Raw genomic sequence first — 288,358 nt, 5'->3', positions numbered from 1 at the left:
GCAGCTGCAACACCAAGAGCGATGATATATTTAAAGAAGTTACACCCCACAATAACCGTAATGAATATTTACACATAAATATCCTGTGTGTGTCGTTTGCTGTACCAGCACAGGTACCTGCCACTGTAAGTAAAATCTATTAAGCATTACACTGTCACTCAACGCTGACATGGAATTATGTAGGAAACATGCCACCGCAAGAAAGGAGGCCTTTTGCACTAATAAGATTAAGCACAGACAAGTCGCAAGCAGCAGCCTCAGTTCAGCTGCCAGCAGGTGCTTCAATGCCAGCCACATAAGGTAATAAGCCACTCTGACACTAAGCTTGCATTAAAAAGGGGTTTGCTGCAACATTTCAGATAGAAGAAATGAGCCTTGATGTGACAGATCATTGTCCAGACTGAGACTTGTGTCAAATATAATTTTCAGTCCATGTCAAAGGCCAGAACATGTAGGATACGGAACTGAATGATTGCACTGTGGCAGAGGAGCTGCAGTGCTATGTTTGGATGTAAACAATGGATCTTGTACTGGGACCTGTTTCCTCCTCGGTTCATCGTTCTCAGCTGCAGCTGATTATGTGTAAAGTAAGCTGTGAGTCATCTCAGTAGGGTATGTGGTAAATAAGGGCATTTTCATGGCTTTGTAACGTGGAAGGGAAGCTTTGTTGTTTCAGTGATGAAGGAACACTGGCAAGAAAACAAGTGTGTGCCACGGTTGGGAATTTCAATGGGAGGCTGAGCTCCTTTTCTGTTTATGCTGCTACCCTATAGATGACCTATTTCTCACTGAGGTGCAGCAGTTGATCATGCAACATGTTTTAATGATGAAGTCAACATTCAGAAACAGCAGTGATTACACACAGAAACTGTTTTTTATGAATTAAATTTCATGAAATTTAATTATAGCATAAGAAAATCAGATGAAGATAACAAGGCAAAGTGTGCTTAAAAATTCTGCACTGCTGCACAATGATTAAAGGACAGTAATTATATGGTTATAAGTAAGGTCATGCTGCAGAGCAATTCCACATTAAATGCTCTGAAGATGTTGCAAATGCAACTTAACAATTGTGAAGACTTATGATAATTGTGACTGTAATGGTCCATTTTATGTGCAAGAGCCAAGAAAGTTCTTCACTTTCAACTCCACGCCTTTGAAAAATTCAAAGGGCATGTGTAGTCATGATAATTTAGTCAGAAAACCTCTGGCCAGAAGACTCGGGCTCGTCTCCTTTTTTGCTGTTTCTGGACTCGAGAAACTGTTGTTGGTTTCTAAATTTGAATAAAATAAAAATAAGTGAAAAGCTAATCCTGTGCTGTTTGGCGGTGTGCGCCGTTTAATTAATGGGTTGCGTGTTCTATGCCAAATTGCAATTTAATGAGTTGAGTCACCCTGACTGTTTTGTGTGTACAAGTCATTATCACTGACATTGATGTGCTTGTTAACTACTTGATTATTGTCTACTGCAGTGTCCTGAATCTTTATTATGTGACCAAAGTCTCTCTTTGATGTCTCCAACACTAAACGTATGAAGACCTTATTGAACAATCTGAAATAATAATGATAAAATCTGTTGTGTTTAAAGCATCTGTGTAGATTAAAGAATGCCCACACATTGTGGACATATTGCCACATAAGCAAACACTTTGAGCTTACAGCTTAATGCCATTTTGTTAAATGACTGTCTTATGTGAAAATCTACTGTTTTGAAGGTTTCTTCAGTCTCTATCCAAATACACACAAAGCAAAGAGCAGATGCGTTCAAACAAATAATTGTTTTCCTTTCTCTTCAGGCAGATGACTGCAGAGAGTCTTTGTGCTTTCAGTCATGGTGACTTATCCATCCCACCACAAACAATGACCACCTGACCAGCAGCTCCTTCTGAACCTCTCTGCTTTTTTTTCCTGTCACCAGTTCTCTTTTCTCTTTCTGAGGTTTGCTCAAATATTCTCTCGAGCAATCCTGGGCTGGAAATCATCTGTTGGCAGTTGTTGCACAGCATCCACCATTGTCAACAGCAGGCTGGGGTTGGGATTCTGCGCTGGGCTGTGTGTTATAGCTGCCATAAGGTTCAGAATCTGGTGGAGCTCCTGCATGGAGATAGATCTGTGTCTGAGGCGGGGTGGTGGGCAGCGCCGGCAGCCAGCTGTCTGTGTGATTTAACAGTGTGTGTAAATCAAGAGCGAGTCTCTGCTCGACCAGCCAGCCTCATTTCAATCTCTCTACAAATCACACCACGCAGGCAGTGCGAAGGGGGAGAGCTATAAAGGCGCCCCAAAATAATCATCCTCCGCAACTCTCTTTCTTATGCTTTCATTTATTAAGTAGATAAGACGAAATCTGGCATCCATCATAAGAGACACTGAAAATATGGTTTGGTCCAGCCAGATAACATTAAGGTTGAGCTTAAGTTAGTCATGTGCACTTTGGTGTCACACATTGTCACACACAATGCAGAAATGGTAGAGCAATATTTGAGATAGATGTTTGTAAAATCGGAGAAACCATCTTCCAGAATGGCTGTAAAGTTTCCACAAATCCAGGCTTGGAAGAGACTTTTATTTATGATGTGTAAAAAAGGGTATTGAATTAGCATATCTCTTGCCGTCAGGCAACCCATGTTGAACTAGATATTAGAGTGAACCAATGCCAGGGAGTGGGCAACACGGTGATTCACTACCAACAGATTAATTCACTGCTCTGTGGAGGGAGTCACACGAGCACCCAGGGAGGAAACAGACTATGAAGGCCACACACATTTCTGACAGCTCTCACAGAGGTATAAAAGATGTTTGGAAGCAATTAATGCCTCTAGAGTTGCTGCACAAAAATGAGGGTTAGTACCAGTGTAGGGTTTAAAAAATAATACAGGTAGTATTTCATAAGCTTTGCACCAGACTGGTGATAAAGTTTCACAACACTGAAGCTGCTTCACTGCAGTTTATCAATGAACAAAACAGGCACGCTGTTCAAAAACACACAGAAAGGTACATTTATTACGAATGAACACATTTTCGCCGAGCTGCTGGTGATGAATTCTAACAATCCCAACAATATATATATACTGTATGTGTACTTTTCTATGGCCACTGGCAGGGTCCAAACACTAAGTCAGAGTTCATCAGTATTCTTAAGGAACAGCTCCTGGAATTAATGAATGCAGGCAAGCATCCACTTTGTCAAATGGCTTTAATAGAGGGCTTCCCATTTTCATGAATGGTCGGTTATGGATTTATTCAGATGGGATGGAGATGGAGTTGCTATGGTACTGCAAATCATCTGCACCGTGATCCTAAGATTGCTGTCTGCTTGTCTTCTAAATGGTTTTTGGGGGCACTTAAGCTACACCAGATCTGATAGTATTTACTTCTGTACGATCATTGTATCGTGTCCATCTATGGTTTTATAGGCACTTCAAAGGAACAAGTGCACAAAGTAATTAAGTCTGTGTAAAGAATGAAGCACACTCAAGTGCATGGAAGTGGTGCACTTATTAAAGAATATATTCTCAATCAGAACAAGACAATCTTATTAGGAATGAATTTTTTTTTTAAAAAGAAGCTTTAGCAAAGGATGTTCTGCATGACAGCTATTAACAACCAGCAGAGCAGCCATTATCCACACAAGTGTGCCAAAGAGTCAATTACAAATTGAATTAATAATACCTCTGTAGATGCAGTTTGAACAAGAACAGGTTGCTGAATCTTTTTACACACAGAGAAGTAATTCAATACTTCAACCTACTGGAAACAATCCAAGGCCATTTTTATTCAGGGACGACCATACATACCCATACATGGCAGAGCTGAAGTGCAATATACATTAGCAAAGTCTGTGCCCATGACGAGGACAGTACAATGACCTTTGGAAAAACTGCTGAGATGTGCTCCTGTGTAACAGCCACACCATATGTCAACTCATCAGATATCAGTCTTAATCCCTTTTTAGACATGCGAAACGTAACATTGCTGACTTCATCAATCCCCTAAAGGAACTACATTCCGTCATTCAGACAGCCATGATATTTGTCATACATGTGAGATTAGACAAATCACCACGTAATGTATAATGCAACAACAAACAAAAGACTAAACTAATTGCAGGCTACCAAACTGTCCAAATAACTAATAACCCAGTTTCTGTAGTTACTGCTGTTGCTCCGTGTATTAAATGCACACAACTCCCTCGCCTCAGATGCTGTGCTGCTGTGCACGGCAGGTATTTAATAAACTCAGAGGAAAACTCCTGGAAAACAACTGGAAGCCACAAACTGAACAGCAACTCTGTGTGTGACAGTTCACCTGCTTGATGTGAAGAAAAGTACACAGTATGATTTACTGTTAAATCCTGACCGGACTGATCTGCTCTCTGTGGGATAATTTATAATTATAAGTATTAAACACAGTTACCAGCGATGTAGTTCCACATGCACGAACACACACAGCTCTGTTGCTTCGGAAACAGACACATGGATCCTGCTGCTGCCTGCTGCTGCCGGTATGTTAAACTCGAGAACAAACTACGAGCAAGTACAAGCAACAAACTGATCTCAGCTCCTGTCAATATGTTATGATTTCATTCATTGGTAGTGGGTGTTGTTAATCTAATCTGTTTTTCACAATAAAGTTTTGATATGGACATTTCAATTTGTAGCTTAATAGATTGGAGATTTTAGAGCAAAGTAAAACAGAGAGGTGTGTTGTGAATGTGTGTTTAAGCTGTGTCTGCTCCACTCTCTGTGATGTATTTGGACAAATATCAGTGCTGAAATGTGGATAAAGTCTTTTCTAAATCACTTCATACAACTCAAAGTACCATTGCTTGTGCATGACCATCTGTCAATGTGACTGCATGCAGTGCAGGCTTGTGCTGTGTTCAAAGAGATACAGAAATGTTACTAGGTTACTGGTAAGATAAGTGGCCATGGTGCTCATTCAGACATGAAGCCTACATGTTCAGATGCTGTCAGATTGATGGAACAAAGTGCTTGTCTGAAAGCGGCTTTACACAGCATCAACAATGAATTATGTTTGTTCAAAAATTCCATTTGTTTTCAAAAAAGTAGGTAACAATAATAACCAGCATAAGGTTAATCATGTTGCCAGACTGGCAATAGACTTGTAAAAATGGTGAATGGTTTCCTGTCAGTATTGTTTTGTCCACCTTTTGTTGTATTAAACAAACACCTTGTGTATTGATCTGACAAACTTCTTGTCAAGCATTTACTTATTTACAATAAATCTCGACACACAGCAGTCGTGTTTCAGGCAACCTGCTGAATCAAGTTCAGCATTCATCTAACTTTGAACTCAGTTTTACTCTCTACCAACTCCTGACTGCAAAGCTGCTTTGCCTTTCCAGAGGAGAAAACGTTGCTGAGAGTGACGAGACTGAACCAAACATTAAAGTTGCAGGTTGTACAAACAATACAGCCAGATGGAAATGATGAAAATACTTCGTAGAGCCAACAAGACTTGTAAAGTTGTGTGATACTTATTTGTGAAATTGAAAATGCACACATAATACCTTTCAGATGGATGTAGTATTTAATTCATTGGTAATATATAAATATTGATGAGAGCAGCTTTAATGTCGACAGAAAAAAGAGCTTTAAAATACACTCTAATGAGAATTAGAAACCTCTCATTTGCACTTCAAACACTACGATCTTCCGTAAAATTCTATATCTTAGATTAAAGCCTGCAGTGTAATTACACTAGAGATATGGTGTAAGCTATGGTGTTCCAGAGCAGTATGTGACAACACATGTAGGTACTGAGAAATCATGAAATAAGAGCATAAAAATTCCCATTCTTAAAAATAATTTATACTGTAATTCATGTTTAACTACTGTGTACCTATTCTATCACTACAGGGTGAGATGAGTTTACTGGTGAGACAGTCTTCCAGGACTTACAGTGTCCTTGACAACACACTGTCCTCTGGTACATCATTAGTACCAAGGATTACACAGTGACTCCAGAATGATTGTGTACTTTACATTGTGGACTGTAAACTGATACGCTACCACAAATTGAAGTTATATAAACTATTGACATGACCACTTCTAAGTGTGATCACATTTTACTTTTGAATATATGAAAACGTTCGTGACATCGGGGTACTCTTCACAAATCCCCAGTGGAGGGAAGACTAATAGCGTGGTATTAAAATGCAGATTTTTACAGTACTTGACTGTGTGGTTCTTGTGAAAAAAACTCAACATTTCATGAGCGGTTCCAGCGGAAACGAGGAATCTCAGTTTCCCAGGAGCTCTGTCATAATTAATTTATTCGCTAACACCAAAACAACAACATTAATTAGAAGAGTGTGACTCTATTTGGGGGAAAAAAAAAAAGGTTTAGGCACTATTTTAGCAAAATGCTATAAAATCATGTTTTATTCAATTGCATACTCACTAAATAGACAGTAAAGAGGTAGCAGGGGTAAAACTTCCAGCCACTAGGAGACTATGATTACAGCCACTTAAGAACAAACTCACCGTTATTACACAGGAATCGAAATAATTGGCCAACTTGCTTCCCTCTTCTCAGCCACTTTCTAAAGCTAAAGCTCTCCCACTGCACAGACACAATTAGGCTGCAGATTAAGATTCATGGATTGTTCTCAGTGACTTCTTCTGAAAATCAAATGCCAGAATAATGGTGCACTGGAGTCCAGCATAAACAACCCAGAAATACAGATGCACTGCCTGACTCGCTCTGTCTGCTACATTTTACAGGATACATCAGACACATTAGTATCACATGCTGAGCTATAATTGAAGTAGTTGTGGGATGGTGATAGACGGAGCAGTGATTGAAGTCTTGGGCAGGAAATAAGTGGTTAAACTTTGATGCACAAATCCTCACTTTATCATTGCAAGGAGGGGAATCGTCCTACATCGAGGCTTTTTAAGTGTTTGAGGAGATAAACACATTACAGTTTATTACATAACCAATATGTAACTAATTGTGAAATGTCTGCCCAGTTTGAGCACACTGAGCATTAAGAACAATAATCATGTCTACTTTTTCAGTGCAAGAAGACAAGACATTTTAATCTCAACGTACCTTTTACATGGTTGAATTGGGGTGAAAAAAGTAAAGAAATCATTGATTGTGATGAATAGCACCACCTGAGGTTTGAAACCTGACACTGAGGACTACATCAGTTTATGGCCTCCAGTTGATGTAAATCAGAACATTTGCATGACACCAGAACACATTTTTTTGGGCAAGAACAGTGGAATCCCTTCAAGCCACACACCAGCACTGTTGCACACAAATCCGTCTGAAAGGAGGTGAACTCTGGTTGACAAGTGACAGCCATGTCATGAATAAAACACCATGTGTGAATAGAAAATAAATTCAGAGAAATCTGAGATGACATATCATCTGTCTGGAGCGTGTGATGCAACGTGGAGGAATTCTTGGTGGTGTCCTAATCTTTCATTCCCAGATCTCCCAGAAATACAGTGAAAGATGTGACCATGGGTATCCTCCACTGCCCACTGCTTTCAGGCTCTGTATAAAAATATAGCATTGATAAAAAAAAAAAATCTCTTTTTATTTATCACATGAAGCTAATCCGCTCTGTCTGCAGTCAAAACCTGCTATTTGGTCAGACATATAAGAGTCAACAGAGCCAAAGGCCTCCAGAGCTTTAAGTGAGGCTCTGTGATGTAAGACAGCAGCTGACTGGAGGTAAATGAGCCTGTTCTCACCCTGCTGACATGGCTGGATCCTCTCCAGATAGCACAGCCTTGCACACAACTCCCTGTAACCTGGCCCTGACAGAGACGGATGCCCCAACATTAAGCAGCCTGCACCACTTTACATCTAACCATAACCTTGCTTTGTTTTCTCCCCTCACTGATACGGTTTTACATTAGTGCGAGTCTTCGCAACACTCTGCAAGAAGGATGGACACGTCTGCTGCTTTCATATTCATTGGCTGTAAATATTTCAGGAGTCAGACCAAAGTAAACACTGGTCAATTCAACAGGGCACAGTCACACATTTGTCAGTGCTTCCGGTATAATTACAGCTGAGACTTTGCAGCCAAATTGAGCATTAAGAAAATGCATGAGGCTGAGTTTGTTTTTTTGGCGAGCAGAAGCAAAGAAGAGATTTGTTTTAGAATTGATCAAACATTAAAAAAAGGAGGATACAAGTGTTTATTTGGCTTCTCATGCTTTGCTTAATAATGATGTTTGTTCATAAAGCATGGAGACAATCCCTTAAAGTAAAGTAGCTAAGGGGATCCTTGAACTAATTTTGCATATACAGACTCAGAATCTGACATAAAATGTTTCTCAACGAGCTGCACTCCATCAGCTCAGAAAAAAAATACTACAGTCAGTAACAAAGTGGAAACATGAGACTAAAATGCTGAACCAAAAAACAAAACTTTGATGGCTTTAATTCCACAAGAGAAATGAAAGTTTTATCTGTTGTTTGCCAAGAGAAAGTAATTAATCAGCATTTTAGCAAGAAGCACTTATATCTGTTTTGATACAATTTGTGTATCACTTCTGCAACAAATTGGAATTTAAGGACTGCTGTAGTGGAACACATCATCCTGATGATAAGCTCGCGAAAAATAAAAAACTGTCTCCATCGTGTTCGGTGAAGGGAAGCAATTCCACCACAGGAAGCTTGCACAATACGAAAATAATCTCATTATTGCTCGGTAGATTTTATGTCAGTCAAGAAACTTGTATTACCACAGTTCCATATATGCACACAATTTCACTGCACTGAGTCGAGATGGATTTGCTCTGAGGTTACTTTCAAAGTCCAATTTTTAGTTCATACCGTAATCAGCCAGCGAGAGACGAGAGTCGATTAGGTTACTAGTTACGCATATTCATATTTGATAGAGAGCGAACTGCACTTTCCAAAAGGCCAAAGCTTCTGAATATTTTAGACACTGGTTTGTTACACACAGTATACAGGAGTCTTTACAGTCTGCTGCATGTCATTGCAGTTCTTGCTCCTGCTGTGGATAAGCAGTTATTTTTTTTATGTTTTTGCATGATAAACAAATTAAGTCGACAATTCGATGGGCCTGGAGGAGTTAACACAAACAGGGGTTTAGCTTATTAGCTCCGCAGTAGGTCAGGGATGTTACTGGGTTCAGCCGACACTAAGTATTAGGTAAACAGCAATTTCACTGTGAATTACAAGCAAGTTTTGATTAGATGATTTAGAGAGGTTTGTTTCTCTTTCACAGAAGCACAATCAAGGCTATTTGCTCTTCAGCTCAGTGCCAGATTCTGGCTTGTTTCATTGACTTACAATAGTACAATAGCATTTAGAAATACTGAAAAATAACAGATACAGAAAGAGAGTAACAGATACAAATTAACTATTACTATTTTTCCTCTGTATCTATTGCCTTTTTAAAGAGATAAGAACTTGACTAGTGTAGATATACAGTGTTGTCTTTATTTCTGTTTCTACACCTTACACACTGTCATGAAGCACATATATACACTAGTGCTTTCATCTTTACTGCTACATGTACACAATATTTACATCATTACTCTGTGTGTCCTGAATGCACCATTAAAACTACATGCCTATCACTGTGCTGGTCCTCCTCAGACTGTTAAAACACCTCTGATGTTTAGGGGCACTGACATGGATCTCTTAGGGTGTTCTGTGGATGTTGGCAGCAGATCCTTTGGGTCTTGTGAGTTGTGTAGTGGGTCTTTAGCCTGTGGATCAGACTGGTTCCTGTGCATCCTGTAGATGCTGGTATCTGAAAAGTTTGAAGGATGCATCACTGGCTCTTTGTTGTTCTCCTCGAGCCATACTTGAGAAGTTTTAGCTGTGTGGCAGAGTACATTTTCTTGCTGACAAAGATGACTGTCACTGGGAAGTGTCACTACCATGAGAGGGTGTGTTTGGTCTGGAATTATATTTAAATGTGTGTTAAAGTAACATCCATATGAACACCAGGACCCCAAATTTTTTTCAGCAGAACAGTCCAATGTAGCAAGATGCCGAATATTCTTCACGTTACCTGCCAGAAGCTTTAATGTTGAAGCCGACTGGTCTCTGATCTGTCCAGTCATTTTTGAAATATTTCACATCAAACTGAGGTGGATGTAGATTAACGAGCATTGTGACTAAAAACTTGATACACACCCCTAACCGAACAACAGACTTCAAACAAATGCAGAACATGTAATCTTTGCTACATAAACCGTGACATTATAAGTGAAAAAATGGAGCAAATTCTTTGCTTTATCTGCAGACCAAAACACTAATCTGTCTTGAACAGTAATCAAGTGTTTGATGTTTGCAGCGGTTCCAGTAGAAAACGAAAAAAATGATTCTGACTTAATGGACTAACTGTTTTTTTTTTTTTTGAGTTCTTCCATCCAAATGTATTTAACTTCATGATAACAGCTCTGAAGCAGAAAATGTGTGGTTATCACCAGAAATTCACCCTGGGTGCTGCCCTTGGTGTCCCATTATCTGTTAAGAGCTGCAGAAAGTCCCTTTTGATGGTGTTGCAGACTGTCGGGTTTGAGCTTCATTGTCCAAGAGGATTGGTCTGTCGTGCGAGTTCTGAGGGACACATTTACACTTTCAAAAATAACCCTAAGCCTTTTATGGTTAAAATATTCATCCTTGCAAAAGGCCTAAAACAGTGTGCATACACCAGGCTAAAAGGTAAGATGGTGTAGGGACACCTTTGAAACATCGTCTTCTTCTATTTAAGTCCCATGATTCATCCAGGCAGTGGGATTACAGAGGTTACAAGTTGTGCTCTCCTTTTGATAACGAGTACCTTTTTCATTATATGACGCTATTGATCGATAAATAATTGAAAATGGTCTCCACCTGTACCATAAACCACTGTTCCAGTTATTTATTGCCCTGCTCCTCTCTCTCAGTTACCTTTAAACTGAGCTTCGGAAAGAAAACCATGGCTTCAAGGGTGCTATTCGCAGCAGATATGTGAGCCTAAGGTTTTTTTGGCAATTATATATTTGTAGACATCCTCATGAATATTTATAATTGCAAGTGTGTAAATTGTTCCTATATCACGAATATATATATCAAAAATATGAATCACTTACAGGTATGGATTTGCACAAAATGACCTGTAGTAATATTCTAAATAGTATGCAACAAGTGTCCTAAAACTCTTTATCCTTTTGTGGTTGCAGCATTGTCTTTTATTTTGCAAACATCTGTTTTTTATTAATGCCATTTGTGAATTGTAAACGTGCTTTTATCTCATGTACCCACAAAGCACAAGGGAGGATGAAGAAGTAAATGTTCCGTGTCTTTCTAATTTGATAGAATTAACAGATTTTCTCAATGACATTTAGTTTTAGTTTTTTTTTGTGTGCGTTTGTCTCTCTTTTCCCTTCAACTCCCATATGTAAACACAGAATATAAATGACAGGTGCATCCCAGGATATCAAACATGTCTGACTAATTCTGAATAATTTCCTGAGCTGGGTGACAAATTCTGCCTTCCTCCTGCACTATGCATAGCCGGCGAGCACAGACATGCATACAAAGTAGGGTGGAGATTTAGCTTGGCTTGCTGTAGCGTGGCTCCCCACCTCCCTGCAAACCTCCCCACGCTTCCCTCCATGCCTTCCTCTCGCTCCAGCCCTAGCTCTCTCTGGCATAAGAAGGGCATGTCCTCTGAGGTTCCTGTCTGCCCCTCTGTGTCTGTTGAGGCTGCATGTCCCTAAGTGACACAGAAAAAAAAGGCACAACAAAAATGTGTCTGTTGGTATGGAAGAGGCAGCATTGGATTACTAATCCGCCCACATTTCTATAAACATCTGAGTGAGTGAAATATTTAAATTTCACAAAAGTTGGGAAAGAAAATTAAGCTGCACTGCTCATGGTCAAGGTAGAAAAAAGCAATAACTTGTGTTGGTAGCTACAACACAGAGCCCAGCGCTTTACTCATTACCCCACTTGGCCTTTCCTTGAATTCAGCTGCCAGAGATTTAGGGGAATCGCAAGTCTAACCTGAATAATTGATATAAAAATTCAGCTGGGAAAGAAAGTTCTGAGCTGGCAATCTGCAGCCTTGTATTGATAAGTTTGTGCACAAGTCTCGTGCCAAGTTCTGAATCAGTGCTTGGGGCCAAACAGAGGTCATGACTCACACTGGAGCTCACCGCTCTACTCAGAACACTCAGTTTGTTCCAAGGCTTCTAAAGCGTTGTAAGAACAACTTTGCAATGGTAACGATAAGGTAATGTGCTGTAAATCATTCATGAGTTAAACAGTGCATACAGTCAACTAATGAAGGAATTTATATCAGATGTGTACAAGTTTCTTAAAGTTTTACTAAAACCAGGCAGCAGAGACTGAATGGCAGCATAAAATTTGTGCCTTTTAAAAAAATATAATTACTAAGTCATAAATAGTACAATGAGGCAATTTGTTCGCATTGTAGCTCTATTAAAACAACACTGAAAAACTAATAAAAATAGCTACTAATAGCTTAACTGACAAGAAATTCCCATTAAAAACTAATTTCACAGTTAAACAAGAAGCAACATTATATGAATATAATGTATGATTTATAAAACTAAAGATTAGAAGCTGTTTACACAGGATCATAAAATATACTGACAGTCGTGCAGAATTGCAGATCTTTATATTTGGTACTTCTGATTGTTCTTCTTCTTCTTTAATGTGTCTGATGCCTGCTACAACTTTGTGTGCTGCTTTGGCTTCTGGCAATTATTAACAGTAGCTATCTTTTCATGCATTTCACAATGGATTTAGCTGCTGTACCTGTAAGATTCAGAGTGGAGACAATAAAAAACTCTGAAACAGGCAACAGACCCAAAGCACTGTCAAAAAGGAAAAAAAAAAGATTCTTTTGAAATATGTTGTGGATTATCGTGATGGTTTTCACATTTTGTCATAATCTCCATGGTGACGGTTACAAATCTAATGTTCACATCAGAGGTGTTTTTAAATGTGTGCATGCCGTCTTTGTGGACTGAGTGTTCTCCCCCCGAATGTGACAACATTTATGCCTGTGAAGGCGCTCAGAAAACAAACCAAGTCCTCAGCAGCTTGCAGACTGACTAGTCAAAACTCCCTTACCTCTGATCCTCATAGAGACTGACAGATACTAGAGCTTCTGAGTTGGATAAAGCCACATTGCGTATAAGATATATGGTGTAAGGATCCGCTCACATCAAAATCATGATCTATGTGTATCGAGCACCTAAAACACCTTAAGCAGCCTTGTTTGAAAGCATCACTGAATGATAAAAGGACAAACCACAATCTGGACTGATGATCATATTGATTTTCTGACGTGCCCTTTACCGGTATACACACCAGACAGCACACACATCCATCATGCTTAACTGGAATCAAATTTAGTTTAAATTCTCCAACATACAAGACATTTACCCCAGCAGATAGGTTATCTTTCCATTAAACATACTAACTGTTAATTTTGCTTCCAGGTGCGATCTCAATCAAAGACAAAAAAATCTACAAGAAAAAGGAGATCACAGTGTGTACTCAGATCATTTTTGTATTGTTGATAACTCCATTACCCCTTTGCTTAGTTATGAATAGGTTTTCATTCATTCTCCACACACTACATCACAGTTTAACAATGTGCATGATAAGTGAAATATGTGAGACTGTAAATGTAAATAGAGCAATAATAAGGCAGCAAACAACTATCTCCTATGCAGATGCAGTGGAGTAACGGCATCTTCAGCAGAGAGTGAAATTACGCTCCCTCTGTGTGTTGTAATCTCAGCTTCTCTTTACTATGTTTTGGCAGCCGAACTGGCAGCACGTGCATGTTAGCGCATGTAAGCCCCTCCCTTTGAAACTGTTGCTTCTCTTGGCATTAATAAACAGATCAAGAGTGAATTCCCACAATGCAATGTGTGGCTGGATTCTTTCTTGTTGGCTATTGTGAATTCATTCTTTCTAGTTGTAAATGAAAAGTGAGGGGAGATGGGCAGTGTAGCCGATGAGCCCAATTGTTTTGTTCTGAGATGCTGGTGCTCTAGCATCATCCCCTTGTTCAGAATATTACAAACAGAACCTTTAATTACTGTGTTAAATTCACATATGTTCACATAGAATAAATGAACAAACTCAGTGCTAAGCACATATGTATATTCTCCTGATCTCTAGACACTCTACTTCAGTTGTATATGAAATATCCTTTCAACACAAAGGCTCGACCCTGGCTTTGATTGGCAGCATGTGTGGATGAGAAAATATAATGGCTACATTTGAGAAATACTGAAAAAAGGCACCATGGGAAATAGAACAAACACAGGATTCAGAAAGAAAGGAGAATGGTGATATTAGGGCAGATCTGAGAGATGTATTTGACCTGAGCACTGAGAGATGGAAGAAATCATGTGTGGGCCTGTTGCGAGCTCCACAAATGCATTAAATGTTCTGCCATGCTTCAGCTGCAGCAGAAATTGATGCTGGCTTAACGTATTTCATCCTAAACTCCTCAGATATCATTTGCTTCTTAGAAAAAACAAATGCATGGATGTCAAAGCAGTTCTCAGGTAAAGTCAAATTCATTTTTGCTGAGGGAGCTGTACAGGTACACTACTGTTCAAAAGTATGGGGTCACCCAGGCAATTTCATGCTTTCCATGAAAACTCACACTTTTATTCATGTGCTAACATAACTGCACAAGGGTTTTCTAATTCTAGCTAACAATGTAGAATTAGAGCACAGGAGTGACGGTTGCTGGAAATGTTCCTTTGTACCCCTATGTAGAATCAGCCATTTTCAGCTGAAATAGTCATTTATCACATTAACAATATCTAGACTGTATTTCTGATTAATTAAATGTTATCTTCATTGAAAAAAAAAATACTTTTCTTACAAAAATAAGGACATTTGTTGTCTGCCAATGTGTTGTTTCCATTATTTATCCCCATCTATGATTTGAGAACTACGTACATTACTATTCCTCCTTACAATAGAGTCCCTGCCACAGAATGCCTTGCTATGGTGAGTTTTGACAACCTGTTCATTTGCAATGACAGAGATTTCTAATGCAAGACCCATCTTTATGTAACACTGATGGTACGTGGCGGACGTCTCCAGATCCGTTTGTCCCGCATGTAAACGCACTGCATCTGAAATTTACCCAGCAGGCCACTACGTGGTCACAAGACAGCACTTTCAGCTTGAGAGTCCAGCAAATGCATCGGTCCAACATAAGATAAGAATCTTAATTGTCATTGCAAGGGTACAATGAAATTCCGTTCGGCAACATTTCTTGTAGCAGCTAGGTGGGTGTTCTTTGCTTGGCTGCAAATTTTCTTTTATTTTGAAAACACTTCAGCTAAAAAGTATTTCTGAAAGCATATGAGAAGAGAAATAAACTGTGCAGTTGCTGTATCTGTCCCCATTTTAGTTTAACAACAGCTAGTTTAGACGCTTAACAAAAGTTTTGCAACGTATCAGACCTCTGCACGCCAGATTGAATTTGCATAAGGTAGAAGTCGAGTCTACTTTATGCAAATGAGCTGCAAGGAGACGCACCAAATTGCACCACAACCGGACCAGCATGCAACACGGTGCATTTCACATAGACAATGAATGGGAAATTGCCGGATCTGTACAGGAGTGGCTAACGACTTAACATTTGTTCAAATAGCATATGTGAAGCCACATCTAGTGGGAGTCCTTGCTGATGTTAGCAAGGCAAGCTAATGACAAAGGGGTGACTAATTAAAGGAAAACATACAGTGTCTTGTTTTGGGCCATCAGAACTGCTTCAGTGCTCCTTGGCATTGAATCTACAAGTCTACCAGAGGGATGAACACCATTCTTCCACAAGATATTCCCTCATTTGGTGTTTTGATGATGATGGTGGAAAGCTGTCTAAAATGTTGATCCAAAATCTCTTATAGGTGTTCACCTGGGTGGAGATCTGATGGCTTTGATACAGATCATTTTAATCAAACCACTCAGCAATCCCTGTCCTCTATGGATGTCATTCTGGAGAACACCGCTCAGATCAGGATAGAAATGATCCACCGTAGGGTAGCCACTCAGAAGAACTTTGTGTTGATTTGCAGTGACTCCTCCTTCTGGACAAGTGGATTCAGCATGTCTTCAAAATGCCCCTAACACTGTAGGGGTCAATATTTCACTTAGGACGTGAAAGCCAGTTATCCTAGCCTGCTACAGAGAAATACAAACTTAAAGGCAGTGTTATGTGTTATATTTTCATTGTTTTTGAAACACACAGTATGAGGAACGAAGACCATTTGTCATTTCTTTCCTGTCTCTATATATCAGAAAGTGTGTGTCTCTAAATGAGCTCTTCAGGTCTGTAGGCTGCTGTGATGTCACACCAGGATAAGCTCAGCCCCCGGTTGGCTCCTCCTCTTCCACTGAGCTCCTCTTTGCTGCTCACTGACCTGAGGAGATGCAGATGGAGATGTGCCTGTGGCCGTCTTCCTGAAAAGGCTGTGAACAGCAGTAGCTCAGTTGGATGTAAAACCACAGACTCTGGAACAGCAGGGAAAAATGAACAATCTGTGCAGTATTCTGACCAGAAACTTCAAATACAGACTTATGTAAAAAGGTATAATGTGGGACAAAATGTTGAATGTTGTGCTTGTTTAAAATGTATTTTCATAGGATATATGCTCCAGTCAGCAGTGCAGTATTGATATTAAAATAGTGCAAGCCACCCCTGTTCTAAAATGCAGTCAGTCACCTTCTCAAACCATGCAAACATGTTTGAAAATTGTTGTTAGAAACTTAGAAAAGCATTTACATTAGCTGTGGACTTAATATTACACATCAGTAAAGTAGCATATTACGGTTTTAGTATTATAGTAATTATATTAATTAGTCAATTGAAATTAATTTCAGTTCTTGTGGTGAGATAGCCAGCTACGAGTGCCACACTGAATCCCTTAGACCTTCAGCTGAGCCTTGTTATCACCACATTTTTCTGTGAAGTGCCCTTTGGGCTGCTTTTCTCCTTTTATTTTGCTGTTGGTTTTGTGATATTGGTTTATTAAAAAAAGAAAGATCTTGTGTGTTTATCTCCTCCTTATCAGCATTAGAGTCTGTGCTGTTATTTAGTTGTATCTGAGGTTTAGCATACAGTAAGATTATTAACTGGCAATTATATGACAATGGATCGTAGCCGATGTTGCAATGCAAAAGTAGTGTAACAAGTCATGTAAAGAATGCATTACTTCATTTCTTCACTACTGTATCACTTGCTTTGCTCTCCAGACAAAAGGTGAGAAACGTTCCAATTTCTGTTCCACTTTGATTAAAAAGATTGATGAAAAATCCTTCAGTGCCAAAGTGAATTGTCTGTATTTGTCTTTATTTCCTGTTAAATCTCAGACCGGTGATTAGATGCATCATTTGGTGCCCTGACAAGAAGTGAAAGAATTGGAAAAAAGTGTTATGGGCACAATGCTAAAACGAGCTTGGCTTTTACAAGAATCATTTCAAAGCAGACTGGAGAGATGAACTCATTAGAGGATGCAAAAAGAACATCTTAAATGTTAATTGATGTTACAACAAAGGCTTCCTCTACAGCGTGTGCAGGCTGGGGACACATGAGCAGCATTAAACCACAGTAACCATGGTAATGTACATTACCTGACAAGGTTGGTTGTGTTTGACAGGGCAGTGGGTGTTGCATTATGCAGATGAGAGGTTTCTGTGTTCTGCTGACAGCTGTGTTGAGGCCAGTGACAGTGACTGGTTGTGGCTGCCCTCACTACTTTATGTGGGATTGGTATCTGTTATACACTCTGCTCAGGTGAACTTTTTGCAGCAGGGATTTGTAAATGCTGATGCATGCTGTGTAGGGCAAATGCTACAGTGCGTAAAGTGAAAACTAGACATTTTAATGATCTGGCGCTACATGTGATTACAGTGGGTCAGAAGTGCTGAGAGTCTTAAACATCTTTCCTCAGGGAGCAATAAAGTATCACATCACATCGATGAGCAAAACACAAATCGAGTCAATCATTTCAAATTGGAGTACAGCAGCAGCACAATGACAAAACTCTGGCACATTTATGTAACCCTACCAGTAAGTTGCACTTAATTTATCAAGCTGGAACATGACACAGACTAATTTTAAATGAGCATCCCTCTCATTTTTTGTGTTTCTTGCTGAAGTCTGCTGGCTGCCTTGATAGTGTTCTAGTAACGAGTGTTCATATTTATACTTTAATAGGGCTCTAAAGGAGTTAAAATAGAGATAACCATGATTAATTGATGTTTTGTGTAATAAAAATGGACGATTTACCTGTTTTAATGGGTTTGTCAAAGGCAGTGGGAAAAAAACAACCAGCCCTAAGTGTCATGTGGGTTGCTGGGAGTTATTTTAGTGCTTCCATTAAATTAAAGACAATTTGGGGGCTTTCTCACAGATAATGTATTGCCTTTGATATTATTGCACCGAGTCCCCACAAAGCTTCACTTGCTTTATTCAGCTTGCCAATAAGCTGTTAAACGGGATGTGGCTGCCCTTTTCTTCCTTAATTGATGTTAAAGGATTATTAGCATCACTGCTGACTTTAAAGCTAATTAAGGGAGGCCTTTATATTAGTGTAAAAACATTTTATACTGTCATTTCTTAATGATGGCATAGTTATTGACCATGTGAAAGCTGTGTTTTTGTCACTGTAGATTTTCAAACTTTCCTCAGTGGTTCCTAAAACACATGGGACATTTCAATCTGTCATAAACCCACCATGGCTGTTTCCTCCTCTGCTGGGTAATCCAAACATTCAGACTGCATGTCAAAATAGGATCAGATATGTCCATGTTGCAGATATTCTAAATCCAGACGACACATGCAATCTTGTAAACACACAAGGCCGCAGCCAGCAATATTGCACACCGTGACTTATGGCTGTACAATAAACCATCCTTTAAAAAGAGGAATTTCAAGCAGACAGGCAGGGGATGTATGATAGATTAGTTGTGTCAGGTTTTATATCAGCCATTTAAGTTGTCACCCTCCACAGCAAACAGCCTCGAAGGCAGACAAACCTCAGCAGATTTCTGCACAGTGACTACTCTTCTTCCTCTTCCTCTTCTTCCTCATCTGCAATAAAGCCGGCGAACATGATTGAGAGATTATGGATGTATGAAAAAAGCAAAATCTTGTGAAAGGACTGCTCATTGTAGACGACACATCATCAGCTTCTACAGACATCATGCCCATTCCACTGGACTCTTATGTATTTGTCTTGTTCCCACTAGATATTCATCAGTATCAGCCATTCTTAATAAACCCATTCTGGATTTCTCATTGTCTCTCATTTGAGTCTTCCCTCTGTCGACCCACCCAGCCGCATCCCCTGCCACTCTAATGGTATTTTCTCATATCAACCAGCTTATCAAATCCAGATTCCAATGATGGATAAATCTGCCTGAGCTGATGCGTTGGAGTGCTGCCTGCTGCTATCAATCAACGTGTTGCCAGGTGATTGTGTCCTGCTGGGATGTATGGTATTATGAGGTCCATTTAGAGGCCCAGCTGAGTTGCGATGGTTCCAATCGCTCAAAGTCAGTTTTCGGCATTGGTCACCTTTTCGCCATGTTTGTGTCTCCTGCAGAAGCACAGTTTATCCCTCCTTGTGTCTCTTATGCATGTTGCGCTCTCTGTGAAGTGTGGAGCCATTTTCGCCTCTTATCCCTCAGGATGTGCTGTTCACTTTTCCCAGTTGGTGCTTTAAGTGACAGTGGATGGCATGGCTGCATGTTGAAACCAGCACGTTTTCACACATGCACCCAGTGTTTCAAGTGACTGTTGAAGAAAAGTAATCTGAATAAAATTGACACCCATTTCCTATGAGAGGAGAGAGACTTCTGCATGATGCTGCCGCCTGTTTTCAAAGAATAACTCTCTCAACATCCCATGGCTGCATCACAGTGACCATTTTTGTAAACGGCAAAATCAAAAACAAATCTGCACCGCGGATATGAAAAAGTAATTTAAAGAAAAATCAACATACATACAAAACATCAGTATTGGATGCACTGGAAAATATTGTCAAGAGGGAATAACATATTACTGCTCTAACAAAATAATAATAAAAAAAATTGTTCTTCATAAACAAACTGGAGAAAGAACAGTCAACAAGATCTAAATAAATTAATTTAGGCAAGCTGCACCAGTAAGATACACCTTCACAGGCCTCCAGTGTATCTCGGAAATGTAATCTTTCCATTAGGAAGCCTCGTTTTGTGACTTTAAAAAGACAATCTTGAACCGTTGTTATTACATTGCTTTCCTCAAAGCCATTTGTCCATTTAAAATCTTGGTGCCTGACAAGAATAGGCAGTAGCTATTTGGATATCATCAATTAAGGATATAAAATTGATATTTAGAAACTGAACCTTGAAGCAGAGCTTGCGGGCAACATTCAATTACTCACTGCACCATTTACTACACTCACATCACAGCCACTATGACTTAATATACATTATTGCTCCCTGTTTGCCGTTTATGATTATCACAACGTGGACGTATTTTTAAAAATTAACTCCATGTTGCATTAATTATTGCATTTGTGCTGATCATATCATTTGATATTTTATTCCTTCCCTGCAATCACATTGTTGATAAAGTAGCACCTTGGGATGTTAATCCTCTAATTTATTTATGTACTTCTACTTTCCAAAACATTCCTCAACACAATCAGTACAAAGTCTAATCCAACATGATAAAGAAAGCTTAATGATTTTTTTTCTTCTCATACCCTCTGTAGTGATATTTAAATCAGCACAAGTCTCCATTAACCCATTAAACACAGGAAATGCTGGCAAGTTGAAGAGACACTAGGTGATATCTCAGAACCTGATTAACTTTGGTATGAAATCCATGACTGAGAAACCCAAATTAAATTATTGTGCTTACATGATGCAGCTCCAAGACTAATGTGATTAATAACTGGACTGCACAGACACAAGATTTCACATTCAATTGCATTTGACCATTGCTACTGCGAGCACTAAGCGACATCTTAGCTTCAAAACCAAGTCATTTATGTAGAGCCTTCAGTACACCTCACCTAAATTCACTCTTGCAATGTATATTCCTGACTTCACAGTGGATGAAACCTATTTGAAATGACTCAGAAATTGACAAGGTAAGGCTTAAAGGTCATAGCTGAAATTGCCTGGGTGCCCGCACTAAATAGTAACACTCAGGAACATAAACACAGAAGAAAATGGGTTATTTATGACCCCTACCGCCAGCACAATGAGCAGAGCACACACTGTAGGCCCATGAATATCTCAGGGAAGATAAACCCCTGCATTTCACGCATAACAAAATCACTCTGTCCTTTTGATTAAATTAAGGACCTTAAGTCGTGTGTTAGAGTTGCGGCTGAAAGAGATTCTGAGTCATGCAATCGATTCCCTTTGGCTTCTGAGGTCGGATAAATGAAGCCATTTTGCCAGTGCGAGGAGCACATAGAAAGGGATATTGAGATGGCTTTGTAGAGGGATGTAAATAAACAGTGAGACAGAGAGAGGGAAGCAGAAAAAGAGAAGAAAAAAGAGGATATGTTTTCTCCTGTGAGAAAGATAAGACCTAAGTGGTAGTGAAAAATTGAGTCTAGCCTGTGTTGTAAACGAGTTAGACACAGTGAATCAAAAGCACATTGTATGCTTTTGAGTTCACTGGTTTTCCAAATTGCTGTTTATTATTGCAAATACATTTTCTTTATTGGTCTTTTGTCAAGGATTTTCTTTTTCTTCCACATTACACAACCGGATGTAAAAAAAAGAAAAAGAAAAAAGAACAGGCTACATTTAATCACCGTTTAAACAGCAGAATCAATCATCAATCTTTAATCTTTTAGGGAAACACTTTCCAGCTATTTCAAAAGTAGTTCAACATTTTTGCAAATACACTTTCCCTTTGTAGACAAAAAGATTGATCCCACTTTCATTTTTCTGCATACTGTGTAGAGATGGAGCTGGGACATTTTCCAGCAATCAGCCTGTTTACCATGAAGGCCGAATGCAGGGGAGACAGCCAGCTCAGTTAAAGAAATGTGGCAACCAACACCTCTATAGCTCATTTATTAACAATATGGACTTTTTCTGCTCTGCACTACAGTCAGTACATCTGGTTTACTGACAGTTGTGTGCTGTAACCATATCATAGTGAACAACAGTTTAGTGAGGGCAAGACGACCAGGTATTACACTCTGAAAATACAAATATATTTCTTTTATTCATTAGGTGTGGGTAGTATCAAGACTTTTTGGTATTCCAGGGTATTTGGAAATCCCAAAAGCATTCAATATGATCAAAAATCTGCTTTTTGGCATCACCTATAGATTTCCTGAACAGTGATTGTGAAGCAAAGTGTGGTGGCATCAGTCTTTTCAGACATCACTATGCCACAAACTGAACTCAAAGCAGGCATACTGCTAGTTGTACATCATTTAAAGCTTCCATAAGTGTTATAAAAATTCAACCCAGTACAGTGATCATTAGTAGAAAAATAACAGCTAACACGACAGTTTTTGTACCAGGATGTAAACCTGTTTATTTTAGCTGTAAAGTTGGACATTTTAACATGTGGGTCTATGGGGATTGACTCTCTTTTGGAGCAGCCTCAAGTGGCCATTCGAGGAACTGCAGTTTTTGACTCTTCCACATTGGCTTCATTTTTTGTCCCCACAGGCTGCTGCTTGGTAGGAGAGACTGTACTGAGGTGATGTTTTGAAGTGCACAGCACACCAGAAGTCAGTCTGTTCCTACTAAATGCCTCATAGCTGCATTTAAGATGAGGGTGTTCATAATAAATGATACACCACTTTAATATGAGCTTATTTTTTGAGTTTCCAAGGATTAGAAATATTGGTATTTGAATTTCTAAGATCCAATTCCATAAAACATCAAGAAAACTGACTTTTTAAATTCATATATTTTTATTTTAGCTGTCTTGTGCTGATGTCAATATTATAAGATGTCTTTTTTATTCCGTCCTGAATGTTAGTGCCGTTTATTCAGTCATAGTCTAGTATGGTGAGGGTCATTTCAAGTTCTTAATAGCAGTGGATGAAAGCTACACAGCATCTAATTTAAAATTCAATTGGAACCAACACTAGTAATAGAAGTTCAGTCTAAGGGGAGTTTATCACCTTCTGTTCAGTCTTCATTAGTGTGCCGTTCATTCTTGCTTTGACTGAAATGCCCTCTCATGGTCTGTGCTTTGAGTCTGGTCTGCTGCCGTATCAGAGGAAGAGCTGCTGGTGTGAAAATAACAGCTTCAACCCACCGTACCCTCTTTGCTACACAAATCGCTTTCTTTGTCACACAAAGGCATTCATATAATTTTTTTCAACAACAATCATTCACTCGAATTTCATCATTTGACTTCGAATGTTGTGAGGCCTCAGGTGATAATTTTCCCATTTTCCAAAGTTCATTTGTTCTCCCTAAGTCTGATATGTCAGGCATCGAATACACAATTATTTCTGTGGCAGAAGTTAGCTGTAGGTGGATGTGTAGGTGGAGGATAATTTTAGTTTAGCTGGCTTGGGTCTTATTTTTGAAGTCTTGGCCACTGTCTTTTTGCTCATAGGCAGTAAATACACGACTGAGTGAACTATTGCAGCAATGTGACAAGTTTAGTACCAAGTAGTGTGAAGATAAACAGTAATTAGATTACATTATCTAAGTAATGCAGTGCTACTGTGATGTGGATGTGTCAGTTTGAAGCAGCGACCAGAGGTTGGAGGAGGCTGCTGCACCACAGTTACTGAAAGACACCTTTAAGGAATTTCGGTAGCAGAAGTGAGTAATGTAACTAATTACTTTTGTGTTTGAGAAATTAGTCATTTACTGGAATTGCTTTGACAGCAAGGCATTAGTAAATTATAGTTGATTACATTTCAGTAGTAACTTCCCGTACACTGATGACAACAGAGCAGTCAACAACTCTTTACTGTTAAAGCTGAGATCTGGGAAGTCACTGCAGTCAGATGACTTATACTGTGAACTGGCATTATATAAATAAAACTGAATTTAATTGAACATTGCTACTATCTGGCACTGAACAAGTGTTTTGTTCCACTGTTGTAAACAAGTTCATCAACCTTTATATTTGTAAGTACTCAAAAGTGAGCCTTCTGAAATGTTTGTGAGAATTATTAAGTCAGCATGTGAGCTGCTGTCGATGTTTAGAACAGAAAGTTGGACTGGAAAATGTATTTTATATGCTTTCATTTTCTCATGCAAATAAGTTTTGCTTATATGGGGGATTATTGGAAATCACTGGACTGTTTGTGTTTCATGTCCTGGACTTTGTTTCCAGATCTGTGAATGCAATGCTATTATTAGTACTGATATGATGTAATGTTGTCATAAGCTTGAGTAATATCATATTACCGAAATAACTGGTAACCGGAAAAACTGGAGAAATAAGTTAACATGCACAGTTGATTTATTCACTCATGAATTTCTTTGTTAATTCATTAAGTACAGACATTCTCAGAGGACTGTGTTAGGTCTGCCTCCATCCACATGCAGCGACTAATAAGGGAATGTTTCAAAGGCTTCATTTGTTCCAAAGTTTTTAAATGTACACATTAAGTCAGTTTCTCTCAGCCTGGCTACTCGTTAGTGGTTTCTTACTGCCGTTCACATTTCACCCTTTTAAGAACAGCTGGAACTTGCTGCATACAGCTGTGGCTTACATGAGCAGGTGGGGAGAGTAATTATTGTCACTCTCTAATTTGATCCATTTTTTTCATTAAAAATGACAAAAAAAATTATGCATTTATTTTGTCAATTCTGTATAACAGTGATACAATTTCAACATAAATTGCAGAAGAAAGATACATTTACATTGGAGACTGGAGAACCTATAGGAGCCAGGCACATTTAGCTCCACATCATTACAAATCAACTGCCGTTCAATTTTATTTCAAACACAGCGATAAATGGATTAAGTTCTCTTTCCTTCCCTGTGGTTTTTCCAAATACTAATTGTGGCCAAGGAAAATCGAGGGAAAGTGGGTTCATTCCAACTAACTAAATAGATCAAATAAAACATAACTACAGCAACTCATCTAAAAATAACTCCCACTACACATTTAAGATTAAAACTGATAAAATGTGACACTGTTAGAGTATGCTAATGAGAACCCTTAGACAAAATGTTTAGGTTAAGTGCTTACATGTGCTGTCTTTATTATTGTTTTTGAGTTGTCTTCGGTTCAAATAATTCCTCATCGGTGGCTCTTGAGCTGATTCAGTTCATTGAATTGGTGTCAGAGGCAGTCGATGAGAGAGACATCCCATCACACCAGTTTCTACCATTCAGCAAAGAAAAACTCTACAGTGCCAGTTGCCAGTTATTGGACATATTCTTGGTTTGTATTCAAAGAACATACAAGGACTGCTCCCAGTAGATTTCTAGTGGCTCGAAATTGGCATCTGCGTTTGTTTTTTCCTTTGTCTCTATACAGTCCTCTTTTCTGATTATCTTTTTTTTTTTGATAACAAAAAAATAATAACTAGCTCAATGTTTCCTCAAAGGCAGACACAAAGTGGACCGCACATTGATATTTCTACTTGAAAAATGAAAATATTTGACTGAACATTGGGGTCCGTGTGGTCCCTTTGGTTTGGGGCCTTGTTAACAACAATAACCTTGATTTCGGATTATGTTGACATTATTAGGCATAGCAGCAGTTCAATAATACCTTCTGTGTGCAGCGCAACTGTTTGATTTTTTTCTCCACAAACCAGGCTGGAAAAAATCCATTTGAAAAGTACACATTTCAATCACGAGATAAAAGAACATTCAAAATGAATTGTCAAACGATATTTAGTTGGTGGTCAGCCTGGGATGAAAAAATTGCATTCTGTGCACAGGGAAAAGTCATGTTTTCAATTTTGAAACATACTATATTTGTTTCCGTTGAGCAAACCTCCTAAAGCTTCTGGGTTTATCAAGAGGTGACAAATGAGGCCCTCACTTAAAGGCATAATTTTTTTTTTCTAATTCTTTCGATAGAGGAGTAAAATAAGGTCAGATCAGTGCTGAAATTGCTTTTAATGAACCTCACGTGACAGAGAGATTGTAAGAGTTTGCAAGAATCCGCAATGTAAAAGCAGCGGCAGAAGCTGCAGGCAGTGTCCTCAGCATACTTCATCTATGATTCAAAACATATGACCACACTTCAGATTAAAACTGGAAATACATAATTGATATCTGAGATAATTTTAGAAATGTTTTGATTTATCTTAATGTGAGGATCATCACATTAATTCATCTCCCTCAAGCTGATTCAAGGATGAAAGATTTTCTGAATGCTCGAAGGATTCCTCTAACGGCAGGCATGTCAGATATGCAGCGCAACGTGTCAAACATGACATTTCTAGTGCGATATCATGGTAACATCTAACATGCATGAACCCTTTTCTGTGGTTTTTACTGCAAGAAAGTGACACGGCATTTGTCAGAATTATTTTGAGATGAACTTCACATAATCTTTTCACTGCATGAGAAACAGGTGACAACTTGTTCGGGCTACACAGATGCAAATGACATGTTGCATACAAGCAGGAATTTATCAAGCATATTCACTGTTTCACTGCAGAGGTTTTGTGAATCAGCACAGATGTGATTTGTCAGTGTTTCTAGAAGGGCAGATCTGCAGATGAGGCCGAGCAGATACAGTTCACATACAGTGGACTGTGCAGTCTGAGCCGCGACCAGCTGCCTCCTGTCTGACTGTGACTATAGACGATGTGGCAGGAAGCATTTTGTAGACACAAGGCAGCTGGCATGAATGACCATCTGGAACAAACCAGTAACTGAAAGTGTCCCTGCATCCCCTCAGTGTGAGGAATTTCCCAGCACATGATCACTGTAGTGAATCAGTCCTCACAAGCCAATGAGAACGTGACAGTGGGACTGTATGAACTTATACTCAACACATCCTGTGCTTTTCAGTTGTCATGTTTTTGAAAATTTAATTTAAGATAAGAAACAAAATGCTGTGGAGGCATGCAGAAGTCCTTTTACAAATACTGCACATTAAAACACTCACATCTGCATACAGCTACATCATTATTACATAATAAATGTTTATATAGCACTTAGAAATATAGTGCTAAATAGAAGTTGGTTAAGGAAAATGTTGCCAATATTTTTATTTATTTATTTATTTTTACAAATAACCAGTTTGAAAAGCATCTGACCTTGATCACTTTCATTTGTATATAAATAAACATTTTAACATATTAATGAGAAAAGTTAATCTGTGGTGTTATTGCTGAATGTGACCTTTGCTTAATTCTTTGTCCGTATTTCTATTTAAAACACATTGTTGTTGCAAGTTTACTCTGACCTTTTGGAAATACCACTGAAAAATGTAAATGGGTTTCCAGACTCTGCAGAGTCAGACCCACAAGGGCACACACAGTGCAATTAATCTCTATCATCTGTTTAAAGGTGTATATTTTGGATTGAGGTAAATTACCTTCAGACAAAATAGATAAAAGGATAAAGAAAGTATTTAAAGTAAGCATTAAAAAAGGGACACATAACAGTGCTGGATAATGCAGGACTTCCCCAGTTTGGCCGATGCTGGATCATTTGGGAGGAGGAGTCTGGATTGGAACCACGATACTGCTAAGCCCAGAATGCAGGAATGATGCCCCTGCAACATAGTAACAGGATAATTGTTTTGGTGGAGCATTTGCATACAAGTGAGCACTCTCAATAAAATGGTTAATGCACAAAAATAAATAAATAAATGCAATAGCATGTAGAAAATTTTTTCAGTATTAACTTGTAGCTTGCTGCTCAGAGGTTGTTGCGGTGTCCCGTAGCAAAGTTGATTTTTAAACTGGTAACACAAAAATATATAACACCTCTAAAAACACAATGCAAATTAATTAAGCTATAGTGCACACAAAGTGAAACAGCAGGTGTTTCTTAGCAGATTTATGCACCCAATAGTCATCTCTTTCAATCAAATGCAGATGGTGAAACTTTGTAAAGAAGCTTTTTTTTAAGTGGCTCGCCCCGCTTCTGTAGAGTAAGTGTAGATAGAGTCTGGACTCTTCCTCACCTCTGCTGATTTTGAAATTGAAGACCTTTCTTCTCTCAGATAGAATCAAGTTCTAAATCTAATCTGTTGACACCTCGGGTTATCAACCTCAAAAAGTTAGTAATGCCAGGGATTTCCTGACAACCTGGTGTTTTGGGTGAAATCGACAACAAGTCTTAAAGGTGTATATATGTCTGTATTTATGCAGTGAATCATCAATAGACATGTGGTGGCTGTGGCTCAGGACCTAGAGCAGACTGTTTCAATAATAATAACAAATTAGGTTTATTTGGTTCCTGTGTCTCTTCTTGTCCATGTGTCAAAGTGCCCTTGGTTTGTGAGTGTGAATGGAAAAGGCAAATTGTAAAGTGCTTTAACTAAAAGTGTTAAATAAAATGTAGTCAGTAAAGATATATTGATTGTAACAAAGTCTTGGTTCTCCTATCTCTAAACCCTTGGCATATGGCCTCAATATGTGGTCTGTTACTACAAGTTTGCCAAGCAGTGGGATGTTCACTGACCTGAGGTCAGTCTTTATTGACAACAACAAGACTATAGTATGTTTACTGCACATATTTTTGCTGTAGATAGACATGTTTCTGCCTACATATATACATAATAATGAAGACAAAACCTTGCTTTTTTCTGTTTTTACTTTTTTATTTTTTTAAAGGAAGTTACTTGATGTGGGCTGCAGATTAAACAAGTCATCTTGTCATACTTATCTCTTTCAATTCTAAATAAAGCATGCCTGTTTTATGAGTATGTCTTACGCCGCCCATGCTATAATAACCCTAAGATGAGATATAAAGAGTTATTAATCTAATAATCTCCTGCTTATGTCTGTTCATGACTCTCAAGTTCAAGTGAAGGAGAAGAAGGAAAACAGGCAGCTCAATAAAATCCTCAGTAAGCAAGAGACAGCTGGGCATGTGAGCTCTGCTGAACCTCTGTTCCTGTCTTCTGGCCCTGAAGCTCATCATCCATCTGTGGTAAAAGCTAAGAGGAAGAGAGTGAAAGTGAAGAAAGAAATCCCCTTCAAATCCAGGGAAATCAGACTGCACAGTGATACACAATGATAAATAACAAGCTGACTAGTGATACAGATGAGTCAACCCCTGCTGGAAAGAGGGCCGATAGAACAGCAGGAGGCCGACTGTTAAAATCATCGATCTGCACGTCAGAGTTCACCCAAAAAATAATCCGTTTTGTGTGAGTTATTTTGTGTATTGTCTGAAACTTTAAATCAATTGTATTTCTTAGTTTACACCATTATTTTCCACACTGGAAAAATAATGAAAAATAAATCTTTGTTCCTCAAATTTGGTCTTTTGTTTGTAGCTTTTGTTCTAATCGTAGTCACCAACGGATCACTGTTTTATTCTATTGTTTGACGGAGACCTGGTGTACAATGGATGTCGGTTTAATATTCATGTAATTATTCTTTTTTTATGTATATAAAGAACAAATAACAGCATTGTTTTCACTGTCCATCAAGTGATGAATGGCATTGATATTGGTGGATGAAGAACAATAAGAAATAACAGGAATAATTAAAGGTAAGCAACACCAGGTACCAATACATTCTTTGAAAGCTGTAGTCAGTAGATATTATGACTGCTGTGTTCTGTATTTTAACATGTCAAACTGAAATGGAAACAGTAGACAGAGACGTGATTTTATTGCTATTTATCAAGTTTTTCTAGCTGTTCTGCTCTTCATAGAGTGACATTGTTATTATAGTGTTGGTTAGAATAAGTTAAAAATCATAAATAACAACACAATGAACAGTTGAGCTAAATCCTGAAGTGGGCATGTCAACATCCTCAAGAGATGATTAAACACAAAGTACAGCTATGCCTGAAGGGAAAGACATTAGTTTTTAAAACCAAAGGACTAAGCAAATCCAATTTTGCACCTAATGATGACACCAAATGAACAATCTGAGATAACCAAAGATATTATAATTCATCTTGAGTCCAATATTGATGTTTGCACCAAAATTCTTAGCAATAGAACACATAATTGTTATGATCCTTCACTTAAAACCATGTGTCTACCTCATGGTGGCACTAGATTTATATAACAACAACAATAATAATAAACTTTATGTAGATAGCAACTTTCAAAAAAAATACTTGACCAAAAAAACCCTTAATAAATAAAGCAGAACCAGAACTTAAGACGTAACAAAATGAAATTATAGAAATAAATACAATTACCATCCATTAAGAAAAGGCCAACAAGAAAAGTGAGTTTTAAGAAGAGATTTAAAAGGCAATATTGGGTTTGAGATCCTCAGGCAGGGAGCTGGACAGCAAAGGCCCGATCAACTGTGGTGACAAAACAAGCATTGGGAGCCATTAGTAAGGCCCTGCCAGAAGCAACAAACAGACTTACTGGGAGTCAGCAGATTGCAGATACCAGCAGGAGTCCGGCCGTTCAAGGTTTGAAAAACAAGCAATAAAATCTTTAAGTCAATTCTACAACTCACAAGTAGCCAGAGAAGGCCAGTACACGTTCTCTTAGTACACGTTAAAAGCCCAGCAGCAGCATTTTTTATCAGCAGGAGTTTCTGGGTGCTTCGTCAAAAATCAAGGATCATTGAGAATTCATCCTCTGAAGGCTATGTCTGTACAAGATAATGTTGTCACATTTTCAGTCTAGTCTAAATGATGGACACAGCAATTACAGAATTCATCTATCTATCTCCAGAGAAATGTCCGTGGGATGGCTGGCAATTATAATAATACTGTACTGCCTGGTTTCCACTAATTATGAGGAAAGGACAATAAGGTGCCCTCCATTTTTTTCAGATGGGGCAGTGTCGCAAACTATACCTCTACACACACCTTTATCACGGCCCTCTGTAGCTCTTTATCTATACCTGATGATGCCCTTTAATCTTTTGTTTGCATGCTTGTATACATAATGAGTCAAGGGGCCAAGGGACAGAAGAGCAACCAAAAAGTTTCACTGCAAAACTTTCCAGGCTTTTCTGATGTTTCTTTTCCTGTATTGCCTGTATTCTGATTATCAAATCAGCAAGAGGAGAAACTAGACCTCTCAAAGGCATTTTACCACTAAGAGGAACATGTTTAAAATGTCTGGTTCTAAATGTTTTTTATATTTGCATATACATGACAGATGTCTTTCCGGATTTTACACCACAAGAAAAATCCAATTTGTAATATGGATTTATTAAATAAGGCTGCAGATTATCAGTTCCTCTGTCATTGTGAAAGACAAACAGCTGAAGACAATGGGAGGAAATCAAAGAGATTTACCTGAGGGCTTTCCAACACAATGAGGCAGTGTGAAGATCCTGCAGAGAGAAAATTGTGTTTTTCATGTTGGTGACAAAGGCTGCATTTGATCGGGTTATCTCCTTCCCACAGGGAATGACAACCTAGAAATCAATCACAGTACACTGTAGACAATTTTGGTGAGTAACAGGGGCAGAAAATGAATCATTTAATCGAGGCTGAATTCTACATTTCAAGATAATGTCCGTCCTGTGTGCTACAACATTGCTATCTGAAAACATCTGCCACTAAGACACGTCTGGCTTAAAAGAAAATGAACATTGAATGTCTGTAGGATGGTGAACACAAACAGTGCATGACTGATCACAGCTTTAGTCAGTAAAGCCAGTATATTTAACCTTACAAAAGACCAAAGAAGCACCTGGAGGCAGACAATGAATACAAGCTGCACTCTTTCTCTGCCTTAACACTGCTCTGTCTTTGCACCTGAGGCTAAAGGTATTGACTGGTGTCCAAATTCATCTTGAGAATCTTGATATGGCTGTTTGTTGCAGAGGGAGGTGTGCATCCAGACTGCAGGAATCCAGCAGCGTTACCTCAAACTCGACAGCTCCTGGGTTCTGTGTCTGCTCTGTGTCTTGTTGCTTAATAGTCTGGTGGTCTAATGTAGGCAGAGAGCAGAGGCTGAAGGACCAAACATTAACTCAATAAGCCTGCTGGCTATTTAGCTAGTCCGGCATCACACCTTTAAGTGCTAGAAGACACTAATACCACATTCCTGTTCCAAGTAGTGGATAGAAGAGAGAGAGAGAGTATTCATGACACTGGATAATTCAAAATGTTTATTGGATTCTGTATTGGTCTCTTGATTTACTAGTCGGTATTTGTTCCAACCCTCACCAATGGTTGCCAGCTCTGGGTAGTGACCAAAAGAATGAGATAACTCAATAAGCTCAAGATGCTAATAGATTATATTACAATCCCACCTGGCCTAGTAATGCCTTTGGATTCTCCAGGAGGAACTGGAGAGCTGAACATCTGATGCATGGACGGACATCGGCAAGGTTTATCTTATCAGATTTGACAAACTCTCCTTCCACAGTCCACTGACATGCTTCGGTTAACTGGAGATTCTAAACTGGCCATAGGTGGGAGCAGGCATGGTTGTCTGTCTGTCTGTCTGTCTGTCTGTCTGTCTGTCTGTCTGTCTGTGTTGGTCCTGTGATGGCCAGGCCACCTGTCAAGTCAGCTGGGATAGTCTCCAACCTCCTCTACAGAATATAGTGCTCTATACATAATGTATGGATGGACTTGACAAACTCCTCTAGGGCCACAGAAAATAACTCCCATGCTAGGGAAAAAAAAAAGAATTTCATGTGCAAAACTGGTGCATTGCCCCTTTAATATTACTAACAATAGTAATTAATAATAGTTAGCTTGTAATCCATACTTTGTGTTTAGTATCATTATCTTAACCATGTCCACTGTGTCTTTCCTTGTCATGGACATTAAGGTAAAATGCAGGGTAGAGCTGCCTTTGTAGGGTCGAAGCAGGACACACTTTCTCAGGACTGACACTTTCAGTTTCCTTCAGATGAGTTCACTGTCAGACTGCAAACTTTTTTTGACTTATGAATCGCTTATGTGGTGAAAAATAAAGCCTTTTCCTGACTTTTGCTCAGTAAGCATTTCCATTTCAAGACACTTCTGCTCATTAAACTAATTTTCAGGAGATCATACTCCAAAGGCTTTATGCTGTTTCTTTCGGGATGCTCTACCAACGCAAAAACAAAAGCACCAGTTCACTCAGGTCCTATAAATCCTGAGCCATTTAGTCTGAAGATTAAAACTATCCATTACTCTCTGCCCTTTTACACCTTGTTCCCTTGTAGCTTAACAGCACTGCCTGTACATTAGCGCTTTTTATTTATCACTGCTGAGGGTGACATGGAGCTCTGCATCATGTTTACTAAATCAGGGGTGAAAGAGAACAAGAGTAAAGCCTCAGGGAATAAAAAATTAAAACAGTCAATACCAGTATGGTGCAGCTGCTCAAATTCATATTTGTGCTGACAAGTGTTTTATGTAACATAGCTACTCTTAAAAATATGTTAAAACAAATGTCAGTCTTAAAATCTTTGAGTCAAGACATGTTTCTAGTAATGAGGCTTGCATGAAAATGACAGAAAACCAGATTGTGAGGGAAAGTCTCATCTAAAACATGAGCGATCATAGTGCTGTGTCTTTTGTTTCAACATGTCTGCTCCATAACACAAATCTAAACTGAGCTGACCAAGATCAAAGGAATAAGTAACAGGCTGTATTCTATTGCACTGTTTTCTAAGGTCTGACTGGGTAAAGAGCTGCAAAGAAACTCTGAAGCACCTCAGTCAGTGCAGCCTCAGATGTACAGCATGAAAAAAAATGCCTTGAATTGTTTTCCATTACGGCCCTTTGTTATATTCTGCTTTAATCTGCCTATGGCAACTTGTAAGCCTTTTACAATTATATTTGGGAAGAAATTGACCATTATGTCTGACATAAGCCAGTGCAATTTAGAAAAATTATTTTTTTCAATCATAGAGTTAATCTGGTGGAGTAATGCAATGCAGTAATTCCAGTGATGATCCAGTAATGAAACAAACTGTTTCATTACTGATTGTAACAGAGTGCAGTTTCGCTCTCTAAGAAACTGGAACACAGCTATAGTTTGCACAGCGGTTATAGTGTTTATCTGCTAGTGATTGCTTTTAGATTCATAGAGCAAATTACTATCATGTTGTTTACCTCATTGCAGCCGTCACCATCGCTGTGCTAAGTCAACTGTTAAAGCCAAGGAAGTGGTGTAGAATTCAACACTGCTTGGTAAACAACGTTTTATAGTAGAGTTTTTTTTTAGCCCAGCAGTGTGTCTTCTCTGACTACCCAAACAGCAGAAAGAGATTTGACCTCATTTGCTCTTAGTTTCCTCATAGGGCCTCAGATCACGCAGCTATTTGATCAAAACAAAAAGTGTAAATGCATCTAAGAAGGATTTTAGATGGATTGACATCTGATCACATTCTGGCTTGATGGCCTTTAATTATCTGCCATACTCTCTGTTGCTAAAAACAGGGAGAAACGTGATCATGCTGTAGACATAACTGTGTTTTTGTAGCATTCATCTGGTGTTACAGTTTAACTGATGGTCATGTTGGGTGATTTTTAGTCCGCCAAGGAATAGCAGAGTTATGTGACGATCGGCGTATGTTTTTCCATCAGTTTATCTGTCCATCTGTTTGTCTGTCTGTTTGCAACATTACTCAAAAACAGACCACCGGATTTGGATGAAATTTTCAGGGAAGGTCAGAAATGAAATAAGGCCCAACTGATTAGATTTTGACAGTGACACGGCTTATAGTCTGGATCCACGGATTTGTTAAAAATTTCTGTATTATTGCAAGATAGCGGCACGGTGTCACTGTAACTATGACAACAAGTGAACGCTATGTCAGCTACCTGCTGACAATCACATGGTTGCGATCCTACTACAAATCGACTGCTGCGGACTTATCGAGACTTCTCCATCGGAAATCATACAAGAAACAACTGATTAAAGTTGTGGGGGTTTCTGAGTCCCGTCAATTCCCACCGCCCGCTACATATTTAGGTCACATGATTCGGTATCCATACATAACGTATTCATGCATAACACACACCGGTGCTCAGCGCAAGGTCATGTTTTATTAAAGATTTCATCCGTTGGAAATCATACAAAGACTGAGCAGCCTTGGCAGAGTACAGCTCTCTCTGAGTGCTTTTCTTGTTATTTATGGTTTAGTCTATCAGAACTCAGAGTTATATCCATGAAAACTGTGACAGAATGGTAAAAATGTACACGTTATTTCTCTAGGTCATGAACTTTCCATTATGGCAATAGAAACCATTCGCAAGAATAACAAAGATAAAGTAATTAAACAGGATGTTTTGTATTTTTTGTCTGCTGATTACCCTCACACGAATATGCATTTTACATTAGCTGGTGATGATCATTTTGTTTCCAGTGAGATCGTCAGCATCTTTTCAGACTTCGCAAACGCTTGAGTAATCTGTGTCAGGCAGGCCTATCTATGTCATGACATGTGGGCCACATCTTTCCCACACATTTTCCAGTGCCACAGTCGAATTGTAAGTGCCAAAAAATAGCTCTGTTTAGATCCAAATGTGTCTCCTTTCTGGTATAGAGAGGCTACTATCCCCGAAAATGATGAACAAAAACATCTTGAGCATAAGGAATGGAATATGTACAAACAAAAAATCACCACTCGTCTTGTGCACCAGTTAATCTGGAGCACCGGAATCAGTTTGACCACTGAATGATAAATGTGAAAGAGAGAGCCCTGATTGTATGAATGAAGTAGTAACTGTTACTGTTTGCAACTAAAATGCTCAACACAGGTCCTTCTTCTGGCTTTCTTGGCAGTCACCAGACAGGTTCAGATGGTCTGCCACCACACTCTGAACTGGAATAAGGCTAAATGTGTGTAAACGGAAGTGTATTAAATTGCATATGGATTTTTTCCAGATTTTAGACACTTGGGGCCTTTGGCTCATTTATAGCTGTTTCACTGGACTCTGAGACACCACTGAAATTTAATATGCCCTTTCCCCACAGCAGACATTTTGATTTGCCATGCTAGGAAATGTGTCTTCTATCCAAGTGTCCCAGTGAGCCATGACAGTATGACAGAGAGCCAGCACACACAATACCGAGACCCTGAAATCCAAGCAGCTAAGTGGGATTCAGTCATGATTAAAGGCCTTGCAAACCCTGCACCAGAAAGGATGATAAAGGTGTATTTGTCCCATGCAGTCAGGTGCTTGCAGGAGGGCGAGGATGATATTGATCAAACACAATCTGAGATGAGTTCTAGTCATTCAAACTAAGTGAAACCACCTGTTTAGGTGGACCATAAATATGCAGAGTCTTTAACTGTATTACCTGTGCTTTTTCTACGGTGACTTTTCTAAATGTCTTCAGTGTAATAAGTCAGATGTCCTCCAACAGAGCCTCATCTGGTTCTGACCAGCCAACTTTACAGTTAGGTTTTATTTCATGGGTAAAAAGTGGATAGCAAAGTCTCGCATTGTTATATAGTCCTGAACAACAAATCAAACAACTTGCCCTTATTGAACTGTCACTGTGTCTTGGTACAGCTCAGCAATTTCCCCGTTAGTCTCCCCGCACCTCTCAGGTTGTTTTCATTGGCTAATTATTAGTCAGACCCATCACCTCAGCTATAGTCTGACTCACCAGGTATAAGCCTGCCACTGGCCACTCATTTCAGGCGGCTTTCTTCCTTCCTTCTGCTATCTATGTGTTACTGTTTTCAAAATCCATTTCACTACGGGAAGCAACAGCAAAAACAACCTCCGAGCAGCAATCTTCAACACTGAAAATTTCAAGTTTTGCCGAGGATTTGGATTTGCAGTAAGGCAGCCCTGCAAGATTTTTTGGTGGATTATCCGTTTTAATGACAGTGCTCGCCTCCCCGCATGCAAATATTCCACCACAACAATTCCTCCCATCACTATTTTGAGGGAGCACCGAAGCCGCATCCCTCGCTTAGCCCCGCCCACAACAACTGTGTATACAAACAAGCCAGAGTGAAGCAAAATGATGCTGAAGTGCAGCCAGACCATTATGTTCTACAGAATGGGCTGACTAAGAGACTGCAGTACCTCAGCTGTGGCATCAGGGCTCACCCACCAAACTCTTCCTGCGTACACCCTAACTGATGCTTGTAGTAAAAGCACAGGTGTAAATAACTGGCCTAGGCTCTGAGTAATGGTGACAGACATTTTATCAATAGCAATAAGAAAGTTGTTTGATAGTTTAATTTAAATGCATGTGATGCAAACCCCCATGAAAGCACACAACTAAAGTTTAATTGCATGAATAAACTCTAAAGAGGCCCCTTTTTTGGCTCATAAATAGTCTGTAACACCTTGATAATGAAGCCCCTTCATCCTCTGTTGCTCTCCATGAGGCTAACGTGCAGGTCTGCCAAGGTGGGCTCCTTTGTTCCCTCAATAAACAAGCTAAAATTCAATTCAAAGTAAGGGGATTAATTCAAAATAAACCGTATTTTTCCTGGTCTTTATTAAAAATAAATTATTAATATTGACTGAGACAGTAGATTTTAGCTATATCACAGTCAGAATAAATAATGAAATTAATGATGGCTCAGTTCCATGTAGCTGCTTCAGTTTCATGGTCCTGGTGTTGTGCCATATGGCTCACAGTCACACCGTCAAGGCTCACCTGAAAAACAGCAGATCCGCTTTTAATGTTAGCAGCAACCTGTGCCCTTTTTTTTTTTTTTACTGTTTTCTGTGCATATTTAGAGCAATAAAAATGACTGGACTATGATCATGAACAGTTAAACATGCCATACGTAACAGACAGTACTGCAAGTAAAAACAAAGCACGCAATTTTTACTTTTCGGATCTTGCTGCAAGTGAGCTGAAGACTAAAGAAATATCTCACTGCAAACACATTGACCTCAACGCATCCCTGCTGGGACAGCTAAATTTAATCTTAAATGTAATGGAAACGTCAGTAGGATGTCCATGTGCTATATCCTTTCACTGTTCCAGTGTTTCTGCTCATCGCTCTCTGCTGCTGCTGCTGCACTTACTGTGACATCTCACACATTTCAACACTGTAAAGAAAATAAGAAAGCTAACAGGCAAAGTCCCCTTAAAAATTCGTGTTATTTAGCAGCCAACAACTCTGCTAAGAAGCTACCCAGCTTCTCCACATAATAGTGAAGTTGTTGCTTTATAGTGAACGCTGCAGCTGCCTAAAAGGTCTAAATGCTTCCTGACAGTCCTCGATAAATTATTCTTGTCTGCACCAGCTTTGGGATTCTGTTGGGGACACTGGGAACCTAAAAACTGCAGCATGGAAGCACAGCTTGTGATACATCATAAGGCAAACTGCCTGGCCGAGCTATATAGCAGCAGTGCACTCAATTTCAGGTTTTAGGTTTGTTGTTCACAGCCTACAGCACCAAAGAGAGTTAGGATGAGGGAGGATGTTCAACACAAGGCCTGGGGTGTTTCAGAGTGCAGCTACTCACCTGTCTTAGTTGTTTAGCTCTGAGATTGCCGTACTTGTCAGCACTGCTGCTGGAACTGAGAGAGTACTTCAACGAGCATGCGAGAGAGGTGGATCCACAATCTCCCATTACAAACTGTGTTTCTTTGGCAGATTCACTGGATGAGCTGACACCCGTAGAAACTACCACCAAGACTCAGTCACACATCCATTCACCTTATGGTCTGATGGCCTGGGACACCAGTTCATCGTGTGGTACTGAATAACTAAAAGCTACAGCAAATCCCGTAGGTGGGGTGAAGCCTTGGGCAATGCTGTAACAGTCCATTATACCCACATACACTACAACACCCATTCATTGCACCAAAACCACCTCCGATTACTTGTTGTTGCTCCAACTAAGCTAAGATTACAACCACAGAACTACAGCAACATGTCGATCAGACAGACTGTGTGATATGTGGCCTTTTGTTTGGGAAATGGAGATGAAATGAGAAATGGAAATTGGCAGATTTGACTAATTAGTATGTCAGCTTGCTAATGACATATTTTTTATGCACAACGATTATCAAAGAGGATCTGTGTTTTCTGGGAGGTGTAGGTGGAGTGGAACATGTTGCCAAGAAGAGCTGACACTCTGACAAATATGTAGTTCAGTTAGTTGTGAGTTTTTGTGAAGCACATGAGCCAGTGCACAGTTGTCTCTCTTCTTTGCCAATGACAAGTGAAATATTTTCTATTAGAGACAGGTCAGAACCTCCACTTCTGTCTGTTCTGGGTCCAAACATGCGACTCTTCAGAGGTTACAAGAGTCATGCATACATTAGTTTAGCTGGAACCATCATTAAATACACACATGGACAAAATTGTTGGTACCCCTCTATTAATGAAAGAAAAACCCACAATGGTCACAGAAATAATTTGAATCTGACAAAAGTAATAATAAATAAAAATTCTATGAAAATTAACCAATGAAAATCAGACATTGCTTTTGAACTGTGGTTCAACACAATTATTGTAAAAAATAAACTCATGAAACAGGCCTGGACAAAAATGATGGTACCCCTAGAAAAGACTGAAAATAATGTGACCATAGGGACATGTTCCATCAAGGTGTGTCCTCTAATTAGCATCACAGGTGTCTACAAACTTGTAATCAGTCAGTCGGCCTATTTATAGGGTTACAGTAGTCACTGTGCTGTTTGGTGACATGGTGTGTACCACACTAAACATGGACCAGAGGAAGTGAAGGAGAGAGTTGTCTCAGGAGATTAGAAAGAAAATTATAGACAAGCATGTTAAAGGTAAAGGCTATAAGACCATCTCCAAGCAGCTTGATGTTCCTGTGACTACAGTTGCACATATTATTCAGAAATTTAAGATCCATGGGACTGTAGCCAACCTCCCTGGACGTGGCCACAGGAGGAAAATTGATGACAAATTGAAGAGATGGATAATACGAATTTTTATTTATTATTACTTTTGTCAGGTTCAAATGATTTCTGTGACCATTGTGGGTTTTTCTTTCATTAACCGAGGGGTACCAACAAGCTTTGAAATTCTGAAAACTCACACTGTTCAATGGCATTGGGAATGTGAGATGAATAAATGGTTTATGAGTGTACAGTTTTACTAATATCTCAAATTTTAGATTCATAAAAGGTCTGAATTGATAAAAAAAATCTGAGAATGTTTCAAGACATTTACTGAGAATTAGAAAAAAAAAATCAAGAACACTCTAAGTTAAATACTATGTTCTTACCAGCAGCCTGTTAGCTTAGCTTAGAGTACTTCCATAGTGACATTGTTCTGTGTCTTGTCAAATGAAACCAATCAGTCCAATGGGCACCACGAACATGCAAGTCAAGTGTTACCAAGCTGTAATAATAATAATACAAAGAAGAAATTTCATTGGTTGGTGGCTTTCAAAACACTCAAGAACAAGTCTCAAAACATCAGGCATAGTAACATAGTAAATTAAGAGTCAAAGTGGATATAACAAAAGTGGATTATGATTGAGTTACAACAGATATGCTCTTTAAAATAAATCTGTTTTAAGTTATGGTTTGTACTCTATAACACAATCTAGCTGATGATGTGTAGCAACATGTATGTTCCAGAGTCGTGGTAGGAAATGATGTAGGGGAAGAGAAGGCCTGAGAGGTAAGAAGGAGTCACATTATAGAAGGCTTTAATGGTGAGCAGTAGAATCATGTAATGCATCCTTTGTTGCTCAAGGAGTCAGTGGAGCTGAACGAGGCAGAGTGTTACAGCAGCAGAGTTTTGAATGATTTGATGGAGAATTTTATTGGAAATACTAGAGAACATAATGTGGCAGTAATTAATGCAAAATGTGACCAGTACATGAATAAGAACTCGTGCTGTACTGAGAGAGACAAGGACAAAGTCTAGAAATATTGAACAGGTCAAAATAAGCAATATGTAAGGTATTACTGATGTAGGAGCTAAAGGAAAGTATTCTCTTCAGTATAGCCCCAATACTATTGATTTTAGGGGGGATGTGTAGGGCACAGTCACCAACAAGAAAAGCACTCACAGAACGCACTACTCCACCAAGGCTACTCAGTCATTGTATCATTTCCGATGCCTGAAATCTTGACTAAAGTCATGGCAGAAATCACAGCACCATAGAATGTGTCCATTTAATATAGGTGTACCCACAAACAAAGTGACCTTGCGCTGAGCACAGGCAGGTGTTATGCATGTATACGTTATGTACCAATTCCAAATCGTGTGACCTAAATATGTAGCGGGCGGCAGGAATTGATGGGACTCAGAAACACCCCCACAATTTCATCAACCTTCGATTGTATAATTTCCGACGAATAAGTCCCGATAAGTCCGTAATGGTCAACTTTTAGTAGGATCGCAATCATGTGATCATCAGTAGGCAGCTGACGTAGCGGCCACTTGTTGTCATAGTTACAGTGATGCTGTGCGGCTATCTCGCAATGATACAGAAATCTTTAACAAATACGCGGATCCAGACTACAAGACGCATCACTGCCAGAATCTAATGAGCTGGTCCTTGTGCCATTTCTGATCTTCCCTGAAAATTTCATCCAAATCCATTTGTCCATTTTTGAGTAATGTTGCTGAGAGACAGACAGACAGACAGACAGACAGACAGACAGACAGACAGACAGACAAATCAGTGCCGATCATTACAAAACTGTACTGAGGCGCTGCCTCCTCGGCAGAGTAATAAATATAGTGAAATGGTGGCTTTGGCAAGTATAATCTTCAAGCTAATGAGGAGAACTTCACTGTTATTTTCATTGAGCTTGAGAGAGTTGTTTGACATCCAGATGTTGGTGGCTTGAAGACAGCTGTTTCGGGGGTATAGAGGTGTTAGGTTTTCTGGAGATACAAAGTTGGAAGTTATTAACATAATGGAGGAAATGTATTCCATCATGAGGTTTATTAACATACAATAAATAAAAGTGGTCCCAGCACTGATCCCTGAGGAATACATGAGTAACTGGGGCTGATTCAGATTGAATATACTTTCCTCAAACAAACTGTTTTCAATCAGACAGGTTGGCTGTAAAACAGGACAGTAGATTGCTGCAGTCACTGGAACTGAGGAGAAAAATTTGATATGAGCCCATCAGGTATTCTCAATATCACCCAACATCATAGTTTCAGTTTTCTCTGCTCTTAAAACCCAAGCAAAACCAGTAGGTTATGTTGGCATGGTCATGCATCAGTGTTGATTTAAAACAATGGTAGATTCAGGCTGATATGTCAATCTCTATTGATTAGTTAGGTAAAATCAAAACTTTTCCTTGACTGAAAATCCATTAGTGAGGAGGCAATGTCAGACTGAAGGTGCAGATAAGACTGTAATGAGTTGACAATTCTGCCTGACATCACAGTAAGCACTGGAAACAGCTGGCCCGGCTCTGTCCATTAAGTAACACCATCTACAGCTCATTAATTGCCACATTATATCTCCTTTGTTTGTTCAGAACAAACGCTGTGTGTAAAAATGAAAATTTGCCACGTTAACAGCCAAACTATATTTGGGTTCAGACCAGTTGCCAGGCAACCATTAAGACTCTAGAAAGTAATTGGTCTTTACAGGTGAGGTGCTGGTGTAGCTTTTTCTAGTCTTTATGCTACATTAAGAAGCATTTTTAGAGTGCAGACATAAGAGTGGTATTCATCTTCTCATCTAACTCACAGCAAGACGTTGAGCAAACACATTTTCCAAAATATTAAACTGTTTCTCTAATAACAAAATTATTGCTTTAAGTCATTTGAGTAAAACCACAAAGTATGAAAACAATAATTACCTTTTCAGGCATCTCAACCTTTACCTGGAGTGATGAGATTAAACAGCACCTTGCAGTCACACCAGATGCGAGTCTAAACTCTGCAGTGTCTCTTTGACAAAGGATAAATTCAGTATATTTATCTCACAGTGCCGCACAGAATATGTCTGGGAGCACAGTGAAGGCAGTGAAGCTCCTGTCAACACCTGCACTTCTCAAATGGTGCTGCAAATAATTGACTCATGTTGCTGATGCTTCATACATCAGAGAGTTTAAGTGCTGCTGTGACCTAAGCATCACTCACCCGCCCACATGAACATTACAAACAGACACCTGAAGATCCTGCAGTGAAAACTCGTCCATCTGCAAAAAATAACGCTACCCCCTGATGTACCATACGCTCCTGGATGATGTTTGACTGGTTGTCTGCATGGACTGTAGCTGGTTTCTACTACTGTGTGAGCAGCATCTCAGTGTTTTAATGCTCATTTAAAAGTCAAACACTGACCACTCCAGAGAAATATTAAACATACTGCACGACTGCCGTAATGTAGTTTTCATGCCTTGAAAAAACTTCGAGGCTTCTGTAATGTTTTGGCCTTGGAAGGCAGTTGCTTTTGCTTACATTACTGCAGTGCTGCCCTCTTTAAGCTGAGTGCTCACCGGTTATGTTTGGTTTTTTTATTGCTAGACTTGGTCTAGGATAATGGATAAATGGAGCAGGAACTGATGTTTACATTCAAACTGTTCACTAGCCTTTTAGTTATATAAAGCAGTTCATTTTAATCAATTTATTATTTATGATTAGACAAAATGGGAAGACCTTGCAAGCTAAGCAAGGTCTTTCTTGCTAATGTGGACGTTTTTTGAAAGGTAAAACAGATCAAAACGATGCATACCATCGCTGTCTTAGTACATTACAGGAAGCAGAGAAGAGCCCGAGCTGCAGAGGGCAGACTCCTGTGCTCCTCAGTCCGTGAATCATGTGGAACTTGTGCGCTGAGGTCACATCACAAATGCATGGACAGACAATGATTCAAAAGGTGACAGCATTTCATCAGAGGGAAATATTTTATACGACTTGTGACGCAATATTTCACACAATCTGTCAGGATTTCCCAAGGAAGCTTCAAAGTCAGAATAAGCCATGCTTGTCTTTGGCGTTATTGATGAAGAGCAACTTCAGAGAGATGGATTATCATAAATATCTGAAACCACAAAAACGAAACTGTCGGCACCGTGCATGACCCTGATACGCTCCCCGCTGACCGGTTATTTCTCAATTGCAATATTGGGTCAGAAAATGTCAGAGCCCACATTCTACACAGCTGTTTGATCTAATGAAGTACAGCTATTTCTTATCAGTGCAAGATTTTATCTGTGACACACAGGACAGTTACTCTGCAGTGACTGGATTTCTAATAGGCACTCATGAGTTTCTAAAGAGTGTTTCTGTGTTTGAAGTCCAACTTCAGCCTGCTGCATTTTATTGATATCTTCACTGCACAGTGTTTGGTGCTGCAGGATACATACAGTATAATCCTCCAACATAGTCAAATCATCTGCTTCATAATGGAGCTGCCAGAACATGTCAACAGACAGTGGCCCAATTTTATCTCAGCACTGCCAGTGGATCATTAGCTTCTATCGCTTTGCAGAAACTCTGCTGAAGTTGGAGTGCAGTTGAAATGGCTGTAGGAATACTGCTGCATTGTCACTCTAATTTTGTGATTCCCTTTCTGGAGAATAGTATTCCTCATTGTAACCAGAGGGCACAGTGAAGTGCAAACCCAACTATATTTTTCCATGAAATTTGTCAACTCACTGGTGAAGAACAGTAAGCGGTATGGCATGAGAGTTGGATTGCACTCAGGATCTAACTAAGCTCTAAAGCAAATGCAGCTATAGGATTGGGGAATCATCTTAAATTTGCTTTAATCAATATTTTATATTAACAATGTAGAATTGTAGCTTTTTCAGCTCATTTTTTTGGTTTAACTGTCTGTGACATTTGTTAACGTCCCCTGCCTCATTGATTTACAACTGCATCTGCCAGCTGTTTCAAGCAAACAAGCTCTGGTAAACATTCAACCCAGCGTCATTAATAAAGTGAAGCATTCAGCAACTAAACAGCAGGGTATTACTTCCCATGTGGGTGCCACAGGGAAATAGTAATTATTTATCTTTTCGTGTATATAAACACATAAATGACCTTTTTCGTGACACTCAGCAATTTTCAAATGAATGTTTCTCACTTTAAAGTATCGTTCATGCCTAAACCATGTTTTATTTTCTGTCTGCTCAGTGTGACACAATTGTGTGTTTGGTTTTATTCGACAAACAGTCAGGAAATATGAAGTGGCAGTGCAGTTTCTGTCAGAGCACTTTTGTTTGTAAAGCCTCAACTAAAATTGGTAAATTATTGTTGTAATAACCAGAACCCCTAAGGCCAGTGTTATACTTTCTGCTTCCACAATCATCATCTACTAAAGAGTCTGTATGGACCCATCCACAGACATCTGTGTGCAACTCAGAATTTGTGTCTGTATAAACTGGCTGCAACTACAGAGGCAGTAGAGCACATACTCAGCACGACTGTGTATGTAGATTCTGATCTACTGTGCTTGTATGGAACAGACTCATACAAGCAGACTTTCAGCAGAGTACAATGTATTTTATAAGGCCAAGGTTATACATTTCATATCTGCATATATGTAAGGGTTCATGTTCAGCCCAAAATTCATGTGTATGTTCCTCAGTAGTATTTATGCACAGTATATGTAGACACAACCTACTGTAATGCAATTGCCTATAAATGTAGTATATCAACAACTACATGTCCTACTGCTGTCCATGTGCATTCGTGAGGGAATCTAATCAAGCCTAATTTTATCCTCAACCAGAAGCCCTACCCTTAACCCTTAACTTGAAACAAAAAGCTTTTGCTGCAGTACCAAATGCTGATTTGAAGTTTAAATGTGCAAGGACTACACCGCCAGGACCAGATATCAAGCCTCCAACATTGTGATAGTGAGTTCTTCTGCCTGAGCCACAATCAGCAAGATATTAATGTTGTCAGTGTGTGTGATTTATCGTTATCTCAGGGGACAAAACAGTGTGAAATGGCAAGCAAGGAGTTTAAAATGTGTTGACATGGCAGGTGAAATGTCTTTAAAAGTGGGGTGATGTCGTATAAAAGTTGTGTTTCGGGGTTGTTAATGTGGGCTGCACAGTAGCTCATTGGTTAGCACTCTTGCCTTGTAGCTGGAAGATCGTCAGTTTGCGTCCTGGTCTAAGCCTGCATGGAGTTTACATGTTCTACCCCCTGCGTGGGTTTTGTGCAGGTATTCCGGCTTTCTCCCACAGTCCAAAATCCACCCATCCATTATCTTTACTCCGCTTAATCCTCATTCAGTTCGCGGGGGGCTGGAGCCTATCCCAGCTGACTTAGGGTGAAGGCATGGGACACCTGGACATGTCACCAGTCTATCACAGAGCTACATATACAGACAAACATTCACACTCACATTCACACCTACAGGCAATTTAAAGTCACCAATTAACCTTGATTTTGGACTGTGGGAGGAAGCTGGAGAACATGCAAACTCCATGCAGAAAGATCCTGGGAAGGCTGGGATGCAAACCAGGGATCTTCTAGCTGCAAGGCAAAAGTGCTGACCCTGAACTACTGTGCAGCCTGCAGTCCAAAATGCTGTGAGAGTGCGTGTTTGTCTCTATGTGTAGCCCTGCAATAAGTCAGCTGGGATAGACTCCAGCTCCATGTGACCCTAATGAGGATTAAGCCATGTATAGATAATGGATGGATGGATGTTTGTTAATGATGCTGAAATAAGGTTGCCAGCCATAGGGGCAAACATTGAATATTTTTGTTTTTTGTGTCTGTGTGAGCTACATAAAATAGAAAGTACATATTCAGGCACCTGAATTAACAGATTAAATGTTGTGGCTTTTGCACAAGCTTTCTTTGCACTATGTTGTTCCTGTAGGAGGAAGAAGAACCCAAAACAGAACTAAAATAAGAAGAAGTGTTGGACAGAACCATAAAATCAAATAAATGCTAATGTTTTTCTATATCTGTGGGGTGTGTAAATAGGCAACTGTCTGTTAACATATTTGCTAACTCATTGCAATGCAACCAAGTGGCTGAAAAAATCAATTGATGTTGGATTAACCATTGTTATTTCTTGTACTGCACTATTGTACTCATTTAGAGCTAAATTTGTGCTAGAAAATACAGGGGCAGTCTTTCTTAGCCAATTATCTAAATCACATAGCTTCTACAGTGACAGTTGCTGCCATGGAGGTTTTTGTATACATTTTTTTTAAACATATGAGCACACCAAACCAGCATCTTCGGCTTGTCAAGAAATATTCTGAAGATGCAAATTAGTGCAAGACATAGTAAAGCTGTCAGGTTACTTATTACCTTTGCTCCACACACTGTCAGAGCAAAAGTATAATTTAACAAAACACAAACATGAGACAACAATCCTCGAATGATGACGTACAGGTAGGTGGAGACATGAACAGTATTTGCCTAATTGAAACATGTATATATGCACCCATCTCATTAAAATGATCAAAATGTAAAATTTGTCATTCTACTATTTCTGTATCTAGAACACGAGGCCGTTATGTGAGTTAGTGTTCACTTCAAAGGAAAAGGTGTCACTTAAGAAGAAGTGAATGCAGCAGTAAAAAGGTGTTTTTTCAGTCGTGCACATTGTCAAGAGCCAAAAAATTAACAAGCCACTTCTTCATTGCAATTTATCATTGTTTTCCTTCAGTGGTGAAAAAAACAATTCTTATCATTACACACAAACCTAATGCAGCCATTATCACAGCAATTTCAGTTTTTGCTCAGTGTGTATGGCTCCATTCAATATGGCTAAACCCCTCAGTGATCAGTGGTAGATTTTTTCCGTGAGGCAGTTTGACGGAAGAGAAAAAGCAACAGTCCCTAATAAAGGAGCTTCGGCAGCTTTATAAAACAGCATCTCAACTGCAGCAGGCTTACAGTTTGTGACAGCCAGAGTTTATATGGCAGGAAGCCACGCATATAAATTGATACTTTGGCTCTTTTTTTTTTAATAAATGTACTCAAAACCCTGTAGCTTGGTGTTGTTGAAGGACTACAATCCAGTATGTGCTTGTACTGATAAATAACCGTTACATTAGGTGCTGTTTCATACCAGGGCAGAAGCAGAAACACTGCTGAGGATGATCAGGACAAGAGTTTAGAAACAGCTGATGATTCATCATTTAATCCATACATAATGCTAAAACTGGGATTTAATAAAAATACATAAATAATGAAATATACATGAATCATACCAATAAGCTTATTTAGTGATTGTCATTGTTGCATGAATTATAGTGGCATGTTATTTGTTGGCTGCATGTATTACTTACATTCTGCTTCCTCTATATACATTTTGAGAGGCTCAATTATTAACCATATTCCATTCATTTATTTATTCACTTGTTTGGAAAATGTCATCATGTGCAATACTTTCCTCAGCACCTCTAATGCATCAGTTGGGGCCGGTATTTTTCAGAATGAATGCTTTTTTGGAATAATACAACAAACCGCAAAGCGGCGACTGCTGTTTGCTGGGTTCATTTTAGTTTGTCCAGAAACGCTGCCAGAGGGGGTCCAATTTGGGATGGCAGGAGCTTCAAAATCAATATTCTCTTTTCAATTTTGTTTTCTTCCTTGCCATTTGGGTTTAGAAGGGCCAACATGCTTTTTGCATTTTAGTGGTATTTAAAGCGGCAGAAATGTTTTTGTCCAGAGGGTGAATTCAAACAATACCAACAGAAAAGGCTTTACAGCTGCTAAGTAGATTTCGGATACATGATTAGCTGTCGCACACAGTCATTCATTGCATTAAAAGGTCTGTCAGTCACTTTGATGGGGAAAAATGCCTGTGCTCCCATCATTTGTGACTGTTGTGAGGATGTTAGAACTGGATGGATGATTAAATGGTTTCTCTTTTGGATTTTGTTGAGCTAGAAAAAAAAAGGCTTGTCTGATTTTGTATCTCATTAGTTGCAGTGCTGTGGATGTAAATCCTGGTGTCGGTGTTGTTTTGAATACCAATACAAATATCAATACCAAAAATGTGATCTATCAACTTGCTGGATAACATCCTGATCACATAGAGGAACAACATTTGCATCTCTGCTGCTGTTGCACACACACAATGTTTACCCGCCCCTCACATTGTGAAACAGCATTTACACAGCCCCCTCTGCAGACTTTACACCTGTTATATAACTCCATAACTCTCTCTATATACACTCCTTATATATAACTCTGCTCCCTGTCTCTCCCTTCTTCTGGAAGACTGCATCCCCATGTCAGCACCATTAACACAGACTGACTATCAGCCCTCCACCCACTCCTGCTAGGTGGGACTTGAAACAAACACCCCCTTGCTGCTGGAGCTGGGAGACAGACTGTAAACACTGCAGGAGCTGCTTTCATGGAAAGACGTCTGACATCTTAATTGAAAATAGTAACCTGTCATATGAAAAGTCACAAAAGTGAGCAATTGTTAACCCTCAGTTCAGCCTAATGTTATGACTAGGGATTAACTGACGTGGTTTCTTTCAGGGATGATACTGATAATTAATAATAAGAGACCAATGTGGTTTTGGAGGTGATATACAGTAAGTACATTTTAATCTCCAACTCAAACCTTTGTACAGAGCCATTTACATTTATCCTTCAGTATTGATCAGCTATTTCTCATGACGTGTAACTAATGCGATTGTGATGTGGGTGGGACATTGCCCAAGACCACAGAATGACAACAAACAGACAGAGGCGGCTGCATCAGTGCCAAAGTACCACATTTTTAAATGAATTTCTTTCATTGGGAATCTGTTTTTTTTTAAAGAAGCATAATCAGCAAAAACTGTATATTTAATCCAATCAGCCAGACCCATAATCGATCGACCCTGATCAACTGATCTGCTGTACATTTCAAATCAGCTTTACAGTAACAACTCTGTATTCCCGTGAAATTCAATAATTAACAAACAACTGCTGTAAAGTTGGAGTCCTGTTGGATGCACTGTCAGATTTTTCAAAGGGAGGTTTTTGAATTTTCCAGAGCGTGAATGAAGGGATGTGGAGGAAAGAGGCAGACAGGAAAGAGGGAGAAACTTGGGATGCAACAGCGGAGACAGAAACATGCAGAATGTAAAGAAGTTTCAAAAGAAAGTCACTGATTTACAAGAAGCAATCCAGCAGTCAAGTGAAGCATGTGGACTAAAAAACTGAAAGGGAAGGAAAAACTTTGAAAGTCTAACTTTTTAAAGACATAAATCAATTCAAATTGTAACCTGCTATAAAATACAGGAACTATGAAAACCACATAGAGTAGCAACTGCAGGACATTAATTCCTCTTAAGCTTTGTTAGTGGGTGTTTACAGTGGTGAGGTTGGTAGAAACAGAAGTAAAATGGTCAAATATTTTCAGTTGTGATTAGCTGATAACCTTTCATCTGTAAGGAGTATTCAAAAAAAATTAGATTTTGCTCCTGTTGCATCAACAGTGGGACTTTTGTGGCCACTCGTAGGGGCATACTTGTGACTTTACCATGTCAGAGTTAATGAGCATTTCTGTCGGCAGGCCTGGGACGACCCACCTCATCTAGAAGATCATCACTGCTGATGAGAGGTGGATCTGCAACTGCATCTCAAAGAACTGCCCACAGCCTTTTCAACCGATGTAGGCCCGCCAAACCAGGGCTACAGCAGGAGCATGTTTGTCATTTCCTTCAACATTCGCAAAGTCGTGCATCATCAATTCATCCCCAAGGATCAAAAGGTCAGCACTGAGTTCTACTGTCGCCTGACAGAGACAGTTCAGCACAAATGACCTGAACTGTGGTCTGATATTAATTATATACTCCATCATCACAACATGCTCATTCAGTACAAGCTTTTTGGCCTCACCAACACAATCCCAACTCTTTACCTGCAGTACTCGCTACATGTGGCTCCCTGCAATGTCTTCCCCGTCCGCTCAATGAATTTAAAGCAGAAGGATCCCCGTTCTGAGACAGTGAAGGAGACCCAGCATGCATCGAATCTGGAGCTTGACATGCTTACAGAACAAGACTTCCAGGGAGCTTTCCAAGCATGGCAGGAGCACTGGGAATGGTGTATCGATGCACAAGGTGACTACTAAGAAGGGGATTGTGGCCAAATTTCAATCAAGTGCAGTTTTTGCTTTTCATAGGAACAGATTGTGGACTTTTTGACTCTGTTTTTCTCAATTAAACGTCAGTCTGCTTTGTTATTCTGTTACACTACAAACACTGACCTGTAAGAATGACCGTGTTGTGTTTCATTTAAGATGGGGTCGGTGCAGTCGAATCACATCAACAAAACCTGACTGACATTAACAAAGTAGATCCCCTGTGTTTCTTTCTCTGTCTAAGCCAACCAAGTTCAAATTTATCCCCAGTAAATTCTGAAATTTAAATAATATGCAATCTTTTTCCACAAAGTGTTTCAGAGCATTGAGTCCCAGGGTTGTGTGCCCCTGAAGCCCTGCAGCAGTTAGGGTGAAGTGTCCTTATTCAAATTTTTGTCCTTGGCCTTGAGAGAGTGTGTATGCATGTCAGCGACAGTAACGCTTTATATTTGGTAAGGCTGACAGCACAGCGAGGAGGAGGAGGGGGAGCTGACTGTTTTGAGAATTGCATGGCAGCATTTGTTTGTAGAGGGGATGATTGGAGAAGGCAGGGAATCCTCTAATGGTTTAAATGTCAACTGGTCAATAAAAGCTTGGCATTCTGTCACTTCTCATTTGTAGTGAGACAGAGGATGCTATTAAAGATTGAAACTAAAATTACCAACCTGACATTTCCCCATTTACTCACTGTTGTTTGTCAATTCTCCCGTTGTGTCCTCCAGTAACCGTGAATCAGCTCCCTCCAGATTCCTCAAAACTCTGTGCCAGCCTGACCTCTATATTTCCATATGGTACTGCAACCGGGAATCTGGGATGGTATTTATTTTTAACTAATTAATCAAACACATCAGGCTGAGCATGCCCATATCCTTGCTGATCATTTGGTTCAGTGGTGTAGAAAGTTAATAAACAGCATCATTTGGGTTCATGAATTAAATCGTGCATTGCACTCATGATAGTCCATGCACTGAACATGTGATCATGTTCAGTGCATGATTAAATAAATCATGAAAGGTATTCTGATCAAGTTAGTACTAAGGTTTAAATCTGAATGAAAGGTGAAAAGAAAAGTGGACACCTGACCTGTAAAGATTCTCTGTCCAAAGCAATTCCTTTGACATTTGGGGAAAATGCGCTCATTTGCTTTCTGGTCATGAGTCAGATTGGGACAAGTGGGAGTCATGTGACCAGTGGAGACAGCAGATGGTATCTAATTGTGGTAGCCTCACTTATTTCACAGCATTTCCTGTCACTGCAGGTTGACCTCCCATCAAAATATGTCACTATGACATTTATTAGCATGCATTATAATGCAAGCATAACTCAGCAGAAAAAAAACACATCTTCAGCAAAATTATGTTGAATCTTGTTAATGTCAATTTCTAATTTCAATTACTGTCCAGTGTCACAGAAAATTTCTCCTCCATTTTTAATCTTGTCTGCTCCACAGCAAAGATTGAGCTCAGTGCTACTGCAAAGACAGCAACAAACATATTTTTATTAATGAACTCCTATTGAAATGTATCCATCAGTAAACACTTTGAAGTTTCACTGTTTGCTCAATCAATTGAACCTCATCTTAGAGAAAGTTCTAGCTGTCCCCTTACAAAAATCTGAGGATTCTGGTAAATAATTGTGGTTAACTTTGGCAATGTTGCTGCCAATTTAAAGCAAGGTTATATATTTTCATATGCAAATTAGGTTTTTGGCAAATTTGAGGTAAACTTCTGTCTACCTTATAAATAATTTATCCTGTCATTTCAAGTGCTAAGAAAATTAATCTTGAGATACAATTAGAACGATAAAAAATAGAAATATGCAGCAAACTTGCTGCAAACAGCCAACATTTTAACAATAATGCCATAATTTTTCAGAGTAAGCCAAAAGTTTGCCACAAAACAAATTTAGATGAAAATATGTCCTTATACGTGATGGCAAACCTAATACCAGGAGTACATTAAAGGTTTCACGCTACTCAAAAACTGTGGTGGCAAAGTTTTTGTTACTGAAAGGTACATCCGTTTGCTGGAATTTTGACACTAGTGGCCAACCTTGGCAAACTTCTGGCAACATTTTCTAGAAAACAATTTCTTTGCTAAAAAAAAAACAAAAAAAAAAACAGTTACTTGCGTATGGGGCAATCAGAAGTTAGATGAAGAGATCAATAGCAGTCATATACACTGTATGATAAATGCAAAGGGAAAGCTAGAAAGCAGTAAGACAGCCATAGACTATGTATAAAAGATGGATGTAGCCTCTAAATCTCAAAAGTGAAACCAACACTGAACTGCTTCAGACCTGCACTCTCTCAAACAGCCATCAGAGGGCGACTCTTTTGGTTGCAGAAACAAGTGTGATTCAGTAAAAGTTAATAACTTCTCACCTGATTTGTTACTTCATTAAATATTTTTCAAATGTGTTTACGGTCTCAATTGTTACTTTAACATCTCCTTTAACACAACATGGTCTCTTGTTTTGCAAAATATGATCCTTTTCTCAGCAAAATAGATTGTAAAACAGCTTCAGGTACTATGTAAGTGGCAGATGGCTAGTACATCGTCATGCATAGTGTCTTTGAACTCTCAGGTCAGATCTGCTCCTGGCTCAGTATGTCTTGCTTCAAAAGACCAAGATGGAGACCAAGTGCCAGACTTGAGGCTTTAAAACAGTAATCTACAACCAGAGGGTGATGTCATGGTCCCTACATCCATCTTTCACAAATTATGAACCAGAATAACCACTAAATACTCAACAAAATTCACCTTACAGCACCACTAAATGTTACAAATTAGTTTACTAAGTTAGTTTTTGCTAGTTTAATGCATACATAAAACGAGTAATGCTAAGCTAGCTACAAAGGTAGTACATACAATCAGCTTTCTGGCTATAGTTTCATATTCAGTATGCAGACATGAGAGAGTTATCAATCCTCTAATCAAACTCATTTACCTAAATATATAGCTAGCCATTTAAAGTGCACAGCAAATACTTGAGGAAATAGTGGATATGAGGGCTTATTTTGAGGGCTGTATTGTCCATGCAAAAAAAATAACATAGAACATTTCATTTTTATATCTGGACAGTCTTAAATGTGCTGTTGCAAATGTTCAAAATCCTTTTGTCATGGACTTGAAGCTATGCATATTTTATTATCAGCTATCATTGTGCATGCATTTTTAACCTGAAAGTAGCTTGTATGTGTGCGGGAAATATATTATTCCTCAGTTGCTGGAATGACGATATTAGAGTGTGATAGTTCAACATCATGCCCTCCTCGGCAACAAGTAAAGCCTGAATACAGAATTCATAAAAAAATAGGATTCCTTAATAGAAACAGCTACACATACAAGATTAAAAGTGCCATTCATCTGATAAGAGTGAAGAGTCTTTCATTCCAAGTCTCCTCGGAGGGGTTTGGTTTTTTCTGCACAGAGTCAGCAATGAATATGTTATAGAGTTCAAATCAGGAAAATAATCCAGGCCACAAACATTCACGCAGGCTCTCTGCTATCTACTTGCAGGATTAAATCAATGAATACAAGTAAACAAACAAACAAACCAACCAACCAGAGAGTCAAGATAAGGATTTCTAGTCAGACAAAAAAACTGAAAAAAGGCTGCTTGTGTCTTCTGTTAATGAGCCAAACCAAGACAGGCTGCAGATAAAACTGCTCTGCTGTCTGGTTGCAGTCAACAGACCCAGTTTCACCTGTGAATCTAAAGACGATGACTTTTTGTTCAAGAATGACAGAACCACAAAATGAGTCTCGAACCACCAAGAGTTTATCAGTCCTACCTGCACACTCTCTCATTGTTTTTCTTTCTTTGACTTTATTTAATGTTCACACAGACGACAGCGATGAAGAAATGGATGCTGTGGCTGAATTATTATCTCTAGAGTCATTCAGGTAATTGAAGCTGTGCTGAAAACTTACTTACAGTTAAATATAGCATGATTCTCAGCTCCATGACAGATAGTTATTGTTAACATATTGTATGTAAATCTTCTCTCCGTCTGGAAAATTGGACCATTTTGATCGTTTACATCTGTTATTTCTCCACTTCACAAATTCAGAAAGGATTAGAATATCATTTACAAGGCAGAGGGCACTACTGATACAAATTGATCCTCTTCTCTGGTGAATTAATTACATTGATCCATTAGTACATCTAAGTGACCTGTTGCCAATTTTCTCATCTGCTCAGATTAATGTGAGTTGGTGTCCCCAGAGTACTAATGAAGCATCTGCTCCTCCAGCTCACTAAACACGGACGTCATCTGAGGAGGATTTCAGCTTGTAGCAGAGGTTCAACCCGCAACAACATTAATGCTTTTTGGAGCATACAAGGACAGCTGTGCAGTGTATCCCACAAATCTGCAGGCAAAAAGGCAAAGCACAGTTCACTGCAATTGTTGTATTTATCTATTTGCAAACAGTGTCCTTGCATATTTCCCAGCTTTGAGTGCCGCTATAACTAGCCTGGAAAGAAGCACCAGCAGTGAAAACAGAGTGTGTGCATAAATTATCTCTCGTGGCAACTGGAATCTCTCATTTCTGTGTTTTTTTGCATTATTAATCATGCTAACTTCAATCCCTAACAACTAAGTTTCTGACCAAACATTTGCTTTAGCACCATCCGGACTTTGCCAATTAGTGTCTGTATCACACAGCAACAAGCTACCTGCTTCATGTGTGAGAGGATTTGCTTGTTTGGCGAAGTGTGACCTGCCAAGACAAAATGTCTCACTGCTGATGAGGCCGCTGCTTGAGCCAAGACCACATTCATTTGCACTGGTTAATGCTTACAAACATTCTCTCTGTCTCCTTTAAAATTTAATATGACAAGGGACTTCAATATTCACAGAGTAGAAAGAATTAGTCAGTCCTTATGTGTATGTGGAATGAAGAGGTTAACTGTCAAATTCCATTTAGGGTAAACAGTATTCAAAACGTTGTGCTTGATGAGTAAAGAAAACTTCCCAGGTGAATTTGATGTGAAGAAACAACAACAAAAAAGTAGCTTTAACTGGCCATAATGATTAGTTTTCAACTAATGCAACCAAGAAGACACCTCAATGCTGTATAAACACCATAGTGATTAGTGATCACCTATAGTACACTGTATGAGCAGAGGTGCAGTGTTGCTAAGCTAAAAATGAGGTTAAATGGTATTAAACAATATCATGGATGTAGTAGGTTGTAATTAGTGTGACATAAATATATAAATAAATAAATATAGGCAACTGAATGCATGTAGTTTGTGGCCAGCACATGAAACCACAATCAAAACATCCATTCTGAGGAAAAGTTGCAGCGCAGGGCAGAGGTCAAGCTCATATAATAGGCCACGTTCTGAAAATGTAGCTAAGCAAGCTTTCAAGCTTTCTGCAAGGATTGTACCTGCAGCACAAACGGTACAAGTTTAACAGGCTGGTTGAATAATGTGTCTTGCGTCAAACGCATCACAAAGACACTACAAGAGGAATGAATAATATGAATGTTGTGCTGTTTTTTTTTTTTTTTAAATCTTTACTAATACTGAACTTATTTTATGGTGTTTTTTTTTTTTTTTAAATATGTGTTTTACTGAATGAATGAGTTGATGCAAATCAGTCAGCTTTAATATTTTTTGGATCTTTAACCATTCAAAAAAATATCTGAAATACAACTGGATTATGCAAAATGCAAAAATGCAAAATATTGTATTTCCTCTCTTGGAGAAAAAAGGTGGCTAAGTGTAGTTCTGATACACTGTGAAAGCATCACACCTATGTGTATAACTATACTTATTTTTAAATTATTCATTTTTGAGTTGTGTCTTGTTTATTCTATAAATACTTTATAACTGTTGAGGACTTCATTGTCCCAGCCTGGTATGAATAAATTGGCTCATTTCCCTCTGTGCCTTTTTCCTCATGTGCTCCTATTGTAATGCACCTAAATTCTCCTGTTATGGGATGGTATTCCAGAGCTGCTAGATAAGGGACTGTAAGGAACCTACTGGGCATCAATAAAGCAATTTGATTGGTTTGTCAAATAATGATAACAGCTAGAAGTGCACTTGGAAAGCTCAGTCCTCCGCCAAGACCTGTGTCCTATCTGCAGTTTTATAGAAAGTGATCTGATACAAATCTGAACCAATATTTAATGGGTTTTAGTTTGCCAGTGCTCACCCTCTGAGTCAAGGTTCATAGAATTCATCCTGGTAGTTTTTACATAATCTTGCTGCCTGATCAGCAAACAGCACGGAAAGCATTATTAAATTCAACAGCTACTTCTAGACACCTTTCAATTACCCAGATGAAAGCAAAAAGCAATTTTGTTGTAGACTCGTTTAGTTTCTCATGGTGGCCTTTGACTGTATATTAGGATAATAATACAGCAACAGAAGTAATATTAGTTCAGGTCATGTAGAGTTTTATTTTTGTTTGTTTTTGAATTTGTGATTTCTTGTCATTTACAGTGTAATTACATCGTGTCCTTGTCAAAAAGTTTGCAAGGCTGGTGCAGAATTTGTTTCTCAGTGAAAGAAAAGGAGAATGATCAACAGACTGAGAGTAATGACAAGAAACTGTGGGAAATCTTTTACCTTTTGTCAAAGATATGCAAAAACAAGACATGATGAGAATGATTTTCGAAGCGACTAAAACTTGCATCTCCTTAGATTCTGAGTTTCAGAAGCAGAGTGACAGTTTATAATGAATGGGCTTGCATATCAATCAAACATGCACCTCTAATGTTAAAAAATGAGATGACTATGAAAAGGTGGTTTATGCACACAGTCTGCACTCCTGCCTTTATCGTTAGGGCTGTAACTGACAGAATGCAAAATGACAGCAAAAATTGCAGGAAGTAATTCAGTTGAGATGCAACCTGAATGCTCACTGCATTGGCTTAATATGCCAGACCAGTCATTGTTCACCATTAAAATCCATGGGGCTGTCACTTGAGGCTCTGCTGTGGACTTTTCTATAGATGCAGCGAGTGAGTCTGAATTCCCAGACCTCCTTAAGTCTGGGGACCTTGACCGGAGCATGCAGCGATGTGCAATTAGAGCAAAACTAGACATGGTAAGCTGAATGGGGTAAAATGATCAGCAGGGAATGAGGAAGATTTTCAGCCATAAAAACAGGAAAAAACAAGATCTCGCCTTTTTGTACTCTATGCCTGAATGCTAAGTGCACCAGTTTTCTTTACAAGAATAACTCCTCATTGCTGCGGGGCTTTCTGACCCCCGAAGATGGTAGAATGATTTCACTCATTATATTTCTAAAGAAGACATTTGATTTGCATTTGAGGGAAACAGCAAGTTAAATGTTCATGAATTCAATTTTTAATGCATGCTTCCCTTGTTGCAGTCGCTGTTATGCATATCCTCTGCGTGAGACTGGGTGCGATTCAAAAACAAAAGCGCAGCTCATTTCTAATAGACAGAAAAGACTGAGGAGTTTTCTGGGTTACTTTGTGCCCTCTGTGTTTTCAAACTGAAACAGGGACTTCTGAACCTTCTATGGCGCTTTATTAACTGGAAATTCCTGCATTATGCTGTTTCATTAAAAATGTTGTGAGCGAATAATTAGGTTTCAAAAGAGTACATGCATTTTGTTACTGCATCTAAAGACTGCTGTAGAACTCATCAATGAGTTTGTAACCTCCAAATCAAATGCACCAGTAAATGAAATTTAACTTGTAAAGTGCTAATTGAATTCTTTCAATTTCTCTTATGAAAACCAGCACCTATTTAACAGACATTTATATGCACTCACACAACACTATACTCTATATGTGTTCATGGACTCACTGCAGGGGTGTTACACAACCCTCAAGAGCGTAATCCACAATTTCATGAGTGCTACGATGACTCACACAGGCCAATTCAAAGCCAAGATCGCAGCACTTCATGCCACGGCATATTTCAGAAGATTAGTATACCTGCACTTTGTATTAGCAAGCTTATGGAGCAGCCTTTGTATGAATTCCCTGCTGAAATCACCTTATTAGGTTCCATATTAATCCCCCCAGCAACACTGAGTGGCATGCAGAGCTGTCCTCAGAGGGTGTCGAGAAAAGGAGCGTGGACCGACATGAGAAATATCATGACTGCTGTGCGTTCAAGAGCAAGAGCTTCAGAAAGAGTAGAAGACTCATTTTCACACAAACCCTACTTGATTTGAACATGTAGGCCTTATTTCCTGAAGTCATTGTAGCACACGTTTGTGGCTCGAGTGCTGTGAAGTTGAATCTGGGAAGCAACTCTGATGTACTTTCCGCTGACTAGATGGAAAGAGAGGTGCCCGCCTTAGGAGGATTTGCTGCAATGCTGCCGAAATTAGCGTCAGTGTTAATTAATTTATGCATAAACGACCAAAGAAACCTAATGCACGGCCTTAAGAATCATTTTCCCAGGCAAGAGAAAAGGTGGTATACTTCTTTATTTTGGAAAAGCTCATGAATAAAAAATCATTTGCTGGGGAAAAAAAAAATACAGAAATTGAATCGAAGTTGAGTGAGTTCATTTATACAAACTTTTGGACATAGTCTGAGGAAAGAGCGGAATTTTCACACAAATACTTCCACTGCAAAGGTGCAATATTGTAAGAGACATTTTGAAAAGGAAAATATGTCATGTAAAGGTTATATTCCCCCTTATGGAATGGAAAACTTCTCGAAATCATTGCCTTATCCAAGTGCTGTTCTGCAGAGTTCTGAAACTGCACAGGGACATTACAGAAGGTGTTATACAATGAATATTGAAAGAGAGAAAAGAGAGAGCATTTGTATGAAGCATGGCCTTCCTGCCTCACACACTGCAGACACATAATAGGATGGATGTGTATGTCATGCTGGTATTAAGGTCATTCATGTCATCTGCTATTACACTAACAATGTGAAGCTAAGAGCCCCGGTTCATTCCCTCTGGCTGGTGCTAAAATGCTAGTGGTGATTCCCAGCCGCTCTCCTGTTGTCAATTAAGAAACCCATCAGGATTTGTCTTCATCTCAGGACGACTCAATAGTTCCTCTTACCTTGCAATTCCTGAGATAGGAATTTTATCATCTGGCTGTTCTGCATATTTATAGAGCTTCTCAAATACAGGTAGCATAGAATTAATAGACAGCGCGGGCTAGGAATATGCACGGTGCGGCAAAGGTGATGACTATTACACCTTCCTCTATCTCTTTCATCTAAACCCTCCCTGCTCTCACTCTCAGCCGCCTTTTCTTTAACACATTCATACATAAACTCAATTGCAGTGTGTCCATTTTTAAAGAGTCGCGCAAACAAACCCCATAAAAAAAAAGTAACAAATGGAATCTGCATTGTAGGCACACACCACATTTCTCCAGAGACTCGCTCTGCCTCCAAACAGCACAACTGTGAAGCGTACAGATCCCAAAACACTGCAGCAGGTCCATTTCTGCTGGCAGCATTCCAGCAGTACAAGGCTGGAACTTCAGAGGTGATAATGATACAGCCTTGGTTTAGGGCTTATCATAGGGAGTTACTCTTGACAGCCAAACTGACCCTCTGTACTAATTAAAAGCCGGCCTGAAAGAATGGGCTTTGTTCAGTTTGATTTAAACCTGATCTCCCAGGGAGGAAAAGGAAACAATCCTTTAGAGATTTTCTTTGTAGAGCAGTGACCTGCTCGACGAGAACAAGAAGATGTTTTATGGTGCGTTTAACTGGCAACAAATCTTTCACTGAGATCACAGTAAATCAGGCTCCTTCCCACTCAGCAGGTAGAGAATTTGACATTACAATTCGCTGAAAACATAATTCTGTGGTGTGTCACGATCTGTACTGAAACTCAGAGCCGGACAGTGACATCTCATACATTTCTTTAAAATGGACTTCATGATTTTAACATGATCACCTGCCCTGGGAGCAAAATATGAACCACTAGATATAATCATGGTGCTATTAAGTTCATTTAAATCACAATCTGCTGCTTGCTTAAAAAGTTGTAAGAGTTCGGCAGATGAACTTATGAGCTAATTTGCATTAGTTGGTTTTGCTTTGAACCTCAAGTCTCTGCTGAGGGACCAAGCTGGACTATACAAGTGCAGCACTGTAGCACACATGCTGGGATTATCAGATCTTGCGTCTTAACTTCTCATGACATATAATGCTGGCTAATGTCAAGATAGCAAGCCTGATTTTCGTAGTTATTTATGCGTCTTTGTATCTTACATCTGTGTGTGTTTAACTATTCATGGTCAAGGCTGTAGGTCAGAAAATTCCTCTGGTTCTTTTTTTGTTTTTAGTTTTATAGTCTTCTTTGCTGCAGCATGTCAGCTGAAGTTCTTTGCTATAGATGTGCACAGAAATGCACACATATCCATATTCCACTGACTTCATTCATCTCCTGACTTTTCCTCAAGCACTGGCATGAGATTGACATTTTTGGCTCACTAACATGTGATCCTCTGACTCTTCATCTGGTGCTGTCATCAGATCACACTTTGAATCTATAAAGTCTCTTGGTTTAAATGCAATGACAGCTTCAGTTGCACCACGTTTAGTGCTAATTATAGAATAATAACATGCTAACATGTCAAACTAAAACGGCAAACATGGGAAATGAGCTATTATATTGGAAACATTAGCTTGCCACAAGGGCATCACTGTGTCTAAGTATAGCCTCACAAAGCTGCAGACTGTTGCTAGTTACCTTTATGCTGCCACTGTAAGCAAAGAGACAACGATATTTGTTATACACTGTATATAAAAAAGTATGATTGTAACATACAGTGTCATTTGCATCGCATTAACAGTCAGAGCAGAACCATAATTTTCTCTGACTCCATTAAAGGTCGTGTTTGTTTTCATTTTTTCCTATTCTGTTGACTTGCTCTCCCTTGTCGTGCTCCTGCAATGTCATCATGAGCTCAACATTACATATGTATGAACACATCAGTGGCACTGTTATTAACTTAACTGTTTTCTATTGAGTTATTGTACAGTTGGTGCCAAACATGTTTATATCAAGTGCTTCAATAAATCCCTAGATTTTGCAGCTAATACCATTTTTGAGAATTCCTCACACTTGTCGCTGCCATTGAGCGCACTACAACGTGCCTCATTCAGGAAGGACACACACGACTGGGTCTGCCTAGCTGAGCTATACAGCTACTCTTCATGTTTGCCAAGGCTGATTTAGGCTGTAATAAAAGCCCGATGGACACATACAATAACTCTATTTGTGCGGAAGTGGTTTGTGTCCAGTCCAGCAATTGCTACATTTATCTATAATAGCCACTGAGAGGTAATGAAACAATCAGTATCTCAGCATGTCATACTGGGTATTTATAGCTGATCATAATGAACATGGCAGAAGGATGGTGAAAACACAATGAGAATATAAATCTGCGGTTTTTCACTGGAAGGCAAAAAAGTGGCACCACAATCAAATCAAAGAAAAAGGCAAATAAAAAAATAATGCAAATATAGTGAAATGCTACAACACTGAAAGGGGAAAAAATTAAGAGATTACTGTGGATGCAAGGTGACCACAGGCGTCTAAATCAAACCGAGCCCTGAGCAGAGGAATAGATCATTAGCTATCAACACCGGTGTATCCTGCAGCACCCTCGGGAAGCAGGAGGTAGATTTATGCATGTGCAATGTACAGTGAATCTTAAATAGTCATTGACAGCCCTCCAGTTGGTAAACCTCTCTCGAAGCTTGGAATTGATTGTAGGTCTTGTGCTGATGCAAATAGCTCTGCAGCTCTGAATGCCTGATAAATGTTAGGCCTGTGCCGAACGCAAGGTGAAGAGTTCAGAGGTTTAATTTGCAGCAAGACTCCTGCGATCTCCTGGGCTGTTGTTGATACGCCTGGCGTTGCCAAAAGGTTCGTCCGTCTGCGCTCATCGATTGGCAACAACATACTAATGTGTTTATTGATGCGCCAAAGTAGGTATAAAGATTAGATATAAAATAGCCGTCAGTGATTAATCCTCACTTCCTTTTGATTACAAAGAAGAAGGCGCCTCCTCACCTTCTAACCTGCAAACATGTGCAGCAGGCAAGTTAGACCTGACCAAGTCTGTATGTTTCTATACTATTCCTCTAATCTGACATCTGGTATGATGTATACATCACAATGTCATCCCCATGCTTTCATGCTGGCAAGACTTCAAAGCCGAAGCTATTTGATCAAGGAGATAGCCTTTTTAATATTCAAAAAGAGCTTCTGGCACTTTGATGAATTGAGACTAGCCCTCCTAAATCCTTTACCATCCAGGTCACTGCATGAAGATAAATGCTGTGTGCATGACACTGCTAAGAGTTAAAGAGGAAAAGGCAACTGAGATCCACCCAGGGGTTTGAGTTTCAGTCCTCCAGCTGAAGGCAAGAGTTTGAGTGCATTAAGTGCCCTGTCAAATAAGGCTGAAAAATGCCACAGTTTTATCCTGGGACTTTGATATGTGAAGCATTAAAAATTGTCTCTAAACAAACTTTCCTATCAAGCTGTCATAACTTGCTTTATCTAATCTGTTACTGGAGAAGATGATGGTGTGGTGATAAGTGCAATCAGTCAGCCTCAGAGTGTTTTAAAAACCGAAGACATGGAAATTACAAGGTCATATTCTCTCTCATTATTCATTTCAGTATCCACTGAAGCTCAATTTCCACACTCTTGTACTAAGCTGATGTGAAGGCACTTAATAAATGCTATCATTAATTAACATTTTGCCTTACTTTGACTTCATTGGTATGTTAGATTAGATGTGAAGGAGAATAGAGGACGACTTAGGTACTGTTCTTAATCATCACATCCTGTCTTGGTGGGAACCTGCAAACGTGCAACACACAGCAGGCTTTTCCGTCTCTCCTCTTGCAGCTCATGTGAGGATGCCATGGAAATCAATTAGAGACACATCAGCGCTGTCTGAGCCACCGGAGGGAGCCAGTCGGAGCAAATTAGAATGCTCTCCCCTCTGTTTCACACATTCTCATGCTAAGAGGGGAAATTACAAGCCAATCTATCAATTGATCCATGGGTGAAATGTGCTGTTAACACAGAGACAGACCATCATTATCTCTTTATCTACTTTTGCCAAATTCAGTGAAGGAAAAGTGCCGTATTACAGAGAGAGAATGAAAGACTGAGCTACACAGTGCCAGTTTCCTTTCACATAAGTTACTCGTGCAGCTTCGGGTTGTCTGAATGAAATGTAATTCTGGACGTCCGAGTAGGGAGTCATATTTGCAATAGGTTGAAACCTCTGAAGAGATTAGTGCCAGATGAGAAACTTTGGAAAGAGATGAATGATATGGGCACAAGAAGTCAGAGAGCGTTCCTGCGTTTATCACACAGTTCTCATTCTTCATGCGTAAAATTAGCATTAACACAAGGTAGGATTATCTGGAAGAAGATTACCCTCAAATCCCAAATGTGTTTAAGTGCAAAATATCCTATTGACCCCTGACAAGATTTTTTTTTTTTTTGCTCTGTTTGCATCAGTGGAAATCAGAGGTCAAGGTCATTGACACTCCAGCTTTCCTAGAGCTGGTAGAGAAGTACTGTTTTCCTTATGCTACATTAAAATGGTCAAATGCTTTCCTGGCGATGGGGCAGTAGGAGGTGGTTGTGGTGGATGGTGGGCATACAAAGTGGACACACACTTTAGTTGCACCATAAAAGCAGAAAATGTTGGAATAACGCTGCAGTATACAGCCACGTTATCAGCTCCATACTTCAGTGAATTTGTGCTTTGAGCTAAATGCTAATGCTAATGTTTTGCATATGTAATGTCCATTATGTTTACCATGTTCGTTTAGCACATTAACACGCAAATAGTTCCTAATTACCACTAAAACAAAGTACAGGTAAAGCTATGCGATTAGTTTTAAATATATTTCATCATAAAACAAGCTGATGTTGTTAATGAGTTTTTTTAATCTGAGGGTTGCATCTCTAAGATTTTGTACAAATTTTTCTGAAGATGTGTTTCCAGCTGCAAATAAGAAGTTTATAAACATAAATCATAGAACGGGGTGTTCCTGGACTCTTTGATCTGATCTCATAGGCTTCTTCAGCTAATGAAGCTCAAATGTCATCACCTGACTGTTATGATTTCTAACCATAATGTGACTGAGGTCTTTTACTACTTACGTTAAATGAGCAAGTTGCTGAAGATGGTTGTGGCATACAGTCAAAATAAATGGAATTATCTCTGTGAGTAGACCCTGTGTTGAGAAAATTTACAGTTGCTCTCTGGTTGTTGAGTTAACCTTTCTGATCTAAAATGACTTAGATGTAATTCTACACTGTTGCTTTCTGTAGAACGTTCAGATCTTTGAATCCCTGCCTCTCTCTCCACCCACTCCTCTGCTGTAGAAGTGCTCAGCCTTGGTGTTGACTGCTTCTTTCACCCATAATGTATCTCCCAGCATTCTAAAACACCATATGTACATGTTAACAAGGTAAAAAAAAAAATCAAAATAAATCTTGATTTTCACTGGAGGGATTGTTAAATAATGCAGTAATGTGATATTGGAAGTATTGCATAGATATACATAAATTTGTAGATCTTGCTTTCTCAGTTGTGTTTAATGATGCACACAAACTGTATGTCAGTACTATCAGGGATACATTATCTCCATTGCTGCAGGAGACAGACGTAGCCTCAGGGGGTTTTGAACAAAGATGTGTCCTCAAGTTTGAGAATGAATCTCTGCTTTCTCACTGTGGTTTTTAAAATTCTATTGAGGACCTAAAATTTTAGATGATGTCACATAATTTAAGGCTGCAGCATGAACAGAATTGAATGATAATATAAACAAGACTCCTATATTTTTTTCAATGCGATGTTAAGGGTAGAATACTGGTGTCTTGGGTTTTAATATTTCTCTCAGTACAAGCCTTATTAAATGTCAATGAAGCACTGGAACATACCAGAATGTACAGAACATACTGTGGAATGTGATGTGTGATAATAAAAAAGGTTGTCCACAAGTTTGATGGTGTGAAAATCATGAAGGCTCATGAGCTCTGTCATCTTCTGATACAGTCCACATCCCTGGGAAGCAGTGATATGACCTGATTAGTTCCCAATTAGTGCTGTTCTTGACTAGTTTAAATGGGTCTTATTATTGTTCCTATATAATGAGAGATAGAGTCCTGACAGTGACTAGGCAGGGAAGGACAGATGGTTCAATATCTTGCAGGTTGAGGTTCAGCTGAGGGTGAGGACCTACAGATTGTCAGCTTATCCAGTGGAAATTAATGGCTGAGACTGTGGTAGCTCTGCTGGAACTGTTAACTGTCTCTCGACATCAGACTCAGTGAAGATTTTGTCTGCTCTGCCAAAAAATGAAACAAAGAAAAAAAGTGTAGAGAGGAGACATGGCTTCAGAAAATGTTCAGATCCCTTCACTCTTTGCACACTTTATGCTATTGTACATGTATTTTCAAGCTGCCTCCATCTGCACTTAATAGCCCATACTGACAAAGTGAGTATATGTTTTGGGATTTTTTCCCCCAAAATTTATTGAATAACTGACATTGTCCATTTACAAATGTATTCATACTTTTTAGTCTTTATTCCTGCTACTGAGAAGCAGCCACATAGCATGTTGCTGCCATCACCATGCTTCACTGTAGGGAGGCATTAGCCAGGTCATGGGCAGTGCCCTTTCTTCACCAGACACAGTGGTTGGAATTCTGCTTAATGACTTCAATTATGTTTCTTCAGGCCAGAGAAACTTTATTCTTCAAGTCTTTGAAATGCTCTTGGCTGCAAGATACCGCTAAGAAGCTTCCACCTAGTCACTCTTGAGTGGGTTATTAAGTCTGGCTAATGGATGTTATTCGTGAAAATCATAAAGATGTCATTGATGGAGTACTTCTGAGACTGTTGTACTTCTAGCAGGTTCTTCAATGTCTGCAGAAGAATTCTGAGTCTGCGCCATATTAACCATTTCATTTCAAGAGTCCTGATGATTTGAAATATCTTGCATTTCACAATTATTGAGGCCACAATGCTCATCGAAACAATCAATATTGATTTGCATCCTGACCCCGAGCTGTGTATTATTACAGAAAGTTGCTTTGAAATTGTGTGAATTGTATGACCTTGAATAGTAAACCATTCTAAACTATGTCTAGTCAATTAAATTTGCCACAGGAGGACTGCAATTGAATTCTGGCCACATGTCAGGGATTATTAAAGCAAACAGGATGCAACAGTAAGGGGTTTTAATGCTTTTTTAAGTGGGAGACTTCAATAGCAAAATTTAAAAAAAAACATCAAAAAATGTCGTTACAACAAAGTCAGTGAATTGAGCTTGGGAGCCTTTACAGTATTGTGTTTGAGCGTGCTGGTTATTTGAAAGGTCACTGATTCTAATGACATTTCTGAGAGGATTTGTTAGGGGGCCAACTGATGCATGGTGAGTAAGGCAGCACGCTACAAAAACACAGCGGCACACGGAGTGGAACACGTCTGCTAATTGACACCAACCCTCTTTCCATCTGTGTTGTGCGTCTCATTGTTTATGTGTGTGTGTTTGTCCGCTACCTTAGTTGCTTTGTTCTTGTCACACAGCTCATTTCCCCAACATTTGACATAGAATATAAAACAGACACTCATTGACACATCAGCAGGTCCAAACAACGTGTTTTAGTCCGGTTAATTACTGTCGCTCCTTTTGTCAGCTGATGAGCCAAAACTGGTGAGTTTGCAGTTGTGGCTTTAATTGCATAATTGATTTAGTTTAGTGTCACGGATGCTCTGATTGTTTTCAATATGACAAGGTCTCAGTTTTATCCTGTGTACTGTAAACCAGTGCTTCCACATAAGTCATCAGTAAAGCCGCAGTTGTGCAGCTTCATTTGTACACATCTTTTCATTAAGCTACACCATACTTCATAATCTGTTTATCATTAATTCACACCAAGGATCATCCATGTCTTATTGGAAAAACCCATCTTAGCGTATTAGCATGTCAGTGTGTGTTATTTGGCACAATACAGCAGTTGAGGCCAATAATAAATCCATTTTGAAGATCTTTGTGTGCTTTTTGTAATGTGCCTTTATTGTGACCTATTGTCCTATGTTTCACTATTATGTTGTTGCTGGTTTTTTTTTTTTTTTACCTGCCTAGGTACTGCGGATGTAAATTAGCATTGTTGCTATAATCCGCTATAATAGACGTTCATTAATGTGCACTGTTCCTGTCAAATAAATAAAAAATACAGTTACTAACATTTTTATTTTGACTTCATGGCAGCTGCAAAATTATTTATATTTATATTTTAAATGACAAGAAGCCCACAAAGGGTTCTTGTGGGATTTTTTAAAAAATATTTTTTGTTCTTTTGCAATAAATTTTGCATTCCCACACAAATATGTTAAATAAATGTAACTTTATATCACAAAAAAATTGCACTTGCATGTCAGCTTATACAGACTGCTTGTGAATTATACACATTTCCCCTCATTGAAACTACTGACAGACATATGGATAAAAATCATACATGTAAAAAAATAATCAACATATGTGTAGTGAAGGTTGAGTCAGGTTGTCCTCTACAGCCTTTGGCAGATTGTGTTGTGCTACAAAGTTACAAAACATAACTTCAGCCTTTACCAGACTTGTCAGAGCATCGGATTGGGACTTAGAAACATCTTTCTCTGTGGCTGATTCTCTATCTGATGTATATTCCTCTGGTCCATTTAAAATGTTCCACTGCATCATACACACTGAACACTGCCATTTATAGATCCCATGGATTTTTCCCATGATTCTACGGATTGTAGTATTGGTTGAAATAGTTGGTTGGGCAGCCAAAGGGATTGATTTGGGTGTTATAGGTACTTCACTTTCTAAATTTTGTATTCCCTTGCTGTATTTTGCTTTTTCCTGATCCAAAGGAAGAGTTATTGCATTGGTTCAGTCCATTTGTAATAAATTGGCAGTTTATAGAAGTGCTCTGCAGATACTTCAGACAGGAAAGACGATGTGACACTTTACATAATGCATTTATGGCCCATTCCTATCGGAAAGCCAAGCTGCTGCAGTATCCAGCCACAAGCTGTGAGCACAGCTGCAGCTGCTCTGCCTGGCTGTGCTGGCTGAACCTGCGGCCGTGGATTTGGTTAATGCTCATACTCTGGCTGTATTAGTAATTGAATGTATGCATCTATGGATAAATAGCTAGAGTAGCTAGACTGCAGCTATTCCTAACTGCTCCTATTACCATAACCAGAGAAAATAGTGTTAAAACACATGGGACTGGAACCAGTGGAGCTTCAGATATGACAGATGTGTTACCAAAATATCACAGGAGTTCAGGAATACAGCAGCTCCAATGCAGCACACCTACATGAGATTTACTGCGCCACACCTATTACAACGTGGCATATATGTAATTGTAACAACTAATGCTCAGCAATGGCTGCAGCTACTATCACAGTAACAGCTAGTCATCCCTCACAGTTATCCTATAATTACAGCCTCGACAGCCAGTTCTATGCTAACAACCCAGAGCAGAGAGTTAGGTTAACTAGCTCTTTTCCATCCAGTTAGAATGATGTAGAATTGCTGCTGATCAACCACAGATGAGAGTACTCGTACTGCGGTCACAACCAGCGGCAGTCTGCTGCCTAATACATACTCCAGAGGCTCTGCAGAACAGTGCGGGGAAAAAATGAGCTTTTACAAAATGTGAATGCAGAGAAATAAAACTCCTAAAAATTGCTCTCGGTATGAATTTTTGTATGAAATACTGGACCATGAAGACAAAAGGATTTTATAAATACCCCATAGACCCATACCAGTGAAGCTGCCATCTTTTGTGTGGAGGAAAGTGATTTATGCACCTGACAGTGCATGTTTTCACAATTACAAAATCATCCTTGTGAAATCAATAAATACATGAATAAAGATGACCCGACCCTGATGAGCCAGCAATGATCATTAAATGGCTCTGTTCATCGAGACAGCATCACAGTGCAGCCAACAAATGGGAATCCCCTGGTGGTTTTTCAATAAATAACAACTGCTTATGACCCATGACATTCAATTTCATGACTAGACACTTAAAAAACAACACTGGATGGACTTCTGACAAGTCTGTGTTAGAGGCGTACCTAAGGACACGGAGGCCGTTTCACCCCTCGCATGGATGAACACATCATTATTATCCCATGAGCGGCTGAGCGATGCTCTCATTGTCACCTAACTGCTCTCTCACCTCGTTTGCATTCCAAGAGCAGGATTTTCCTATTAGGGAAAGTTAATAACTTGCTAATACTCCGAAATTTCAACCTCAGCAGAAGGCCGCTCAGCAATTTAAACGCACCAACATGCCTTGAATGAAGCCAGCAAGCACTCGTCCAATGTTTCAGCCTTTCTACAACCCTCTATAATCTGCAAAGTTTGATTAACTGTAATTAATACTTGATTCTTGCTGCCAAGTGAAGGGGACAAAGTAATTTCATCAACTTTGTAACAGGGCAGGGGTAAAATGAACTCTGTATTTCCTTCCTCAGTGGAGCTATTCGCTTTTTTACAAGTCACTGTTGTTGGGGAGATGTGAGGCGATTCATAGACTTTCTTCGCAGTCCCCAAGGTGGCCCATAAAGTGGTGCAGTTGAACATCCAGAGCATCACGAGCTTCCACACAGCCTTCAATGTATGTGAGCGCCTGCTACTGTCTGTGCACCGCGATGCTGGAGACACAGAAAGAGCCGGTGACCTTTCATGTGGACAGACATGGTCTAACTGCCTGTGATCGATGGGAGAGGAGGAAAAACAACACAGAGTGCTGCAGTTCTTGCTTGGGGGAAACACACATCTTTACCACCCACTAAACCTGTCAGTCACAGTGGGCTCTCCTCCTGTAATGGTACTGTGACTGAAAGGCCAACACCGCAGGAGAGCACTAATCAGCTTAGATACAGTATGTGATGTCTAAATTAGCCCAAATAAAATTACATGTACAGTTGAAAGAAGACTCCAAATGATTGCACCGACACACTAGCAATCAAACATTAAATCCTCGATGAAAACATTTTACACTCCAACTGCGGGTTTGCATGAGCATGTATTTTCAAATACTTTTAAATGCTTATTGATTCATTCTTTCATTACCTAATGAATATTGTACACCAATATTTCATGTCTGTGGAGAAGTTTTAAAATGCTTTCTTGCCTTCAGTGTTTATTGCTCACTTAAAAACCAAAAGAGCAATTATTTCCCTTTGAAGAATGACCTGAGGATCGCTGCTAAAGAGAATATAAGAAGGAAATTATTCAAATGATGCTGTGCATTGTTATTACACTCATAAATTCCAATTTACACACTCATTTTGACTTCACAAAAGAATTTTTTTCATAGCAGTGAGCTGCTTTATTATTAGGGCATGATATAATAGGTAGAAAAAATGACTGAAGGAGTGCGAAAGTGCAGAGGTTTGACTGTTTAAACCTGAGGCTGCTTCCGTCTCTTAAGGTTCAAACTCCTGCAGCGATAGAGGTAATGTATCCCTGATGGAACTGACATAGGGGATGTGAGAAAGCAAGATTCACAAATATACATAGAAGATGGTTAATTAACATATTAATGCATTAAACACACCCTCCAGTGACTTTGTTTTTTTTTTTTTTTACCTTGTTAACATATCTGTTTGGTATTTTACTTATTTGCTGGAAGACACACTGTGAGCAAAATAAGCAGTCAGCACCACGGCTGAGCATCTCCACCTTGAAACTGCACTGTAATGATGACAGTCTCAGAAACAGAGATTTAGACTTAAACAGATTTAGACTTAATAAACAGTAAGGAACCAGTGCTGTCAACTTGTAGGATGGGACTTTCTGCATCTTTATTCTCCTTCAGAATTGGTTTCCAGTCCTAACAGGTATGCCTGAGTTACTCCAGTATTACAATTTGCCATTGTGCAGCGTGAACTGTAGTCTTACAGTGTTTGAGCAGAGTCATAGGTGAACCGGTGTGCTCAAGCTGCAGTAGAGACATCATGGATCTGCACATTCTCAAGGAAGCATCTAAGTCAATTTGTGGCTGAAAAAAAACTCAATGCGTAACTTTGATACACAGAAAAGAGATGTTAGAGCTTAAATCAACAGCTGAAGAGGCAGTTTAGAGTAATAAAATTCCCTTTTATATCCTGAAATTTGTAATAGCCACTTGTATTTTATTTTAAAATATCATTTTGCATGACGACTCAGTGGCTGAGTGGTTAGAGTGCAGACCACATGGGCCCACATATCCAGAGCAGAGGATCCATGGCTCAAATCCATTTGGAAACCATTTGCTTTGTCATTCCCCTGGTGTCGCTCACACATTTGCTGTCCAACTGCGCCTGTCAAAAATTCCCAAAAATAAATCATCAAACAGATATAGAAGGATGATTTTGCAAGAGTAGTATGTGTGACTTCACAGTGTGTACACAGGCCACCCCTCAAAATGCAATTGTATTTTGTAATTCACACAAACACAATGTGTTTATATGTCTTACTGGGTGCATAATGCAAATCTACAGAAATATTGACTTTAGTGTCTGATGAAAGAGATTTGTCTGAATGGAAAACCTGTAATGTTGCCAGCACAGAGCTTTCTCCACCACTAGTGTGGGAATAATACTGCATTTAATGTCTCTAATGTTATGTTTCACAGCTCACTGATTCCATTCAAACAGCCAGTAAATCAAAAAGTAGTTTTGATTATTTACAATACTTCCTGTGTTAAAAAACTGAGTAAAGTGAAAAAGTTCCACCAAAATGAATCAAATATTTGGATCTGCCAGTAATCTACCAGCAAGACAATTAACCAGAAATCAACCAAATGTCGCCAGATGAGATTTGGTAATTCTTAAATGCAAAAAGCCTTGACTTTTAATCAGTTTCACACAATTATGCACATACAATGGAAACAGATTTTTTTCCACTGTATTACAATTAAATAAAAATTGTAAGTCCTGACATCACAATTAAAGTTTACAAGTACAAAAACAAGGTGTGCATGCTAATTGCTATACATTAGTCTTCATTTGCACTGAACTATAATGAATATTGATTGAAAGATGGCAGAGTTAAATACCTGTAAATTTACATAACCTTTAATGAAAACAGGAAAGTGTGATGGAGCTGTGTGAGATGCTGTGACATTAAGTGTCCAACGTGGTGAAATGCGACATCAAAATATAAAAATGTGCATTCTGAAGCATTTTGAGCCACAGAACTATATGCTGCCACTATTAATGCAGTCAGACAACCTCCCACAGTCAAAAGTGCTGCACAGTGTTGAACTGGACTTTCCACAACTCTGACCCTGATGAGCTGCGTACATGTTTGCAGTGAAGGATACAACAATAGTGTAACTGTAGTCTGAGTGCTCTCCTGTCCTGTGGGTGCCTCATTAGTGGTGTGAGTCATCGTCGGTGCAGAAATCGAGTGAATGCAAATGAGATGTGATGGAAGGCATCCCCCCAGGGTGGCACCAGCAGAACACACCTCCAGTGACTACTGTACTATAAATCATCCCCGTGTCAATGCATCAGGGTTCATCATCAAAACTCCCATTAGACACCAGAACCGTGCAGCCTGAGTCATAAACCTTGGATTAGAAAAGGAACACGGGAGAGCGCAAAGCGGCAACAATGCACACACACAGTGGCGGCGAACAGTGAGGACAGTGGCAGGAGTGTGCTTTGTGTACTCTGCTTTTCTGCCTCTATGAGTATTTTAAGGTCTCCTCAAAAGAACTCAGCTCTATTCAATAAAACTGAGCTTGCTGAGAGAGCAAAATGAGCTTTAACACTGAATACAGTTTATTCAATTTGAATCCACTGCTGTCCTGTCTGAAATCCAAAGAGATCATGTTTGATTAGTTGTGTGAAATCATTATTGATTTTTGTTTGTTGGGCCACATATCCATTTGTATGTGGTTTGTGTGCGTGCGTGCGTGTGTGTGTGTGTGTGAGAGAGAGAGTACTGTATGTGCAGCTGTGTGTGATCTGGGACTGCACAATAAAATGTGTACTGTAGCAAATCTCTGTTCATTTTACTAATTTCATCATTATTTTCCATTTGGCAGCCAGTCCAAGCTGCATTATCCATCGTTCTCATTTTTTTCCACATAGCCTGTTATTGTACAGTTCTTCCCGCAGTACAGTCTGTCGGCTGCAGTTCACATGACCTGGGCTCCCTGCAGACTAGAGGTCATCAGGATCGCATTCAGCACATTAATCTGAGTGTAAGATGAGTAGATCAATGAGCGGGCAATGCCAAATTGTCACCTGGGCAGCACTGTCTTCAATTATCATCATTAGCGAGGGCTGGAGCGAGCTAAATAATGATCGAGAAAATGGATACGTCTTGTTCTATTAAAATGAGTTCAACAAGTACTGTGATAGAGTGATGTTATAAGATAGCAGATGGATAAAACGTTCCAATAAATGGAACGAAAGACAGGGTTAACAAATCAGATGAGATATTCTATTTTTTTTATTATGGAGGGAACCTCTCAGCATGCTAATGAAAAGGCAAGAAATGACCTTGATTCTTCTGAAGAACAATCAAGTTTTCTCATTTATTCTTGGCAACATTTTTAGCAGGCTTCAGCAATATATCATGTAGAACATGATAAGCATATCCACAACTCTATATCGACATTATTTGGTCATAGCATCGCAGATAATGTGTGATAATATCCAGGACACTGAGGTTCAGTCTCTTTACCTTTACCTACAGTGGTCTGTGCACTGTACTGTTTCCATGGTAATATTCTTCAGTGTTCTTTGTGCATGAATGCAGGAACACCAGTGATTGCAATATGAAGATGAAATACCTCATCATGAATAAATCTTGTTGTATCAAATGGATAATAATCTTTTTATCTGGAACACTTTGTGCATTTACAAAGACACTTAGTGTCTGTCATCCACTGTCACCCAGCATGCGATTTTCACACAAACACAAAACAACTGAAGAAAAAAATCAGTCGATATAACAAACAAATGCATGGAGTGCTGCTTAGTAGAAATGGAACATAGTTTTACATGCTCCTGAAAAGGTCGAGTGATAAAACAATGAAGGAGTGTCATTGAGGTGCAGGGACACTCTCTTCCTGCTTATCTTCTCTGTGTTTTTCATTTTATTTTTCTCAGCATCTCAGCTCACCAACACTATGACCTCCGCCAGACTGAGTTTATTATACAGGGCTGCAAAACCACACAAGTTTTGTCTTGTCCCCAGGGTTTCCCAAAGTTTTTCTCATGGTCGATCTGAAGTACAACAGCGAGGGAGAAGTTTCCACTGTAGTGGAAAGACTTCTGCTCCTGCTGTGTTAACTGTCATTACACTTCATCATCACAGTATGACATTATTCAGATATATTAATATCTACACATCACAATTTAATCCAGAACGTCACAGTATCATGCAGAGAATGAGCTATTCAGAAATGCCAGTGCATTCTTCTTTACGTGCCTACATGTCTCCATCAACAACAAAAACTCTGGACGTGACAGACAAAGATTACACAGCAACATAGAATGTGAATGTGCAGCTCAAACTTTTTTCGAAAGAAAGACTGAAAGGAATCTTTGGTAATGAGCGCTGGAGCAATTAAGCTCAAAAAATCCTTTTAAACACAAAGAATGGGGAGAAACATTTGACTTGAATATTGTCTCTGCTATGCATGAGCTGAGGGCTTTAGTCCTTTGACTGAGATTCACGGTCAGAATCATTAATAAAGTTTAAACTCAAGCTAACCGAGCGATGAAAGGGTCTCATGATTTGTGATGAATTTTAAAGAACCATCCACTCACCCACACACAGCCACACAGAAGACAGGAAATATAATTCTACAGACCTGCCAGTTAATCTGGATAAAGACCAGTGGCAATGACTCATTAAATGCCAAACATGCTTTAAAACACAAACCGAAGACAAAGACAGAACATTGATTTGAGATGCTGCAACACAGACTTGTATGCTGTGACTCAAAGTGGGCAAAACTGATGCAGATAAACTCTTCAGTGTTCACTGTCCTGTCAATAACACAGCAACATTCAATTTTACGGAAAAAAACTCAAGCTGAAACTAAATTCTAAAGGAACCAGTGAACTTCTTTACATCCAGCTGTGTAGATGCTAAAAAGGGAAATGAGGATGCAAATTTCCATTCACAAACTCCTCCCGTGAATAATTTTAGAGCAGCTGCTTGTCTGTCAAACTTTGGATTATTCTCTGTGTCATGTCATAGCAAACATTTCAGCAAACAGTTGCTCATTTACACAAACAGCAGTTACTAAGCAACACATCACAGAGTTGTTTTTCTGGCCACCTGATGCATGAAAGTCTAATATTCACCTGCTTGTGCTGCTTTTGGCCCCACCAACTCCAGAGAAAAATATCCTACTCTCTCTAAAATGCTCCAGCTACATGTTAACTGAATCCATCGACTGCAGGATGCTGAGCAGTTGGTTTTGGCAGTGGATTGTTCATATAAAAAATGGATGTAGCCTCCACTTCTGAATAGTAAAGATAATACTGAGCTGCCAGCAGGGGGCGACTCCTCTTATTGTAAAAGTAATTCTGACTGTATTGAGGTCTATGAGAAAATGAGCTAACTTTTCACATGATTTGTTACCTCAATTAACATTTTCCTTTTTTTTGTCTGCATTTGTTCTCATTGTTTAACTCCACAAAAGGGGTGTCAACATTATATGAGATTGATGCATATTTTAGTCTTGCAGCCAAATATTTTAATATTTAGTGCATGTGTGTGACCATTACCAGCCCTCCCTGAAAGCTAAGCAGACATTCTTTATTAGAATTAACATTTTCCTAATGAGTTTATGGTTTCCACTGCTAGTTTGACTTCTCCTTCAAAACAACAAGGTGTTCATTTTGTAAATTATGTAAAAGTAAAATAGTAAAATAGAGAGAAAAGCAGGGGATGTTTTAGGGCTGGACTCCCTTGTGATAGACAGGTTGCTACCCTATGGCATGTGTAGTGTCCTCGGATTCTTAATCAGTTCCACACCTCACTCGTTACGTCTGGTTTTATAAGAAAAGTACACCAGTGGCCAAATTTTAGACTCAAGGCTTCAGAACAGTACTCCACAAACCAACAGGTGATGTTGCAGTGGCTTTGCTCATCTTTTATACACAGTCTATGTTTTTAACTGAGCTTTCCCACTGAATGCAGTTGAGAGTGCTGAGCATGAACCAGTACAGAAAAGTTACACACCAAAACTTCATCAAGCTGTAGATTCACTAACTGACCTTGTTTTTACATCGTCATTTCATATTGTTAATGTAAAAATACTGTGTTATTACATATTAGCCTTTTTTCCTTGGCCAGGAGTTAGCATGTCATTAATTAGCTGCATTAGCGTGTGGGATTACTGCAGTTTAGCAGAATGGGCATCGAGAATGTATGTTACCCTTTCTAATCATAAATAAACATAAAGTATTTCAGGTAATAAAGAAGATCTCTTGTGGTCGAGTGAATATATAATAGATAGAAAATCTCTGCTGCTGTCTTCAGTTCACTGACTAATGCCACCACTGGCCCCTGCGCCTCCGAATGCAGATGTTAACTCTTATTTCAGAAACGCAGATATGCGTCATCATCATGATTTAATGAGATGGTAATGCCCTACTGTGCATACTAATGGAAGTAGTAAGGCACCTAATAACCATATCTATGGGATCCTAGGAGCTTCAGAGAAAAGCAAAAGCACTTCTTTGGGTTCTTGAAGACATCATTCCACCTTTCATCCAAGAGACTGCTTCAGTTCTGAGAGCCTCTTGGATGAGAGTTAAAACATCTTCAAGAGCCTAAAAGAGAAGTCCAGTTGGTTTTTACTGAAGCTCCTTTGACTGAGAATCTACACAGCACATCTATGGGAGATAACTAACTTCAACCATTCAGTGGCCTGACAGCAATCTGATCCAGTTGTTTTTAGCACAATAAACATAAGATGGATTAAGATCACTTTCGTACATCCGTCCATCCAGTTCCCTCTCCCAAAATGTTTTTTTTTTTTGTTGTTGTTGTTGTTGCTGTTTTTTGCAAAATTTTCTTTTAAAAGGTCCAGTGAATACAAGTTAGCAGCATCTAGCAGAAAGGTTGCAGACTGCAGTCAAGGGAATACACCTCAACACTTGTAACTTACACATAAATACAAAAAGCCCTCTCTGGAGTTAATGTTTGGTTTATTTGTCCTGGGCTACTGATGAATCATTGCGGTACAACATGGCAGAAGGGGTGTAGGGCTTATCCTAAGAATAATGAAAACACAGCAATTCTAGTCTTTAGTTAATAATACACTAATAAAAACACAGTTGACCTTTGAAATAAGCCACGTAGAAAGATAAGAGGCTATAGAGAGCGCTATCAAAACTCTATACAGATGTGTTTACTGCTGATAAAATATGTCTTTTTTCACAGCAGACATTTTGACTTCATTACTGGAAAAGCACATGTGCAATTAAAAAACTTAACAACAAATACCACGTAGTCAAATAACATGTACACTACCACTACTACTACCTCAATGGAATGCTGTCTCTCTTTTTGTTGTTGTTGCTGTTATTACTGTTCCTGCTTTTTCTTTTGCCTGTTTAAATTTTCCCTGACTGGCAAATTTTTGTGTGTTATTTCCACATTAAAACTGGGTCATCAAATGGATTTGCACCATTTAAAAAGGTAACGACACTAATTTCAAATTTAGCTATGCATCAATTATTTTGTCATTTGTAAATCCATTTCAGTTCGGTTCTAATTATTGATGAATTCATTTTGTTGTTTTAAAGCCCTAATTGCATCTCACTTTAATAATTGCTTTTCTGATCATTTCGAAGCCTCTCTCAGCCCTCCATAAGATACGCACTTTTGTGTTTACTTGTGTTGACCTCTGGGGTTGTGCAGAAGTGGAGAGATAAACGTGTTTATGATGTACGTCTCGTATACATGGACAGCATACATTGTGCATATATAGATAATCTCTAGCAATCACTGCCATTTTCTTCACTTACTTTGAATACCCACACGGCTGTGAGAAGAACATCAGGGCTTCAAAAATCAAACTGTATCTTGCAGAGATTCTCCTATGTGCCACTGTGCATTGCAATTCCAACACAGAGCATTGATTTTCTGAATGCTGGAGGTTGAGCTTATGGAAGTAAATACAGAATATACTGAGAGACTTTCCCTCCCTAAAACCAACACCACTGCTTCTGCACAAAGAGAAGGCAAATGCAAACCCATGAAAATCTGTTTGGGATTGCTGTGAAGCAAAATACAACATCCAGGCACGTATGCTGAAGTCCCTGATGTAAACTTTATGGGGAAAAATGTGTTTTGTCAATGCACAGGAATTTTTCCATCAACAAAGGATAGCATGTTTATCAAATCTTGCCACTGTGGGATGGTTATGTCTCCTCTGAGGACAGGTGCTTTGCCTTAAGCAGAAAACTCTTCCCTGCGAGACAACAGTGGAAAATAAATCAAACGTTTAACATGCAAGTAGGCTCTGCGGTTAGGCTCACGTTTCTATTCTTCTCCCCGGTTGGTTGGCCTTTCCTTCGTGAATATCAGCAGAAGATGTTGACTGTTCATGACTGGGATGCAGTGTGGAATCAGAGCTGAGGTTTCAGGCGCAGCAACAGGAGCAACAGGATGGGTGCTGAAGGAACAGGCTGCAGTCTATTTTGGGTCTTTTTGTTTAACCCAATTACAGTGTCAGTGTGAGCCGACTGAACCAACACCAGTCAGGTGATGAGCCTCCTTTGAAAAGTGGGGCGACATTGTTATAGACATGGAAATGTGATACAGCCAAAACAATGGCAAGCTGTTTTATACGTTGAGACAAGGAGAAAATAAATTACCCATTGTGCAGGATTACCTCATGGAGTGTGGAGAATGAAAAGGCAGGTTCGGGTTAACGTGCAATAACAGCTCAGGTTTCCTCCATGACAGCGTGCAACACCTTTGTGTGACCTTGGCAGCTATCGTTTGTGTCACCACTTCCATCTGCCAAACGATCCCAGAGCAAAAGCAGACGAATCACATTCCTAGCTGGGTGGCTTTCCACATCTTCATCTATTTCAAAATAAATGTATACCCGAAACATAAGCTTTCAGTAGAGCCCCTCAAGCCTTGCTGCAGCAACAATAAAAGTATAAAGGCGGTAAATAAACGAAGACACGGCTGCGCCACCTGAGGCCCTGTTGTCTGAAATCAGTGAGAGTTTCAATTTGGAGAGTTTTTCTTTGCAAGCAAATTAGGTAATCATTTGTGAGAAGCCACCGGTGAGGCAGGTTATGAAAAACTGGCTGCTTGTGGGAGGCACGGCTTTGAAAAGAATCCTATCCATGAGCTGTTCTGTTTAACTGCACTGATGCGCTTTTCCCTCAGCATCCGCCCTCCAGCCATTCACCTGAGAAAGCACTTTAGGAGCTACTGAAGTAGGGCAGATGACAGTTTTGCCTGTGTTTCTCTTTTGTCAGTTCTATTTTGCTGTGCCTTCAGCCCTAATACCACTCACAGAACCTAGATGTGAATCATAGCATCATCTGAATATATTTCATCTTCCACTTCCACTGCCAGACTCCTACAGTACTTCACCTCTCCTGTGAGACGGAGATTTTGTTAATTTGATCTCACATCACCTTAATTTAATGTTAGAGAGCTGTGAGAGCTGCCGGTGTAATTAAGTGATACATTAGACATAGTTATAGAGATGAAGTGTGTTTGTGTGTCTTTCTGCTCCTGGCATATACGTATCTCTTACATGCAATGTTTGTGTCTTTTTTTCATCTGCATGTCTGTCTCACAATTACATTTATATCCTTATTGCATATCAGCATTTATCTTTATTTTAACACACAAATAAACCACAGATCTCTCATTGCCTCCAATGATAATAAGGTTGTAACATTTATATGGATTTCCAAAAGTAAAATCCCAGAAGCACAAACGTTTCAACACACAGCTATGCCTGATCTAATTATAATCATGTAACCACAGCTACAGAAAAGTGCCAAACTCTTTTTGTTGCTATGCTGTGTAATCTGCAGAGACACAGGAGCGCTGGGAGTGTCCACTGTGTGTGTCGGTGGAATGAAAAGGTGTTTTTTTTCTTTTCTCTTCTGCTTTTTTCCGTCTCCTTGCTGTGGACAAACGCGTCGATGCCACGGACTCTGTGTCACCGTGCCTCTGGGAAATCATTATTGTTCCAGGTAATGCTGAGTGATGCAGGAAGCCTGGTGCACAGCAGATGTGGGGACTTGTTAGGAACTTTATTTGCCATTGTACCCTTCAACAGACATCACTCTTAATTAGGTCTCCATGGATAACACCAGGCATCTGGACTTTTTGCTCATGAACGGACCGAATGATGTCCTTTTGTGCTCTCATTGTCACCCGCACATACACACTCCGTTTTATTTCAAGCTTGTTTAACTGGTATTACACTAATGGCATGTAGTGTATCTGTGTTAGTGGGAGGCTGTTGGAGCTATCACTCCATCTAGTGGTTGTTTTAACTTGCATGTGACCAACATGGGGGCTCTGCATCGCACACACTGCACCAGCAGCATGACTGTAGTGCTCCCTGCAAGCTTTTATTCCACATATATACATACACGCCAAGCATTTCTTTGAAGCTACAATACAGTGATCCATCGGTGTTCACTCACTTCACTTATCTAAATACATATTTATGCACTGATGCTGTACGTATGTCCAAATACCCCATTGATTCCTAGGTGTGCAGTTTATATGCTGTCATTGGCCACAATACGTAAAAGTCAATGGAGCACTGAACAGCCCAGTTGACGTTGCCACTGTCTGAGCAGCTACAGTAAACAAGTATATATAAAAAATACAAAGTAGACCCATTTGTGACAGTTGTTACTACATAAAGGTGCATTTTAAAGCTGCATTGGTAAATATTTCATTTTAATAATGGCTTTATTTCTTAGGTTCAGTGTGAACGGTGCCATTCCTAGAGATGAACCAGTACAGAGTTTTTACCCATTTGTGCAGGTTCTACCAGCTCTACAGTGTTTCAGCATCATTCAGATCATTGTTTTCGTTTTACGGACCACAACACCATTATTTTGGTTCAGTCTTGTTGCTCACATCAGTTTCCAGCCACAGAACAATGCAGCTGTTAAAGGAGCATGAATTCTGACAGAACTCACAAATGAGCACTAACATTGTTCTGTGTTGGTAGCATAGACAGTCTGTGGTTGGTTGGATGTGTTAGTAGGCATCTCTTTGCTAGTGTTTTAGCCTGAGCACTTTCTTACGGTGATAGTAAGTCAGGGTTAATTTAACTTGTTACACTAAGAAAGATTTTTATAGAATATGTGAGATGTTACTACAAATTAACATTCCTGCCAAATTTTATTCAAGCAGATGCCGTTATGAGTTCTATAAAAGTTATATCGGGTATTTGACGGTGGTACATCATGTATGTTATACATATACTGACATATCAAAAGTTCTTGTGTGTTTTTCATTAGATTTATTTACATTTCATTACATTTGAAGCAAATCGCAAAGGTGAAACAATAACATTACACATTCAAAAATACAGAGTTCCAGTACCATGAACAAAAAAACAAATGTGGAATGAATATACATAAGTTTACGACTCATACTGCAGTTAAATAAAACATTTTAATACAATTAAGTGAGAGAAAGGTTAAGTCGGTGTGTTCCAAACCAAATAAATACAATGAATGAATCAGACTCGGAATGTATTTAGTTGTACCACTGAGGTAGGTGTTGAATTTACAATCATCATCATCATATCTCTCTGCTCGCTGACTGAGGTTTTTTTTCATTTCAAAGCTTTAATGCCACACTATGAAAAACAGGACACTAGTACAAATCAGGAATGTCAATATTATTATTTATACATGTTTTAAGGCACCTAAAAATCAAGTATTTACAAATGCTTTTCTTATTTGGAATGATTTATGCGTTAAAGCTCATCCAGGTAGCTTAGAATTTTGGGTAATTTTCATTTAAATCAGCATATCCTCTCATTTATGAAATTCTTGTAGTAATGACATTGATAAAGTGCTCAATAGTAAACTTTGGTCACTCAACATTAGAAGAAAAATATACTTTCATTTCAGAGTCTAAGTGTCATGACTTTTTTAAAAGTACCTTTTTTAATAAAATATAAGACATCAGTGGAACATAAATCTCAGCTGACAGCAGTGTTGAGACAGTTCTGTGGTGCTGGGACATGACAGAATCTACTTTAGTTTGTTTTCTACATTGACAATTAAGTCATTTGGGGAAACTGTCTGAGCAAAGATGTCTCAGCTCACATTCTTCTTTGAATCCAGTGAAGGAAGATTGATTGTCCTGACAATATGTCATACAGGTAGTTGCACAGTAAGTCACAGACTTATTTCAGTACAGGTTCTCTTCAGCAAGTCCATCTGGAAGGAGACAGGAAATAATATTAGTGAAATATAGTTTTAATATCTGTAAACTTTCTATATCAGATTAGGGACAAATTAGTTCAGCAGTGGTAGAAATTACCTTGCCGAAGACTCCTCTGCATGTAGTGGTTGAGTTGATGCAACCCAGTGTTTTGGCCGTGGTGTCCCATCTGCAAACTGAAGGGATCCAAGGTGATGCTGCCTGCAGAGAACTGCTCTGTAGGCAGCGGATTCTCTGCGATGAGGCCAAGAGGCTGCTGCTCCGACTCACGGGACCCACTCCGACCACATGCAAAGCCCTGCTGGTAGCTGTAGCAAACGACACCAGGGCTGGACACGCTGCTTTTCCTTGTGACCATGTCGAAGTCTTTCAGGATGCTGTCAAACACACCGTCATCAAGCACCAGCTTAGACAGAGGGACTGAGGGAAGACAAGCGTTATGGGACCAGTCACAGGCTGACGGCAGGGTGTTGGCGGCTGCAGGTTGGGCCACATTTGTAAGGGGATTCAGGGTGTGGTGCATGTCAAAGCTGCTGGCCAGGGTGGAGATCTGCTGAGCCAGAATGCTGATCTCTGCCTGCTCTATCTCATTGTACTGGTTAGACTCTGTGGATATGGCAGGTTGGGTGGGAGCAAGAAGACTGGAATGCATGGGCAACTCACGGTGAGGAACGTGACGCAGTTGGACGAGGCTGCCCCCTTGTGGCTGCTCAAGGAGGCTGAAATCGTCTGGATGCAGAGCACAGTCTACAGGGCTCTCACACATGTCGGACACAGACAGGCAGTCTGGAACTAATCGAGCATCAGACGTACAAGCTTGGAAATCATGGGTCGGAGATGAGGAGGTGAGCGGAGAGTGGGCACTGAGCACGCCGAAGGCCGCCTGGTCAAAGGTTTGTTCAGGGGCTACAGGGAGGGAGTCGGAGGGTGATTGGTGACAGGTGAGTCCTGCCTCTGGGTAGGAGTAATAGGAGGGAGAGCTCTCAGGGGAGGACAGCAGCTGATCTGTGCATTCATGCACATCCATCAGGAGGTCATGGCTGAGCTCGTCCTGCGGCAGCGAGGAGCTGGAGGAGGCTGGGCTGTAGGGAGGAGTGAAGAAAGCAGGGCTGTCACCCAAGGGAGCAGGTGAGCTACTGCCTTGGGAGGAGCCACACATTACGTAGTATATGTCTTGCTCAGACTCCCTCCTCACTCTGGCACCCGGCTCCTCACTTTGGCTGTTAGACGTCCTCTGCCTTTTTAAACATTTTGTGTTTTTGTTCTGAGTGTGGGGCGCCTGCTGAGTAAAATGGTAGGAATGTGGCAGAGATGATGGCCTGAAGGCATCACTGCTGATTTTTTTTTTAAGAAATTCAGCCTCTGTTTCACTGCAAGATCAGAAGAAACATGTTACAAGTCGGGATTTTTAGGTTGAAAGCACAGAAACATGCCTCATACTGTCAATCCAGGTTCATCATACCTGATGATGAAGTTGGTGCAGCTGATGCTCTGACACTCTGAGTCCTTGTTAGCTCGAATGTAGATCCAGGTCCATGACAGATCTGTACGCTGGAGTCTCAGCACCATCTCTACCTGAAAGCCTTCATCCGCCTGCACTGGAAGACACATTCATGGTTATTATAGTGCACATACACAAACCTAATAATTTGCACACAACAAAAACCAGTACAAGCACCTACTGTAAGCTTGAAAATTAAAAAAATGAAATGAACTGGAATAAAACTCATTATCATCTTCTTTGGACTTACTTGTGTGTTTACAGAAAGGTTGCTGTGCCAAAATAGAAGCTCTAATATCTATGATTAAAATTAATTTCCACAGACATCAGCAACTCAATAACTGAAAGTTCAAGTCCTAGATGTGAATAAATGATGATGATAGGTATTTAAGGTGCCAATAAATACAGAAATGTCAAAAAGTTTTGTTTTCTTTCTTGCAGTGGATTGAACACTTACTTAAACTTTTATGAGAATCTGCAGTCAGTGACAGATCTTCAGGATGGACCAGACTGTACCACGACCGTCCGGTCAATTCATCTGCTGAATACCCCAAAAAATACAAAACGCTGAAAAATAAAAACACGAAACTGTCAGGAAAAAAGCCTAAAAACATTCTGATTATATCCACTTAAAGAGCAGATGTGTGAATGTACCTGTCTGACAGCTGAGTAAAGCTCATATCCAGGCTGTGGATGCTGCTGAAGCTTTGACAGAAGTGAGAGTCGGTGCTCCTCAGGCGGTTCGCTGTGGGGGTGCAGAGGGCCACGAACAGAGGCTCGGTGGTGGGGGGGGCTGCAGGGGAGGGCGGGCAGGGCTGATGGAAGAACTGGAAGCTCCCTCTGATGTGCATGGAGCAGCAGCTGCCGTGCTGCAACTTAAAGGCCTTGGAGGTTTGCATACAACATATAAAGCTCCTCTCTGAAGAAAGAAAGCAGATGGTAGGTTAGTCTTTCAGTAGCAAGCTTTAGAAACATACTATGAATTAAAAGGCTTAAAATAAATGCTTCGTGTGGCATTTTTAGATTACTTAGTGCCAATTTGCAGATTTAACATTTGCAACCTCTCCCACTTTTTCATTACATTTCACCTTGAATGAGTAGAAAGAGGGCAGAAAAGGAGCTACGTGTTTGGGGAGCAATAATAGGGCCAGAAAGAAGACGCTACTATATTTGCAATTTAAGTCTTACCTGATGATGAGTTGTTTTCAAAGTCCAAGTTTGATTTAACAATATCAACATCAGAGCGTTCCACCATGTCACCCAACGTGTCTCCTTGCAGCACATCCACCTAGAAAAGTAACAGAATTTCTCAATAACTCCAATGAATTTAAATCCCCTGTGTGGCCAAAACGTGCTACAATTAAAAGCTCTGTAACTGAATTTGACACTGCATTTAACCAGGGGACTCACCATTGAAAGGCCGAGGTATTCATCTACATTTTCCGACACATAGACCAGCCTGCCCTGTGCGGTGGTGACCAGGATGAAGCCATGCAGGGCTTGAAGAAAGGCCTCATATGGCAGAGAGCAGCGTGATCTGTCCCCAGCCGAGAGCCCTGAGAGCAGAAAGAGCAAGTTCAGCTGTGGTTACACTGAGTGCAGGTTATCTTTGATATGTTCCCTGAGGTACTGCAAAATTTAGTCCCATTTAATTTGACAGTGGCTAAATGTAGATTTAGAAGTTCAAAGATATCAAAGTGTAAATGAAGTGCGAAAGCTTACCCTGCAAGAGAACAGACTTCCTGATGTAGGTGCAGATGGCGGCCATGGAGTGAAGATAGGAGAGGCGCTCCTGGTCCTCCTGGCTGATGGGCAGCAGAGCTCGCATATTCCTGATCTCGTGATTGATGTGGTCTCGCCGAGCTTTGGATGCTCCTTTGGTGGATCTGTTGGAGACCATGTTCACTGAGGTCAGAGGTGGGATCAAAAAAGTAAAACTGAACAGTCAAACTTTTCTCTACTGCCACACTTGCAGTTCAAAAAATCGATCTGAGGTCATTCTCTTCAAATAAAAAAGAAAATCTAATAGACAGAAAAAACTAATTGGCCTGAATTAATCCAGCCTCTTTTTTCCCACAATTCAGCCTAGTGTCTCTTCGCCCATGAGCTGAAGCGGACTTTGAATATCGAGGGTTCCTATGGAAACTGCAGAGAGGCTGTCGTGTCTGGAGCAGAAATGAGGGCTCTCAATAGACTTTGTCTGTGTGATCAGTATCAGTCTGGGCCCATCCACTGAGAGCTCAGGGTTTTTATAGCTGCCAGGGCTTCAGCGTGGGCGTCACACACAAAGGGGAGGCTGGGCTTTTCATGCTCCCTTCATTGCCTTATAAAGTGGGTGTCCTCGGAGCGGGGTGCTCCACGTCATGAGGACACAGAAAGTGCCACAAAAGGAAAATTATATCACTTTGCATCCCAGTATGTTAATAATGAAGATTCATAAATATTATACATTTGATATGTTGGGTTTTTTTTAGGATGTGCCACTAATATAAATCAAAGAACTATGGATATTACACGACACTTTAAGCCCACAGACACACTATAAACTCCTAATAATACAAATTTATATTCATGAAAGTGGTTTTAAACGACTGATCCTGCACAAAGTCACCTTAATAGAAGCTTGTCTCAGCCAGATTTTTTTTTTTTTTTTTTTTTTTTTTTTTTTAAGGAAAAAGATGACAGCATCATTTTGGCTGGATTAGTTTGTATCAAATACAGTAGGCTACTTGGCTGCAGATTGGAGAAAACTGGATTAAGAGCTCCCTGTTGTGCATGCTGCAGAGTTAGGTCTTCATTTGCTGAGCAGCCATGTGTTGATTCAGCCACTAGAGGACGTGGAGCAGAGAGCATGAGGAGGATGGAGGAGGAGGAGGAGAGGCACTGACCTGAACCTCCTGCAGACCGAGCGGCGGTGATCCTCGGGCAGATGGTGAGAGGAGCACGGAGAGCTGACATGACATTTGCAGGAGTTGCACCAAATGGTCATTTTGACGCTAACGCCACCACCTAAAACACATTTTTAATGCTTAGTTAGACATGGAAAAAACGTCAATCCGGTCAATTCTCGATTTTTCACCCTCATAAATGAAACTTTGTGCGAAATCTGATAAGAAAAAACTAATTTCTAACCAGTGAAATGAATCCTAACTCTGATCTCTTACCTCTGAAGTCTGGATGATGAGTGCTACACTCCATCCCTCCTTTTATAGGCTAAAACCCGACACCTCTCCTCCACATCAGCCTGTGGGGAAGAGAGAAAAAAACGAAATGGGATAATGTAACTTGTTGTGACGCGACGACAAACGGTCGAGGCGGGTTTATATTTAGTGAATGGAGTCCTAAAAATAACCCGTTAGTTTGGACGCAGGATCCGCTTTAAGGAATTAAAGAGGCAATGATGAGAGATGCCATTAAAATAGAAGAAACGTATCTCTGCGTGTGAATATTAAGTCATTTTGTGGCCAGAAAAAACATTACAGCATGGTGTGAAGCTCCTCAGAACAACATTTGCTTCAACTCTGGGACTATTGTTCAGCTTTGATTAAAGAGCTATTGGCAGCAACACAATGTGGCTCCCAGACTGAAGGCTTGATTACATGAAATTCTCACTCAGCACTCACATTTGAATAATTCATATGAGCATTTTGGCACACATTTAATGACACTCAGTTTCAGCCCTTGTGTTTAGTTGATATTAAGTTTGAACTCAGATCATTTACCTGCAAGGAGCCAGTAGTGCATAATAAGCCATTACAAGCAACGAGTCTGCATTTAAAATGAGCAAAACTAGAATTTTATCAGCTAAAAGAGAAAAATCCTTAATACATTATAATATCATCACCTTCCTAAAACCAGAAAAGCAATCAGAGAGTGCAGTACTCCACTAAGACTGTTCATTCCCCCATATGGCATTGTCAGAAACTCAACATTTGTTTAATAGTTACTGATGATCAGAAATCACAATGCTATAGAATGTGGCCATTTAATATAGATGTGCCCACAAACAAAATGACGTTGCGCTGAGCACAGACGTGGATTGTGCATGTGTACCTTATGTATGGATTTCGAATCACGTGACCAAAATATGTAGCAGGTGGCGGGAATTGATGGGACTCAGAAACAACCCCACACAATTTAATCAATTGTTCCTTGCATGATTTCCAACGGATACGTCCCGATAAGTCCACAGTGATCGATTTGTAGTAGGATCGCAATCATGTGATTGTTAGCAGGCAGCTGAGGTAGCATTCACTTGTCATAGTTACATTGACCCCGTGCCACTATCTCGCAATGATACAGAAATCGCAAACAAATCTGTGGATCCAGACTATACGCCGCATCACTGCCAAAATCTAATCACTTGGTGCTTGTGTAATTTCTGACCTTCCCTGAAAATTTTATCCAAATCCGTCAGTCCGTCTTTAAGTAATTTTGCTAAAAGACAGACAGACAGACAAGCCAACGCAGATCGTCCCATAACTCCGTAACATTCTCAGTTGAATAGTTCATGCGATTCTACGCCTGTAGTATAATAGCCTTGGCCAATGTTCAGTCTGGTGTGGTTCAGTTTTTTGTGTTTTCTGAAAAACGTGAAAAAATTACTGAGGCCATTACTTCAAGATGCTGTTGATATATGCATTGCAAATTTTAATAATAATGCATCAGCGTATGAACAGCATCTTGTAGCTGCTCCACTTTATATACAGGACAGTTATGTAGTTTACTTATCTGGTTCACAAACTAGGGGTCGGGTCCCTTTGAGGGGGTCACATGACAAATCTGAGGGGTAACAAAGTTCTGATACTCAAATCTGTTTTCCTCTTTTGGGCTTTTCTCTGATCTTTCAGGATTTTTGTGAAATCTTAGTGAAGATGCACTGTTAAACTAAATCATTTGAGAAGTTTTTTGGGGGAGCTTGTCTTTTGTGTAATAGCAACTCACACACATACAATACGAAGGGTAACAAAATTACGGGTATAGTCTTTGCCAAAATGTTGTGTTTGTGTTCTTCTTTAAAATTTAAACTCACAGTATGAACTAGTAATCAAAAGGTCAGGATTTATGAGTTAGAGTCCAGCTAAGCATAGTGGAGTAAAAAGGAAAATAGTTTGTTCTGAAGTGCAGAGGTGTAGAAATATGTAACATTACTCTCACAAACTGAGTGTACACTTTTGGTGAAAATTGAGCCTGTGGGGACTATGTAAAAATGGCTGTAATTGCTAAACAGCAGATTGTTGAACCTTTTTGAAATAAAGCTGAAAGTCTCCACTTCAAACACATCCTGACTGCTCCATTTCAAATCCATTATATTGGTGCACAGAGAGTTATAAAAATTGTGTCTCTGTCCAAATACGAAAGGAGCTGACTGTGAAAGAGCTCAGCTAACAAATGTATAATACTTTTGCTTCCTGAAGAGTCTCACACAGTGGCATTTTGGAGCAATTTACTCGTGTTAAATCTGTTCACAAACTGCAACTTAAAAAATACTGATCGACTTGTGTGGTTTTTGAATGGTACCACTGCACAAAGACTACATGAGAAAAAGCATCTGACAGACAATCTGACCAGAGGTTTTATCAATTTTGGAAACATCTATTCAAAGTTGTGCATATAAGCCAAAATTATAGTGAATATTCAGATATTAAGGTAACAAAAGGGTGGTTTTGAGTTGCTGAACATCGCCTGGTCTCTGAAACCCCAAACTGAAACATCAGGTTAAAAATATTGGTGCCAAGCATCTGTATGAAATTAATATTTACTTTAAACAGTCACTGATTCATTGTTATATACTAACCTTTAATGTTAGTGTTACTAACCTGCCATTTTGTTATTTTATGTTGTATGTAAGCTGCAAAACACTTGAATTTCCCTCGGGATTAATAAAGTATCTATCTATCTATCTGTCTGTCTGTCTGTCTGTCTGTCCACCTGTCTGTCCACCTGTCTGTCTGTCTGTTTCTAATATAATATTTTATATATATAATATTTATATGAGACAAAAAACATGACAGAGAAAAATGAATTTATTGCTAAATGTGTAATAAAAGGATCAACATATTTCTGTGTCTGTATGAGTATAAAGCTTTTGTCTGTTGCTTTCCCCCTGAAATAATAGTACAACCATGATTTGTTAATTCTTGAACTAGTCAAACTAACAGTATTTGAACTAGCCCTCTAATACTCTCATTGGAAAGCATTTTGTAAAGTATTTAGCTGGAAACTTGAGATTCACGAGCAAATTCATGAGCAAATGACTGCAAATGTTGGCATGATCATCATTCAAAATCAGAGTGGCATTCTATTGGTTTGATTTACATGTAGTCTTACTATTCAGTACTGCTTTCTCATGACACAATGTCACAGTAACCAATTAAAAACCTACATGGAATGTAGCCTTCCAAGTTTGTCTCTTTTAAGAGTTTATGCATCTACTTGGGTGGCTGTTAAAGCACTTAGACAACCAATCAGTCTCCCCTATTAATCCAAGTGATAGTTTGGTCAGGAAGAATAATAATTTGAAATGTATAGCACAAAAGCATGATGTATTAAACTTTGTTTGATCACGATGCATTTTGAAACACAGCAATCTGAGCCCCAGACTTTATGCTGCATTGTCATTATCATTCAAATCTCAAGCAGAAAACCAGCTTGGTGCATCATTGTTTAATTTGTGAACAGACTTCTGAGGCAGTGAGCTATGGCAGTTTGTCTTCAAAGGGTTTTAACTGCGTGCATATTAGTCACTCAATTAAACCCCTGCTGGAAGGGAATTAAGCTACAGGTCTGCAAACATGACGCACTGAGGCTGAGCGGCTCGGTCACTCACACAAAATTAGTTCCCTCAGCAGATGAATAGATTATGGGCATCAGAAAACCTGACTAAAGCACATAGAAACTCAACACTTTACAAAAGGCACTCATGTTAGAGAAGGTATATTTGTGAGCATGATGAAAAACTACAGATTAAAGTTTGGCAGTGTTAGGAAATAATAACTTGTTGCTCCTTTTTTTGGATGTGTTTAAATAAAATAAGCTGCAGCGTCTATCCTCTAAGGGCTCATGCTTCTTCAGTGCCTCTTTCCTTAAATCCCCACTTTAGTGGCCTCAACAATGCAGGGAGCGGAGAACTAGAACTTGAGTGAGGGAACTGGATAGCGATATGGGTGGACAAGACAAAACAAATCACTCTGAACAAATCCTCAGTCTGATTCTCAAGGGCCAGTGGGATCATCTGAGTCCTGAGGGGAAATTACAGCGTAATTTGTCTGAGTGTCTCCCTGCATTAGCGCCTCTGTTAGCTGGTTGCGGCAGGCTCCGGGGCCAGACAAGAGGGACCCGGCGCAGCCCTGCTTCCTGTGTGCAGCGAGACCAGGCGGGACAGGGTGTCTCTGCTGCCTCACTTTAAGCTGACCCCACGTCTGTGGCCTGCACTTAACACTGCAGATAACAGTGGCTTTATAGCAGGGGGCTGGTGACAGACAGGATCAAACTGCCAGGCCTCCACTGGTAGCAGGGGCAAAGATTGGAGCTGGGGTTCAGGGTGAAACACTTTCTAATGATGGGGACCCCCCCAAAGCAGCCACACGTGAAGCATTAGGTAGTCTGAGGGATAGTGGGGGGGTTGGGTGGCACCATGACTGCCCCAAGTACCCAGTAGAGTAGACATGAGGGCTATCAGACAGGCTGGCTGGGGCAGATGTGGCTGATCTCAGCAGGAAGCACAAACTGCAGAAGCGCAGAGTTCAAAGAGCTGGTAGCTGTTAACTGCTTAATACAGTAGATCCAAGAGGAAACCTTGGTCCATAGAATAAAAGGAGGAAAGTGAACACGTTTGGCTTCCAGTGGGCGGAAATGTGTAGATTCATGAGCAAATAATTGCAACTGCTGACATCATTATCTTTCATCATCAGTGTGACATTTTATCAGTTTAATTTACTTATTGTCTTACTATTTTGTGTTACTTTCCTATGATAATGTGTTACAGTGGACCCGTGGAGTGATGTGAAGCAAGGGTCTCAAACTAAACTTTCAACAATAAATTTCAACTTTATTGCTTTATAGACTGCATAAACTTTCTTTTGATCTCCTGTTCTTCGTGGCTTTTATAATGATTTGCATATTAGTTTTTATTTTATTTCTGGAGAACAGTGACCAAATCCTTGCAGATGAGACAGGGGAAAAAAAATCACAATAAACTACGCAAAAGGACTGTTGCAATATACCAGGGCACTGATGGTAACTGCAAGAGTTAAAACATGAAATCTTGATATCATGCTAATAATACACATAAGCTAATATTGTGAAAAATCCAGCACCAGTATGTGTCTATCTGGTTGACACCCCAATACACAACATAGAGTACAGTGGTGGTTATAGACCTTTCACCTCATTACACTGGTGTTTTGAATGTAATTTATTTACCAAAAATAAAATACAAAACACACAATAAGAAAAGCTAAAAACAACTTTCACTGACAGCATTGCTATTATTTGTATTTTTATTGATTGTATAATAATAATAACTGCAATAATAATGGAATTGTGAATCCTTTTGCCCATGATAAGCATATAGTGAAAACCCGATATTGTGGCATCTCCTAAACGTATGTAAAAAAAAAAAAATGGTGGAGGTAGGTGCCATCATATGACAGTTTATGACCAAGAGAGGTTTGGATGCACCATTTCTGCTTCCAGTTTTGGATTAACTGGGAGCTGGGATGAGTCTGGCAGTCAACATCTCAACAGTTGGAGCCACCACACTAACCTTCAAAACTACTGCAGGAAACCTATGTGTGACGTTACAGAGGGTTTGTCCATCCTGATATACAGGTGGTTGTGCAGCTTGCTAAATGTTATGTTTGAAACAAAAAAAAAATAAGAGTAGGGAAATAAAAACGTGGTTAAAATCCAAAAACACAACAACAAAGTTTCAACTTGACATCTATCTTATTTAACGGTTTGCTGAACCTAACTGGGCCATCATGCCAGCAGTTTGACACCTCATGTTGCAGATAATCTATTCACACTGGCACAATATGTATGCGTTTGCCTTTCCAGCATGGACGGTTGAGTCTTGACCAGATCCAAACAGCTTTAGAAATCATCAGTGCATACAAATGTAAATAACTCAAAGTGTCTCAGATTTATTGTTGATACAGTTATAAAGCATATTGCACAGGAAGTCCTCACCAACATTGCCAAATACAGAGTCCCCTTCAAAAATATGTCAACATTAAGCATCGGGAGCCTAGACAGTTGTAAAATGAACCCAGATACAGTCCATACTTAGATCTGTTTATCTTTACAAATTAATTAGTCCCCATATACTTTAAACCCTGAAGATAGAACAGACGTATTAGCATTAAATTAGACCAGTCACAGACTTCTCATGATGAATCATCAGTCAATGAATTATGAGTGTGCACTATAATCTAATGATGCATTTTCTTGGCAGAAGCAGATTTTCTTCTAGTTTGCTTTTGTTGAAATGGTAGTAACCCTGTGAAGTTCTTAAAGCCTCTTCACAAGGTTTAAATAAGAAGCACAAAAGGAGCTTCAGAAACTGCATCTTTTAGGAGGTTTTACACCACTGCCATTAAAAATGTCATGCCAATATATTTAGGAAAAACCGCTAGCACTTCATCAGCATTGCCTTACTGGAGGTAAGTGAGTGATCATTACTGAGGAAACTTGTTGTACAGGTATATTTCTGACCAGTGTCTACAATACATTTACTTAATCTTTTCTTTATGCCATATTCCTAAAGAGGTCTTTGCTATAAAATATCATCACCCATAATCTTCACACGCAACAACAAAGGGATCAAAATCCTGAAATAAAGATGACTTCCACACTACACACTGGAAAAAGAGAAATAAACAAATATCAGTTTGCCAGCGGCCATTTGGTGTTACATAAACACTTTGATTTGTTCACCAGAATTGTTTTTAGCTTCCCTGTGGTTTAACTGCATTAGCTGTCATATCATCCAGGTAACTGGGAATATCAAGTGTACATGTCCATGTACGTGTGGAGTGCAGAGAATAAAAGACTCGCTGAGTCACATTGGCACCGCTGGTCTGTAAATAATAAAATTCGGACTTGGTTTGGGCAGGCAAAGGTCTCAAACTCTGGAGTATAGTTAGGCAAAAAGCAGCATCAACATGTGTCCTTCTTTATGGCCAGACGTACCAAGATTGGCTATAGTGCGTTTATCTGGTGACTGCAACCTGCATTTAAGATTGTTTTACACTGCTTTACAAGACATACACAGATTTGTAAACATTTATGTTGTAGGTCGATGTTAACAAAGTCTGATGTTTGGGTGCCAGAGTCCTGTTGCTTCTTGTTCTGACTAGCTAATCAAAGACGCTCTGAACAGAGGAGGTTTAACTATCTGGCAGGACAGAAAGCAGCAAAACACTTGGTCCTAAAGATCAGGATTGAAAATCATGGATGCAGCTCATGAATGTGTGGTAACAGTTTCTCATCCCATCTTAGTTTGGTAAAGTGTGGGGCTTTGTACTACTCAGGACCAGACACAACTAAAATCCACCGTGAAAATGTTTAAAAAAAAAAAAAACATCAGTAACGGCTCTTCTGCCTGGATATTCATTAGCGTCATGTTGTATTAATTATTATTCTAAGTTTCACAGGATGGCTTGGATGTTATTCAGTATTTTTTATATCAACAAAGACCAAGACAATAATTTAACTATGAAGGATTGTCTGTTTATCCAAAGCCTGATATACAATAGTTATCCCAAAACAATTACAAATGATCCTGCATACACTGTCCTGCTGTTCACATATGCACCAAAACCACAATTAAAAATCATCCCCAACAAGTTTTATCCTCACTTCTGTTTGAGAAACAACTGTTAAAACCTGCACTGTTTGGCTGGTTGTTAGTAGAAACTTACTGGCTTTGGGCTGACAGCCACTGACAGCATAGCAAAGGGTTGAGAGACGACCTAGCACACTGTTTGTTTTGGTCTTTTTATGGGATTTGTTGACAATAACAAAAATATAGAATTGTCATTTAACTAATAGGAATGGAGATAAGAATAAAAACCACCACCAGAAGTTTTGTTCTAAAAGTTTGTAGTTAGCATTAATAACATTTGAGCAAGTCCAAGCTATGTGGTGTGAGTGTGTGACCAAATAACAGCCCTTATGCATGTTTATAACACCTGCTGCTCAGGCTTAACTTTGCTTGTCATTGTGCACATACACACGTGCACATTTTCCTTGTTTTTCCACTACACTGTGAAGAAGCCGGTCACGAGGAGAGTCTCTGAACGCTGTAGGATTGTCTATAAAAAGGAATTACATTATGCATATTAGTGATGACTTCCCCGTACAACAGGTAAACTGAAGCAGGTGGACTGTGTGTAGACAGTCCCACGTGTTCACACACATACACAGTATATATTTGCATCGTGATTCCCTTCTACGTTTGGCACTGAAAAACAAGCTCGAGGGGTAGAGGGAGCGGTGTGGCAGGTGAGTCGCACTCTTCCAGTGACACTGCAGCATTTCTTACAAGAATAGAACAGAACCACAAATACCATCTTCCCTGCAAAAAAGGTGTTTTTGTTTTGTTTTTTTCTGGGGAAAAGTAGGTGTCTAATGCATGGGAAGTCTGAAACACTCAATGTTACATGCTATTAAGGGAGGTAGATGGGCTTGATTATTTTACAAGGCTTTCTTCAGTTGCCTTGCAAATTACCTTAGAGACACTTGAGAGCAACGGGGTGCCATCCAAGTTACAATGAAGCAGGGAAATCGCTAAGCATTTAAAATCAGTCCAACAGACCTTTTAAAGCATCACACTCCAATAATGTGGTACCGAATATTCTATCTCCTTGCATTCAAAAGCAACATAATGAGCTGTCTGCTCATGGACATGGTAGATTTATATGGTGTTATGACTAAGTTTGAGCAGCAAGAGATTCAGACTCATGACCATCTCAGTCTCTTCATATCTGCAACAGGTTCACATTGTCTTTTAGGAGAGGTGCGTTGAGTGTGACATCATGATGACATCCTCAACAAAGAGGTTAGCTCTCAAGACCTTTGGCTGAAGTTCTTGCCTCTTCCTGTGCTTAAGATTAGAAGTCTATGATTATCATAGGCTGATTGGATTTCTAGAGAGGCTAGAAAGAAGAGAAAAAGGTGAACAGGCGATTTCTGTGTCACACGACCACTGTCTCAAGGGTCAAAATGTCCTGAGACATGGCAAAGCACGTGGTGTCCAAGGAAGTCTTACGCAGGATATTTTGGTCAGTAATGAGTTTTCACTTGAAGAATGTGGAAAATAAATCAGATACAGATCCAGACTATACAAAAAAAACTGTCCCTCGGAGCTCAGTTGATTTGAAAGATAAAAGCCTGGTGCCCTAACACAGAGTTCTGGTTCTGCTTCACATTCAGCTGCATCAGCCGTGGGACGAGAAGATGGGCCTGCTGATGTTGCTGTTGGTCGTCATTGCTGCCAGTTCCCACCTGGAGTAAACAACAGGGAGAATTAGCAGTTGGTCGGTGAAATGTCCTTATATTGTGATCACAAATGTTGAACTGCTGTCAGATATGGGAAGACATATCATACATGCTGATTTTGATCTTGTTTGAATTGTAGTACAACCTTTAAGATTTCAGGCACTGTTGACAACTTGCCTAACAATATTTGCTATTGTTGATCCTGAAAAAGTAATAGAGGCATCAAGATCAAAATAGCAACCTGCAAGTATAGTTTGAAATCTACAAGATGCTACTGCAATGACTATCAAGCAGTTGTGTGACATTTGCCTCCCCCCACTCGTCCAAGTAAGGAGCTACGTCGTGGACAAGGATGAGGTAAGGCCCCCCTCTGTAACGTGAGCATCAGGAGCAGGAGCTGACAACAGGGTCCAGTGCTGACCTGATGACAGGTCAGAGGTTGAGCTCCAGATTGTTATCAATGGCTCTGGTTTCACACTCACTCCCTCTCAACTGCTTTGTTCGTTTTTTTGTTGTGCGCGTGTGTGTTTAAGAGGGGAGATTGGCATTAGAGTTGGAGATGCCACTGAGGGGCAAAGGGAGTTAACCAGAGTCTTGTGACCCCACTGAAAACCCACGAAGGGTTAGAAACACAACCGCAAACACCAAAGTGGGGAGTGGGGATGCAAGGTGGCAGTGACGGTGCAAGAGAAATGAGAAGCTAAGAGGAGTAATTAGTATCAGGTTCCATGGGGTCCACAGAAAAAAAGCCCTTTCGGTGGAAGCCCTCAATTTTAGACACACTTGCCTAATGAGCTCCATCAGCTTGACAAAGTCTCTCCCTTAAGGTTTTTGGAGAAATGGTTATATGCTTCAAATTATTTAGTTGGTGGCATTATTTCCCACAAGCCTGTGTGTTACTGGGAACAATGCAGACTTCAATGGATGTGAATTTGCCTTCACAAAAAGACCTGTCTAAAAAACACTTCAACCTGCAGTCTACAGACAAAAGCTGGCAAACAGTAATTACTGAAAACACAATTTTAGATATGTATTTTTCCTCAACATGCCTTAAAATCTTGCTTAACACAGCCATCACAACTTTCCTACCCTGTGATTACAACATCACAACAAATCAAAATGGTTCTCTCAGACTTTTAAGCCTCTCTGGCAAGTTACGTGTCAAAATAATTTTCAAACCAGTCAGTGACAAGAGAAAATAATGTATTATTAATTCAATTCATTGCACTTGGTAATTTAGGCAATATGACTGCTCCACTTTTGTGACAACTCCTTTGCAGTGTCTTCAAAAAGAGGTGCCAGAATTGTCTGCGAAAAGTATGCTTGCAATACTAGGAGTTTGTCATCAAGAACTTTAATGAAAAACAAACAAAAAAAAGCAATTCATTATTAAAATGCAAGTGTATTCAGCAAAGCACTGCAATATGTCATCAAACCATCGGTTCCACTGGGACACATATGGTTTAAGCTCAAGGTATGATGTTCCTACAACTGTTTTTGTTCTTCAGGTTTCAAAATAATAAGGCTACATTGAATATATTATATATGAAGATCATTCCCAGAGCGATAGAGATAGGCTATGGAATGTATCTGTATACTGGTAACATCTGAAAAATATGTGCATGCAAAACAAGATGTTGAGCTTTTGTTTGGAACTTTTGTGTCTTCAGTTTTCAGGCCTGCATAGTAATGTGAATTTGCAAGATTTTCATTGAGTTTGTAGGTAATATTAACATCTGCAGACTGGAGCAGACTATGTAGGGATAAAGTTACTGAGCAAAAGAGATGCAAGCATGGCACCATAAGTTCCAGCATATTGTGTACCATGACGGCGCGCCACTATGCGTGCATTTTCATCTTGCTTTTTGTTTTTCTCATTTAGTCTAAGTGACTTCTAAGTGACCTCATAAGATCAACTTTCCAAATGAGGGCTGTGGATATTGGTCCCCCATCACTTAGAGTTGTGTTAGGAAGGCATCCCTTAGTGTCCAATGCTAGCTTTAATCTATCTTATAATTAGCCAATAAAAATAGGTCATTGAGTTACAGGTTCAAATCAAGTCATACATAACATTTTAAACAACTTGCGTTTAGCCAAAGCGCTCTCCTGTAAGATAAGATTGGTGTTCCCTATTAACCTAACAAGTTTAATTATTGAGGTATTACAGTGTCATCCATGCATCCATACATACGGTATATACTACCATTTAAAAGTTTGGGGTCACCCAGACAATTTCATGTTTTCCATGAAAAGTCACACATTTATTCATGTGCTAACATAACTGCACAAGTGTTTTCTAACCATCAATTCATCAATTACCCTTTCAACACAATTAGCAAACAAAAGTTACCATTAGAACACAGGATTGCTGGAAATGTTCCTCTGGACTCCTATGTAGATATTCCATTAAAAATCAGCCATATCCAGCTTGAATAGTCATTTACCACATTACCAATGTCTAGACTGTATTTCTGATTAATTTAATATTATCTTCATTGGAAAAAAAATGCTTTGTTTAATAAAAAAAAAAAAAAAAAAAAAAAAAAGGACATTTCTAAGTGACACCAAACTTTTGAACGGTAGTATATATAGAACACCAAACAAATTGAAGGATTTCCTATGAGCAAGAATATAATATATGGTAGTCTAAACTAGCATTGCAGCAGATCCGAGAAACAGACATATAGAAGTATTTTACTCTTTTTTAAAGAATTTTGCATTGATGATTTAGTACTGAAATGTCGGCGGAGATGGGCTCACTCCACGACCCTCCACAGCATAAAGCAATTATAGATAACGGATGGACAGATGAATTTAGGGTGTAAACGTGAAAGACTACACAAATTGCTTGGTTGTGTGCTGTTTTGTTTAGCGCTTATTGTTCAGTTATAGGAGTGAAAGACATTTTAAAGTTTAAAGCTTTTCAATTTGAAATTGTGTAGAGGATTTTTAAAAAAAGAAATAATATAGAGTCAAGTCTAATGGAGGTTCAGTAATCCCAATTTGGACAGGACAATGTGTTGAAACATATCACAATTATATCTGTGGCTATAAAGCATATCTATAGTTGTTATACTAGACTGGAAGCACTATGTTAGTTTTGTTAATGCTGGGACTTCCTAGGAGTCATCTTGCTTCACACTATTTGGACTGCCTTTGTATTTGTTAACGCAGAACACGTCTACGTGTAAACTAAGTAGATTGAGAAAACTGTCTTCCTGTTTTGATCTATTCTTCTTTGCGTCACAGTGGAGCATCTTTTGTATAAATTGTATAAGGGTACAGAGAAAATGAACAGACTGAACGTATCACAGAGACTATATCAATGTTTCATCATGATTGTCTGATTTTTCTATGCACAAACCTTTACGCTATTAGATGAGAAATAATATAATTAGGTACAAATTTTACGTGTAAGGACTTAAAGTCCGACAAAAGCCCGAGTAAAACTTTCAACTAGTTAAATGAAGGATAATGAATTATAATTTGCTTCATTACATCCTCATTACCGAGAAAGACAGAGTGGTGGCAAGAATAATACAAAGTGAATGAGCAACAATATGTCAATTCTATGACAAAACAGCACTAATGTTCGAGAGGAAGATGCTTGTCTGACCTGATATCATGTGGGAGTCCTGACTGCTCCAGACTGTACTGAATAACAGCTATTTTGCATAACATCTTCAAATTAGGGCCTGAAAAGAAGAAAAAAAAAGTGTAATGAGTCACAGACTGATCATAGGCAGAAATTATACTCAGGCTAAGAATATCCATTTCAGCTGTGGGAATTCAAAATGTGGGCAGGTCAGATCTCAGAATCTGAAGATGAAAGGGTTAGATGTCTTGTCTGTTGTGTAAAAATCATCATGATGAGCTTACCTATACACTGGAAAAACAGCTAAAACAAACAACAGTGTTCACAAAAGAGGACCAACAGAGCATGATGATGCTTCACATTAAATTATCTTAGTGCACAAATCATCCTATAACAAGCCTTCTCTCTAATAATACGTACAAACTTCCTCTCACTTACTATCATCGTCATGGCTGTTCCACCATATGTTCAGTGATTAACAGTGTGAAGGCACACGTGACTGGCACGAGGAGGCGTATGCCACAGGGGATGCCACTGGGTACTGCCAGTCCCATACGGTCCTTGTGTCCCTGTGTAAGCCCACCTACACAAACCCTAACTGTGACCTGACAGCATTACAGGCTACCCCAGTGCAGGCAGGATATGGCTATATTTGGTAGTTGATGAGACGGAAGTGCCCCATGTGATAACACAAAGCAGGGCCAAGGCCAGGCAAAGTAGGTCTGGTGAGAAATGAAGCAGGTGTAAGGGGGGTATTAGTACTAGAAAATTTATTGAGGAGAACTGCAGATAGCACGTTTAAACCTGCAAGAAGTGATTTGTACACATCTTGGAAGAAAGGGGAAGAAAACAGTGTTCACACCATCCACTTTTCTGTTCATAAGGTTAACTTAAAAGCTGGAAAGCATTTGGATTTCTACACATCCAGCAGATACTGAGCAATAGAGATGCAACAATTAACTGATTACTGATCAATCTATTAAATTCATTTTGAACATTTTCTTTTATCTTTACTCCTCTATGGCAATAAACCGAGTACTTTTTTGTTGTGGACAAAACAAAACATTTGACATTATCTGGGGCTTCAGGAAACACTGATATTTTTTATTTATTTATTTATTTATTTTTTTTAACCATTTTCTGACATTTTACAGACCAAACAACTCACTGATTAAACAAGGAAATAATCACCAAATTAAACAACAATGAAAACAATTATTAGTTTCAGCCTGAGTGACCAACATTATCTTTCATTTTGAGGTATGTCTTAAGGCTTCTGGCAAACCTAATTCTAATATTCAGTCTTTACCGTATCTGTCTTTACCAGCTAGTCGTGAACTAACTTTGCTTGTTTGCCTTGGGGGAAGGCAGCATACAACGGATGTTAAAAACTTTTTTGCTGAATAAATCTCCCTTATTCAGTCAAAATGACACAATGACAGCAGTGAGAGTGAACTAAAACTGTGAATTTACAGACTGGACATCTGAACACTGAGCTGAAATTTCTATTATGCCTGTAAAGTAGAGAAAAGTTGCAGATTCAACTGATAAATCTCTGTAGGTTAATTAATACAAGAGACTGTCATAGTGTCATTTGAAATACTTCAACTGCAAAAATGAAGCAAGATGAATAAAACTATCTGAAAGATTAGACACCTTTTTAGGCTAACAAAAAAGACAGGGACAATGACAGGCTACTTACTGAAGTCTAAGATATACAGGTCTGAATGATCCATGAGGTTAAATTCATCTCCCATTCCTTGCTCTGGGCAGGGGCTGTGAAAAGAGCAAAAACTATATTAATAAGATTACAGTAACTCCTGAAACGTTCTGTTTTCATGAGCATCATCCACACTGCTTGCCAGGGCTGTTGAACTGTTTAATGGGCCAGTGTTATTGTTTTTCCTTTGTGTCATTCATCAAATTCGCAACAATTATTTCCCTTGTCGTCCACTGTCTTACCATCATTTTTTAATCACTAATGCCCTTAATCAGGGAGGCTCGGACTGCTCTCAACAATAGCAGCACTGGTCTCACAGTGCTCTGCTCTCCTTATCATGTTCATCCATGATTTAAGCCCACAGGAAGTAGTGCAGTGCAGTGAGACGGCAGCCTGTTCCATGCTGATAGTCTCCCAGACCTGTGCAGCCGTTGATATCACTGCACATCTGTTTCCTGCCACAGTGAAGCACACACACCTACGACACACCTGGTGCACCACAGCTCAGAAAGTCTATTCATGGGCTCTATTCAGTCATGCTTTCTATCGATTAATCAATTAATAACGCAAAACCAGACTACTTATAGTAGACACTGTATAAAAACACAACTGAAAGAAATAGGCTAGCTCCTGTGGGAGTCTAACTAAAATCTTAAGGAAGATTTACTCCCACCAGGCAGTAGGTACAGTTCTCTAAATGTACTCGATGCACATAATTGCTTTATATTCATAACAACAGTGCACCAAGAGACCTGTCTAGATTAGAAGATGAAAATGCACTTTACAGTTTTACACAACCCAGAGGACAGTTTCAGCAGACAGGTGCATTCACCAGGCAGTTTAGTGTCTATGAATATCTACCATGGAGAATAGCTGAGGGAAATGGCAGCAAAGTTTGCTCTTTAAGAGTAGATTCAAATAGAGCTTTCTGATATGCATGGACTGGCATGTGTCCAACCAGAGAAACAATCAGATACCACTACAAAAAACATGCTTCCAACAGATTTGAAGTATATCTCTTTCCATTTTTCATTCTTGCCCCAATGCATCCTCTTGTTAAACACAATATAGTGTCTCCTCCACTGCCTCTCCACTCATCAATCTCTATTTCTCTCCATCGCATCTCCCTTTCGCTGCATGTTCAGGATGTTGTAAGGGTTTTACGTTGCTAATCTTCCCTAAACAAACACGGTGGTGGCTTAAAGCAGCCAGGAGAGGTGCAGAGCACGAGCACAGTCGTCCCAGGGGGCCAGCTGGGGAAGTCATTACACCCCCTGCCCCCAAGAGGTGACCCACCCGGGCTTATAGCAGGAGCCTTTATCAGAATACCAACCACCCACCCAAGTTATCTGTAACATTGCTGTGGTGATGAAAATGGCAGTTTTCAATTTTGGCTCATTGCAAAAAAAAAAAAAGAGAGCTAATTCTTTACTTTATAACACACATTTTTAAAAATGCATCTCCAAAACTACTGTGAAATCATTCAAACAGAGAAATGAATCACTTGAATCAAAGTTAACTAATAAAACAACAAAAATCATCTCATAGTCTAAATCCTCATCAGTGACTCTAATGATGGCATTGAACTTTGCAGTGCACTTGTAAAAGGATGCTCATCAAGGCTTTAGACTGAAACTTCCTGACACACCAAGGTAGTTGATGGATACCATTATAGAATAACTGTGGACAGCTTGGTTTGGAAATAGGGCCGCACAATTTATTATTTCAGCACTGACATTGCAATATGCACATGTGAAATAGTCCTTTCACAGGAACTGACTCAAACACTTCATGTTTGTACTGCTTGATACAATAAGAACACTTGCGTAGTTTTTATTTTCCATGACAAATCTACAAGATAAGTCAGTCTGATGACAGACATTATCACATAATTTACTCCAATTTTAGGAATTCTCAGTAGGCTGCTTCTAAAGAAAAAGGTTATTTAAGAGAAGCAGAGTTTGTTGATGTGCAGGCTCTGCATGTGCACAGCAAAATGAGCGAGCAACAGGGGTAAAACAACAAGGGAGATTTGTTTGCAAAAAAAAAAAGCAACATCAGTTGACGGCCAAAAAGGACCAAAAACAAGTCTTTCTGCAATGTCTTTGTTAGCACTACATGAGGCAACATGACTAATTGAATTGACCATTTAAAATGGTATAACAAACGTCTGTATGACAAGTGCAAAGTCAGATCTAAACTGCCATGCAGAGAGAACTCACTGATGCAATAACTTTTCATCTTTTGAAAAATGTGGTACTAATTAACTGTTAATAAAGAGGGTTTTGATCTGGTCACTTGGTGGTATCTAACACCATCACACACCTATATATTTCAAGTTGCCATCCCAGAGCTGTAAGAAAGATGCAAGGCACAAGTTGAAACAGCAATCACAAGTGGAATATTATGCTGCTACAAAGGACTTATGGTCCAGCTGGACAACAAAGCCCTACAGAAGTCTTATGGTCCAATTAAATAAGGAGGAGGACTAATAACTGAATAGTCACTGTTTGCAAACACATTTTTCTTACATTATTATAGAACTGAAATCATCCCAACAGGGATGAGAGAGACATTGGCAGCTTGAGTCTTGCAGTCAAGTCTAACCATCAGGGCAGTAGCATGAAGAAGGCTGTTACCCTGAACAACTAGACCATGCTACAGTGCTTTAGCTACAGCTCTTACCTTCTAGTTTGTACATTATACCTATATCATATTTATTAGCAGTTTTTTTGTATTGCAAATACAGACTGCAGAAAGACATAATATTGTAATGTCACTTGTTTCGATGTCAAGCAGCCAAAATTTGAAATGTATCCTTCTTCTTCTTTATCAACTGTTGGTAACAAATTCAGTTTATTTAATATTATGGCCTTTGTGGAAGGGAAAAAAATCCAATAATTATGCTTATATTAGATAGTGTGTGTGAAAAAGACACTAGTCTGCCACAGCAGTTTATCAACATAACAGAAGTATTGAAAAGTAGCATCTCTACCTAAAGAGCACACTGCAGCAGCCTAAAACTACTGTGCACGCTCACTTGAAGGGACAGTCGAGGCTTTGGATGCTGACGCGTGAAGGGCGCAGATAAGAGGATGCTTCAACAGGAGCAACAACAGAGATGAAGATTCCATCCCCGGGGATAAAGGTTTTCTCACATGCTCATGGATGTCATTCTGGGTGTGAAATTCACCACAACATTAAGGAATGATGATGCTTTATTGGTCACCACAAAAAGGAAGATTGTAGAGGCAGGGGAAGGAATAAGGGGGTGGTAAGATGTGTCTGATAGACTGACAGTATTTAGAAGCGGGAAAGTCACAGTGTTCGACTTTATGTGGCATCCTGGTGTTTGATGGGCCACTTTGTTACTTGATCAGCAAAGTATCACTATGTGTGAAAGTGCTCCTCCCCCAACAGCAGTGGAGGTTCCCAGTCTAAATGAGGCCTGAGTGATGCCGCTCCCCCACTAAAACAACATTGGTTGCTATTTCAAACAACACTCAATGAGGGTGTCTAATCACCTAATTGCCGGTCCATTCTGGAAATGCACAACCTGCTCCACCACAATCTCTTCCACACTGTGGTCTCGAAACTATACAACAAAGAGATGAACTACAGTCTTAAAACTAATGAAGAAACACCAAAGAGCCTGAGAACACTATAAAGAGTCCAGGAAATCCAAAAGATTTGCAAGTGACTTTCAGTACGTTTGCAGAACCTTTCTGCATTCTCAAGACAAACATTGTACACCTGGAATCTGTCTTGTCATAAGTCTGTTGACAGAGGCTTCATTGGCCATATCCTCATTCTTGGAGTGATATGATCTGCATCCTTTTCCTTTCTCAACTTCCTATTGAACTTTGGTCCTTCAGAACCAACTAACTCTCAGGAACTCATCATGTACTACAACTTCCTGCAGAGCACCTTATCAGAACAACCAGACATGCATCAAATTATTTCAATACCACTTTGGTGTTCCTTGAAATCAGATGAAAGTGCTGGGAACAGGTTGTGAACAGGCGCGTGCAAATTACTTCTAAATTGATAGGCAACCCCTATCTTGAGAATGATGGATACAGAATATACACTATTGTTCAAAAGTTTTGGGTCACTCAGAAATGTCCTTATTTTTGAAAGAAAAGCATTTTTTTTGTTGTTAGTATAGTAAATAACTATTCTAGCTGGAAATGGCTGATTTTTAACGGAATATCTACATAGGGGTACAGAGGAACATTTCCAGCAACCATCACTCCTGTGTTCTAATGCTACATTGTGTTAGCTAATGGTGTTGAAAGGCTAATTGATGATTAGAAAACCCTTGTGCAATTATGTTAGCACATGAATAAAAGTGCGAGTTTTCATGGAAAACACGAAATTGCCAGGGTGACCCCCATACATTTGAACGGTAGTGTATAATATTCCAGTGAGGAATATAACTCACTTTTTTTCTCTGATGTTCAATTGTACGTAAGGCAACATGCAATCCAATCCTAATCCTCTCCTTTTACAGTCACTTTAAGCAAACACATTTCCACTAAATAACAGAGTCTATACAGACATGATCTAACAGACGGGGTTTACAGGACTGTTAAGAATCCAGTAAGAGCTGGCAGTGTTATTAGAGTTAAACTTTCTTAAGCAAATCCAATAGGCTTAGTTATCACAGATCGATAGATTCCTGTCCATTTCTTTTGCCTTAATCTCTGCTGTCTCACCTCGTCTTACCAAGCTATCTGTGCCCCCTCCTGGGCAGTGGCTGGACACTGGATTAAGACCTGTAGCTGCCCAGACCGAAACCCCATGCAGAGGGTGAGACACAAAGTACAGCTGGCTCCCAGAGAGAGAGACGCCTGACTTCAGATTAGACAGAGGACATGCCAGTCCCTAATGAAGCATGCATCTCAAATTTCAGCCACTGTGGACAAAATGTAGTTGGACTTGGTGATGATACTGAAATAGGAAACTGGCACTATAAATCCCCAACAAATAAAAACCGAGTTCCTTTTATCAAGGCAGATTTCTTATCATCCTAGCTGCCTATAAAATGAAGAGATTAAATACTGTTTCAGGGCTGAGAACACAGCTGGTTAATATACAGCAAAGGATCTAAAGGGGTTGTCAGATGTTGCTCTATAGCTGGCAGACTCACTTTAGAAACATAAGTTACTTCCTCTAAAGCCCCAGTCTTCACCTGCAGCTGTAGACGAGCATCAAGGTCAACTAACTAAACAGAAACACAATGAAAAGTACGAATGAATAAAGAGTAGCTATCATAAAGCACAGTTTTAATACATGTGTGGCTAGTGAGCTGCCGAGGGATTATGGCCTTTAAGTTTGCTGCAAGTGTTTAATTTCATGTTAGATCAGTCTCTTTAGCTAACTAAACATGGAAGTTTTCAGAGAAATCTATTTTACCATCAAGTATAGTTTATTAACAATGACCTGCTGATTACAAATGAAAACCCATTATTCTGTTAAGTTAGTCGACTGATGTGCTTTGTAATTTGTTCTTGTCTATATAGTTTAGTACAATTTTAAAATCAGTGTTTCAGTTGTAATGACAGCAGAAAATCAAATGTTAAACTACTACTATTTAGACATGCCGATTTACACGAAGAACAGCATCACAAACTGTCTCCTACGCAGGTTGTTTATTTGAGCTGCTGTGTAACACTCAACCCTACGACACCATAATGTATACAGCCTGTTAGTGGGTTAAGGAGGGTTAAGATACAGATGAAATACTATCATGACCTTGTCTTTGAAGAGTAAATCACAGTGTTGCTGAGCTGCCCCAAGGTCCTGTGTCGCCACGTGCGGGATGCCCCATATCCTGTTGGGGTCGCCTTCACTGTTTGACAGGTTTTATCTTGGGCATAGTAAACACACACACATGCACAGACACCATTTACAAGGGAAACTTCTGCAGCCTACCCTTTGACACTGAAGGCCAAACGACAACATGTGTGGTATCAAAATCGATCGTGTGCTGACTGGCATGTTTCAATGGAGCCGAGTTCCACTGTGGCACATTTTAAGGTACAATGGGTGGGAATAAGTGCAGCCACAGTGACTGACAGATTTGAGAATGAACAAAAATCTTCACGTCTTCTTGGTGCAATGCCTGGTGAGAAGCATGTGTTCTGCCTCAGGTCCATGTTGTGTTTAGACAAACATTTGCACTGTCAGGTTCTACAGTGATAACAAGGCACACTTTAAGCAGCTGGACTATCATAACAGCAGCCCTTTCAGCTATTGATAAGGTGCAATACAGCCTTGTAGGAGATATCGAGGCACCAGGCTTCTGACCTTACTGAACAACTAAACAAATTCACTGGACTCTGCAGAACTTTCAGGCTAAACAGCTTACGTTTTTGAAACCACCCGCGAAATTCCACACAGATTAAATATCATGGTGAGATTCTGGTGGATTAAACTAGAGGTTTTGGGCTGGGATGTTTTGGCTACCAGTGAGATTATCTTCCTCTTGCTCAGATTGCAGCCCAGCCACACAACCTCAATGGTGGTAAGACAATTTAAAATTAGTTTGGATTCTACATTAAAATATGTTTAACGTTATGACTATTTTATTAATTACAATCAATGCACAGCCAGGGTAATGACTCAACAATAGACAGAAACATAAAAAAAGACACCAAATAAGCATAAATGTTTTGCACCTAATGTTAGAAATAGCATCAGCATGCTTTCCATCTTTACTCAATGTAATAAGTGACTCTGCATATTGCCAAATGGATCCAATGTGTTAAGGTTGGCAGAACAAAGCAAACATGTGCGTGTGTACATGCACCCCTCTGACGTCAGCTCGACAAGAGGAGCTGTGAGTCACTAAGTCATGTGAATACATCCAGACAAACTCAAACACACACAAATGGCACACCTTGGAATGAGACTGAGCGTCCTAAGTCTCAGCACTAAAACTGAGAGTTCTAAATGACTGAACATTGACTAAAATTCAGAATCAGGGTAACTGAATCACAGGCTATGTGATATTTTAAAGCCTTAAAAATCCTAACAGAGGTTGATATTTTAAAAAAGGTGCCAAAAATACAATGCAAATGTAACAGGGTATACATTGGAGAAAGAAGTCACTTAGATGTTGACCTCAAGCAGTGACTGAAGTGAAAAGAAACCAGGACATCAACTGTCACTGATGACAAGCACCTAAAACTGGAGTCGATCGACATCATCCAACTGTGGCGACACACTGCCAACAATTTAAAAAAGTGGCTTTATAGGACTCCTGATAGTCTGCATCTTAAGCCATGTTTAGATGAAACTGTGAGGCAAATCTTAAGTGAACTTTTGAAATGTAGACATTTTAAAAAAGAAAATGCAAATTAGGCTTGTTTCCATTATTTATGCTATGGAGCAAATAAATTTGGCTGCGTGGTGTTGTCAGGTGGTGCTATAGGCGACCTATATGCTAAAAAACACCTTTGTTGAAGAAGGAAAAATTAAAAACTTTGGCCATCTGCTAGAGAAAAACAGAGAGATGTTTTCAGGAAATGTTGTCAATCAGGAAAGTTGGTATTAGTCTTTCATGGTAGCTGATATCAGCCACGTTTAATGCTGTTCAAAAGCTGCATGAGCTGAAACAATAAAATTACTGTCCTTGGCTGTAGCGGGTGAAAAATGTCTTCATTCGCACGTCTCAGCTACTGCTACCGCTCATGTTCTTTCGTATAAGTAGCACACATATCTATGTTCAAATCTGCCCTGACCAACCAGGTTCCTCCTTTGAAACTAAGACCTGCAATCATTCAAGTTATACATAAAACCTTATTATCATTTGACTGAACTCCACAAAAATGCAGATAAAAACTACGTTTCTCACGTCAGTGAATTACATAAGGCTCAGTGTCCTCACCTGGGCTTGGTAAAGTACAGCAATGACATCAGAGAGACTCATTCATTGCTGAAGGCCACCTGGGTATTGATGAACCCAAAATGACAAATACTGAATCCTGCTGCTCACAGCGAAAGGCAATCACAATCTGAAGTACACTCATTATCAGCAGTCCACATAAAGGTGCTGCGGGGTCTAAAAAGGCACAAAATCTGAATTCTAAGGACAACAGAGATAATTTCGACTTTGGCATTTAGCAAAGACAAAAAAGTAAGCCTTCAATCAGACTAACATCTCAACACAAAGAGATGAGTTAAAACCAGTCATCATAGCTGTCTGCACAGACACATGAATACCTGTCATGGTAAAAATATATTCCTGAAATGCAATCAGGGAGTGAATACACATCGTCATGTCCAAGTAGTTCAGGGGCCAGTGCCAGATTGCCCTTCACAGATTCCGAGCTGTCTGCTCCCAGCATGCCAATCTGTCATGTCCTTGTTCACATCCTGCCCCTCATAGGATGCCCTGTTCCCAAGCTTAAAATGCTTCCCGATTTAGCCCAACCTGGGTTTGTCGTAAGCCATTATACACAGATTGTGATGAATGCCAACAATGACAACATAAGCACAGCATGAGTTCCATAATCTAGGTGGCACTGCTTTTATGTGCAACTAAACTTCAGCACTGTTCTGTTCCTCGGAAGGTGAAAAATAAGTTGTAAATGTACAGGGTTTGGCTGCTCACTGCTTGTGTGTGTAGGTGAAGGTCAGTGCAGGTGGAGTTGGTCATGCATGGGTCGTCCTTCGTGGGGCAGTGAGCAGGTCTCAGTAAATGAGTGTAGCAGAGGCACTGAGGGTATATCGAATTGCACTCCGTGAGAAAGAATGCTCCCTAAGGTCATAAATCAGAGATGGGGCAGAATTTCGCGCCTTTCTGCAGCTCAGCAGGCCTGTTTACACTGACGTAAGTGGCACTCAACAGACTGCCACTAAAGCCCAGCCTGTCATTCACACACATGCAGTCTTCTCATTTATGCTCAAAGAAATGAGAGCATGTATCAAAAAACAAGAAATTCTGCACTAAATCATGTTGTACTTAACCAAATTTAACAGCACCAAAATACAGAAATCTAATGTAGACAAGGTTCAATTAACTGAATAATATAAGATAGATTTATAATCTCATCTGTTTTATTCATTTCAGACTATATTAATTTAACCGATGTATTTAGTATTAACACTCCAATGTTTCGTCCAGTCAAAAATACAACCCCTTTGAAAGCACAGGGCTCTCTCTTGACTGAACAGTTTTATTGTCCTTCACTAAAGTAATAAATTAGTCCTCAACAAATTCCTGCAGGTAAAATAAATAGAATAAACTGGGAATAAATATCAGCAGAAGGGTTCTGTTTTGGATCACTGCGAAAGGACAACCAACTTGAGAAAACAAGATGTGGACTATAAATTTCAACACAATTTCCTTGGAAGGCCTACCAAAATGAGGAGCGCCAACAAAAAAAACACAAGCAAGCTGTCCAGCAAATCATGATGGCATGTGCAAGCATTTGTCAATTGCATGGAGACAGACACCAATAACTTTTTAGCCCTGTTAACTGACCTGATGTTGTTAGGTCTTTAAAAAATAAACATTAGAGGCACAGTAATGGCCTGAGAGGCACAGTATTTGGTGATTTTAAACGTCATGTTCACATGAACTAAGGAGTAATGATAGCATTTGTATCAATGCAAATTATGACTGAAATTTAAAAACCGAATAAACCTTAAATCGGTCAACGTTTTTTACTAAAGAGCAGAAAGCAAACGTATGAGTGTGATAAAAAGCGTCTTGGAGCGTGTTTGTGTGTCTAAGCGTGTGTGTGCTTATGGGAGTTCCTGTGTGTAAGAGGCTTAAGTGTGCTCATGTAAACAAACGCACAGTGCTGGTCAAGAGAACCTGTGTGGTCAACTTGCTTAGAGCCGGTAAGGATCATGTCCTAATTTGTACAGTAACAGAAAACAACATCTTGACTGACTTAAAACATCAGAACAATCACTTAAATGTAAAGTCTTCCATTTCATAAATAACTCAGGCAAAACAAAGATTTCCTCTTAAAATGCTACCTGCTGTGGATTCATGAATATAGGATAACCCCAGTTTCTTAAAAAAACTGCCCTACTGCTTTTAAACAGGATGTTGGAGATATTATGTGGTGTTTGATTTCTTCCTCTTCACCTTCAATCAGCCCAGTGACACTCCCTTTTCAAGCCTCAGCATTATCTGCTCACAACAGGAAATCATGACTCCTTAAAACCCATCCTGGACTAATCTCAGTGAGAGCCCAAACAAAGAGAAGCAATCTTCAAAAATAAGCATCATTTTGATCTTTTGACAAACTAATTTCTTCTCTCTTACTGTCATATCAATAACTGAATTGCAAATGTTGCAATTTTAGATGTCTTCCAAACTTTTCTGTTTTATTATGTCTATTTAAAAGGTTCAAAAATAAAAGTGCTACATCATACTGTAGAATATCTCTGTTTGCATTTGTATTGAAGCCTGTTCCTCATGTGGTGACCTGTTGGGCTGAAAATTTTGGGTAAAATATGCAACTGCAATTTTTCTGACAGATACTGTGATTGTGATTTGATTAAAAATGTAGTTTTTTATAGTGAAACCTCAGTTCAATATTCATTTTGTAAGAGAATTAAAACAAGAGATGGAACATTACCACATGAGATATACTATCAAAGGCATGAATGTCACAAATAGCGAAGAGCATGAATTTGTAAAACCATTTATGTGTCAGTTGAAACCCTGAACAGATGCGCATGACATATATTCTAAATTGCAACCTTTTCGATTTGCAAACTGCATTGCTACAAATTCTGATTCCAATTTCAAATTAATTAATTGTTCCGTGTTAGTGGCCAGTGAAGCTTTAGAAAATAAATCCAGCAGCAGCCAAAGACTTTGAGGGCCGGTAGACACAGAGGAGCTGAGAGGACTCTTATCCACAGCTTTCTGATCCCCACCATCAGGTTATCCCAGTGGGGCTTTCCTGATAACACAGTCTTGATGATAACAGTAGCCCAGGACCTGCACTACTACAGCCCATGCTAACGCTATAAGCTACCTCATTACTCCACTGGCTACTGGACTATCACAAGTCCATCACCAGCCCAGTGGCACCTAACCAGCTACAAACTCCCAGTTATCACTACTGTCTTACAGCCAACAAGGCAATCATCACAGATTGCTGTCTACAGAAGCCAGATCCTCTATTTGGTTCACTGAAATGAGAGGACAGTATTTCTCCATAAACTGCTCAAAAACATTAAATGCTATTTGTGTTCAAAGGCTGCGATTTAAAAATATTATGATAACAATCAATGAAAGCAGTGAATAATTTAAGTTTTTTAATGTTTGGAAACATTTAGGTGCAGTTGAGTAGTTATCTTAAATAATGTTTCACAAAGTATTATTTTATTCGCTTTTGTTCTTTCTAGTTAGTTTAGATCGCATAAATAATTATTTGATTCAGGAACTACAGTGTCAGTACATTATTAAACCATTTAATTTATAAATATATAAAAATACATATATATATACACACACACACACACACACACACACACACACACACACACACACACACACACACATACACACACACACACATTTACTAACTACACGAGTTTTATATATATACTATGTATGTGTTTTTATCTTGTTCTGTTGTCATTATCAGCCATTACGGACAAACCATCCGATCTCTCCCAGTGACAGACTGAGGGTTAAGATGGGGACTGGCAGACAGAAAGGGGAGCACAAACAGGTCTGATGCTGATTAACAGTAATCATTACTTGAGTATTCAATAATAAAAAAAAAATTTCAGATTCAGATTTTTGCCTCGGTCAAAATTAGTGACCGTAACAGTGACAGTAGCAGTTGTAAAAGCATCATTACTATTCATAGTAATAGCAAAAACAATGACTGAAGTAACTATCACAGTGCTAACATTAATTTTGCAGATAACAGAACGGGGGAGTGTGTTTGCTAGAGTGTTTAGGGGAAGGTTGGTTAACCAAATATGTTAGTGGGTTTTACAAATACCACTTCAGATTTGTATATTTGAAGTTTGTCTGTGAAGTAAATATTACAGCTGAATCTAAGCTTTGCATGTGGTCCATTCTTTCAAAATAGAATGCACTGGTCAAACAAATTCACTACACAAGGACAAAGTATTTCCAAAAATAATTCAGAAAATATTTTGTCTTTGATACTGTAGTACTAGCTATGTATCTAGTATAGTGGCTCCATATTATTTCTCAGAATAAAACATTTTCAACTAAGCATTAAGACAAAGCAAATACATCTTGCAAAATAATGTGATGGCCAGAGTTAAGCATGCAGTCAAATCAGCTGGCAGATTTAACACTTGAAAGGTTTCCAGAAGTACTTTCAGATCCCAAAGTTGCAGCTTCAATGGATGTTGTTGAAATTTTTCTTTTTAGAAAAGCAAGCCACAGTAATTCTTTGAACTGAATGTTTGCGAAAGCACTAAAAGCCTTCTCATTGCTCTCTTGATGTGTCACATTTGTTTGTGAAATCAAGTTTGATTTTCCACCTCCTTCTGTATGCATGTTTTTCTAAAGCTTTCAAAAGTTTTAATCATGATAAATGAGTTCCCAACAGCACCTGGAAGCATCAGCAAGCTTTTCAATACAGTGTCTGTCTCCAACTATAAAACCACATAACAATGTCTCCTACAAAAAAAAAAAAACCCTCATGCATTTTTTAGCACAAGCAACTTTCACATTTTTGCAAGCAAATATAACCCACTGTAATTAATGGTAACCAGTGGTGTCTGGAACAAATGCTTCATTCTAAAAACTGAAAGCCTGTTCTACATAACAGCATAAATCACCTTCAAGTTTATCCAACCTTGTCTTATATTTTGGACAACAAGACTTGGGTGAGTAAGTGGCTGAAAGCTCACACATGTAGTGAGTGGTGCCCATATTCATTCAACATTTAGCAACACAGCATCACTTCCTGGATAAGAAAGTTGGCACACAGTGGTTTTATCACAAAATGCTGTGAGCTTAAGCTTTAATCATATACATCTTTGCAGCAATTGCAGAGGGGATCGATTATAGAAAAACAAAGTAAATTTACACACTGAGAAAATCGACTGGGGGCTGCACGATTGCTAATGCGAAGTATCATTGTTTTCCCTTGCTGGGCTTGAATTTTACTATATACATATATTTATGTATATGGGGAAATAGTGAGAACTTGTATGTGCGTATGCATACTAAACTATAACGCAGCATCTTTGTATGTGTGTGACTTTATGTCTGGGTATATATATGCGTACATACTAGGACCAATTATTATTCCCTTTTACAGTGCAGAGTACTTATGGTCAATATGAGCGTTAGGGGATCAGTTATATTTGCAAGATACACTCAGGAACAGGTCAAATTAACAGTTTTGTAGCTATATGTGAATAGATTTATTTCTATTATTGCTGTAATTAAAAAGAACATAATTAAGGACTGTTGCTCTAATAAAAAAATAATTTACCACTAAACTGATCAATGGTAAACCTAAGAGAAAAGAAAAAGGAAACGCACATAGTAGAAATCCCTTAGATACAGAATATTCCCATTTTTACAATGTAGAAAAAAGTGATAGCTCAAGAATTAATATCCTGCACCTCACCTGGTTCCTCCAAAGAGGATGATTCGATCCCCAACCATACAACAGCACTGTCGCCTCCGTGGACATGGACCCTTCCCCTTTGGCTCTACTTTCTTCCAGGAGAAGGCTTCTATAGTCAAAAGACAAGAATTAAGTTAAAATAACAATGTCTAGACATAATGATATAATAATAAGAAAAAATAGACATACATACAACCGTCTGACTTCTTTTAAAATGAGAGATTACAGTAAAACTTCAGATTTACTTCCTTCCTCGAAAAAGCTTAAAAATAATACAGCCAGTGTTGATTTGTGTGAGCTACATCATAGCAGCTATACAAACTTTCAAACACTTAAAGTTACATAAACCCAGTAGTGCTTTCCTGTCTGCATTTCATTCAGTTTCCTGCTGTATTCAATCACATAGACCAGGGACAAGGGAATGAACAGGAGCAATGAGAGGACGAAAACAAAACCTAACCTTCATTTGAATACAAACCTTACACTTCAGAAATAGAAAAAAATACTCTCTTGTGCTCTGAAGTGCAATATGAGTGACGACGTTGAAGGTCTCTCATTTGTTCCATATAAGGATGAACTGTGTAGCCTCACACTCTCAGACCCAAACTGCATCACTGCATCTCTATAGCAACAGGCCATTCAGGCTAGATTGGATAATGATGACTATAATTGATGTGCTGCCATCTAGTGGACTGCAAAGCACAGGTTAGTAAACGGCAGATGTCGGGTTCACTCAGAATAAACCACTTCAGAAACAAAAGATCCCACCCACTGCTTCATAAATACCAAACCCTTTGACTGACTGGAAACTGGAACGACCAGTAGAGTTCAGCTTACTATCAAGGCTATCATTATATACATGCCTTACCAACTGTTGCCATGACCTCAAAGTATTACTAGTCTACCTCAAATATATCTGAACGCCACAGTGCGCCAATGATGCCACAACAGTTTTCTCCAGCAATGACTATCATAAAAACAGTCAGAAGCTGGGACAAGTTAAACTAGAATTGTCATTTCTTTCATAACACAGAAGTAATCATTATAGAAGTGAAGTTAACAAATAGTGCCATTTTACCACCATGTAAGACACAATATTGACAATGATTATACACCCAGGTCTGTTGTTTCTGGTTGGAACGACAGCAAAAGGTTTCTCCAAGAAAACACTTAAACTGACTAGAAAGACAATCTGGTAGCATTTGTCAGCATTCTGGAGACTGAATTATTGTCAGTTTTTCATCTGTGTTTCTGGCAAAAAAGAGGGGGCATCTGTGTTTCCCACTCAGCATAGTGAAAAGAGAGCAGCCAGCCACTATTACAAGACTGACAATGATGCAGTAGAGGGGGAGAGGATTGTCTGCATGGCTCTCTACAGAAGAATGAGGAGGAAAGTGGGTCAACGCAAGCTAGCCCTGCCACTGCTGCATTTCCTCTATAGAGGTAAACACTCATCAAGCAGGAATTCCAAAAATACAATTGAGCAAGAAACACTATCAGACACAAGCAGTAGCAGTGCTGTACAGCAACATAAGATGCTTTCTCAGTTGGACTCAAGCAAATAGTGAATCACCTGGATTGAATTTCCAGAGGTCGTTGAAGTGTCGGTCCAGACGGGCATTGTATCCTCCAAATATGTACAGCTCTCCATTATATGAAACTGAACACAGAAAGGAAAACAAAAATTAACCATTTGTTATAGTCCATCGTAAAGATCAGTTAGATTTGCAGCATAGTAAATGGAACAGCAGTTAAATTAGTAGGATTTGTTTAATCTGACAGTGGGCAAAAAATGCAATCTTGTTCTAAGTAAATACAGAATGAGGAATAGTCTGTATATTCTCACCGCACAAACAATTCAAAAAACAACCCAAGCTTAAAAATGAATTAGAGAAAAGTGACACTGGAAAATGAATGGAGTTTGGACATAAATTGACCTATAATTATCAGTAAAGTGCCAAATGATTCCAGAATTTCAAGTTCTTCCACTTAATAAAGAGAACCTCACGTTAATTTAATGACAAGTGGCAGATCATTATTTTTACTAAGTTAAAAAGATGAAAAATGTCACAACACAAGTTTTTTCGGCTACACTGCATCTTACTGTGACAAATTTCTCATACAGATGTACTGTAGCTGAAATTCCTCATCTTGAACTAAAACACAATCAAAGTATCTAAAAGTAAATAGTGAAGTAAGTGAAGTGTTTGTGTCTTACAGGCTGAGTGACTCCGGCGTCCCTCTGGCAATGGCTGTGTTGAAGGGGTGCTCAGCCAGCAGTTGGTCTCTGTGTCAAACACTTTGATCTTGTTGCAGTAGATCTCGTTGTTAGAGTGGAAGGGACCAAAACGGTCTGCCCGCCCTCCAAACACAAACATTTTTGTCCCAATGATGGTGGCCGAGTGGAAGTCTCTCCAGCGTGCTGGAGTACCCTATGAAGAGACAATTGCGAGATGATGTGACAATTTAAACTCAGAAAACCTGAGGAGAGACAGAACATAAAACAGTCTACTCAGGGCAGATAGGTTCACTGGATGCAACCTACATATTTTTACATAAGCTTATATACATGTCATACACTAATTTTAAGACTCTCCCATTTCTCCAAACTTTCAATGTTCATGATAAGCTTGGATACAAAACTTCATCTTCTCCTCTGACAAGAACAAAGCAACAGCAGTTAAACAGCACCATCTAGTGCATCAAGTAACCAACTACAGAGCCTCAGTACATCCAAACCATTTTTCATGCACCACAAGCCTTCAAAAACATTGGACAGTAGATGAATATTGTGTAGAATTTAATGAGAACCAGTCTCAGAATGATAATTTAGCTGTCTGTGGTTACTAGAGAACCACGATTAAAATAAGTGAGATGGAATTGCGAAATGAGATCTGCTACCACTGAATGAAACCATGCCTAACAATGGCAAGCCTCCCTTTGCATTTAGCTGGCCAGTAGCCAGGATAAAGCCTTTCACGTGCCTTCCTTTCCAGAATGTGCTGCCACTGCTTTAGATGAATCTGATGCAGACAAGTCAACTCTTTAACTAGCATTACAAATACAATATAAAGGAGAAAAATAATATGTACTAACAACTATAAACTGGCTTTATGAATTACACGTTAAATGCAACAACATTACCACTACCACAGTAAACTAGTTTTGTGTAAAAACACAGCAGGTTGTCTTTCTTTCCAAAAGGAATGCAACTCAAAGAATATGCATAAAAAAAGGTATTATGCAGTCACATGTAGAGCTAAATCTGTAAGCACCACCATGTAATCTTGTTGATGACAAAATGTTATCAGTTTGGAAGCAAAACTAGGTGGACGGACTTCATCCACAAATCCCGAGTAAACCCTATCCTATTGAACAGTGTCTGCGTCTAAAACGTATTTGACAGGTGTATCATATGAGCAGGTTGGCGGCACAAACACACACACACACACACACACACACACACACACACACACACACACACACAAATGGCATTTTCCAAAAGGGGAGTGTATATAATCCTCTGTGAGGCTTTTTGTGCTTGGCCACCTACCAGGGAGCTGCATTACAGTGCAGTGCCTTTGTAACCAGCCAATCTGACCATTGGGCACTTGTGTCGCAACACTGCCAACCCCAGCAATAACTAAGGGTTTGTTTATTTCCAGCTGTGCTCTGAACGTAACAGAGCAAGTTGTCACTCCATTCTATCTTTGTGTTTCTGTGAGTGAGTGCTTTGTGTCGACATGTATTTGAATCTTGATTTTGAATATTTTATGCAAGACATTCTCAGTACAGGAATAACTAAAGAAAATATCTTAACAGTTACTTACTCTGGCATTAATTAATGACCAAACCATGGTGGTGGTATCCAGCTTGTGGATGTCATTGGAGAAGCAGTCAGCCTAAAAACCAGCAGAGGAAACTAATTAAACTTTAATATTCAGAGAGTAGGTTCCACAGTGAAGAGTGATGAAACCTCACCAGCTGTTCATATCCTCCAAATATATACATTGCCTTCCCCAGGACACAGGCTGAATGGCCATCCCTTGCCCCTGGAACAGTCCCCGAAATCTTGGGTGTGAACCATCTGTGGGTACCTATGAAGCAGAAACAGTTTCAAAAGTACTGACATAACATTTGAGTCACGTACAACGGAAAACCATCACACATATGCAAGTGTTAGAGCTACCTAAGATTAAAAACTTTTTCTCTGATTAAGATTCACATCAAACAGGTGCATGTCAAAGAAAACACAGCCTGAAACTGTCACTTCACAGCATAAGTTAGATGAGGGTCTACTTACTGACATCAAAGGCATAAAGCACATTGCAGGCCCCCTCTGTGTCGTTACGCCCACCCCAGAGGTAGATAGTATCATCCAACAGCACAGCTGTATGGCCATAACGCATATATGGCACTTCACGGACACGTTCATGTCCTCCCGTCCTCACTGGAGGCAACTTCATCCAGCGCAATGACACTGAAATATAAAACAGTCAAGAAAGGAATATTAATTCAATACTTGGTGGAAACTTTATTTTCATTTTATATCTGAATATGTTTTATAAATGAGAAACACACACATCAGAAACCTTCTTAAGGATAAATTATAAGATATTTACTTAGGATGAGTATCCTATCAAAGCAAATCTAAACAAACAATGACATACTGTAGCACAATAGTAACCTTCTTTTCCTGTATAATTTTCAGTCTAAGATGTTTTTTAAAAAATTAAAGATGATTAGTAAAACCTTTGGGAGATTTACATCCAAGTCATTTAAATTTTTAAATTTTTAAATTTCATTAATCTTGTACTGCTGCTTAAAATAGCTGTGTTTAACCTGCTGTTTGGGATGGCAAGGTGTAGCATAGTGTGAAATCTTTTGTGCCAGCAGGACTGAACAGTCAATCTATTTCAATTAGAAGTTACAATTTGAAACTATGGATATACCTCATGCTTAGGATATACCTTAGCAATCACATCAGAGGTTTCAAACTATTGTCAATGATTTTACAAATACATGCAGTCTTTCTTGTGTGACAGTCACACTTCTGATGGTATCTCATATGGTGACGTTCGATCATGTTTTACATCTATTACACAGTGAATATTGAACTGAAGCTTGAACATTTAAAATGAAGTCACGATTGAAATATCTGCCAGATGAATCGCAATTTGTCACTTGTCTGAAAAACAGACAAGTGAAGAAAAAGACAAAAAAATATCAAAGGACTTTTAACAGCAGCAAGCTTTGCTGTAAAATAGACATCAAAGAGAAGAAGCACAAAGCAAAATGACAAGAAACAATAGTTAAGGTGGTGCCGTTTCCATTACAATCAGTCGAAGACTTGGCTCCACAGATCTTTTCATGATAGAGCAATAACAGGTAAACTCAAGCTACTTTGAGAAGTTGTAAAACGCAGGTGGCTGACCACACAGAGGGAAAAAAAAAACTAAATAAAATGGGTTACCAGAAGGAAAAGGGAGCAGTTACATCAAGAACAAGAGCAGCACATTTAAAGAAAACACCTGTGTATGTGAGACAGCAACTGAAAACATCTAAAAGAGAAATTTTAACAAACCACAAAGGAAAGCTTGGGTTTTAAATACCAGCTGCAATGAGTTACCGTTAAAGGGGTGCAAGTTGAATAAACTCTGAAACATTCTCTTATCCCCTCACTTCCTAAATCAAAAAACAAACACTGCCCTGTTTCTTTACAAATAAAATATAGGGCATTTAAGGAGAACAACTTTTCACCTACTTAATTATTTGAGTGCTAACAAAAACCTGCAGTAGATAAGCACGCATTTAACCAATTTTAAATCAGCATATTTTTCCCTGACAGACTGCTCTTGAGACCAAATTCTATTTTTTGGGGGGGATTTACTGAAAGGGATGAATAACTGATTCCCCACAGAAGCTGCACTTCATCACCATCAACAACCAAAAACAACAGATTGTATTAGGAATTCACAAATTTGTAAAAAGGTTTTCTACAGATCCTTAAATATATATATTCATTACGTACCTGTGTTGAAGACATGCACATCAATCTGACGGAGGGTCTCGTAGTCCTCCCCGGAGCAGTAGCCTCCAAAGGAGTACACCTTGTGCCCCACCGCCACAGCAGCATGGTTGACTCTCCGCGGCCCTCCTTCTAGGTGCACCGACCAGCGCAACATTCCACGCGCAAGCACCTCTGTGACTGGGAGTCCTTAGACCATCACTTTGTCACCTGCTTGGACCCCATCAAGCCAACACCATGGAAACCTGTGACCACAACAACAATAGCTGTAGCAGCACTCTGCTTGGGAAAACAACAGGGCAAACTGTGGAGGGGCAGTCGAGGAAAACACAAAGGGTAACTGTCCTCCTGGCGAACTCAACTCTGCTGTTGGTGACAGGCTCACAAGCCCCAGTATCTAAGCTGAGAGAGTATTTTAAGAGGTGATTAGACCTACACCTACCACTCCTCTTTTCTATACACTCTTATCTCTGAACCCTCCCACGGCACTACCAGTGCTTTAAATACACAAATACAATAATAAATATTCACCCCCTTTGGGAATTTCAATAACAATGCTATATCAATATCATTGCACACGAATGGATTCAGCCATCTTCTAGCATTAGTAAACTCCATATAGGCTGCTGAGGAATTATAAAATGACTGTGTCTCCAACCCACTGAAAACAGAGCCACGATAAAACTATCATATGGCCATCTTGGCAGTTGGCTTTGCATGTGTGGATACTCATGCAATGCCAACTGCCAAAAGTGTCTGATGAAAACTAACAACTACAAAGCTCTGAAACTGTTAGGTTTAACAACATTTCAAGAAGCAGTTTCCAATTTGAAATATTATAACCCATAAACAGCTAAAATGAGTCTGCCTCTCTCTAACCCTGTGCGCCCCTGCTAGCTTTTCCTGTCAATGACTCACTTTCTCAGTGACCTCCAACCTTTGTTTGCTCTTAAAAATAAAATCCCCAGAAGACTATTTAACACAGACCTTTCTATTTCGAGCCCACACATCTCTGAGGCCAGTACTGGGCAACAGGCAAATCTGAAACTTAACCTAACTTGAGCCACTGTTTTGTTGTCCACTTTCTCATTCTGGGGGGGCAGCTGTACCAACAAGGTAAACTCAAGATTTCACTTACGGAAAATTGAATTAATACATATACAACGTTCAGCCATTATTGTTGTATATTTGTGACAGTTAATGTTCCCAAAAGATCCCCATCCTGTGTCTTTCGTTATTAGATTTAGAGGACAACGATATTTTTGTGAGAGCTGAATTGGGTAGGAAGCAGCTACTATCAGGGGGTCAGGGGGACCAACTCAACTGAAGGATATTGTTGATATCTGATAACTAGCCATGGCACTGACAACTTGGAAAGACTACAATGGTTTTGTAGAAAATGGGACTCTGTTAACAGACAGGAAAATTGATGTATATCCCTACTGCTGCACAGATCTCGACTGACCATGTCAGCTGGCTGCGCATAAACCTCTGGTTGATAAAGCTAATCTAGACCTGGTGACATTGAGCTGGAAAACAGTTACTATAGACCAGTCAACGCCTCATACACCAGCTAGCCGTCGTTAGCTAACTTTGTCACACTGAGGCAGCACACGCCTATAAAGGGACTAACCACCGGGGTGGCTCGTCTCTCAACAACACCTGTAAACACAGCGACAGTGTAACGAATAAGGCGTCTCTATATCCAGCTGTTTGGTAGCAAAGGAGGAGCTGGTGCTAGCTAGGCTAAAGCTAAACTGAAGCTAATTTAGCTGGTAGCTAGCTAACGTGGACTGCACAAAAACGACCGGCAACAGTGAACACAACGGCGTATAAGGCCAACCTTGGCAAAGCGACGAATGGGTTCACAAACAGACAATAATATCAACAGAAGTGTAATTTTTCTACCTTTAGGTCGAGTCAGCTTGTGGTTGACTGGTGTTTAGACAGGCAGGGCTATCCACTGAGAGCCCCTGCCCAGACGGAATAGGAGGAGAAGCCGGCGCTAGCACCCCCTGTCGGCTGTTTTCACCCAGAAGAAACCCCGTGGGGGTTCTTTGGAAATTACTTCTACCTAAACTACCCTTTCCTAACAGCAGTGTTTTCTGAAAGAGTCACGTCTACACATTGTTGTTCTCATTCTTTACATTACTCCCGGGTAGGTTAACTGGTAAGCAGCATGGCCGGACTAACCTGTCAAGCGGCCCGAGGCTAAACTACTTTGTGAGCACCTGATCCTCAGCTCCCTCCATAGAGCTGCATTCAAGTCACATAGGAGTAATTAGATTCTCCCACCTACCTCGTCATAATTACAACTGGGACCGTCGATTTTTTCTGAAAACGCCAATTTGTATCCAAAAATTAATTAGAGAATAAAACTCTTGATTTGATCTTTTTTACAGTGGTCCTCAGGCACAACAAGCAACGTTTCAACAAAAAATAAATAAATTCACAAATCATACTGATAATATATTAATAAACAATCCAATTACAAACAACAATTATCATGATAACATCAACAAGGACATGAGTGTTGGCAACAAAAACAGAAAGAAGTAATTCTGTGACTAACTGATGCAACAGAATTGTTTGAAACAGAAAATATAAATTATTAACCCATTTAATGACTGCATATATATTGTAGAAGACAAAATTAGATCCATTTATATTCCATTATGTTTATTCCATTTTAAATCAAGACATCTCCAGCATAAATTGATACGGAAAAGGTGCCAGTTGTGCATAACGTTTCACCACAATGCAGAATATGAAGTCTTTGTCCCTCAGAATTTTCCAGGGAAGATATCCAGACCAAACACTTACTGTGTCACCCCAAATATTAAAATGAAATCTACACCCATGCACAAAATGGCACATCCACCACTTCCAACCATACCTACTACATCTGTTACAGGTTATTGAACAAGCAAAATAAATTAACAAACCAAATAACATTATGTTAGACTGATAGACTGAAAATAAGGTAACAACAATCAAAGACAAGAACAAGTACATTTAAGGTACACAAGCAAGAAACAAATCATGAAAAGAAGTAACTGATGTGAGTGAGTGAGACAAATAATTCCAGTCTGATGGTGCTTTTGGCTTAAAAGCAAGTCTCCCAGCTTCTGCAGAAGTTTTACATTCTAATAAACAGCTGCTACATTCAAGTCCTCAACAAATGAAGTCACTAAATGCTGATTAAGCATATCAGCACCACCTAACCTAGCGTACTGGAGTTTTAAACCTGCCTTCTGTTGTGACATTCCTGTGCTGTCACATTAGCAGTGATGTTTTACATCAACCAGCAACAGCTGGTTTGCAGTTGAGGAGAAGAGCAACAGACAGAGAGTAGGCTACATCTGTGGCTGTATATCAGCCACTAATAAGAATAAAACTAATTAAACAAAATTAGGATTGGTGTTCTATGTGGGCAAGTTTAAGATCTAGGGACATGAAATCCCTAAAGATGTCAGGGTATTTGGTGACATAAAAGAGGATATTATTGACAAAAATCCATATTTTTACTTTTATATAAGGTTAAAGCTTTTTCTATTTATTTGTATTTCATTTTAAAAATATATACATATATAAAAGAAATAAATAAGGGTGGCACAGCTGGCAGTAGGTATCACTGGTGCCTCACAGCTTGAAGGTCCTGCATATGAATCAGACAGGTTCCTCTCACAACCTAAAAAGCATAAACAAAGGCATGGAAATAACTAATGTCCGTATTTGAACTTTAAAATGTATTTTTGATTGTTTTATTTTATTGTATTATATGCTAACTTAGTTTTTTGTTCCTCAAACGAATTAAACATCAAACACCATATATATATATATATATATATATATATATATATATATGAAGGTATATATGAATGTGAAAAAGCACCACAGCGACTTCACCTGCTGAGGAAACTGAGGACTTTTAATGTCAGCAGAGGCATTTTAACCCTGGGTTACACATCACTCATTGAATCCATCCTCATATTCAACATTTCATCCTGGTACAGCTCCCTCTCCACTAAACACAAAACAAAACTCTCCCGTATTGTTAAGCAGGCCAGCAAAATCATTGGTTCACCACAAACTCATGTCTCTGAACTGTATAACCGCTCTGTGATCAGGATGGCTTTCCTGATCACAGAGGACCTCTGTCACCCCCTCCATCACTCCTTCCAGTTACTTCCGTCAGGCAAACTTTACAAAGTCCCACTGGCCCGCAAAAACATCTATAAAAAATCCTTTATTCCCACTGCAATAACCACCCTGAACAAAATGAAATAAGACATTGAACAGTACATATATTGTTTTATTGGCTGCTGTTTCTTTTTAACATATCCTTTAGATGTCTGTACTTTGTGAACTTGTGTCTAAAATGCGTTTTTGTTATGTGTTGCATTTTATTGTTGGACCCTTGTCAAAGGAGAATTTCTGTCAACATTTGGGGCAGACAATAAAGTTTATCTATTCTACTCTATGAATACAGTAACGAGTGAAAAACAGTTTTACATGAAACTATTTTGGCTCTATTTTGGATTAGAAGCCTTATTAAAAATCCCACTGACATTTGAAAATGCAGTAATATGAAAACATCTAGGCTTTATCTACATCATGTTGTTTTGCTTGTTTCGTATGTCTTGATAAGAACAAAATTGAGTAGAAAACTATATAATTTCATTGTTTTTCCAACTTCTAAAAATGATTTATTTATTTATTTATTGCAGTTAGGAACAATCATTATTTCCCATTAACCATAGATCTCTGTGGGCTAAAGGTTCAACACCACAGCTCAGTCACTGACTGTATGGGTTCAAGATAAGAAGTAAGTCCAAGAACAAACTGCTGCTACATGTCTGTAGGAACAGCAGGACAGAGAGGAGCGAAAGTAAAGAAGTGTTAAGGTTTAAAGTCATAAGATAAACCTGTGTAAAGAAAAAAAGAAAAAGAAGAATTTTAGTTCCACAAGTTTAATATTTTTAAAATGGGATTTCTCCATTTTTTTTCTTGTGAAATAGTCAGTATTTTTTCCAACCAAAGCATCCAAAAATCATTCAAGGGAAACAATATGAGAAGGAAAAAACTTGTTTGTTAAAACTAGTTAGAGGTCAAAATACATGATGAGGGGTCACGAGTTATATTGCTCAATTGTGTGGGGTCACAAGTCAAAAGATTGGCTAACATTGTTTCAACAGACTAAGTTAGTGAAGGAAGAAGACAATGGAGCAGGCTTGAGACAAACCCTCTTTGCTCCTGTTTATGACTGTTTCTGCCACAAAAATAATAACACAAATGCAGCAGTAGATGGTGCTGTTGGTTTACTGAGGTCAGCAGTCTGCCACAGACCCAAGCAGTCACACTCCTGGCCAAAATGTTTATAAGAATATGATCCCTACCCCAGTATTACTGGTCAGATAACGTAACCAGAGTTTTCAGTTCTTCCAATTGAGGAGCGTTTGAGCAGTGCACTTAAAAAATCTGATACTCTGTGTTGGCTGCTTGTGTGACAGCCTTTTATTATAACAGGGAGAGTATGGTCAGTTAGTAAGTAGCATCTCTGGGAATCTCAGCTTTATAGTGTCAAGTTGTGTAAGATACACATTAGCATGGTAGATACATCTTCACTTAGACTGAAACCCATTTTGTCTGGTGCTGGGCCAGTAAACAAACCTAACAGCATCCATTTATTTAAGTGTAACATTGTGGTCAAAATGGGCAGTTCTGTGTGCTTGTGTTTAATATGAGGAACAGTAATTCATGTTGCATGCACTACATCCAACTCAATGCTGTCAATAAATAAGAATGTGCTTTTGGACAGCTTGCCTGCGCTGGAGAACAAAATAGCTTTCATCTGAGGTTCATATGGGCACGGCTGACTAATCCTTCTGTAACTCAGGTCCAGGCGATGGGGCCAAGGATGGATGTGAACAACTCTGATGCTATTCTGTTGTATGTGAAGCCGATCCCATATATTGCTGAGTTTAATGGAACCCCTTAAAGAGCCCGTTTCACACGTCTAGACTGTAAAGACAATGCACCATGCAACTTTATTATGCTACCTAATTTTCAAACGCATTGGATTACCAGGGTGGGTTTACGGTGATCATCTTGGTTCCAAATGGTCAGGCTGAAGTGAAAGTGAAGCCTTGTAAAAGGATTACGGCACTGAGGATCCATATTACAGCTGCTATGGATCTGCCTGTATCACTGCCTGTAGGTCTGGTCTACTCAGGAGGGGCTTTGATTGATTCATTGTGTGAAGGCATTCCAGCACCATACCAGCTGCACATCATGCACAATGGAGAGATTGTGCCTGTGGCTGCCCAAACGACAGCTGCCCATAGCTGCCCCTCGGAGCCCTGATAGGTAATTGCACAAACACTCAGTGAAAATTAGAACATTGTAACATCAGCAGAATATACAATTATTGTCATTCAAAAACTTCAAATGTACAGAACCTCGCAGGTTAATCAGATCTTATGTTATTGGTTAGATTTAAACCATTTTTCAGAAGTTCAGTGTTTTTTATCTCAAGTTGGTTGCAGAAGTTCTGACAGTCTGATCTGTAGACCCTGAAAGCTGTCTACTCTGCACTTCTTCTTTATTGACATTACACAGTTGCAGTTAGATGATGTTATTGTCTGGAAACAGACCCGGGAATTTCTGGAAATGGCTTGGATAAGTTTATTCAAATGATTGCATGTCTGCAGCACAGGATGTTACTTATGGTAATTGTTTTGTTTTTCAGCTTATATGTTCAAACCTCATACTATACCATGTGGGATATAACACACCAGTGTTATACTTAGGTCACAAACCTCCCACTATTAGATTTTGTGCCTATTCTCAGTCTGTAATATTAGACATGTTCTGCCTTTTCACCAGAACAGAGAAAAGGAGTAGGGCTCTCTCTATTACTAAAATCAACTCCCATTATTTAGACTTTTCAGTCTTTAGCAGAGGTGACATTTGAAGCTGTAGCTGCAAAATCTGAGTGTCTCATCATGCAGGAGAGTCCAGCGCATCGTGATGAAAGTCTTTGTAATCTCTTGCAGTTCCACCCAGTCTGTTCTGCCCAAAAACTCAGGCCTGCCATCCCACCTGTCAGCATTTGCACAGGTTGCATCACCCATCTGCCCTGCCGAGACGGTCTTTGACACATTTGCTTAGTGGTGTGTTTTACCAACTTTATAGCCAACACATGTGGCGTCTCCTCTGACATATAGAGAACAGGAGTTGCCCAACTGCAGAATAGCTCTGCAAGTCAACAACAACTGCTGAAACCAACTGTTGTTCGGTATTCTTGGGCAGGCCCGGTGATGGAAGTGCTTTGCAATGCTTTGTGGCAGAGCAAAATACAGCCTCTACTTAGAAATGGCTCATTTGGTTAACCTTATTCTCTACCATGGCACATAAAACTCCTAAGTGTGCTGTTATTATGAACAGTAAATCCCACTCCATGCAAAATAAACCAGTATATAAAAGGAAAGGGAAAGAAGTGTTTGTTCATGTTGACATGAAAAACAAGTGCTCTTGTAGCTTGGTGTGTTTTTGTAGGATTATTTCCTCCTGCTTCTCCACTGGCTTCAATTACTGCATGAAACTTACCTGAAAATGTTATGATGTTTTACATTACCTTCTCCTGAGGCTCTTTCATAGTTTCCATTATGTGTTTTTATTGCGCAGGCCCAGAGTCAGTCATATTCTTGCTCCAGCACAGAATCATACTGTTGTTGCCTCAAAATGTCATAATGTCAAATCTTACCACAAACACATGGATCCACCAGTGAACTTCAGTGCTTTACTCCAGTGTGCAGAGATATTCCCCGGATGTTTAGGGTACAGATTTGACTTCCACCATAGCTGGATTAGGTCAGCAGCGTTGAGCGGTCCAGAGTGATGTCATAGAGCATGATCTAACTCTGTGGCCAGATGAGTGAATCATACATTTTCCTTTAATTTGGGGGTTATTAAATGAACAGAGCTCCTCTCTGTGAGTTTCAGAAGAAGAAGAGTGGTATGCGCCTTAAGTCATTTTCTCGCTTATGGTTCATTTGAATCGCTCTGAATTAGGAATAAAATTAGGACTTTGTAGCAGGTTTTATTGGCTAAGCTATGTTTCCAATTAGCAATTAACCAACAAGCTGTTCTATATAGCAAAGTCATGTGGCAGTGCATGAGGCGGGTTATTGCACAAAGCTTCAAATCCTAAACAGATGAATGATTTAATAGAGTATTATCATTTCCACTCTGGTCATAAAACACACACAAATGCTTTGGCAGCAGTTGGGATCGGTGAGAGCAGATTCAAACCCTTCTGACATCTCTGTGCTTCTTGTTGAAGGGAGGGAGGGGACAAAGAAAATGTCATAAAGAACTCTGTGTGAATCTGCGGTGTATATGTTTTTCTGAGAATTGTGGTAAGTTCACTTTGGTGAGGTATGTACTTTAACGTGAGGTTGAGTGTTTGCTAAGCTTCATAAAAAATGGAGTTCTGTGGTTTGTTCAACTCGTCGAAGGTTGGTTAGAGTGCTCCCATTAGACAGGGATGTGTTTTAGTGTTTTGTGGGAATTTTGCTTGTGGCTCTCCAACCTTCCAAAAATAAAATCCAATTCAGCAGGTATGAAAGAGCACTTAAGCTCCTGTAATGTCACATTCTCCCACAACTGTTTTATTCGGTTTGATCTTGGTTTTTTCTGTCATTGCTGCATTTGGCTTCTTCTTTACTTTGCATGCTGACATTCACTCCCATCATGTGCAGTGGGATTTAATAATTACCATTCCACGGGGTGTTTCAGATTGACTGCGACAGGAGAGACAGACAACTGGCAGCAGGTTGTGTTTTCATCTGAAACACTTTAATTATGTGGTTCACTTTCTATTTTTGCCCTGAGCGAGCCCCACCTCACCCTTAGTTTTTCTCACACATTTGGGACAGTTGTTTCCTAGACTGCCCAGCACCTGTTTTAAACCCAATTGTTATCATGGATAAGGCAGTGCCTGCTGCTGCTTTCTGTAGATGTGGTGGCCTTCTCACAAGGCCCAACTGTTGTCCCACTCCCTCGGACACATGAACCTGCTCGAGCCTCCTGCCGCTCCCTTAAGATGCTTGAATTAAGTTTGGTGCTCTGTTTTTCTGCCAGTGAAGTGTATAAAAGATATTTTAGTCTCTCTAAAGGAACATGCAGCCTAAAAAGCTATCTATGCCAAAACTAGGCAACAGTTTCGGGTATTTTATGATGATTATAACTTTGTGAACATCACTAACCAGAAGCAGGAACAAGTTCTTCAGTGAGATAAAGTTTATTTCAAAGTAAAATGTCCACAAGTGCACCACTAAGTTTAGTTTCTTTAAACACCCTGCACACCTTTTATTTCTATTTGTCGTTTTACATCTTGCAAATTCTCAATCTAATCTAGAGACAAATGGTGTTTTGTTACTTTATTTCTAAAAGGATACAACATAGTGTGACTTTGTTAGTGTGCCAGCTGATTTTTAGCATCAGTGAGGCATGCATAGCTCCGACTGGTGTCAGAAATGAGCTCATTCATTCCACGAACAGGAGGTGACATGAACGAGGCAGACAATAATGCAGTACTTTCAGGTAGGTCCAGCTTGTTATGTAAAGGCCTCGAGGCCACCTTGTGTGTCAAAGCAGGGGGGAATCACATTTGCCTGTCCTGTATTAAATCCAGACTCTTTGAGGTAAGCTACGGTGACGTCTTCATACTAAGATGAGTGCTGATCCAACTGGTTTTGAAGAAGGTCAAAAAACATCTGTAAGAGTTTTTCCCGAGTTGTCTGTGTATTTATTGGTATTTTCGTATTTACCTCCAATTAGAAAATGACAGAGAATAATTACCTCAACCAAAACATTAAACTAATCTGCAACACAATAGCTGTGTTCAAAAATGACTCAAGATGTACTTTGGCTTGCCTATATTTTTCCATTTGCCTGAAGCACTCAGATGAAACAGTTCTCCTTTTCTTCTGCAGTTTCTCTTGTTATGTTTTCAAGTAAATCATGATTATAGAGCAGATACATCAAAAGTCTGAACGTGTAAATGTTTAAATGTAAGTATATAGGTTCATCTCTTTCCTGATTTATTGTCATTGGAAATGTTTAACAAGCCTGTTCACTTGGCAACACTCGCCTATTCAGACGTCAAGCACACAGACCAGCAGTATACTCACGGCAGGCTGCAGCACATGATTAAAGTTCCTGTATGTGATTAATAAATCACACCGCCGGGCCAACAGAGTTTTCAAATAAAAGCTCGAAGGCACCCAACTTGCCGCTAGAATGACATCAGAGGTCAAATGTTAAGTCCTCCTCTCAGGGTGATTGATATTTCTGGTGAGGGCAAAAATAAGGTGCAGCTTTTTTCTGTTATTCTGCCTTTGATATGGGAAAATTGCTTCCTGCTGCTGGAGCAAAGTTGCCATGTGAACTTATGTCACATAATGGAATGACCTCATCGCACAATTCAGCCTGACTGCCACCTGAGGGTGGCTTCAAATTGCACTCAGAGAAAAGTGCAATAACAGCCTGTATGACACATCACATCCCTGCTTGTGTTTCCCATACTAAAGTGGAGTGGAGAAGGTGAACATTTCTCGATAGTGCTCTGTTTTATTAGACTGTTTTAAAAGGTTAACAGTCGATAAAAAGCTAAATGTTAATGTTCCCAATGACACTCTTAACAAGTATGGGATTTATCAAGTTTCCCATCTTACTTTTCCGTTATCATTTACCACCTAGCACCAAACACAAAGCACAGCTGAAGCTGAAGGGAAAGGCAGCTATTTAGTTATATGCAGAATATAACATTAAATCCAACAACAGGTGAAGCTCATCTTGATACAGTACAATATTCTGCTGAGAAGATTTGGGTCCTGGCACTGGTTACTTCAACACATAACACCCATCTAAACATTGTTGTAGACCAACCAGGCACTGACCAGTACCAGCAGGTTTCCCCAGTAGGTGACACCACATGGAAAAAACTGCCCAGGAAACATGACAAAAAGCTCAAACCGTTGACTCAGCCTCCAAATTCCCCACATTCCAAAACAATCAAATATCTACAGGATGAAACGGAACAAGACTACATCTTTAATGCCTCATCCTGCAACAAGACCCAAGGATTCAGCAAAGGTGGGAAACTCACCAAGACATCCTCAGAAAATTCCATGCGCACGTCTTGATGGGTTCAGAGCTCTACTGGTTGCACAAGGAGGACCTACACACTCAACAGACAGGTGGTTTTAATATTGTGGTTGATCTATGTGAGACAACATACTGGAGAAATCACTTTTTTGACCCAATGATGGTGCTACATGCATCTCCAAGTTACTATAGTTTATCCCCAGGTGGATGTGAATTTGTGTTCCAAGTTTTATGGCCATCCATCTTGCAGTTGTTTATTTTCACCTTGGACCAAAGTGTTGAATACACTGACTGAAAGACAGGCTGACACAGCTTCCCTGGAGGCATTTTGGTAGCATGGTTGCAAATTAAATATATTCCTTAAATTCTGAAACTATTCTAATACAGCCAAGAAAGATGTATTCATTCCCAGTGACCCTAATACTTGTTGAGAACAAATGATCCCACAGATGCCAATCTGTCATCAGCTGGCCTTCAGTCCACAAGCAGAAATGCAAACTAACTGTGAAGTGGATGCATTTGATCAGCTGCAAATTTCCTTTCAGACCTGTTCGCTGACTTCTTGGATAAACCTGATGGTTGACTTTTTTTATTTTTGAAAAGCCAGTGAAAGCTTCTTTGGATGATTTAACATCTCCAAAATCACTTTTTTCCCAAGCTTCACTGCCTGATGTATTTTACTAATGTCACGGCCAATTGTTATGGTAGGACAAGAAGTCCATTTAGAAAGTCTGAGTAAAAACAAAGGGCCTTTTGTTTAAAAGCCAGGTCTGACTCCTGACTTTATAGTTTTACATACTTATTAACACAGGCATCTAGTTTTTACTCACGATACCACACTGTTGCCAAAGCTGGTGGCTAAGTACAACAAATATTACAGGTTGCATGTTTGAATAAAGGAATGCTGCAAGAGGAGGTCAAAGATCATGATATTAGTGATGTCAGTGCTGCAGTATCTTTAAACAAGCAACATATAAATGTGACCTATGGGGGGATATGTTAAACACAGCGGCATTGTTTTTGGAACAATGCCGCTACAGTTTCACAGACACAAAAATATATGCGTCATGCCAGACGGTTAGGTTTCATTGTCTCTTCTTGCCTCCTAATGCTGTGTGACAAACTTGGCAGAGACTCTCTCTAAACAACGACTGATTGATGGAAATGGCATTTTATTGCATGTGATGTCATCCAGCGCTCGAACATGCTGCTGGGGCTCCTTATGTTTGTGATGACAGTGGACATGTTAGAAAGAAACATGTGAAACAGGACTCCCAGGATGAAGTACCACAGGCGTGTGTGTGTGTGTGTGTGTGTGCGCGCGTGTGTGTGTGTGTGTGTGTGTGTGTGTGTGTGTGTGTGTGTGTGTGTGTGTGTGTGTGTGTGTGTGTGTGTGTGTGTGTGTGTGTGTGAACGTCAGACGATAAGCATGCAGCCTCATCGGGTCAAATACAGCCTCAGGTGAGCATCAAAACTGGGTGTCACCATCATGTCAGTATTAAATCAGTGATTAAAAGGTTTGGCTCCTCCGCTGACAGGCTCTGAGGCTGGAGCTTTCATGGTTTTAAGAGAATTCGATTGAAGTTATGTCATAAACAATGTTGCAACCCATTCCAAGAGATCTGGGGTGGGCAAAGCCCATGCGGACACGATGTAATAAATGCTGAAAATGTGTCTTTCATAATGTGTTTATATTACCCTTTGTCCATAAACTGCAGATGTCGTATTGTTCTGTCCAAGCACAAATCATTTTACTTTCATTCAGCGGCTGAAAATGCCCGCTGGCGACAGACTAGGTCATTGCCAAGATGTGGGTTTGAAGCCATGAGCTAAGAACAAATGAATTTAAAGCTGTTTAGATCAGCAGATAAGCATTAGCACAAATATATGAGTTCACAGTTGCACTTGCGCTGTTCCGCCGCTGCCATTTAGACTGTGTTTCATTGTCATTCACAGATTCAGCGCAAAAAACACCCTTCTCAGTATTCTGGTAGCTATAAATATGCTGGTGTTGTTTCAGATCTTTGCCAAAGACTTTATGTTACATCATGTTTCATTTTACCAAACACACTTAAAGCCATAAAAATAACAGAGACTTTCTAATGACTGAAGGTTTTAATTTTGCACAGTGCTCAGCCCACAATTCACCAAACAGATCTGGCATGACATTAAGTTTAATCTTTTTCTCTCATATCTGCCAATTTTTAGACTTCATCTTTTCATTCGCAATCATGATCCAGAGCAAAAACCCAATCTTATCTGTACTGAAACTTGACCAGCAGGCCGATCATGCCTTTGTGATGACATACACCGAGTGGAAAAGTACAGACCCCCCTCTTGCTTCCATGCATATTCTCTCCTCCGCCGCAGCTATCACTCTCCTTTCATGCGGGCAGCCTCGGTGACATCACCCCTTGAATGAGTCTTCCAACTCGTATTTACTGACTCTAACAAAAAGGAAGATATCTAACAAGGGCAATCACTAACCAGCGTCTGTGGTTAGGCAGCACCAGGTTTTTATTACCCTCTTGGGAGGCAGTGCTATCAGCCATCAGGCCAGAACCAGCTTGTCTTTAACATCCATCCTCAAAGGTGCACACAAAAAGGAGAAACGGCACAAGTAAAGTGCAATCAGATCAAGGCTGAGGATTCAGTTATTTGTAACGGATGTGGGCAGCACAGTTCCACACAAGATGTGAATGAGAGCTGTGGGGAGAGAGGGAGCACTTCCAGGGTAAACAACATAAGGAAGGTGTTACAGTAGCCTAATCTGACTTGGTTGGCAGAGGTGGGACACCTGGTTCAAATCTAACCTGACAGTAACTCTCTGAGCAAACAACTTTCCATCCTTTATAAATGTTTATAGCCTGAGTGGAAAAAAGGGGCAAGACACACCGATCTTACAGTTCAAAGAGTAAAGAACGAGCTGTCAGAAAGTTGGGGATATGATTGCGCTTAATGCTTTTATTCATCAAGCACAGACAATATTACGAAAAGTGTCCACTTTTAGATTGTACTAAACAGTGTGGAAAACTGGGTGCGGCTCTGAAAATGTCTACACTCACTAAGAAGTACTTTTTGGATATCAGTCTTGCACTAAGATGCTAACTGGAACCAAAACGGGTTCTTCACAGTGATGTCTTAGAAGAAGCATTTTTAGTTCCGCAAACAATGTTTTAGCAAAGGTACTATAACTGTCCAAAAGACAGTAATTTTGGAAGTTCTGGTTTCAAGTTGGTTGTTGTTGTTTTTTGTTGTCATTTTATAAAAGTTTGAGTTCATAAGGTTAATTAAACCTAACTAAAAATGCAATAAATAGAATGTTACGAAAGTTACGAAACTTTGATGATGTATACCTTTAAAAACTGATGTTTGGCTTAATATGAAACAAGTCACGAGCGCAGTTTAGTGCGAGGTCAAACATGTGGTCAGATGTGGCTACAGAGGAAAACGCCATCATTGTCACAGAGAAAAAAACTAGCTATTCTGCATGTCTGAGAGGTGCAGACGGTAACTGTGACTTATGAGTTTTGTTTCATATTTGTTGCCATTATTTGTTGAAGTGCGTCGTATGGACGGTTGGTACAGTGTTGTCGCAAGCTAGCATGTGGGACCCGTCTAAAGACCGATAACTAGCTTGAAAGACCTTTTGGAATCCGTCTAATTAGCGGCACCTTTTTTAAAACTTTGTGTATTCCTGAAATGTTTGTATGTCATTTATTTTCATAGTTTTCATGGTGTCAGCAGACTGGAGAGAAAATAAACGTTAGAAGACATCTGTATGATGCGTGGCTTTCTATACATCAGACCGGGGTAGTTACAGGTACCTCAAAGAACCATAAAAAATGGTTCCTTTTAGCGCTGTAAATGACAAATATGTTCTTAAAGGAACCATTTTTAAGATAGTTCTTTGCGAATCTGCCTGGTTTTATTTTGAAAGTGAGACTTGATGATTGTTAAGGTTATATTCAAGCAAAAACTAAAAATCAAATGTAATAATTTGCAGCATCTCTTGGTCCATTTTATTATACTACATTTAATATTGTCAGTTTTAGACTGTTAGACAGAATAAAATATATAATATAAAAATGAAGATTCTAGAAACTGTAACAGGCATTTCTTTATGTTTAGAAACCAAATGAATACTCAAGGATGAAAATAATCATTAGTCTCAGCGCTAATTTTATGCTGCTTTGTCTGGGTCTCCAGATGGAGGCTGCAGGTATCACCCAGCCTTCTCCTCCACTTCATGCTAACAATATGTTACCATTTCCAAAATCCTATTTACATCATGCAAACAGGATTGTGCCAAAACAACAACATCTGGTCTAGCAACCTACTCACTGAAAATTGTGTATGGATTTGGTTTGTGCAGTAAAGCAAGCCTTGTAGTTGTTTTTGTTTTGTTTTTGTGAATTAGCCATTTTAATCACAGTTCTCTCCTCCCTGTGTTCAAATGTTCCACCAAAACTTACAATCCTCTGTCACTGTTTAAAAGGAACACCACCAAAGCCAAATCCTTGGCTTAGCTCCAACCAAGGCGATTGTTATTGGTTTAAAGAGGTACAAACAAGCCGGAGTGTTTTCTCCTATAGCAGGATGGTGATAAATTACATCCAGACCATTGTGTTCTACAGAATGGGTTAGCTCAGCCAGACTCCGTGCCACCAAACCAAGTAACTCCAATAAAAATGAAGAACCTTTAGTGCTTTAAAGAACAATGTAAAGTACATGAAGGACCATTACTTACATAAAAAAGGTTCTTTATTTAGTGATGGTGCTTTGAAGAACCATTTAAGAACCATTATTTTTGAAGTCACAACTCTCCATGAAGCACTTTTTAAGTCAAAAGGAATAATTAAGTAATTAGCTTAGCTTAGCATAAAGACTGATTTCAAAATAATCCTTTTCATACCACTGAAACTTATAAAATGCGTTAACTATTGACTCTTAAAACAGAAAAAAACATACGATGCACAATTTACATGGGCCTAAGGGTTTTTTGCACAGTATGTGCAACTGAATATGTTAAATTAAGAAATAAATAACACTACAGAACACTATAATCTCTACTGAATGTGTTATTTTTACTGGCTTTTGCACAAGGGTGCTAACAGTGCAGCCCTGTGGACTAATCTGTTTCATGTTTTTGCAAGTGCATACCTTATGTATCTCCATGTTTTGGTGTAAATGTTACACAGTAGTGGTTATTATAGTTAATTTAATGGAGTGAATCTGTTGTGGATTTTAACTGCTTGCTTTAACTTGCATTATAGGCTCAGCTGTGAATTTCAGATTCTCAGTAATAGCTCTCAGCGGAGCATGACTTAAAAATAACAAGAAAACAATCCTAAATTAAAAATAATCACTCATGTTTCCAAATGAGCACAAGTTTCGGCTGCACACAATCGACATTTCAGCATACGGCGGTGTTATAGTCACACTGTGTTCCCACTGCACACATAAATCGCACACTTTAAGAGCCACTCACTCAGCAATATGAGGAAATGTCATTTTAAAGATAGCCAAACCCCTTGAACTCCACCCATCCAGCCTTCCACGAAACACCACCCAGCCTGTGCAGAATTTATCTCTGATTTCAAGCTGCAACACATTAAAACTCTTCCTCAGATGACTTCATCATGAAACCAGAGCTCTTTTAAAAGCATCATTAACCATGACGACTGCAGGGCTGCGTCTGTCATGTGGAGTCCCGCTGAGCGACTCTTGTCCCGCTGTTGGCTGTTTCCGTCCTCCTCAAACAATACTGGAGACATTAGAGGGTGTGAATGAATGTTTTTCTTTACTGTTTCTACTTCTAAATGTTATATAATTTCACTGCACGGGCCAATATTTTGTGAACTCTAAAAGCACTGTGTTGAAAATGAGGCATGTAATAACCTCACTTTCATTAGTTTTTGTGGCTCAGTGCTCATGCGAGTCGCTGGACCAGGTGCCGGGGTCAAGTCAGAGGGCAGCGGAGTGAAGAGTGAGAGTTCCTTTTTTGGGGAAAAGCTTTCACCAGTGGAAGCAGATTCTCCCTTCTCCTCCCTGCAAATATTTTCTCTGCTGTCTGCCCTCCTCAACAAACCACCTCCTGCCGTGACAGAAGCACGCCACTCCTGCCATTCCAATCAGTCAGCCCAACATTTGCTCTGCTGAGCCTTCAAGGAGTGGCAGGGGTCATCATCTGCTTCACTGCTATTTGCCCCCCATCTCCTCCTCCTCCACACACTTGTCCTGCCAGCAGCTCTGAAGTTTAAGGAGCAGAACCACAGAGCTGCTCTGTTCCATTCAGCTGTAACCTGTGTGACAACTGCTCCTCAGCGACGGGGAGGCTCAGAGCTGAGGAGCACATTCTCACTCCAGGACAGACAGAGCAGACATGAGCATCTGAAGATGATCCTCTCCTCAGACTTTTCTGCCTTGCAGTTCTAGGACAGAACACAACTCCTTGCAGCTGAACCTGCACTTCAAAGCGGAGGTAGGAGATGCAGTGTGGGTGTGTGTTTGTGATTCAGCCGAGGATATTACCTCATAGGGGCTAAGCTGTGATTGAAGAGGTCTGACAGAGGTCTCTCCCTGTGACTCCATTACTGCCGGGCCTCTTATCTGGCCAGATTTTCTGTTCGGGTTCAGAGGGGAAGTTTTGACAGCCAGGCTTTACAGCCCCCTCTCCGCTCTGTCGCTCCTGACAGAGAGAAAGAGAAAGAGAGCGAGAGAGAGAGAGAAGAGGTGGTGACTTCATCTCCTCTCATAACCAACCCTCCTCTTTCCCCCTCCTTTTCTGAGCTTTTTTTTCAAGACTTAAGTGCAGCACAGTCAGGCAGCATGCCAGCAGTTTTCATCTTGCTGCGGTCCCTGGTTATCAGGCTCCTCAGTAGCAGACTGGCAGGCTCAGTGGCACAGTTCCTCCGGAGAAGCCTCTCGACAGGCGCTGCCCACCTTGGCACGGCCCTACGCCACATCTGGGACCGCGTCCGATCCCAGGAGTCCAAGGAAGCCGTCCTGGGCTGTGTGCTGTGCATTCTCAACATGCACAAGAAGGTGGAGAACTGAGCTCTCTCTCTCTCTCTCTATGAACTGTTCAACCCTCCACTTGCCTGCTGAACAGAGACCGGACAGCTGTTTAGAGAGGAGAGCGTACAAAGGGATGTGAGAGACTTTTTTTTTTTAAATTTCACTTTGGACTTCAGTCATTTTGTTTTCTTTTTGGGGGACACTGGTCATGTCTGAGAGCATTGTGAGGAAGGTGCAGCCCTTCACCATTGGAACAAGGCTGTCAGTTCCAGCTGTGCCAAAATGCCAAGAGTTTACACAGACTTATCTGCCCAGTGAGGCTCTGGATAACTGCGTGTTACAGCACAACCTGAACTCGCTCTACCTCAGTCGGTCACAGGTCTGCGCACGTGGACCCTGTCTGGTCCCGCCGATTGTCAAGCAGGTCGCTCCGGTGAAACGCAACCAGGAGCACATGGCAGCAGAGGACCAGCTGAACCAGAATGTCGCCTCTGCTTCTGCTGTGTCCAGATCCATTAAGAAGATCACAATCTCTGGGAGTAAAGACAGATCAGAGGATAAGACGGCAGTGGGACCGGGACAGCTTTCAATCACAGGATCCACATCTGAAAACAACAATAACAACAACAACATCGCCACCAGCACATCGGATCCACATCTGCCCAGGATTGTGGGAGTGAGCTGTGAGAATAAACCTAATTCTCAGTTTAAGGTACAACACTTTTACTAAACTAAACATGCAAATCGAACAAGAAAATCAGAAACATCATACATTATGGAGGAGTGCTTTGTCTCAGTTTCTGAGTATATATATATATATAAATTAAAAAAATATTTGAATAAAAATAAAATTTTTACCTAATACAAACAAAATGTAGGTGCCTTACAGATATTTTCAAAATCATGTGTAACATGCAGTTTTGGTTACTTCAAGTTTGTGTGATAAAGATTTACTTCTAACTGTTTTAAAAATTCTAGTCATGTATCTACAAGCAAAGAAATTAACCTCGAATTCAGAATGAGAAGTGAACATTTTAACTCCCAGCATACAGAGCAAATGTAGCAACTTGAAGAGTCCAGATGGTTTTTCAATCTCTGCAACTTTAATTAAATGGGGTTTTGAGAAATTACTTCTAGTAGAATATCTTTATGACATATACTTTGACAAACTCTATCCTAACAGAATACAAAACATTGAAGCTGTTAATGAAAATAGCGGTTAACAATTGAGGTATTTGTTTTAATATGTCTAAATGTAAGACTTATTGGAATTAGTCATCGGCACGTGGACTTCCAGGCCCTGTAAAAATGTTAATTGTGATTTGCAGCTTTCCTGCCTCGGTTCTTTCCTAGCTTGTTCCACTCATTTATGGCTCATTTTCCTCACTACCGGCTTCTTATTTCATCTTTAATCTTTTAGGTTTTGCTCAGAAAAGACAGCAGTGACGAATTTCAGGCCACCCTGCAACAAACCAGGATGAAAATGAAAGGAGAAGAATCAGTTCAACTGGTAAGATGCTAGAAACTGTTAAAAATGGTAAATAGTAAGCTTTAAGGGGAAAAATAGTGTTTTATTACAGTAAAATGTAATAGTTTAGTTGACAAAAAAGCTCATCATAATGAGCTTAAAATTTTTTTTTGTTCTTGATGCTGTTCATAATGATGATACGTTTTCCAAACTTTATTCAGTCTGTAGGAAAACAGTTGTTGTGTTGTGTTTTTACAGCCAGCTGTGTGTCGATTAATCTCTTGGAGTTTAGGAAGTGAAGTCATGCTCTCTCTTCGCCAAACTTACTATATTATACATTTGGAGCAAAGTAACACAGAGGTGGAAAATGAGTTACAGGAGAAACATATCTTTGTTTAAATGCCTCACAGACCCCCAAAATAGCTAAATATACAGGACGTATAGAGTAAAAGCATATAATAGGATATTTTTTACCGTCAGCGGGCTGTTGGATTTGGCCTGTTCCTGGTTGAAGTCATCAGTGTGTGTTGTGGATGGAGTTGCTGTGCTAACAGCAGACTTTGCAGAGGCAGGGCTCACTGGAAAACATGAAGTCAGGGAAGATGTTAACAAAAGAAAGGTTTCGCTGCAATCCTGATGAAGGCCGCTGGTTAGAATAACACACTGACACAGCAATGCCCTCATTTCCACTTCTGGAACAAAAAAACACTGTAATCTTTCACATCATTTCTCATTCTGTAACCACAACAATACTTTGCTTTTATTCTACTCATATATTATTCATGCAAACAGCCAAAAAATGTGTCTAATTACACGTGTGTTGTTGCTTTCACCTGTGCAGGTATGAGAGAGTGAACACCTACCAAAAAGGTGAAATGTTTACCGGAAAAACGACAGACATTTAAGGATCTGTGCGTTCCTGCTTCCTTTTTGTGCCCAGATGTTTCCTGATTGGAGAGCAGCAGGAATGCTCGTCCATTAGTGAAGCTGTGCCAGTCGTGTTTAGTTCGTCTCACGTAGTGCTGACAGTAGGTTTTTGTTAAGAGGGACCTTGGGGCCAGTCGGACACGTGTTTGTAATGTCCCTGGATGGTAAACAAAATGCTATAATCAACACAAGTGGACAGTTAAGCATCCACTCATTGCCGGGTGTTAAGAGCTGGAGAGCTGCACCACTTTCTCACAGGTTTTATCGGACGCAAGCTTCATCTGATTCAGTTTTATGTCATTAAAAAGGGCCAGCGTTGCTGTCATGTTTTCAACACTTGTTCGCTCACGCAGGTCTCAGTGCCTGAACTGAAGAAGAAAGAGCCTCAGAGGAAGGAAAGTCATCTACACACCCAGAATGAAGTACTGGCAGCTGTTACATCCCAGAGTGACTGCTTCACTCAGCGCAACTCGCTCTTCAACAAGGAAGTACTGCAGGTAAAATGAAGCATGCCCTCACAACATCACCATCCGTGGTATTTCAGGAGGTTTATCACTCTCTCTGTTTCAATCTTCATGAAAAACCTCCTCTCTGTGTTTCCTCACATCCAATGAGTGCCCGAGGAGATAGTTATTCCCCTCCACTTTCCCAGAATGTGCATATTTTTTCTGATTAAATTATTTTACAGTTACAATTAGACCTCAGTAAGCAGCTCATCAGAATCTCTCATCTCCTCTGATGTGAATGAAAAGAAGCTGTGGAGTGGGCTCATCGCAAAACAGCAAGTTATGTTGTGGAGATGAAATCAGAAAGGAAGCTGCCTGTCGCATGACCCTCCAACGAGAACAAAAAATGCGCTGGTTCTTATTTTGTCCCGGGAACTGTATGAGCTGTGTTCGGCTGAGGGAAGAGAGGGAGGGGAAACCGCCACAAGCAATTATTTAGGGATGAGATCATTGTTTGGCTCCATCTCTTCACGCCTATGGCCCAGAGAGACTCAGCCAAGCAGCACAACTGGTTGTGTTATCTCATCGCTGCGTCCACCCCAGCGCACAAGGACATTTTTCAGCGAGTTCGGCAGAGGGACGTTTTGTCCAGCAGTTTTCCAGCTTTTTCGTCAGACCTCTGTTGAGCAATAGTCCAAGTGATAGGCCGTTTGCTTCCAGAAATAAGAATTTAATTTTGGACGTGTCAGCTGAAGGAAACATATGATGTATGCGTGTGATGAAAACAGCTCTGCAGCACGTTGTTAACAAGCTTAGCAGCCCCTTTGCTCTGAAGTGGACTTTCTGTTGCTTTTAGAGGAAACAACCTTTTGTATTTAAAGTTTTTGGGGCTTTAAATAGTCAGACGTTTCGGTGCCAGGGGACCTGCTTCTTTAACAGCGATTTGGTTGACTGCTATCGCTGAAGTAAATGTATTATTACAGTATTACATTGCTGTGAAAGTGGAAGCGAGCTTTCCAGGGGGATACTTTTAAAGGCCTCTAATGGTTAAAGCTGGGAGAGCAAAGCAGGTCACCACATGGAGACGCATGACTTTGTCGAGAGCCATCTGTCTCCGAGGTTGCTCTGCAAAATATCTCGCCTTTCACCATCTCATTTTCAAGATGGAGAAAGTAGAGAAACTTCAACTCCCACTGCCTATTCAGAGCCAAGTTACTTTACTAGAGAGGCATGTTGATCGACATTTCATAACGTGCAAAGAAAGATGAAAACACTTTGCTCGTTTTCATCTAAAATGCCAATGCTGGTTTATTTGAAACTGTACACTGTAGATCATTTGACGCTAATTCAGATTAGAAACTTAAGTGCCCCAAGTGCCTTAAAAATGTGAGTTAACTCAACTTTGGTTGATGAATTAGTTCAAAGTCATATTATGATTTGTGAAAGTGTAAAACTAAATGATTCAAATGAAATAAACTTGAGAAAACCAGTTTACTCAAACTGAGATATTAAGTTGGATCATAACAGGCAATGATTCCTTATTCATTTTTTAAATTTAAAGAAATTGTTCCTCCTTTTAGATTAAAACAATCAAAAAGCTCAGCTGTTGAAGGTATTTTTCACCGCCTGTGGTTATAGTGAGACAAATTATAAATCTAAGGGACTGAAGTAAATGCTTACCTTTTTCATAGTTAAAATGGTTTTATTATTATTATTATTATTATTATTATTATTATTATTATTATTATTATTATTATTATTATTATTATGAAAAGAAACAACCATTACTAAATTTAATCTGTATTAAATGCAAACAGCAAGTTTTCACCATGTCTGTTTTCTCAGTTTACAGAAAAGATTCTCTGGGGAGGTTTAACTCTCTAACAATGCATCCTGGGAGGTCTGCTTATATGCTAGTTTTGTTTATTCTAAACTAAACTTAATGAATTGAATAAACTCACAACTGTTCATTCATTCAACTCATTATTTTAGGTCACAGTGCCTCAAGTTATAAGAACTCTTATGTTTAAGTTCTAAAGTGGTCTGAAAACAAAACTCTCATATTTAGATTAAGTTAACTAGAAAACATGGTTGATTTGACAGAATTTCTTTATGTTTTACAGTGTAGAAACAAAAAGTGGTGTGAAAAAAAGCACTTTCTCCTCACAGATTACAATCTTCAGATTTGTCCGGTATTCGCTGCAATGATGTTTTTCCTGTACAGCCACAAAAAAATCTGAAGTAGTGACACAGTTTGAATTCCATGCATTAGTGGTCTGTTCTTTGTGGCTACACTAAGGCCCAACTGTACATTTCGATAAACAGACCATTGTTACGTAGAGTGGACAGGAAGAAACAAGGGAATCATGGGCTTCCTCTATGAGGTCATTATAATGCCATGGGAGCCAGTGTGAAGAGATAGGGGCCGGCCTGTTTTGTCAAGCTCTTTTCCTTCTGTTCAACCCAGAAATACCTCTGCTGCCCTGAGGGCCTTGTAAAGTTAATGACCTGCTTCTCTGGGGAGGAGTGACATCATATTTTAATCTACAACGAAAAGTTATTTGGTCGATGTGTCATGTGCGGTCTTGATGTTTTATTGATTCAAACGCAGGGTTGCTATAGAGTCTGTTATTCAATGTCAGTCATACTAAATTCCTGAGGAAATTGTGCCTTGATGTGATGTTACAAGGACTTGTTTGTGTGCTTAACTGTTATTTGACATTTTGTGCTGGACACAAAGGCAACGCTGTGAGAAATAAAGCTGATTGTATCAGTTGTTTGAATCACTCAGGATCGGTCTGACAAGTGAGTTGATTTATTAATCCATTCATTTCTCGTGGCGTAGGAGGGTCACTGACTTTCATGCTGTGTTCTCTGCAGAAAACAAACATGTACTTTCCAACACTTTCTGATTTTGGCCACCTGGTTTGGCCTTCTTGCTCCATACAGAAGTTTGCCAGAAAAGGCAGCTCCGCAAGACAAAGCCTTATGCAATGGAGCGCAGGCACTTGCCAAGAGAAACTTCTGCTCTGCATAACATGACATCGGAGAACAAAGAGCTGTTCTTGATGTGCCTGAAGCTTCGTATTACTCCAAGGCAGGGAGGAAAAAATGTTCTGTTTGCTAGATGTGACGAATACTTTGTTGAGTGTACAGTCATGCAGCGGATATGGCACAAAATACAGGCTGTAGATGAGCTTCAGATGTGGAAATTATATATATAAATTTAGCTGAAAATACTGGAACATCTTTGACACTAATTTCAGCATGTTTATTACTGATCAATATGGATATATGTAACTGTTCAGCGTTTTAACATGGACAGTGTACCATATTTTCATTTTTTGGGAGGTACAAATTAGTTATCGTCACAGATTGTTTCTTATTCATGATCTTCTCACTGTATTGTGGTAAAACAGCACTATGCTCTTACTTCAGGACTACAATATCATTCAGGTCAGTAAACAGACAGGAGTGATTAACTATGCACATTGTAGAACATATCTTCAACAATGTTGTCTGTGTCTGTTTGTGATGTAGGCAGAAGCCTGGATCAAAGGCAAGCTGCAGGACCTGAAGGATGGATGTAATATTCAGTGCTGCCCCCTGCAGGACTGGGAGGAAGCCTCGCAGACACTCCAGAGAGACTTAAAAGACTTTGAGAACACCCTCATTCAGCTGAACCAGGTAGCAAAGTGATTTGACAAGACTGGACTCCAACTAAAATACTAGAACAAGCTTAACACAGCACCCCACAACCAAAAATGAAATGTTTATTTTACCTTTTTAACATATAATGGAGATCTGAATGCAACCATTAATGACTGTCTTCGGTGCTAAAAGAGTCTGTCAGATCACATAACACATAACATAATGGCCTTGTAGGCACTTCCAGGCAAGAGAAAAGCAGACCCCTCAGTGTTCCAGACGGCTCTGTCAAGCCAGTTTATACTTTCTCCCTCCGGTGAAATGTCTGGAAATCGTACATTGGTCATAATTAACTTCCCTCAACACTCAGGCGGCCCAGGAAGGGACGAGGCAGAACTGGGAGATTTTTCAAGGATATATCTGAGACACGAATGTCAGTTTGAGGTGTCAGACGGGTTCATCCTCGACTCTGTTGGTCTTGCTGCTCCATTTGCACAAAAATATGAAAAGCCTTTGTGTTTCTTTAGATGGGTGAGCAGCTAATCTGCAAGCTGAACCCCACATCTGATCTGGTGAAGAAGCAGCTCAGCCAGCTCAGGGACCAGTGGCTGACCCTGAAACAGATGGCTGCAAATCAGACAAGGGCCCTTGGCGGAGCCAAGAACCTGCAGGAATTCAACAAAAAAGTGGACAAGCTAGAAGCATGGATTAAAGAAAAGGTAAAAAGCATTCCTGCCTTCTGTCTTTATGCTATGGGAAAGAGAGAGATTTAATTGCAGAGAGAGGAGACAGTTTTATTGAACTACTGATAAAAACCTTTGCATTTTTTGCAAATATTCTTGCCAATTTAGAGGTTTTATTGATGATGCTGGCTTTTTATTGTTGCTGTTTTATTTTCTAATTTTGTAATTTATCACTTATATGTAATAAGTGATTTCTTTTTTATGATTTGTTTTCTAAGGTTGTTTTCATGCTCCTTCAGCTAAATTTCACAATTTCACTCTGTCCTTTCCTGTGCCAGCCCTGTTTCTTATCTCTTCAAATTTCTTCTTCTCCTCTTTCATCTAAACAGAAAAGTCTGAATTAATGAATCCTTCCAACTGTAACAATTATCCCAAAAACACTTTGCCCAGAGGCAGATCTGAGTCTACAGACAGCTCTAATCAACAGTTGTCAAGATAATTGGCACAGAAAAACTGCACTTGCTAATACAGGAAATTAGCTCAGTATCCTGAAGACATCTCTTGTTTGTGTATATTCACCGGTGTAAAACATCTGCCTGTCATTATCAAAAAAGCAATTATCCAGTGCATTTTGGGCCTGTGTTTATCTCTGTTCATGTCCGTGTCTGGCACAAGGGAATCGATGACTGATAATGGACCTGTGAGAATGTAATGGAGGATGTTGCTTATGAAGCCTATAAAACATTAATCCTAAGAGGAGATGTATTCTCCATTTAGTTCCACTCATCCTTTCCTCTGTGCATTAGTATCGAGTTCAAAGTTTCTCTCCTCACCCTAAAGGCTATTTCTGTTTAGCATCTTCTTTGGTAGCAGGAGTAATGCGGTTTAATCCTGGTGCCTCTAAAAAGAAATAATGGTCGGGTTCCTAACAAATGGGGGCTATAAACACTGACTTTTATGTGTGCCAGCAGGAAGAGGAGCAGTCTCTGGTGAATGTCCTGGGGGAAAATGTTGACAAAATGCAGTTGACCAGGAGAATATTAGATCTGAAACAGGTGAGCACTGTAAAGGAACAAGCAAAAGACCTAATAACAGAAGAGGGAAAAAAGCATTAGACATGCTAAACAGCATTATTGAGGTAAAAATATATACATTCCCATATGTTAATGGTTGGATTTACAATTTGGTTGAGGTTTCCCAGTCATTTATCTATGGCTGACTGTAATTTGTCTCCCAGGGTGTATGGTAAAGCCAGCTGAGGTCATAGTTGGATTGTGTTCTGCTGTTTCCCTGCAGGATGAGCAGCTACACAGAAACCTTCACGAGGAGATCAACAACTTGGCACTAAAACTGGAGAAACAGGGGAAGACAGATGGCAAAAACATCTCCAGCAGGAGGAAACAAATCAATAAAATGTATGTTTTTTACCCTTAAGTTGAACCGGTACGCTGCATGAAACTTCTTCAAACTAAACGTTAATTGAAGACTGAGCTCCTTTGTGCTGTCGCCTGTGTAGGTGGCTGAAGGTCCAGTCCCACCTGAAAAACTACCATGAGAATCTTCATTTGGCCCTGGAGGTGTCCTCGTTCTACCAGGAGGCTGATAACACATTGTTTGCTATTAACAACATGGTAAAATTGCATAAAAACCTAAAACATGTTTTTTTACAAAGCAATTGTCCTGGTATTTACTGAGAGATTCCACTCTTGTTGTGCTTTCTTTCTTGCAGAGGAAAAGCATGTCTACATCCAAAGAGCTGGACAGCTTTGGAGACAGAGAAATCCGTGACATCGCCAGTCAGATCATGGTAAGAACAGTCTCTTCACTTAAAGCAGCACTGGCTGGTCAGATCCTTGAAAGTGTGTTGCAGAAGCCTTCACTGCCTAACCTGCAGGCCTGTGTGTGGTAGATGTTAGATGTGAGTGTGTCCCAGCTGTCTAACCTCCATCCTGCCCTGGCTGCCAGCGTCACACAGAAGCAGAGCGAGGTGAAGGACTGCTGGACGCTTCTTCAGAAGGTTTTCAGGTATGTCGGCAGGCCAAGGATATCACTGACAACTATGGTGGCCCTGCATGCGTGCACCATTTCACCCAATAATTGGTCCTTCACTTCAGGTTTCCACTGAGCTGGAACTGTACTTTTCTGTTATTTCTCTACCGGTGCCCTCAATGAAAAGCATGCACTGGCAAGGACTTATCCAACTGAAAATGAGCTTTGTGTGAATAGTTTTCTTTCCCTCTTGATTAGCGTTGTTTAATTTGGGTTGGAATCAGGTGAAAAATTGTAAGCAGAGTGAAGGACTGGTAAGACTAGATGTCTGGAGTCCAGCTACCACACAGAGCATCATTCACCACCTGCTTCTTGGTTTATAATCTGCACTTTTCTGCGCTGCTTTGGAGTTTGGATTGCTGTTGTAGGTGAATAATGTCTTGGCGACGTGTCAAGTTGGCAACATGGACTGGACTCTTCTCACTGTTAAAATCCTGACATCATCTGAAACAGCCTGCTGAAGCTGAGATACAGCATGTTTACAAGAATATTTTCTAATTTTTATGGAATTAGTAGAAACAATTTATTGTTACTATAATAGCCTACAGTACGTATCCAGAATTTTACATCATTAGACCATCAAAGGCAATATCTACTTAATTAATACAACCGCATTTAATTGCTGTGGTAAAATGGGAACCGAACTATAAGAAATTGCGTTACTGATTGTGCACTGTGGTCCATACGATAAAAACTCCTGTTTGTTAAAGACCTAGTATAGTGAAATGTTGTATTCTGTGGAATAGTGTTCAAAATAGAAACTGTGATCTTCTGGGAAGCAACGGGAAATTTCAAGGCAATCTGCCAGTTAGTTAGTTTGTTTCTTCTATAAAAGTGGGAGCTTTGAGGTGGTGGTGCACTTAGAGAAAAAGTCATGGGGTCTTCAAACAACAACTTTGTTACTTTGTTTGAACAATTCATGTGTAAATGCAGTTTATTATTACACTTTGGATCCACATTCTGGGTACTGTGAATGTTCATGCCAAATGTCATATCAGTTTGGTCAGTGTATAACATTACAATTCTTTTTTCTGCAAAGAAAAAGCTAGTGAACTGTTCATAATAATAAATATGGTCAGGAGTAACTAAAGTCCACAGTTCTGACATCCATCTCCAACATCTAATGCCTTCCAAGAATTTCTCAGGCTGAGAGGCTTTCATGTCAGCAGCCTATCTTTAGATCCAAACATTACATCACTCCCTCTTATCAGCTGCGTTTCATAACCATTTAAACCAAATAACACAAACACTGGTATAAAACTCCAGAGCCATAATTGGAGCGAAGCCCTGCTGTCAGCACCACAGTAACCTCCAGCTCTGCTCGCCCTGCAGGAGTGACAGGACCACACTCTCACTCACTGGCTCCACTTTCACCAGGGAAGATGCTGACCTCCTGACACCGGCCCGAGAGCCTCAGTGCATCATGGGAACGGAGACACATGGGATCATGGGAAAGGAGGTGAAGGAGGAGCAGAACCGTCTGAAAGGCTGTGTGGTAAGTAGCTTTGGTATTTCATTCTAATACTGGAGAAACCACACTGCGGCTCTCGAGTAGGAGAGAACAGCTCCATCAGTGTTGGCCAAAGATGAGACCAGGCCCCTTTCAGTCCTGCGAAAGCTTGTGGCGGCAGAAAGTGACGCATTTTGTCCATGGGTTTGGAAAATGCCAGATTTACAACTTAATTTACTTATTTTTCCAAAATAGAGTCTGACAGATGTGCTGTCGAGCAGTGGTTTCTAGTGTTGGCACAGAACAGACTGCTGGTCTTCTGTCCTACCAGCTAGTTAGTAGCTTAATTGCAACTTCTGATGTCCCAGTTATGAGGAATCCATTGTTAAGATTGTTGGATTAGTTCTAAAACTCAGAAACCAGAGCTGCAGTGAATGTTAAACTTTGCTGTGTGTTTTCTGCATGTATTCTCTATCACGTAACAAAAACCTCAGTCTGCAAATGTTACAAATATTGCCCTGTCACAGGAAGAGCTTTTAGAGGTGTTATTTGTCCTGGCCAAAGAATTACATAAGCTTCTATTAAAAATGTCAAGTCGTGAGTGTACAACATGGCTGAACAGTGAGCCAATGCAAATAAGTCTTTCCCTCCAACCCCAAATTTCACTTTATGGTAGAAAAATATCTTGGCTTTCAAACATTCTAACAAAAGTACAGTCATTGAATTAATACTATATTAATAGATGGTCTGTGGTTCAGTGCAGAGTGAGTGAATAATCTAACAGAGCATGTGGAAGACATTCCTCTTCTTGAAGGCCGACTTTATTGAACACGTGGGTGCTCCTATAGTGGCCCCATAACCGCCTGTAAAGGCAGAAGGAAATACTCTTTTGGAGTATCCAGAATGAGCGCAGTATGTTAAAAAACAGCAATTATGTGTATATTTAGTCTTTTACTTAGCACATTAAATCTCTTTATAATCCGTAAGTGAATGCAGTGGCTATTTCAGCCCAGAAGTATCCCATAATACAATGTCTTGTCTTCTTGCTGACCTTGAGCACTTCTAAAGGCCCTGCTGATCCTCTGGCCTCATTTTGCCCAATGAGAAAGTGCCCAAACGCCTGAGGAGAGAAAACTTCACTCTTTCCATTCTCCCCATGTTTCTGGTTCGGGTTATTTCCCCGTTCGTGTTTTTCAGCTCTTACTGGCCCTGTGGCCTCACCACCTGTGACAGGAGCCCATCAGACCAGCAAGCCTGACTGGGTTGTTTCAGAAAAGGCACTGACCTTGCTAGAAGGGCCGCCCTGAGCCCTTTCACTGCATTCAGTAGTCTTCATTGCGTTGCTAGCAGGGAGTTGCCTGGGTGCACTGTCTGTGGGAGCCCTGCTCGTTACTATTTATGGAAGGGTTAATAAGACACTCCGAACAAAACCCTGGAGCCAAAAGGTCAAAATCAGTGCCAAGCACAAGCACCAGTTGAACAGTAAAAGTAATTTGTCACATACTTTCGCAGCACTTTCACTCCAGCTGAATTGATTTCATTAGTTTTAGGGGAACAAGATGCAGCTGCACAGGAGCTGATAGTGACTCTGAGATATTTACATATGTGCTGGTAGATGGCACTTTCAAAATATCTGCAGATGTTTGCATGTGCACATACTCTCTTTTCTTTGTTGTAGGCTCTCCTTGTGTAGCAATTTGAGCATGTTGATTAAAGGTAACTGTAAAGGTTTTAGCGTCAGTGTGGGTACATGCATTATAATCTATACGCCCGTGTCTTGTGTGTGTTAGCAGTAGTATGGCCTCTTGTTTCTGGAGGTAAACATGGCTATCATCTGTTTCTCTAGCTAATTGTAGCCAGATGCTGGGGCTGCAGACCAGATGGGCTTGGTGCTAAGTGATAGTTCTTGGCTGACATCACTTCATAGCACGCTGCAGAAAGACACATAGGAGGAAGAGATCAGCACGAAACAGATAAGAATGAACAGTGCCCAGACAGGGAAAAGCATGCTGAAATGATTGGATGAGACCTCAAAAACACAGAATACCTTTGAATATGACATAGTAAATCATTAAACGGCTATTTTTCAGTGCAGCTGACATTATTCTTGTTCATATTGTGGAGTTGGAACACAGGCGTTGTTTACAGTGGCAGCCGCTGTGAAGGATGAAGGACAGAAGCAAATATCTGGGGAGGAGACGTCAGCGATGGTTATCAGCCCCGTCAAATGAATCACACTGGTTAGTTAGTTCTGCAGCTTTAGCACATAAATGGGCTGATAATGTGCCTCTATGAAACTCAGACTGGCCTATAAAATGACTGGCATGTTAGTAAATGATGTTAGACCCCTTCAATTTACTACATCGCACGCATAATTTTGGAGGCGACACTTTTCTCCAACTTTCTGACTCACTTTTTCTATAAGCCCGGTCAGAAAATAGCATTGTTAAATTAAATGTACTCCATAAAACACTGTTATTAATAGGTGTTTTGCGCTTTTGGCTGCGGTATAATTTCAGATTTTTTAAAAATGTGAAAACATTGACAGATACCTCCTTGTTGATTGTTGCACACTCCTTTCATTATTAATGAAAAGGTTTTTTATATTTCTCAGTAATTAATCGTTTCATACTCCGACTAGTTTGGGTAAGCAATGCAAGTACAGCCTGCCTTTAATTTTTAGGGCTGAAATCATGCACAGTTAGAACGAACATCAAAAAAAGTAGCTAAAACTACCAAAAAAACATATATATCTACATACAGGTGACAGTGCATTAGTTGTGTTGGATCCTGTTGCAGTGTGTAATGCTCTGGAAGCCTTTCACAGTAAATTATAGTAGGTAAAAAAGAGCATTTATCAGGATAGCCCACTGTGTTCTCTGTAATAGTCCAGATACATGTCGCTCTCACTGGAAACCCTACTGCAGAGTCCTCTGGCCAACCTCACACGGCTGTAAAATTGGCTTAGAGGCTGTTGACGTCCAAAACATATTTCTGCACATAGATGAGGTCTATTGCTGTTGCATTGACCTTGCTAAAAACTCTGTGTAGTTTAAAAACACTGTCTCTCTGAAAAGAAACACTGCTGCTTTAATAAGAGTTGGGCATAGAGACTCTGAAAATGGTTGTATTTGTGCCTACAATAGCTCTTTTTCATCATTGTATCGTACATAGCACGTTTAAACTTTTGCTGCCATCTTTAATATTTTTATTACAGTCTTAGAAGCTGTCAGCAGAAATAGCGGGTATCTTTAGCCTCGTCTGGGTTGTTTCACTGAAAATAGCCAACCTTTGTAAGCGTGCTTTGTGTCATTTGCAAGAGAAACTTTTACTCTGGGCAGCCGTCCACAATGTCCGGCCTCCAGCCACATTGTAACATTCACAGTAGTAGTGAGCCACAGCAACGCCTCATTGTCTAGTGAATGCTCACAGAGTAAAAGTGCAGGTTTATGTATCCAATCAACCGTTAGTCGGTGGACAGCTGACAGAAAAAGCAAAATATTACTCACATGCCATGTTGTGGATCTTTAGGACTTTCCTACAGAGACTTTTGCTCTTTTGTCCACAGATCTCTGCTGACTGTGGGAGTGGTAGAAGAACACAGGACAGCCAAAGCCCAGAGCAGCAGTCAGTGAACCACACCTCTCCAGCAGCGGGAGACGGCCCAGCCTGCGCAGATGATGCCATCGTCAGACATCAATTGAAGGGGGAAAGGTGACATTTCAGGCTGGCCTCCCTCTCCCTCTGTGACTTACATAATGAAAGGTCTTTATGTAAGTCATAATTGGAGTCACATGTCTGTGTTTTTCTTTGCAGCAGGAAGCCCAGAGCAGAGCCCAAGCTTGCCGCCACCCCGCGAGGCCACCCACAGCTTCACATCCAGCTTCAGAAGTTCACTGTGTCTGCTGACAAGGTGAGCCGACCTCTGCCAGGCACACCCACATTCCCCTGACACCAGAAATCAATTTTTCCTGCCACAACCTATGGTTCAACTTATGTTAAATCCTGTGACCTCAACTTCAGAATTGCCAAGTCAGCAGTGGTTCTAGACTCATCAGTTATTGCACCCATTTCTTATATGATGTCACTCTTTTACAAGACTAAGTTGTCATGTATTCAAGTGTGACTGTGTGCTGGTGTACTGCTTCTCATTTCCAGTTGAGATGCACTGATGTGAAACCAATAATTCATTTTTTATTGTGGCCAGTACTGATAAAATGAATGAAAAATGGGATGAAAAGATAAAAATAGATTTTTTTGATTGAGGTACAGTTTATTTATGTATCTAATGTACCAATTTAGAGAGCTGTAAACATCCCTAGAACAAAGAAAACACTATATTGCAAGCTAGTGTGTATTAATCATTTCTGATATGTTTAATATGTAGAATAATTAGCACCAGATTTCATTATTAGATTCTATTGTTCTGTCCTTTTTCAATTTGTTGATACGGCCAAAACAATTAAAGTTATATGTCAGACACACAGCAGTGTTCAAACCTATGTTTAGACCATGTCAAAAAGTTGCTGCTAAGCAAATAAAAATGTTCTACAATCAGTCCAAACATTAATTTCTACTCTGCAGCCATGCTCCACATCAGTTATAGGCCTAATCATCATTAATAATTTAGTTTTCTTACTTAAAGACCAATAATACGTCGGCCATCGACATATTGCGTGTCCCTAATTTCCAGTAATTGCTGCTGAGAAATATCATCTGAGTCCAGCTCACTGTTTTTCCTGTGGCTTTGGCAACCAAACCTGCGGTGTGCTCTGCAATCAGATATTTCTCCTTTAAACTGTTCATTGGTTTAACTCGTTCCGCTTCCCTCTCCCTTTCCACCTCAGACTTTGTCCTGGCTCAAAGACAATGTGTCCATGGCTACACAGGTGTGTTCAATAGCCAGCTTTGAGGGGCTGGAGGAAGCCAGGAGGTGTCAACACACACTCCAACAAGAAATCCTCACCAACAGAGCCAGGATAGAGGTGGTCAAAAGGGTAAGCCGAGGCACACCGTCACATTCGCAGTTCCTCTTAAAACACAAGCGCTGGATGAGTGCCTTGAATGAGAGCACATTTTGCATGTTGGGCATTTTGGCAGGTCTGGTTCGTGTATTAATCAAATAATGAGCTGACGTCTCATCGGAGATGGCTTCACTTACCCAAAGCTTCAGATTAGGTCTATATTTCGCAACATAAATTCCAGTTCTTAGTCATCACATGCTCTCATCAGTTTAACGCCCCGTCCTCAGGAGGGCCACGGGTTGGTCCGTGCACAGCATCCAGGCAGCACCAGGATCGAGGAGTTCCTTGGCCAGCTGGAGGTCTTGTGGGAAGAATTGAGAAGGAGGCACCAGAGGAATGCTGTGTTCCTACAGGCCTCAGAGGAGCTGGGCTTTAGGGTAAGATATCATAAAATATCTCTCAGCAGGCTCTCTTCTTAAGTCATACTGTTCTAGGAGAAATTTATGGTTATGATTGATTATTCCGGATCAGTTCTACCACTGTTAGAAGCTTTATGTTGGGCTAAAGCCTGGGTTATATGCATGAAACTCATTTACTTTCATCTTTTTAGAACTGGCAAAGTCTTCAAGGTATCCTTACAACAATTTATGAAGGGTAATATAAGGAAATTGTGCCTCCATATAATTTGATTACAAGTTCGAAGGGGACTGCAAATCCAGATTGTTGGAAACTGTAGGTTTTTTATTGCAAAACATGTAGGTCAAAGCAAGTCTGCCTCCAATAGGTACACTTTGTGCACTAAATCACATGAAAATCAAAGCAGGAAAACCTCTGCATCCCGAGAAATACTGTTGCCCTTCCACAACCTTTCCACTTGTGTTCCATATAGGCTGTGAAAGTGCTCCAGGCCCTTGGCAGCCTGGAGGCCTGGCTGGAGTCCGTGGAGCTTTCCATGAAGGAATCTGCATTAGCCGGTGACCCCGAGACAATGAGCGTGGCTGAGAGGGAGAGCTGTCTGCTGGAAAGAGAGGTGGCAGCTCGCAGCCTGGAGCTCAGCGCTCTGAGGCAGGAGGTGGATCGGCTTCACGGCCACAGTCACCCCCACACACGAGGGTTGCCAGCACGCATGGAGGAGGTGGAGAGAAAGTACGTTTCTTTTCAGAGAGTAGGTCAGGGATGGCCCCCTGAGGTTTGTCATCATGGAAGAGTCATGTTATTCATCTGGGCAATCAAACTCTGGTGGTTTTAGCTCGTCGCTGTGGTCAGAAAATAAAGCAAGTCACTGTTTCCAAGAGGTCACAGGTTTGGGTTTGCTATGTTTGTAATCCAACATGGAAGGGTTTATTCATAAAAATTGCAATTAAAGGCAATTTCACCCCATACACCACAAACATGTATACATCCATGTCGCCTTTTTCTCTAAGTTGGCAAAAATCCTCTCCATGTGCTCATTAACTGCCCGACTCACATTTATTCATTAGTGATTCATGCAGGACTTAGTGAGGTCGACCCCACAGCTCTGACATCCACTTCACCCACAGCTCGTCAGTATGTGTCACAGTCACCCATTCCATGTTTGCACGATGACGCGTCTCTGTTCGCTTGGCCCTTAAGAGACAGGTTGTTGCCATGGACTGAGTAAAACCTCATGATGCTGGCCGGTTTACGGGACATACCTCTGTCTATAAACAAAAGTTCAGACTCTGTAAAGAACACCTCGCTGACCAAAGAAAATAAAGACGCGGAAAGGTCTCCGTTTAAGTGTTTCCAGGGTGGGGGTGTTAGATGGGGCAGAGATGGCCACTTGTGCAGTCTGAGGCACCAATGATGCAGGTAGAAACTCTCACTGAGCAGCTGCAACACACTTGGTATGATGTCATTATTTAACACTACGTAGAAACGACTTAAGGCTCATTTATTCTGGAAAAAACACCCTTTCAAATTGATCCCTTTACCATCTCAAATGTAAACTCTGCACACACGAGGTACCTTGGTGCCCTGAAGTGCAGGATATGTTTATGTGACACATGATATATGATAAAATAAACAGCACTCTAGCATGGTAACAGTCACCCAGTGAGCTGCCTGCAGTCTCTGTAATGTGGTTCTGCTGAAGGATGCAGGGTTGTATATGAGGAGGTAGACGACGGTTAAAGTGCAGCTTCTGGTTAAAACATTGCCGCTGTTGTTTGTGTTTCCCAGGTACCACCATGTCCAGAGTGCCCTGACCCAGCAGAGCTCAGAGCTGCAGGACACTCGCATGCTGACTGAGTTCCTGGAGCGCGTGGAGCTGGAGGAGAGCCAGGAGCTCAGCGGGAGTCGATACGACCTCGGACAGGTGAGAAACAGCTGGAGCTTAAAGGATCACCTTATGCAAAGTTAAAATTTTAGAAAATGTTGTCGCTTAGGTGTTTAGGTGTGTTTCACTTCTGAAAGTCCCCTCTTTGTTTATTGACAAAATCCTTATAAAATCATCTCTTTGTACTAAAATTGCATATTTAAAAGTTTTTTTATCTGAAAATAATTCCTTCCTGCCTTCAAATAGAATGTGCAGATCTATTACGTAAGTGCCTTTTTCTCCATCCTCTCTTTTACCACTCACTACAGCTCAAACTCAATATACTAAGTATGCCAATGGCTCTGCTCAAGCACTGGAGAACTACTTAAAATGGTAAAAACTGGTTAGAAAAAAAAAAACTTCAAATTGGAGTAATTCAGCCATACACAGCAGAATTGGAAGCCAATTCTCAAGAACCATTCAGGAAGCCCCCATTATGCAAATTGACACAACTGGTTCCCCAAACATCTGAATCTATTTTTTTTTAGACTGTGCAGTGTAGGTGTAAATCCTTAGCAGAAGCTTTAACTGCTTCTTTTGCTCACGATGCGCCTTCCAGAATATAAAAGAACACTATACGGACACGTTAACAATCTAAAAATGTGATATTTCAACAGAAAGGAGTCTTTAAATCAATCAGCAACAGTGTGCTATTCAAAGGGCAATGGTCTGTCAGAATTAGTTTTTATGACATGCTGTCCGAACCTGTCAGGAAACAGACGTGTTTATGTATCATTTCAAGTGAAAGTCTGTCCATCAAACACAGGAGAAGGGAAGGTGGAGATACAATATTGTTTAAAAACAGATATAGCATCACATCTTTTCTGTCGATCTCTCCATGGAGACACCGAAAGTGTTGTCTTGGGTTGAACATATGAAATGTACCAGAAACAAATGAGAGGAACATTTAAAAAGCAGGCAAAGTGTGATACACAACTCTTCTCTCAAAGACACACAGCTGGCCAGGCACAAAAGAGTAAATGGATAAGAAGCTTAGGTGAATATCAGAAAGGTGTGAGGTGAATGTTGTCTTACCATCTAGCATGCAGCTTGAACAGATCATAAATCCATTTGCAATAATCCACGGATCCTTTTCAATGGCACAGCTTTCTACTGAAAACATCCTCCTTATCAAAACTGTCAACAAAATATGTTTCTGTGGATTAATCGCCATCATAAAGCATCTGACATCTTAGATAAGGAAAATAAAACCCAAACTGTCTGCATGTCTGTGAACCAGTACTTCAGAATCATTTAGATTACGCCTGTCACCTGTATCTTCATTCCTCTGAACCAAGATCGTCTCTTTCAGCCTCTCCACAGTGAAAATTCCTCAGCTCCTACGTTGCTGGAACTCCAAAGCAGCAGCGGTGGAGGTGGTGAGCCCCTGATAGAAACCATGGGGGACCCTGTGGAGGAACTACGAGAAGCTGTGGAGATGCTGAACGACACTGTGAGGGAAAGAGGCCGATCACAGAGCCACGATCAGGCCATCCAGGAGCTGCTGAGCAAGGTAATGAGATGGAAAGTGTCAGTACACTGAGACTCTATTTCTGGGTCAATTCAGTGGTTGCTGCATTGTTAACTTATAATGATCTTACATGATGCTGAATGGTTTTTGAGTTTCTAGTAGGGCCACATCTGGTTTCCTTTTTTTCTGTGGCTGTGTACTTTAATGGGGCCCAAACAAGCCACCGCTCCCCCTCACATAAGCGAGTTTGTGTTAATTCGATCTATTCTTGGTGAAAACGGCAGCACACTCTCCAAAATAGCGCATACACACATGGCCTGAGGGGGAATCCATGACACCATTTAAAACACCAATTTGCAATGTGGCTCTCATTGGAAAACAAATAACGCACAGTGAAATATAATGACATAATGACATCTTCTGAGTGCTCATGATGACTTTGTGCCTCGACAGCATGCCAGCCTGGCCGTGCGGGTGGAGGAGCGCTTGTGCTGCAGTAAGGATCTGGGCCTGGACATCCTGGAGAAGGAGACAGACATGGCCATCCAGTGCGAGCCAGACCACTGCGGCCTCGAGGCTCTGCAGGAGAAGCAGGACCACCTGGAGGTGAGAGGAAGATGCCGGCACACGTCGTGATCGTGGTGTAAACATCTGAAATGATTCATTGCTGTTAATACAATCCAATATTCCATTCCACTGACTCTGGATTGCAGACTCTTCGCTCGGTGTCATGAAAAAGGGGAAGCCCCCCCCTTGTCTGTCTCACCTCCAACACATTGTTCCACCGCCTGTTTCCTGTTGTGCCAGGTTTTTTTTTTTCAATAAAGGGGGCAGGTCCTCCCAGCTTTGTGCTTTGTTTAATTTATTATATAAACTGCGCTGTGCAATCACACACATAGAGCGTGCAAAAGTTTATTATTCACACAGGATATTTATTTATGCTTGTGTGAGTCACTGTTCTGTTAGCTCTCACACTGTGTGTGTGTTTATGAGTAAATCTGGTAGGGTGTGTATGAGTGTCCAGGGGTCACAGGGTTAGACTATGTTGGAGTTGGGGATGGTAAAGTTCTGTGTGAGTCATTTTTGGGCAGTGTTATGTTTATCACACACACACACACGCATATACGCACGCACACACAGCTGTCTGGACTTGATACCATTGAAGAGCAGAGATGACCTAATCTCCCAAACTGAAATAACTGTGCCGTCAGCAGTCAGGCATCCACAACTCAGTGTTCATGAGGCTTACTGTAGCTGAGAAACATTATGAAGCATTGCTCCCAGAGAACCCCTGTTAATTACTGCCTCGTCAAAAGCAGAAAAAAGTGGTCAAGATTGCAAGCTTGCTATAGCATGGCAGCCCATATGTACACCATATGGGCCTCTAACTGCATAATATGCATAAAGCTATAGGGATGAGGTCATAGTCAGAGATACAATTGGTACAGGCTGTTTGAGTGATACCAGGTTTCGATGGGAGATGATAGATTTTCACTGTGATTCTCCACAGATTGACTATGAAATCATCAGGGAGGCTGTAAAGGAGATGAAGGACCAGGCTTGTCGGCTGAAGGAGCTGTGCCCAGAGAGAGTGCACATACTCGGGGCAAAGATCCAGGCGACGCTGCAGGCCTGGAGCGAGCTGGGAAAAAGTGTGACGGAGAACAAGTCACGTCTGCGAGAGTTTGTGCAGCTCCAGGACTTCTTCAGGAGCTACCTCGCCATGATGTAAGCAGGGCGTGAGGATGTCGAGACCCCTTTCAGAGCCAGAAGTTCTTTTATAATCCACTTTGTGAGAACATCTGCCCATTACAATAGCTTTCAAGGAAAGAACACGATGTTCTTCTTTGTCAGGTCTTGGGGGAAATGTATAATTTAAGATGTGCTCAGAAGGTCAGAGCAAGTTTCCTCAGTTGAGTGCGACAGGGCGGTGAATGTTCAGGGAGAGTCTGTTCATTCTCATGTTTTAGTGAATGTATGGCTTTTCTCACAACCCTGTTCCTTGTCTCCTCCTCCTCCTCCTCCTCCTCCTACCCCAACCCACTACTCTGAATAGCTCGTGGACTGAGGACACCAGGTCGTGCATTTTCTCTGATACCGCCTTGCATCTCGGGAGAGACGGACAGAAGCCACTGGCTGCAGAGCTGGACATGGAGATTGAGGAAAAATTTAATGAGTTTGATGAGCTGGCAGCCACAGGGAAGAATCTGTTAGACAAAGAGCATCACCTCACACAGATGGTGAGCAGAGATACTCAATATGCTGTCGCCCTTGAATATATTGTTGCTTTTGTTATGTCCACTTTTACAAACTCTGAGTAATGCCTTGCAGGTAAGAGAGCGCATGGAGGAGCTGAGGAATATGCTCGGGTGGATATTGGTCCACTGGAGGGCTCAGAAACAACAGTGGCTTCACAAGAAGAGCACACAGGAATCTTCACAAGATAATATTTATTCAGAGGCGACAATGTGCCCTCCAGAGGTAAATGAGTGAAGAAGGGACAGGCTTGGGTATTTGGGGAAAAAAATAGTGCCCTTAATTGATAAAACTTTGTCAAATTTCAAACATAAAGAGGACATTCCATCTCAAACCATCAGGGAACTTCTGCTGAAACCCCTCTGACTGCTTGAATCTCTTCTATCATAAATTATGGATCAGGGTTTCCTCTGCATTCATTCAGTAGCGGCAACCTGCTGCTGCTGAAATCCCAGCCGCCACTCCTTCAAACTTCTTCTTTTTTTTTTTTTTCAAATTGTCGCAAATACACCACCGCCACATGTCTCCACCTTCACAGCAGTCTTGCACTGTGTTGGGTACTCGCGAGTACTAAGGTAAACTACAGATAACTACCTTGCTCGGTATCTACTCTTTTTTTTTGTGCGGAGAGCCTGCCGCCGCTGCTGAAAAAAATCCTAGAGGAAACACTGTGGATGTTTCAAATGGACTGATATAGCAAGCCCTTGTGAGATTTTTGGGTTTTTTATTAGGCAGTGACCTACTATCACTGGTATTCTATGTAATTTTTGTGTTATTGTGATATGCAACTACGCATGCATCAGAAAATATCGCAAGTTGACTTTTACGTTGTCGTTTTTTGTTAATATGTGCTTAAAGGCAGGACTTTTCATGACAAATTGATTATTTTTTTCATATATCAACTCACCCCTGATCATAGACTATTTGTCCAAAACAGCTGTTTCTTCTGATTTAATGAGGAATAACAGGAAAAACTTTAGGCTTTTAACTTAAATATTTCCTGAGATACTGTCCTTTCAAAATAGCCTCGAATTTCAATGTGTGCAGGAGCATGCTGAAAGTGGGTCAACAGTCAATTAAAAGAATAAAAATAAAATAAAATCCTTGTAAAGCATTTGACATATCATTTTAAGCTTTCAGGAACATCTTTATACATATTCATATTATATGCAATTAAAATTTCAGAGATAGTTGGGGAGAAATTGTTTTAAAAATTTGATGATCAGAGATGGAATGTCCCAAAGTGACTGCACCATCATCTGGGGCTTCATTTTAGTTTTTAGAATAAAATTTACATTTTTAATGATTCAAAACAAGTTATAATGTAACCTGAAGTAGCTTTGAAGATTTTGTTGCTGTAACAGCCTATCCTAATCAGAGTGTTTGCAAAAAAATAAAAAATAACACAACAAATATCTGAAAACCTCAATAATTTGAGGCTGAAAGATTGACTTGCTGTGGATGTAGAGTGATGAAAAAAATGTCTTTACCATGTTATACATATACATGTTGGAAAGAAGTATCTGGAAATAAGTGTACAAGTATATAATAACAAACATTACTGGTATAGACTGAGTACTTCTTTACCAATGTGAATATTTGTTATATTTTTCTTTCCACAATGTCCCACATAGACTTCAGCTCCTGAGCCAGAGTTCTTCCAATCTCAACCGTCTCTGGTCGTCAGTCCTTCTGAAGACACAACAAAGGCAGCGAAAGACAGTCAGCCCTCATCTCTGCTGCCCCGACATGTCGAGAAGCACGAAGAGAAGCAGTTAGAGGATGGTTATGAGGTCATGAACAGTATCGGAGCTCAGGGTGACTCTCCCAAAGCCAGCATCATGGTGCTCAAAGAGAGCAGCAGCCCGCCTTCAGGGGGAACGGTCAACCTCATCCTTAGCTTTGGTAACACAGGGGACAGCCAGGTTCAGGTGCTCGACCTGCCTGCTACAGTGGATGAGGTAGTGGAGGAGACCTCTGAGCCTGTCCACAGGGTGAGAAACACACTCACACTTCACCAAGCACCATTATGGACAGCCACTATTATTGGCTACATGCAAATATTCCCCCAAAACACTATACACAAGATGATATTTGCTTCTGTTCCTGAAGGTCACTGCAGCAACATTAATTCTCTGCAGGTCACTGCATGGGATCTCCCTCCTTGACTGTCTTGCTGTTCATTCCTCTCCCTCCTTTGGCCTTCACATCTTCCTTTTTCCCCATTTTCTCCCTCAGCCCACTGTGCCTCAATCTTCTGCCTGTAAAAACTTTTGGAGGCGCTGCCAGGGGCTTTTGGAAAATACTTTGGGTAGTTTAAAGCGAAAGAGAAAGATTTATCGGCAGAGTGCGAATGAGGTAAACTGCGCGGTGTGAACTGGCATTGCATGCTGTGTCTCAAAGTGTGCTGGACTGCATGCTGTGTGTGGTTGTGTTCTGGGGGCAGCATGTTCTACTAACCCGTTACAAGGTGCAGCAAGTCTGCAGCCTCCCCGTGTTTTTGCCTTCTCTGTAAGTCAGGCGTGACAGTAAAAGGAAACAAGTCGGGCCAAAGTGCCATCATGCCGTGTTTGTAGTGACACCATGTCTAAAGTTAGTGTGGCTGGAAAACGTGGAGTTAACATGAGAAAAGTGAGAAAAGACAACAAACCATCAGACTGGTAAAACTCACAATTTCCCACTTAACTGCAGTCATAAATACAAATCTAAAACAAAATAAATTCTGTTTTTAATAAAAACCATTCTGTCATGACATTTAATGGGATGTGAAAAGAAAAGGTGCTACTTTTACAATCCATTTGTAAAAATAGAAATGAAATGACTGAAAGCAGTGATATCTCTGATTTCCTATAAGGGTACAAGAATCTATTTTGTTCTAGGAAAGATGCTATAACTTTTATAAGCTTGTTACAAATTACTGTATTGTGCACAATGATTTTTTTCCTAAAATATACTGTTTGACCAACACAAAAAGTATTTCAGTTATTTTTTTTTGTTGTTGATTATGCAAATGAAAGTTCATGTCATTTTACAAATCACATTCTGTTATTATTTAATGTTAATCTAGATTGTTAATTACCTTTGCAGTATTGACCACTTTATTGAATAGAGTCATGTAGCCTGTCATTGATTGCAGATTTTAAAGCAAAAGGACTCAAGCCTCTTAACCACAAGCATTTTCATTTATTGATTTTTTAAAAATTCACTGCGAGTGTATTTTTCATCGCAATATAATGTCTTGTACCTCCATGGAAACAGCACAATCATGCTAGAAGTAGAGAGAACTTAAAAACGCCTTTCTTTGCAGTATGCCACAGTTATAATTCCATAAATAATTTTAAAAAAGAAAAAACAAAAATAGATTTTTTTTAAAAATTCCAAAAATCAAAAAAACATGGACTCAGCATGCACAAGATTTTGCCGACAGATTATATTGATACAGGGGAAAAAGGTGATTCTACATACTATAGATATGGTAATTTGTTTACATACTTGTCTCCTATCTGCTCTGTATAAACACTACCTGCAGTTCAGCCCAGTTCAAACAAATAGTACTTTTATTCTGGTCACAGCTGGGTCAGTGTTACCTTCACAGTTGCAGTGAGGAGTACAGAATTTTTAATTTTATTTATTCTTTCACAGAGCCTGGTTACAGCAGACTGTTTATTTTTGCTAAACATTTACATGAAACGTGTGCAACAAAGAGATTTTGATAAAATTTCATGATTTTAAGCTTAGATTTGGTTATGTTTTCTGGTGGAACAGCACACCATAGGTGAGTAATTCAATGATCTGTGGATTCTTTCAGTTTTTACACTTTCCGAGTCTGATAAATGGTGTCATTTGGTAGATTTTTTGAGTTTGTGAGGTTCAGCGGGTTAAGACACTGTAAACAAATGTGTATATTTTTGGATTAGCTGGAGTGAATGTGAACCTGTCTTTACAATAATCTGTCAGTCGTCATTTTGCTTTTTCAATTAGTCCTGTGTAAACTCAGCTGAATGGTTAAATTCCCACTTGAAAACCGGACAGTGAATCAGTGTGTTTACAACCCCGCTTTTCTTTGCTATTAAAACTTTTCTACTGGACCTAAACGAGGCAGGATTTAAAACTGGAAAGCCCCGATGACAGAGACAGAATGAGGGCGATGAGTAAGAAAAGCACAAGCAATCTTCTTCCTGCTGTGAATGTTGACAGAAGCACTCTCTTCTCCTTCTGTCATTTCATCACAAAGCCTGATGTAAACCTGCTCGTGTCTGGCTCTCCATGGCTGTGCCACGATTGTGTGAAATAAGTGACCTCACCCCTCACTTCCTTTGAAAATTGTGCTTCAAAATGGCTCCCAGCAGGAGTGTGTCCCAAATGCCAGTGGAGGTGCAGCCATTAGACAGAGAACTGGTGCTGAACTTTCAGGAAAGGCCCCCAGACTGCACACCATGATTTATAGTCTGGGGGCTTCCACAGAAACAAGAGATTAGTCACAGAGTTGAAAGGTCAGGACATTACAGCTGCGCATGACGGCATGTGCAGCCACATATGATTTAGATTAAGTCCTGCAAGTGTGCAGTTGCAATCATGTCTGTGTTCTTTTGTCCTTTCATCTAATTTTTTTTTGTCTTTCGTGGGTTTTTTGTATACATTTGTGTCGTTGTGTGCGGCTCATACATTCCTGAATCCATTGTTTTCTTGAATGTGTAAGATCAGTCGGTTTTCATGTCATCATCCATCTGTAACACATAAAACAGCTCTTGTTCTCACAGAGCGCTGCAGGGCTTCAGCCTGCAGCACGCATGAGTGTCTCTGGGGTTAACCAACTGCAATAAAGATTCGGTGAAATGAGAGCTCACACACATGCCTAATATCCTTTTCTCTTATTTTATAGGTAAGTACCTACTTGCATGTCAAGGATAACAACCTGGCTGTGGTCCCTGTGTATGAGAGTATCACCCTGCCCCGACAAAAGAGCCGCTCTGCAGTCTCGGCCTCCCCTACCTTCTTGCCGTCCTCCTCCTTGCCGTCTCCCTCGGCGGCTGCACCACAGTCCGCCAACGTAACCTTCCACCCTTCAATGGGGAGCGGCAGCACTTCCATCTTCAGCAGCCTCAAGAGGATGGGCAAGAAGAGAAAGAGGAAGAGAGACGCTCGCAGGCACACAATTCAGAAAATCATGGGAGTGGAGGATCAAACAGATGGGATGCCTCATTACGCCTGTGAGACAGTCACTTATGACACACATACATGGCCCCTGAAGGAAGGTCGAAGGAAGAAGGCCTCATCAAAGACTGGGGATGGGGTAGAAGCTATGGCCTATATGAAGAATCCCCTGCTGAAGGACATCGATACAGAGTGTTCAGGAGAATACAGCATCATTCCATATGCTATATCAGCAGGACCAACCACTTCCCCCTCAGCAGGTCAGATGAGAAGCCACTGCAGGTTCCTCTCATTGGGTTCTGTGCTGAGCTTTGATCTACCTAAAGACATGACCCTCATCCCCAGCATTCAGGACATCATCACTATCGCTCCTCCAGAGTCCAAAAAAGGGGGAGGGACGGATCTAGACCCCCACAGACACACAGTCTTGAGCTCCTTCAGACAGACTCGACCTGCTGCTGCCGTCACTCACAGTCCAGCTGAAATCACTCTTTCTGAAACACAGCCTTCGACAGTTGTAGGACAAGATCTACCTGATGTGGACAAGAGTTTCCAACCTTCCCTGGAAGAAGATGAGGATCAGACTGTGCCATGCAATGACTTATCTAAAGCGCAGTTCAGTCTGCGTGAGGATGCAGAGCAGGAGTGGGACAAAATGTTATCAGAAATTAAAACGAGTCCAACTGAAAAAGATGGAGCCAGCCAGCCTTCACAGCTGCCTATTTATGTGAACCAAGGCCCCACTTCCCCTACCACTGCACTTAAACATGAGTGTCTTAGTGTCCATACTCTCATTCGAGACCTGAATGGGCACATGTACCATAAATGCACCAGACCCCAGTGTATGCATGAGAACAATCCTGGACTTCAATCAAGCCAAGCTTCTCATATGACAGTGAATCTGAAGTCAGCGGTGAGTGTGAGTGTTCGTCAGGACTCTGTGGACTCTGGAATCTCCACCTCCAGCAGCATCAAGCTTTGCTCAGATGCTCCATGTCCAGAGAGCCAGCGGCCTAAGGGAGTGGTGGGGAGACTTATATCTCTCGAGGTTGGAGGTATTGACTGCACTAAACCAAGAGAGAACGATGGAGCATCCTCAGGTCCTTCTCCAGACTCAGCAGTGATCGAAACAGAGCCTGTTCACCTCGATCACCAGCAGTTTGAAGAGGAAGAAGAAGAGCTGGAGGACATCTGGAACCAGACTTCTAACTACAGGCAGAGCATCTGCTCAGACATCATGTACCAGCCCAACCAGGAAGACTCCATAAACTCAGACCCATCAGGTGAGCCTGTTTGCCGCTCACCCTCAGCTACGACTCCACCGGTGCTCTACAGGAACCTGGTCACAGCCTCAGCACCCAACCTCCTTGTGGCTGAGTTCAAACTGCCGTCGCACATTCAGAGCTTGCTGGGGTACGACAAGGGGCTGAGTCCCAGAGGTCACCTTCCTCCGCTGGCTATAGGCGACAGGAGGTCCTGGGCGGCTTTTCCCAACAGGGAACCAACCAGCAAGACTTCAGCAACAGTGAACGAGACCGCATCTGGTCCGGTGAAGCTGCCTGATGTAGGCGACAATGAGAGATACATTTATCAGTACAGAGAGGATGAGGAGGAGGAGGAGGAAGAGGAGGCAGAGAAGGGGGAGGAGGTGGACGAGCTCGCAGGCGGCTTAAAGGTGAGGTCAGCGTTTGACGTACTTTGATGTCACCACCTTTGAGACTGTACTGTAGTTACAAAAAAAATGCTTTTTTTCACTCACAACAGTCGGTTTGTGAACCGTTTTTAAAGAAACCACCTCCTTCTAATAATAGGATAGAAAGGAGTACAACTTTATTGCTCTCTGAGGTAGAAAATTGTCTTGGCCCATCTGCTAGTTCGTTCACACACCTTCACCATATAACAAAGAAGCAGCCAAAGACATTGTCCCCATGGCAACAGATTTCTGGTGGCTACGACACGTATTTCAGAGCCAACATAAATAAAGCCTAAATACATGCTTGTCTAGAAATACTAGTGGAAGGTGAGAAAACATATTTAACATTAACTTGATGAAGGGACCTTTTAACAAACGTGCCTCATTAATTATACTTTCATTAGTGCAGCATCAATAAGTCATTAATAGGTATGTCGGTAGTGGTTTGTACCTACTTAATAGATGTATATTGGAAAATGTAGCTGTAAAACTCTAGCTGCAATGGGCAGTTTTCATCATTGTTGTATATTAAAGAAAACACATCTACATGAACATGAATATTTTTGTCATCAGTTGTGACTGTGGAATCTTCTCTTCCTGAACAGGACCAGTCGATGAGTCTGCTGTCTGTTCATATGGGTTTGGATGGAGCCTGTCAGCAGAGAAAAGCCTCACAAAGCCTGGAGGACATGGAGAGGCCAGAGGAGCTGGTGGCCACAGGAGGGCGCTGTTTCACTCTGGTGAGACTTACTGCAATTAGTGCAGCTCTTGGTCTATTACAAATATGGGTTGTCCTATTAATTGTTTTTTTTTTTTTCTTGAATTTTGTCATTATCAGAGTGGAAAGCCTGAGCTGCAGACGATGGAGGGAACACTCGAGAGGAAGCACAAGCTGCAGCTGGGAGGAAAGAAAGTAAGAAATGTTTGAGCCAGCATGTTCAGCAAATGTAAAGCCCTGCAGTCAGCAGCACACAGTCTTATCTTATTTTCACAGGCGGCCTCCAGAGGCTGGAACTCCTACCATGCTGTCCTATATAGACACACCTTGTGCTTCTACCAGGATAGAAAGGATACACTGAGGGTAAGCAGAAAAATTACAACAAAGAAAGAGCCCGAGAGAACAGAAAGGATTAATAATTGAGGTAGATGGTCAGTGATGATCAGACTGTACTGTGCTGTGCTGCAGAGTTCTGCATGTGGCCTGCCGCTGAACCTGACAGGAGCTGAGTGTTCACCTGCACTAGACTACACCAAAAAACCCAACTGCTTTCGACTACGGTAAGACCTGGAATAGCTGCTAAATCATAATCACAATATTTTATAGATTGTACAGACCTTGAAGCAGTGATAGATTTGTGTTTGACCCTTCTGGCATCTGCAATAATTGTGTTTTCCGACTGTCAGGCTCCGTGATGGGTCTGAATATCTGCTTAACGCCTCTTCACGCTTTATGATGAAGAAATGGATGATGAAAATACAAGCAAACACAGGTAAATATAATTCATTCAAAGCTTATTTTCTGCCACTAATGAAGTAATTTTCCACAGATGTGATTCATTTGTGTTTTCTTTAAAGGTCAGAATATATCTTCAATATCAGGTGTCCCTGGTGATCAAGACATCTCCATTTCCTTGTAAGGTTTTCATTGAACAACTTGAATTCAAAATCAGTTCATAATAATGTATCATAATCCTGTGTAATAATCATTTTGAAATCCCTTTGTCGCTTCAGAAAGCCCTCTCTCTGCTATGGATGTCGTGATCCAACTGGTTGCCACTGCTCCTCCCGACACGACGTCACCCGCACATTCCCTAGGAACAAACCGCCACCGGGTAGCGCCCAAACCAAAGAGATCGTTGTCCTGACCAGAGACTTCAGCCACATGCCACAGACTCACTTAAAGAGACTGGATGAGCAGTCGACCATCTCATCCTCAGGCTGCTGTGGTGAGGCCTTCTGCTGTGCACACAAAAGCTATATTTACCTGGGAAGAGTTTACCAAACCTTCTCCACATTCACACATAGCGGAAGCAGGACAAACACCACTCTCCACTGTGGAGTACTGAATTTTCCCACGGTGTTGCAGCTGCTGGTTAAAGGATGTGCTTAGTGAGATTTAAAGCTGGGGTAGGTTCTATTTTTTAGGCGTAACTGGGATAAATTCCCAGCCTTTCAGCATATTGTAATTGAAGTGATCTGAGAAGAAACTAGCCTTTTGCAACTCTTCTTCACTGCATTTTCAGGCTTTAAAAAAAATAATCTAGTCTCTGGCAGTAGGCTTTAGCCTGTTGTAGGGTTTAGGGCAAAGCTTGGAGAGCTGTAGGAGAAGGAACTGCATTTTTTGTTGCCTTTTTTAGATTTCTGCTGACTGTAGCCTTGACAGAATTTTAATTATTTCTTCGACAATGATTTTCCCATCAAATCAGTTTCTTTTTCTGGATTTTATTTAGCTTTCTAGTGCTTCAGACTGCAATGTAAATGCTCTAACAAACTCAGAAAGCTGTGAATAGATGCTGCAGGTACATTAGGTACCACTAGGGGGAGCTAAGGCATTGTCTTACAGCATATTAAACAATGCACATGAAAGCACAGAGAGGAGGGTTACTACAGTGAACTTTATGTTGCTCAGCTTCTGTTCTTCATTTCTGCTTTTAATATTTTCTCTGACTCTCCCTAGATGATGATGATGATGATGAAGGCAGTTTACAGCAGACGGTGACTCACAGACTCTCTGGAGGATTCAGAGACAACTCCCCTGTATCCAGCGGTCAGGACTGGCTCAGCAGCAAGCGCCGCTCCCACTCCTTCACATCAGGTTGCTCTGCAGTTATTAACTTAAATCCTATAATTTGTACTGTGGCAGTGAATCCTCAACAGCTGTTCTTGTCTCCTAATCTTCTCTATTGTGCGTTTTCTCCCAGCAACTTACCAGAAGATCAAGCCCATGTTGCACACCCCTGGAGGAAAAGGCCTGGACCGAGGCTCCAACTACTGTGTGACTCTGGTGGTGGGAGACAAGTCAACAGACGGAGCTTCAGTCAGCCGGAGCTCTGAGCCTCCACTGCTGGCCTCAGCTGGATGGCAGCAGGACACGTACCAGGACTCTGCTCTGAGAAACTACGCCAGCCTGCCGCGGCCACGAAACAAGTCTGTCTTCAGAAAGTTCTTTGGAAAAAAGGACCTCTAAGTTTATAAATGATGATTTCTACTAATAAAGGGTTTTACAGATAGTTTCTAATGTGCAGTGCACATATTAAGCAAAAGAAGTAAAAGAAAAAAGAAAAAACACTACTACTGACCATATTTATGATTGAAAGACTACCACAGTTTTATTTTTGATGTGTTTTATATGAATCACTTCACGTGCTGAACGTTCCTTATAAAAGTCCTTTTCATGAGTGTTTGTATTACTTCTTTCCTTTTCTTGTTTAAACAAAAGGACAATACTGTATGAGTGTGCCCTGTGTAGTTGCAGATTTGATTGTCTTATTTCAGTCCTATTTCTTTCTCTCTCTGTGATTAACAGTTTTGGTAAACCCTCCCACTCAGCAGAGAATCAGTTTAGACTCCCAGCGACTGTCATCTTGACTCGATTATGACTAAGTATTAACAATATCCTGAGCTCATGATGCTTGCAGTACATTATTACAGCTCTTTTGTTTCACATGTACAGTGTGTGGCGCACCAACACATTTTACGTAACCACAAATAAGCAGTTTGACACTGCTTGAGCTTGTTTTGGTATAAATACTTTTTAATAAGAATTGTAGCAGAGACAATACATAATAAAAACCTTTGAAAAAACAACTATTTGCTTTGGCTGTGATTAAAGATACTTATTTTTTTTTAAGACGGTAGTGGTGAAAACGTCTGTTTTTCAGGCTTTGTTCATCATCTCTGGAGGCTTTGAAGAGCAAAAGGATTAGATGAACAGAGAGATTAAAGGCCACGCCACTCAAAGAACATCTTCACATCATTAGTCTTAGGTTTGCACTATAAAACCTGACAACGTTCGGAGACATAATTCAAACAAATGCATAATCAACATTGCATTTATGATGCTTACGAACCAGGCAGCAGTCATGGATGCATAATGAGTTTTACGTATTAAGCATTTGCAAAATACTACTGTTTAGCATTACAAAATATTCAGCGATTCACTACATCATGTCTGAGACAGATTAGTTATGGCACAGAGGGAAAGGGCACGTTTTTCAGAAGACTTGGAATACACATAACACTCACAAAGCTAAACTCTCTAAATAAAAAAATCTTAAAATGTTAATTGCTTCCATGTGCGAAACACATGGGAGCTGGAGAAGTGTAAGAGCCAAAAGCAGTGAAGATTTGTTGAGGTGTAAATGGTAAAAGCATATGAAATTTTAATTTCAAGTCAAACCCTGTAGACAAACTGCCTATGTGTATGTAAACACTGAAAGTAGCTGAAATGTTAGTTTAAGTGTGAGAGATTAACACAGATGAACTGTTGCTTTAGAAGGAATGGAAGCTGTTGAAATGTTAGCTGAACTGTAAGTAATTGAAATTTCATTTGAAGCTAAAGTGCCAGAGAGTTGTGCAGTGTCAGCTGGTACATGAGCACTGACAGCAGCTGAAGTGTTTGGATAATGGGTGCAATAACACACACTATGCACTGGTCTCATACAACAACCCTTCATATAATGCTGTATACAGTATACAACAGAAGTATGCAACCCCTGCACAATATCACTTAAATGTCAAATGATTCAAAATTGGATCAACTTTCAGTAACGATAGATTTCAAAGTGAACAAGTAAAATCTTTGGTTTTATCAACAATTAGAAAAGAAGTTTAGAAAGACTGCATTCGAAATACAAGGTAATACAAAGTAATAAAACAAACAAACACAGAAGTTAGAAACCTGTGATCATTGTAAATCAGCATAAATACATGGACATGTTATACAATCAGCTGTCAGCTTAATCACTTTTTGAAATATTCACTGTGTTTTTTTTGCATGTCTGCATCATGGCTCCACATAGAAAAGAATCGCTAGAAGAACTGAGAAATCTCCGTGAGACTTCGCAAAGATGGACAAGGATACAGGAAGATGAACGAGCAACTACTAGTCAGTTCAAACACAGTTGCAGCAGTAATCAGGAAGCACAGCATTAGCCATACTACCACTAATTAGAGCAGCAGTGGTCATCTACCTAAGGTAACGCCGCGGACAGTGTGCTACTTTCACTATTTAGCTCTGAAAAACAGACAGCAAAGTGCTTCGGACTTGGCACATGGATTGTCAATGAAAATCAGAATAACTGCGACAGCTCAGACAATTTGAAAAACAATTTATAAAGTCAACATCTATAAACAGTGAAGAGAAGAGTACAACATTGCTTGCTGTTCGATACAAAACTACAAGCTGAACCTTAGGACATGAAAGAAACCTGATGAATATTGAGAGTGCATTTTTGGTCACGTGAGACGAGATAAATTTATCCAGCTTAGATGGTTTCCAGAATGTTTGACGTGAATCTGGCCAGGACTACCACAGTGTTTGCACAGTCCTGGCAGTTCAGCACAGAAGTGGGAGTGTTTCGATATGGGGCTGCATGAATGCAAAACATGTCGGGGAGGTAAAAATTCATAAATATCACCACGAAGGCCTGTGGATATACCAAAATACTGGCTGACAACATGGCTCCAGTCTCTAAAGATTGGCAGAAAAAGGATTATTCCAACATGATAATGATCTGAAGCACACTACCAAAATCACACAAAGACGAACAAACTAAAACTATGACCTGACCAAGTATGTTGCCTCATTGGAATCTGATAGGACACTTGTGGGGTCTTTTAAAGAGAAAAGCAGACCGACACAACCCTTTCCAGTAAAGAGGAGCTGGAAAAATTTGCCTCTGCAGACTGGTTGAACATCTCTCTGGAGATTTGTGCAACACTAGATAAAAATGGTAAACATATCAAAAAAAAAGGAAAGATTTGAATCTCAGTAATGATGTTGCATTGAGTTTCTACTGTGGAGCTTGTGTTTCTAATGCAGTAAAGTGTCAGTGTTTAGTTTTACACTACAATTAGCTTCAAAATCTTGTACTCACTTCTGTTGCATACTGTACCTGCAGACCTGCAATAGGATACGATTCAAAAAGTGCATCTTTGACACGATAACCAGTAAGAACACACCTAAGTAGAGCAGCACTATCACAGACATAAATTAGACTTTTGAACGTTTTCTATGTGCACCACTGCCAAAAGTCACAGTGTGGTCTTGGCATGTATATACACATACACACATGCACACAGCAGTTACAGTAGTGTAAGGAATGGAAAAAAGCTCCAAAAGTTTTGCATTTGTGGTGCAAATTTGTCAAAAGCATCCAACAGAGACATTAATCATGGCAGGTCGGCAATCTGTGAATCATTATCGAGTCTCTCTAGAGCTGAACGCCGCATGACTCAACTTCTCCCAGCACTGTAAACTACACCTTACATTTGTTCAGTTTATGTACAAAATCCCTATATAAGTCATGTTTATGTGCCGCTGCAATGATCTAGATGTTATTAGTGTATTCTGTGCAGACAAGTTAATGATCCACAATGACATTCAGGATGTGACTAGTAAATTCACATGGCTGCTGCATGCACATATGGCATCTATTTACTTGATATGCATGGACTACAAACATTTGGGTTTTCCCTTCATAATAAAGACATTTATTGTGTGTTTTGTTTCCCTCTTTGTGATGTTTGAAATGACAGCCACATCCTTTGTGGCCCAAAGGGACGCAGCACCAGTCAATCGATTGATCACCATGCCTCCCATCTTTTTGTCCTCTCTGTGGCCTCTGACCTCCATATCATCTGCTGACAGCTCCTACTGCTCCCTTCACAGCTCTGGGGTTTTAACCCTCCCCTGCGGAGACACTGATGCACTCACTCTGCTTGCGTGTCACCACACTCTGGAGGCTCTGGGATCGTATAGCAGAGCAATGGATACTTGGACCACAGAGTGCACCCACGCACTCCTCCACACTTTGTTTGTTGCATTTCCTCCGTGCAACCACTAAAAACCAACCACATCATATATCCTCCCAAAGGTGAGGTGAAGTGATGCATATATGCTGTGTTTTGGAGCTAAGTGACTCACTGGGGCTGCCACAGTCATTCAGAGAGATCCGGAGATCACAAAGAGTCATCGGTATAGTGTAACAGGAGAGAGATGTCCTCAGGCCCTGACACCTCCCCTACTGTTGATGGACCATGGTCCTTGTGCCACTGGAAAGATGCATGACTCTTTACACATTACAGATTTCCACAGGGAATTAGTGGTTTCTCTTGAAAAAACACAGTTGAGTCATTAGGTCCAAATAACATGCAGTTGTGGTTGTATTTCTGTAAACAAATACCTGCCTTTCATTTTGTAAACAGTAAAGGAGAGCATTTTTGCATTTTTAGATCATGGAAAGATTTGTCTCTTTTATTTTCTGTTACATTTGCCTTTGAGCTTTCATCCTGCAGGCTCAAAAGATAACCTTGCGGAGGGGTGTGCTCGGGGCTCGGACACAGGCTTTGAAACCCAACACTGCCTGCCTTGAGCAGCCCATGAAAGTGATGTAATGGGAAGAGTGGTTTAGGAGCTATCAGTGGTGGGCAGCAGGGTGGAATAGCGGTTAGAAAACCCCAGATCAAATGGCTTAATTTCCACAGCCTTTGGGTTCCATTTGACATTAACTGCCCACCTGTCAAGATCAGCAGACCTTAGTTATGCTTATTAGCACAGTGACGTGTGGTCTGGTCCAGGACTTTTTCACTGCTACGTGGTGTTGGGACTTTGATTTATTAAACTGTAGTGAAGCATTTAAAGCATCAGCTACACAGGCACAATTGTTTTCAGTCTTATCTGACTACCACAATGCAGGGCATAACAGAAAATTAAACAAGCCCAAACAGCAAAAACTTGTAGTAGTTAACAATGGGTTGAAATTTACACAAGCTGAATAAATCTTTCATTATTACTCTGTGTAAATGATGAAGGAAATAAACCTATACAGCTTAGGCTCTACAGCTGTGGCTGATGTTGGCATAAGTAGCTGCTAATAATGTTTATTCTTTAAAAAAAAACAAAAAAAACGGACAATACAGGAGTAAATTGGATACAGTCTCTCCTGCTGGGGAAACTGTCCACTGCACAGTACAGAAATTTCCAGAGCCTGTTTGGCCGTTGCTATGTGATCATTTGGCTTGTTAATGAACATGCTGCCAGAGGCTTTTCTAAAACAAGGTGAATTAAAGCCCAATTATAGCTTTCTGGGGAATATATCTGAAATCACAGTGTCTAGTTGTCAGACTCTCGGGGCCATGCAAAGCCTTGTGGCAAAAAAAAAAAAAAAAAAAAGAAGTGAAAATTCACATACCCAGTCCACGCTGAGAAATGACCTTGATTTAAGTACTTACCATGTGCAGGGCTTCGGCACTGAGAGTACTGACATCACAGATGCTAAGAAGCTTTAGCTCCTCATTTTACAATAAATCATACAGTCATCTTGGGAAATAAACAGCGAATTTGAAGTCAGGCGTTTGGAAAACTGAAGCACGCTGTTGTGTATCTCCCACAAGGTCTCGGAACAATATGTCAGATTTTTATCAGTTATTTGGCCTTTTGGCCGAGGGCCTTTTGGACAATATATCACATCTCCTCTCTGCCGTTGTCAACGTGCCTCCTGGGCTGGTACCACAAAGCGCAATAACTAGAGAGAAATTTTCTCATCTAAGCACCAGCTCCCCACCACCCACACCCCCAACCGCTCCTCCAAACCGACCAACTCCCTTTTGTCCTGGATTGTTGGTAAGCTCCTTGCATTTCTGTATCCACAGTGTGTGGAGGGATAAAGGGAACAGGGAGCCACACAGACATCTGCCCCGCAGATATAGTGTGAATGTATCTCGGCGATATGGATATTAATTCACTTCATATGCATTCAGTCCGTTCTATATGGCCTTTCATGCAACACTCATAGTGCTTGTGACACATCAATGCATTCAAGTCCCTTGACAATATATCCAATTGTTACAGTTGCACAATGGCACAATGTGTATGAACAAACTCCTGGTGTTTACAATGCAAAATAGTTATGTGGATAACATTGTTGTGAGATGCAGTAATGAAATATTGTTGTTTTATGAGAATGGAAAAATGCCTCTTCTGTACAAAATGAAAGAACAATCTGATTTATGGCTTTGAATTCTTTGCTGCTCTATCATGTATTGGTGTTATGATGACATGAAATATTTCATGCTCTCTCTGATTCTGGAAATCAGTAGTTCCATCGTTTCTTGTTGTCAGTGTACCCCCACAGTCCTGCCAGATTAATTCTTGAATCCCTTAATCCATAATATTTCAGCCATACATCCATTAGTTTTAGCTATTTCAACCATGTCAGTTGTTCATTCATCATATTTCAATCTACCCCTACTTGTTTCTATTTATGTATCCATTACTTAAAGCTATATATCACCATTTTCCATTATCTTTGCCAAACTATTTCAACAGTTTAAGCACATCCAAATATTTTGCTGTGTTTTAGCTATTAATTTTAATCATTTATCCACAAATTAATTTCTATGCTTCTGTGCTCATCATCATGCCCTCCTGACATGTATTCAGATGTTACAGCTGAGTTTAACTGAGCAACTCTGCAGTATTTCCACGTAAACCTTGGCAACTGCAGAAGCATCACTTGCTGGGAATTACTGCTGTGAATGATAGCGCCGTAACACGACAATATGGGCAATATGGTGGCTAATTGCATCATATTTACATCATATGTCTGTGTATGGAGGCATCGGATGCACCCTTTATTTGGTGGAATTGGCAAGGTCTCTGTCCCTGTTACATAACCCATCTGCTACTCCACTGCAGGGTGCTGAGGATCACCTTCCAATTGGGAGAGCCAGTTCCCTCAGCAGTGTTGCTTGGCTTGCTCTTCCATGAGCCACACCATCAAGTCTAATTGCTCGTTAAGTCTGCGCCTACAAGAACTACGCTGCGTCATACTTCCGTGTTAGTTTGAAAATACAGTCTTTGCAATACGAACTTTGAGGCCAGTTCAGTGGCTGCTAGTGCCAGTTGATCCAGCGGTACGTCAGCGGAGGCCACAGAACAGATGCTGGCGCAGCAGCGAGTCTGACGCAGATCACAGCTGGCAGCTCTTTCTGCAGCCAGCCTGACAAGTTACATCAGTTATACAAGCAGCATTAAAAACAAGCCAAAAAGCTTTCCGTGTATTTTCACTTTGAAATGACCTGAAGATGCTTCGTTGTCCAAATATCTTTGCCAGAGGATTTCTAATAAAAAACCTTGACAGAACTGCCAGACTTTGGAGCTCACGCAGTCAGTTAAATTCCACTTACAACAAATCCACAATACATTTCATCTGAACTATGAACGAGCTCATGAACCTTGAAAGTACTTGAGCTACTTTAATCTCTAAGAACTCATTTTCCCTACTCTGAACAAATGTACATTTATTTTATTATTTATACTCGACTTTTCTCAAACAAATACATGGCGAGCAAAAAGAATTAATATTACAGTCATGCAGAGCTCTTTTCAAGTGTGCCAACATGTCTTCATATACAGCTTTAAAACCCTCCAGAAACCTCCATTGAGCTGCACCATCAGAGAAAATCCATCGTAAGAGCACTCTGACATCTCAAAACTCTTATATACGCTGATACAATTTATCCTGTACTGCAATCTGACTGCATGGATATAAATTCCATTATCTCGCCAGATGCAGAGCAAATTCCCTGGAACAAAAGGGAAGCATATTTATTTGTGCTGCAGAATGTGAAAACAACATTGAGGCTTATCATCAGTATGAAAACGTTTGTGAATAAATGGATAATCTCCATCTCTCAAATATTAGAAACGGATACCAGAGAAAACCAATCTCATTTTTGAAAGACAATAACTGATTTGCTTTTTTCATTTTTTTTTTTTTTGTTCATGCTAGTGGATAAATAAACCATGAGAGGATTGGACATCTTTGCACTGTTAAATATTGATTGATTTCCAATAGGCACAGCCTCAGGTTGACAAGACAAGCACAAGGGAAGCTCACATAGCAAAGAACTAAATAAATCAACAGGGGCATTGCTTTGTTTGGCCATTTATTTTTTAAAAAATGGGACCCCTTGTCCTCATGAACAAATTGATATTAGATACTTGCACACGAGGAATGCCTGCTGGCATCACTATATTTTACAGTTAAACAGAAAGCGTGTTTTTGAGGACCAAGCAGTTTCAGAGAGTAAGGAGTATTTACACACTATGAACAATTCCCCTGCTGTGTTCCATCTCACAATCAATTATTCAGCATGTGATCCATTTTGAGGCTGTATGAGAAGGAAAAAAAATGAATTGTGTACATAAATATATGCATGTGACACACCAATTCTTCCAGCAGCTCGGGATGCCCCTCAACTTAGGTCGTAACCCTGTTGTGAAGCGTGTGTAGATCCACTTAAAAGTGTGGCTGTGTGAACTGTGTATGTGCTGACACACATAAAACTTGGCGTCAGCAGAAACACACACAAACTGCAGGGGTTTTCCCTTACACTGACTCTGGATCTCCATATTAGGCTGCATGCTTTAAACATTCCTGCAGTGTTGCTAAAATGTCTTGTAGAATCACATTTCTGTTCTCCTTAGACACCTAAATGGGAAAAGACATAAGAAAAAAACTATTATATACGTCCTGTTGGTAGTGTGAGCACAGTGTGTATTTCTACAGTGAATGCGAAGATAAATAATATGAGATCTGTGACAAATGCCTTCTTATGCACAACCAAAGCTTCTCAGGATCCAGTGTCCACTATGAGATTATCAAACCACATGTTAACACCTAATCTCTGACCTACTGTCTGTAAGTGAATTTACCAATCATATGTTTTCGAAAAACTGTTTGTACTGTCTCATAACCTTGTTCTATACAATCAGTACCCCAGAATAGCAAGTAGTTTGCATGACAATATCCATAAATGAGTCTTCCGTGATAAATTATTTTGACATTTGAGACCACCCTTTGTTGTTACATCAGTCACGCATGATTTAGAGTTAATCCTGCTATAGGAAAGGGATAATGCAGGGCATGCCCCTTCTGGGTTAGTGAGCAGACTGACTGCCCTCCTAAGACCAAGTGGATACAGTGTAAACAACAGTGTCCTTTGGCCATTGTGTGACTTAAAAGCTCCTAAACTGACCTAAATAATATTTTGTTTTCAGAGAGTGTACTTGTGTTTATACTCACAGTGAAGACCTTGACGTCTCTCCTGCTTCGCACCTCTTCGACCAGACCCAGAGGTTTGCCCTTAGGGATAGGGATGGTGCCCAAGATTGTGCAGGAAGAGCTATCTAAAGTCTGTCTCACTGCCCTGATGAACGATTGGCTGAAGAGCTCCATTTTTCCAATCTCATCAATGACAAACACCTTCCTGCTGCTCCCATCTGCTGACCCGACCTGGAGACATAAGATGTAGTGATTAAACGGACACATCAGTGCATGCATAAACATAGGCCTGAAGTTGGTTACATTTCAGAAATAAAAGCCAATATAAATAAAAGCCACTCTGGTTGCAACTGAAGATTAATGTTATCAGGTATTCTGTTGGTTATAATTTAACATTTGAAAAACAAGAAAATATTAATTGCAAGTCCAAGGTATTACCTTATAATTGCTGGTTTATTTCCAACTACCAGCCCAAAAACCAAAGATTCAATTTCCAGTGTCATAAAAAAGAGAAAAGCAGCAAATCGTCACATCTGAGAACCGAAATGTTTTCTAATTTTTTTTTTACTTGAAAAATGTCTAACTGTTAAAACTGTCAATTAGTTTGTTTTGTCGATTATCTAACTGACATTTGAATAATAATTTCAGCACTAAAATCTACTTTGGATATTTAGTTTGCAAAGAGAAGGACCTTTAACAGGCACACATGAGCAAAAAGCCCATCATGTTAATGTCTTATGTACGTGAATCTCTCTGACTGATAGCATGACTACAACACTGTTTGCATGTTAAATGTAATGGGTGATCTGCAGTGATTACAGAGCCGTTTTAAGTGAGATGAAAGAGGAATATGAGCTACCAAGGCATAGACACCTTCCTTCACAGCGCATGTGTAGGCGTCACTCCAGGCTCACTTTACATGCCGGATTAATCATGGTCAGTGACAGCCAGACGGCACCATGAACACTAAAAATGTCACTGTGGAATTTATGTGTTTGCAAGCTTCCAATTATTCCATCAATTCTGAGAAAATCAAAGGTTTGATGATTTGTAAGAAAAAGGAGTGTTTTTCGTTACTGTGATCTACTGATGAGAGAAAGCTTAAAAGGTATGTGCTGCTGTCTTACATTTCTGAAGAGGGGGAGAGCCAGATTTTCAAATGAAGGCAAGTCGACCACATACTGTCCGACTGTGTATTCCCGTCTGCCATGAGACACGCTAGCATTGTCTCTGCAAGTTAAAACGAAGTGCGAGTCAAAACACAGTGATAGAAGAAAGCAGGTAGCCTTATTTGGATTGGATGACAACTCTGTTACCTGATTCTGGACAGGTGGCCCCTTTCTTCTGTCACTGTAACGACATCAAAGCCGACTCTCCGGCCCCCCTCCCTGACCTCCTCTGTGTAAAACCCTTCAACTCCCACTCCTGATGACACTAAAGCCTCACAGGCTTTTTGGACCAGGGTGGTTTTCCCTACACCTGTAAGCAAAACAAAAGACACTGTCAAACAATGTGCTATCATTTATTATTTTAAACCACTGCCTAACTGTAAAATCAAATTTGAACTAGGGCTGAACAGTTAACCGATTTAAAATTTAAATTTGAGTTAAGTTAATCACAAAGGTTGCAATTTAGGGTATGTGCTGCAGCATGTCAGCGCCAGCGTTTAAACAGTTGTGTCAACGGTTTTATAAACTGATGCAGTCCTCCTGGTCCTTGTGCTACAGTCACACTTTTGATGGAAACTCACGCGGTACTGCTCCAACACACAGTAAATCTATTACACAGTGAATCTTGAACTGAAGCAGAATTTTTTTTTTAAATGATACTGTGAATTAAATTGTAAGATCTGTCAGACAAATTGCACCTGGATGTTTACACACGTTTAATCCTTGCATTTGGATGCAGCAGTCTTTATTCCTTAATATATGCTCTTCATCTGCTACACTATACGAACAATACATCTGTGAAAGGGAACTGCTGAGTAGTATTGACAAAAAACAGTTTGAAGCTGTTTAAAGGCTAATCTTTAGAACCACAAGCTGCATAAATAATACCACTACTAATAATTTTACAAGTGTGTAGGGTTTATGAAGGGGACAAAGCAAAAGCAGGAAAGCCAGAAGGTAAAACAACAGTAAGCAAGACACTAGGGTAAAATTAAGGTGAAATTAAGTTACAATAAGAAAACAAAAGTTGCAAAATCGTGAAACGCAGTATGTGAGTATAATTAAACACACACCAAAAAAATGAAGCAATAAGACCTTTGAAAGCAATAAAAGGACTTACTGACTTAATTACTAACAGAAGTTACCACGTAAATACAATATTATCCGAACAGGAACAGCTAAAACAAGCTAATTTTCATTGGAGCTACGTTTAGTGCCTCTTCGCTGGGATTAGTATTACGACAGCTCAGTGAATGCTTTGGATTTACAGCGACTTTTACCCTCACAGGGCTGTGAACCCTCGGTGTGAACTGTTACCTGGAGGTCCTGTCAGAAAAACGTGTTTGAACATTGCTGTTTTCACCCTTCAACCGTTCAACACGCTGCTGCAGCTCTTCCGTACACATCGATTTGACGCATGCGCGGTAAGTAGATACCTTTATAACTTTCTTTTCAGAAAGAGAATATTTTAGCGATTTTCACCATGATTTCATTCATTTACGAGCAAACACAACGTTGTTAGAAACGGTAAAACACCACTCAAACAGGCTGGCTTGATATTTTTAAAATATTTTCAGTTAAAAGTTTCTATTAATTATTTTATACTTTTTGGTATGATGGAAACACTGTCAAATTAACTGCAGTGAGGTTGTTGTTTTTATTCTATCATTTGAAATGCCATTATTGTGTTTGACTTTTTTGTAGTATGTTTTTCAATTTAATTTCTTTCATTATATATTTTTATTTATACAGCAGTTTAAAATGGCATCAAGTATATTGAGAGTGAAAACATGTTTAATAGACCCTGTCAGTGTTTTATTTTTGCTTTATCTGACTAATATTTCCAGTACATAGTATAAATGTAGCCAACATATATTATATTATATTATATTATATTATATTATATTATATTATATTATATTATATTATATTATATTATATTATATTATATTATATTATATTATATTATATTATATTATATTATATTATAGTTGAAATCAAATGTTGTTTGTATATTAATTTTCAAAACTGCCTCAGGGGATAAAAATACTGGACATGTTATCAGGCAGGAAACAAAAAAATATGTACAAAAAAGGCAAAACAGAACTCAAAAAAAAAAAACATTTAAAATCTATTTGTAAAACTATAAAAATGAATATCCATCCATTAGCTATACCTGCTTTATTCTGTAGAGTATAAATTAAATCTAAAAAAAAAAAAAAAACAGACAACACATGACGACAATCTGATCAAACCTAAAAATAAAATTATTATAAAATACTAAAGAATTAAGACCTCTAAGAGCACCTGAAAGCAATTGAAAATGTCTATGATTTGAGATTTCCTTCTTAAGATGTCAATAGAGGAGAAACATTTGATTGAAAAAAGAAGGCTGTTCAAGCTTTGGAGCTGCCATCATAAAGGATTTATCTCTCTTATCCGCTCGTCCTAATTGTGGAAGAGCTAAACGCAGCTGTTCAGGGGATGTAAGAGGCCTTGAAATAGAGTCGAAGCAGAGAAGTTCAGAAATGTACCCAGGTGCTGTCACAAGAGAAGAGAAATTTGCTTTGGCCTTGAATTAACTGTTTTAGTTCCTCCATATACAAGTTTTTTTCCTCAGGAGATTATTGTGGATTATTGGATCCTTTACTCTAAACCGAAGCTTCTTGTTTGTTTATCTTTCACTTTTACAGATGCAGGCCTGTGTTATGTATCCTTCTGTGTATTTCTGCCTTGTTGATGCATAACAGTGACCACAGATTGTTAATATGGGGTTCAAAATTGTAGTCTGAAAAGAAACAACTAATTAAAGCTGTCAAATAAATGTAGTGGAAGAAATAGTACAGCATTTTCCTCTTAACCACAGTCAAGTAGTGTAGGTGGCCAAGTGTAAGGTGGAATAAAACTGAAACACTGCCATTCACTATTGATGCAGTTGTTCAAATGTATTATGCAAAACACACCACATCCATTTCCAAATGAATAGAATAGCCGTCTGTGTTTTTCATATTAAACAATATCAAGGGAAAATGCAAAGTAGCAGCTGGGATTTGAAGGAAATACCCTGAAATCAGAAGCTTCTCTTGGAGTTTTGCAGCTTGAAACAAATCTACCTTGAAATGAGAGCTTTTAAGTTCAATGATTTGCATAAACAGTGTGCAAAGAGAGATATTCCATCCTCTTTTATGTTACTAATAGACTCATAGTCCAACACTTGATGTGATTATCTAGTACCCTATTAATAACTGACAGAAAATGGACACAGTATTTCTACAAAAACTTGTCTTTATTAAAAACACTTCCAGACATTACAAGTGCACACTACAGTACTACAACTCATCTGTTTGATTTAGTGAAAAGAAAAATATTGCAGTCTTGATTTTTACCATAATGTGTACTTTTTTCTTTACATAGTATACCCAGGGAGTTTCCTGGCCACTAGCTTAGAGATATGCTGATACTCATTTCTGAAATCCAAAGATCCAAGCTCATCCTCCACTCCCTCTACCTCCTGGGGTTCAAAAGAGCATCTGGATTCTGCAGAAAGTCCTCGAACTGTGTCGTTGTTCTTGCCTGACTCACTCCTTTGATCTCTTGAGGACATGAAGCTCTCGCCACCAGAGCTCCATTCCACTCTGCTACTGGCTGCTGTCAGTTTTCTGGAACTTGTAGCTTGTAATGAAGCCGACCCATCTCTGGTACCATCGTCGGAGGAGAAGCTGAGGGCCGAGGTGTGTGTTCGAGGTCGGATGATGTGGGTACCCCTCAGAGCACGCTGTGGAGAGCTCGAGGCTTTGACAGGCACAGGGAGGACAGATACTCTCCTCTGGACACCTTCAGATCCTGAGTCTGAGTAGCACAAGACAGGAGACTTTGGAGTCTTGGCTCTGGAGGGTTCAGGGCTGCTCACAAGGTCAGGAGAGTAGGCATCACTGGGTTCAAAACTGTTAAAGTCATCAGCGTAGTCTGCCTCCTCATTTTCTTCCCTGCTCAGGTCTGAAAATGAAGAGTTTGGGCTGCTGTGTCTGCTGCTTCCTGCAGATTGAGTTTTCTCTTTGCCCCTGTCAGACTCAGACTGTGATTGATCTGATTCGCTGTGATGCTCCTTCTTGTCATTGCTTTGGGGAAAACTGTCGCTATCCACACTGGGGATGTGAATAAATTTCAAGTCTCTTTCAGAGAGGGAAGTTTTTTCTGACATTCTCTCAGTGTCTCTGTCTTGTTTAACATGAACTTTCCCATGCTGGTTTTTCTGCTTCAGTGTGATTGTTCCTTTCAGTGCAGAGTCCAATGTGACACTCTGTATCACTGTCTCAATGTGTTCATTGAGATTGGAGCTCTGATTTAACACTGATTTTCTTTTGCTGGACTTCAAGGTTTTACTACTTGGCTTTGATTGTCCTTTGGTCATAGTAAATTGTGTTTCATTCTGTATTAAGTCCATGCATTCTCGATGTTTTACTTTAAGAGGAGAAATCTGCTTCAGCCTTAGATTAAATGTTTTAGTTGTTCCATATACAAGCTTCTTCCTGGGAGATTTACTAGAACTTTTGCTGTCTACTAAAGCTTGTTCTTGTTTGTCTTTCACTTTTATGGGTGTAGAACAAGTTCTGGGGGGATGTAAATGTTTTAAATGGGGACTAGTCCCTTGTTTAGCTTTCTGCAATGACTTGGTTTGGGCATTTTGTGGTTTGTTTCCTTGCCCAGCTGAAGCCTCTGTGGAAGCAGGCCTGTAAATCCAAGCTAGACTGGGATGAACAGTCAAGGACTGCTGTGGGATCTGCCCATTCAGCTGTGACAGCTCAACAAGAAGAGCATTTAGCAGAGGCAACTGTTGTAAAGCTTCCCCAAGGACATTTGGGGTAACCCCACTTGCTTCTTGGCTGCTTGATACTTTTGCATTGTGGCTGCCTTTTTGATGCATCACCGAAACTCCAGCTTCCTTTTCATTCAATTCATCCTCAGAACATGAATCTTCAAATGTAAAAGCTTCTGAGTCTATGTTCAATAATTTGTAATCCCCTTCTTCCGTTCTGCTTTTTTCCTCTGCAGAATTACTGTAGTAAAGATGTGGGGGACAGAATACAGTTAAATCCTCTTCAAAACTGGCTTCAGTTTGGTTCGTTGGTCTGTGTTCAGCATCATCGTTCTGCTTATCCTCATTTAACAAGAGTTTTGCGTTTGCTAGTCTGTTGTTTTGGATGTCTCTGCTTAAGTCACACATGTCCGGTGTTAGTGATCCCATATTACCACAGTCAAGAGGCAATGATTCAGCAGATTTGTTTGTCTCCTTGACACATTCTTGTAGTCCTCCACTTGTGCTTTCCAGGCCCCTCCTTTCCGTGATATGTGGCAGTAAGCTTGCTCCCAGGCATAACAGTTTATAACTCAGAGATATCGATCCAATTTTCTCCCCCGTGAGGTTGCATATAGCAACAATCCCCCTTTCACTGTGAGAAGAGGGAGTAGAAACACCACACTCAGTCACATCCTGCCCGATCCTGTCCATCACTTTGGCCAGTGATATCAGAGAGGAGCCAACTAATCTGGGGATCTCCTCTTTCACATCCAACACCATCGCATACAGAGGGGTGTTAGATAGCTGGACGTGCAGTGAGTTCAGGTTCATTTTGAAGAAGCAAGACTTGCCTCTGTGAAAAGCGTATTCTCCCCGCTTGTCCCCTTCATTCTGCTCGGGCTGGTTAACACTACTGCTGCTCTGCTGAGGCTGATAAATTAGCAGCGTTGGGAAATCCAGTAATCTCACTCCAAGAGCCAGCTCGTCGGACACTTTGCAATGTTTCTCGATTCGTATATTCTCCACCATGAGCTCAAACGAAAACAGAGTCTCGGAATTATCGCTAATTTGTTGCCCTGACATCCTGAAAGCTGTTCGACCACAAAAGAAGCAACTAATAGGCTGTTAGTTAATCCGCAAACTCGACCTTTTAGCTTCTGTCGGCTCCATGGAAACATGAAATTGTCGCGAGCATTTTACGTCATAAAACGACGCGGGGTATCTGGGAAACGAAGTTTAAAGAGATTTTTTAATAAACACTCAACACTGATTTATACAAGAATTTGATAGTATTATGGTAGTTTTACTTATTTTCTAGTAATAAATAATTAGTGTGTTCATTGTATTTGTGAATTAAAGTAACGGTGGGAGTTAGTGAACAAGTTTACACGAAGGGAAAAAGAAAAACATCGGAAAAATTACATATTTAATAAATTAAAGGATTACTCAAGCTCAAAAAGAATAAATATAAGGATGATAATTTATTTAGGTAGTTTAAGAGAGCAACTTTTCTGCAGTTCACCAGATGGTGCCACTGTAGGGCTTACTGGGTTTATAGACTAAAATAGTCCAGTGGTGAAAGCCAGTAAAGGCTACCAGACTTAGTTAACAAGCTTATTATTCACCTCTAGTCTGTGGTGGACACTAGTCTCTTAGTTTCCCTTCAATATCAGCCGACAAAACCTGTGTATGTGTGAGTAATAATTAGTCAGAGCAGACCGGAGAAGGGTGAGAGTTTGTCCGGGGTGGGCGGAGTCTGTCCCCGCTGCGTGTTGTCATCACGGAGGTAGGTGCTGGATGGGTATCGCTATGGTCCGTACGACTTCAGTCTGGAGGCTGAGACTGAACGAGGGCGATGTGAGAGCGACTGCCGCCTACTTCAGCTGGTTTTTACCATTTAAAGGATAACTAACAGAAGCCGGACAGGACTCCGCTCACACTGGAAGGTAAAAGCCCGAGTGTCTTTTTTTCTGCCTCCGAACGGAGCAACAAAGTAAAAAGAAAAGTGCAGCTGTAGCTGAAAGTGGGGAGCGAAAGCTACACAGTGAGTGAAGCGAGGGGAACTCACTGGTTTATCGGTGGTTTACAGGGAACACAAAGGATAAAGTTGCTTCCAAGCTGCTGTAATTTGAGGGAGGAACGTAAAATGGCAGAATGATATGATGTTTCAGCTGTAGACTATCTATAGCCTGTATTTGTGTCTGTTGCTGGTCACTTCAACTTGATTCCTGTTTGTTTATGTACCACTATGTTAACCTCCCATATAAACCCTATTCAGTGCTAACTACATTCAGTTTCATCGCCACATTCCTGGCTGTGTTGTTTAATTTTTTAGCTAATATTACTCGTCTCATTCTTGGTGGTGGTCTGTGTGTATGTGTTGGAGGAGTGGTGCTAACTGGACTGGGTTTGCACAGAAATATTTTTGAATGAATTTGTTCAGTGGCGTGCTTCCATGAAAACAGTGGGGGGCGATAAAGGCATCATTGTCCAGCTGGTAATAAAGCCCTCACACTCTTACTGTAGGTGAAACCCACAGTTATACTCTCACAGGACATATTCCATTTTTCTGAGGCACAGAGTGGCTGTGTGTTTTTATTTATGTAGGCAATTTGCTGTTGTGTTATGTGTTTACTTGGGGTATTCTTGCTGTTTTGTTGCAGCAGGAGCTTGTTAGTATGTCCAGACAAAGAACAATTTCCCCCAACATCATAGTTGTTTGGATTCTCCATAAATAATACCAGGCAGTCCACTTGTACACAACATATGCAGTCTTGCTTTATTGCTGGCCTATTCAACATACACTGTACTGTATACTCCCCTGGGAGAGCGAGTCAAATGTTGTTTGTCTTCCAGCACCATATCCTTTGCTGTCTTCCTGCAGGAAGTTTAGCCTCCACTGTAACTAAATTCCCAATAAAGGGAAATAAATAGGCCCAGTCATTTGCTGGTGGCAAGCTGCAGACACAACTAGGCACTGTTGAGTTTAAATGCAAGTTTCCATTGGTTAATTTTTAGTTTTCTGGCCTTATGTCCCTTTGGCTGTGCAGATCCCATCTGAACAGATCAAGCATAAAGCGTTTTCTGCTCCTGGAGCGTTAAAATCAATAAGACACCATTATTTTTCACAGGGTTTTATGTCTGGGAAAGATTACTTTTCCATGGGGCTGTGCTGAACTAAGTAGGCACAGGAGTGTTTTTAAGATGGCTAAGATATGTTCATGGCCTGCAATATCATTTAACATTTTTTCCTTTAAATGCTTGGCTTAACTCCAGCTACCACAGGTCTGCACATTAGGGAGGCAATCTTTCAACTGACCACTAACCTGAATAAAGACATCCGTAGTGATGTGTGAAAATCTTGCTACTATTGTGTACAAAAGTGGAAAACAACCCCGTTAATGTAATCATTTTCCCTGTCATCGTGCACATATTTCTATTAGCCAACCCATTTTCCAGTGGATTACTGCCTTTCCTTATTATGTTTTTGCACCAAATACTTATATGATCTTTAAGTTAAAGTGCTTCACTCAATTCCTGGATTGTTTAATTTTCTGTTGGAAAGTCTGTGGTTTTGTTACACTGCAGAAGGGAATGTAGGCTTTAAAAATTTTTTTTTTACAAATAGATGAAAGATACATTGAAGGCAAGATTTTCCCGAATGTTGTTAAAAATGAAGCTGACTACATACCTCATCTAACCCTCTGCCAGCAGCACACTCCTAGAGGGAGGCCTACACAGGAGCCATGATAATCACACTGCCAGGATAAGCCTTTCAATTGTGAATAGAGATCTGTTGCATTCTGCCATTAACAGGCTGCAGAGAAGGCCCTGAAGAAGAAATATGTTCTCATCCATTTCAAACAGCACCTTCTGCATGACTAGCCAGACAATGGGTAATTGAGCTGGATAGATATGTCTTTCAAAATAAAGTTATGTGCACAATGCGTGCTCAGCTGAACAATAAGGCACCTGTCAGGTCTGGAGGAGAAACAGCTTCCTGTAACATGCCCACAGGCCATAACCAGTTGCTATCATTACAGAGCTGTTTAGGATGTCTTCTGGCCAAGTGGCCTCGGAGACGCCGAACTCGAGTTACAGCCGTTATCTTAGGTTTGTGACACCGAAACTGTAAAGATATTTCCATAACATACAAATGACTTAACAGTAGTGGCTGATTTCTCTTCCTCTTGCTGTAACACCCACAGCACTGCGCCTGGCCGGTCTCATGATCTATCCCCTTGTTTGTCTCTGTTCCCATGGTGCTTTGCTACCGGTGTGCTGACTAGTCATGATTTGGAGAACACTATAGGTTGGTTCAGACCACGATTTTTTTTTTTTAGGGGTGATGCATTTCTCCTTTTTGTACCATAGAAACAAACCGTGTAGCGCGCACATTTCCAACAGATCCCACATCCCATGCATGTGACGAGGATCAGGAAACCCGGTCTGGTGTGTGCCAGCTGACCGGCTGGCTGTCTGGCTAGCCAGGAGTCACAATAGGCCTCCCCAACCAAATCCTGTTGCTTCAAAACCAACCAACCAGCAGACAAGGGATCACATGCTACCTGCTCCTGTTGTGAGAGTCAGTCTTTCTCTCTGTCTTTTTTTGTCAGGCTTTGTTTTGATGGCAGTCTGGATTTATGGAAGGATTTAAGCTCACTACTCATTGTCACGGAAAGCATAGATGAAGTCATTAGGATGATGTTTTCTTATGAATTCATCCCTTGTTCCACTAGGGGTCTGTTTGTGATAGATGTGGGTGGTTTGTTGAGCGATGTTCATTATGTGCTCAGAGTAGGCACAGACTGGAAATAAGTCTCTCTTTTAATTTTGGATGTCAAACTTGTAACACCATATAAAAGCAACAAAACTGCCTCCTCCGTTGCTAATGATACCTCCAATTAGTTTTGAATAAAAAAGCAACAATACACCATGATTCTCTGTGAAATGAAATTGAAACGCCACTACTAAATGATCTTGATGCTCTCACTGCTTTGAGATTAGCATGTTGGATTCTCCTAGGGTCATCGATCATTTTTGCGTGTGCTGCACATTACGCGACTTCTCATGTAATCAGCGTAATGGTATTAAGACGCTGTGTTTAACAGCTGGATCAGATGCCGGCATATGTCATGTCAGGGAACCACAGTAGAGCACCAACAGCCCTTCTTAGTGCCATATTTCACTCTTATGTGATGCAGAAATGAGATGTTATGGCCTGTGGTGCGTTTCCTAGGGACATATTCGATGTGGATTGATGCCCTTATGTGCCACTTTGCTTGTTTGTTTGTTTGTTTGTGTCTAGCAGATGCATGGTTGGTTAATCTAACCTCACTGATGTGTTTAAGCCTTACAGTAGATATAGTAGATTAGATACAGATGGCAATGTCAGATATAATACCAGGAATCACTTAATTGAACTGGTTTCTATGGATGAATGGGAGAATTTTGCGCATCTCCATGGTTATCTTGTTTAAGATTAGATGATAATGATGTTAATTATTACCATCTCAGAAAAAAGCTGCTAAAATAGCAGCTACATCAATCCATCCCTTTTGTCTTTTACTTCTTGCATCTGTTCTGCCCTTCAATTAGCCACCCTTTTGCTGCTCACCCAGTGGCTTGCTGTCGTGCCAGGCACATTTGAGTAAAAACACAGCACCATGGCTTCGGGGGGAATCTGCTGGATGGAGCAGATGGTATAATGACTGAAGTCAAATGCTGATCGTGTCAGTGCTGGTGAGGACCCTGTCAACCTCTGGCGACACACAGCCAAGGACTGGGATGTGGGGGTTGAAGGTTTGAGCCCTCTGATGACCGACTTTGCCATCCCTGTCTGCTCATGCATAGTCCGGCCATTAATAGAACAGATTAGTCTTCTGATAACTTCAGCTGGAGCAATGGATGCTATATTATTCCGTGTGTCCTTTTTACAGCTGTTTTAAAGCCTTTTTGTTGGAGTACAGACAGTGAATAACCTGTGACATATTGCATTATCCCATGCATTAGATATTTCTGCGTGTCATAGTCATGAAAACATTTCCATGTTGTCAGCTTTGATCAGCTTTGATCTTATTGTAATTCATGACCTTTTGAAATCTGACATGGTTTTCTGGACTAAGCTTCATCCTACATACATGACAGAAATATGGAGCTACATATGATCTGTACTGTAGTGCAGTGGTTTACGAATGTAGCCCTGACAGTAAATACAGATGTACATATTCCTCCAGATCCCAGAATCAGTAGTGAAATCTTGGTTTTCTCAGTTAGTAAAGGCGGAGTATCGGTGTAAAGGAGTCACAACATCATATTCACTGAAGATTTTGAAAATCAAGATCTTTTGCCATTTATGCACCTCAATCCGCTGGTTATCCATACAACTGTTAAATTTCTTATCCTTTCCTGACAAATTCTTCCCAGTGGACAGCAGTGCAAACACCACTTGTCAGAGCTGTAAGGAGAGAAGAATCATTCTTTGTTTTACCAGGCCCATAATTTAACAATATGGCTCCAAAAAACATCATGTTCATACATTATGGATCTGCACTAGTCAAGCATATAGGAAAATGCGTCTTACCAAGATAAATTATGTCTGCACTCCATGTTCCCTCAGGGACTCATTAGTGTCCATATCAGGAATGTTGGAGAAAAGGCCACCAAAAGTTGCTGACCCTCCCTACATGTTTTGTCTACTTGTCTGTCACTGGGCCACAATGGAGAGAATGAGCGCTGGCCAATCATTAACCCGATGGCCACTGAGTCCAAGGACCAGCAGTGACCCAAGGGGTTAACTCAGTCTGTGTTCCCCTCAGCAGGCCCAGACAATTGGGACAACTGACCTCTGCAGTCGTGGCCAGCCTCCAATGGGAGATAAGAAGGGATTTGGTTTAGTGCCGCTGTGCATACCTCTTTCTTACTGTAGCGAAAAAGAAAGGGTCTGTCTGAATAGATGGACAGGATTTTGTGTGGACAATACAGCCAGAGTCTAGACTGAATGCCATCATGGCCTCTGTGGACTTTCTCTCTTTATCTTTGTCTAATTATTGAAACCTCAGTATGTATGCCTCATTTGTAAAACTATGAGATACAAACTAAATTGTAAAATGAAATACACATGGAGAAATACAATTCATAGTAATGATAAAATAATGAATACATTATATTCTTGCACAGTGGACAGAATCCTTCCTCACTTTATTGGATTATCGATGTTTTTCCCCATTTTATTCATAACATTATGTATTTAATAACATCTATTTATGTAATATTAGTCATGCTGTGCCTTGAGGACATAATAAGCTGGTCCTGTAACCTTAAAATGTAGGCCAATATGGCACGAAACCCTCCATGCAAACATCTGTGCCCTTGACTGTCAAATCAACCCAGAGTAAGCCAAGGAGCAAATAGCCGTCGGACGAGTTGCTTTAAAGCGTAGAAGTACACTGACTTGTTTCTGATAGAGGGTGATTGTAATTAACAACTCAAATGGAGCAGAGCCGTGACAGATGTGCCATAAAGTGCTCGGCTTTAGTGTGTTTGCGTGCGTGTGTGTGCAAACTGCTGAGGCATTGCTGCCGGGGCCAGTATCCTTCACTTAACCTCACCGGCGCACTGCAGTGCTTTTACACCGTTGTTGAGCAGTAGCTTCGGTTAAAATTCAGTATAATCTGCATCAGTAGCAGCATTGCCTCATTAGATATCACACTGTCGGGTATAAGAAGTGCCTAATAGCTGAGGGCTTAAGAATATAAGAAACATGCAATGTATTTTCACGCTATGAAGTCGAATATTACTCCTTTGTGCTTTTTTTCTGTATTGTTTAGCACCACTGAGTTGTCCTGTTAGACTTTGTTCACAGAGTGGAATGTACAGGATTTCTATTTTACAGGAAGGAACTTTCTCCTAAACAGTCCTTTATCAATTGTGAGAAAGTGTCTGTTTTGTTGTTGGTTCCTTTCATGTTGCCAGCTCACTGACATGAGACAAATTAGAAAGTCTAGTCATGGTCTGTAGTCTGTCATTGTGTTTTTTGAAAGTGCTGATGAAACACATTGGGAGGAGGATGTTGTTCGTATTTGTATTTCCTCTGCTCCCATAAATCATGATAATGAGTTTAGTTATCCTGGGATTTCCCAAACTATATAACAAATTTGGCTATTTGTACTTTTCTTTTCACTGTGAGTTTCAAAGCGGTGTGATGCAATGTATAATTTTGATGGTGTAATTTCATTTGACAGCAGCGGACAGCTACCGCAACCTTTTTAAGTGTTGGCAAGAAGAAGTTAGAAGCATTATAGCATTCTTCCAAGAATCTTTTTTCATTTTCTAGAACTTCATTTGGTTTAAATAAACATTGTACTGCCCTCAATATCCTTCGAAATATTTATATTTTGTCCCTGTATCTAGTTCATTCAGTTCAGATTGTTCTTTTGAATTATGCACACGATTTAACCAGGACATTATAATGTAGCTTTTTTACTGGAGCACAAAAATGCCCTACGCATGACGTTGCCTCTGGCCTATTCTTGTAAGTTGCTATTAGCAAAGACATAGTAGCCTCTGACTATTTTAGACAAGCCTGAGATACTGGAGTTACTGGTGTGTATGGGAAACCCTTTTACACAAAGTAGAAGGGAAGGCTAAAGCAGAAAGGAGCTGAACTGTGCATGGCTGGCAGTCAGCCTGGCCTTTCCTTGTACTTGGGGCTGCAGCGATGGTATGATGTGTTTAAGGAGCATTGGCTCAGCCAAGCAGAGCTAATTCAAAGCTAGAGTAGTATATTCCATCTCACTTGTTTTTTTCCTCCTTTACTTTGCAACATCAGTTCAACTGGCCTTCCTTTGATACAATTTGTAAAGGCTGTTGAAGGAGGATAATGATCTGGAGTGACAGTGGCCTGATTTTTTTCTATTCTCTTGCTTCTGTAATCGCACTGTCTGAGATCAACTGCTCCCCCTCCGGTGAAGTGTATTGAAAGCTGCTATGGACGTTTGGAGGTTAGCTACGGGGGGTGGGATGCTGTGGTATCCAGAGCTAGAGGGGCAGTGCTGAGTGATAGCCTTTATGTGGGTTTACGGCCTTAAAAGAAGAGGCAGCAGAAGAATAAGAGATTACGTAACACAATGAGGCAAGAAGTGTCCCAGACACTATGTTCAGATCCCAGCTAGAGATCTGTATGGAATTCTTACAATGCTCAGCAGCTACACTGTGTGCTCAGTCAGTGCTTACCTTCCCCAGGCCATGTTTACTGGAAGCCTTTGGAACCACTCTGAAATGTAAACAGCACTGTAGGGCCACATACAGTTCAGCGCTGAGCTCGCCAAAACACAATGAACACACAACTGCTGGATACACAGCCAGGTGCTGTATATCTGACCACAGGAGCAGCTGTGTAATTACACTGTTCTGATCTGTCTCAAGTTAATCTGTGTTTGGGAGGAACACACAAACATCATCGGTCAGAGGTCAAAGTAAATTCCCAACATGTTTATAGATATTTTACACTGAAGAATATTTAATATACTTACATGAAGCTAAAAGTTAGTGTGTTTTCTTTCCTCCACACTAGAGCCCCACTGACATTAGATTTTTGGGGGAGATGCTGATTTTTAATCGTTAAAAACTGCTGATATTGATGTATTTTCCAATATTCCTCATATATCCGAATATATTAGATTTACATCTAGGAGGGAAAATGATGATTTCATTGTTTATTAACTTTCCAGCAATGTGTTTGTAGTTAGCAGCATACCATGAAGAAACTTGCCTCTGCACCACCATCTGCTCAGCTGTGAAGCATACTCTGCTACATGTGCTGCACACAGTGCTGAGTCAAAGTTGCTCCACTCAACAAGCTGTGATGACACCATTTCTAAATCAACCCAAGCATCTTTTTCTCCATTATGTTCTGTAAAAAAGATTTCTTACAGGATATCATATGTACTGATAATATCAACCTGCTCATGTGTAGGCTTCTTTCGGATTCTTACAGCATAGTGCTCTCAGTGTTTTACTATACACAGAAAAGAGTCAAAAGAGTGCAGTCTGCTGACTGAATTGTTGGGGTGGGGTGGGGGGGGGTATTCACAGAAATATTCAAATGTTACTGAATATTTCATAAGAATACATCATGGGCTCTACTCCACTCTGCTGCTCATTAGGTCACACACATAGATCCGTTCTCTCAGGTGGTGACATTTGACATTTTCAAGGGGAGTGCAAAGAGAAAAATGAGTGTTGGTTAATTGTTTCCTTTCATTTTGTTTAATTTTCACTGAAAGGCTGTGAGTCTGGGGTCCCTGAGGAGGCATCTTGCATTTACCTCTGCTCAAACAGAGCTGATTCCCTGGTTAGCCTGCACTGCTTTGTTTGTTGATTTCAGGAACTACTGCTACCCTATCGATTGGTCAAAACAGTATTTTTGTTGTCAACAGCGTGCCCATGGCTACATAGTATTCGGTATGATGGCTTTACAATCATTTTTCCAGTCTCAGATGCTGAAAAAGAAGAATGTTTTGCCGTATGCCTCTGCTTGATGGGATTTTGCCCCAGGAGTCTCATACTGGGCCGTGCTTCTTATTGATTTAATATTGAACAGTATTACTCTCTGTGGTTTCTCAGGGATGATAGTAATGCTGAGAATTCAAATATTTCAAGGTCAGACATAAACATTACCCAACAAAGTGCTAAAGGACTATTTGTATATCTTATTAACCAGACAGGTTGACTAAGATTTTGTTTATACCAGCAGCCTGTGGGGGTCATTCGTCTTATCAGACCCTGCTGGAAATGTTAGCAATCTAGCAATGTGAAAGCAAGACTTTCCTATTTTCCACTGTGTTGGTGCAAGTTATCGCGCTGCCAGCGCTTGGTGCTTACTCCAGAGGCTGCAGTCTTGGTGACATTCTTCAGAGCCTGCTGCAGTTTAGAGATAAGGAAGTGAGGAATAAGGAAATCTGTGCTTATTTGGGATGCAGTTGTAAAATCTGGCCAGTTCTGTGATTAAGGACAGACACCTTCCTGTGCCCTTTTTTCATCTTGTGCCCGATCTCTGCTTGAGTGAGGTCGAAGTACATTAAAGAGTCTCACTCCAGCTCTTTTTCTGTCATTGTGAATTGCATAAATATTAATGTCAAAAGACTTCCAAGTGCATTCACCAGCGGAGCAAAAGCTGCTGTGTGCAGCAGAGACTCATGGCTGTTGGGATGTTTGCTTTTCACCCAGCCCCACCATTCTTCATCTCTCCCCGCCCCCGTTTTATAAGAGCACCTCATCAGATCGTTGGTCTTGATCAGTTCTGAATGTCAAAGGTCACCCGTTGGCTGGGGGCCTCCTGTCAGGTCGGATCAGTGCACTTGGATCCTGGTGGAAGGAATGAATTCATCCACGCTCATCTCCCTGGACATTTGTCTTCATTTAGGATTCAGGAAGGGGGATGGGAAGATGGTGGTGTAACGAGGTGGGGAATAGAATAAGGACAAGATATGAAAGCAAAAAAGAAAGCATTCATAATGATTCTTTCTATCAACACTTTTTTATAGGTCATGTACAGCATGTGTGCATATAAATGCAGATAAATATCAGGGGCTGATGACCTGTTGACTGGAGGAATGGGATGTGTGTGCGAATGTGTGGGAGTGTGTTTTTTTTAGTTTATGGCAGCTGACTCCTCTCTAAATCAGTGAGATCAAGGATGTGCTGATGAGAGGCAGTAGAGAGGGCGGCGAATTTTAGAGCACAGTATTTCCCCTGATGCTTTGGTATGTCATTAAGCTGTGCATAGAGACAAAAGCACAACAGCTTGATTGTAACACGTTACACTGTGTGCATTTGTGTGTGTTTATGCAAAGGTGTGCGTGTGTGGGTGGCTCTCAATGGGAGGTTAGTGTTTGACACCCATTTAACTGCCACACCTCCCTAAAACACACCCACCGAATGCCATGCCAGCTGCAGCTGTTGTGCCTCAATGCTAGAGACGTAGAAAATTCCTCTTGCTCTGCAATTAGAGCTGCAGATTGCTGAATAGCACACATTGCGATGTCCTAAAATTGCACTTGGTCCCCTTTCTACTCCCGAGAACACTGAGTAAATAGAAACTGATGAGAGCGAATCGTGAATAAACGGGCCCCGTCTGCCTCTGAGTTGACAGATTGTGTTTAGTGCAAGCTGCTCCTTGTGATGTGCTGTTACCCTGGTTAAAGAAACTAAAGGGTGGAAAAAGGCCTCATTGATGGGGTGGGTTTCTCATGCCTGACTGAGAATGTTCGCTTTCCATCGAGTCAAGTGGTGCATTGTGATCTCAACCAAAGAAATGCAAATATATAGAACAGATGTACTGCTTCTCTTTTGCCCGTTTGTCGGCAGGAGTAATCCCTCACTCCCATGTAGATTGTGTTGGGTGCACTCTGAGTGCAAGACTAAAGTGTTAACAAGGGAAAAGCCATGTCACCCTGGCACATGTGATGGCTACCCGCTTTTCAGGGTCTTTTCTCAATAAGGCTAGATGCTCAGGATAGATAAATGGAGGCTTTTGTGGCCTTTGCCAGAGGGAGAACCACACAATGAAGGACACACACAGAGCAAGGTCTTTTCCAGAGAAAACAGCTAAAAGCAGCATTTCTACAGTCCCTCCTCCTTTCTCTCTTTCACTCACTCCTTCACTTTCACATGTCTCTCACTCTTACTCACTCACTCTCCAAATCTTTTCCTCCTCCGTGAGAACTGAACCTTGCTCCCATAATGTTTCCATAAACGGGCTGAGGGAATGGAAATAACTCGGGCCATTTCCCATTGCCTCCCTCTATCCACTCTCCCCCTGCTAGTAGTCTCTTTACAGGGCTGTGGACAGTAATTAAACACACTTCCCTTAATGATGCACAGTGTGTTACACTGCTGTGAGCTTGAGCAGAGTGCATCACGTACGCTGTGGACACAGCGGCCTTAATATAGCTGTGCTACTGCTACTTCGTCAGACATTACCAGGCCCCTCCACTAACAGGACTGCTTTGAACAGGATGGAGGTCAAATTGGTCTGCTGCCTGAAATTTAAAGTACCACTACACATCCTTCAATATAGCCAAGAGACACTGCCTCAGAATTATTGTCCTGTTCCACTATAACCAATCATCTCTTGTTATTCAGGTTCTCTTTCTTCTTTCATTCTTCTTTAGAGTTATTTTTACCTTTCACTATAGTCATTATTTCTCAGTCCCTCTCTTTCTCTTTCTATTTGTCTTTTCTCTTTTCCTCCCTTTTGCCCTCAGTGACTCTTGGCGTATTGTTGTCTTAACTGTCACAATGCGGCTGTCTGAGGCTTTACATGTACATTTGCATGTCGGTTGCTGTCTACATCTGCAGGCCATCGTGCCAGCGCTGGGCAATCTCTCATGTGGGTTGCTGTGCTGGGAACAGATGTTTTTGATGCCACTTGTAGGGAGAAAGCTTTGAAAGTGACTCCATAAAAGAGATGCCAGCTGCATGACAAACCAAGGCCGCCTAGTTCTCAGGAATTCTATCAGAGCCATTTCTCTCTGAGCTCTGGAAACATTGCCTGTAGAGAATAAGAAGAGTTTTCACTTAATCAGACTGTTCCCTTTGGAGAACTTCATTAATTACAGGAGGAAGTTGCTCTGCTGGAACATATGCTCCAGATGGCCACTGACTTCACTGTGAAAAAAATCATCTTTCTTGCTGTTATTGTTATTTTTATATATTTAGCGTATCTTACAAGTTTCTTTTGTCCAATCTTCAAGGTGTAGGAGGCTTTCATTGTGAACAGCTACCGCATGTCAACAACTTGATACGTAGATGAACTTAACTGTTGTTAAATTGCTTGTTTGTTTGTATTACTTCTCTCCACTTCTCTGGCCAGCTGTGGTGCAGACATCTGGCATCTTCTATGGTCATCTAAAAACACTGGCAACTTTGCCCGTACTGCTGTTAACGATATGGTTTCCAGTGTCAACTTTCATTTGCTTCATGAACGCCTGCTCCCTCTCCCCACATCCGTAGCACAGCACCCCTGATCTGGCATCCAGCACCCTCTCCCCCTGCCAAACTTCCAATGAAAAGCAGCTCTCTGGCCAGTGATTATTATTCACGTGCTAATTTTAGCCCCCGCAATCGTCGAAAACCCTCATTATGCACCCTATGGATGAAGCACGTCATCTGCGCTGCACACAAACTTTGCTGAGCCGGAACTACAAGTGTCTGCCAACTTCTGCCAAAGTATAGTTTGGAGTTTGTGTTGGTGTAATGTGGGTGCTCTGCCTCGGGAGTTTCTTACAGATCCTAATCATATGTTCACAGGTAATGAAAGACCATGCAGAACTGCAAAATATAAACAAGGCTTAGATAAGACATCCTCATCGTGCTGGTGGCAATGTTGTAGTGTTCAGAAATTTGTCTATTAGTTGCTCTGCAGTGTGATTACAGCAGCATAAATTACATTTTCTTTATCTGGTATGAACAGAGATATGGTTGCTTAAATCAGTGACTATGCTTTGTGGTTTTGAATATGTGGTTCCTAGCTTTCTAGGCATGTGATCCCTTAAAATATGGCAGTATTTATTGTCATCTGACTGTAGCCAAGTCAACAAAGACATAGTTGTCTTGTTTTGAGTTGTTTAGAGGCCCAAAAGACAAAATTATATAGTAATTTGGCCAAAAAATATAGAACTTAAAGTACTTATTAGCAGTGTTCATCTGTTCTGTTAATGACTGAAACATATCTTGGTAGTTGGGAACCCACATATGTGTGATATTGTTTTTCACATCTGATCCTCTTGGTTCCCCTTTATGTGTCTTTCCCTGAATTCACTGGATCACCACTCCTCTCTGTGCTGCTCTCTGCTCCCCGCTCCTTTCCCTCCCTCAACTTTCCATCTTTGTTTGGAGGGGAGGTCTACTGTCACTCAAGGCTGTCATATGCAGAAAAAGTTGCCTAGCAACAACCTAGAGGGATGCGAAGCCACTGTTTACTCTCCACCCCCTCACCTCGTGTGCCCACTACCCCCTTCCCTTTCACTCTCTTCGCCTGTCTCCGAGATGGAGTGACTTGGATGGATAGTGGAGGCAGCGCAGCCTTCATCTCTCTGGTGAATTCAGACAACAGATACAGAACAAACTGAGAGGAGGAGAGAAGGTGGAGAGAGTGGCAGAGGAGGAGGGGGAGAAGTGACATTCAGGGATGCTGTGTCTGCCTGTTGCCTGCCAGCTGCTATTCCTGCCTTCCTCTCTGCAGGAAGAACAGGCCATTTCCCCTAACAGCTCCTGTCCCACTCTGCATAACTAAGAGAAACTTGTCTTGCCAAAGCATGCCGTTATCAGCAGGACTAAAAATACTAGACAGCAAATGCATCACAGGGCTGGCTATTGTCACACCCTCCTGAAAAAGTGCTCAACCTAAGCAGATCCAGGTGCCTTTCATTCTCTGTAGATTATTAAATGTCTTCTGGTTGAAGCAATCAGGAAAAAAAAAATTGTTCCTTTCCACATTATGCTGCTTTAAGTAGTTTACTGTAATTGTGTAGTAAACCTCATTGGCTTCCACTACCATGGTGAGTTTAGTTGGATTTTCAGGTTGGCCTCAGATTGACAAGCGTCACCCTCAAGGTTGGTTTTGAAAATGAATATGCTGCATTACAGAGAAAGTCTAAATCTGTACTAACACAAAGTTAGAAATCTCAGTATGGAGTGTGCATGTGCTTTGATTGGACAAATGCACAAGCATTTCATTGAGCTTTTGACAAGTTTCCCCACCAAATTCTTCTCTCAAGGCTGCCGAATGCTGTTGGTATTTGCTTTCTTGCCAAGGGGTAAATGAGAAATTACCACTCTCAATCACTGTGGATATAGAAAGTCTCCATACATATAATAAAAATGAAAAACTTGCAAAATTTTCCTTGCTTAAGTGTGTACACCCATTTGTAATTGAGGATGTGGCTGTGGTCAGAATCAAGTGATCACATTAAGTCTAGTGTAAAATAGTAGTTGGTATCCAGCTGACTGAATTCAAATAAAGTCCAGCTGTTCCTGTGAAATCATCTTGACAACTTCTTGGTTGCTTTCTACAGCAAAAACCATGGCTCGCACAGAGCTCTCAATTCATTAATGGGATCTTGTCGTCGAACAGTAACAATGAGGAGACAGGTAAAAAATGAGTATCCAAGGCAATAAATATTACATGAGTACACAGAAGACAATAATCAACAAGTGGAGAAAATAATACATAACAGTGACGCTACCCGAACAGGACGCTCCTCTAAAGTTGATGAGAAGACAGTTAAGGGAAGCTGCCAAAAGGCCTATGGCAACAATAAAGAAGTTTCAAGACTTTTGGCATGTACTGCTTACTCCCTGCATGTGACAACAGTCTCCTATATTAGTCATATGTCTGGGCTGCAGGGTAGGGTAGACAGACAGAAGTCTTTTCCCATGAAGAAAGAAGATGTACTACATTCAGATGAGACCAGGGTTGAACTTCATGGACATTACTTTGGCCAGATATGCTTGGTGCAAAAACAACACAGCACAACACCCATAGATAGTAGAACGCTAGAGGCAGCATCATGCTTTGGCTGCTTTACTTCAGCTGGGACCAAGGCTCTAGTTAAAGCTTAGAGAAATATTAAAAAGCTTGAAATACTTGTTGATTGTGGCACAAAAGCTTCAGACATCTGCAGAGAAGCTGAAGGTTAACATGAATTTAACCTTTCAGCATGGTATTGACCTAAAGCATGCATCCAAAACAACAAAGAAATAGCTTCACAAAAAGGTCAATGTTCTGGGATGACCGAGCCAGGGTGGACTTAACTGAAGAGGGCTGTACATAGGAGATACCCTTCTAATTGGACAGATTTAAAACATTTTCAGAAAAAAAAGTGGGAAAATATTGCCAAATCAAGTTATGCCGAAGTAGACTCTTATCCAAACAGACATGAGTACTGTAAGAGAATCAAAAGATGTATTTTTAGAGGTCTTTGTTTGTTTTTGGGGGGGGGTTCTGGCTAATATTCACCTTCCTTGAATCAGTTGCAATTTCACAAGAAGCACAAAAAAAGTTCTGACGTGATTTATATTCATTTAATTTTCTTGACATTATGAAAACCTATCATTTCAACAGGGGTATGTAGACCTTTTATATCCAGTGCAAGCACATCAACTCTCCGAACTCAAAACCTGATGGCTTGTTTGAAAGACATGTTGTCTTATAAAATATTGGTAAAATTACATCATTTATCAGAGCCAGAAACCGTGTGAATCTGAATTACAACTTTCTGAATATCCTTGAAATCTCAGCTTAAAATTGGGATGTTTCATCAAAACCACATTACTCTTAATGTGTCATTTTAAAAAATGCCAAAAATAAACTATTTGTGCCAAATAGATTCTATAAAAAATGATAATGCAGTGCTCCTCAGTTTAACTGAGAAATTATGATTCACTCAGCTGCAAGCAACAATCACATCAGAAAAATTCAGGGACTTTTCAGCTGAACTGGGCTGAAATGCAGGAGGTGTTTACACCGAGCAAGTAGGAGGGAAGCATGGAAGCCAAATAAACATGCAAGTAGTAAAATATCAATAGTATGTAGAGCCACTGTTTTTTCACCAGTATTGGCAAAACCTGTAGGGACCTGGAAAAATGTTCTTCATGTTCATTCCAGTGTTTTTTTTCAGTTTCCTATAAAATGAATTATCAAACAAATTCAATTTCCATTTCTTTAATGATTTATGGCATTGTAGCTGTGATATATTCCACAATCATTTTTGAGTTCTCACTACTTCTAGCCATGCTTGTGCTGTTTCCATTGAGGTGCAGGGCTTTGCGTTGCAGTAAAAAATGAGACCACAGTGGTTAAAAATGTGACAGTAGCAAAAACAAAGCTCAGAAACTGCTTGCGACTCAGAGGGTTACAAATAAAGCTATGTGTCGTTTTCAAGTCTCTAAAAAGCAAGTAGAAAGCTATTAACTGTATCTACTTCCTTAAATATACTATATGTTAAGTACACTGCTGATTTGCTCAATGAAAACCAAGTACAGAGCTGAACCTTTCTTTAATCCAAATATTCAAAATACTAAAAAGTTTCAAAGGTCTCAACTTTGAATCTATGAATCAACAGAAGCTTTGGGAATGGCCACATGTTCCCATTTTCTATGTGAATTCCTGTGTGAATATGATAAATTACATCTTGTGCATCATGAAAAAATCAACACTAAAAGTGCATTCTTTTTGGTTTATCATATTGGATCAGATGATCATTAGCTAAATGCCCAAAAGTCAATCAACATTCTTTGTACAGCATTTGAAACATGATCTGTGAAAGATGTTGTTTTAGTGTTTGTGAATGTAGGTCGTCCTGCATGTGTATCCGTTTGTGTAATGACTACCCTTGGTATGTAAATTACCCATCAGACCCGGCCGTCCATGTGCAAACGAGCAGCGTTTGTGGGATAGTGTGTTCCCTCACAGGCCCTGCTGCACATATGTGTAGGCTGATGAATAGTTTGTCTGTTTGCTGGGATGCAGTGACAAGCACTGCTAAGTGTTACCTCCTGGGGCTTCCCACTCTTCAAATAAAACTCTTTCCTTCCCCTCAACTCAAATCAAAGCTGAGAACCTGCCTGCAGAGGCTGGATCAAAGCAGACTGTGGCACAAAGACCTGTACTCGCTGCCATTCATTCAGCTTGATTAAAGTCTGTCATTTCCTGCTATTAACACGTTCCTACCTCCAACCAGAAACAGACAGAGCAAAGCAGTCATCAGGAAGTGGCTGGAATGACACTGTTTTTGTGTTTTCCAATTAAGGTTGCTGAAACTCAATTATACAAGAGGAGAAATATATAATCAAAACTTTGTTACCTCACAGAGCTGTTCTTTATTTAGCTTTTATGTGTCCAAGGAAGACCGACTTCCTCAGAAATGACTGGCTTCACATAAACACATTCACACATATTCATACCTAGTTATTGCAAAGCACAAGTGCCGTTTTTTTTTGGTAAATTGGCTATTGAGTAGCTCCTCTTAAATGCACCCAGCTCAAAAATGCCTCAGAGGCTGTTGAGAAGAGCTTTATTGTCTCCGCACCCACATTTCGCCTGCTCGTTCACAGATTTTAACCGTAAAACCTTACAGTCACAAGTCTCCTTCACTGACTCCATGTTCGGACCATGACACAGCAAGCTGACCACAGGCGACTACTATCAACAAACACCAGCTGATCAAACACTTAGTGATGCCTGAAGTTGCTTGACATCTTCTGTTAAAAGTGGAACTTTTACTGTGCCATTTGCTACTTTTTAATAGACTTATCTCCTGGCGGGCAGGCACAGAATCCACAGTGGTCAGCTTGCTGTCACAGTATGTTTAAGTGCAGCTTTTATCACAAGATGTGAGACAGCACATCAGTCAGTCTTTGTTGGTTCTGTTTCTTTTGCTCGATGTGTATGTGGACCCTTAAACCTACAGCTGTTTGCAGCAGAGTAGTGCCCTGCAAAATCCTTTTTTCAGACATTTTTGCTTATGCTCTTTGGACCACCGTACCTCTTCCTTCTCTGCCTCCTTCCTGTCTGTTGCTGCAGCCTCTGCTGACGGTAAAAATATGCAGTGCTTAGCATATGGCATGTGCTTAGAGGGATTATCAGTTTTGAAAGAAGGGCAATTCCCTTCTCTGGTCGTGTCTTTCTCCCGTTATCTCAGCGTGTTTAAGGTGGTCATGGTTGCTGGCTCTGTTTGTCAGACAGACCTTTGTACCAGGCTGTAGTTCACAGGACAGGGAATGGATAAGTGGATTCCTCCGTCTCCCGCTGCTCCAAATGTCAGCCATCGCAAGGAACTTGGAAGGTCACAGGCTTGACCTGGGGATCTTACCCCGGGAACAATAGCTTTTCCCTCTCTTTTTTTTTTCTTGTCCTTCCTGTCAGCTAGAGAAGCTTTGAATGTCACGGTCCACCCCCTCCCCCAGCCACCAACCAACACTCAGCAGTGCCCCCAGCACCCAGAACAGCCACCTACTTTCCCTTACATATGCTAATGTTGCAGTCTCATTCAGCTGTTGGTGGCTTTGTCACAGGGGGAGGGTTGTGTGCATTAAGGGGCAGCTGTATGCATTTCCCTAAATTGACTCCCCAATGGTTGCCAGACTTGCCCTTACTTTACTATCTCCTTCCTTCTCTTATATGTTTCTCCGTTTTCTTCCCAACTACTTATTGGACGACAGAGCAGAAGGAAGACCTGTGGTACTGTTGTTTATTTTTGAGGCTTTCTGTTGTGAAGTGTGGTGGATTTCTCTTTCTTTTGTGTGTTTTTGGGTGGCTTGTGCTCAACAAGTGGCTGATGGATTTAATGCATTTGGATAGCATCTCCACAGTGGCCTCATTACCACAGTGGCTTGCAGGACTGTGTGTCCTCTGCTCTTAGGATTTATGGCTCTGGTAAAAAAAAGAACTCTCTTAATCAGGTAAGGATAACAACAGTTGTTTCTATGTAATGTTTTTTCTAAAACTATATAAAGGCTAATAAAATAATGCACATGAACCTTGCATTTCTGTGCAGAATATGCACTTTAAAAAGCATTATGAATAGGGATTAAAGTCTTGTTTTCAGACAATGTCTGAGTGGTCTTGCCTGTGGTGTGTATCAGAGGTAGGATTTGTGAGTGTGTGTGTTACTGGCAGAGGCAGGAAAGAGAGTTGGAGGTGAATAAATGAATGATTCATCTGTACGTCTGTGCTCACTCCTGTCCTCCCTACAGTTATCTTCCCCTCGCATCCTCTGGTTGACTAAACCTTATTTTGTGTCAGCTGTGGAGCTTGCAGCTGCTGCCCAGAAGTCCAAATTATCTCACTTATGCCAGATTTCTGTCAGCGACACCATGATGAGTGTGAAAAACAAACTTTGAAAAGAAACTGAGAACTGCTGAAGTGAGTATGAGGAAGGAGAGGTGGTTGGTTCGTGGGATGAGATGGTTCTTGGCACTGACGCGTGCTGAGGTTGCTCTGCCGGTCAGAATGTATAAATGCTGCTTCCCGGCTGATGCGTGTGAATGTGTTTGCGTCAGTGTGTTGATTCTCAATCTTAACAGTGTCACACAGCTTACCTGCTTCCCTCTTTTGCTGCACTGTTTCTTGGTGATAATGTGACAATGTGGACTCTGTCTGACCTCCGCAGAGACGCAGAAGCACAGATCTCCTCAGACCTTTCAATCTGAACTCCTCACAACTCTCTTAACAGCTTCCCTTTTGCAAGATGAGAGCGCTCTTCTCACCATTTTTCTCCTGCTCTCCCCGAGAGGGTGCACTCTGCCGACAGGCTGTCATTGGTATGGCGGGAGCTGGGAAAGCAGCAGGCTGCTGGGAAGTGGCAAAGGGGGGATGTGTGCTGATGGAAATAGGTGGTGGTTTATACTGGAGGCCTGCTGGGCCACATCAACCCTGCACGTCCCTTTCTGTCTCCCCATAGCAGTGAGGGCCGGTGTGGCTAGGCCCAGTTTGGGGGACAGATGGTTCCTTTTGGAGAAGGGCCACAGCACAGTGCTCTCTGTTCGTGGGGCTCCACTGGAGCAGCCAAGAACAAACACGGTCTCCTTCTGTTGGGAACATTCAGGAGCTTCAGTCTGTGAGACCTGAATAGACTCAGGGAGTGACATCTGAAACTATGCATGTGTGTCTTGGGTGTGATACTAATACCAGTTGTTACATAATGCTAACTGACATTCAACCAAGCACTTTATGATAGCACCACTAGTCACATATCAAATAATGTGTTATTTCCTTTGCCATATCAGTCAGTATTGATTAGTGTTGTGTCAGAATTCGATTTTATCCTTGACCAAGTTTAAAACATCACTGAGATCTTTTAATTTGGTACTTTGTGCACACTCGTGTTTACCGCTGCTCTTGTTCTTTGTTCCCATGTGAATAAACAAGGAGAATCTGTTGTCCTGTCCATTTTAATTCTCAGATCACCCTGAAACAACTAAAGGACAATGGCGGTGTGCTGCCTGGCAGGCGCTGGGCAGATAGCCAGCTGGCAGGGCAGCGGGGCAGGAGACTCCCATTTTCAGCAGAAGCAAGAGGAGGCCTGCCTCTCTCCTGTACTGCAGACAGCCAGCACTACCTCTGTTGTGTTGTTTTATGTGATCTTCAGTCCAACTAAAGAACAGGGGCTCTATTATTTTCCGAACATAACTTTGATGCATAGCTCAGCTCCACACCTTGTCAATGTGATTATTTGACGCTGCCATTAGTACTGTGACTGCGGTTAGGCTTGCACTTGATGGATTGCTGTTAGTAATTATGTTAATCTTGGCATGGAAAGGTCATCATTCCAGAGCTGCAGCTGTAATTCTATTTTATCAATGGCTGTCATCCTAATGCATTATCTGGCACTGGAATTTAGAAACAGTAGAGCTAATTCATAAGGTGCACTTTGTGTTTGCACTAGAAATATTGTTACAAATGATTTGATGAATGAGATGTCAGCTTCGTTGCAACCACGCGTCAGATCTTTTAAAGCACTTAAATCAGATCTGTTGTCGATATTTAATGAGCATAGAACATTTGAAAACACTGCTTGGTGATTGTTTTAGAAGCATAAACACTGCTTTTGTACCCTTAATGTTTATAGATTTAAAGCATGATTTAGCACTGCTCAATACAATCAATTACTTTAAAAGACCTAAGTGGTGTTTCCAGAGAGACAGAGAAAGATATGTGCAGTCATGTTGCAAGGATCAGTATACACATAATTGGATTTACCTTGACTCCTCCTTTTCTTAAGTTCACTGGCTTCTATACACAATCACAGTGTTTCAAACCACTTTCTTCTGGCTGAGCCTTTTTCTTTGTCTGCAACAGAGCATATGGTAGATATTATGAGATTTAAATGTGTGCAGGAAATGAAAAGAATTTACCATTTTGCAGTTTCTGTTGGGTAAATACTGACTGTTCCCTGAACCAAGTGAAATAGAGTCAGATCATGGATGACCCCTGTGCTTCAGACTCAGCTATAGCCAGCACGTTCCAGATGGAGCTACAGCTAGCACAAAGCAGAGCAGACTCAGTGGACTGGCGTAGGAAAACAAGCTCATGTGTTCATGTAAGCTGCCTCCATGATAAGGCTACTGCTAGAAATAACCACCAGTCCAAACCACAAAGTCCAGGGCAAAGCAAACAGCTATCTTTTGTGTAATTTTGCGCATGAGAGCATAACTGTTGACAGATGAGGTGTGGCAAGATGACTGTTGGAGGGCAGTGACCTCGGTTTAGTGCTGTAGCCACAGGAGCAGATATCAGTGAGTGCAGCTCAGAATATATCACCATGGCCTCTTGTACTCCAGCTGTTGTCTGTCTTATATCTGTGGAAAGCTGTTCAATATTCCTTGGCTGCTATGGAAGCATAGACGTCTTATTCTGGTATGAAGTTACTTCCTTTTTGCAGAGATTCCTGTCTCGGCTCCATGATCTAGAAATGAAACAGGTGAAAGGATTTTTACTTAGGTTTTTTTATAGATCAAAATGCAGACGGAGCATAAAGAGACTTCTTTTGAAAGAGACTTCTTTTGAAGCGGCACTTACGCCAGAGGTTAGACTCCTGCAGACACTGTGGTGTTTTTTTAATTTTATTTTTTTTTTGATAGATGCTTTTCTCCTCAAATTTATGCACCTGAGGGACTGACTGGGTTTGAGTGAACGTGGGCATTTCCCACAGTGCATTGTGAGGCCCACCGCCAGAGGAATGATGAGATGTTGAGGGTATATGTTTACTTTGTGCCGTCTGACCTCGTTTTGTTTTTTTTTTTATCTCTTCTGCTGATTGTTCTTCTGCTGTTGGGTCAACTCAGGTCTGTGTGCGGCGAGATGTAAACAGAAATCCTCTAATTGTGTCTCGCTCCTGCAGAAACTGCTTTGTTTCAGCGCTCACTTTCTGTGCAAACATATATATATATATATATATATATATATATATATATATATATATATATATATATATATATATATATATATATATATATATAGCGTATACATTTGTGAGATTTTGGGAAGTGCCAGGTAAATTGGATCGAGTCGGAATAGTGATGACATGGTGATAAGCTCTCAGTAGAAGATTTTAGCTCGGAGGGACAGGCTACTCAGTGCACATATGTGGTCTGTCAATGAGAGATGAGATGGCAGATGAGTAGTAAAAGACAGACAGAGCAAGGCTGTATCCTCACTGGTAGTATGACAGGTTCACAACAAATATAACACCTGTTTCTGGTTGTGACAATGTGCATGTCAAAACTTGTTGAAATGTTGACAAAGTCTTGTTCACAGAAGTTGTGTATCAGCTGTGTGTTTTACAAGTGAGCTTTGTTCTGCATGCAATATGTAGTGTATTTAGTTCCTGGGCTTCCCTGTAGTTAGAAATGGTATATAACATAAAATCAAGTAAACACCAAGCTGTATGTCTGTAGTTTCCAGCTCAACTGGCTTATTGATGTTCTCTTATGACCAAATTCTCTTTGGTTGGACAGTAGCCAAACAGCACTATGTCATTAGTCTTCCAGGTAGAGCTGCTACTGAGAATTCATTTCATTGTTGACTTATCTGTAGATAATTATATAGATGAATCGATTAGTTGTGTGGTCTATAAAATGTCAATAAATGGTGAGAAATATCAGTGTTTCCACATGCCCAAGCTGGTTGTCCTCAAATGTCTATTTTGCCCACAACCCAAAGATACTCAGCTTACTGTCATAATGGAGGAAAGAAACCAGAAAATAATCACATTTATGAAGCTAAGATCGGAGAACTTAGAATGTTTAAAAAAAATCACTCAAACCAGTTATCGCTTGTCAAAATTGTTTTTGACTTTTTTCCCAATGGCCAATTAGTTGATTGAAGAGAAGGTACAATTTCAGTCGAGCAGCATTTTCCTTGATTGACTACCAAAGTATACAATTTAGAGTAATTTTTGTCATATAATGATTTAAGTTAGATGTTGTTTATTTGCTTGTAGTATTGCTTTTTAGTTTAGTAGTTATAACATAGTAAACAGAAGAAGCTTTTTAATGAAAAGGGTCACTTGTTTTTGCACACCATCAGAGTAGCTGGCATATGTTCCCCCTGCTGATCAGTAACCCTCCTCTGTTGTTAGAAAAGTCTGTGTCCTTGTTTGGTTCGGGGAACAAACATACCATCTCCTTGTCTGCTTTTTGTTATAAAGCAGTACCAGGACTGGTTGTAAATCACCCTCTCCCTCCTGTAATGTAAGCTGTATCTTATATAGCAACTGGAGCTTGTGCATCTAATCATTTTACATTTCACTGTCAGAATTTTTGGCTGTATGTCTCTGCGAATTTTACCTTCTTGCATGAAAGGATAGACCTCCAGTTACACCTAGAGCCTTTGAGGACATGCCAAATTTGATTTCAAATTGAGCATACCAGAGCTCAGAATGACTGACAGATAGTCATGAGAGGGAAATGGTGGGATGCAGGGAGAGCAAATGGTGGATGAATTTGACTGCCTGTCTGGTTAGTGACAGTCACATCCATATATCCTCTAGAATGGATGGTGCTTTCACATTTCTCACAAGTGAAGCATTATTTTTAATTCTGCAGCTTATTACTTACATAACCCCACTTAAACTAAAAAAATGTATTTAGTATCCGTGGTTTTTAAATTATCATCCATATAAACATTTTTAAAGGATAACAGAGCTGGATGTGGTTTGCTGTCAGTTTCCCCATATCAGGCTCGATAAGGCAGCTGGCTGGAACTCATTTCATTGGTTTCCTTACCCCCTACTGTGGGTGTGACCCTCCATTCACACTGGCCATTAAAATCTCAGCATTGCTCCCTGCAGGCAATATTGGCACATCAGGGTGTTTGGTCGGTGGTCTAAATACAATAAGAAAGGGTGGAGTTAGATGAGTGGGTTCTACCGGCTCAGATTTACTGAGTTATCACTGTGTACAGGAAGGGGCGGGCTTGGTAGTTAATGGCAGCGCTTTAGCATCAGTGCTAATTTGAGTGTCAGCTGGTGGGAGATTCTTCCCTGTTGCGAGGTTGAATTGTGGGAGCAGCAGATGAAAGAGGGAGAAGTTGAATGGTGCATTTGGGTTTCTTTAGTCAGTACTTTCATAGCTTCAGTCAGTGTGAGCCGTGGTATACACACAGTTTTGAACACCTCTTTACAAGTGTCCTTTCTGGTCCTGGAGGCACTTGGGGAAGATGGCATGACTGGTTTCCCAGGCCCCAGGAATGAACTCTCAAGGATAACATTGCCCAATTAATTGGCTCTGTGGTTTAATTGCACCAAACTCTTTGAGCCGCGTTTGGCAAAACTCCCATTCTGTTTTTTTTTTTCCTGCTCCACCACTCTCACTTTTCCTCTTAACCTCGCATTCTCCTTTGCAATAACCCAGTTAAGGTAAAGAATTGCTCCAGTGAAGCAGAAACACGAGTGTTTTCATCAGATTGGAGATGCCCGTGTCTGGTTGCAGACATGCACTCCTCCTTCTCTTACTGCAAGTGTGATGAATTTAATATCTATCGTGCCCTAAACCATGCCATACTACCCTCCCCTTCCCACCGCAAGGTTGGAACAGCTGCTCACAATAGAGGATTGAAAACAGAGCTCCCGCGTTGTTTTAAATCAGCTCCTCGGAGAACGAAACGCTAACACCGTGTGCAGCGCAGATTTGATCGGATTTGAGTGTGGAGTGACATGGAATGTGATTCATTGTTTTTATTGCGAGTTTATTGAGGAATCAAATGGCGGGCAGTGAAGCATAAGAAACGTGCCTCCAGGTTTGTTTGCTTTCCGCTTGGATTTTTTCCTTCCTCTGTGTTAATGATGAACACAGTGTGACACATCCAAATGTCTGACTGGCTTCAGCCTCTCAGAATAAAACAGCAGAAGGCAGGTAACAAGGAACTAAAATAAATGGCAGTTGTGAATGTACTAAGGAAAACTTGTAAATTTTCTTCACATAGTAATGCTGCCTGACTCACTCTATGATGAAGTCCATGAGCTGGAAAATTGGTGTAATCATCTTGGCCTCTAACCTACATTGCACCCTAATTTGGCTGCGGGGAAAGAGGATGACTGCATCATGGCTTGGCCTCAGCTCCGGAGGTCGAGGCATCTTGGGGACGAGGCCAGCTACTACTTCCTGATTGCAGAGAACAGAGGAACATTAATATGGCTCAATTACACAAGGCTTTATTAAACATAATTGCCCCTAATCACAGGCTCATGTTCACCCCAGAGCTCAGAGTGACCCAGCAGCTTGGTTGGGGCTAAATAAACATTTTTGTCTTAAACCTGCAGTGCAAAAGGCTGGACACTGTGGCAGATTCCACATTTTAGAGGAATGTAAAACACACTAAAGTGTAATTATATCATTTGAAAGCCATGTGCCTTCCTTTTTCCACAACATGTAGTTGCTTCAGTTTTACCACAGCACTGAATTAAATAATAAAACAACGCAGTGTCATTGTAATATTCTTTATTCATGCACAGTAGCTGTACAGGCGGAAACATACAGCTGAACTGTGCCTGTGATGGTCACACATATGCAAATCTTGATATTTTGCTCAATTAACTGTGGCGACTTTCTGCAATTTGCGAAACCTGTGCATCTGTTAAAGATCAGCTTAACGCAGTTGTGCATAAAAGACATTTCAAAAGGTAATCTTGGGCACAAGACCTGTCGTTATGTGACATATTTAGCTTTCCAGAGAATCGCTGCAACCTGAAACGGGCCTTGTTGCCATCAAATCAGACAAGCAAAGGATTTCACATTCCTCTCAAGAATATTTTTAAGGGGTTAATGACATGGTCCTGCTTTTCAAGCATCCAGTATGTACTTAATTTCCTCAAGTGCTGCCAGCTCTGAGTGGATTAGTCTTAATAATGTTGTGTACAAAAGTGTTTGCAACTGGCATCGAATAGTGCTTCAGTGTTAATGTATGCAGTACTGTTTTGCAGAACATCCTTACATTATCACTTAATTTCCATAAATCTCATTTGCAGTATTTCATTTTTTTCACTGTTAGTTCAAGTAGCTGAGGAGCAGGGTATCACTCACTGTACCCATGCCACTCAGTTAGATGAATTCAAAACTGTAAACATTTGGATCTTTTGCAAAAGCTGCAAGCAAAACCCTCAGAAAAGAGTCACAGTTTTGTTTAGAGAGACTTCCTCTCTGTTAATTGTGTAGGAGTTGTAGAAGTCAGCCAGTCTAGTAAGTCTGTCAGATTGGCTGACATCATACTGTGTGTCCTGCTCTGGTGAAATGGCCTATGAGTGAAAGAAGATTTTTAATCTGAGGATGGTGGACAGAACGTGTTCACTTTCCTGACAGCATATTAATATCTGCCGGGCCTTTAATCAGGCCACAATGTCAGAGGATTATTTTAAGACCTGGCAGAACTGCTGGGCCACTCCTCTCTGGGTGAACCAAGATGAAAGACAGACTATCCAACATCAGAGACAGAAAATGAGTTCATTACTGTAATTAGGCCTCTCTTTCTCTCCCATCTCGCCTTCTCAATCCCTTCCCCCTGTTCACCAGGCCTTATGTCTTAAACACCCATAATGGCAATGCATTACTCCAGTTAGTGAAGGGCTGTTAGTAAAGCAGACCGCCCACCCTCCATCTGCTGACTCCCTTGTACAGACGGCCACAAAAGAAAGGACAGAAAACAGCCTCCTTCAGGTCACACAGAAGCAGAGATTCTGCTGACCAAGTGACTTGTTTCGCTGTCCATTGGTTGAGGGAGCTGGGGGTTGGATGTGGAATGAGACGTGGTACAACTGTGTTCATTAATCACTGTCACAGTGAAAGTAGCTAATAGAAGAACGGAAAGGGAAACACGGACCACCATGTTCATGGCCTTATCCTGTCCTGTCCTGTCCTCGACATGAAATAAAGGTCAACTCACCCTTTCTTGACCCTGTGTAGCCACATAAACATGTAGAGAACTGTGTGAACATAAACAGACTAGTCTCCAGTTTCTCTCCTCTCTGTCTTTTTTTTTTTTTTTTTTTTACAGTGAATTCACTGATAGTAGGAAAGAGATGGAAGGCACAGCTAGGATGCTGAATTATTTTAAATAATGCACTATTAATCAACATTAAGCTGAGTCTGTCAGTCTTGGCAGCATTACATCCTGTTTCAGCTGCTCTTTTTCAGACAGCAGTGAGAAGCCATTCATGCTGTTTTGTTGTCGTGCATTGAGATTACAGTATGTCACTTTCTTTGTTCTTCTTGTTCTCAGTCATCCGTAAAAGCCTCTGTTGGAGTGCCACCATTGATAAAGCTGTTTGTGCAGGTGGCACATTTTGCTGTCACTTGCTCTAATTGTTAGTGTGAAAAGACAGTGTTCAGTCAACAGATGACATTTGGGTGTCGGTCAGCAGGCTGCCATAGTCACTTCTGCTCGCTGTCACGCCTGGGAAAGAGACCTGAGATGAATTTTGGTTGACCAGAGAAATCTAAAAAAAAAAGATAATAATAATCCACCAGCAAGAATAGAAATATGGGGATAACTACTTAAGAGTTATTTTTCCAAGGTTCTTGATTTTTAGAGATAATCTATATTTAGTGTTTGCAGCAGTGAATTCAGCAGAGGTCACTTTTCTTTTTTCTTTTCAAGCTGGAGTGTGGGACTTTTAGATATGCATGAATGTCTGTTGCCTTCAACTATTTGCCAAGGCTTATTAAACCTATCAGCACTAGGTTAATCTCTCTGTATTTTGCAGTACATTGGTGTTTTAAATCTGGTGTTTGTGGTGACATTCATGCACTGGTGCACTGGTAACGATGCGTTTTATGTCAACCAGCAGTATTTGGTTTGCCAGAACTGAAAATGGGGAGCTACTGCCTTTGTTCCTGGTTTGCAAAAAGAAGTAGGAAGCATCTAAGCAAAGGTTCTAATAGTCCAGATGGAGAAAAGAAACTTGCTGTTCAAAGGAAGAGTTACATTTTCAGAAGACAGCAATTGACCATGAGGCATACATTATGAGCATGCATTGGCACAGTTTGTGCAATTACTTTTTTGCCAGTAGGAAAGGGCAAAAGTTCCACACTGCAGGTTTAAGCCATAATTTTAAATTTACAAAGATTTCAGAGATAAATTTTAAAACAATTTGACCAAATTTGCTTTATACCAGATCTACATATTTCCACTTACACTGGTGCATTTGTATGCATGTGCATGATTCAGTCAGCTGGCTTGTTCCATATTCTGAAATGGAGAATTTGTTTTTGCAACTTGGGATCCATTTCTTAATTTGGAATAACACTTCTTTAATTTTGGCTCTTCAAACAGACGTTGTCTATACTGAAAATAAGTGGGTTTGGCATTGTTCACTCAGTCAGATATTCCATTATTCATTATTCGCTGACTGTAAAGGACAAACATATTTCCCACAGCGGTCCTCTTCACTACATTATGCATTCACATGACACAACACAATGCCGTACTGTCCCCTCTAAACCCCATGTTAAATACAGTGACACTACATACACTGTGCGGCCACAACATTAAAACCAACTGCTCTTACCTGTCACAGAAACAGGATCTCTGGGGGTGCTTGATCTACAACATTGTTAAAGTGGTAGGTACATGTCTGAATAACGTCCACATGAATGCCAAGACGCAATGTTTCCCAGCAGTGCAACTGCACTGGCTGATGGATTTCTTTACATTTTTCTGCTGGTAATAAAGCTGCATTCACAACCACACCAGTTCTTATTGGCTTTGAGAAAATTTTAACTTGTTTGGCGCTAGATGTAACTGAGATGGTTTCTTTACCAGTCTATTCCTGCACATTTGGGTCATGCATGCATTAACCTGTATTTGGCCCAGGCAGAAGTGAATACTTTATTATTCAAATGTTTCCAACTCGTCCCAGGTGTATTTGGTCTAGTCTGGCCTGCAGCTAATCTTGATGTGGCCCACATTTTCTTCCCAAAATAGTTTATCCTCCTCCTTAGCAGTAAATGACAGCGAAATGTAAACAGTTGTCTGAAAGCAGAAGCTATCATGTTAAAGGCCTGTGAAGGGAGCTGAGGCAAAGAGTGGTGTGCCGGGCCCACCTTCATCTATCGTGTTCACATTAAAATAGTACAAAGAGAGTAGCTTTAATAGACCTTATCATCTTCCTTGAAGCAAATACTAGCGAGTCATTGCCGTGTTCTGCTGTGATGTGGAGGGTTTACTTGATAACTCATGGGGTTTTCGCATGATTGCAATACTAGAAGAAATGAGGCACACCACCACCCCCAAAGAACAAGAAAAGAGCATTTAGGTCAATGTAGGAAGACTCAAGAGTGTCAACTGCAGCATGATGTGCTGTGATCTTCCATGCAGAAGTCGGTGTCTGTAGAGATGAATCCATTGTAGCACCTTGGTCTCTTTACCCCCACGAGACCTATAACACATCCTATAGCATGAGATGACATCAAGGACTGGAACATGCTTGTGTCTCCTGACGTTGTTCATTTTCTCTTGTTTTCTCTTTTTCTCTTTCTCTTGAGTTTTGCTTTTAGCATAGGCATATATTACAGTCTTCCTTAGCAAATTTATTACATTGTCCATGTCAATTGTTTTTCGAAGTTGAAAAATGCTTTATCACCAAGCTGGCGCCTATTTAACAAGAGTCTACACATAGTCGATGTGTAGGGAAATTACTTGTGGATAAAAATGGAAACCATGTGAGTTTGCAATGTGTGTACATCTGACATCTCAAATCCCCAAGAGCTTCTTTTCAAGGACAAGCCAACCAGTGTTTTCTCTCTCCTTCTCTCTGTCCTCCAGTGTTCAGGTTAATGAATTAAAATGCTGATATCAGCCAATTGTTTGTTTATTATTTCCCCAGTTCCCCAGCAAAGCTGAACAAGTCAGATCGGACAAACTTCTAAAGTTATGATAGTGGTGTAGACTACAATCTTATACTTCAGTGAATTTTGCCTGTTATTACATTTCAGTTTTTTATTTGTCATAGCCAATTTACCTCATCAGGACCTTGTTAATTTTCCTCAAAACCAACTGCATCAGATAAAAAGGCAAAGTGGAATTGGCGTTGAATATGTGAAAGTATCCCTCCTGTATAATTTGCCGGCTTGATGATGCTGCAAGCGGTTGGATCAGATATTGGTACATGTGAACATTTAGCTGAACATCTGCCTCTTGTTGCTGTAATTTGCTTCTCCACCATCTGTTAGGCATTGGCTGGAAGCACCAAGAAAGATATACATCTATCTTGTTATAAACTCATAATGGCACCCTCTCCTTCTCAAATACACTAATTAGCTATATTCTGCGACATGCTCTACATAGTTCCAAAACTAATATATCCTAGCATACCCCATGGTGAGAGTTTTTTACAAGATAGCAGGGCACAGACAATTTAGGTCAGCAGTGTGATCATTTTTGCAGATGAACTGAATGTGTCATTTTGAGGAATACAAAATGTATCAGTTACAGTGTTCATACCTACGTCCTCTGTGCTAACCATTTTCCTCTGTGTTTTTTGTGTTGTAGATCCAACTGTCGTTCTGCATTGGTGGCACGCTGTGAGAAAAGACTTCACTCCGCTGTGCCTCAGTGCTCCTCAGACACTTGTCCTTGACATCCAAATGCTGGGTGTCGATTGTCATGCCACCCGCCTTCTGTGAGTTATGATGACGGCTGCTTCATTGACTCAGGAAGGAGGCTCCTCCTCCACTCACCAGTGAGCAAATCACAGGATGTAATGAAGAAGGGTCCTGAAAGTCTGCTCTTCAAGGAGTCTACCAGCAGGATATGAGTATTTTGAGCCCTGTGACAGATAACAAATCAAACCTTGTGGGAATTGTGGGAGGCCCAGAAGAATACTCCAGAGCCATGCAGTCAGAGGAGCTATTCAGCAGGAAACTCAAAGCCTTGAATGGTAGCATGGGACCACCAACCTCAGGCATGCAGGGGAAACCTGATGGTGCAGGCAAAACAAATGGTACCCCAGCCATGCCTAAAATGGGTGTCAGGGCCAGGGTGACAGAATGGCCCCCGAGGAAAGATGGATGGGACGGACGGCCTTCTCCGAACTATCAGAGCGTGATACCAATTTTTCAGAACGGCCAGCAGGAACATACTGTGGAAATACTAGAGCCTGGCGAGACGGTCTGTCTGGAGATGGACTACACAGACAAATACACACTGAGTGACCTTCTCAGCCACTCCCCGCTGAAGGGTCTCCACCCTATCCGTCAGCGGAGCAACAGCGATGTCACCATAAGTGACATAGACTCTGAGGACATAATGGACCAGAACGCTGTCAACCCAAACACTGGAGCCTCGCTGCACCGTGAGTACGGTAGCACATCCTCTATTGACCGTCAGGGCCTGGGTGGGGATGGTTTCTTCACCATGCTGAGGGGCTACCGAGTGGACACCCTGGACCACCGGAGCATACCACCTCTGGGTTTCCCAGAGTTGTTGCGCTGTGATGCCCCCTTTTCTCCCAGCTTGCAGACGGCAGCACAAATCGCTAGGGGTGAGATAGTCCACATCCCAGGCTACGATTACATAGACAGTTCTCTTCTCTATAGCCGGGAACAGGAAAAGTCCTTCATGAGACGTCTTAAATCGGAGTCATCAGAAACATCTCTGTTCAGGAAACTGCGAACCATTAAGAGCGAGAGCGACGCACTGAGACTCTCAATTGAGGATGACAGGCGACCCCTCAGTTTTCAAAAATGCTTTGCCCACTACGATGTCCAGAGTGTACTTTTTAACATCAGTGAGGCGGTGGCAAGCAGAGCTAACCTGAGTCAGAGGAAGAACACTACTACCGGGGCTTCAGCTGCCTCCGCTGGAATAGGGCCTGGAGCTAGTGGAGTGTCCGGAGGTGGAGCTGGGGCTGGACCTGGAGCAGGGGCAGATGGCGGAGCAGCAGGATGTAGCAGTGGAAATCCCCCCATGTTTGAGTCTCCACTGGGCAGCAGGGAGGACTTGAACCCAAAGGAGAACTTGGATGTGGATGAGGGCGACGGGAAGAGCAACAGCTTAGTGCTGAGCTGTCCACACTTTCGCAATGAGATCGGTGGCGAGGGCGAGAGGAAAATCTCCCTCTCCAGAGCCAACAGTGCCAACTACAGTGGTGTGTCAGAGAGCTGTTCTTTTGAATCATCTCTAAGCTCCCACTGCACCAATGCAGGAGTCTCTGTGCTGGAGGTGCCTCGAGAAAACCAGCCAATCCACAGGGAGAAGGTCAAACGCTACATCATTGAGCACATTGACCTTGGGGCATACTACTACCACAAATACTTCTATGGGAGAGGTAAGCAATACTCATGATCAGTGCATGATTTTTGAGTTGACAGATTTTTCAACAGTAATGATACAGGGGGATTTAGATGACTCAGTATTGCGGATTATTAAACTTTCCAGGCCAAATCCATTTCCTGGAAACAACGCTGTTCACAATGCCTGGTGAGAGCAAGTTCCCAAATGGAACAGCCTCAGCTCACTGGGTCACATGTCTTGACGGCCCAGTTATTTTTGTAGGACCACATGAAAAAAGGTCCAGAACAATAGCAGGCTTGTGCTGGGTGCGAGGGTGTGTGTTTCACTTCCTCGGCAGAGGAGCGGTTGTGTCCTCCCAGTGATATGACCCCGAATCCTGCGGAGAGACTGTGATTACTGATGTGAGCAGAGAGAGGTGAGCGAGAGGGTGTGCTGCAGCTGTTCCCCATGGGGACTGTGAGGGTGTGAGGACCCCTCGTATGAAACTTTAGGGTCAGCAAAACCACTCCAAGGTCCCAGATCTCCTCATTAAAACACCTTTATGACTGACGCTGGAAATACCACGCTGACCCCGACCCATCACCACATTCTGCATATCTGTTTTTCCCACTGTCTGTGCTTGTTGCTCTCACCAGATTGAATTACCCGTTCTTAAGCCTCCCCAGAAAACAGCTGCTTCACCTTTCACACTCAGAGATTCCTGAACTTCTTCAAAAGATACTCTGTATTACAATATTCCTTGGTGGAAAGTGTGTAACTTCACTTCAGGCTCCACAAACAGTATGTGTGAGTGTACCTTTGAACTTACTCTGTTAATCATTACTGAGAAATTTGGCCTCAATCACTAATCATCCTAAAACTGGTGTAATTCTACTGCATATTTAAGCTTTTTGGGGCCTCTCAGGCCACTGTATAACTGACATGCCCTGCCTCACTGTCAGATTTCATTTTGATGTTCAAACTTTTATGGAAGATGCCTTTTCCACAGTATGTGGCTGTAGCCCTTGGCCTTTTTTCATGAGGTGTTTTATTGGATGGACAAGTCTGTCATCACCTGTTCTTCAGCTCAAACACACACTCAGACAAACATGACCACACATCACCACTTTACAGCAAGCTTTTATCAACCTGGACTGAACATTGATCCTATTGATTGCCTAAAACCCTTCTTCCCTTAGCAACCAGAGTGTTTCCCCCCAGGCTGCCCTAATGGACACAATGTTTTCTTCACACCATAGGATCAAGCCTTGCTATATGCAGGTCATGGTCACGTACTGTATGTGGAAAGCGACTGAGATATGCAATATAAGCTGATGTAAAAATGTCTTTATTGGAGAGATATGTAACCTGAAATCAAGTTTCGAATCCCAAATGTAAAACATTAGGGCATACACTAGAGGACTTTTAAAAGATTTTAAAGGTGTCTTTGCTGTGTGGAGTGACAAGAAAATAGGAAAGGGACATTATGTGACATGACAATCAAAGTCATCCATTTTGCAACCTTTGGCAAAGTGTCAACACCATGTGATGAGCTGCAGTGACATGTTACCGAAATGTGTTGACAAAAAGCTTTCCTCGACCGTCAACACTGTCTCACTCACTGTGCTGCCGGTATTTGGATGCCTAGTGGCCTCCTATCGTAGACAGCCTTCCTGCCACCATTTGACCTTATGCCTCATGGTGCACTTCCCCTCAGTCCACTGCCCCTGACGAGCCAAACATTTTTCAGAACCTGGCCTTGCCTCCAAACAGTTAATTTATTATTCATGCTGAGATGCGCTTTGCCGATGCCATAGTGACAAGAACCAGCATATTTACACTCTGTGTGCTACGTGGTGTGGATGCAATATCTAAACTTCAGCAGAAATCTCTTTGCAAATGTCAGTGCTTTGGGTTCCCCGCTGAGGTTTTTCTTTTGTTGTCTGTTGAATCCAGGTCTTTCTCTTCAGCTTTAGCCTGGATTAGGGAGTATTTGCTCAAGGCACTGCTATGTGTGCAAAGCTGTGCTCCTGTCTGTGTCCTAAACACACACGTACGCACTGTTGTAATAATACATTTAATGTCAGAAATTAATAGCACGTTTACTGTCAAAACAAAAATTAGAACTGCTTCTTATAATTCCTACAACTGGCAAGAGTAAAAGTCTGAAGGCCTCCAAGCAACCCCACTTGTGTTCATTGACTTTTTCATCATATCGCAGAACACAAAATTGCTGGAAAACATGAACAACTGCCTTACTAGGAATGTGAGGGAAAATGTACTCCCCAGGAGCATTTGTACAATCAGTAAATTTCATGGCAATCTGTCCATTAGATTGCTGTGCAAATTAATATCTTGACCTGAGGGTGTCAAAAGAGGAGAGCATCATCAAGTGTCCACAAATGAAAAAGTACTCATTCTTCAAGGGGCATAAAGGGGGCAAAGAAAAGTAATGAGAATCTGTCCATCACATTTTGTCATTTTTATGTACACTGGAAAGGTTAGTAGGTTACTGAAAACATTAGGAGGCTCAACACCATGAATATCCCAGAGAAATTTGGCCTCAGTTTTTGAGATGGCTCGTCATAGTTTGAAGAACCTTCAGGCTGGCACTAGATAAAAGGCCAGAGGGTCAACAAAGTATTTTTTCAGGGATCACACACATTACCAAATATACAAAATTTGATGCCAGTCTGGTCTTTAATGTGTTCTAGAAAGAAGTCTTGGGCTAAAAGATATACTGAATATACTTGTATTACTGGTAAATCTAGTAATCAAAGTAAAACAACAACAACAAAAAATCCTATTATTTGGTAGTCCAGGTCTGCAGAATGTTCCTCGTACCTGTGTGTCAGGATAATGAATGCATTACATCAGAATTAAAAACTGAATTTTTTTTCCAAATCATATCCTACTTTAACTCCCAAAACCATCATTATTACTGAATTACTTTGAAGAAAACATAGCTCATGTTTGTGATAATACTTTGTCTTCTGATGTTGTCGTGAGAAACGTGTAGAAGATCTGGGTCAGTTATGTTTTGGAGTGGGTTAAAATTTTCAAGTCATGTATTTTTTTATTTTTTAAATCCCAGTTCCACAACTACAAGCCAGAACTCACTGCTTCTAATCCAAAGTGAATAAATTTCAAATCAACACTGCTCCCCTGCTGCTCTCTGTAATCAGTCTCACAGCTCAGCCATGGTCAATCTGCAAAGCGTTTTTATATGATTAAATAAATATATGAACTGAGTAATATATATTGATATTCCACTGGAGCAAGAACAGGGATTTGATTGAGATGTGAATGAATGTCTATAATCTTTTTTTTTTTTTTTTTTTAAATCTGTATCTGTAAAGTACGAGTTTCACAACTGTAAGATTTCTTTTGAATTATGTTTTTTCATTTCAGTGATATAAATGTGATGCTTAACCTGTGTATAATTTTGATTTTCCTTGTTACACCTCCAGAGCATCAAAACTATTTTGGGGTGGATGACAATCTGGGACCTGTGGCAGTCAGTGTACGCAGGGAGAAGCTGGATGAAGGAAAGGAGAAGGAAGGAATGCAGTACAACTATCGGGTCACCTTCAGAACCAGTCAGGTAACGATAATACACTGATATGCACTTTGACTTCACTGCTTATATTATGGATGCATGGTAGGAGAAACCTGCATGATTGTCGCTATATGAAAGAATTGTTTACTAGACAGAGCATGGATATTTCATATTTCTCATGTACTGCATTCAGCCTCGCGCGTTAAGGTCACTCAGATTAGAGCTCAGTCAAGCAGCGCGAGAGTCCAGGAATGCTTCAATAACTCTGAAAACAAGGAGGCTCCTCGCATCTCCCTGTTCTTACATCTGCTTCGAGCACCCTAATGCGTCCAGTGATTCTGTGCTAGTTGTGATTCAGTTGGCCAGTCATGCAAACACCGATACGGTCTATCAGTGTTGATGTGATCACCCTCAGTCACTCCCACTCTCACACACCAACATGCACACACACATGTGCACATGAAACATGATTAATCCACAAACTGCGATGCATTGTCTCATCGTCCCTGGTGGTACCCAAAGCCCTCCTTGATTGATGCTGGTTGGTCTCATTCACTGAATAATTCAGGTGCAACAGATGCGTCAGGCAGTGAAATGTCACTGATATCCAGCACCATTCTTGGTTTAAAGCACCACTCCCACAATAAAACAATGTATCTGGGTCATGGTAGCCTTGCAAGTAGTACGCAGACAGTGTTTTAACTCCCCAACCGCTGGTGTGTCTATTTGCATGTGCTCCTATCATTTAGCCTCAGTGCTCTCTCCACCTTTTGGCCCCACTCTCACTCTCCCTTCCTTGCTAAGTCTGTTAAGTAATCTGCTTTTCAGAAAGCCTCGCTGTCGGACAACGATTGACTGCTGGCGCTCATGTCCACAGGCTGTGCAGATGGAAATGGGATTTATGAGTGTAAATGTGTTTGTGATGTTCCAAACAACAACACAGGGTTACAGAGTGGGTGTTTTAAAGCTGTTTGTTTTACTGGCACTTTTACAGTCTTGGTAGTAAAAAACCACTCAGCATCTAATGCACAGTTAGTCGGTCTTAATTATTTAGAATGTGAGTTCCTAATGTTGTCTAATAGAGCCATTAAATACTAAGACAGCATATGTGACCATACCCAGATCTTCACTATAACACAAGTAGGACTGTATATGACACACGACAGAGTTAATTTGACTGGATGTATCTTTACCATCTGTGTTTCCTGTCAGCTGACCACCCTCCGTGGAGCCATCCTGGAGGATGCAATTCCATCCACGGCAAGACATGGAACGGCTCGCGGCCTTCCGCTCAAAGAAGTGCTTGAATACGTCATCCCTGAGCTGAATATCCAGTGTCTGAGGCTGGCCCTCAACTCTCCCAAGGTCCCAGAGCAGCTCCTCAAGCTGGATGAGCAGGGGGTGAGTACATCGAGGTGTCCTTTTTTTCTCTCAGTGTGGTGAACACTACCACAGACTTCTGCTGCTGCTGATTTAACAGCACTGGAGAAATCTGTGGTTAAGTGCCTTGATATAAACAGTAGGCATGAAGCATATTGTTTACCATTTTGTGAAATATGTCTTTTTAGTTTTTGTAGAAAAGCCTAACTTTGTGGCTTTATGGGGGGTTATGTGACTGTTTAGACACAGTGACTGACTGAGGTTGTCCAACTTCACTCCTGGAATTAACTGCCTAGTGCATCTCATAATCTCCTTCATAGAACTATTAATTTCTGCTGTTATACTTTGTGTTTTGTACAGTTTAAGTAAATGAAATAAACTATGTTAATTAGTGAAGTCAGTGGAGCTCTTTATGCTAGGCTAAGCATAAAAGCCAGCTGCTGGTTTTGCTTCGTATTTAATCAGCCGATTTAAGTGTGGTATCTTCTCATCTAACTCTTGGCAAATATGTGTGTTTTTTAAAATGTCAGACTATTCCTGTAAGGAAGGTGAAGCCATGATTCATTCACTGCACACAGATTTTCAAGTTATTACATTTAGGGTTTGGGCAAAATAGCAGTCTGATATCTTGAGTGATCTTAATTCCACATCTGATTTTTTTTTTTTTTTTTTTAGAGAAATCGTACATATTGCATAATTGAAAGTACTATATATTCGTATCTTATTATGTCTGGTTTTGTGTTTCCCTACCTTCCCTGGCTGGTCAGGTTGCTGTTATGATTGTTGTTGATGTAGCTAACTGCCTCTCCAGTGAGTCTCACGTCCCACAGATGGACTCCAACTCTACCATCATGGACAAAAGCTGGTGGCAGTAGATGTTGTTCTGCTCTCTCTGTATAGTCCACCCATGGATAAACAGTCGATTACTTTCACCAGCTATAGTGCATGACACTGGAATTGGAGTCCTTCTGCAAGACTAGAGACTCACTGGAGAAGCAGCTAAAATTGAGGACTGCCACAGCAGTGACCTGATCAGTCTGCTGGGAGGGAATCATGAGACAGGACGGGTCGGGGCTAGTTGGTTAGCAACAACTGATCTTTCAAAAGAAGCATCAAAGCAGCCTAAATACAAATCACTACTTCTGGCCAGAACTTTTATAATATAATCAGGGTAAAAACAGGATGCAGAAATTTGAGAGTTGGCCTTTTCACCCTGAGTTCAAGAGACAGGCTTTGTATCCAGACAGCTGTAGGCACAACTAATCATGTCATCGCATGAGTTCAACTAAATCTGTGGGGAGAATTGTTCTTCAGATTGTGGATAGTGTTTTACTACAATAAAGGGGCCAGCTCGCCCATCCCTGGTTGCACATGAAGCCCTTAGTGCCACGTGTTGGTATTATCAATGACATTTTAGATGAAAGAAATGATTGAATATTATATTTAAGGCATCTTTGTTTCAGACACTGACATCAGCTGTAGTAGTTACAAGGAAAGGATTAACTTCAGATCGCAGAAATCTTTGTTGTGTATGTGTGCAGCTTATTATAGGTAGATAACACTTTCTCCCAGATGGAGGCATAAGACAAACAATATCAAACTTAAACAGAATCAATGGAAAACCCACACTGTCTGTTTCTAGCATCGACTGTTTGTGACACCCTTGTTCTGCTGATAGGACGCTTAGACACAAGCTCAAATAATTCACTTTTGACAGCTTACTTAACCTGAGAGCAACCGATTTGTTATTCTGCCTGGATGGAAGAGGGTGCCATCTTGCATTATCTCTGTTTGAATAAAATTGCTAATAGTGATATGGGCTCTCTATCTTCACAGGTGTCAGAGAGATTCATTGTGTGATCTTAAGGCCTTTAATTTCTCATCTAATGAAACTGCAAGATGGAAAGGAGAGCGGAAGGATTAGCCAGCGGTGTACCGCTTGTTTGACTATCAGAGAATCGGCTGCTTATTAGTTTAATTACATTCGTTAGCATGCGCCCATCCTTCCAATTGACAGGGGAAAGACTCTTATAATAGAAAGTGTCAGCCATGTCCCTCCTGTATACTAGGGTTTTGTTACACACACAAACAAGAGCAGTGTAGTGTCCTCTAAAGCAAGTTATCTGCACTCAGGAGGGCCGAATTTGTGTGTCCAGTTATGACAGACTAACATTGAGAGGAAGTGCTTTGAAGAAGTTTGTTCACCTGCCACACAACTTGCCATGCCACTGGTAGGAGAAACAGATAAAGACTTTGATATAAGACAGAAACTAACACATGGTTGAAAAAATGCAATAAAACAATCTAAGAAACTACTTGGAGAGGAGGAGAGCCCAGGCTAAGTGGGGCTTAAAGCTCTTCCAACTGGCACTCCTCCTCATAGACCTCAAACCAAACGCCCAGTGGAAGCCAGTTTTATATTTGGACATCAGTATTTTTGTACACTCCTGTTTTAATCATTAATGTTGTGCTTGCAGTGCAAATGTTTGATATGTCAAGCACCCCTTAATCTGCTTTTTAACCGAGCTGGACTTTGACTGCCCCTTTAATGTGTTTATGTGAGGAGGCTAATATTGGACATGAGGAGCTGCAGCGTGGTGATCTGAGCGCCTTGTTTTCGTTTGTTTGAGTGCATAATTTTCCTCTAGCACATGTAAAAAGCCTTATCTTAGGACTCTTCGATGCGCTGCTTTTGAGATGTTGGTGCTTTTTTGTGCTGGAGTGTGCCTATGTGTTAATGGCTCTTTTTTTTTTTTTTTTTGCTGTGAAGAGAAAAGTGTGACCAGAGAGCATGCAGAGTGAGCGAGAGTATCCTGAAGCGAGAAGGCCCACAATATCCTCACGATCAGTTCTGCAGAAAGAATCTCCCTGAAAGCGGGGTTGCAGACTGTGCTGTAATGGTGCTGGATGTAAGAGGAGAACTGAACATATGTGAATGTGGTTTAGATCAGATTATAGATCACAGTAGACTGTGTGCAGATGGGCTGGGAAAAGCATTAAGCAGTTTATCAGACTTTGAGATTGGATTTTAGGTGCTAGAAATCACAAATGATACATTTTTCTAAGAAAGACATTGATATATAATGTGTATCTGTTATTTCTATCTAACGAAGTAAATCTGGAGTTCTTGTTGAATAGAAACATTCCATCATCTGCATTAGTTAGAAAATTAAACTGTCATGTTCCACTTTAATTTATATTTCTTGATAAGAATAAATGGAAAGGCTAGCTGGCAGATGAGCCTCTTAGAACATGTAACTAACCACATGTGATAGTGTTTGATGACAATGAAGACAACATTAAGGAGGTCAGAGAAAGGCTACTGATCATTCCTTTTCAATATTGTTAAGCAAATTACCTTCTTCCAAAGCTAGACAGTGAATCTCACTGCAATGCTCTCATTTATAAAGAGAATGAAGAATGAGTTCAGGATATTTCTAAATTACCAACACCGCTTTTCAAGTTTTTTAGTAGTCTTGAAGGAGGCAAAAAGAAAAGCCTGTGCAAGTCCATAAATCATAAATCACTCCTGATGCCTCCAGCAACACGCCTCAACACTGAAGTATAATTCAGGTTTAAGCGCGATTTGTTCTACAAGTTCAAGAGAGTAATCTACCACCTACAGAGGCTGTTATTGCAGCGCAGAAAAAAATTCACCTCTCCCATATGTAACTCAATCTGTTGTCTTGATATTGAAAAGCGGTCACAAAAAATGGGTTTGAAATTTTGATTATCCATTTTTAAAATTACTTTTACAAATGGGTGATATTCTATCAGTTTAGTTTGTAACTGCTCCCATTTGGGTCATTACGCCAAAATACAAAATTACTCATTTTAATTTCCCATTTCTGTGTTTTACACATGTGGTTGGACTGTACCACTGGTGCCTTGGGAAGTCTGCAACCTGCCACACATCCAGTAGCACAACCTCATTTTGCACAGCACATCTGCCATTGCAATAATTACTTATGGTCTGAAGTTTTTGACCAAGGTATTTGCTGCACCTGACCCAGAGGGTGTGAAAATACAATGATACTGGGTCTATGACTGGCTGTAGGCCCGCCCAATGGTATGGTTCAACAACAAGCCAATTAGAATAGTGAATTTTTTATTTTTCATTTTGTTCCAATGTCTAATTCTGAAGCAACAAACCCAAACTCAGAGACAATTACCCTCTTGTGAAGCAATCAAATTAAATGCGTCATAAAAGTTTCAAACCCATTTTTCATTTGATTCTTTTTAATGACTTGAGCAAGTTACTCCAAAGTGTAATATGGACCATTACTCTTTTTCAGTACTGTTGCTGCAGAACTTGAACCCTGAAACTCCAAAACCACAATAGATTTCCGCGCAATGGTGCATGATGATTTCAGCTAGGTTTTGTGATTTTTTTTTTTTTTTTTTTTTTTTTTTTTTTGCTGCATCAGGACACTGCAGTGCAGACAGATGTCACAGTGGTGTTGCATGTTGTGTTGGGACACTGCTGTATCCCTCCGGTGCGTCTCAGAGATCTCTGGGGGGAACACTGTCCCCATTTCTCTCACCACTCATTAGCTCATTCCATTTTTGTGTTATTTTTTGTTTAAAAAGGAGAAGGGCTGCAGTTTTCAGCACCACCCAGCTGTGAACAGATTAAGGGAGAGGATCACTGATAAAAATGTTAGATGCAAAGCGAAAATTTCTGCATTCTGTGCTCAAAAATTTGGGCAAGATCCATTAAATGGGATCTAGCTGTTTTTTTTAATGGCTGCGCCACCTTATCAGAAGCTGACGCCACCAACAAAAGAGACATCAAAGGTAGTTACACAATGAATTTCACCTCAGGAGTGCCACTAATCTGTATATGTGTTATCTGTCCTGATGTGTTGGCACTTTTCAAGCAGCGACAAATTCACACCAAAGGGCAACTTGATTGTCCTCGCCATTGGCCAGTCTGTTAAGAGGAGCAGGAGGTTAAGTGAGTCCATATAATACAGGATAAAAAAATTGAGGACCACATCATTGCACATCATGCCATTTCCACTGGGCTTGATGGTATAATAGCTTTCCGTCACCGCAGGAGCTTTAGTGCAGAGCAGGCTGCCTGATAGAAGAAGTCACCATGACAACAGTGTCAGGAGCACACCAGGAACTGATAACCTGTAACGGTGGAAAAAGACAATTCCAATTTGTTTCGGTATATAGACCATTTGTTGGCTTTCACATTCAGAGAAACCTTTTCATCTTGCTGCATTGACACATTGACCCAGGGTCAAGATGAAGGTGCAGCTGTGAATATTGGGCAACAGGTGCCAAACGCAGGGGGCTATTTTGTCATATGATTTCCCCTTTGACTCATTTTCTTGGCAGAAAGCTGGAAAAGACGGATGTTGTTAGAGAGGACTCTCACTCTAGCAAGAGAAATCACTCTGGATGTTTTCTTTCTTCTTGCCTATTCAGGAGACGAGTTCATATCTGAGCTGTCATTTCGGTATCATATTAATGCTTGCAGTGAAAGTCTGTGAGATTTGGCTGGCTTTACTGCAACTGTGAATATTCCTCTTTGTGACTAAGACATACATTATATCTGTATTGAGACACCTCTGTTGAATGAATGAAACAAGAGTATTATTATTGGAGCACTGCTGCCATTCAGGACTTCTTACTCATATTTCACTGCTACAGAGAGGATTCACTTACCAAACAAAAGTATTGCTTAAGGAGGAGCTCTTTCAGAAAGGATTAAAATGCTATTGCTGGCAGCTTATGGAGTTCTCTCCCATAAACCAAAGCTATTCTGCTATATGTCTGTAATTCACTCCCTCATTGCTCCACAGCTGCTCTTAAGTAGCAGCTAATAGCTCTGGCTTGATTTATGCTCTGCTCAGAGCTCCAGAGAGTTCACAGCCTGGCTGCACAAAGGGGATTTCAGCTCTCTCCTCCAAGGGTTATGAAGGCCTTCACATTAGCTGTGACATGATGGAAAGTAGGCACTGGCATTCTTCGAGTGCATAATGTACAGTACGCATGAGTGTGATGTGTGTTACATATCAGCAACAGGAAATGATACTTAGTCAGTGAGTGTCTGTGTATGTTCTTCATTGCAGTTAAGCTTCCAGCACAAGGTCGGGGTGCTTTACTGTAAGGCGGGCCAGAGTACAGAAGAAGAGATGTACAACAACGAGAGTGCTGGACCGGCGCTGGAAGAATTCTTAGATCTGCTCGGCCAGAGGGTGCGGCTCAAAGGCTTCACCAAGTACAGAGCTCAGCTGGATAACAAGAGTAAGATAAAGCACACATCACACACAAACTAAACATTCACACAGTGTAAGCCCACGCACTTCTAATCCTGCTGAGTGCAGATGCTCTGCTGTTTTATGTTGCCTTCTGTCAGGCTATACTGTTTTTAAGCCCATGTACTTGATCTTTAATCTTGATTTTTGTTTAATTACTCATTAGATTCCTAGCACAATAGCCTTTTGTAATTAGGACGCAGACCTTAAACTGCCCTGTTCTGTCTTACAGCCGATTCCACAGGCACACACTCTCTTTACACTACCTATAAGGACTACGAGCTGATGTTTCATGTGTCCACCATGCTCCCCTACACGCCCAACAACCGACAGCAGGTCAGTAAACTGCACACCTCACGCTCTGTCCCCTGCAGCAGACCACCATGTTTGCTCTTCTGTGTGGTAAGCCGATGTCTAATGGATGTAATAAGTCCCTGAGCAGCTTCCTTTTAGGATATGTCCAATTCCGACTCCTGCCAATCTTCCCCAGAGACTCATTTTGCCACGGTAATGACCTATCAGTTGAAAGCATGAGCATTGCCATGGTGACGGTACCTCATAGTCGGATTTTAATCAATGCATCCCCAGGGGCTGGACCTGCCGTGGTATTAGATGTGCCTCTGTGTCTGCCTGCGCTAACAAGTGGAATTAAGTGGATGTAGTGGTGGATTGGTGAGCGATGGGCCGATAAATCTGAGATTACGGAGGTTCACATATTAGTCTCTGCACTAGCTATATGGAAGTACTCTTTGATCCCATAATAAAGCCTGTGGGTACAACCCTGTAAAGATATTAACAGTGAACATATTGAAGGAGGTGGTATGTGATGGAGTGGAATAGAGCAGGATCTACACTCCAACACAACAGACACCTAATCTATCAAATGTGTCTAAAATGTGATTGGTTGGATTTGGCAGTGGGCGATTCTTACTCTTTTCTTTTCTCCTCCTTCAATTGTATTTCATGAAGTGGGATATTTTAATTTAATCCCCAGTGGTAATCTTGCAGCTGGACCAAGCAGAGCTCGCCCCACTCATCCCTTCATCCTTTCCAATTCACCTCTGTGCCCCTTAATCCTGCTCGATTCAGGCTCTTGGTGACCTTCGCTGACAAACCTCATACCACAGAGAATAAGGTTAAGATTGGAGCACACCCACAATACCAGTAGTATAAACTGGGTTTGGGAAAGTCTCTCTTCCCCAAAAATCATAAATTAGGTTAGGTGATGATATCTCTTCAAACCAAAAAGCCCTTTATAATGGTTTCAGACAGAACCTTTCAGTATCCAAACACAGAGCAATAATTCTGTCAAGGACTAAATGTGCAAACCAGAACTGAAGATACACTTCCTTTTTGTGGTGCTTGTACACATGCCACAGTCGTTATGTTCAGTTGTGTTATGGAGAGCCTCACATTTTTTTATATCAGGGAAAATTAAGCCACACAAGGGGTGTCCTGCTAATTTTTGTCACAAACTATGCTGTTATTTAAGGGATTGTTCCAAAATGACTTAGCAATACCTGAAACCACACTGTGTGACATTTAAGGAACTAACATAATCTTCTGATCACAAATAAGAAATTAAGGACTCCCTTGGGTGAAAGTCAAGTTTCTTACATGGTTAACATGTACAAATATGTTTTTTTTTTACATGTTTGAAGACACATTATGAGCTAAGTAAACAGACAGTGCCATGACTAAGCATTTGTCTCTTGAAACTGCAGCGTACTGATGACAGTTTTAAAAACACATTCAGACTTACAGGGTTTCATACTCAGCAAAGGAACCAATCCTGTCCAGCTGTAGGGTGGTGCTTTCTGTATCTTTATTCTTCTTCAGAATCAGAGTGTATGACTGAATTATTCCAGTATGACAATTTGCCATTGTATAGTAGAGTAGTTTTACAGTGTTTGAGCAGACACATAGGTGAACCCCATGTGGAAGAAGAGGCCAGAGTTCATAGATCAACACATTCTAGAGGAGGCAACAGTGTAGAGTTACATCTAAGCCATTTTAAGGCAGGAAGGGATCATTTTCTTGGGGAAAAAATCCTCTAAATCTCTAACTTTGATACACAGAGATACGCTTTCAGGGGTTTAATCAGTGACTAGAGAGTGACTTGAAACCAATAGGTAACAAATAGTCAGTACATGTAAAGGTTTGGTGATAAACTGTGTTTGGTCTGGTATTGACCAGTAGCTTATCTTGACTGACAATGGCAAATGTTTGCTAAGTTCACATAGATATTGTTCTATAACTGCTGAGTCAGTTTGTCAGCCTCTCTCTTTCTTATCACTATGGAGGCCTTTGAAGAGAAGAACTTACATTGTTATATTCTAATCAATCTATTCTTATCATTTTTTTCTGACTGATTCTGATTAATCTTAATCTCAAAGGAAATGTATTACTAAATCCTCAGACTCTTGAACTGTCTTACTACCGTCATTCTTTATATGGTGCTTTTCCTTGTATTTAATTCTGTTTCTCCTTCTTTTTATAGTTATTAAGGAAGAGGCACATTGGCAATGATATTGTCACCATAGTATTCCAGGAGCCCGGGGCCCTTCCTTTCACTCCAAAACACATCCGTTCTCATTTCCAACATGTGTTTGTCATCGTCAAAGTCCACAACCCCTGCACTGATAACGTCTGCTACAGGTAAATGGAACAAGCAAGCACCATGCCTGGAAGGCTCTTTCAAAACTATATTACTCTGGCTGGAAAAGGACAGGGAGTAGAGGAGAAAAGAGTAAAAAGAGTCAGACCAGCAAATATTAGAACACTTCACCATGGGATTAAAATTAAACTAATATGCTCAAGACAATTTAGGGGAATGCGTTGGTCTTTTGATGTGCTTTGCATAAATGTCTTCATGCCAAACGGCTCTACATGAACTTTTAAGAGCACTTAATTTGAAAGAATAATAATAGTAGCTTGCTGAGTGCTTTCTGTGGTTTTTGTCATCACTTCATAGTAATGTGCGGAAATCATGAGACTCTTTTGATCTGTTCAGTGATGATACAGTTATTATCTTCAGAGACACCTTGAAATTATGACTTACAACTCTGTCCTCAAGTGTTTCTGAAGTCAAGACGACTCTTGCTAATAACATAGCATTTGTTGAACAGAGCAAGATTAGTCTGAGCTCCTCTCAGTCTCACCAGAAATAATTTCCCTAAAAGCCATATAATTTCAACGCTCCTCCATGACTGCTAATTATACGTACAGTTCAATACTTCTTCACTTCTTTTAGTTGTTCTCAAATGTTGGCACGACATTTGATTTATTGATTCCAATTCTGTTTTCCAGTGTGGCCGTGTCCAGATCGAAAGACGTGCCTCCTTTTGGCCCTCCTATTCCCAAATCTGTAACTTTCCCAAAGTCGGCAGTGTTCAGGGACTTCCTGCTCGCCAAGGTCATCAATGGAGAGAACGCTGCACACAAGTCAGAGAAGTTCCGAGCCATGGCGACTCGTACACGGCAGGAGTACCTGAAGGACTTAGCCGAGAACTTTGTCAGTACGGCTACTATAGACTCAGCTGTCAAATTCAGCTTCATCACCCTCGGAGCAAAGAAGAAGGAGAAGGTGAAACCTAGAAAAGATGCACATCTGTTCAGTGTGGGAGCCATCACCTGGAGCGTCTGTGCCCGAGACTTTGGACAGTCGATGGACGTGTACTGCTTGCTCGGCATATCAAATGAGTTTATTGTGCTCATTGAGGAGGAATCAAAAAACGTGGTCTTCAACTGCTCGTGTCGTGACGTCATCGGATGGACCTCAGGGATTATGAGCATTAAGATCTTCTACGAGCGTGGGGAATGTGTCATGCTGTCTGCACATGACAACTGCGGAGAAGACATACGGGAGATGGTGCAAAGACTAGAGGTAAGACCCTGAAAGACTTATCTGTAATAATCTGTCATCAAGGTCTTAACATCTGCTGGATTAGACTGTATATGAGACTATCTGTCAGTTTGCCTTATGTCCATGTCTGTAGTATCAGTCTGAAATCATACCATACATAGAAATTTCAGGGAACAAAAGACATCAGATTAATCGGTTTTAAAACACTGCATCCCACTCACAGAGTGAGTAATTCATTCTGCTTGCACTGTCTGTGGCTAATTGAGGGTTGCGTCTTAGTTTGACATCCAGTTTATTTTTGATAAAATGAGCACATTACAATAAAAATAATTAAGCTGTCTACCATTGATGTGTCAGACGGTTAATGGATTGGGCAAGGAACAGCCCAGGTTGGCACTAATGTACAGAGAAACCAACAGACAGAAGAACAGCATTAACATTAATAAAATAAGGATCACAGGGCACCTTTATGTTCCAGAAAAAAAAAACAGACAGCTTTACATTTTCATAACATTGTCTGGTGTAGATATATAAAATATAATTTAAGCTCCATCTCCCTGTTCACGCTGAGTTCATCTTCACCTCCTGCTTTGTCCTGTCACTCTTTGGGAAATTGCTAGAACATTTGCTTTGGCTTCACATGTTTTAGACTTGATAGTCCGATCTCTAATATAGCCAGTAGCTAGACATTGGTGTGGTGTGTGAGATTTCAGAGCCTTTACTCCTCCTGTGTACTTCCATAGGCCCGTTTTTCTTCCATTTCTTTTTGGAATCAGTGAAATGCATCATTCTCAGCACATTACTGAAATTTTGTCCTTGCTATTGCAGCTACAAATTAAATGGTTTTTTTCAAGGATAAAAAGGAAAGGTCCCTTGTAGCAGTTTTAGCCCCAATATCCAATAATGACAACAATAAAGAGCAGTTCACCAGTATATGAGTAGTAGTCTGTCATCAGAATGGCCCAGTGAATCTATTATAACTGTGTTTCATTCACATGCTGCTTGGCATGCGAAGGAAATGGCTGCTTACTCTAAATGGTCCAGTGAAGCATTTTACTTTGGGATAGTTGTGGTCTCTCTGTGGTGAAACAATGCATTCTGCAAATATTGCTCTTACCATTGTAGCTTTACTGCTTACCACAAACCTTGTTATTTTATTTTCATCATTATGTCAGCAAAACCGTTGCTTGCTTAACCTACATCTGTCCTGTCAAGTCTCGTGTGTTGAAACTCTACACTGAGCTTCCGCTGTTGTTTCACTGCGTTTTTTCCTCAGTAGAGTCTGAATGCGGCTCACTGAATTGTCCCAGAACTCGTCTATTTTCCGGTCTTCCCTTCGCTCCTGTCCACCTGGTCTTTTAACGTGAAGCTATAAAGCGGACTCATCGGAGTCCAGAGAGGATTATAGGCCTCCTGTTGATAGCTTACTTTGGCTCATTGCACAGATTCAGCAGAGGTGTACAGTCAGCCATTCAGGTCACACTGTTGCAGATGTTGTCCTCTTGACCAGGATAAAGCATTACGAAATACCACAGTTTTTTTTTCCCCCTCAGAAAATAAGTAAATACATAAAGCTGAAGCCATCCCCTACAGCAGACAGTTCATTTAATGGATTGAAAGCTTAGCAATGATGTGATTTTGGGCCATTCTTGAACTGGACGATTTCTGGGTGCAGGTAGAGGAGGAGACAGCTTAAACAGGACATCAACCCAGTTTTGAGGGGGAGGAGTGGAAACACGGACACATTTTTGGGCCTAACAGTCTAAGAATAGAGGACACTTGGCCTCATACTGCTTCACTCCTATGGAGAGCTTCCCACTTAGTCCAAGTCTTCTCATCCCCATTTTGTACTTCTGCCTTGGCCATCTGTACAACTCAGTGGTGACATGGTGTGATTTTGGGACCAGGTGGGTCGAGGTGCCTTGAAGTCACAAAAAAATATGTCCCGCCTGGCTCCTCAGCCCACACTCTGTCATCCGATGTCTTGTTTATCGCTCCTTGTGCTGCTCTGTGGGTTTGCTTTTCCTGTCCTTATTTCCATGATTTGTTTATTGAACCTCTAATCAGACAACCTTTTGTTTCTCTTTAAATATCACTGAGGTTGAATCCCAACATCCAAACCTGAGCTGCACCTGACCTTATTCTCCTTCACTTGTCCTTCATCAGTCCTTTTTTGGCAGCCTCATCGACTGTCTTGAAATTTCCAACAAACTCTAGCCAGAAAATCACTGGTTTAGACAACACAGCAGTGACAATTCATTTCCTGCTAAGAACCTGAACAAGAATCAGATTCCTCTGAGGATTACAGTAGGCGGAGATCATTTTCATTATTACCTTTTGCAATGAACTCAGTCTCACAAGACCTTCAAAATTCAGATTAAAGTAAATGTGCACATGAGCACGAAGATTCTGCATATCGTAACCACAAGAACCCAATGAAGTATTTACCATAATTAATCTTTAAAGGACACAGATGTCGTTCAGAGTCTACTCCACTCATCATAAGAAAGGACACTGCAGGATATATTTGCATTTATGATTAGCCAAAGGACATCACTTCCTCATTCACTATGCTAATCTCCTTTCACATTTACTGTCCACTTATCCACGAGATTTGTGAGAAATATTTCACGGGAGAAGCAGTGAATAAATATTAAAAAAGTGGGTGGCTGGATGCGTTACTCACCCAGACAGTGGAGCAGCAGCATCAGTGGGGACATTTGGATATGAGCTGACTGTGCATACTTTGTCCCAAAGGTGTCTGTGTTTTCCTAAATGTCTCAGAGGTCGACTCGAATCATGTTTCATTGGGAGGATTTACAGGCTGCCGGACCTGTGATGTAATGCAAACCAGGGTGAACACATTGCCCACTGTAACACACAGAGGAGCCCAGTGTGTGAGCACAACTAAACGCTTTGTGATCACGTCCTGCTCTCCAGGGTGTCGCTGAGCTGGGTGGCCGCATGTTCGGCTTTTGTGAGACAAGTCCTCTTGGCTTGGGTGCTATAAATTCTGTTTTTTTGTTTTGTTTTGTTTGTTGAACAAAGTACTGACAGTCTCTCACAGTATGTGTTCATGTTTCTCTATGCATCGGCAGGGCTACAAATAAAAGCAACCGACAGTGTGTAAGTACCTTTGAGTGGCAGAAGAGGCACAATGAAGTAGCACAAATGAGAAAGAAACTTTGATGAAGGAAAATGCTGTAGAATAATTTTCTAATAGGTTTTGTCTATCTAATATGATTACTTATTGATTAAACAGCAAAGTAGTACACAGTACAATTAAGCTAAGCTGTTCAAAATTTGTTTATTTTACTTGTTTTGCCCAAGCAGTTGTCCCAAATATCCCAGAATGATCAGTTTTGTGACGACATGTGACAGAGAAAAGCAGAATTTTTGCAACTTAAATGAGTGCAAGATTGTCATATTATTTGATTCATTTTCTGTCAATCAGTGAACTGATTAATCATCATTAATCAGCTGGTTTTATAGGTGATTGCAGACATTTATGTCTTGCCAGGGCTGCTTGCCCCATTAAAAAGAAGTGTGCTTAATTACATTAGGAGCTTCAGTCTTAGAATATGTGCATGAGAATCAGAGATACAAAGCCCACAAGAAATGGTCAGCAACGGATTTCTCATTCTGTGCTTATGTTTTTTGAGGTCCTCTGAAATGACAAGATTTTCTCATATCTGTGGAACCTGCTTCTACAGACGATGACAGTCAGAGTTCACATTGAGGATTTGTGCCAGCAGCACTACTTGACAACAGATTTGAGGCAGAGTGTTTCTCTCTTCAGAGTAATGTTGTAGTCTTATGTCACCAGTTAATAGAGCTCATTATTTGGTTCTGCATGGAAACGCTTTGGTAAGCAGGACAGACTCACATTTAAACAGCCAGACTTCGTGTCACTATTCTTATCAAAATATCTATACAGACCACAAATCCCTCCTATCAGATAATAGGTGTCCTGTTAAATTTAGCCATTATGGATTTGGGCCACTCGAAGTAGAACCTGCACATTAATTTTGTGGTGGGACTGAATGAAGGCCTTAATGAAAGCATTTAGAAAGCTATTATTTAGGTCTAATGGATTTCTGACAAAGGGCAGTTTGATTCATGGTCCTTAACACCCAGACCGATGTCTTCCTCATACACAGGCCATTTACTTCCAGACTTTACCCAAGAGAACATTTAAACTTCACGTTTCCAATTTCTTTTGCCCTTGATGTTTTATGCAGAATGATTGTTTGGTTTGTGTGTCATCTCGGCAAAGTAGAGAATCTTTGCAGAATGAGATTGAGACTGTGATTTAATTCAGGACTGGAAGAGTCCTTTCCTGTCTTAATGAAGTTTAAAGGTTGTGTCATTTCAGGAGGTCTCAGTTATTGCATGATGGTCTGTCGTGGTTGTCTTGGGTTCCCTCTCACATAGCAGGGTAGGATTTCTGCCAGTGTGAGAATCTGCTGGAGTGTTGACAATCCATAGTCTGTGTTAATGTGTCCCTGAAGCCAGCTGCCACTCTGAGGCAAATGGAGGCAGTCACCCACAACTGAACCAAGACTAATCTGATGGGTGATTAAAGCTCATTGGATGCAGTGTGAGGTTTTTCTCCTAGTCGTTGTCACAGGAAAACTTAGAGTGTAGCCAACATATCAGCTCAGTCACTTTATGTCACCAAGGTGCTCACAGATTGGCTAGTGTTGCATTTTTTCCTCTGCTTACTTTGCTAGTTGTGCATTTTTATTGCTCTATTGCTGCTGAAGCAAGTATGTTGCCCGAACTTTATTTGAACCTGAACTGCAAAGGATTATGTCTGACCACCACAGAGCAAAGTGAGCAACTTAATTTGCATGCAAGTACACGATTGGACACCAACCAGCTTTAAGTTTCATTCAGCTATGCAATTGGACGAGCAGAGACTGCCTGCAGAGGATCGGTGGTGTCTATCCAAGTGTCAAGCCTGTGGCTGCAGTCTCCTAAATGGTTAAAAAAAAGGTGAAGTGAGTCGTTTTTTTCAAGCTGCATAGCAACTGGATGTGTTCATTAAAGGCCAGTGGATGCAGATTATGTGTTTGTGTACAAATATTGTGCTCTTCCTAAAATTCTTCCTAGACTTTAACTCTCTCTAATAGACTCAGCTCCATGGACAAGTTTGTGTCTCAGTTGCCAATTAATTCCTCATTTACTATGCAGCTTCCAGAGAGCTACTGTAGTTACTTTCCACAGAGACAGGCATGTATTTGTGAGTAGTGCATGTTTCTGTAGCTGACTCTGTGCTAAATCAGTTAGCTCTGTGATGTACCCCCTTATTAACTTCAATTTTGAAAGGATCTTTGAATTAGCCAAATAAAAATGCTTGGGAACTTGTGCCTAAAGACAGGATTTTCTCTACTTTGGATGCTTAGTAGCATTTTTCTTATGTGTGAAAGTGTTCATTGTGTAATGAAACTCGCACATCTTTTACAAAATCTCTTATTAAGGCATATTAAGATCATTCAACTTCCAGTCTTTCTCTCTTTATCCATTGCATGCTTTTTTTTAATCTCAGCGCGATTGTGTATTGCGTTTTGTTTTTTGCTTAAGTATCTCAAAAGTCCTTCTGTCTTTGTGTCTCTGGATCTGTTGATGTACATTTATTGTAGATATTGAACAAATCCATTTTGATTCTCATTCCAGATCACTACCAGAGGCTGTGAGACATCAGAGATGACTTTGCGTCGGAACGGACTTGGCCAGCTCGGTTTCCACGTCAATTTTGAGGGCATCGTGGCTGATGTGGAGCCCTTTGGCTTCGCCTGGAAAGCAGGGCTGAGACAGGGCAGCCGTCTCGTAGAGATCTGCAAGGTGGCTGTTGCTACGCTGACTCACGAGCAGATGATTGACCTACTGCGCACATCTGTCACTGTCAAAGTGGTTATAATCCAGCCTCATGAAGACGGCACTCCCCGAAGGTAAATTCTCACTTGTGCTTTCTTATTTTTCTTTTTTTTACCTCAAAACAAACACTGTTCGAACAACATCTCAGATGAAAGATACTTACAAAACTTATCCAGACTTCCTTTTGTCTTTGAGTCTTGGCTCTTGTGTTGCGGTTTGTGAGACAGAAGCAGGTGCTCCTCAAACACGTATGAAGCCATAGCAGAAGAGTAGTTTCTTTTTGTCCTTTTCCCATGCAGCTGGGTTAAATTAGCTTGACATTTGCTCTCATGTTTGAGATGATTAGCATAAAAAATGCTTACATACTGTTTGTGTTGCACTGTGTTTGATGTTCTTCTCCACTGATTTCTCTGGAGAGGAGGCTGTCTTAGTTGAGAGAGAAAGCTCCAGCAGGGCTGCAGAATCACAGACATGGACAGTCAGCATTTCTAACTAATGATAATGAGAGGAGCCTTTTGATTAATGGCTTAACTCTCGCTGCCATTGTTTGACAGCTCACATTTGCAGATTGCTTTTTTCTAACCTTGCACAATGTTCTTTTTAGCAATTAGGATGGGAGTGTTTGCCTTTTTAGGGACACACACCCACCAAGAGAGTCCACTGCTCCCGTAATAAAAAGAGAGAAGCACATTTCAAACGATCTTTTGTGATGGGAAGAGATGAAGGTCTGTGTAAAGTGCCTGTTTTGAAAGCACATCTGCTTGTTTTGTCTGTCAGAGACAGACAGTTCTGTGAAATCATATCCGTCACTCTTTCACACTCACATTTTCGACATCTTTGTTTTGCTTCTGCTTCAGGCTGACAGATTTGTGTATCAGCAAATTCTGCTTTCACTTCCACAGCAGAATAGCTTGACAGTGTGCAGAAAAAACCCTAAACAAAGTCCCTTATTTTCTTTGTGATATTGCAGGTGACACTGTTAGATAGTGAATAAAATTTAAAACCTCTAGATGACAAACAGTAATTAATCACTTCATTGTTTGTATTTGTGTGCCTCTCTGAACAGATCAAGTGAAGTGTTATCAGTAAATAATTTGGAAAAATCCCTGATGGGTGAGCAATTTTACATTAGATCTCTGTGTAGAAGATGAAGTCTCATGTATGTTCTTGGTATATGATATAAATAGCAGCCTTGCTAAATGTTCAGAGCAAATGCAAGCTTAAACAACTGTGTGTATGTGTGTGTCCAAATATCAAAGACTCCATAGTAGGCACGTGTTTAACTGTGCTTCAACTTTGGTTTCTGGTCTGGCAACAGTGGAGTAACATATTTGCTTCCCCAGATGGTGGGCTAACATGCCTCGTCTGTGAATCCAACACAGCAGCTTCTCTGGCAGAACCGACGTCTAATCCTCTTACCACGATCTGTGATGATACATGATGATACAATCATAATCGTAGTTCAGGGAAGCAGAAAGCAGACAAAACAAACATCTTCCAAAACTGGTTCTGTGTCGATAAATGTGTGTCCATCTCCCCGGAGCGTTGGTTCCAGGATGGAGGATTTGGTGAAGGAGGCTTTTGACCTGATATCTGTGCCAGTCCAAGATTTCTTGCTTGCTTTGACTGACACCTCTGACATCTATGTCTTGAGATGGTTTTAAAAATAAACATGCTGCTTCCCATTGTTCCCAAAATTTGCATTCAGTCAGTATTATATAATGTCATATGTCCGTAATGAGTGGTGTGATGCATGATAGACTGAGTTTGACCCATATATTGCATTTACTAACAGATGCATCTGGCAGATTAGTAGGTATTACACCAGAAGACCACACTGGTCAGTGCTGTTGAGCCTTACTGGGAGATTTCCCCGTCTTACTGATACACAACTTCTCATGGTCGTCTTATGAGATCCAAGAGGTTCCATTCCTGATCTTGTGAATTTTATCCCAAGGCTCCAACAAATCAAGAGGTGAGAGGTCAGGTGAAGAATCTCGAGGGCCCTCAACTCTTTTCGCTACTGCGTCTTTGAGTTGGTAAAGTGTTGCAGTCAACAATAAGTGCTCCAGTTTCTCCAGTATTATCTCAAAGGAAAGGAATTCAGCAGGGGCCCGAAGGCCCCAGTCAGTCCCCTGTGGCCAGAGAGATGGGGGTTAGTCTGGCAACAATGGACAAGAGTCTCATGACCTCCAGACAATGTACCCTGGCTCCACGCTGCTACCATGACAAGTAAAAATGTTTTCATAAGCACATGCAGGAGCTAGAAGGAGTGTGTTTCCTTTTTACTGTTGCGTAAATTGTCAGGACATTGTTTAGGCTTCCTAATTTTGTTGTTCCTCTACATTCAGGGAGGACTGATGTTGTCATCTTGTTGCTAAATTTATATAGATTTGAGCTTTTTTTTTAAGAGAAAAGGAATCTTTAGCTTGATGTACTATTTTGTGACAACCCTCCCAAAGCTGTTTATGCCCCAAATGATTTTGGCCTGCTCAATCTGAAGCCAGAGATATGGCTCTAATATTAGCCTTACCTAGTACTGTATTTATTTACACTGGGGGCAGGATGTGGTTTTAGCTCTGTGCAATACCAGAGACTTTTCCATCATCACTCTGAAAAGCTTTAAACAAGTTCAACATGTTAGCCTTGAATCAAACTAATGAGAAAAAGATGAAAAAGATTAGCTCTTCGAAACAGGAATGTGATGTACAGTACATGGCAGTAATTGTATGTTATGGTACATGGTCATCAGAAATGTAAGAATAAACAAAGCGATCAGTACAATATGGACTAAAATGGACGATTATTACAAGATATACAAACACTAACAGAAACTGAAAAGCAACTGTTGTGTGGACAGGATTTTTACTTTGCTTCTATGTATTTTCTTTGTAGCCTTTTATGTTTTTTATTATAGCATATTGTACATGTTAGGTTTTGATCACGAAGACTTATGTTTGAAATGGTGAGTAACTTGCACCAGAGCCCTGCTGATAATGAGTATTGCCTGTGACATTCAGATGGCCACTTGGTGACCTTTCTTTTGAAGTGTCATCAGACTTGTCATTGTGGATTTTTATCTGGATTGAAGTAAAGCCGGATTTATCACTTCCCATGCCAACACCCTGTGAAAAGCAGCACCGCTAAACCAAAACCAAAAGAACCTGCATCACAAATTGCTCTGCTTAATCACCCCACATTCTTCTCGGGAGCTGTGTTTTTTTCAGTTGCAAAGAAATCATTGAAATGTCTTTTAAATTTTTTGCAATTCTGTTCACTTTTTGCTCACCTTATTTAAGAACCCTTTGACAGTGGTCTGCAAAGGGGCTGGTGGAGGTCGCAACCTCTGTGACTCTTTGCTGTGACATGGACTCTGGCTGTGGGAATGGATTAGTTTGTCCCTCACTCGCTGGCCTGTCATTAGAGTGACAGCTCTCTGACTGAGGTCTAAGGTCCTGTTGTCACACTGATCTATTGTAATTCATTTAGACCCAATGGCTCAAGAAGCTGATTGTTCTCCTCTATCAGCACATTAAGTGAGCTTCTAACTCTTTATTTTTTGGAAATAACCAGTAATGTTATTTTAATTACTTTGCGCTTTGTCAAATTATTTCGAGCAAAATCAGACGTAGCTGCGTTTTTACTTGACTGAATGTTAGTTTTAAGTTGTTTTCTACAGGCTTATGTGTTGTGGCATAATTTATAGCCACTCACATTACACTGGAGAAATGCAGCCGCAGCAGCTCTTATTGAAATCCAGAGGAAACAGACAGCATTATTTCTCTCTTGCTTCTCCCTATGCCTGAATGAGTATGTCTAACAGCTTCTCTTCCACCACTAGCCTCCAGCTCAGGTTTAGCTGTTGACCAAACACCCGTTTCCTGCTGTTTCTCAATGATTTATACACAGAGAGTCCAAGTCCCCCCTACACTTTACAAACAAGAGGCACATTCCAGGCCAATATGAAGACCATTCCCGCCTCCGGCTCAGTTTGAAGCGTTGCTGAGGGACAATATTAGGATCACAAGAGAAATTCACCTTGTCAGGTCTTGGTCATTCTGATGCAAAAAGCACAGCGCGAGACAGCGTCAGACCTTTGCTGTTGACAAGCTGTTAGCTGGGTTTAGCCTATTCAGAGAGTAATGACGTGTGGCAATCTAGCATGACCACACGCACACAGTTAATCAAAGTAATGAGTGGATTAGCAGCCCTGTTAAAAAAAACAATTGACCTGCAGTCTGGAGGATTTGACACTGTTGTTAGCATCCTGAACAAAAAGTGATTGAAAGACCTCGGGTTACACAATGAAAGTAATGGGATAATGATTGTATCTGTTGAATCACCAGTCTCTAAGCTATTCTACACATACAGCAGCTTCATCTCACCAGATAAAGTCCTTTTTCAATTATGAACGTCTGTGATCTTCTGATGCTGTAATGCCATTAGATGCCATTACTCTCACTGTTCCATACGCCAAACCAGTGATGCGTGCAACACACATATAGTAAATAAATAATGCAACGTGTAAAATGTTGAGGATTTAGTCCTTCATCATGTATGAGGCCCGGCAAACGATGAGATGACCAGATGTAGGAGACACGCTGGAGGAAGGAGCGGAAGCGCAGGATGATCTTCTAGTTACATCTTCTAACATCCACAGATCCAGTGGGAGGCCAGCTGTAAACAGCCCAGCCACCCATGGCCAGTTTGATGAAAGGGTATCTCTGAGAGGGATTACTCGCCCCCTTCACCACAGCCTTTGCAATCAGCCAGCACACCGTTCTCCAGCCCCTTTCTGTGTACATGTATAACCACAGCAAAGTGTACACAGCTTTCCACCCTCTAGTGGATCCTAGAAAATGGACGTTGGAGGGGGAGGTCAGTGTAATCATTAGGGTCATGCTTGAGATGCTTTTGGAGAGCTAGCAGAGCGCCCAGGCTGTTTAACCCTGACCCACCACCCGGTTAAACCACCCCCGCCCTTCAAAATCTACACACCAAGCCTCTGCCCAGCCCCAAAGATTAATGTTGCATGAAATGGCATCACAAGCCTTGTCCATCCCGGATATCTTCAGTGTAGTTAGCATTAATGGGATGGAGATGGAGGGACGAAAAGCCCCCTGTGTGGAGTGACTCAGGGGAGAGCCATATCTGGTTGAGTGGCAAGCTGAGATTTTCTGCTCTATTAAAATAGTCTAAATGTTTTCCACTTTTTTTAAGTATCTATGATGTGCCTGGAAGCCCTCAGCATGCACATGCAAGTGTGTTTGTCCATGTTTGTATGTTTAGTGGTGTCAGTGTGCAGGCATGTGTGTGCCTGCAGTTGGACACACTATATCTAGACATCCGCCTCAGGAAAAATATTTCTGAGCATTTGTGTGTTTTGATGTAGCCATGGTAACACAAAATATGAATGCATCTCCCTTAGTTTTATAGACATCAATGTCAGTGTGTTGCACAGTATCAACACAAAAATGTCATCAAATTGTCGATTTAACAGCTGAAAAATATAATAAAACATGTAATATGATGTTTTTACATGACTAATAAATACATTATAACATTGGATACTCCATATTCGTAATGAATACCAATGAATGCAATTTGTGCTATTTAATTGAAATTCTTGATTCCTAACGAACTGTATTTTTTAAATTAAATGTGGCTGGTAGGGGTTGCTGATATGGTTTTTCCAGGGTGGAACAATTTACAGTAAAAATGAAAATGTTGATGTCCAAATTTCAAACAACTCAAATGCAAAACTTGGTCAAGATGTCTTTGTATCTATACATTTTACTTACGTTTAATTAAAAGACAACTTTTCAGAATTTATCTTTCAGTGTTGGTAGGCCATGATACATGTAAAAAAAAAAAGAAAAAAGCAGACAGATGATCCGTAAGATGTTGAGTATCAAATCCAGTTTGTGTATCTCTAGTAGATATACTTACACACTGCTTAAGTCCTAATTGTGTAATAATGGCATGTTTACATAAATGTTTATTTGTATAGTGACAAGTATGTAGCCCAAACCAATGCTGCACACCACAGCATTTATAACCTAAAACAAATTGCAATGCCCGTCTGTTATTAAAGAGTGGAATAGATTTCATCACAATGCTTTGGTTCAAGATTAATTTACTGTGTTCCTCAGTGTATCCTCATGCACTTTTCAAAAAGATACTTTGGATTTTTCTTAGGTTCGGAAGTGAGATCGGATGGACAACGTTATTGTGATTAGGGATACGTCTCATACAACTTCATGCCGCTGTCACCTTGTCATCGTGGGCACCCTGATGACTTTTAACCTTTGTTTCCTTCCCGACCCTCCCTCTCAGGGGCTGCTCCGAGCTCTACCGCATACCAATGGTGGAGTACAAGGTTGACAGCGAGGGTACACCCTGTGAATACAAGACACCCTTCCGGAGAAACACCACCTGGCATCGAGTGCCCACAGCTGCTGGACCACCTCTCTCCCGAGGCTCGCCCACTCAGGGCCCTGACCGGCTACAGTGCCAACAGATCCTCCAGCAGCACCAGGCAGCGATCCCACGAAGCACCTCCTTTGATAGAAAGCTGCCAGATGGGTCCAGGTAAACTCTCTTTACTCTCTGCACAGCCCTTCTTGTTTCCTTCTGACCAGACTGAAATGTATAAAGGGTTTAAAATGACTCTTAAGATGATTTAGTTGGTTAAGTTTGTGGCTCAGTTTGAAAGATCAGATGACAGTGAGGTAACAAGGCTGCATTAAACAATGCTAGAGCTAACAGACGCATCTTGCAGATTATTAGGTATTGCGATAGTCGACAACACTGGTCAGTGCTGTTTAGCCTTACTTGAAGATTTCTCTATTTCACCAAAACACAATTTCTCATGGCGCTTTAAAAGATTATTAATTTACATTCGAAAGAAGGTCAGTGTTCTCAGCTTCATATTGAGCCGCACATAAATAACAGAGCAGTGCAAGGTCGTAACCCTCTGAGGCTCAAAAACTACCGGCAGGTTTGAAAGGCAGGTTTCCTTCAAAATATCGGCAAAATAAAACTGTTTATTAGGACCAGCTTTTGTGAAAACACAAAGAATCATCATATTTTCAGCTTTCCAACAGTCCTTGAATGTATAATGTGTTGTTCCAGCAGGAGAAAAAAAATCTAAATTTAAAACTGGGATATTTCATCAAAGTCACTTCTGTCTCAATTAAAAATGTGCGAAAAACAAACCATTTGCACCAACTAGATTCTGTAAAAACAAAAAATCTGTGCTTCTCAGCGCAGCGCAGAAGCCGTCATTGCCTCACCTGTGACCAACAGTCAAATGACAAAATTGCTGTGACTTATTATGTGAAATGTAGACTGTCTTTACATAAGTCAGAGAGGAGACAACAGTAGAGATGACAGGAAAATAAAACATTTTTGAACAATTAAGTAAATGCAGCATGGCTCTACTGTGGTCTACAGAGAAACAAGTTGTCAGCAAGTTCTTGGAAGATACATACAGCGTGGTGAAATACCCCATGTACAGCATTTAACTGTCGTATTTTGTAATTTATGGCTTTTTAACTTAACTTTAACTTAGTAATACCTGCACAAACGTCATTCTTGAGTTGTCTCTACTTCTATCCATGGTTGTTCTGATTCCATACCAGAGCAGGACTTTATATTGTAGTGAAAAATGAGTTCACAGTGACCAAAGTGACCAGTAACAGGAGCAAAAAACACCTAGAACTGTGTGGAGTTAAGAGGTTAAATAAGTTTTACCCCAAACTGCATGTTAAAGAGCACAGTTCCTCTGGATTAGGGATAGGGTTTGCTCCTGTAATGTGATTTCCTGCAGAAGGTTTTCACTACAAGCTCACAATCTCAACTTTCATCAACCTCATCTCCAGTAGGAACATTTTCTTATAGTACGCATGTACGACTACAGCGGTAGTGGTAGTAAACATTATACAGATGCCAACAAACATCCATCCAGCCATTATCTGTAGTTGGTTAATCCTCATTAGACTCACAAATGAACCTCAGCATGTTTTTGGACTGTGGGAGGGAGCTGAAGTACCCAGAGAAAACCCACGCATGCACAGGGAGAACATGCAAACTCCATGCAGAAAGATCCCAGGCCCAGGCTGGGATGTGAACCAGGGATCTTCTAGCTGCAAGGCGACAGTGCTAACCACCAAGCCACTGTGCAACTCTGCCAACAAACAGCTATGTAAAAAATGTATGTCAAAATTAAATCAGAGGAACATAGTTTTCACTGGTGTTAAAGCTTAGTGGATGCAAACAATGAACTAAGCATATAAGCCAAATTATTTTTTCAAGACATTTTTGGAAGTCAAGCTTTCTGGTGAAGGTTTTTCAGAGAGCGAGATCATGCAAAACTTGAGATCAAACATCATGACGCTCAAAAGATCCAATCCTTTCAGATGAAATCTTTGAACTCCCAGCCTTTCTCATTTAGAAAAGAGCCGCAGTAACACTTTGAGGAGCTGTTATTGTGTGCAGTTATTTGCATACATATAAATGGAGCATTTTAGTCAAATTAATTCACGGCTTCACTTTCATCTCTTTTTAGATGATAAGGCCACACTCATATACAGACTTTGTTCCTGTCCTAGGCTGTGTCTCTTCTGGACATCTCCACTGAGCCATGTAAAGCAGTGATTTGTTCATTCTAATGAAACCCCTACAGTCATGATAACCTTTCCAGTGTGTCACACCGACCCCCCCTGGTGTTGCCTGTTCTGACTATACTGGGATAATGGCCACCTTCTCTGCCTAATCAGAATCCCTGGCAGTGGGAGCACTCCATTCTCCCTCGCTCCTGTTCTTTCTCTCAACATATCCCTCCTACTTCCCACTCCCTCCCTCTTCCTGCACCCTGCCGAGGAGGAGGTGATGGGGACACTGACACGGCTCAGCTCATCTCATCCAATTACTGAAGAAACAAAGAGTGTGCTCTTCCCTGGACCACGATATGTAGCACCCCAGAGGGAGTGAGAGAAGAGGAGGGGGATGCATGAGTACAGACTTGAGAGGCAGAGAGGGAGACAGGAGGGGAGTATTGTACTCTCACATATTGTACAGGAATAAATCAACATAAATTATTTGGCCATTTGTTTGAGTTGCTTGACTAATGTTAAAAAATAGACAATTTCAGGTTTTTTTTACGCGCAAATTGAGTTAGCTTCAACACAGATAAATGATATGTAGCATTTCTGGCTTCATCAATCTGCTAATGTGACAACATGCTGTTATTCAGAAATACCTGCCGCAGCGACAGATAGCATCACAGTACGCATGCAATGTTGTCATAAATGTGAGATTGGACAGTACAACAAGTGATGTGTAACACATAATATTGCACTAATGAACAGAAAACTAAATGTAAGTTCCTAACAAGTGTCAAAAAATGTCTATAAAAAAACAACATAAAAACTCTTTGATTCCATCTACTTACAAAATGAAAATCATTCTAATTTATTTATTATTCTCTCGCAGTAAACTGAATATCTTTAAGGGCTTCCTCCTGGACTTTGGGGAAAAAGAGCTCAATGGATTTCACCATTCTTTTACATTTAATATCCCAAACAACTAATCAATTGATTAATAAAATAATCTACAGATTAATCAGAAAAGGAAATAATAATTAGTTGTAGCCCTACCGCTGTCAGTGTGATAAATATCTAACTGATCATTCTGAATCAATAATGAAATTACTGCTGTTATTCTATGAGCACAAATGTGCACAACTGTCTTGCTTTGGAAACACTCATAGGGATCCTGCCACTATCTAATACTACGGGTGTTTAATAAGCTCAGAGAAAAGACTCTTACAAGCAGCTGAAAGCAACACAATGAACTTTAGCTCCTGTCAGTGTTTTGTAAATAATAATAATATTTGTAGTCCAATTGTATTCCTTATTGGTGAGTCTCGTTGATCTGGCCCGTTAGTCTGTTTTCATCACAGCAACGTTTGTATATTCATGGACATTTCCAGTTGTAATAGATGTAGAATTGTTGAGCCAAGTAACAAAAAAAAACAGATTTTCTGATTCTTTTGTGCTGTCTGTGATGTTTGTGAGCCAGTATTAGGGTGAAATTTGGTAAAAGCCTATCCCAAATCATGTCGCACCATGTGAACTATGTTGCTTGTGCAGAGCTATTTGTTAGTGCTACAGCATGCTGCTCAGACTTCTGCCACGTTGAAAGTGAGATCATATTTCCAGCAAGACTTTTACAGAAAAGTGACCAGGGTGCTCATTTGGACATGAGGCTGACATGCAGATACCGCCAGGTTGCATGTCTGAAAAGGTGCTACAGTGTGTGAGAGTGTGAAAAGTATGTGGATAAGTAGCGAACCGTTTTAAATAGCTGGAATAGATGGCTGAAAGTGCCCAAATGAATGAGTGGTTGGGAGATGGCTAAAGTAATGGATAAATGGTTGAAACAGAAGTGGCTGAAACGTGTAGCCCTGCTAGTTTGAATGGTAGCATTACAAATGAAAACTGAACAGCCTGACAGGTACTTGAGTTGATCTGACAGGGTTTTGGGGGTTGGGTACCATTGGTCTATGAGGGCACATGCAAATCTTTATAGCTTAGATAAAGCATCATCTCATCCACACATGGAGCCGAATCCAGCCTTTGTACCATAAAATATGATGCCTACTATGCAGCCAACTGAGACCAGCCCATAATCTCTGTACCTCCGAATGCTATTGCAGCACAGAAACAAAAATTGCATTCAATAAACCCCCGAAACTGTTCACATCAAGGGAAGAAGAGAAGGGGAACAAAAAGCAGCTGCTGCTGTTTCCCATTAAAGTGCTTGGACCCGACTGAGGAGACTAACATTTCAGCCGGAGAGGAAATGTAACGATCTGGCCAATGCGTTTGATGATGTGTGCTACGATAGAGTTACTGACAGTCCAGTTTCCCATGGAGGTCTAGACAAAGGAAATCTGATGACGAAGCAGAACGTGTTGATACTAAGAATTTGTCGCCTTCTGAATGGATGTTTATATTGTGATTTTTGGATTATAAAGTTCTACTGGATTATTTTCATTAGATTTATCAGCACATTCCCAAATCCTCGTATGTCGCTTTGTTCGTCTTGTTTAGTTTTTAACATGTAAGAAATGGTTTTGTCAGCTGGGAAATCAAGCTAACACAGATCCAATCCCAAACTCATTAGATAAACAAACACAGTAGCAAAAGAAAAAAAAACAGATATGTGGCATATAGAGTATCCAAATGGACTTGGCTGGAGACTTAATGTGAAAGCCATCCTGCCTATGTTATTGCAGTCTTATTTGCGTCCGGTCATGTATCCTACTTTGGTGTACTGGTTAACGGGAAGGCCTCTAGGCAGCAGACGCAGCTCACATCCAGTGTTTATTTTTCACTCAAGGCCATCGTTGGCAAGTTTTTCCTGGTCAGGCGAAAGTAAGCAACGAAACCTCTTGTCTCAAGACATTAAGTAAGGTCAGGGCAGTGAAATCCACTTTGGATAGGCTGAACGAAGTTGATAGTCGATAAGTTAAATTAGATAAATGCTTGAGCTAGAAATTTAACAGTAGAAATCTCAGGCCTCCTCTTACGTTCAGAAGCTTCCACACAGGGCTCCACCATCTGGATTATTCACTGACTCTTATTACCGTAACTAATCTCTTCTTTTTGTTTGTCTTTGGAGAACAAGACACCGTCTCCCTCACTGACAGTTCTTACATTTTCTGTGAAGATTATTCTCAGGGGTCACATGCAGTAGACTATTCTCTGGCGCAACACACAATAATAATGTCATTAGTGTATGGGAGGAAAAATAATTCCAGTTTGTTGTGAAATTTCTACTTTTATAGTCAAAAATAAATCTAAGCAAGGTGTACAAAACTGTCTTCAGTAATTTGTTACAGTTGAAATTACCAGAACTGTCAACAGTTTTTACAATAACTAATATTTTAGGAAATTTACCAAAGAAAATGGCAACATTTTGCTGATTTTACTGATTCTCTGCTTTCCTTTTAGTTCGATCAATGTAAATTCTTCTGTTGTGGATTGTTGGCAAATCAAACTAAGCCATTTGAAGATGTGACTATGTGATCTAAGAATTTCATTAAAGTCTGAGGAATTACTTCCAGACCAAAATTTAGATATAATCATTTCACATCCGACTTTACATTTCACCATTTGTAGCAGTGTCCTTAACACTTGTGTATCTTCTGGGTTTCTGCAGGACAATGCAGGATATGGAGAATCCCCAAGTCACCTCATGCAACAAGGGAGACCAGCACTACCGCAGCTCCCCCAGCAACCAGTCATCCTCCAGTGATCCAGGACCCTGCGGCAGCGGCACCTGGTCCCAGCAGCCTGGATATGATGGGTACAGGACCACAGCAGTGTTACTTTTTATGAAATAGCCTCTAAGTAGTCCCTTCAGGATTATGTGGTTTTATAGTAATGAATGCAGCTACAATCAGTCCCAGCACTATTTCGGAGAACTTGCAATTTTGCAAAATGACAGCAATTTTTCCGCATGAAATGACTAAATCATCAGTGCACTTTTGGTCAGTCTCACATGTTTTTTGCAGGAACTCAGCTAACAAAACAATAGAATTATGCCTGCCATGGTCTAATACCACATCCAGAGCATAAAAGAGGGAAGTAGGAAGATGACGAGTTTCAGAGTTTTATGTATGAGACTTCTTTCATATAACATGCATTATTCTAGTTTCCATTTAGTCATCCTGGAACTTTGGATTCATGATTTCATTCAAAAGAACAGAAACGCTACCTCTGTCATAAATGACCACTCTGTAAATCAAACTGGACAGTTTATAGCTAAATCCAAACCAGGTACAGTATTTTTCTTTTCTGTAACAGTGAGCACCGTTATCTCCCTCTGTTCAGAGGATTCAAAAAGGATGTGCAGTTAAGTATAATGGGAGGTAATTATGAAGAACTCTTTCTTGTCTTTCTGTATCTCCTGCTGCGACTGAAGAGCCACTCTAGCAAACTACGCTGCAATTTTGGAGAAAACCACTGAAAAGAAGTTTTTGTTGAAAAAATAATCACAAGACACTGAAAATCCCAGAGAGGCCAAGAGGATGAAGCTTTGTAGCATCTGTCAACATAATCATTGTAACCACGATTTCTTTTTTGTCATCAGATTTTCCACTTCGTCTATTTTGTTCTCTTTGCAATGTAAAATTGTTTTCAACGTGTTGCTTTTTATCTTTTTCTCAATCATATAATGGTTTGCAGAGCAACACAGCCCGTAGACTGCACAGGCGTAACATCTGTCAGACTGAATCTTGTACATGAGCAGAATCCATCAGAGACCAACGTCTGTAAATGGTTATAGACCGTGACAAGAGGCTTTGCTCTTCACTGCTGGGTTTCTGTCAGAGGCCTCAAAAGTGCACTGAGCTCACGAGGACCACTATGCCACGATGCACAACAACAGACAACAGCTAGCTGATCTACAATTAGAGTCTTTGTTAAAGACCTCGAGACACTGCAGCCTCTGTTCATCTGCTGTTGCCTTTATTAGCTCTTTAACGTTTAATTAAGACCTGCATTGAAAAACTTGCTGCTCTTTCCCTTTTGACAAGAGCAAAAGAGCGCCTGGCACACGGACTCGAATGAAAAGAGGTCTCTTGTCAGCGTTGTCTGGCAGCTTCTTTATTCTATTATGAGCTCAAGTGATTTGACCTTAAATGATCTTGAGCTAATTGCTGTACATCTGTGGTAAATCTATTGAAGCTTTTCACTGACTACAATGCAGAGCTCACTCTATAGACAGGAAATAATTTACAGCCCATTTTCTCTCTCTTCCCCTTTCTTCCTCCAGGTGCCCCTCTCCCATCCTCCATGAGCGGCCAGGGGACATGCAGGGGGGAGACGGAGAGATCCACAGGGAGCGAGAGCCCACTCTGGAGAGGACCAGGTCTGCAGGTGAGTCTGCTGTTCCTTCATTTAGGCAGTCATGATTCGTGTGCATGTAATGTCAGCAGATGTAATGTTTTAACAGTCCAATAAGCATGAATTATGTTTTGTGCTCATGCCTGCTGCTTCTCAATGCTTTTCTTCTGGCCCCACAGAGGCCAAATGGCACATTCCCTCCACCAAGATCCTGAACCCTCTGAAGCAAAGAGAAGGAGGAAAAGACTCGCCCAACAAGCTGTCCAGGGTAAATGTGTGATCAACTTTAATTTCATTTGACAGAAGCTGTCCACGTGACATTTAACCCTTTGAACCCCAAAACCATTCGGTAGGTTTGAAAGGCATGTTTTCTTTGAAAAAATCATCAATATCCCTCCATTTATTCAATCTAGAAACTGTAAAATCCTGAAGAAATGTGTGATTTTCAGTTTTCCAACAGTTCTTGAACTACTCATCTGTGAATTCTGCATTCTGTGGCACAACCATAGAGCCATGACTAACTCAGCAGCAACTGAGGAGTTGTGACAAAAATCGGGGGACTTTTCGCTTGAACTGAAGACTAGCATATATATGGGGTTTTTTCTTGAAAAATAAAGGGTTAGTTTTTGATGATTTATGGTATTCTGTCTGTGTCATACTGCACAAAAGAAATGTTTGAGTTCTCTCTACTTCAAACCATAGTTGTGCTGTTTCCACAAAGGTGCAGGACTTTATATTCCTGCAAAAAAAATGAGCCCACAGTGACTGAAAGTATGACAGGAGCAAAAAAATACACACAAACTGCTTGGCGTTTACAGGGCTCATGGAAGTTTAGAAATGTATTATCGACTCTGTTTGTAGAGCTCAATATTTGAAAATTCTGAGTTTGATTCCGCTTTGTTTGCATTTGAGTGTTTTGTGCTGTACAGCTCTGTACTGCCAGACCTGCTTTATGCCACATCGCTGTTACAATCTGGGTGAGGTCAGATTGCCCTTGTTTATGGGCTCTGCAACAATCAGCAGCTCAATTGGGGTGTTCAGTTGGGATGTTCATGTCGTACCCTCTAGACGCTCTCTGTAGTTATCACTTTCCCTTCATCAGCATGCTAACGGGCATCTCATCTCATCACCGTTTCTGGTTGTCTCACACTTTTCTAGGACACATTTTCCTAGAAGGTTGAATATATTAAGTGCTTTACCCTCTCATTTCCCCTTTCTTTCTTCCCATTCCCCTCTCCCTCATTTATCTTTTTTTTTTTGCCCAGCACTGTGTCTTTTTTTCTTTCCCGTTTGATGCTGGAGGCTGGCACATAAACCGAGCAACTTCTTTCAGTGCTTTCAGCCAGTGTTGCATTAACCCAGGCCACTGGATAAAAATTTAAACCGTTCTCTTGGCACTGTATGTCCCTAATTCACAGAGGTTGTTTTTTCAACTGTTTTTGATGCAATGCGAATTAGTTGTGTTCAGCGTAGCATAACAAATTAAGCATGATAGGTCAATCCTTCGTAGTTCAGTCTGTACTTGCAAATTAAGCCTCACTGTTAACCCCCGTTACTAGAGGCCTCTTTTTCCAGTCAACAAATTGATTTGTAAGGCTGATGATACATATGGTGTATATACTGAGGTCATGTTGGCCTGACCTTGAATATTTTTTCAGCTCGATGATGAACAACAGTGGAAACTAGCAGATGAAAATGTTATACATCTAGACTTTTAAACAGATGTAGGAGCCAGATCATACTGATTTCTTAAAAGACTACCAGAACTGAAGAGATCACCTGAAAAGTTTGTGACATTCAGTGTAGCCTGTTTCTATTTCTTCCTACTTGTTACTGTCAACTCACCAACTGTATAATGGCTCCCAAGAAGACAAGCTGTCGCCTCAGTCAGGGACACATGAACATGTGATGAAGCCTGATGGGTAAACCCCTCCCTGTCTGGTACTCCAAGCATGTTTAAACAACCGTAAGAATTATTTGCAGCTGCTATTCAACCTTGTTTGATTTACAGTATTTCTTTCCCCTTCACCCCTCTTGCTCTCTCTCTGTCTCTCTCTTTACCAGACGGGTGATAAAAACTCGAGCCACTCAAGTAGCAACACCCTTTCAAGCAACGCCTCCAGCAACAGCGACGATAAGCACTTTGGCTCTGGAGACTTGATGGACCCAGAGATGCTGGGCCTCACTTACATCAAAGGGGCATCCACAGACAGCGGCATAGACACTAATCCCTGTGTGGCCCCTGGGGCCCGGGTGTTGCTGCAGGGCAGGGTGGGGGAGCAGGGACAACCCTGGGTGTCGGAGCACCATGAGGACGGGACGTCGGAAGAAGATCACGGGAAGCTGTACTTACCACAGGGCTACGCTTCCGCCATCATGTCTAGTCATGTGACGGAGGGCAGCATTGGAGACCTGAGTGAGATCTCATCCCATTCAAGGTAGAGTATAGACACAGCTGATGTGTTTTAGTATTTTTTTCCTCTTGTCCTATACGACTGTTTATATTTGTAATTTCCAGTTGTTGGATCTTTTGTGTATAGGGTAACAGAAGCTTCCCTTTAGCAGAAGTGCACCAAATTAACAGAAAATGTGGAGACTTACATTCAAGACCAAGAGCCTTTACAGCTACCAGATCTTGAAGCAACATATCTGTAATCACCCTCCAAACCTATCATGAAAACATCAAATGAGGGAATCTCTTCAGAGGAATTGTGTTTATGCCTCTAGTAGAATTTCAGGGGCTTGAAGAAATCATGCCAAGAAGCACTGAAGCTACTCTGGAGACGGGTCACCCAACTCAGAGTCTTTTACCATTTGTGTACTCTTGCTAATGTCAGTGGTGACTTTTTGATGTTTTTCCTCTCTGTGGGCAAATGTTTTGTTCCTTTGTGGCCTAATTGTATTTCGTTGGGTCAGTAATTTGCTTGATAGGAAATTCACACCCTTTTTCATGATCCATGGCTCAGAGCAAAATCCACTACGTTCAAATATGCGGTTCGTACGCCACCACTGCCAGACTATTCAGCCTATTATCTGTTCTGTTAAACACACAGAGGCAAGCAACAAAAAAAATGTTGCTGGCTGTTAAGTGACCTTTTCACCTGACCCGTGCTCCCTCACTGATGACCTGCAGCCTGGCTCATCCAGCTGTGCTGAAGCTGGCAGGTGGGGCTGCTGTCAGACTGTAGCAGCAATGAAGGGGGGTTTCATCACACTGTCTTCCAAGTTCTCCTCACCAGACTGGGGCCCATCTGGGAGAAAGAAGGGGTGTCAGAGTGGGTTGGCCCTGCAGCCACTCACAGTCTGTCTTCATGAAATAGAATGGGTATCTATTTGTTTACGCCGTACAGGATTTTGTTACCACGGTCTGTTCAGATCATTGACCTGTTTGGGAGGTGTCAGAGCTGTCCAGTCCAGGATATCACTCAGAAATCCGGAAAGAGCCCCCTGCAATCACCTTGACTAGTCTGGCACTTCCCACCTTTTACGTAATGGTCTTTGACACCAGAGTGTCATCTGAGCAAACAGTGAAGCAGCAGGAGCACGTTTTGCAGGGTGTGGCCCAGATGGTCATGAATATGGAAACAGAGTGTGTAGTGCCTCCAGCTAAAGCCAGCTCTGACGTCTCAGGGTATTTTAGAGAATGTTTTACATTTACTGAAATTTTCCCAGCAAACAGCAAGACGTCAGGAACAAAACTAAAACATCTTTATGGACCTACGCTGTTTATCTAAATCCGAGATCCATTTGAGCAGCTAACAGATGAATCCTAACAAGGCAAGCGACATGAAAGAAACGCTACCCACCTTCATTTTAACGATGAGATGAGTGGAAGGAACCACAGCAGATGTGAGATTCTTGGGGACTTCTTTCAATAGTGGAGGACAATGTAAGATAAACAGGAGCAAAGACAGACGAGCAGCGTTCTTTGTGTGATGCATGGCTCATTTTCACATCACTGTTCAATGTGATCCCTTCATCTACCATGATTTTTTCTAAATATTTTCAAAAAGCTGAAACAATAGTCACGAACAAAGAAATGGCACAAACCACATTCCAATTAGGGAAATGTTGTGGTAAATTGTATGTACATCAACCAATACACTGGTGTTGCTACTTTTTAAACTCTGATTTTTAGGTCATGGTAATCATATGAGCTTCAGTAAAAATCAACCAGATTTTTCACATTTCACCTAGTGAAACGTCTTCAACAGCCTAAAAGAGAAGTCAGGTTGCTTTTTACTGAACCTCTTAATGTGTAGCTAAAATACTTCTAGAAATATACACCAACTTTTCTCTACAAATAAAGCAATTCTTTGATCATTTTATTAGAATTTCAGGGTTCAGTTCACCTAGATAGCAAAATTAGAAACATTTTCCCCTTTATACCTTGTGGCATGCAGTTACTTTATTTTTTATGCTTGAGAGCTATACATCAGCAGAACTCACAGCGGCAGATGTCTCTGAACCTCTGCATAGCCCTGAGAGTGAGTGGGGAAATGCCTCTCTGTGATTTGAATGCACTGACCCTTTAATGTGTTTTGTCAGTTGATATTTGACTAAATATTAAAAGGACGAAGTTCAGCGGGAATACTTACATGATGGAGTAGAAATGAGTCATCTTCCGATGTAGGTTAAAGGGGGAAATAGTTGTGCGTTGATTATGTTATGTCATTCTGTCTAAGCCAACTGCAATGCAGACTGTTCATGAATCATTTTGAGTTTAAAAAAATCTTCATATTAGGTTATTTCTGTACATCAGGCTGAGCTGTGTTGCTAGCAGCTGTCCATATTTTTTCATTGTTACCAGCTTGTTTGTGCTTTTTTTTATCATTTGTTTTTAAATTCATTCATCTTATGTTCACTTTTGAGTTATGTTATTCTTTATTTTTTGCTGTTTAATCAGTGGCTCACACCACTCTGGCAGTCCTCTGGCCCGCGGTGCCAGATACTGTATATCCGCTGACTCGTCCAAGGTGTACACCATCCCCCAGACCAGCAGCTCAGGGTCAGAGCCGGGGCCGGGGCCCGAGTCTGGGCCCAGCTCAGAGGCCTGTGGACAGACACGAACACAGGCCAGTTGCAAACTCCCAGTGGGCATGAAGACGACCGATGATGATGATGACGATGATGATGCCCACAGCACTGAGGGACCTCCCAGCATTTCAGAGTGTGGGTGAGTGTGTATGAGAGAGAAAGCAAGACAGAGCATGTATGAGATCACCAAATGTGCACAATGCCACAAAAATACCAAAAAGTTTGTAAAGTTTGCTCCAATTCACATGGTTCACATTAAGTTCAGTACCAGCTATCATGCAAAGCTAGATGACACACTTTTTAATCATGCAGCACTGTTTCTCTCGCTGTAGAGCTGTTTCCTCTCAGACGTACTGCCCCCACCCCCATCAGCCCACCCAGAGTGCATAAACTGGCCTTGATTGAAGCTGACAGCCACAAAATAAATAAGCTCAATGAAACCACAGACATAATACACTTGGCACATGTCACTTGTGGTTATTGATCTTTCCTGTGAAGCCAAGTCCCCTTGGACTGACAGGCCGAGCTTCTACCAGATCAGCATCTCTGCTGGGACCCAAGCTACGATGCACACATAACAACACACTGCTGTCACACATGCAGCATAAAGACACCATCCACTGTACAGCCTGTAGCAATATGGCACAGGAAGAGAAATGTATGCCATCGTTCAGCCACGTAGAAAACATATACTCTTCCCACTGATGACTGACTGTATCAACCTGGTGATTAAATGATTTGCCGTAGAGAACAGAGAGCTATTGATAGGGAAATGGAAACACAGATTTGATGGAGTGTGTAGGTGTATGCGTGCTTGTTTGGATGTGTTTGCGAGCGAGCTCCGGGCATGTTTTGGAGCAGAGAATGTGAGATTTGCCCTGGAAGAAACCCCCTGCTCTTGCTCCCAAGTAATTTCATTTAGACTGTGAAATTTGCTACTTATGGCTGCGTGATTGATCGCATCCACTGAAGTCATCATCTCCCGACTTATGAAAAAGCTCTGTAATTCAGTTACCCTACCCATTGTTTGTTTATATATTCCTACTGTTTTATTTCATCTTACATAACAGTGCCTCATGACAAATGGCCTAATATTACTCACAGATATTGTTCGAACATAATGAAGTTTCTCCTCCTCGTTTCCAAAAAGTTTTCTCATTTGCTCTAACACTGTATGTAATGCAGGATGTGTAATGCTTCTAACCCTCGGCTCTTTTTCTCTTGCTTCTGCTTCTTGTTTCAGAGGAGCGGAGAGCTTGTTAGCCTTCCTTCTCCAAATGCTTTCTGAGCGTTCAAGGTACACAGTTAAAGTCAACCCCGTGGTCCTGATCTGACCCAGCCTGCTTCCCCTCACACACACTGCCCCACCCCCTTTATCCCAGACTACCACCCAATCCTCTCTCATGGCAGGTCTCAAGAGGTGATCCTGCCATGTTGCACTTGCTGAAAGTGGAGCACAACCAGCTGTGCATTACTTGCTGTGACATTTCTGCTGTACAGAATCCTACTCTTGTGTGCTATCCATCCAACCCCCACACTCACTCCGTCGAGTTCATTTTCTTTCAGAATGTTAACCTCCAAAAAATTCAGCTAAACAAAATATGTATATTAATACACACATTTCTACCAAGAAATTCAAGAAAATGTGCAAAGATCCCATTTAAATGAGCATCAGTTGCTGATGTTTCTTGGCATTCCGTGCCCATACCCACCAGTCATTCCCCAGATAAAAGAGTTTGTCTTATTTGAAACATGTGTGCCCTTTAAAGCTTTTATCAACACCTGTAGTTGTAGAGAGGAGGAGTGACATGCAACAAGCAGGACACATGGATGCTGTGGTTATGTGCATCTATGCTGTCTATAGTAGAAGTAGCAAAAGAATGTATCAGAACATCCAAGAGAGAATGAAAAAAATGTGTTTACCTAAGCCTTTATTGCAGTTTCGTTTTTGGATATCCAACTCTTCTGGCTTCAGCCAAGCTTAAAAACACAGAATGAAAACACTGGCATTCATAATTGGTATTGAAGACAGGTAGATGAAAACATATCTTTTTTTTCCTTTCGCGCTGTACATGAAAACATTTATTAAAAAATTGTAGACACTTAACAGAAGCTGCTGCACAGTGGACTAACCTTTAACTGCAAAGGTCAAAGCTTCAGTGTTGTTCAAGTCTTCATCTAATTATGGATCTATCATGCTGGAGCAAACTGGACATGCACAAAGTCAAGATAGAGCAGAAAAGAATTTTGATATTTTCCAACAATTTAGCATGAAGCCACCATCTGAATTAATTTCACTTACTTTCCCAGATGCAGCCTTAAGAATAGAGCAATTCTTTTGAAGCCAGATACCTCATGGATCAGTCAGAATGTCATCTAGTAATCATAGACATTTGCAATATCTTTCTGTGTATTCAGGGCTTGGTTGCCATGGCGCCCAAACCTTTAAACAGGGTAACTCTCCGCAATAGTGTCTCTAGGTAACCATCATAGCTAGGCTGTCCCATCATTTAACCATCTAGCAAATCTCCCTGCAGCCATCTAACACCCTGCCAACAGCACTCAAAGAGTCATGCTCAGGCTGCTCACTTAAAGCAGAGGTCTCACAGCCACACGACTTCACCAGCCAGGTCGTCGCATCCTCCGTGCCCTCTACCCTTCCAGCTAAACACTCTCCAAATCATTCAGATGTTCTCAGACAAAACTCCGCCGACAGCCACTGCCAACAAAACATATCACCTCTTCGCGAGTCCTTTTCCAACCCTGTCTAACAGCTCTCATGTTTTCCTCTATTGTTGTCTGAACAACACTTGTACTTGTCTCTGGATGTGATTTCTGTCCAAAAGCCTTGTTTTTCTTTCCTTTCTACCGCTCACAGTGCTTGGCTGCATGCTTTGCAGTCTTTTTAATCATGGTTTTGGCACAGTGTTGTGGGACAGGGTGGGATTGGAAATAAATTCCCTCCCTAGTTCCCTCTCTCTATCCCTGTTACCCCACATGCACCTGACTTGAAAATTAGCAGGTAGGCACCTGATATTGGCATGCTAAGATGGATCCTCCACCTGATCCCTTTGTGTGATTCTGCCAGTATTCTCTAAGTAGCTGGGTCTACCTCTGAACCCAGGCTGCGATGGCCCTGAGGCCTCCCTGTTGGGTTGTGTTTCAGGTGACCCTTGTGATGAGCTGTGCTTCTCTTTGCCCTCTGTTTTGTCTAAAGGCAGCTGTATGCGCAAGAGGCTGCCTGCCGGCTACAAGCTGATGGAAAATCACTGCAGAGACTTTCAAAAGAGGAATACCTTAAAATGATGCTGCCCGTCAGCCCACCAGGAGAAGACAGGAATCGGAAGGTGAGGTCATTGTGGTTGAATGACTGATTGATTAATTAATGACTCCTAACCTCTATATTGATGTTCTGCGTTACAGAGAGTGAAATGAAACCTGTTAAAACCGTAAAGCACTGACTGGTATTAACATTATCACATGACATTTTAAAAGTCTACCTTAGGCTATTTCCTCATGCAGACTAATAACCCCATACATACAGGGCCAGAACCGGAGCAGATAACCTCTTGCTGGGAAGCAAGTAAAAGCAGAACAAACATCTGCTGCTTATCAAACATCTGCTGCCCATCAGCTGGCACTGCTGCTGAGCACCGCAGCTGATAGGCCTCCTCTCTCCTGACACAAGACCCTTTCAGTCCCCATTGACTGGCACGGAGTGTTTGGTTAATTTAATTTATAGCAGGGCCTGAGTTTGCTCAGTCGGGATGTCGGGATTAAAGGCAGGAAGTTGCAGAGAGTGCATCGATGTTTGATGTTCCTGCAGACTCTATTAATTGCATCTTGAGTTCCCTGCACCATCCCCCATCCATTATCTACCAGGAAAGGACCCTGGAGACGTACAAATGGGTTATTTTTGGATGCTACTCAATTCTAATACAAATGCACTTCACTTCACTAGAGAAGACAGGCATGTCCTCTGGCACAGGTGGGCCTTGTCCCTCACACGAAGCAGCTCAGTGGGCTGATTAGTTTGTCTTGCTGTTGTTTCCCAGCCTTACAGTATGCATAAAATGTGACGCTTACAGCAGATCGAGGCGGCATCAGCGCCGGTCTGAAATGAAAACAGGTGTATCAGGCTTGTGCTGTTACCCCTTCATTTGATTGCATTTTGTTTCCCGCAGAGACGGAAAGCGCAGTAACCAGTACAAACGCACACAGTGGATTCAAAGAGCAGTAGGGCGTCTGTTGTAATCACACTCACCAGTGTGATTCACTGTGATAATATAGTGTGTGGAATAGCAGTCTGGAAAAGAGATGCATCAGGGAGGGCACAGAGCCAGGCGCTCTAACCATATACACATATGATCCCAATAACGAAACACAGCTCTGTTCTGGTAGCAGCTCACCGGGGCCGCATGTTTCCAATCATCAGCTGGCCCATAAAGAAATCAAATTACAGTAATGACAACGTTGGAAACACTGTTAATTTATCTCCAGTTCACATAATACAGTCTGACTTGTTTCATCTACTTAGTGGTAAAGCAGAGCACACAGTAAAGGTTAATGCATGTGTCACTTCCGGTGGTCACCTGATGCCATTCTTTGTGTGGGTGAGCAGGTGCAGAGAGATTTTCCTTGCCAACTACCATGTCCGCTGGGACGCCCTTCCATAGACAGACAAGCCATTGTGTCGCTGACGTAAAGGAAAGGCCGTTCACAGCTTATTCTCCCACAGCGTTCCTCTTTTGAACCTCCTGTGGGAAAGAAAAAAAGCATCTGAATAGGTGGTTGTCCAACACATCCTCCCATGTGGCACGTCAAAGGGTTCCAGCGCTGGTTGTTGTCTTTGTTCGGTGTGGGCAGCGAGGAAAGAAGTCAGGGAAATCAGGGAAAATCTAGGTGGATGTGTCAATGCTGCCTCCACTGATAAGCGCATTGTTGTTGTACAAAAGAATTCAAAGACCTTACAGCTCAAATCAGGCTGAGACTGCTGCTGGCTGAGGTGGATTTAGACACACCAGAATAGTCAATAACCTTGCAGGTTTTATTAATATGATATTTTCTGGGTAATGTGCACAGCAGGTTCAGTTCAGCAGTGCCAGGATGTGTTCAGAGAGTCTGGTGAAGCCATAGATGTAATAAATAGATGGCGTTCTTAAAAAACATAAAGCCCTACTGGAAATAGTTTCATTGGCCGTGACTGCATTTATGGGGCCTCTAAATCTGTGCTATTTTTGCTTTATATAAGGGAGCAACAAATCTTTTTTAAAGTTGTTTTGATAAGCAAGAACCTTGTGGGGTCTAATCTTGTAAAGTTGGGTGGGAAAACTTGCAATAAGAGACAACCTTGTTAAGTTAAAGCCTCTGAGATGTTCTTTTGACGCAGTATGTGTACGCGGCTTTGAATTCCAGTATATATCTCAGCTTTAAAGACGGACTAGATGTTTGTTTAATTCTCACCATGGGATTTGTGGGGGATCTGTCTTTGAAATGGAGATGGCTGGGTGTCGGCTTGCGGGGATACCAGTCTAGTGTCGGTTACAGCTGCGAAGCCAAAGGCAGACATTTACTCATCTGGCCAACTGCCCCGCATATCATTTGTGGCCACTTTTGATGTCACTCCTGCTGTATTTATGTTAGTTAAATGGGACAATGATGGATGGGATCGGTCTTTGTGGTTTTGTGTGTTTAAACTGGAGATCCTCTGTCAAAATTCTGGCCACAGTCACGAAGCACAAGTATCTCTCTGCATCTCTCATATCCAGTGTAGTTGTTCTCAGTGGATAGAGGACATCCCCTCAGGATGATGCTGCTTTTCAAGCCCTTACAGCTTTTGTGATTGTTCATCCTTAACCTTGTGTTACCCTTTAACCTCTACTTTGTCTGGCATTGCCCTCTTCAAGTCTTTAGAAGCTCTGTTATATGAACTTGCTGACTGATCTGACTACAAGAATTGCACAGATGTTTTTGGGTTAGAGTATTTTTTGATTTTTTTTTTTTAATCTGGTGCATTCATTTGACTCCCACAGCAAAATGACTCACAATAATCATGTATTAGTCAACAAGATAATCCATTACTGCTCTTAGCATTTGGAGTTTTCTTAGAAGGCAGAACAACCACAGTAAAAAGCAGCCTCAGACATGTAAGTAAGCATGCGCAGATCAATATGGCACGGTGGTTAGGTCAGGAAACTAGTCAACAGGCTGTAAATCCCTATGCAGTTAGCCATAATGGCTGTTCCAGGGGAGCGGAGCTGCAACGAATAATAGATTAGCTGTCAACTATTAAAGGTTCCATGTGGCGAAAATCCATTTTTATTGTGTTTTGTGGTTGTTATAAATTTGGAGGTGTAAAATAAAAGCTTTTAGGATATGAGGACATTTACTTCTGCCATTCCTCAACTCCCCTCATATCTAGCCTCTCAGCTTTACAAGACAGTAGGAACTCGACCCAGGGGCTGTGCAACACTTGACAAACTAATATCATCATCGTCATCCAGCTCAAACTGTGACTGACAGTTCTGGCTGTTCTCCCTATAGAGCACAGGAAGAGCAGCAGCTCATTGGTTTTCAGAGCAAAACGGTCCCCAAAACCAGGGGTTATTTAGTCATGGTGAAATGAATCATCTTTGTATTATTTTGAGCTGAAAAACTGAAAGACACACAGTGGGGACATGTGACACTTTGATGAATTTGCTGAAAAGAGGCACAATATGAGACATTTAAATTCCTAGTCAGGTATTTTGAAAAATCTGTTTTTTTTTTTAATTTATTTTTTTTTAGGAAAAAAAATTCTCAGATTCTACCTTCTCAAAATTTTATATTTTTTGACTTATTTACATCTCTATGACATTTGAAGACTGGATCTTAGCACTGATCAACATTTTTCACCATTTTATAAATAGATATAGATAGACTAAATATGTAATTGATTGCTCATAAAAATAACTGACAGAATCCACGTTGAAAATAATTATTAATTGCAGCCCTACATGAGAATACCTTGTGTTTTCTCTCCGTCAGACGAAGGCACACAGCTTGCTCTGATGTAAAGTTTTGCATCCTTGTCCGGAGACAACTGCAAAGTCTGCATGACTTATAGAGGTTTGCAAGTTTCAAAAATAGGAGAATTTTGGTATTGTGGCTCATTTTTGCTCATATTTTTCGTCTCCATCTACTTTAATGACTCCAAGTCTTCTATGTTTTTTGCAGTTTCTCACATTAAGCTTAGTAACTATTGGCTGCCACAGTGCAGTGACCTCCATCACCACCTCCAATAGCCCTGTCCCCGGGTTTTTTCCCACTCAGCCAGACACTGTCAAGCTGTGCTCAATCCATCTGCATTTTCCTGAGAGCAAAGACTGTAATTGATTGCTGACACTGCTCCCTGATGTTCCCTACTTACCCACCCAACTGCCTACTCATGTAAACCTGCTGTGCCGAGGAAAGACGCAGGTGCAGACGGGGGGCAGTGGCAGGAACTTGGAGATCACTCATCTCCAACATGTTCACTGTTGTGACTGTTTCTTGACAAATTGTTCTCTTTCTCTCAGGTGTCAGCCGTGGGCAGTCTGTCTCCGAGACGCTCCCTGTACCGAACGCTGTCGGATGAGAGCGTGTGCAGTAACCGTAAAGGCTCGTCGTATGCCAGCTCACACAGCTCCATGCTGGACCAAGCCATGCCTAACGACATCCTGTTCAGCACTACTCCACCGTACCACAGCACGCTGCCTCCTCGCATGATCCACAACCAGGGAGCGTCCAACCTACGGAGTAAGTAGAGCTCCCAAACAGCCAGTTCAACGAAAAAGAAACACCTCAAATGCTTAACATCACTGAGGAGAACGTGCCTTAAAGAAAACAAACAGAACTATGACCTGCCTCGTTAAAATGCTTCGTACAGACAGGAGGGCTAATTTAAACTTCCTCTGCATGTTGCTCCTGGATTATCATTCCTCCTCTCTGGCACCAGATAAGAGCCAGGATCTAGATACTTGTTTGAAGAGCCACTTGTGTCCTGCCGATATCATTAGCACAACTGGTGCACACTCCAGCAACACTCCTCAATATAGCCAACTAATTGGGAATGGGTGAGGCACCGTACTACTTGCAAGGGACCTGCCACTCCGTCTGCATTAAGCAGACACCTGTCACTGCTGGCTAGTATTCCCTCCTCTACTGTTCTCCCAGCATCCTCTGAATATGTATTAGTGGCGAGAGGTGTGATGTGTCCTGCCTGCACTGCTGCAGGTCTTTAAGATCTCTGACATGAACACGCCTATTTTTCCATCAGGAGCGTCACAATGTCTGTCATACATAATGTTTCATTCACTCATCAGTCCCTGCCTGCCTCCCCTCACTGTCCCTCTTGTCTCATTTCCACAGCGTTCCTCACCTGTCTCCTGCTGCTGTCATTAGATAGAAAATGGCTTTGGAAAGATGTTTTTCACTTTAGCCTCTTCTGGCTGTCAACCTGATGGATTCCTGATTGTTTTGAAGGATAGTTGAGAACACAGGCTCTTTCTTTCTCTTACTGAAGCAGCCCAATTTGGTAAACAGTGAATCACTCAAGCTCCAAGACGCTGGGTAAATTGAAAATTGAGAGTGTCAGCATCACCTCAAGCTCTCTGTCTCTTCTCTGCTTCTCCACTCATGCTTTCCTAAATGCCTCTCTGCAGAATGGGAGCTTGTTTATTCCGTTCTCTGTCTTTCAGGGCTGAGAGGGAGGAAGGGTGGGAGGGACGAGGGGAGGGAAAGGAGATATTGATTGAAACATGAAGACATTCACTTAGACAAGTCATTTATCGCCCCTCAGACAGAGCCTTGTCAGTGCTATGCGGGGAGAAGGTGGTTTAATGTGACTCGAGCTTATCGTGCTGTCACTTGGATAAAAAACTTTTCAAAGTGTAATTGTGGCAACCTGTTGGAGGATCTGTTAGAGGCCAGATCAGGGTTGGAGCTGCATTCCTGAGCATAGACTAATACAGCACGGTGTTTCGATGTGCAGGACTGACATTAGGTTTTATAAATATTCTTTTAAGTAGCAATGAATAGCTCAAATGAACTCCCTGCCTTTCTCCCTCTACGCCCCTCCATTCCTCCCCCAACCCCTCTTGTCTGATGCAAAATGATGGGTGACTCAAAGATTAGCCCTAATCTCAGGCCAGGCCCAGACACTGATCGGAGTGCCTGCCTGTCTCTGCAGATGAGTTTTGGTTCTCTGACGGCTCCTTGGCGGACAGGTCCAAGTTCAGCGACCCAGGCCTCATGCCCCTCCCAGACACTGCCTCAGGCCTGGACTGGTCTCACCTGGTTGATGCAGCACGAGCCTTTGAAGGTAACCAGCCTGGTTGAAGCTGCTGGCACCTTGTGTAAACCCCCCCGTAACTCCCCCTTCCTCGCTGCTTAGCGTGTGTGTGTGTTTGTATGTCTGCAATCTGCAAGTGCTCCCTCGCTTGCATGTGTAGGACTGTGTGAGCTGCGTGTTTGTGTTTCTTCTAGTGTCTCCTAAGTGCTGTAGGAGGTGACTTCTGGGAATCTTTCTGCTTTTTGCACCTGTGCTCTGAGCCCCATTGTGATTCCCATCAAGCCCTGTTCGGAAAAATGAGCTGCCAGCAGACATGGAGCCAATTTTCACACCATAAAGTCACCACTCAGAGAGGATTGTTACAGTGGTGGTTTTTACTATTCGGTCCTTGGATTGTTAGTTGGGGATAATTTAGTCTCCTTTCTTGGCCTTTTTGTCTGTCCATTAATTCTGAATGTCTGAATATGGCCCACTGAAAGGTTGAGATTTTTCCCTCTACAGAGAGTATTTGTGGGTATTCGGTGGCAACGAGCCGTGGGACAAACATTTACATACATTTTCGAGGACCAGAATGTTGTCTCTCCCAATGACATGAGTCCTGTCAAAACAGAAAGCTGTCTTTTCACTCAGTCACACTCTTTCAGTTAATCAGCACTGACACATCTCAGCCACGGCATGGTCAGCATCATCATTTGTTCATTTCTCTCTAATTTAAGTACTGTTTTTCAACCACTCTCATGCCAATGTACTTCCCATCTATCACGGAAACGCTAACATGCCATGAGTTTTCTTTCCACTTGAACTCCATCTGACCCCGGAGCTGTGAGCAGGCAATGTAGCATGTGACCATCCATTTGTCATAATTAATGAATTCTCTGTGGAATTTCTTTTTTGATCCATTTCCTGCTACATAACCCGCAGCCTATCATTTAGCAAGAGTGGAATCAGTGGAGATGATGGAGAGTCTGACTGGCAGCACCAAGGCAGTTGTCACGGCAGCCTAGCTGGCCCAGAAAAGCGCTGTGTAAACTGGAGCCTTGTTGCCGAGCAGAAAGTGGCTCCAGGCTGATATTGTGCCATGTATGTTTAACCAGCTCTGTTTGGAGTCAGGGGAGAAAGAGGTTGGCTGAGATGTAAAGCATTTATAGCATTCATAACCTTGGTCATGTGAATCCTGAGAGACTGCTCATTTTCATGATGCAAAAAGGCAGTTTGGATTGGCTTGCAGCAGCCGCGAGAAAACAAAAAACACTTTCTGTGCTCTCTTGACTTTTGAAAGTAGGAGCAAATTGATTTAAAAGCAGGCTTTGTTAAATTTCAGCAACAAAAGGCTTTTGGTGCAATCACTGAAGACTCTCTTTGTCAACAACTGGACATGTTTTAATGTTCCCTCACAAGTAAACACGCCGCACTATTTTCACAGATTATCGCCTCTTCTCTTCAGTGTAATCTGTTTTTCTCTTTGATTTGTCCAGTAAATCTGGACACCAGGTCACACCGAAATGACGAGCTTCTTTTCTGTGCCAGCCTCTGCTTTCGTAAAAGTCTTTAATCTTTCTGATGCAGCCTCGAATATGAGGAAAATGTTCATTCATATGTAAATGAAGGCTTGGTCTCCTTTTCCTGCGTCGTCTGAACAACCAACTCCAGGCTCGGCCAGCTTTTGTCTTGGAGTGGATTAGCTTTCATTTGGGGGCTAAATTAATGGAAGGGTTTCCTTAATCTTTTCTATGAATATGCAGATCCTCCTATCTTTAGTCTCAGACCAAGGGCTTGAGAAAGAGTGGTTTCTAAAGAAAAGAGCATTACGCCTTAAAACTGAGCAGTCCCCAAGCGTAACATGCCAAGTTTGGGTTTTCCATGGGGCTTTGACAAAGCTTAAGGGCCTGATATGGTAAAACAAGCATGACTGGTGTCTTACAGCTCCCTGGGATCCAGCCCATTATGAGCCAAACAGCTGTCAGAGGAAACTCGGAGGGGTGAGGGCACTGGAGCAACACCCAAGGGACTGACTTTATCTGTAATAGTCTAGAAATGCCCTGTTTACCACCTCCGTCCTTATTGTGTGGTTATAGATCCCTCAGTATGGGAGGACTGTCTTTAGTGGCTTTGCAACAGCACTTAAACCAGAGCCGTCCATTCATACAAACCATGAATGAATCGTCTCATCCTGTCAGGACTGTGTGTATGCAAGTGTGTCGTTCTGCTCTATTTTAGTTGCATGTTAACAAAATGAAATGCTATGCAAAACACAATTCCTGCTTTGATGTTAGAGGCAGAGTATGACCCGTTGCGTCACCTGTTCTGTCTCCAGACCAGCGCGTGGCGTCTTTCTGCACCATGACAGACATGCAGCGGGCCGAAGCTCTGCAGATCTCAAGAGAGCTGACCAGACGAGTGGTGGAGGCGGAGGGAGCAGCGCTGGAAGCAGAGTAGGTTTTACCAACAAACACACACACAAGCACCAGCACTCCAGTAGCAAGTGAATATTGACTGTTGGCTAAACCTGCCCCCCCACAAACGTTGCTTCTTCAGCCAAAGCTTAGCAACTGTTACTAGGCACCGCAGGCCTGTCAAGCTTTGGATTTCTCCACATGATGAAGTGGTGTGCATGAAACTCCAATAAAATCGATTCTCTGTATCTCAAGCAGCTCGGAGGATGGTGAGTTCCTTCCACAAAGGTGTAAACGGTGTGTCTGTCTGCTCTAACGGAAGCTGCAGTGTTAATTCCAGAGCCAAGACACATCTTTATATATATATATATATATATATATATATATATATATATATATATATATATATATATATATATATATATATATATATATATATATATATATAAATACCTGTGCAGGACTGGAACATCTAACATGTAACCTAATGCAACAAACCTGCTGTGCATGACATTTTGAGAAAGACTGCTGTCCAGAACCGTTAGCCGAACGGAATAAGATAGTGTTACGTTCTTTTAACTTGTCAGTAATTTCATTTCTTATCCTCTGCCTTAATAAAAAGTATTTAAAGGAGTCTGAGCCATGCCTATAAACAAACATAAAACAACACCTGATTTAAATTTTGCTGCTTTCCCCCTAGACTTATTTACCTTGTGCAGCAATATACCGCTCCCAGTGCTCCTGCTACATTTGAAGCACTCTCTGGAAGCCCTGTTGTCACCATTATCAGTCCTGTATTTGCAATTTTACCACTGGAAGTTCAAATTTGCGCAGAGAGCAAACTGTGCAAAAATCAAATTTTGCATCAACCTGATCCAACCTTATTACTAAGAATCATTACTGGTGACAAGAGTTGAGTCTACAGCTACGACACAAAGTCTGGAGGTGTTTGAGGAAAAACATCTAGCGTGAATTTTGTGGCCACAGATTTGTGGAAGGGTCTCCATTTTGAAACAGTGCAGGAGGCCCAGGGTTCAGCGCAGATGGTCATACAGAACTGGATATTCAAGGAGCATTCCACACATGGCAGGAAGACTGAGAACTGTGTATCTCTGCACAAGCTGACTACTTAGAATGGGATGCTGACTGTATTTAAGTCTTCTCCTTTACATAGATGCCATCTTGGAACTTCTTGATCACACCTTCTGCTGTATGTTAGCATAAATTACAATATAATTACATCTTTATTTACCGTACTGTACCGAAATCCTGGATAGAGGTAGCAATGTAGGATACTGGTTCAATCAGAAACATTTAAAAATCAGGGGGAGTTTCTACCCCACCTATTTTGCTTTAGCATTAGCAAGCTAGCAGCAGTCTAAACCTGCCTCTGAAAATATTGTAAACTGCACGTCATGCCATGTGAAGCCAATGTGTAACACTGACCATTCTGAATATATGAGGGTCCACATGGCATATAATGTGTCCATGGTATCCAAGCTCCATGTGTGTGGATCCGCAGGTAGTATAATCAAGGCTAGAGAATGTAAAGATTGATGGGTGTACCTAAAGGGGACAGAGTTTAGCGACTGTCTAATGGGAGAAACAGTCGTTTTGTTTTGTTTTTGTGATAAAGGAGTCTTTATTGAGTCCTACCAACGTCCTATTTTGTGTACCCCAACAGCAGCTCTCCTTCGACTTTAACCGGCAAAGTCAACCAGTTGGAAGTGATCCTCAGGCAGCTGCAGCACGACCTCAGAAAGGTAAGTACACATATATTCCTAATTTCTCTATGATGTTTTTGTCACTATTTTCTTCTTCATGTTAGCAAACAGTGCATGTCTGTGTCACACAGCTCATAAGAACAGACATTGAATAATGGGTGCCCTGGGGTCTGTGTAATGCAAACTCATTCACTTAATTCAATATCCTGCTTCCTTTCCTTATTGTGTCCCAGCCCAACATTTCCCCACCTCCACTAATGTGCTTAAAATGAAGAGAGGAAATGCACTTTTATCAGAACAGAGGAAAGGCTGCTTTGCCATGTTAATGCCTCCCATTTACACTGTGCTGACGACAGACGGATGTTCTTGTAATAGCGGGGCTTTTATCAACCTCTTTTGTATCCATTTATTTTTGCCTCATGCCCCACTTTTGATTGTGTGTGTGTGTGTGTTCCTGTGTGTTCAGGAGAAAGAGGATAAGGCGATGTTGCAGGAGGAGGTGCAACACCTGAGACAGGACAACATGCGACTGCAGGAGGAAAGTCAGACGGCAGCAGCTCAGCTCAGGAAGTTCACAGAGTGGTTCTTTCACACCATCGATAAGAAACCCTGAGAGAGTGAGAGAGAGCGAGAGAGATAGAGAAAGAAAGAGAGAGAGAGAGAGACACCTGCAAAGACAAAGGAGAGAGAGCAAGATGGCCTTCACTCCTCCTGGGCACCCACTCAACTCCTACTTAAGACTCCCAGATGATCCACAGGCAAACTCTAAAACAAACCATTACCGGCCCCAAGAGTAATCAAGACTCTTTAAAAAGCCCCATGCTTCAGGAGACTGTTGTGCAGCCCTGTATGAGAGACTTGAAACCCTGATCTGGACCTTAGTTTTTGGATCCTTCCCTGTCTGAAGTGCAGGGCTGTTTCTGATGTTAACGGTTTCTTTCTCCTGGCAAACGAGACTCTTGGGAAACCTCCTCATCTCCGGCGCTGGAGACGAATTGAGAACGGCAACCCCCGGGGCCCCCGCCTGAGTCCTTGGGATCTTCTTACAGTAGTGGAATGTAAAGCTCATTTACTGTAGTCAACATATAATCTACCTACGTATGTCGCGTCAGTCTACTGTACTGTATACTCAGCTGTACTGTATCATACTGCACACACTGTCACACAGCTGTTTCTGTGCCGGCCTTCACGGACACAGGAAAGTAGAAGGGCGAGGCGAGAGGGAGGAGGAGAGGAGGAATGTACTGGACATAATGAAGTGGTACTTACTGTCTGCTTGCACCAAGAGGAGTCCACATGTGGCGGTCTTGAAACGTACAGTGGGGGGAAAATGAATGTAGCTCAACTGAAACCCCTGGGTTTTTTGTTTGTGTTTTGTTTTTTTTTTGCTCTGGATTTACGGTTCCCAAAGTCAAAAGTTTTGAGGTTTGATGTTTTGAGATTTTTCTTTGAATTAATTCCACCTTTTATTTTCCTCTGTGTTGTAACGTAGAGTCACATGGCAGTAATTTTGATGTTTAAAGGTGCTTTTTCCCTACACACGTTTGTCAGTAGTTTCCATTCACTGTCACAATGTCCTAGCAATAACAAAGTGGTAGTTACAAAACTGTGTTTAAAAAAAAAAGGCGTTAGCACAAACATGAAGCGTTCCTGTCAAGAAGCAGTTGTATTTGACATGTATTTATAAAACAGGAAGAGACTGTGCCTAAAACTCTTGGTTGTAAATGGATTGTTTCTCTTTGCTTTTAGTTCTCTTTTCTAAACACATGCCTTGTCTGTGGCTCACTGACATAAAATCATGTGTGTGAATGAGTCTGTGTGTATGTCTGTGTGTATATCTGTGTGTATGAGTGGTTGTGTGTAGTTTATCACAGCAAACTATGTTCTTATGCAGTGGTTTCTAGAGCATTAGAGCAAGCGCCAGTGAACCACACTTACAATGCCAAATGTGTTTATTTCTGTACATATCTGCCACAGAAGTGTCTTGTATTTAACACTATTATTTAAGCTTATTTAACCTAAAGTTGTTTATTTTATTAAGGTTTTCTTTCTGCACTAAGGAGAGATAAAGCTCTGTGTATGTTGTAAAGTGTGTAGCTTGCCAGGGCAAAAAAAATATATATTTAAATATATAAATGATGATTTTGGAGATTCCAACATTTGGATGCTGCTAGATTACAGTTTGCTGGTTTGTATGCTTTTAAAAATGTCTCTCTCCATAAACTGTCTCATCCCTGGTGGGACATGGGTTGCTTTTTTTTGTTTGTTTGGTTGTTTTTTTTAATAAATGTAGTTGTAAAAATAAAGTGCTTTCTGTGTTCTTTACAATGTTTCTTCTGCTACCATTTGAAATTTTATGAATGTAATCTTGTCCCTACTTTGGTACACCAGTACCCAATGCTGTTGAAACATACAGACCTAACCCTCTTCATGCTTTTACCACAGACTGCATATAAAGATGGACAAACCCTGCAAAATGCCACCCATACGTTCCTGTTTTCCAAAGAACAGTCTTGAAGCTCAGCGTTAGTGGCTCCACCCATCCAGCTGACTTCTAACTCCTGGCTGATCCCACAGTGAGCACGGAGGTGCAGCGTGTGGAGCTGAGGCAGGTCATGCAAACATCTCTGGGTCATGAACTGTCCCTTGACCGTACTGACCTGTCACTCAGACTGGCCACACCCTTCACTTTGATTAACTTCAGCCTTAATACAGTTTATATCGGTGAGTTTTATAAAACTGACCTCCTGGCAAAGTTGCAATCACTGAGGAATTTAGCTAAACAGACTAAAACTACTTTTTGTAGCAGCCTGTAAACATGTTTATTTCCTCTGTTAAGTTGGTTATTTTAACATGGGGCTTCGTGGGGATTGACTCACTTTTGGAACCGACCTCAAGTGGCCATTTGGGGAACTGTAGTTTTTAGTACTTATGCATTGGCTTTATTTTTCAGCCCCAGTGGTTGCCACTAGGTATATTAAGAGTTATTTGGCAGCTGTAACTTTATCTTCTCTGCAACTATGAAGAAATCTGCAGTTCTCATTCTGTAAAAAGAGTCATTCCTTTAATTAGCCAACTTCAACAGGTGTCTTCCAAAGTTAGTCTGCTGGTATGAAACTCCATTTTTTTCCTTACTGCTCCTGCTCACTGCTCATTTGAACTCCATTACAACCATTATAGTTACATAAATGTGATACATGGACATACAGGAGATCTTAGCTGTGTTGAAAAGACAAAACAAAGAAATAAAAAAACTTTCCAGGGGACAGGTTTGAATTTGTGCACCTAATGGTCAGAGCTGTGAACTCAGAATACAGTTAGGTTGGGAAATATTTGGGCAACTACCACAACAGACTTGAAAATAAACAATTTAGTTGCAAATTAAGTTGAACAAAATTCGATGAAATGTTTTGGAATTGCAACCATTCATCCATCCATTATCTATACACCGCTTGATCATCATTAGGGTCGCTGGGGGGCTGGAGCCTATCTCAGCTGACTTGGGGCGAAGGCAGGGGACACCTGGACAGGTCACCAGTTCATCCAGGTCCACATATACAATCACACTCGCATTCACACCTACGGGGCAATCATCAATTAATGTCAGCATATTTTTGGACTGTGGGAGGAAGAAAACTCAGCAAAGGGGGAGGGATAAAACCCACACATGCACAGGGAGAACATGCAAACTCCATGCAGAAAGATCCCGGGATCTTCTCGCTGTAAGGTGGAAGTGCTAACCACTACGCCACTGTGCAGCCCTGCAACCGTTCAGCGGCTGAAATATAAAAGGATTGGGGTTGCTTTTGAAGTATGTTTTGTGTCATTATTCATCAGCACTATTAAACACTGTCCTGTCAGCTTTGCTGCATTTGGCTGAATCTGCACAGAAAGTCTATCACTGCACTTCAGAACCTCATCCCGCTGCTTCTGTCTTGTCACATTGTCAATAAGGACATGGCTCAGTGTCATTGGAAACCATGCATGCTTCTGCCATCACATTGCCTTCGTCGCATTTTACAGATGATGTGTTCTTCGGTTCATGAGCCATTTCGAGCCTTCAACATACTATTTTTCTTCCCATCGTTTTGGAACAGATTGATCTTAGTTTCATCTATTCAAAGAATGCTGGTCCCAAACCGGGCAGGCATTTTTAGATGTTTTACAGCAAAGTCTATTCTGAACTTTCTATTCTTGAGTTTTATGTATGGTTGGCACCTCGTGGTGAACCTTTTGTGTTTGCTCTTGTGAAGTCTTCTCCATATGGTAGACTTGGATAATGATATGCCTACCTCCTGGAGAGCAGCCTTTGTTTTTTTTACAGCATAAGGATGCCCTGTTCCCTTCTGTTGAGAGTTCTTTTGTTGTGGGTTCACAGCAACGGCTTAAAAGTGCAAATGCAACACTTAGAATCAATTGCAGATCTTTTGCCTGCTTAATTGATGAAGAAATAGCTGTTTTTGAATCAACTGTTAAATTACTTTCGGTCCCTGGAAAATGAGGGGGCTACACATTAAAGCTGAGAGTCAGCACTTTAAGCCCATATTTATAACACAACTGTAAATTGAACATTTTTGGTAAACAGCTAAAATGACAAAAAAAATAATTTAAAAAGTTGTCAGCATCCAAATAAAGTGCCTAGAAAAAGTATTCTACAAAGTAATGTCAAATAATTCAAAATCCAAAAGCATTCATTGCCTTTAAACTGACTCATGTAATTCAACGCAGATGCAGTCAACTGGTGTATCTGAAATGTCCAGTATCTGGAAGGTCCAGTTACTGGTGAATCAGAACTCCTCGCTATACCCACACCATGAAGACAAAACAGTACTCCAAGCAACTCTGTTAAATGTCCTTTGAAAAACACAGGTCATGGGATGGATACAAGAGAATTTCCAAGTCACAGAATATCCCTTGGAGTAGGGTTAAATCCATTATTTAAAAAATGGAAGGAGTATGGCACATGCATAAATCTGCTAAGAGTGGACCATCCTCAAAAACTGAGTGACTGTGCAAAAAATTAGGCTAGTTAGAGAAGACACCAAGACACCTGTGACTTTTCTGAAGGGCTGCTGAGATGGGAGAGACTATACATGCAACAACTGTTGCTTTGGTTTTTTTGCCAGTTAAAGCTTTATGCGAGAGCGACAAAGAGAAAGACATTATTGAAAAAAGCTCTTATTGAAGGACAAATTAAGTTGTCAGACAGCAAACACTGCAAAGTATCCCAAACACACCCCACCTTGAAGCATGGTGGCAGCAGCATCATGATAAGGGGAAGATTCTTGGCAGCAGGGCCTAGAAGGTTTGCAAAGGAGAGGATAAAGTGAATGCAGCAAAGTATAATGAACTCTTAGAAGACAACCTGATTCACTCTGCAAGAAAACTGACTTGGTAGAATATTTGTTTTTCAGCAAGACAATGACCCAAAGCATATAACCAAAGCTGCACAGAAATGGTTTCAAAGTGAATGTTCTTGAGTGGCTGAGTCAGAGCCCTGACCTCAATACAATTAAGAATATGTGGCTGGATTTGAAAAGGGCTGTTCACTAACAGTTCCTATGCAACCTGACACAGTGTGAGCAGTTTTGCAGAGAAGAATAGGACAGAATTGAGTTGTCCAGATGTGCAAGGCTGATTGAGACATATTCACACAATCTCAATGCTGTAGTGATGGTAAAGTTCCATCTATTAAATACCGACTTCAAGGGGGTGAATGCTTTTTATAGGCACTGTATATATGGGCCCAACAGCCTGTGTGTTTATCAGATACTGATGACTGTTCTTGAGACAAGAGACAAAGTGAACTTTTTATAGTACATTGCATGAGCTTCTGCAGGAGACAAGGAAAGCAACCTTTTCTATGAGACTTCTCCATCTATTTTGTACACAGCAGGTGTGCTAAGACTTTCAGATGGAAACATGAAACCATAATGTGTTTGTGACTTGATTCCCTATGAGTTGGTGTGCTTTAAATAAATGACAGATGTTGCTTTCACTGCAGGGACAGCAAAAGACTTGCTGAATAATTAATCATAAGCCTTTTTGGGTGCGGAGAAAAAAAACAATTAAATTTGTTTGCTACTTCCTGCATAAACCTCCAGCCCAGCTGCTAGAGTGTGGTCCAATCTATCACGTCCTCTTGGGGCTGGTGAGTATGCAGCTGCACTGAATTGTGGGTAGAGCTGTTCTAGCCATGTCTTTTTTGGATACATTTTCCCCCGCTTGGCTTACCTGTAAGGGACTTGGGGCTGGTTCTGGGCACATGTTTGAGGTTTTCTTTTGTTTTTATACCACCTCTGTGTCAGCAAAGTGTGTAGCTGAGGTTGCAAAGCAATTTCAATAAACAGAAGATAGCTTCATCCATGTCCTTACACTTCCATAAATGAACCTGGAGGTTATATTAGCAGCCATCCTGTTCCGACTCTCCTGGGAGGCTCCTGATCTCTAGGTGACCTTTCCATCAGGCTACTCCAAACCAGAGCTCAAAGGCATAGGTGCCTGGTTTTGTGTGTGCATATGAGTGTGTGTAAAGATGATGTCTGGGTTTGGCCAGGAGCAGCATGCAGTCAGATGAAGTGGTTAATCTACATGTGGGTGCGTGATGCCAGGACAGCAGATGGGAGCTCACACTAGCACAAAGCGAAAGTGTTGCCTGTTTCAGATGAAGGAAGAGTCCAGGGTGTGTTGTGGACTTTTAACCAGCAGCTAAAAAAAGGTGCCAAATGACTTTGGCATCAGGGGAATCTGGAGAAATATCCGTGGACAGAGCAACACAGAGTGAAAATGAAGAACATGCTGTAGCAGTAGATGAACTGAACCTATCCAATCATACAGTGACATGTTGGTATTTCATTAGTCTTGCAAAATATGCTGACAAGCAGCAAATATATACCCCAATCCAATAGGTTGACAATCTCATCTAACCAGATGGGAAGAGCTTACAGTAACACAAACCGTATTGATTTCTAATATTTGACTGTGTCAGCAGTTAACGGAGTAAACGCTGCCGTTTGTCCTCAGTTCAGGAGTGACCGTCATCCACAGCTCCATAGATTTGTTGCTCATCACACATAATAGCATGTGACTGGGACACAGTTGTCCTGTATCCACAGTCCCACAGCAGATGCTCCCGTGCTGTGAGTGCCACCCTGGTAGTGATCATGTTACCCAGAATAGGGCTCAGTGTGCCCAAAGCACAGCTGGCACAAAGCAGAGGGAGGAGGGACTTTATCGACTTTGTGTGTGTAGTTTAGCCTGTAGTAATTGCCTGCATGATATCAAATATCAGTATCAGATTCAGCTATCAGCTTCCTTACAAACAATGGATTTGTGTTGCTGGGGGATTCATGTAAAAAAAAATCTGCTGCAGGTTTGCAGGAAAATATTCATAAATATCAGAAATTCTGTGTCTGCATTATTCATAATAACTGCATAATCCTTGGCTCAATATCTTAACAACACAAAAGCGTACATGAACACAGTATTGACCACCACTCGGGTATTAAGCACTGAAGACAGTGGAAAAAGAAGAACTCAAAAGACTTGCCTTTGGTCTTGCCAGGCAGTTACCAAATCACAATTGTGCTGTGTGGCTGCGAGGCGTAACCGCAGGATTAGCTCTCTCACCTGGACTGCTTATCTGTGCAGCTCATCTCTCCCCTGCAGGCGCTTTGAAATTCCCTCTCACTCACTTGGGAGCCACATCTCACACACAACACAAAAGAAAGAAAAAGAGAAGGGAGGAGGGAAGAAAAAGGGAAGATCCTCCAAACCAGCCGACAGTCATCTCTCTCCCCCATCTGCCTCCCAGGTCCCTGTGGGCCGCCGTTATCTGTCAGTCAAGTCACAGGTGACCAGCCTTTAGCTGAACCTACTGAAGGGCGACATCTTATAAGCTTCTTGCCTGTCTGCCTGCCTGCCTGGCCTCAATAGAAATCAGAAAGGGTAAAATAAAAAAAAAAGGAAGGGGGGGAAAAAAATCATTTTCCAGAAAGGTCAGTGCCAGCAGAAAAGCTTGAAATCTCCCATCACACATCCAGCTGAGACAAAACCCGAGCAAGCCTTATATGTAGAATAAAAAGATGGCTCATGTCTTGTGCTCTGTGTGTGTCGTTTCACTGCCAAATTAGATAAAGAGACAGGAACAAATAGATAAGACAAGGCTGCTGAATTATCTTCATTTGCCAAGATGTCCTTGTCTGCTGTCCTTTTCAGCCTTCGGGCAACAGCGATCTCTGCTATCGATTCTCAATTGGCTGCAAACAGCCCTGGCTGTGAGGAAGTATTCAAGGTGCAGGGAGGAGTTCAGAATCAGATCTATACATTGACTTTTTCTTTTTTTTATTTTCAATGTAGGATATTGATTATGCAAAGTTGCATTAGTCTGGCCGGGTCTGTGTGGCTGCGTAGAGGGGTTGTTTTAGAGGGTCATGGGAATATTGATGTCTGGAGGGTGAATGGTAGACGTGAAAGTGGGGGCGTATAGTACTGAATAACAAACAACCCCCACTGACCCATCATCGGCAATAAAAGCTTAACTGGAGAAGCAATCGATCCTCGATGTGAGAGGAGGAGTTACGGAAGATACTGAAGGTCAAACAGAAAATGTGTTGGAGCCTTCCTCGTTGGCTCAGTGAGCTCAGGAATGTAGGAGGCCAGAGTGCAATCACCGTCAACCTGGCAACCTCGCATCACTCTGTAAAATAAAATGTATCCCGTGTCAATGTGCAGCTAATAAGAACAGACCTATCATTAACTACAGGCAGGCGTTGTTAAAAAATCTGCCACTCACCTGTTCTAATGAACGTGTCCATCATTTCAACTGATACTGGATTTTAGGGCTGAGTAGAGAGTAAAAAATTCCAATATTGATTTGTTGGCTGATTTTCTTTATATAAATATATGTTTATTAGAAAATGATTGGGTTATTGTTAGTTAACTTTCCAGTAAGGTATTTCCCAAACTTACTTTTAAAGACTTGACTCCGCATCACCGTCTGTGATATGTACTCTGCTACATGTGCTACAGATAGTACTGCGAATATTGCAAACAATGGAGTCAGAGCTGTTCTGCTGGGAAAACAGTAGGAGAACATTTTTGGTAATTACCCCAAGCATCGTCTACATAATGTTCAGTACAAAAAAAGTGTTTTGGACAACGTATGTGCCGATGCAATTATGTCTGGGACAAGCCAATATCAGCCAGCCAATATATTGGTTGGGCTGGATTGGTCCGGATGCAGGCTGGGTAGTGAATACGTATAGCCCAGTGACTGGAATAATGCACAGAAACATCTGTGTCAAATATGAGTTGAAAGACCCCACTGGGGACACACCACTGACGGTGGTTGAGAAGAGCAAAGCAGAGATCTTGTGGGATTTCAAGCTTCAGACAGACAAGCAGATGCTGGCCAACTAACCTGACAGTGGTGGTTGACAAGGAGTAGAGGAGGGCAGTGACATCAGGAGAAACGAGCATCAGAAGATCAACAGGTACCCAGGAATAAATGAAACAGATGTGGAAGGTAAAGTCCACAGTAATGGAAATAAATGGTCCGCATACTAGTATCAATGCTCCCAGGGACATTTAACAACTTCACTAAAAAAGAAATTTAAAACATGCTTCGAAAATATGTTGAATATTTACAGACTTTAATTATATATCTAGAATATTAATCACCTTGCCAGTCAGAAGAAGGCTTCAGGTGTTAGCCATCCTAAATACAAGTGAAAACAAGTTCAAAAGCAGGACATAGTTTTGTAACTTAAGTCATTTCGAGATGCATGGTAAAATATGTACCCAACCCTTTACAATATAATGTCAACTTCAGAATACAATCTTTTGGGATTGGACTATAAATTTGTATCAGCTGCACAGGACTACTCAGTTCATGTCCTTCAATCCTCTTGGCTGTCCCATATCACAGTGCACACCCAGTTTTTTTCCCATCGTGCTGTCTACACATGCACCTTTGTTATATATCCACAAAAACAGATGTCTATATTTTGAACTGTGAAACAGATGTGGAAGTGTAATAAATGTCATAGCAGAAGGTCATTTCATGACAGTACTGTAAGTCCCTATTTCTATTTTTCCATATATTAAATAATTCTGTATGATGAATAATACAAACAGGCTGAGAGTCTACAGCCATTGAAGAACCTCCTCTAAATTTAGACATGGCAGTTCTGTGGTCTAAATGCTGTAAGATCTGCATGCAGCAACAAACCTAACATGCTGATAGCAGGTAGAATATTAAAGTCTCTCTGTGATCACTGATTTAACCCCAAAAAACTTATTGATGTGTATCAAAATTACATATTTAGAAGCACTTTGAATAAATTAAGTCCACCCATCCCTCCCTGCTGGCTGCAGCTCAAGCACACCAGCTCTTTGACTCTGCTCAGACACTGTGATACTACCACACAATGGCAAGTTGTAATACTAGAAAAATTCAGCCACACATGTTCAAACCTTGCAAGACAACAGGACTGGTTACTCGTGTTTGTTGTGTATGAAATCCTGGATGTCTGAATATGTAGTTATGAGACTGTCATTGGTGCACTGCAGGTTCAAGGTGGATTGCTTAGTCATGGTGTTGACTACTTATTTCACTCATGATATGTCTTCTAGCACATAAAAACACCAATGGGGCATGTTAACAAGGTTAAAAACTTGCTTTCAGCCGGAGGGGGTCTTTAACATTTTCTAATTAGCACTAATCACAAGCATGCCTAAAGCAAATAGGAGAGTAGTTTTGCAGGTATTTTGTCATTAACCAAAGATAAATTGTAATTTTGACCTCATGACCCTTTGGAAAGATTCAGCAGCAGCCCTTTGGTTTTATTCTCTGGGGACCATGAATGTCATGTCATGGTCAAACAGTATTACACCAGATATTTGTTGAAATATTTCAGTCTGAGTCAAAGTGGTGGACCAACCACTACCAAACACTGACAATCATAAAGTCAAGCTGACCTTTACATTCACATAACTGTCGAAATTTATGCTACATAAAATGTTCTTGGATGAGTATTTATATAAAACCTCTCTTATTATTATTTCTGTTTTCCTACATTCTTACAGTGAAGCTGATCAGGGTTTAGTCTTCTTCTTCTTCATATGCCAGATGGTGACATTTATACATCTTTATTCAGCATGTCAACCAAAGTAATGACTGTTCATCTATGAGCCCTAATAAAACATAAAAAACTGAAAATTTTGATTTGTGATTTTAATTAGTCTGCTTAATAGCAGGACTTTATGTTCACCAGGAGCAATGAAGCAAACACTGAATATTGGTATTTCCCTGAATAGTTCATTAACCGGTTCAATAAGTACAAATTAATGTTCGCTTCTTCCTCTCCCAGTGACAGCTCAGTTTATGATGTGGGAACAAAGCTCCACTACCACATCCCATTGTAATGAAGGATCAGTTTGACGTGGATTCCTCAGCTGAATTTGCCATTAAAATAACTTGTGGTATTAGACTTTTTGATATGACTCCTATTCACTTAAGTGTGCAATCGAAACACTTTAACTGCAGTATTTTGATTATAGTAACCTGTTCAACTGCCAGGCATTTATTCATAGCTAAGCTGGTATAGATGCTTTATGTCTTTACATGTACACACTTTATTATATAGAAATGCAAAACAACATGCGTGAAAAAATCTCCAGCTCAATACGTACATGTGAGGGTGACATGTTATGACTGGCTTCTGACCCCGGTCATTATTTTCTATCAATTGCTTTTGTAGTCAATAATATACAACATAATAAGGTTGAATGCATTTGCATGAAGCAGCTCTCAAAATGAATGACCTTTATTCTTAGGGAAGCAAATTCTGACTGCTCCAATCCTCAGATGTGCTGTTTTGTGTTATTTACCTACTCGTGACTTATTTGTGTTTGGTCCCCAGTGTGACATAACACTTTGACAAGTGCTCACCATGCTGCCTGTGTAATTTATGTGTGTAATAACAAAAATGCAAAGCTCTCGTGATCTATACGTCAAGGACGAGCTTGTCAGCTTTCAGTGTGTCGGGTCCCTGAGGTCCTACAGATTCTCTCTTCTCCATCATGTTTTCTCACAGTCCCTCACCTCAACAAGCTCCTCTGTGTCATATAGTATTATGGTTCTCTGCTGTTTAGTCTAGTTTTCTCCTTTGTTATAGATCATTTTGCTTTATAGAAGTGTGCCATCTGAACAATATGCAAGAGAAACCTTTTGGTTACTCCAGTCTTGACTTTGAGACTTAAATATCTCAATAACTACTTGGTAGTTATGTAAAATCCATGAACAGACATTCATATTCTCCAAACAATGTGTTCTGATATCTCTGGTGATCAACTGACTTTACAACTTGCACCACCTGCAGGTTGACATTTTTGGGTTTTTTATCTATGCGATCAATTCCTCCATACATTTATATGGCACCATTGCAGGTCAATTAACTTAGTATTCTTTCTCCTCTGCAGGTATATCTTGCTCCAGAGCTGCACATTTCTGATTTGCGGTGACTGGCCTCACCAGCCTGCCCAGTGTTTGATGTTCTCGTGCACACTGTTTGCCTGTTTCTCTCTGCTATCCTTCTCTGTGTCTCCTTGAGTCTTTGCTTTTGGCCGTCACCATGTTGATGTTTTGAAACTGGATGAAATCAGCAAGCTGTGGCTCTGACTCGAGAACCTGAGGAGACTATGCACAGCAAAATGCTAGAGACCTGTAAATCAGAAGGTAGCCCCCTCCCTTCTTTAACATTTATTTTACTTTAAATGGGACCACATTTAATAAACTAGAAAAGCACTCAGTACTCCGCCAAGGCTGCTCGTTCCTTGCATCATTTCCAAGGGATAAGTCCTGGTAAGTCCACAGTGGTGGATTTGTAGCAGGATTGCAATCATGTGATCGTCAGCAGGCAGCTGATATAGTGTTCATTTGTTGTCATAGTTACCGTGCCGCTATCTCGGAATGACACAGAAATCTTTAACAAATCCATGGATCCAGACTATAAGCTGCATCACTGCTAAAATCTAATCAGTTGATCCTTGTGTCATTTCTGACCTTCCTTGAAAATTTCATCCAAATTCGTTTTTCAGTTTTTGAGTAATGTTGCACACAGACAGACAGAGAAAGTAACGCCAATCGTCACATAACTCCGCCGTGTTCCTTGGCAAAGTAATTAATCATACTGTACTTACAAAGTCTTGAAACTAGCATTTGAGACCATAAACTCATCAGGAACATGCTTACTGAGGTAACAGATCAAATGAGAAGTAGTATCATTTTATCATAGCCTTCTACCGTATATAATCTGTTTTCTTTTTGCAAGC

The 288,358-nt window shown here is 40.7% G+C and overlaps 6 protein-coding genes across 16 annotated transcripts; 2 read left to right on the top strand and 4 right to left on the bottom strand.

Annotated features, from left to right (window-relative positions):
* Nucleotides 1-82,517: 82,517 nt before the first annotated feature.
* npas4l (neuronal PAS domain protein 4 like) lies at nt 82,518-93,937 on the bottom strand. Its single transcript, XM_023279456.3, has 10 exons — nt 88,132-93,937; nt 87,856-87,976; nt 86,690-86,853; nt 86,378-86,523; nt 86,156-86,255; nt 85,622-85,886; nt 85,425-85,534; nt 84,929-85,064; nt 83,566-84,836; nt 82,518-83,462 (listed from the first exon to the last, which is right to left on the bottom strand). Exons 1-10 carry the CDS (start codon nt 88,163-88,165, stop codon nt 83,434-83,436), a joined length of 2,376 nt encoding a protein of 791 aa, XP_023135224.3. The 5' UTR covers nt 88,166-93,937; the 3' UTR covers nt 82,518-83,433.
* A 152-nt stretch (nt 93,938-94,089) lies between these two features.
* klhdc3 (kelch domain containing 3) lies at nt 94,090-124,535 on the bottom strand. The gene is made up of 11 exons (XM_023279464.3): nt 124,327-124,535; nt 122,422-122,663; nt 120,694-120,870; nt 120,372-120,487; nt 120,221-120,292; nt 118,609-118,822; nt 117,964-118,050; nt 116,391-116,499; nt 102,769-102,842; nt 101,088-101,166; nt 94,090-97,477 (listed from the first exon to the last, which is right to left on the bottom strand). Exons 2-11 carry the CDS (start codon nt 122,573-122,575, stop codon nt 97,411-97,413), a joined length of 1,149 nt encoding a protein of 382 aa, XP_023135232.1. The 5' UTR covers nt 122,576-122,663; nt 124,327-124,535; the 3' UTR covers nt 94,090-97,410.
* Nucleotides 124,536-140,653: 16,118 nt separating this feature from the next.
* Nucleotides 140,654-172,967, top strand: LOC111574721 (spectrin beta chain, non-erythrocytic 2). Of its 7 annotated transcripts, none has more exons than XM_055018539.1 (34): nt 140,654-141,325; nt 142,034-142,123; nt 143,362-143,505; nt 146,995-147,141; nt 147,630-147,821; nt 148,757-148,840; nt 149,082-149,200; nt 149,302-149,416; nt 149,515-149,592; nt 149,695-149,810; nt 151,167-151,329; nt 154,853-154,998; nt 155,101-155,197; nt 156,132-156,281; nt 156,536-156,685; nt 157,138-157,394; nt 158,451-158,586; nt 159,899-160,099; nt 160,511-160,663; nt 161,568-161,785; nt 162,114-162,297; nt 162,389-162,538; nt 163,948-164,307; nt 164,552-164,671; nt 167,196-169,142; nt 169,766-169,900; nt 169,999-170,073; nt 170,155-170,241; nt 170,347-170,438; nt 170,565-170,650; nt 170,736-170,793; nt 170,892-171,106; nt 171,838-171,975; nt 172,082-172,967. In XM_055018539.1, the coding sequence occupies exons 1-34, from the start codon at nt 140,822-140,824 to the stop codon at nt 172,345-172,347; spliced, it is 7,173 nt and encodes a 2,390-aa protein (XP_054874514.1). In that variant the 5' UTR covers nt 140,654-140,821; the 3' UTR covers nt 172,348-172,967. The 7 variants fall into 7 exon arrangements, with proteins under 7 accessions (XP_054874514.1, XP_054874515.1, XP_035808383.2 ...); XM_055018540.1 differs by having other exon boundaries at nt 148,754-148,840; nt 151,212-151,329; XM_035952490.2 differs by having other exon boundaries at nt 148,754-148,840; nt 155,104-155,197.
* Nucleotides 172,968-179,674: 6,707 nt separating this feature from the next.
* On the bottom strand, nt 179,675-184,034 carry ntpcr (nucleoside-triphosphatase, cancer-related). Its single transcript, XM_023279462.3, has 5 exons — nt 183,937-184,034; nt 182,767-182,929; nt 182,578-182,680; nt 181,472-181,681; nt 179,675-180,877 (listed from the first exon to the last, which is right to left on the bottom strand). The coding sequence occupies exons 1-5, from the start codon at nt 183,968-183,970 to the stop codon at nt 180,800-180,802; spliced, it is 588 nt and encodes a 195-aa protein (XP_023135230.1). The 5' UTR covers nt 183,971-184,034; the 3' UTR covers nt 179,675-180,799.
* A 1,858-nt stretch (nt 184,035-185,892) lies between these two features.
* map10 (microtubule associated protein 10) lies at nt 185,893-188,593 on the bottom strand. The gene has a single exon (XM_023279461.3). The coding sequence runs from the start codon at nt 188,498-188,500 to the stop codon at nt 186,026-186,028; it is 2,475 nt and encodes an 824-aa protein (XP_023135229.2). The 5' UTR covers nt 188,501-188,593; the 3' UTR covers nt 185,893-186,025.
* A 569-nt stretch (nt 188,594-189,162) lies between these two features.
* On the top strand, nt 189,163-277,329 carry LOC111574718 (signal-induced proliferation-associated 1-like protein 2). 5 transcript variants are annotated; one of them, XM_023279450.3, is made up of 22 exons: nt 189,165-189,363; nt 219,966-221,742; nt 225,158-225,291; nt 226,459-226,647; nt 232,713-232,887; nt 233,131-233,234; nt 235,399-235,556; nt 236,208-236,784; nt 242,443-242,717; nt 248,980-249,234; nt 254,872-255,018; nt 256,489-256,592; nt 256,739-256,827; nt 258,624-258,997; nt 261,466-261,735; nt 262,840-262,893; nt 264,814-264,943; nt 269,153-269,372; nt 270,805-270,936; nt 273,221-273,338; nt 274,984-275,062; nt 275,490-277,329. In XM_023279450.3, exons 2-22 carry the CDS (start codon nt 220,227-220,229, stop codon nt 275,634-275,636), a joined length of 5,247 nt encoding a protein of 1,748 aa, XP_023135218.1. In that variant the 5' UTR covers nt 189,165-189,363; nt 219,966-220,226; the 3' UTR covers nt 275,637-277,329. The 5 variants fall into 5 exon arrangements, with proteins under 5 accessions (XP_023135222.1, XP_023135218.1, XP_023135221.1 ...); XM_023279452.3 differs by lacking the exon at nt 189,165-189,363 and adding an exon at nt 207,693-207,883; XM_023279454.3 differs by lacking the exon at nt 270,805-270,936 and having other exon boundaries at nt 189,163-189,363.
* Nucleotides 277,330-288,358: the final 11,029 nt, after the last annotated feature.

The sequence above is a fragment of the Amphiprion ocellaris genome, chromosome 16 (genome assembly GCF_022539595.1).
Source record: "Amphiprion ocellaris isolate individual 3 ecotype Okinawa chromosome 16, ASM2253959v1, whole genome shotgun sequence".
Lineage (NCBI taxonomy): Eukaryota > Metazoa > Chordata > Actinopteri > Pomacentridae > Amphiprion > Amphiprion ocellaris.
Note: the sequence above shows the minus strand (reverse complement) of the source record. Positions and strands in the feature narration are given on the sequence as shown.

Bases quoted from the DNA above. Each gene is read 5' to 3' on its own strand.
- LOC111574721 (XM_055018538.1), top strand. From the start codon at position 140,822: ATGTCTGAGAGCATTGTGAGGAAGGTGCAGCCCTTCACCATTGGAACA. The intron at 149,201-149,301 runs GTATGTTTTTTA...TCGCCTGTGTAG, and splicing joins AGGAAACAAATCAATAAAAT to GTGGCTGAAGGTCCAGTCCC. The intron at 169,901-169,998 runs GTGAGACTTACT...TGTCATTATCAG, and splicing joins GAGGGCGCTGTTTCACTCTG to AGTGGAAAGCCTGAGCTGCA.
- ntpcr (XM_023279462.3), bottom strand. From the start codon at position 183,970: ATGTTCAAACACGTTTTTCTGACAGGACCTCCAG. The intron at 181,682-182,577 runs GTAAGACAGCAG...TTATGTCTCCAG, and splicing joins CTCTCCCCCTCTTCAGAAAT to GTCGGGTCAGCAGATGGGAG. The intron at 180,878-181,471 runs GTGAGTATAAAC...TTTCCCATTTAG, and splicing joins GAGACGTCAAGGTCTTCACT to GTGTCTAAGGAGAACAGAAA.
- LOC111574718 (XM_023279450.3), top strand. From the start codon at position 220,227: ATGAGTATTTTGAGCCCTGTGACAGATAACAAATCAAACCTTGTGGGA. The intron at 226,648-232,712 runs GTGAGTACATCG...TCTTCATTGCAG, and splicing joins TCAAGCTGGATGAGCAGGGG to TTAAGCTTCCAGCACAAGGT. The intron at 270,937-273,220 runs GTAACCAGCCTG...TTCTGTCTCCAG, and splicing joins TGCAGCACGAGCCTTTGAAG to ACCAGCGCGTGGCGTCTTTC.
- map10 (XM_023279461.3), bottom strand. From the start codon at position 188,500: ATGTCAGGGCAACAAATTAGCGATAATTCCGAGACTCTGTTTTCGTTT.
- klhdc3 (XM_023279464.3), bottom strand. From the start codon at position 122,575: ATGTTGCGCTGGTCGGTGCACCTAGAAGGAGGGCCGCGGAGAGTCAAC. The intron at 120,293-120,371 runs GTGAGGTTTCAT...GCTGGTTTTTAG, and splicing joins TTGGAGGATATGAACAGCTG to GCTGACTGCTTCTCCAATGA. The intron at 118,823-120,220 runs GTAAGTAACTGT...GTCTCTTCATAG, and splicing joins GGTCATTAATTAATGCCAGA to GGTACTCCAGCACGCTGGAG.
- npas4l (XM_023279456.3), bottom strand. From the start codon at position 88,165: ATGGAGTGTAGCACTCATCATCCAGACTTCAGAG. The intron at 85,887-86,155 runs GTAAGACTTAAA...TTCTTTCTTCAG, and splicing joins TGAAAACAACTCATCATCAG to AGAGGAGCTTTATATGTTGT. The intron at 83,463-83,565 runs GTAATTTCTACC...GTCTCCTTCCAG, and splicing joins GCAGAGGAGTCTTCGGCAAG to ATGGACTTGCTGAAGAGAAC.